The sequence below is a fragment of the Dromiciops gliroides genome, chromosome 1 (genome assembly GCF_019393635.1).
Source record: "Dromiciops gliroides isolate mDroGli1 chromosome 1, mDroGli1.pri, whole genome shotgun sequence".
Lineage (NCBI taxonomy): Eukaryota > Metazoa > Chordata > Mammalia > Microbiotheria > Microbiotheriidae > Dromiciops > Dromiciops gliroides.
In genome coordinates, this window is record NC_057861.1 from 86,137,475 (window position 1) to 86,417,545 (window position 280,071).

Sequence of the window (280,071 nt, forward strand, 5' to 3'; positions counted from 1 at the left end):
AATATTTATTTTTGGTGAGGCAATTGGGGTTAAGTGACTTGCCTAGGGTCAAACAGCTAGTAAGTGTTAAGTGTCTGAGGCCAGATTTGAACTCAGGTCCTCCTGACTCCAGGGCTACCGCTCTTTCCACAGCACCATCTAGCTGCCCCTAAGAAACCATTCTTAAAGGAGTAGGTTGTGGGTTGCAGAATGGCATGAAAAGTAATATGGAAAACTTAGATGATGTGTAGGATAGATTTGAGGAAAGAGAGACTAAGTAGAGAGAGGCTATTTTTTTTTCTGTTTTGTTTTGTTTTGTTTTTTAGTGTGGCAATTGGGGTTAAGTGACTTGCCCAGGGTCACACAGCTAGTAAGTGTTAAGTGTCTGAGGCCACATTTGAACTCAGGTACTCCAGACTCCAGGGCTGGTGTTCTATCCACTGTGCCACCTAGCTGCCCCCTGAGAGAGGCTATTTTTAAAAATAAAATCTTTTTCAATTAACAAGGATTCTTCTTTTTTCCATATTTCAAACTCCAACTAAAAAAAGAGAAAAACAAAACCCTTGTACCAAACATGTGTAGTTAAGCAAAACAAACCTTTATATTAGCCATATCCTAAAATGTATGTCTCATTTTGCATCTTGAGTCCATCACCGGTCAAGAGGTGAGTAACATTCTTCATCATTGGTACTCTGGAATCATTGCTGGTCATTTCATTGAAACTTCAAAGGATATGAACAGATAGTTCTTAAGAGAAGAAATCCAAGTAATCAACAGCTATGTAAAAAAATGCTCTAAATCACCAATAATTAGAGAAATGTATAATAAAACTGAAGTTCTACTTCACATCCATCAGATTGGAGGGTTTTTTTTTCCTTTTTTTAAACAAGAAAATGGGTTTTTTTGGGCCTTTGCAACAGGGTTAAGATCTTAAAAGTCAGTCATCTGAGGTTGGTCCTCTGGGAGATCCTTATCAGTTAGGCCTACATAAGCCACTGCAGATCTGGCTTGGACTCTGCTTCTGAGCTTCTAGGTGCTAATTTTAGCTTCTGGGTCTTGTAGAGTGGATTTGGGCTGGGCCAGGAGGTGGCGTATTGGTCATGTGTTTGGTTGAGCAGGGTGTATGTATAAGTTCAAATACAAGACAGTTATAGAGCTTTCTGACATCAATCAATTTAGTGCATTTTCCAAGTCTGAATGATGAACAGGAAGTTATAGAGAGGACTGTATATGTTTACTGTGAGTTTTAGCGTTGCCTGTATTCATGATTTTAAATAATACAAGAGTATCCAGAGTCCTCAGGTAGTTGGCTTGCCTATGTTGCCCCGGAGCTGTCGTTGTCTATTTCCTGATAACCCACTTCCCCAATCACTACCCTAGCCCTCCAGGGTTACATTAGACCGGAGCAGGAATAGAGGGAAAAGGATCCTGACAGAAATGTAGCCTCCATGAGAGAGGCTCTACAGGTTGCAGGAAGACCCCAATTCTCTTTGCAGGAAGACCCCAATTTTCTTTGCTCTACGGATCAGCCCAACCCCGTATCTTTCTAAGCCTTTCCCTCTCTCTCTTTCAAGGACACGGGAAAAGAGGTTACCCTTTCACCCTCCTACCTCATAACCCTCCGAAGTATTTCCCCGCCCCCCAACCAATCTTCCCCGCCAAAAAAGAAAAAAAATATCTAAGCCTGTCAACTAACATTTGTCAGATCTCTCTGCGCGCTAACGTAAACCTGAGCTTCTACACGGGGTGGCTAAGTTTAAACATCTGCTGGCTGTAGAGATCCTTTTTCCCTCTGCCCTTTCTCTCCCGCACACAGCCCGCCGGCCGGACGCCCCCCCCCCCCCCCCCCCCCCCCGCCCCAGCTGCTTTGGGCTCTGGGCTCCCCCGCCTCTCAGCCTAGACCCAGCGTTGAACCTGACGCCGGGCCCCGCCTAATACTCTCGTCACTACCCCAGCCCCTCCTCCCTCCTTCCCCCACCCTGGCCCCACTCCCCCCCGCCCCGCAACCCCCCCCCCCGCGTCCCCCCCTCCGCCTCCCGCCGTCTCCACCCCCGTATGGCCTCCGTGAAAACCCGGCGGTCTGTACAGTACAGCCCGCACTGCACGTTGCAAGCTCCCCTTTCTCGTCAGCCGTCACAACTGGGCATGCTCATTTAGTCAGGGCTGGGTTTCCCCCCTCCCTTCTCGGTCGCAAGTAGCTTTCCTTCCCCCCCCCCCCCTCCTCTTTTTTCCCCTCTTCTGCACTACAACGGCCCCCCGGCTCCCGGCGGCTGGCCGGCCCTCCCTCCCTCCTTCCTTCCCTCTTCCCTTCCCTCCCTCTCTCTCCCCCCTTCCTTCCCTCCCTCCTTCCTTCCTTCCCTTCCCCTCCACTCCTCTGCCGGCACAGTGTCGCGTAAACCTGTTTGGTGAGGCGCCCGCCTGAAGGCGCAGGGTCGGACCGCGCTCGCGGCTGCTGCGTTGGGGGGGCCCGATTCTCACTCCTTGGCTCCCGGGAGCCCCCCTGTCCAGGGACAGACATGTATTCGGGAGCAGGACCCGGTGAGTACTCGGGCTTTTTACTCAGCATCTTAGCGTGGTTACCGGTTTGGGGGGGGGGTGTGGGGGCAAGGAGAAGGCCGTCTGGAGACGGAGGGAGGGCTGGCTTTTCTCTCTTTTCTCATCCCCTTTTGAAACGTGTGGAGGTGTTGGCGGCTAAGGCTTGGGGGCTGAGAATGGGACGCGTGCACTCACTCTCTCTCTCTCTCTCTCTCTCTCTCTCTCTCTCTCTCTCTCTCTCTCACACACACACACACACACTCACACACTCACACACACACACACACACCTCTCTCAGGGGAGAATCTGGGGGCTTGAGGCGCTGGCGGGGCGACTGGGGCAGGGGCTGAGTCTCAGCGCGCGCTCCTCAATCCTTCCCTCGCTCGCGCACACCCCGGGAGCTAAGCGGGGGGTGCGAGGCGCTCGGAGGCGGCGGCTGTGGTGGTTGTTGCTGGGGGCTGAGAGCGGGGAGCGCGCACTTAGACACACACACACACACACACACACACACACACACACACACACACACACACACACACACGGAGCGGGAGGCGCTGGGCGGCTGCTGTTGCTGGGGCTGAGTGTGGGGCGCGCGCACTCACACACACCCCGGGAACCAAGCGCACCCCCGACTTTCCTCCTCGCATGCCCCAGGCCCGGGTCTCTGCTCCTCGCGCCAGTCCCGAGGGTGCTTCGGGCCATCCCTAGTTCTGTTGGGTCCTCGGCTGAGGGTCGTTTTCCTACCTGGGGGGTCCGGGGGGGGGGAGGCGGCTGGAAGCGGCGGCCGCGACGTTGAGTCCCACATCCCTTTTCCAGTCCCCAGGTCGCCGCCGCCGCCGCCGCCACTTAAACTAGTCACTCATACACCTCCCTCCACTAGGCCGTCTCCTCCTCCCCTCCCGAGTTGTCTGGACTCCCTCCTTTTTAAAGTGCTCAGTAGCAGGGGAGAAAACTACAACAAATCGAGCCAGCATTTATTAAGCGCTTTCTATGTGTCAGGCTCCAGGCATACAAAGACAAACCCGAAATATTCCTTCCTCTTACTCGAGGAGGGGACCTAGTTTCTCCCCGCCCCACAGTGAAGACCGTGCACACCACCGCCCGCCCTCCCGCTTTCCTCGCCAGACGTCTGGCCGTAGGGGGTTTGCAGCCCCCGCGGCTTCTGGGACCGCGCCTAGGCCCCACGAGGAGCCTGAGGGGCTGGAGCTAGACTTGGGGGGAGCTGCTTCCTACTCTGGTTTCCCCTCAAAACAAACGCTTGATATATCCTCTCTCCTTCCAGATGCCCGAACTTCCCCGGTCTCCCGCCATGGGCCAGATTATATCCGTGGGCTACGTATCTGGGGGCTTTTGGCTGGCTGGGGATCGGGGGAGGGAAAGAGTGGGAGGGTGGAAATTCCTTCTCTAGCTTTACTCAGGGTTTCCTTCCCGTCGCCTCATTACGATGTTGGTTCAAGTTCCTGTTTGGGGTGGTGATGGTGGGGGGCATAGTGCTAGATCCCCAATGCCCTGCTCGAAGGAGAGAGAACGTATTGATTGTGAATCGTGATCTTGTCCTAAACCCTCTTGAGTAAACTCAGTTTCATGTCTTTTTTTTTCTTTTTTTGAAAGCGCTTTTCAGCTTCCCCTGTGAGGCAGGTCTGGAAGGGCTGAATTGTGGCCAATTCCTGTTGCTGAATATTAAAACTTTCTCCCAAAAGGGATTTGAAACCCTTAAAACATTTGTCTGTGTTTTATATGTCATCATAGTTCTAAGTTATCTTGCATTCTTCCATTAATTTGTTGCTTTTCCTTTTATAAATTACTTGATGAAACTTACAAGGCCTGATGTTTTCCTTTAGCGCCTCCTTTTCCTAGTTAGTCCCTTTTATTTTGTAGACAAGTTCTCAGAAGCTTGAAGCCATCACAGGCAGCTTTAAAAGGGAGTAGGAATGGGGGAGGGGGGATTAAAACTCTTGATTTGATTAGCAACTTGGCAAGGTGATTGTCAAGATATTAATATTTTCCTTGCCTTCAGCCTCTCCTTTTAAATGTCTTAATGCACAGTTCTGCCAAGTGGATGCACCAGGCATGTCCACTTTTGTCTTCTCAGAGTTGTTGGATGCTTCTCTTTATAACAAACAGATCTGGGATTGGTCCTAAGCCTTCCACTGATCTGCTACCACCTTAAATGTACTTCGTGTTTCATTACACCCATCTAACACCCTATATACTATATACTACAGGTAGACTTTCTTGCTACGTTTTGGCCTTCCATCTTAAAGAAAGCCTTTCTCTCTGGTTGTTTATCATCTTTGCCAAAACATGCTTCTTCCACCTTCAGAGCCCCACCTCAACGGTAGTAGTACGACATACTTTTACATATTGTTATCTTTACATTTGTTATATGTAAATGTTGAATTTTTGTGTCTAACCTGCTTCTTAAGGTCCCGTACTAAACTTTAGGGGAAAAAAAACTCTCTGGTGCTTAGTAATTAATTATTGACGGAATAATGATTATCTTGGTTTTAATACACTAGGATTTAAAAAAAATACATTAGATAACATGAATTAGTCATATTCCATACTTAAAAAGTTGAAAGCTCTTAGAATATAAAATACTAAGATTTTAAACACTGCAGTTCGCCAGAGATAGTCTTGAGACAACCCATAACATTGATTTACAAGTGATTGTAATGTTGTATGAAATGGTAAAATTCACTCTTTGTCGAGGGAAAAAATTAAAAGTGCTATATGATGCTGTCTTGGTCAATAATAGTTTTGGGCAGAAACTCATAGAATTCAGCCTGCATATATGCATTCCTAATCAGATAGCTGTAATTCAAATTATTTAAGGTATATGCTTTTAATTAAAGTAAGGTAGGTGGTGGGTTTTTTTACGGTTTTATTCATAATAAACTAAACTTACAAATTAGAATTATGAAAAGATGATGTAACTTAAAAGTTTGAATTATGGAATAATTTAAAATTTAGTTTTATTTCTTCCATGTAGACTATAGAGTTAATTCAAAAAACTCTAGGCAAGTACCTCTGCTAAGCAAGGCTAAGACTGGAGGATATTGAAAACAAGAGCTTTGCTAACATGGGTAGAGTAGTTCTAGTACTATTATAAATATTCAATTATAAAACTAGGAGTTAATGAAAAAAACATTCAAGAGGTTCCCCTTCATTACATCACAGTGAAGTCCTGTAGAATATAAAAATCAATTGCTGGACACTGAAGGTGAAGTCCACTTGGTATTCTCTCTTGCTTAGTTCTGAAGGAAAAAAAAGGGGAATTTCCTTGCCGTCATCAAAGACAAAATGTAGAACAAGAAAACTTTATGGAAGAATAATTTATTTTAAATTTTTACTTAAAATAATCATTTTTTTCATTCTTATAAATCAGCCAAGTCTGATAGAAGTTTTATTACACTCACAGTAAATATTGCATGACTAATTATTGCATTTTTGCTACAAATAATCACTTATGACATTTGCCACACTTGGAAGCAATCTAAACAGGATTATATTTTTTGTTTTTGAGAAATACAGAAACATCATGGGCATGGTAGTGTGATTTAAAACCTTCCTTTGGGACACATTCTGTACAATATCCATTTCTTTAAGTTGGTGTCTATAAAAGCAGGAATGGATCTTTAGTGTTACAGATTTCCATTGTGAAATTGTATCTTACCTCATGTTACAGTGAAACTAGTCTGAGAAAACACATGTAGTTTCAGTTGCCATTGTAAACTTTTCTTTTGGCTCATAATTATTTTGCCTCTTTGGTCCAGATGTAAATTTGGGGAGAAAGTGTTGAGATGCAAATTCAAAGAGAATGGTTTTTCTGTTTCTTGGTATACTAAGAAGTTTTCAGTTGTACAAAGCAGATTTTTCTTTCTGGTTACTGGTTGTATGGCATGAAGTAAATAGAGGGTGCCAACTTTCATTTATTGTATTGCTGATAGCTGGGTTAAAGTACATTGTAATCCATTGTGTCAACTTGATGAAATTTTATTTTTGAGAAGTTAATGTTGTGAATGCTTCTAATATAATATTATTTACATGCTTTGCTTCAGATCTTATATTTTTTTCTGTTTTTATGCTTTAATTTGTGCTGGAAGTAGTATTCATTCTGAAACTTCTTTGTTTTCATTTCATTTGATTTCATTTTTCTTTGCTTCTCAGTTAAAATACGGAAGAGGAAGGGAACGAACATTTTATCTATCACCTACTAGGTGGCAGGCACTGCACTAAACATATTGTAAAGCTTACAAATATTATAATAATCTCATTGTCATTGCTTATCATGATAGTTTTTAAAATTTTTGATGTAGATTTTTGGGTGGCAGGATAGTAACTGGTAATTTTTGTGTGATTTTTTTTTTTTTTTTTGGTATAAGAAGAGCTAGTATTATGTAGCACATACTCTGTGCCAGGCACTATGCTAAGTGCTTTACAAATAGTATTTAATTTGATCCTTAGAACAACCCTGTGAAGTATATGCTATTATTACCACCCACATTTTCAGTTAAGGAAATTGAGGCAAATAGATTAAGGGACTTGCCCAAGGTCATTCAACTGTTATCTGAGGCTGAATTTGACCTCACATCTTACTTGCTTCAATTTTCTAATTCTGGAGAGTACCACTTTTATTTAACATTCTTATCAACTATAAAATGCTAGATTTACAAGATAAGTTTGATTGAAGAATGGAGATTTTTAATACTTATAAGCCTTGTGATTTTTTGGAAAACTGACTATTCAAATGTAAAGAATTGATTTAGGTTTTTCTATTATATGTTTAGGTATTTTACTCAATTGTCTGTTTCACCAAAACAGCCTTCATATCTTTTCATGGTGATTTTTCAGACTTCTTTAATTCATTAAGTACTTTCCTCCTCTACTTCATCTTCATCCACTATTCTTTTCCCAGACCTAAGGTTTTTGTTATGAAGTAACTAAACTTGTTTTCATTCAGTTTGCAAAACAATAAATGCCTACTTTGTATAATGTATAATATTAGGTGCTTGAATAACAAAGAAAAAAAAGATTAAATCTCTGCCCTCTAAGAACTTTCTACAGGAAGTTACAAGTTAGTGCATTTTAAAAGCTTTTCCAGTTGTTTGCTCTAAGGTTTAAAGACTTATGAGTACTCCCCCCCCCTTCAGTCTGTAAACACCTACTGTGTGCCTGGCACTGTGCTAGACCTGGTAATGCTAAGGCAAAAAAAGAGGAAGTGTTTGTCCTCTAGGAATTGACTTTCAATTTCTTCAAATAATATGTTAAAAAAAAGTACAGAATATATAGGTTAAATAAATTCTAAGTAATCTGGGCAGGGGAGCCACTTGGGGGTCAGGAAAGGTTTCTTTTTGAAGGAAGTAGCAGACAGGCAATGCACATTTTAAAAAAATAATCATTTTTATTTAGTTTTAAGTTCCAAATTCTATCCCTCCTTCCTTCCCTCCCCCCCCCACGTGGTAAGCAATCAGATATAGGTTATACATGTACAATTATGTATAACATTGCCATATTAGTAATTTTGTATAAGAAAATTTGAATAAAAGAAAAAGAAAGAAAGCTAAAAATAGCATGCTTCAGTCTGTGTTCAATCTCTAGCAGTTCTTTCTTTGGAGGCAATAGTATGCTTTATCATTAGTCCTTTGGGATTGTCTTTGATTATCACATTGCTGAGAATAGTTGTCATCCATAGTTCTTCATCAAACAATATTGCTGCCACTGTGCATAATGTTCTCCTGGTTCTGCTCACTTCACTACATATCAGTTCATATAAGTCTTTTCAGGTCTTTCTGAAATCATCCTGCTTGTCATTTCTTATAGCACAATAATATTCTGTCACTATCATATACCACAGCTTGTTTAGCCATTCTCCAACTGATGGGCATTCCTTTGATTTCTGATTCTTAGTCACTACAAAAAGAGCTGCTGTAAATATTTTTGTACAGATAGATCTTTTTCTCTTTTTTGGGATGTCTTTGGGTTATAAACCAACAGTGGTATTGCTGGATCAAAGGGTATACACAGTTCTATAGTCATATTGATGAAATCCATTCACAACTCCACCAACAGTGGAATAGAGTCTCAGTTTTCCCACATCCCCTCCAACATCCAACATTTTCCTTTTTTGTTACATTAGCTACTCTGATAGGTGTGACATGGTACTTCAGAGTTGTCTTAATTTGCATTTCTCTGCTCAATAGTAATTTAGAGCGTTTTTTCATATGATGATAGCTTTGATTTCTTTGTCTGAAAACTGCCGGTTCATATCCTTTGACCATTTATCAATTGGGGAATGACTTGTATTCTTATAGATTTGACTCAGTTCTCTATATATTTGAGAAACGAGGCCTTTATCAGATACTTGTTGCAAAAATTCTTTCCAATTTTCTGTTTTCCTTATAATTTTGATTGCATTGGTTTTGCAATGAACATTTAATAAGAGTCTACTGTGTGCCAGGCAGTGTGCTAAGTGCTATGGGTACAGATACAGAAAAAAAAGACAGTGCCTGTCCTCAAGGAGCTTTACCATCTAATAGGGAGTCGACAGCATCTAAAAGGAAGCTGAAAATTGGGAGTGCAGCTGTCTAGGAAATAAAGAGATGGCTGGCCTTGGCCTCCTCCTTAAAATGAGGTTTTGGAGCTCATAGGGGAAGGGATTAAGTATTTATATAGAGCCAACTAAGTGCCAGAGACTGTGCTGAGTGCTTTACGGATATCTCATTTGATCTCATAATAACTGTGAGCTAGGTGCTTTTAATATCCTCATCCTACAGTTGAGGAAACAGACAGAGGTTAAGTGACTTGCACCAGGGTCACACAGCTAGCAGGCATGTGAGGGTGAATTTGAACTCATGTTTTCCTGACTCCAGGCCCAGCATTCTATCCACTGTACCACCCACCTACCTACCTGCCTCTTAATGAGGGAGAGGGTATGAGTACCAAGGCTTATTCAACTTGCAGGATGATAAAATTTCCCAATGATGAGGTCTCTTCATTGAATTCCCTCACACTAGTTCCTATGGCTTTGTTAGGAATGGGGTCTGGATCTCTGATTTCCTTGGTACAAGGTAACTTCTTAGTAAAGAAACTCCATCTACCAGTGCAGGTTGGTTAAGTGACATGCTTAGGGACACACATCCAGTATATGTCCAAGGTAGGATTGAACCCAGGTCTTTTTAACTTTAAGGTCTGCTTTATATCTCCTGTCAATCAACTGCCTCTATACTTGATTGTAAGCTCCTTAAAGCCAGGGACTCAAATAATTTATGTCACTGTCCCACATAGTAGATGCAATAAATGCATTGAATGAATAAGTATAAAGGTTGTACTTTTTAAAAAGATCTGCTTGGTTTCTTTCTTTTCTTTTCTTTTTCTTTGCTTGATTTCCTTTTAACCCAGGTGTTAAGGATTTGGAATGGTCCTGTGATAATATTATATAGGGAACGCTGTGCTGAGGAAACTCCCTTTACCCATGCAGGCCATCACTTTCTCTGCAAATTGTCATAGTCTTGGAGAGTTCCCTGGGTTACACAGCCAGTATGCATCACCCCAAGGTGGCACTTGAACCCAAGTTTTCCTGGCTGTAAGATCCTTTCTTTATCTACTTCTCCACAATACCTCTTTTGATGAATGAAATTGACTGGTGGTCAATATTTGCAAATCTTTTCTCCTTTAGAATATCTCTGAAAAATCCATCAATTTCATAAATGCTGGCATTCATTATTATCAAGATAGTTAAAATATTCTTTCTAGTTTCCTTAGTGTAGGCTTTTGTGAGTTGGAGTATACATGTAATAGAACTTGAGACATAGATTGTAATCTTGGGGTCTATCTTCTGCCCTCTCATCTTCTCTCTCTATTCTACTTCACTTGGTGATCTCATCAGATCCCATGGATTTAATTTTCATCTCTATGCCGATGATTCTCAAATTTACCTTTCCTGCCCCAATCTCTCAGCTGACCTCCAACTTTGCCTTTCAGATATAACAACCTGTATGTCCTGTAAACTCTGTATTTCCAAAACAGAACTAATTATCTTTCTCTTCAAACTCTCTCCCCTCCTACCTTCCCTATTACTGTAGAGGGAAATACCATCTTCCTGGTTCCTCCTTGAAACCCAGCCATCATTCTGGAATTCCCATCTTTCACCCTCCATATCCAAGCTGTTGCCTGCTACCACACTAGTATAGGTCCTTGTCACCTCATGCCTGGATTATAGCAATAGCTTACTGGTAGGTTGGCCTGCCTCAAGTATTTTTCCAGTCTATTTTCCATTCAGTCACTTAAGTGGTTTTCCTAAAATGCAGGTCTAACCATGTTACACTCTTACCCAATAAACTCCAGTGGATCCCTAATGCCTATAGGAGCTGTTTGGCTTTCAAAGCCGGCCCCCCCCCCCAGCCCCCGCTCCTTTCCAGTCTTCTTATACCTTACTCACCAATGTGTACTCTTGGATCTGCTAACAGTGGCATCATGGCTGTTCCATGAACATTCTATCACTGGTTCGGGGCATTTTCTCTGCTTGTCCCCGATATCTGGAACACTCTCCCTCTTCTCCAGCTACTGACTTCCCTGGCTTCCTTTAAGTCCTAACTAAAATCCTGCCTTCTACAAGAAGTCTTCCTCAACCCCTCTTAATTCTAATGCCTTCCCTCTGTTAATTATTTCCTACTTATTCTGTATATAGCTTGCTTCATAGAAATTTGCATGTTGTCTCCCTAAGCTCCTAGAGAGTAGGCGTTGTCTTTTGCCTCTTTTTGCATCTCTAGTGCTTAGCACATTGCCTGGCATATAGTAGCTGGTTATTAAGTATTTATTGATTGATTGATTTAGAGCTTCACTGTTCTTGCTTTTTTTTTTTTTTTTGCACATTTGTAAATGTTGGTTGACTTCAATTAAATTGCTCTCAGCTTTTTCACAGTTGATGAAGTATGGTATGAAAAAGCACTAGAGGGGGCAGCTATGTGGCACAGTGGAAAAAGCACCAGCCCTGGATTCAAGAGGACCTGAGTTCAAATCTGGCCTCAGACACTTGACACTTACTAGCTGTGTGACCCTGGGCACTTAACTTTCATGGAGGGGCGGGGGGGGGGGGGGGGGATGGAGAAGAAGAAGAAAAAGCACTAGAGTTGACTTTGGTACATTGAGTGGATAGAGTGCCAGGCCTGGATCCAGGGAAACCTGAATTCAAATTTAGCTTCAGACACTTACTAGCTTTGTAACTCTAGGCAGGTCACTTACTATTGGTCTGCCTTAGTTTCCTTAACTGCAAAATGTGGGTAAGAATAGCACCTATCCCTCAGGGTTGTTGTGAGAATTAAATAATGTATTTTTAAAGCTATTAGGCACATAATAAATGTATGTTTCCTTGCTTTGCTATTGAATGATTTGTGTGACTATGGGCAAATCACCAAGTCAGAATGTTAGAGTTGAAAGGGACTTGAAGAAATATTTCATCCAACCTCTTCAATTTATAAATGAAGAAACAGATGCAGAGAATGGGGATGACTTGTCCTAAGTCACATAGCTAATTAATAGAGTAGGGACTAGAATTTAGAATTCAGATTTTTTTTGTCTTTACTGTAATACCTAGCTATTTTTCACTTCTAACCCTCCTCTGCAAAATGAGGAGGTTAAATCCCTTTGTACTAATTTTCCATTTATATTTCTTTTTTGTTCTTTTGTAGGTCAATGAAGGTTAAGTGACTTGCCCAGGGTCACACAGGTAGTAAGTGTCAAGTGTCTGAGGTTGGATTTGAACTCAGGTCCTCCTGAATCCAGGGCTGGTGCTTTATCCATTGCACCACCTAGCTTCCCACTTTTGTATTAACTCTCACCCTGGGCAGGTAGCTTACCAGTTCTGAGGCTCAGTTTCCTTACCTGTAAAGTGTAGACTTTTGAGGATCAAATAAGATTTCATTTTAATGGTCTCTTCTACTATTTTAGATTCTGGTTAGATAGCTTTCCTTGATTGCCATTCACAGTGAAGTGTCTCTACCATATTTGTCTTTTTTTTTTTCCACAGGGCACTAAGCCTTCCATTACTTTCTATTTGTTTTGTGTATTCTTATGTACTTGTTGCCTCTCTGATAGAATATAGGTTTTTTGAGGGCAGGGTATGTTTAATTTTTATGTTTTTATCCCTTCTTCCTAGCACGATAAACTCTTCATAACCTGGCCTCATCCTATCTTTCCATTCTTTTTATATATTACTCCCTTCAATGTTGTGGTCTAGCCATAATTGTCTACTTGCTATTTTTTCCTCACCAAAGAATCTTCATCTCCATTCTCCATACCTTTGCATTAAATGCCCCCTTATACTCTGAATGTCCTTCGCTCCTCACTTCTGCTTCTTTGAATCTCTGACTTCAAGTTTCAGCCCAAGGGTCCTGTGGGATTGGTCCCACAGTTTGCTAGTGCTTTCCCCTTGAAGGTTACCTATTTACTCTGTGTGTGTGTGTGCACTCATTAATGTACTTTTTGTCTCTTTCCCTCACATAAGCTTTTTGAAGGCAGGGATTGGGTTTTATTTGTTTTTGGTTTTGCTATTTGTATACCTAGCTCTTAGCACAGTACTTGGCACATAATAAGCACTTAAATGTGTATTGATTTTTATTTTTCCTTTATGCATCTGAGTATAAAGAATATTAAGTTTCTGTCATAGCAGTTTTAAATTTGAACAATTTTGTCAAATATTATGGTTTTGCTCAATTTTTAAATTGAGCATGCACTATTTACTAAGCACTAAATTGAGTGTCTTAGGCAGATTTTTAAAAAATTGAACACTTGATGCTAACCTTGAAGGAGCTTAATTTAGTTGGGGAAACTGGTACAATAGATAGAGCCTTGGACAGAAATTAGGAAGACCTGAGATCAAATTTTACCTGTTACTATCTGTACAGATTTGGGCAAGTCACTTAACATTGGTCTGTCTCAGTTTCCTCATCTGTAAAATGGAGATAATAATAGTGCCTATCTCTCAGGGTTGTTATAACAATGAAATAAGATAAAATTTGTAAAGTTCTTTTCAAACTTTAAAATGCTATGTAAATGCAATTCTATCAGAATTAATATAAGGGGGTACAAATTAAATAGTCCTGATTAAGGTGAATTGGGGACTGTTTTGTAATAAGTAGTTTGGGGTTAAGGTTTTGAATGTTGAGCCTTTGTGGGAAGTAGATAAAAGAATATCCCAGGTGAAAGGTAGGAAATATTCAGTCACTGAAAATGGAATGAGGAAGTTGCCTGGGGGAGGGTTGGGGTGGGGGGGAGGGAATGATACTTTGGTACTTTGCACTTTGGTGGCTCAAAGGTGATAATTTATACCTTGAAAGTACTACATAAATCTCACTTGTTATTTATCCATTCAGTGTGAGCATTCTCCCTCTGTGTGTTGGGGTGGTGGTGGTGGTGATAAGCAGTTAGGTTAGTAGATTTGGGTAAGAAAGAAGAGATGACTTGGTCATCTGGTAGAGGCACTCACATGAAAACTGAAGACTTATGATTCATTTTCTAGTAAGGGCCTGTTGAGAAGAAAGATGAGAACTCACAGATAATTATATTTCATACCAACTTAGAGCAGTTCAGTTAGTGGTTATGCTTCACATTTTGAATTTAATAGGTTGACTGAGTGACAAGAAGGGCAAGAATAGGAAAAGAGATTCAACACTAAAGAGTGTGACTTTGAACTATCAAAAGCAGAACTTGTGTGGTTGGTGTTTCTAGGAGAGGGGAGGCATGAAAACATAAGAGTTATGGATGTAGCTGAATGGAAAATGTTTGTAATATGAACGTGATTACTCCTCCTTTTTCTATTTAGCTGCTCTCCCCACAAGCTTAGAGTTTTGTTTCCTGGCATTCTATCAGGCAGTCTTGGAGTCAAGCTATTCTGGCCAGGTCTGGGATGATTGGCTCTCTTTGTGCGAATTCTTTCTACAGATCATAAATCCATATATTTTAGTTAAGAGATATTGATGGTTGTGGGAAGAGATTATTTTTTTTTTAGCCTCATCAATATGAAGTAACATTTAGGTACTTAGTGTAAGCATAAAGCTTGTGTGAGGCATAATAATATCAAGCAAGCGAGTCTTGTCAATTGTTAACCTTTATTCTATGAAAGATTACATGAATGCTGACATAAATGTATCAATCTAACCATATTCATGGTTCTAACTTACTTTTGTTACTGGGATAGCCACCATGTTGGAATAACACCAAGTTACAACCACTGATAACCAACTGTTGGAACTAGTTCAACAAATTCACCATTTGTTGACTAACTGCCTTGTTCACGTCACTGTGCTGGCTAGGACCAATTCGCTCATTTTTTGTTTCTAGATAGTTAGAAAAGCTATAGTGTTACCATCAGCCAGTTTGGGTTTGTTTGTTTCTTTGTTTTGGTACCTTCTTTGGGACTTTGAAATTTTTTAAATGTAGAAAACATTTCCCTCTACAACAACAATAGCATAGTGTATTTGTATGGTGCTTTCTGATTTACAAAGGACTTGAATTCTCTCCGTGAAGCATTGCAGTGACCTTGTGAGGTAGGTAAGGTGGCTGTACAGATCAAATACAGATCATGGTACAGATTTGGGCAGCTAGCTAGCTCAATGGATAGAGCACTGGGCTTGGAATCAGGAAGAGACTCATCTTTTTGAGTTCAAATCTGGTCTCAGACACTTAGTTGTATGACCCTGGGCAAGTCACTTAACCCAATTTGTCTCAGTTTCCTCAACTGTAAAATGACCTGGAGAAGAAAATGGCAAACGACTCCAGTATTTCTGCCAAGAAAACCCCAAATTGTGTCACAAAAAGTCAGACACTAGTGAAACAACTCAACAACAAAAACAGACAAAAAACCTGAGCATCAAAAATTTAACTTAATCAATATCTGAGATCACTTCTTAGGCCTCTGAGACCAGTGCTTTTTCCACTATAACATGTGAAACATGAATGCTTTCACAGATTCCAGACATTATGGGATGGAACTCTGCAGTCTTCTGACAGCTCATTTGACTATTGAGATTTAAAAAAAAAGTTTTAATTTTTTGGCGGGGCAGTGAGGGTTAAGTGACTTGCCCAGGGTCACACAGCTAGTAAGTGTCAAGTGTCTGAGGTCAGATTTGAACTCAGGTCCTCCTGAATCCAGGGCTGGTGCTTTATCCACTGTGCTACCTAGCTGCCCCGACTATTGAGATTTTGAGAGATGAGTTACTGCTCACAGGAGAGGTTCAGGCAGAGGCTGGGTGATTAGTTTGGAATATCTTAGGAGTGATTTAATATAGTAGATAAAAGTTTTTTTGGGGGGGATTCACACCCAAATAACTTCTGGTTTTCTTTCTTTTTTTCTTTTTCTTTTTTTTTTTGGTGGGGCAATGAGGGTTAAGTGACTTGCCCAGGGTCACACAGCTAGTAAGTGTCAAGCATCTGAGGTCAGATTTGAACTCAGGTACTCCTGAATCCAGGGCCGGTGCTTTATCCACTGCGCCATCTAGCTGCCCTCTGGTTTTCTTTTTTTTCTTTTCTTTTCTTTTCTTTTTTTTTTTAGTGAGGCAATTGAGGTTAAGTGACTTGCCCAGGGTCACACAGCTAGTAAGTAAGTGTGTGTTAAGTGTTTGAGGTCGGATTTGAACTCAGGTACTCCTGACTCCAGGGCCGGTGCTCTATCCACTGCGCCACCTAGCTGCCCCTCTGGTTTTCTTTTAACAGATTATTTGTGATTCTGTTGTGTTTCAAAAAAAAAAGGTAATCAGTGTATAATCTTAAGCTTTAATAACCATAAAGAGTTTTGGGAAGTATTGAAAAATTGGTATTAAATATTAGGAAGTAGAGCTTTCTGATGCAGTGGTAGAGATAACATTCCTAGAGTGGAAAGAGCACTGGGTTTGTAGTCAGGACCTGGGTTCAGATCTTGGGTTCAGTTACAGGTGTGACCTTAAACAAGTCATTTAACCTCATAAACTCCTTCCTCTTTTGTCAAGTGAGGAAGTTGGAAGGGATGGCTTCTAAGATTCATTTTAATTCTAAGCCATCTGATCCTAGCTGAAGGCAAAAAGATAGTATTCCATTTATAAAGGCATAGGTCTTTATTTGGGTTTCTTCTATAGCTTTAGATAGGTGGGGATAGGCAAAGGAAAAAGAAATAATGAATGATTTTGAAGAGAGTCAGATTAAGTCAGTAAACATTTATTAATCACTTTTTATGTATCTGTCACTCTGCTAAATGCTATGGATACAAAGAAAGGCCAAAAACAAAAACAAAACAACCCAAAGACAAAAACCCCTCCACAAAACAACAAAAAAAACCAACTACAGGTTCAGTTCTTGAGGAGCTCACAGTCTACTGAAGGAGACAACATGTAAACAACTATGTCTAAACAAGATATATACAGGATGAATTGGAGAGAAAGCACTAAGATTAAGGAGGACAGGAAAGTCTTCTTGTAGACTTCTCCCACTTGCAGAAGGTGGGAGAATAAGGATAAAAGATTGGGGGGGAGGGATGACACAGACAAAGACGTCAGCATTCAGAAACCATTAGCCTCTTCTCAAACTATTTGAAATTATTGCAGTAGCTCAGCTGAAAAATTTACAGAGGAAGTGAGCATGGGAGTGATGAGAAATTTTCACTAATGACATTACAAAGATACAAGGAGACAGTTGTGGTGAAAATGAAAAAAGGATAAGGAGGGAGTTGTCTAAAAAGAACTATGTGTATGTATAGTAAATTCATCAACCAATTTAGATTTTTAAAAGACATGTACAAGTAGTGGAGGTAAGTATGGGTAATAGAGTATAATCATTAAGTCATGGCATGGTTCTGTAAGAATGCTAAAGCTCAGAATGAGCCGAAGCTATTAAGGAGAAAAAAAAGCAATATTGGTGAAATTAAGAAGATCAAAGAAAGGATAGAACATCTCTGACGTTGATGGGATGATAACAAAACATGATGAGAAAAGGCAAAGATCTTTATTATTTTGGCTCTCTTTTTTACCTCCCAAAGCTGGAAAAAGAAAAATGATTACTAAATAGTTGAACTCAAGGCAAGTAGAGATATATAACAAGAGAGCACCTAGCTGCCATCAATGAGCCCAAATCACTATGTTCAAGCAATATCCTAGCATACTGAGTCAGTAGGTCTGATTGAACTGCTATCAGTGATTTTTTTTTTCTCGAGGCAATGAGGATTAAGTGACTTGCCCAGGGTCACACAGCTAGTAAGTGTCAAGTATCTGAGGCTGCATTTGAACTCAGGTCCTCCTGAATCCTGGGCTGGTACTTAATCCACTGTGCCACCTAGCTGCCCCCATCAGTGATCTTTTTTTTTTCTTAACTAGGTCATTTTATTAACAAAGTATTTTATTTTTTTTCCTGTTACATGTTAAGACAGTTCTCAACTTTTGTTTATACAAGCTTTCCAATTTCAGATTTTTCTCCCTCCTTCCCTTTCCTCCCCCCTCCCCTAGACAGCAGGTAATCTGATATAGGTTTTATTTATATATATATATATATACACACACACATATATATACACACATATACACATAATAATATTAAACATACTTCTGCATTAGTCATGTTATAAGAGAAAAATCAGAGCAATGATAAAAAACCTCAAAATAGAAAAACAACAGCACCAAAAACAAAAGAAATAGTATGGTTCATTCCACATCTATACTCCACAGTTCTTTTTTTTTTTTTTCCTGTATTTGGAGATCCTCTTCTATCATGAGTTCCCTGGAACTCTTCTGTACTATTGCATTGGTGAGAAGAATATAGTCCATCACAGTAGATCAACACACAATGTTGATGATACTGTGTACAATAGTGACCTTTTAAAAACTGTTGGACAAAGAAAAAGCAGAGAAGAGAATCTGCAAAACTAGAAGCCAATGAAATTAACTTATTCCTGGCAAAATTTTAGAATGTATTATGAAACTAGTGGTTGACATAGAAGTAGAAAAGGAAGTGGCAATCAAAAAGATCACACGGCTTCAAGAATAGGTTATGCTAGACCAACCTCATTTCCTTTTTTTTTGACAGGATTACTAGACTGGTAGGTAGATCAGGAGAATGCTATGTCTAGAACTTAGATTTTAGCAAAACATCTCACAAGTTTATTTTGAATAGTATTTTTTCCCAATTACACATAAAGACATTTTTTAACATTCATTTAAAAAAGTTTGAGTTCCAAATTTTTCTCCCTTCCCCTTCCCTAAAACAATAAGCAATTTTACATAGGTTATATGTCACAAAAGTTTCTTGTATTGTTCATGTAGATGGGAGAAATCGAGGGAAGGATTAGATAGTTATGTGAATTCAGAGTGGATGGAATCTAACTAAGCCTTTCATGTCAGTTTAGAAGGAAGTTTGTTTGGCCTTGTGCAGTTTAAAATTTTAAAAAATTTTTTAATTTTTTGCAGGGCAATGGGGGTTAAGTGACTTGCCCAGGGTCACACAGCTAGTAAGTGTCAAGTGTCCGAGGCTGGATTTGAACTCAGGTACTCCTGAATCCAGGGCCGATGCTTTATCCACTGCGCCACCTAGCTGCCCCCCAGTTTAAAATGTAAAAGGCTTGAAGAAAATGTTCACCAAGTTTACGTATGACACAAAGCTGTGAGAGAGTCTGTTAGACAAGGAACCAAGAAGATCTTGTTTGGCTAGAACGTTTACCTGAATCCAACCTAGTGTCATCCTCAGCATCTCACCCCAATACCCACTAAGTCCTGTCATTCCTACCTTTACAAAATCTTTCTTATTTGTCCCTCCGATCACATAGATGCCACCATGGTATAGGTCTTCATCACCCCACACTTGAACTATTGCAGAAGCCTCCTGGCCCAAGTCTCCAAACTCCAGTCCACTCCCCACTCAACTGTCAAAGTAATTTTTCTTCAAAAAATTCAGGTCTGAATATGTCACCCCTCCTATGCAATAAAGTCCCAGTCACTCCCTATTGTCTCCAGGGTAAAACAGAATCCTCTGGCATTTTAAAAGTACATCACAACCTGGCCTCTTCCTACCTTTTCAATCTTCCCTCCAAATACCCTGCAATCCAGCCACATTGGCCTTCTTCCTGTTTCTTGAACATGACGTTCCATCCTCCCTGTTTTGTTTTTGTGCCTGTAATGTTCTCCCTCCTTACCTCCTTCTCCTGGCTTCCTTTAAGACTCAGCTCAAATCCCACCTTCTGTAGGAGACCTTTCCTAGTCTTTCTTCCCCAACCTTTTCTGCCCCCCACCCCCACCCCAGCTCCCTTATGAGATTAACTTCCATTTACATGGTATATATCTTTTATGTACAATTTTTTGAATGCTCCCTCCCCACTTAGAAGAATGTAAGCTTCTTGTGTGTGTGTGTGTGTGTGTGTGTGTGAGGCAATTGGGGTTAAGTGACTTGCCTAGGGTCAGACAGCTAGTAAGTGTTAAGTGTCTGAGGCAAATTTGAACTCAGGTCCACCTGACTCCAGGGCCGGTGCTCTATCCACTGCGCCACCTAGCTAGCCCCCAATGTAAACTTCTTAGGAGCACGGACTATTTTTGCCTTTCTTTGTATTTCCTGCTGCTAGTGCAGTGCCTGCTACATAGTAAACACTGATTGCTTGCTGACTGCCTACAATAAGCTCTTTGAGGAAAGAGACTTTTTTTTGTCTTTAAATGATCCAACACCTGTCACAGTGTTTGGCATGTGGTAGATGTGTAATAAATGTGTTGGTTAAATGTGAAAATTGATGTTTTTATTACCTAAGGTCCATCCATACTTTTATGTTCAGGAACCTTGTTTACTTGGAATTTCACTGGTTTAGGGAGTGTTCCCAAACCAATCCGATAGGTCCACTGATAGTTCTTAAGAGACCTCAGGCTGTGTCTTGTCTGTCTCTGGGTTTTTTGTTTTTTGTTTTTTGGATAGGGTTCAGCAGATCTTTAGATCCTAGAGGTCATCTAGTCTAAAGCTTCCTTACTTTATAGTCATTTGGTCAGTAAACATTTATTTAAGTGTCTACTACATGCCAGGCACTGTGCTGACTTGTGTCATAATTTCCCTTGGACTATAAGCAGAAGGGTACAAAGAAAGGAAAAAGATAGTCCCTGCTGAGAAAAAAAGAAAAGTCTTTTTAGCTTTCAGATATAAGGTTTGGGAATGATTTGGAAGAGGAAAAAAACCGCTTCTCTTCCACGTTATTTCCCTCCCTGTTTGGCCAAGGTAGCTTATTATGTACAGCTGCAGAGGTGGTGGGGGAACACTGGCAGTGTCCATGAGGTAGAAAAGAGAAATAGCTGTCATTTGACAAATTTCTTTCATGAGGAGAAGAGATGATGAAGAGTTAGGATTTTACTTTGTTGGTGGATAGGAAGAAGTAGAGATTCTTTTTTTTTTTTTTTTTAGAAGTAGAGATTCTTATGAACATTTAGTGTTCAGTACTGCTATCTCAGGGTTTTGAGCACTTCCAGATCAGATTTTGTTTTTGTTTTTGTTTTTGTTTTTGTTTTTCTTGCGGGGCAGTGAGGGTTAAGTGACTTGCCCAGGGTTACACAGCTAGTAAGTGTCCAAGTGTCTGAGACTGATTTTGAACTCAGGTCCTCCTGAATCCAGGACTGGTGCTTTATCCACTGAGTCGCCTAACTGCCCCACCAGATCACATTTTTATGGGAGAAAAGATGAACAGGATTAACCAAGAGGGGAAGATGAGAAAATGGGGAAGTTGGCTTTAAGAAGAGTAGTAAAAACAAGTGAGAATGAGAGTAGACAGAAAGGGTGAAGCCCCAAAATATTTGAGAATGGAAGGGGGGGGGAGGGTGGTGAGAAGCTTAAAAAAACTAAGAAAAGTAATGGAAGGGATCAAAAAAGGGAAGGGGGAAAAGACAAAGGAATTCCTAAGTGATGGGATAATGGGTGTAGGGAAAAAAAACTGGATTGGCTTCTCTAATTCTTAGAGTACCCTCTGTGATAACCAACAGCCCTTCTTAAGCCCCACCTCCTCCATAAGGCCTTTTGGGAATACTTGCTTCCAGCAGTTTCTTTAAGCAATTACTCCTCATTAAACACTTAACAATAACATCTTGTATTGTTTATTCTTTTAAAAAACAAAACCCTACTACCCTGCTTTCTTCTCTATTAGATTGTAATCCATTAAGAATAGACACTGTGTTTTATACCTTCTTTTAGCCCCAACTTCATTCAGTTAAAAAAAGGGGAGGGGAGGAGAGACTCAATAATCTTCATGATTTTGTTAATGACATAGTACATCCCCTGATTGTAAAATAGCAACATTTTTAAGGAAGTATGGCAACATTTGTTGTTGTAAAGTCATTTTAGTTGTACCTGCCTTATTGTGGCCCCCATTTGCCATTTCCTTCTCCAGGTCATTTGACAGATGAGGCAAACAGGGTTAAATGACTGGCCCAGGGTCACACTGCTAGTAAGTGTATGAGGTAAGATTTGAACTCACAAAGAAGAGTTATCTAACTTTGGGTCAGGCATTCTATCCACTCTGTCCGCTGTACCACCTAGCTGCCCTGCTATAGCAACTAACATGACCAAATTTAGGAAAAATTAAACTGTAGCTTCTTCTAAACTCATTTTATACAGAGTTAGAATTGCTACAGATAACTAAGTGTTGTGTGTTTCAGAACACTTTGCAACAACAGATATAAAATGGAAGTTTCTGATTTTGTTTGCTACATGTAAAGTCATAATAACATTTATGTAGCTTTTGCCCTTTTGGATTGTTTCCAATACTTTTGCTATTTCTACCTAGTAAGAGTTGAAACTGTTCTTTTAGAATAAGTCCTACACTTTAACTGGTCATGGCCAATTTGTGGTAGGAATTGTTATTCTTCAAGGTCAGGAGGGTTATTTTTGGCCCATGTGCTTTTAGGAAAGAAGTTTTTCATCTAAACCTTTTTTTTCCATCAAAAGTTACATGTATACATTTTCCATGCCTTTAAAAAAAGGCAGTAAAAGCATGGTAGGGACCCAGAAGTTTAATAAAGTGATAAAAATAATTGAAATGTAACACAAAACATATACGCTTATGTAAATAGTTCCTTCCTTCTTTGAACTTATTTAAAATGTTATACTTCTGTTGCACTTCAACATTTTCCCTTGTGTCATAATTTCCCTTGGACTATAAGCTTCATGAAGGCAAAGAAAACCCACCTTTGATGGTTGCTTCCTGTTTAATAAAGTCACTGAGCTGTCCTGGGCTTTAGATCCCTCATCTCTAAAATGCAAGGAATATCAAACCCAGGGTAATCAGGATTATTTACAGTTAAGTTTGTCTTATAGATCTTTTGCCTCCTATGATGTATTACATACCAAGGAGCAGGCAATTCTGAACATAAATATATTTTTTCTAAAGTGTACCACTAATGTACTGTTCTTCAATAAATATGTGGTTTTTTTTTTGCGTGTGTGTGTGGGGCAATGGGGGTTAAGTGACTTGCCCAGGGTCACAGAGCTAGTAAGTGTCAAGTGTCTGAGGCCAGATTTGAACTCAGGTACTCCTGAATCCAGGTGCCAGTGCTTTATCTACTGCGCCACCTAGACGCCCCGAATATGTTTTACTTAAAAAAAAAAAAGTATCCCCTGTACTCTCTAACACAATGCCTTGTATATATTTGGTCATATCAAAGTTGATTAATAGATGTACATTGAATGGAATTGTTGCATTGAACACAATACACACATACACACACAGAAGTTTTAGTGCAGTTTTAATTTTTGTTCTGGGCCTTTCTCTGGTATAGGAACCTCCTTATGTTAATGTGGTTCTGCCACTATCCTGCAACTTTAAAGTCCAAGTTGCTTAGGAAACACAGATATTCAGTGACTTGTCCAAGGTCATATAGCCAGTTTGTGTCAGAGATATTACTTGTACCCAGGGTTTCCTGACTTCTATGTGGAACCTGTAGCCACTACGTCAGACTATCTCTCACTTTAATTTTTTTTTGTGTGTAACAGGCTTTGTTATGGCTCTTTTCTATCTAGTGAAGCTCCTTTGTCTTAGCTTCAGTATAATATTAGCAGAATTCAATAAAAGGTAGGCCCATCTTCCAAAGGTGATAACTTACCAAAATACCAAAAGAATTTTGTGTACACAAGGACAGCACTCAATGTTGAGTTGATTTTAAATATGTGTGAGCCTACCTAATTTAGATATTAAATTAAAATTATCTCAGTTTAAAAAAATGTTTATGGGTCAGACTTAAAAAAACAAACCCAACTAAGTAGTTTTACTTTTATGAGAGATTATTCTTAATAAAATGTCAATAGTTCTCCTTTTAAATGACTTCTGGTGGGTTGTTTTGGGAAGGTTGGAGATATAACTTGAATTGGGACATTGTTACAGTCAACTCAAATATTAAACAATTAGCCTAGAGAAACAAAGCAGACATCAGGCACCATCATGCTGTAATTCAATATTAAATGTTAATTCAAAACAGATGATAATGTATGGATGAGATTCATAACACAAAGCAGGGAAAAACACCCACAGCTAGACATGCACAAGAGAAGCTGTTGAGTATAGTGGGAAAAGCTCTGAATATAGGAGAACTATAAAGGTTTCAAGTACAAGTCATATGGAAAGGGCCCTATGGTTCTAGTCCCAAGGGTGCAGTGGCAAAGCAGATAGCAGTTCATCTTCTTTCATGTTATTTCCATTTATAAAAGCTTATCCATTTCAGATGCTGAATTCCTTGACAGTGCCAAGGACTTTGGTGGTAAGAATTTTCTTTTTAGGGTCTCCAAAAGCTGTGGCCATAAAGGAGGTGGGTGGGCTCTAGTATTGTGCTTGGAAAACAGGGCCAGTGGTTTGCAGGGTGCTTAGATTCCCAGGAATCTTGGGCATAAGACCCCTGGGCTGTGCCTTTTGAGATCTAAGGAGACTTGGTAGTACTTGGCCTCACCTTGCACATACTGCTTCCTGTTTCTCCCTGAGGGTGCCCCACTGCTTCAGCTAAGCCAGCTTGCAGTAATTTGTAGTAACCCCTGTTTCTTCATCAGACTGTGTGTCCCATCGCTCTTTTTCCCCCCGTTGCTCTTTTTCTTTCTTTTTTTCTTTTTTTTTTTTGCGGGGCAATGGGGGGTTAAGTGACTTGCCCAGGGTCACACAGCTACTAAGTGTCAAGTGTCTGAGGTCAGGTCTGAACTCAGGTACTCCTGAATCCAGAGCCAGTGCTCTATCCGCTGTGCCACCTAGCTGCCCCCACGCCCCCACTCCAATGCTCTTTAATCAAAAGTCTTACTGGTCCAAATCAGGTAATTCAAAATCCATCTTTGAATCATAGATTAGCAGAGTTAGAAAAAGGACCTTAGAAAACATCTAGTCCAAACCTTTTTGCATTAATGAGATTGCTGTATTTAAATCTCTATTGTTTTAATTATGCTGAAAGTGGTATTATTTTCCATATCTGGGGAACTGAGGTGCCAAACTTTTTGATTATTAACATTTGCATTAGGATGCAAACATTTATTAAGTACCTACTTTGTGCCAAGCCCTGGGGATACAAAGACAAAGCACACAACATATGCATGTTTAAATAAGCCTATTCAATACACACACATGTAAATGTACACATGGACATACTGTAATTTAATTATGTTTATTTCTATGCATGTGTATATGTACACATGTATATTCACATGTGCACGTTTAACTTAAGCTATATGTGTGTATGCCTATGAGTCATAAATCATAAACTTAAAATTGCATGCTCAGGTAATTTGACTTAAAAACATACCACATCCAACCAGATAGCTCATTCAAGACCATCACCTCAACTAATTTTGTTTAGCACATTATTTTAATTTTCCTCTCTGCCATTGCTTTCATAGCATTTGTAACCTCTTTCCTCCCCACTAATATGGAGTTTTTAGAGAAAGAATGAAGGAAGAAGTCACATGATAATGTAAGGTACCTGTCTTTGGGGAATTGGATTTTTTCCCCATCTTTTCTTTAGCAGCACTCATTTCATGAGTAACTGCTTGGGGAATTGGGTATAGGAAAGATACAGCTTTCTGCTCTGCCCTATCTGAACCAAGAGTTTTTTCTTTCCAGGTGGTGGAAATACAGGGCAAAAAATTGGGTGTAAGCAATGGTGTCAAACTGAAATAGAGATGGGGACCACTAAACCACATAGAGGGATATCCCCATGGGCTGCATATTGACTTAGAAAACGACAGTTTACATATTTTAAAAATTATTATTTATAGGGGGCAGCTAGGTGGCGCAATGGATAAAGCACCATCCTTGGATTCAGAAGGACCTGAATTCAAATCCTGCCTCAGACGCTTGACACTAGCTGTGTGACCCTGGGCAACTCACTTAACCTTCATTGCAAAAAACGAAAACAAACAAAAAATTATTATTTATACATCAGCATATTACAATCAGATAACAACTACATTTTAATCTAGTTTGACTGCACTCAGTGTTGTGTGCTATGTGCAGTGTATAGGTTATATATTTGACATGTCTGGTGGAGAGCAAGAAGGTAGAACAAGGTGGCCTTATTTCTTAGGGATGTCATTTAACTAGGGTGTCATGACCCTGCCCAAGTCTCTTAAGTTCACTGCCTTCCCTTTTCTTTCATTTGTAAATGATGGGGAAGTCACAATTGTCTGAAATCTGTGTCTATTGTCAAGAACCTTATAATTTAATAGGAAAAGAAATATAGACAAATACATTTCTATGTAATAATTACAATATGTATGTTAATGTTCATAGCACTTTTACATGCTAATTTGAATTTTTCAAACAACCCCAGGCAGGGCAGGTAGCAATTATTCTTTTTTTTTTTTTTTTTTTTTTAGTGAGGCAATTGGGGTTAAGTGACTTGCCTAGGGTCACACAGCTAGTAAGTGTTAAGTGTCTGAGGCCGGATTTGAACTCAGGTACTCCTGACTCCAGGGCCGGTGCTCTATCCACTGTGCCATCTAGCTGCCCCAGGTAGCAATTATTCTTATTTGTTTTTCTGAAGAGGAACCTGAGGCTGGAAGATTACTTTCCCAAGGTTACATGTCTACTAAGTGGAGCTGGGAAGACTCAGACTTGGGTTTTCTGATGGCAAGTCCAAGGCTAAGTATAAACACTCAAGTCCTTTGAGATGATGGGGTGATAAATTTGGGGGGAGAATTTTTAGAAAGAGTAGACTTTTTGAACTATAGTTCAAAGGAAGTCAGAGGTATACATTAGTTGCCGATCTAATAATTTCCCACATGGTTCTTCCCACTAGAGCTGCTGAAATTCCCTTTCCTGGCTCACATATACTGGGCAAGATTAGGACTCCTTGTCCTTTCAGTGCGGGGGAGGGGGGGGAATCACTCAGGTGATGCCCTCTCCCAACCTGAAATATGTGATTAAGCCCCTTTCTCTTCCACTGTCTTCCCTACTACAGGTAGAACTTTGGATGATCAACTGTTAGAGCTGTATGGCACTGTCAGTTCTTGCTTTACTGGGTGACAATATATTCTTGGTGTTCCAAGTTGGAACTTAGAATGAGTTTTCATGTAAAATAAATGCTATTCATAAGAGTTAGACTCTGTATCTGCCTTAGCTACATTGTGTGTAAAGTGGTCTTTTCTGGGTTGGCAAAAACAAAACAAAATACCACCACAAAACAGTCTAACCATTATATACAATATTAGTTTTGTCAGGTAATGCATTCTAAGTTCCAAGCGATCCTAGAGGTCATCCAGTCCACCCCCAACTCTCTCTTATTTTGCAGATAAAAGGACTCTTTGAGTCCAGGTTAAATGAGTTGCCCAAGGTCACCAATAGCAAGTGACATAATTTTGATTTGAATTCAGATCCTCTGATTCTGAATATAGGACCCTTTTCAAATGTTTTGGTGAAAAGTACTGTCTTTCCCCAACCCCTCCACTGAGGAAACTGAGACCTAGAATAGAGAAGCTTGTTTCTTCATAACTTCACATAAGTAAATCCATGGCTAATTCCAAGAAAATGTATTTGAGCCATCTGGTTCAACTTTTCCTCACTGTGCCTCCCAACATGACTGAAGAGGAGGAATATGAGCATGATGGAATTTCTGATCCAGTCCTTGGCCCATGCCCAGGAGAGGTCCAGAGAAGCAGGCGGGAAGTTACCAGCCACAGAAGCTCTGAATTATTGGACCAAGCAGAATGGTATGATCAATATAGGAACCTTCTGCCTCTTCTCCACCTCTACCCCAAGCAGTCAGTTCCTCAGAAGTCCAGGTGATCTGCCCTGACTACAGATCAATTCTGTCCTGATACTTCCGTCCCCTAATCTTCTATCTCTCCCTGTTTACTGGCTCCTTCCCTGCTGTGTAGAGGTCTCCCCTGTCCTAAAACAAAGCCATTTCATTTCACCCTATCATCCCTTTAATATGTCTTCCTAGGTTGTCTTATATCTATCATCAATCTATCTTCCCTCTCACTGTCAACATTTATTGCCTCCACTTCTCTCACTCACTTCTAGACCTTTTGCACTTTGGTTTTGACCTCATCATTCAATTTAAACTGTTTTCTCTCAAGTTAGAAATGACCTTTTAATTTGCAAATCCAGTGGCTTTTTCTCAGTCCTCAACCTTTTTGACTTCTTTAGCATTCCATGCTCTTAACCACCCTGTGCTCCTGCGTACTCTCCCCTCTAGATCATTGTTCCCTCTTGGTTCCCTTATTTATTTAGTCTGTTCTTGCACTGGGTAATCAGCTATATTCCACACCCTCCTCACACTCTGGGCACACCCCCAAGGTATTCCTAGGTTCTCTTTTCTCCCTCCCTCATCCCTGAATCAGCAAGATATCCTGAGGGTGAGACAAGGGGTGGGTGGCATGCACCAGGCAGATCAAACCACTTCTATCATTTCAACCACTACCTCTTCTTGGATCTAGTAGAGTACAAGACACCCAAGAGCCCTGAGAGTAGTAATGCTTCTTAGATCACTGGTTCTGCTTGTAACTTAGCTCCTTCCATAAAGAGGAAAGGTGACTTGTCATCCCTGCCACCACCAGCACCAAATGCCAATATGTTACCATTGATGGGCAGGTAAGCCCAATAACTCCAGCAACTGTCTCTTCAGGCACTGCAGCCCCTATGTTCTCTCAGCAGCCCCAGAAAAGAAAGTTCTTGATTAAAAAAAAAAAGTCCTTGGCATTGTCCAGTGATTCATTCAATATCAGAAGCTGATAGGATTTTATCACTGGAAATGACATTAAAGATGGTATTACCATCTGCTTTGCTGCAATACCCTAAGGACCTAGAGACCTTTCCATCTGCCTTGCAGCTAAAACCTTCCATGTGTTGCCTCCCCCTTGAGAATAGGGACTGTCTTTTCTGTTTGTGTCCCCCAACATACTTGTACATAGTAAGCATTCAATATGTGCTCCCCCCCCATTCTTTTATTCATTCAGAGACTGTCTTTTCTGTTTTTATCCCCAGTGCTTAAAAATATTCTTTCATTTATTAACCTGCCTATAGTTTCTTTCATGAAGTTTATTCAACTATGGACTAGGCAAGATTTCTTGACAGCACAAGGCCATTTTGCATAGAATTAGGTATAGGTTGTGTTATGACAGCAGACATTACAGGCTCTTCTGGTAGGAGTGGTTTGAAGATAATGATCATAAGTTTATATTTATTCTAGGAGATAATGTTTTACTTTTTGATTGCTCTGAGTTGCAGAAGGAACTGGATCAGAGGTTCTTAACCTGGAGTCCAAGGGCCCCTAAGAGGTCTGTGGATAGATTTCAGAAGGTCTGATGATTAGGGTGGGGAAAATATTACATCATCATTTTCACTAATATTTAACTGAAATTTAGCATTTCCTTTGATTATTTGAAATTATCATTTTGAAAAGGGGTTCGTAGACTTCACCTTCAGTGACTGACAAAGGCTCTGTGATGCAGAAGAGGTGAAGAACCTCTGGACTAGATCATCCCTGAACTCCTTTCCAACTCGGCAGTTCCACTGATTCTATAATTCTAAGCTTTATTAAAGTTGACGGAATGAAGATGCCCTGAAGGAGGGCAGCAGGGAAGGAACAAGTAGGAAGGGAGAGATGGAGGTATTAAAACAGAATTTTTAAAAAAGACAGAATTGATCTATAGTCAGGGTAGATTGCGCGGACCTCTGAGGAACTGAAAGCATCCCAGTGCCAGAAGCTAGGAATGTCTGGGAAAACAGGGGTAGAATATTCATTAAGTGAACACTTATTAAGTATCATCTATATGACAGGAATTGTACTAAGCCCTGGGTTAGGGATAAGGATTAGAACTTCAATTGATTTTGTTGTATAGGAAACTCCCAGATGAGGAGACTCCAGGTCTATGGCTTACCTACAATTTATAGTCTTGGTTATCTAGAGGACTGAGAAGTAAATTCTCCAGGGTCACAAGGCTAATGTGAAATTTGAACATGTCTTCCTCAGTTCAAGGTCAACTTTCTATCCAATACCAGTTTATGATGCCTCTTTAGGGATACAAAAACAAATTTAATAGTTTTTCCAGGGATCCAGTGGAGGGGTAGTGGTGTAGAGGGTGGAACAATGTAAACACATTAGTAAAATACAAAGCAATTTCATGGGGAAAAGGCACTAATATCTTTGGGGTGTGGTGATAGTGGTAGTGAAACAAGACCTCAACCTTAAAGGAAGCTAGGGAATCTAAATTTGGAGTGAGGAAGGAGTGAATCCCAGGCATGACACAGGACAACCTGTGCAAAGACTTTGTGTGGGAGATACACTAGAACCTTTTCCATGGGAGTGAAGCAAGGATGCTCATTCTCCTTACTTTTATTTGATAGAGTTCAAGAAATGCTAGCCACAGCAATAAGACAAGAGAAAGAAAGGAAAGAGACTTAATGATGTGTATGAAGAATAGCAGAGAAGCCAGTTTTACTGGAATTTAGAACAGGTGAAGGAGAGTAGTATTGTTCAGTAAGCCTGTAAAGGTAGGCTGGAGCCAACTTGTAAAGAGCTTTAATTGTGGAACAGAAGAATTCGTAATTTATCCTTAGGGTCAATAGGGAGCCATTGGAGCTTATTGATCAGAAGACAGTTGGACCTGTGTTTTTACATTATCAACTTGATAGCTGTATGAAGAATGTCTTGAAGAGGACAGAGAATGGGTAGAAGTGACTTAAATAGGAAAATACTAGGTCACTATCTTCAAATTCCCAAAGGGCTAATGTTTTGTTTTTGTTTTATTTTGCTTGAGCCCAGAGAGTAGAAGTACTGAATCTGGAATTAGAGGATTGAATTTGAACCCCAACTCTGCTACTTCCTACCTATGCGACATTGGGCAAGTCACTTAACCTGTGTCTAAGTGTCCACATTTATAAAATTTTGGTTTTGGATTAGGTGACCACCTCTAAGATATGATTTCTTCTAGCTATAAATTGATGGTCCTATCCTCTATACTAGTATTAATGATAGAAGCTATAGGGAGGCAGATTTCAGTTCCAATATAAGAATTTCTAATACTACAAGGTAAATAGACTGCATTGGTAGGTAGCGATTTCTGTATCGTTGGGGTTGGTCAAGGAGAAGTTGGATGACTCTTGTTGATTTAATGGTTTGGTTTTTTGTTTTTGTTTTTTCAGTGAGGCAATTGGGGTTAAGTGACTTGCCCAGGGTCTCACAGTTAATAAGTGTTAAGTGTCCGAGGTCGGATTTGAACTCAGGTACTCCTGACTCCAGGGCCGGTGCTCTATCCACCGCACCATCTAGCTGCCCCAATTTAATGTTGTTTTTAAGGACATCTTGGCCCCACCCCAAGGATGACTCTTGTTGAGATGATATAAATGGGTTAACGCCTCAGATAAAGGTTTATGAAAGGGTTTTAAGGTCTCTTCCAAATCTAAGAGCCTTATGAATCTACCAGAGGGCTGTGATAAACGGAAATGACGTGGCTGGAGTCATAGGCTATGGAAAATGAGCTGCAGTGTGACAAATGCTTTGAATTGAGGAGAGGCTGAGATAACTCAGTCATATTAGTCTAAGGATGAAATGCCAAGGGCTGATATAAGGGATTTGGATGACTGATGGACTGCTGTCATAATTTAAGGGCCTTAAGGTTTCCAAGCCAGCCAAGTAAACTTTCTTGGCTAACAAAAGAACACTTCTGATTAGATAAGAGATTGCTTTTCAAATATTTTTCCTTAATTACTCAGTCTAGAAGCCTTTTAGGATAATTCTTTGAAGTATAGGAAAGATGTATTACAGGGCTGGGAAAAAATAACAATTAACTTGGCTTTGTATTATCCAATATTTTAATTAAAAGACAATAGTTAGGGGGATAGTTTATTTGAATTATGCACTATTTTGAACAAAACCTATATTGATTTAAGGTTTTATAGTCTGTGTTACAGAGTCCATCTCAGTTTGTAAGTCTGGTGTGTATTATAAAACAGACACTGCAGAACTTTTAACCCACTGGGAATTACCATTAACAATGCCTTTGCTCTCAAATCTTAACTTTTTTAAAAAAGAAAATCGTGCTTACTACTGATACCTCAGGGAATATCTTCATGCTGAAGGATAATGACAAAAAATTGTTCAGACTGAGAAGAAAGAAAATAATGGCTTGTCTTATGCTATTGGCTACTCTCTTGCCACTTAACTCCTCCCTGTGTTGGAACAGGAAGGGCTGCTTCTATTCTGGAAATGGCTTGGCAAGAAAAGATTTTGAGGGCTTACCTGAGGCAGCTTTTTTCCCATGACTTGGCCTTCTCTTCCCAAATATTCTTTCTCTTTTTGGTATAAAACGTGGGTTCTTAACCTTTTTGTCATAGAGCAAAGCCCTTCTCGGAATAATGCTTTTGAATATATCTATATCTATATCTACATACATACACAGAGGATCACAGATGAAACATGGTTATCAAAATATTAAATAAGTTTCAGTGATCCCAGGTAAAGAACCACAAGTATAAGGGATTTTATTCATAAGGTCGCTCATCATTAGAGAAGGAAGAAAGATTTCTTTCCACCCTCTGTACAAATGGGGAAACTGAGGCCCTTAGAGGTGAAATGACTTCTCTATTGTTTTCTAGTAGTCAGATCACAGACCAGAATCCAGGTTCTTTTCCTAGTTTAATGCTCTTTTCATTTCAGCACCCTGCCTCAGTATTCTTTCCTATTGATTTTAGAAACTTAAATATTTGAAACTTGTATCCCTAGTTTGAATTTCATTGTCTTTCATTCTTCCATGTGTATTTTGTTGTATTTGTTTATTTCTATTTTAAAACAATGCAAGATGGTTTTGATGTCATAATACAATGTTAATTCTGGGAGTATTGTGCTCCCATATTCTGAGTTTGTTTTTGTTATTTTTTTTTCTCTCAACTGTTATTTGATCGGACTCTATAAAGCATTTCCCTGGCAAATTGGTTGCCATGGCAAGTGTAAATTGATTCTAGAAGTATTATTTTTGATAAGCATATAAAAAAAAAAAAGAGGTAGAACCCCTCTGCCAGCGTCTGCTTCCTACTTCGTGTCCTCCTCCCAGAAATGGGAGGCTCCTCAAGTTGATTGGCTGGTAGCTTTGATAGACAATACCCATGAGCAAACTCCACTTCCTGATGCCAAGGAACTGACCACGTGGCTTGCCCTCAGATGCCTTCTTCTCATGGCAGAGTTTTCCTACAGTAGCTCTCCAGCAGGTGGCGTCATTCCAGTTGTTACCAACTTGAAAAGAACTTGAGGATACTAAGGATAAAAAATAATTCAGATACTTACTAATTGTGTAGCCCTAGGTAAATCACTTAACTTCTCTATGCCTTCCTCATTTGAAAAATGAAAATATTGGACTCCATAGTGTCTAAAGGTCCCTTCCAGTCTAAATCTATGTTCCTAAAATCCTTTAAGTAAAACCACATTAGTTTCAGTATGTTATTCAAAACTAATGACATTGTTGGTGATATTTCAATGAGAATGGCAAGCTCTAACCACTGGAGAATTTTGAATTCAGTGAAAATGTTCTGTTCAAATTCCTTACCTGTAAATAGGTGGCATAAGATAGAAGAAAGCTAGTTTGAACCTGGGGTTTCAAGAAACCCCCAGATTTGCTTGCTGTCTTCTGGATACCCTGGACTTTTGAAGCTAATAAAGATTTATCAGTTATTTACTTTATTTATTTATTTATTTTTGGTGGAGCAATGAGGGTTAAGTGACTTGCCCAGGCTCACATAGCTATAAGTATCAAGTGTCTGAGGTCGGATTTGAACTCAGGTACTCCTGAATCCAGGGCCATTGCTGTTATTTACTTTTGATAGAGAAATCTCTGATCCTGTTTCTTCGGGTATCGGCTTTTATTTTGAAGACTGAGGATTTTTAAGCACTTGAAAAAGGGGTCTTTCTTTTAATTGTTTTGTTTTGGTTTTTGTGCTGCAGTGGGGGTTAAGTGACTTGCCCAGGGTCACAAAGCTAAGTAAGTGTCAAGTGTCTGAGGCCAGATTTGAACTCAGGTGCTCCTGAATCCAGGGCCAATGCTTTATCCACTGTGCCACCTAGCTGCCCTTAGGAGTCTTTCTTTTAGACTGATAAGGATATCTAAAAGATCTCTGGTGATCTATCAGCAGAATCTCAAAGAAGCATTGGAGTATGTGCATACAAATAAATAATATACATATATGCTAGTGGGCACCCAACCACTGTCTTGAAGTATTTGAAAAGCTGTTACTTAGAAGAAAGAATTATGAACCATAATTTGAAATTGCAAAGAGGCAATTTAAAGAGGCTTCATAACAAGCTTTGCAAAAGTGCCTCACTAGATAGTAGCTTTATGAGGTATATAGTACAGAGAATTGATGTTCAGGTGTTGGTTGGACTAAAATATCCTGAGTTCTTAATTTGTAATCCTCGATAAAGGAAATCCATATTTTCACTTGTTTGTAGCATCAGATGGAAGCAAATCTGAAATTTTTACAGTAGTTTAATAACCACTTACTCTGTAACATGAGACTAGTTAGTTCTACTTTAAGAAAACCATATATATGAATATAAAAGGTATACCCCTGGGGCCCTTCATTTTGATTAGATGGTAAAGTGATCCTCCCAGAACTTTACTTAAGGAGGATGCCCAAGGCCAGGCATCTTTATTTTCTACCAGAATGTACTCCTCACCATCATGGCCCAGAAAAGTCTTCATCCTGGAAGATCACTTCAGTGGTAGCATTTATACATCATCAGTGCCCTCTGTCTCCAGAGCCCCTCCCAGAACCTCCATTTAAAGAGGGCATTCCAAGCCAAACATTTCTTTATTTCCTACCTGGCTATAATCCTGGATTCTTCCACCTCTTGCAGCTTCCTTTTGTGTGTTGACTTCCCCCATTAGAATGTAGGCTTCTTTGAGGGTAGGGTCTGTTTTTCCCTTTATAATCCAAGGCTACAATGCTTGATACAGAGTAAGTGTTTAATAAACGTCTATTGACTTTGAGGGTTCCTTGTAGGAGTTTGAAGAATATTGCTTTACAAGAAAATCCAGGATGAAAGAACATTGTCCATTGTCATTGCAACCATTTAACTATGGTCCTAGAAATGTTACCTTTAGAAATAAGACCAACAAATTTAAGGGAATAATAGACAAAGGAGAAACAAAATGATAACTTTTTGCAGAGGAGATGATGGTGTACTTAGAGAACCCTGGAGAGTCAACAAAATCAATTGAAACAATAACTTCATCAAATTTGTAACATATATGATAACTCTATAAATCATCAACATTTCTGTAAATTACCAACCCCGCTAGTTGTGCAATACATTTGGGCCTTTAGTTTTTCTTATATAAAATGGGGGGATTGGACTAGATTAGATAGATAAAGGGACAGAGCATTTATTAAGTGCTAACTATGTGCCAGGTACTGTGCTAAGAGCTGGGGACACAAATGCAAGAAAGCAAGATGGTCTCTACTTTTTTGGTGCCTACTTTCTAATTAAAGCTGGAATTCTAATAGGAACTTTTTCTAATAAGGAGCAGGGAAAGAAGTGATCATGGCTCAGTTTCCTCATGAAATGGCGATTTCTAGCTGAATAAGAAACTCAAAGAGCTTCTCCATCCAAAATATATAAATCTTGGACAAACACTGCAATGAGTCAAGCCCATAATTGAGCAAAAAGGGAGAAGGCCTTCGAGAAATTTCCATGTTGTTTTAAGGCACTAATAATAACAACAACAAACATTTTTATAGTATTTACTATATGTCAGGGTCACAAAGCTAGGAAGTGTCTGAGGCAGAATTTGAACTAAGGTTTTCCTGACTCCAGACCCAGTGTTCTATCCACTGTGCTACCCACTTATCTGCCCTAAAGCTTCTGTCGTGTTTTAAAAACCAGTATTCTTCCAATAGCGTATAACTATGTAATGGAATACTATAGTCTTCCAAAGAATTAAAGATAACGATCTCTCAAAAGGTAATGGAGAGGTGGTATAGTGGATAAACAGAATTAAATACATTACAAACAAGAAATTATTAAGTAAAGGACATAAAAGACATTTTTGATCAACAAAGATGAGCCAGTAATATATGGTAAGAGTGAGGGAATAACTGATGAATAGCTGGAATGTTCTATCCATCATACTCTCTGGATATCAGGAGAACTAAAGAAGGGACCCAGGTTGGATGGTTTTTTGTTGTTGTTTTTTTTTTTTTTTTGCAAATATTTATTGTGAGCACTATAATACAAGATGACCAACGGTCCCATGAGATGTTTCTTGTTGCTTTAAATTAACACAAAAGCCAATACTTTTTTTAAAAAAAACTTATTTTTTTCCACTTTTCCATTAATATTAGACAAGGATCTCATGTTTAGAGTACCACTACCTAGGTTAAAGCTTATAGACAATCTCAAGACAGTAATTTTTAGCACCCTTTGCCCCATTTCTTTTCAGCTGTCTTTACTGCAGAAGGGACTACACTGGTATTGCTTACTAAAGCCATTTTGCATTTTTCTTTGTTTCATGGGTTATTTTTTGCCGGGTGGGGCAGTGGGGGTTAAGTGCCTTGCCCAAGGTCACACAGCTAGTAAGTGTCAAGTGTCTGAGGCCGGATTTGAACTCAGGTCCTTTTGAATCCAGGGCTGGTGCTTTATCCACTGTGCCACCTAGCTGCCCCTGTTTCATGAGTTATTATCCCCCCCCCCAAATTCACTAAATATCCAGTTTATGGGTGAGGAACCTCTTTATACTTTTCTAGGCTGATCCTTAAAAAGCAGGTACAGTTTTTGGGATCATATGCTGGAACAAAATGTTTTGTTTCCTTGATAGAACAAAATAAACAAAGCAAAAATCTATATATCCAATATGTCCTGGTGCTTTTCTTCAGAAAAATATCATTATGGCTATATTTTTTAAATGTTCATTTTTGTACTTTAAAAATGAGAATTCAACTCAAACATGGAAAATATCAGTGTTTCTGAAGAAGATACAACAGGGCAGGGGTTCTTAAATTCTTTTTGTGTGTCTTCTCTTCCTTTGGTAGCTTGTGAAACCTATGAACCCCTTCTCAGAATAATGTGTATAAAATAAAACACAGAATTACATAGGAAACCAATTATGGTGAAACATAATTATGCAATTAAAAAAAAAAGTTTATGGACCTCACATCAGGAGCCCTGCTTTATGTGCGTGCGTGCTTGTGCATGGACACACACACACACACACACACACACACACACACACACACACACACACACACACCCCTTTTTAAAAGTATGTTGATAGATTGCACTAACCTCTTCCATCCTCCGGTGCCTCTTCCCTTTAGGAAAGGCATATAGTCCCATAATATCAAAGATTTAGAGGTGGAAGGGAAGAAACTTGATCATCAGATAATAATAGCTACCATTTATATGGTGTTATGAGATTTGTAAAACACTGAGAATCAGAGTGCTACCAACCTGCTGAGAAAGATATTGCAGGGAAGCTCCACCATGAGGAGAAAGCGTGTGGTGACCTCTGGAGGTTTCAAAGGTCAGATTGGCATCAGGAAATGATGCCTGCCACCTGTGGGTCATGCCAATCAGAGCTACCAGCCAATTCACTTGGAGCTGTGTGTGTGTGAACAGCCCTGTTTACTGTTTCACAGGAGGCTTCTGGGAGAAGCAGGGAAGAAGTGAGGGTCTTTCGATTCCAGACTTGGGGCTTGATGGGAGGATGGAGACTGGCTCTTAGCTAGACAAAGGCTGTTTTACCTCTCTCTCTTCACTAACTTCTAATACACTTTAATAAATACTTAAAAGGCTAAACTCTTGCTAAAGCTTCTAATTTAAGGTGAACCACTCATTAGATTTTAGACATCACAGCTAGAATTTTAGACCTTACAACACTATAAATATTATCCCATTTTATCGTCACAACAGTGCTAGAATGTAGGTGCTGTTGTCTCTATTTTACAGATGAAGAAACTTAGTCTGAGACGTTAAAGGAATTGCTGGGGCACCACAGGTAGTTAGTTAGTGTTTGAGACAAGATGTGAATTCAAGTCTACTTGACTCCAGGTTAAAGATTCTATCTGCTGTATGACAACAATGAAGCAACTAACACCAGAGAGTTTAAATAATTTCCCCTGACCACAGATAGCGAGTGACAGAGCCAAGATTCAAGTAGAGATCCTTGACATCAGATCCTGGGCTCTTTCCACACTGTATTATGCTCCCTTTATATTTGGGATATTGATATAGTACATAGTTATGGGACAGGGCCATGGGAACTGACCTTTGCAGGCATCAAATCTGCGGCCATGGCTGAACTAACACATCATCTATTAGATTGAATTAGCCAAGCATAATAGTATTGATAATAGGTTTTATTGATAATTCAAACCACCAAGTATTTATTTAGCATTATGCTTAGTATTGGGGGATACATAGACAAAAACCCAAACAGTCCTTCCCATTTAGGAACTTACATTTTACTGGAAGGAAAACTATGTGGATAATACAAAATATATACAAAGAAGTTGGGAAAATCATTAACAACTAAGTGAGGAACAAGAAGGGTTCTTGTAAGATGACTGCTGGTTAAGTACTTGAATAGTTACTTCTTGCCCCTCCCTCATCAAGTCTTTTTTTTTTTCCAGTTTAAATATACCTAGTTCCTGTAATCAATTTCCATTTGATAGTGACTCAAGGCCCTTTTCATCATCCTCATTGTCATCCTGGATGTGGGCCAGTTTTTTTTAGTCTTCTTTAAACTATATGCACAGCTGAGCACAATACTGCCAATGAAGTGTGGGAGGGAAACCAATTAAAGAGCTTGGTACAGTAGTCTAGGCCAGACATAAGAGTACCTGAATTAGTGTGGTTGAGTTTATTCAGAGAAGGGGGTAGAATCTGTGGGACATGTTCTGGAGATAGAATCAGCAAAACTTAGTTGCTGATTGGATATGTAGAGTGAGGTATCAGGGATTGCTCTGACTGAAGTTGAGAACTTTGGTTACTGGAAGGGTTGCTGGGCCCTCTCAGCAGAAAAAAAGGGAGTTAAGGAAAGAGATCAGGGGGAAAGTTAAGGAATTCTCTTTGGGATAAGTTTAGCTTGAGATGCCTTTTGGACATCCAGGTGGATGGATGTCCAATAGACAGGTTGCAAGGTAATATGGGATTGAGGTTCAAGAAAGAGACTAGGGCTGGACATATAGATAAGGATTTCATTTGCATCGAAGATCATTGAACCCCTGAAGGTCAATGAGAAAATTAATTTTAAAAAAGATATACAGATTGGAAAAGGCTTTGGAAAGAGCATTAGAATAACCTCATGCAAAGTAGGTGAGACATGGATAATTTTTTTGTGTGTGAGGCAATTGGGGTTAAGTGACTCACCCAGGGTCACACAGCTAGTAAGTGTTAAGTGTCTGAGGTCGGATTTGAACTCAGGTACTCCTGACTCTAGGGCTGGTGCTCTATCCACTGCGCCACCTAGCCGCCCTGACATGGATAATATTTTAAAAGAGAGACTGAGAAGCAGTCAGGCAAGAGGAGAGCCAAGGAAAAATGTCCTGATAGTCCAGAGACAGTTTTCTCTTGCTAATAGGATTGAGAAAAGGCCATCAGATTTGAGGTTTAAGAGATCAGTAATTTGGGGAAGCAGTTGATGTTGGAAGCCATATTACAAGCGGGTGGGAGGAGAAGAAGTAGAAGTTGTAGATAGTTTTTTTCCTAGTGAGATTGTTGTTGTTTTTAAGAATGACTATGGTTATAGGCAACTGGGAAGGAACCAGTAGATAAGGGAGAGACTGATAATTAGCTAAAGAAGGGATGATGGGGGTGGGGGAACCAACCTGCTGGATAAGACGAAGAGATGGATCAGTTACAAGTTGTGGGGAGTTGGTTTTGGAGAGAAGGTTCACCTTTTTTAGCACATACTGGAGGAAGAGGAGAGAAAGGGGAATGGTTTTAAATGGTTAAACAGTACTACCACCACCACACTCCTCCTATTGTTCCTAGTCTGCCTGGCCACCTGGCTGTCCATAGAAGACCCAGGTACATCAATTGATGCAAAAATATTATTTTACTTTGAAAGAAAATTTTTCATCCTATAATCACTATTTTCTGTGCTTTAGAAATGTTAAAAAATGCAGTCAATTGATGCAGCTTTGTCCTTTGAGAAATTCTTAAATTTTTGCCCGTCTGGTTAAGATGTGTTACTGGCCATTTTATTTGTTTTGTTTTTTCTATTGTGAATTTCTGTGTGTCTTAGCTTGCTATTTTCCCTGTGTTATATCTACTCTTTTTGTTTGTTTGTTTGTTTTTTTGTGGGGCAATGGGGGTTAAGTGACTTGCCCAAGGTCACACAGCTAGTAAGTGTCAAGTGTCTGAGGCCGGATTTGAACTCAGGAACTCCTGAATCCAGGGCCGGTACTTTATCCACTGCGCCACCTAGCCGCCCAACTCTTTATATATCTTATCAAGCCTGTTCTGTATATAGTAGGCAGCTTTTCCCCCCTCTTTTCTTTTTCATTTAAAGGCCTTTTAATTACATTGTGGAACTCTAAGGAAATGCCTTTTTTTTACTTTTGCTTCTTAGGTGCATTCCCTTTCTGGACTGGAACTTGCCATTTCTGTATTTTACAATGTAGCCTAGAAATCCAAATTCTGAAAGACTTCAGCTTCTCAAGTTAACACTCACTGTGGGCACAGATGAGATAGTACCTGAAGAACCAAGAAAGCTAAAGTTTGAGGTCCTCAGAAACATTGATAGTATTTCCATAATGTGCTTTACATTTATTATTTTAAAATTTTTATCCTTATAACAACCCTGATAGGTGAGCAGGATTAATTATCTCCATTTTCCAGATGAGGGAGGATTGAAGTTCAACATTATCCAGCATTCTGGAGGTCACAGGCATTACTACAGTTATAGTAGGGACTCAAGTTCAAACCTATTGCTTTTGTTGCCCTGGTAACCAAAGGCATGCATTTATACAGTAAATTTGAATGCAATTCTCTGGTTCTTTGCTACAGTATCACACTACTTACAGCACCATGTTGAAATCTTGAATTGTTTGGGGGGTGGTGCATGTGTGTTTTAATATTTTAATAAAGCAATACAAAAATTTGCCACTATGGAATAGGTTCCAGCCACTATTGTATAAATGTAGATGAATAAATACAATAATATCTTTGGGGGGGGGCAATGGGGGTTAAGTGACAGGGTCACACAGCTAGTAAGTGTCAAGTGTCTGAGGTCGGATTTGAATTCAGGTCCTTCTGAATACAGGGCAGATGCTTTATCCACTGCGCCACCTAGTTGCCCCAATACAATAATATCTTCAACAATCATTTGTTAAATGCTTATAGTTAGTACATTTAGGATGTTGCCCTAGGTACTTGGAGGACTATAAAGACACAGTCACTGCCTTCAGGGAATTTAAAGTTTAGTAGGAGTGATTAGGCTTCTATGCAGCAAGATGTGATATTATAGAATATAAGTGCAAAGAATTATTGAGACCAAAGGAACGTTGCAAGGGAAAATGGAAGGAGTGCTGACCTTGTTTTCCAAAAGGTGATGTGTGCATATAAGAAGGTGCTTATATGCACACCTTTTAAATAAAAATTCTCATTGTTAAATTTGGATTTGAATAGAAATTTTTCATGAAGAGGTCATTGAAATAGCACATTTTAGATGTACACACCTAACATTTATTTCTTTATGTAGTAGCCTATCAAAATATCAAAATGTGAATTCTTAAGTATTAACTTTTTTTCATTCTTGAACAATGTAGGTGGGAAGAAGTATCCCTATTATGAATTTATTAAATTTTGAACTCATGTCTCTGAAACAAGTGAGAGGACCTTGGAAATTTTGTTGCTTTTTTAAAAAAAGCAGCTTTGTGATTGGTTTTCCTGACTTTAAAAATGTTTATCTATAGAAAAACAAAACTTTAGTAATCACATCTTTAATATCCAGTTAAATATATTGGTGGAACTTCTGTAAGTATTCCCTCAGGAACTTAAATTCATTTAAAAAAAAAGTAGAATTCATATGCACTTAAATTGGATATTTATCTATTTTAATGGGAAAATTTCTTTGGACTCCTATGTATGCCCAGGCATGTAGGGAAAATTATCCTTTTTTTTAAAACTTTCAAAAGCTGCTCATTATTGTAGTTAGGTTTGAAGTACTTAAAAGAAACATAGTAACTAGTCTTTGACTCCACTGTATCTTTAGCTGTGAAGAGCACTAGAATTAGTCACATGGCTGTTGTTGAGAATCAAATGAGACATATAAACACTTTGTAACTATAAAGTGTACTGTAAGTGCAGGTTATTTGTTATTATGTACAACATACTATTAACAGTGTGTGCTATTTAACACTTTAGTTCCATTTTCAACATGATACAGGGTGCCCTGAAAGTCCTACTGTAGTTTTAATAAGATTTTTAGAACACCTGGTATAAACTAGAAATAAATAATTTTTAAAAGTATCACAATGATTTTTGCATAATTAAGAACCTTTTTATTAAAGCACATTTTCTAATTAGTTTTTTAAAATAATAACAGTAATGATGATGAAGTGGCATGGTATAGAGGATAAAGAACTAGCCATGAAATCGGGAAGAATAGGGTCCTACCCTCCAACATATACCTTAGACAAGTCACTTTGCAGCATTCCAGGTAATTCTTTGACATGGAGTTTAAGACATTTGGCGGGGGGGGGGGAGGGGGGGGCAATGAGGGTTAAGCGACTTGCCCAGGGTCCACTGTCTGAGGCTGGATTTGAACTCAGCCAGTACTGGCTTTATCCACTGCACCACCTAGCTGCCCCCGGGTTTGGGACATATTGAGGAATTAGGGGACTATTAAAGTTTAAACTGGCCAACTAGATATCAGGATGGACACACCTAAAAAGTAGGGGGAGATTGATTCTATAGGAGGAAAGTCAGTTGGGTATGGCTACTGCCTGAGGTAAGAGACCTGAGATAACTCCAGAGGTTGGGACTCTCAGAATCCCCACCCCACCCCCAAAAGGAACTTTCCATTGTCAGGTGGTCACTCCATCCATCCTCTATAAAAGCTTTGGCCTCCCTTCCTTTCCTTCTCTTGAGGTGGTCTTTGACTTTCCTCTTGATCACTTTATTGCCCAAATAAAAGACCATTTTATTCTAATTGGATTGTGTGGGAGAGTTGTAATTCTTTACTGAGGAATACCTAGGGACTCCCACCACCAGTTTCCCTATGACACTCTAAAACTATAAAGTTGCAGAGATGGTGCTGGGGACTGGTCAATAATAATAATAATAATAATAATAAATGACATTGATATGGTGCTTTATATTCTGAAGCTTCACCTTATGAGGTAAAGTAGGTAATAGGAATTTTGCAAATGAGAGAAATGATGTTTAGAAAAGTTAAATCATTTGAGGTCATACAACTGTAAGTGATAGAACTGGAACACACTTGTCTTCTGGCTCTTTCCACTATCTCTTTGTTGCCTCCCATAATAGTATAGACGTGAACATCTTATCTTCTTCAACCATGACATTTTACAGGTATGAGTTATTTAGCTAAGATGGCATTATAACATGAACTTGTCCTGGCATACAGACCTAAAGGTCCCATCCCAGTCTCCAATCTGGACTCCCTGCCCAGTGGCCATAGACCTGGCAGTCTTCCTATGTTGCCCTGGGCTGGAACAATGACTCACTGTGGTTTTTCTTTGGATTTTCCAATCACTATGTGGTTTGTTGCTTTTCATTGAGTTTTGTTGGAGAAGCTGTGGGAGGGAAATAATCTATACTGCTTTCTACTCTACTGTTTCTGCTGGTCCCTGGTATTTTGTCTTTATAGAAATAGAATTGACAAAGAACCTTGGTTTAAAAATCTGGGGAGGGGGAAACCCTCTATTTTTGGAGGTGGCCCATTCTGCTGTATGATAGCTCTGATTATTAAGAGAATAATTTAATTACATCAAACCTAAATCTGCCTCCCTCTACCTTCCATCCATTGTCCCTAATTCTGCCTTCTGGGGCTATAGAGAAAAAGTCTATTCCCTCTTCCAAGTGACAGCCTTTCAAATACTTGAAGATAGCAATGTGGTACCAGTGCTAAATGCAAAATTCTAGACATAGTCTGACCAATTCATGTCATGGTGAGCTATCAGAATAGGAATGTTTGAAATATGATTAATGCAGAATTACCAAAATTATGCTTATAGATTATATCCCCCCTTAATATGGCTAATGTAAAACCTGAGTATGACCTATAAAGTATAATATTCAGGGGCAGCAAGGTGGTGCAGTGGATAGAGCACCGGCCCTGGAGTCAGGAGTACCTGAGTTCAAATCCGGCCTCAGACACTTAACACTTAGTAGCTGTGTGACCCTGGGCAAGTCACTTAACCCCCATTGCCTCACTAAAAAAACAAAAACAAACAAACAAAAGAAAAAGAATAATATTCAAAAAGATTTCATTTTAGGATATAATTTAGGCTGTGTATTTGGTCTCTTAATTGATTACTTTTTTTTTTTAAAGAACTAGGATATAGTAAAATCATTTAACATCTGTTACTATGCTGAAATTTATTTAGCACTACAAAATCCTGGATTGACTCAAGATCATTATAATAAATTATCATTATATTTCAGAAATTCTAAATAGTGGAGGACTTAGATGAGTATGATGCTATATAAGAGTTTACTGTGGACATGATACAAGTAAATTGAAACATTTTTCTTCCCTATATCAAAATATTAAAATTGTTCCTCAGAGCTATAGCTTAGTAGTGTACAAAAGACTATAGTATTCCATTACATACAGTTATATGCTACTGGAAGAATACTGGTTTTAAAAAGATGGCAGAAGCTTAAGGGCAGATAAGTGGGTAGCACAGTGGATAGAACACTGGGTCTGGAGTCAGGAAAACCTTAGTTCAAATTCTGCCTCAGACACTTCCTAGCCTTGTGACCCTGGACAAGTCATTTAACCTCTATCTGCTTCAGTTTCCTCAAATGGGGATCATAATAGTATCCAACTTCTGGGGATGTTGTGAGAATTAAATGAGATAATAACTGTAAAGCTCTTAGCACAGTGCCTAACATATAGTAAATACTATAAAAAGGTTTGTTGTTATTATTAGTGCCTTAAAACAACATGGAAGTTTCCTGAAGTGGAAAAACAAGACTGAATGACTATTTGTTGGGAAAATTGTAAAATGGACTTTTGTTCTGCTATAGTTTGGATTAGATAGTCCCAGAGGCCCCTTCTAATTCATTTTGTTTTGTTTTGTTTGTTTTTGGTGAGGCAATTGGGGTTAAGTGACTTGCCTATGGTCACACAGCTAGTAAGTGTTAAGTGTCTGAGGCCAGATTTGAACTCAGGTCCTTTGGAATCCAGGGCCGGTGCTCTATCCACTACACCACCTAGCTGCCCTAATTAATTTTTTTTAAGTAATGGGGTATCGTTAGTTGTTAGTGACTTTATCCCAGATCTCACTAAACAGCATTCAGTGAATGATGCCTGACCTGACTAAGCAACCTTTACTATACTTGAAATTTAAATTGAGACCAGCTTGTGCTCTCTAAGAGATACTATAAACAAGAAAACATCCATAAAAAGTGAAACAAGCATATTACCAGAGCCTAACTTCTTAAACTGTGGGTCTCAACCTCATATGGGGTCACATAAGTGAATGTGGGGATCACAAAAAATTTTGACAATAGCAAAAGGTTATGTGTAGGGGGCAGCTAGGTGGCACAGTGGACAAAGCACTGGCCCTGGATTCAGGAGCACCTGAGTTCAAATGCGGCTTCAGATACTTGACACTTACTAGCTGTGTGACCCTGGGCAAGTTGCTTAACCCTCATTGCCCCAAACACACACAAAAAAGGTTATGTATACCTATTTTATATACCTGTATACGTGAGATTGCATAAAAATTTTTCTAGCAAAAAGGGGTCTCTAGTGGAAAAAGTTTAAGAAGCCTTGCATCAGAAAAGTACTATGCAGAGAATGGTGAAATAACAAGTCATTCAGTAGTAATAGTTTCTAATTAATCTTTTTAGACTTTTATTGAAGCATTTTGGGAGAGGGCCCTATATTCTGGAGTTTAGTCATTGTGGAATTGCGTTTAGTAGCTCCTTAAAAATTTGAGGGAGGCAGGGCAGCTAGGTGGCGCAGTGGATAAAGCACCGGCCCTGGATTCAGGAGTACCTGAGTTCAAATCTGGGCAAGTCACTTAACCCCCATTGCCCTGCAAAAAAAAAAAAATTGAGGGAGGGGGGCAGGTAGGTGGCACAGTGGATAAAGCACTGGCCCTAGATTCAGGAGGACCTGAGTTCAAATCCAGCCCCAGATACTTGACACTCACTAGCTGTGTGACCCTGGGCAAGTCACTTAATCCTCATTGCCCCCCAAAAAACCAAACAAAAAATTTGAGGGAATGGCCTATGCCTAGAATTCTCCTTTTCTCTTCTTCTCACTACTAATTTTCACCTATTGGAACTCCATAAGTTCTTTAGGGTCCAACTCAGATGCTCTCTATTCCATGAAGCATTTGGTCATCTACTTTCCTATAGATCATAAATATGTAAAATACATGCTTTATGGTGCTAGCTTTCTTATCAAGGTTCAAGTTTGTGCATCATTTTAGCTTGGTTAAACTACTCTTCCTTTCTCTGCCTTTTAAAAAATAAATTTTGGTCATTGGCACCTGCTTTGTTATACTCTTTCCAAGTAAAGGGGAAAAGAAGTGAAATTCATTATTTTGTTACTTAACATCTTTGTTTGGGGGGATTTTTAACCTTTAGCATAATTGAAGCAGTGTCTGTCCATCTTTGATTGCAACATTCTGAGATTCCAAATATAATACTTTGAGAAATTACCACATAGGATGTCTCTCTCTCCCCTCTTTCTTTCTTGTACGCGCGCACACATGTGCGTGCACACACACACACGTTTCATCAAGGAACAACTGTTCCTAGAAGAAACAAAGGGGGGAATGTGATGAAATAATGGGATTTAGCAGATACTCAAAGACCCACCTGGAGATTAATCTATACTGATTGAATCAAGTGAGAGTAATTGAGGCTGATTAAGCCTGCTTCAAGTTAATTGGATTGTAATCACACCTGGCTATCCCTTAAGAAGGTATTGTTCTCAGAAGCTAGACTGTGAACTCAACTTGAGAAGACCTTCAAAACCAATGGATTTGGATGCTGCCAACCAATCAGCTTGAAGCAGTGTGTAAGGACCGCCTCTGTTCTAGGCCTATAAAAAGCTTCCACAATCAGCTTGCTGGAGAGTTCCTGATTAAAGCAGGCTCCTGGAGGAGGACTTGAGGAAGAACCCAACCAGGCTGGAACTCTATGCTAAATAGGTTTTTTCTTAACTTTCTGAACTCCTTGTGAATACCTGTATGCTTTAATAAATGTTTAATGCCCAAAGACTGGTGCTGAAGCTTCTCATTTAAGGTGACCACAATTTAGACTTTAAACATATCTCACACACACACACACACACACACCTCCTTTCTCCTCTTTACCTTCTAGGGCATCAGGGAACTATATTTACTAAAAGGAAGTAGTGATGAGCTTCTATTCCTTTCTCAACCCTTTCCCGCCTTCATTCTATTCTATTTTATTTTTATGGTAGTGATGGCAGTGTAGGCTTCAGCCAGTTCACGTGATTTTTGTTGTCTCCCTCTGAATTAAAAAATAAATCATATCTCATTTGATATCCTATGAAGTAAGTGCCATCATCCCCATTTTACAGATGAGGAATCATCCTGAATGGGGTTAAGTGACTTGACCAAGATTATACCACTAAGAATAAAAATAGAATAATAATGAAAATGGTAATGTCTTTATGTCCTGTAATGGATACTACTTGAATCTTGTTTTCAAGGTTTATGCATTACATACATAAGCACATTGGATTAAATATGCACAGGGTAGTCCAGCTCTCTCCTAAAGGCATGGGTTCCTCTTATTTCCCTTTCTGGCTGACCTTTCTGGGTCCTTATTTTAAAGACAGTAACCCAGGCCAGCCCACCAAATTGCCTAACTTTTAGTACTCAAGGGTAATGGGTGATCTGTTTTTTCTCTAAAATTAAGAGATAATTCAATGCAATGGTGTGAAACCTGATGGGGTTACCAACTTAAGCAGATAAGGAGAGAGATTCATTCTTTACCACTCAGATGGTAACATGAAATATGGATTATTTTCAAAATGGACAGAAGGATAAAATTCTACTTAGTGAATTTATACTGTGGCCTGAAGTGATACACATATATACACACTCACTCTTTCCTTATCTTCCTTTCTGAAGGTTGGTTAACATTATTTAAAAATGATTAATCCCTATAAGCTTAAGAACATTATCTTAAGACTGGTTTCAAATGAATTTGAGGATAGAGCACGGGCCCTGGAGTCAGGAGTACCTGAGTTCAAATCCGGCCTCAGACACTTGACACTTACTAGCTGTGTGACCCAGGGCAAGTCACTTAACCCCAATTGCCTCACTTAAAAAAAACCAACACATCAAATGAATTTTAGCTAGCTAGTGGAACAGCAGAGTAGGAAGAGCACCTATGCCTAGGATGCAGATTTTTATGATGATTGACATTTATTAGTTGTATGGCTATAGTAAAATTATTTCCCTTCTAAACCTCAGGTTCCTCATCTCTAAAATGGGCATAGTAAAATTTGTATTACTTAGCTTAATGGGTACACCACAAAAGGCACTGAAGATGGAAACCTATTGGTTTAGGGGCAGAGATCTCCCAGTATTTTGACTTTTTGGGGGTGGGGTGGGGCAGTGAGGGTTAAGTGACTTGCCCAGGGTCACACAGCCAATAAGTATTAAGTGTCTGAGGCCAGATTTGAACTCAGGTCCTCCTGAATCCAGGGCCAGTGCTTTATCCACTGTGCCACCTAGCAGCCCCCTTTGACCTTTCTTAATGTCTTTCTACTCTATAAAATTTGCCCTAACCGGGAAATGATGAAAGGGGGCTCATAGAACTGCCTTCAGCTAAGGAATTGTGGGTTGCTAAAGTCTTAGAACTGATGGCAGAGGAGTGCTGTAAAAATGGAGTGGCTGTTTTTGGCAGTAGATACTGGAAGAGGGGGGAGGACCATGAAAAAAGCAGGCCATCCATGAAATCCTTAGCCCTCAACTCCAGGACCTAGACCCAAAGCTGTATGTGTTTGTTGCTAGACAAGGTTTACCTGTATAGATAGTCACTTAAACCCTTCCTTCCCCACTGTTGGACTGCCCACTTAGGCATGATTCTTCTATTTTCTCCCTCCTTTTCTCTTGCTTCTCCTCAGTATTTGCCTTTATGCTTACTTTATCTTTTTTAGGATGATAAATGCCTTTAACCATTGCTTTGCTGAGCTATGTATAGCCTTGCTCAATTGCAGTGGAGAGAGGCCATATAAGGGAGCACCTGGGAGGGGGGAGAGACAATACAATTATGATATTTTGACATAATTTTTTCCTGAATTGGGTCTTAGAGCTGTAAGAAGAGAATTATTGATTTTTTTTTTCAATTTTCCTAGGTTGAGGGGAACACTTATTTTAGGACTTCTCTTTAGGCAAAGAATGAGTCAACTGTTTGGCCTGGAGGGTAGGGTGGAGGACCATCTCTAGCTGGGACATTTGCATCCCATTCTTGTCCCTCTGGCCTGCTGTTTGAGGAAAACTCACTCTATTATGGAAAGGAACTGAAACAATGATTTAGCAAAGTCACCCCTAAGAGGAAGGACTGATGTAGTAGCTAGAGAGTCACAGCCCCTACAAACCTGCTCACCACTAAGCTATCACACTGTCCTAGAGCTACTTGATGAGGTAAGTGCTTTGTTAACTGTTGCTCTCTTCAAAGTTAGAAGATGTTTAATGCTGAGCCAGTAGCATAAAGCAGTAGTAGAAAGACTTCTGGATTGCGAATTAGATGCTGAGACTTTACCTGTCTATGTGACTTTGAACAAGTCATTTTCTTGTGGCCCTTATTGAATAATTATGGAGTTGATCTGAGGCCCCTTCCAGCTCTAAATAAGTCCTAAATATATCCTAGATATTATGACCTTATAAAATATTAATCTGAATGTAAACCTGAATACAGTTCTGCAGAGTGTCATTCTCTGGGGTAAAAACTCAATGGATCAGGAACTGTTTTAGGGAGACTTGTAACCTGGATCAGGGGGCTAGCTCATCCAAAGAATTGGAGGCTCATCACAAATCTTAATAAAAAGAGATTTATTAGGAGAGAGAAATATGGCTGGGCAACAGATCACCTCTGCAACTGTCCCACTGGAATAAGAGAAGACTGGTATTTTGTATCTTTACAAAACAAAGAAAGGGAAGGGAATTACTAGGTATGGGGAAATGCAAAGACTGAGGCAGGATAACTAAGGGGGGGGATCTTTGATAACCTGCTATTAGTAGGATATGTCCTGCATATCCTCTTGCCAGTCTTGGTATTGCTTATCAGCATACTGGGGTCATGTCCTGCCACACCTCATACCTGAGGTGGGAGAGAGAACTGCTTTTCCCTTGGTCTTGGGGGCTGGGATTTTTAAGTTTCTTGGGGTCTCACTGTATTCCCAGGTGTGGTCTGACTTTTACTTTTGGTCTGTTACTAATTAGTTGTGTTGTGCTTAGTCACTTAACCTCAGTTGTGTAGTCAACACACTTAAACTTCTTGGCCCTCAATCTCTTCATCTAAAAAATGATGGGGAGCGGCCCTGGATTCAGGAGTACCTGAGTTCAAATCCGGCCTCAGACACTTGATACTTACTAGCTGTGTGACCCTGGGCAAGTCACTTAACCCCCATTGCCCTGCAAAAAAAAAATGATGGAGTTGGATTAGATGACTCTGAAGTCCCCATTTCCCATCATTGTGATTTTTATGTACTACTTTTCATTCATGTAAATACCAGCCCAATAAGAAAAGGTCTGTGTGGTTTTCCAGAAAAAAAAGCACTGAATTTGTAATCAGAAGAACCCAGTTCTGCCACTTACTCAAGGGTATGACCTTGAACAGATAATTTCCTCTCGACCTCAGTTTTTTCATCTGTAAAATTAGGAGTTTGGACTAGGTCTAACATAAAGTCCCTTTCAGCTTTCAATTATGCTAATTCTGTGACTTTGCGCAAGGAATCTCTTTTAAAAAAAAAATGAACATTTTTATTTAAAGTTTTGAGTTCCAAATTTTATCCCTCCTTTCCTCCCTCCCCTCCCCTCTCTTTTAGATGGTAGGCAATCAAATATAGGTTATACATGTGCAATTATATAAAACATTACCTTATTAGTAATTTTGTATAAAAAAACTTGAATAAAAGAAAAATAATGAAAAAGTGAAAAATAGAATGCTTCAGTCTGTTTAGTCAATATCGGTTCTTTTTTGGGGGGTGGATAGTATCCTTCATTATTAGTCCTTTGGGATTGCCTTGGATCATTTGTATTGCTGAGAATAGTTAAGTCATTCATAGTTCTTCATAGAACATTATTGCTGTCACTGTGCATAATGTTCTCCTGGTTCTGCTCCCTTCACTATACATCAGTTCATATAAGTGTAAGTAATCTCTTTGAGCCTCAGTTTCCTCATTAGTAAAAAATAGGCGATTATTACTTTCACTCCTTAGGTCCTTGGGGTTTTGTGAGGAGCTAATGTATGTGAAAGCACTTTGTAACCATCAAGTACTCTCTGAATGTAAGCTAAGCTGTTATAGAAAGTGTGGGCTCTTTCAAATTGAATCATTTCCCCCATGCTGTCAAGAGATTGAGGTGGTGTAAGTAAATGGAATGGTTTTAATGTCTCACAAAATGATTCAACCATGTATTCTCTGGGGAGAAAAAGATGTCATTGTGAATCAGCTATTTTAACATGGCAGGAGAGAGTCCCATATGCAACATAAAACATACTTTAATTCTACAGAATTTCAAGAGCCGAGAGGACTTTAGCAATGTGAAGACACCCAACTTTCTCCAGTCATGATTGTATCTTCTACGTATCTTAGAAGGTGGTCTTTGTGAGTTACTATGGCATAAAAGAATTTATCACCCAGTGACCAAGTTCTATTGATGGGCCTCTGAACATTTAGCCAAGCTAATTTTTGGTGGCAGTTTGCCAGCCCTTCCCATCTTGATAGACTTTTTGTGAACTGAGGGTCAGCTCTACACCATGTCTAAGGTATCAGGGTATAATTTGAGTTGAAGAAAATTTTAATAATAAATAATACCTTATATCTATTCAGAGCTTTATTGTTTACAAAGTGCTTTCATATTTATTAACTGATTTGATCATAACAACCCCTATAGAGTAGGTAGGGCAAACAAAATATGGCCATTTTTCATTTGAACAAACTGAGGATCAGACAATTTGATTTGTCCAAGGTCACATAATTTATAAGTAGTAGAGCCAGGATATACTCCAAATGTGACTCCTAGCCAAATAGGCTACACTCTTTGGTTACAAATGAATTAATCATGTAGCCTAAGATAATTTAATTTTTCCCCCTCCTGCACACAGTTCTTGTATATTAATTGTCTTTAACTATCATATAAAGCCACTGTGATTTTCTTCAGTTCAGTATTAGCAATATGGTAATTTTTATTCCAGTTCAGTTCAGTTAAATGAGGAATATTACGAATATATTACTCTGTAGATCTCATAATGCCTTGCAGCTCCAAACAGTAATTGAAGACCACTTTCCAAAAGTTTCTTTGGATTGTTTGGAATTTGGAATGCATTTTCTAACAGAAAAAATGTTAACAGTGGGATGGTTAGGGACTTAGACCTGTCTTCAAGCCTATTTAATCTACAGCAATTACACTGAAGTATAAGAGAGAAACAATAGTTACACTATTCCTAATAAATTGAATAGGAGAATTTTTCCATTATTTTGAATGCTGGTGCTTGAGTGGGCTTAATCAGATGAAGTAGAGGGGAGACTCTTGTGGACACAGTTTTGAGGGCTTTAGGGGATGATAGCTCCAGGTCTTTGGTCTAATTTTTGTTTTCCATATGCTATATATCATCTCACAATTCATATACTTACTGCCTATGACAAAAGTAAAAAAGTAAGGGGTAAGAGTATGAAAGGGTATAGTAAGTTGGCATAAAATATATCTGGAGAGGGTGGAGCATGGGATGTGTACTATCTCCCAGAGAAGGAAAAAGTCAGTCTGCTACCTGTGTTAACTATTAGGCTTAATCACTGATTCACTTAAACTTGTTTGCTATGCTTTGGATCTTGCATGCCAAGGGCTATGTGTTTGCAAGGTCACTTGAAAGTTGGGTGTTCATTACAAAGGAGTAATGATTGTATTAATGATTGTAACATTGGTGCTTTTCTTCTGAAGCTTCCCTTTGGTGGAGGGGCCCAGGTCAACTAGTCTTCATTCCTTTCCTGGTTCTGCTCCTGATTTCCAAACAGCAAACCTAGGATTTTCTCCCCTTTAACTCCTTTTTTTTTGGGGGGGGGGTTTGTTTTTTGTTTTTAGTGAGGCAGTTGGGGTTAAGTGAGTTGTTCAGGGTCACACAGCTAGTGTCAAGTGTCTGAGGCTGGATTTGAACTCAGGTACTCCTGACTCCAGGGCTGGTGCTCTATCTACTGCGCCACCTAGCTGCCCCTCCTTTAACTCCTTTCTTGGGTATTGTTTCCCCCATTAGAATGAAAGCTCTTTAAGAGAAAGAATTGTATCTTTTTGCCTGAATTTGTATCTTTAGTGCATAGTATACATATTATGCACTTAATCTTCCATATTATTTGATGAATCTAATTACTCTCAATTTTTTTTAAAAGGTAAAAATACCAAAGTGTTTATGGGGGGGTTAGGGTGGGGAGAAAATCTTTGCATTAAATAACTCCAAGTGTCCAATATCTAAGACAGAAAATCAAACCACATAAAAAGCAAGCAAAGCCATTCTACAATGTATACGTGTTCAAAGCTTATGAACAAAGTTATCAAAATAAGAATTACAAACTATTAACAGCTGTATGAGCAGCTTTTCCAAGTCATTAGTAATAAGAGAAATGTAATTCAAAACAGCTCTGAGGTTTTACCTCTTACCCAGCAAATTGGCAAAGATGACAAAAGATGGGATTAGTCAATGTTGGAGGGGCTGTGGAAGAACAGGAGACACTGAAAAGCACCATTGGTAAGGCTATGAATGCCAATCATTTTGCAAAACAATTTAGAATTGTGACCCCCCCTCCTCACCCCCCAAAAAAGTGACTGAAGTTCATATACTCTTTGACACAGAGATCCCCACTGCTAAGGAGATACCTACCCCCAAAATGTCAAAGACAGAAAAAAATTTTCCAATATTGATAGTAGCATTTTTGGTGGCAGCAAAGACCTGGAAACATTGCTTGGGGAGAAGCAAAACAAATTGTTGTATGTAATATCAATGAGTCACAAGAAATAATGGATATGAAGAATTTAGAAAAACATTGGAAGATTTATATGAATAGACACTGAATGAATTGATCAGAACCAGGAAAACAATACACATAATGACTGCAACAGTGCAAATTGAAAGAACCAAAAATGAAATGTAACGTTGTGTAGGGGCAGCCGGGTGGTAAGGTAGAGTGCCAGCCTAGGAGTCAGGAGAACCTGAATTCAAAGCAATCCTCTAATACTAGCTGTTTGACTTCGGTCAAGTCCCTTAACTTAGTTTCCTATTCTGTAAAATGAGATGGAGAAGGACATGGCAAACCACTCTAGTATCTTTGCCAAGAAAACCCCAAATGTGGTCACAAAGAGTCATATACGACTGAATGACAAAAACATTGTAATTCTCATGACCACATATGATTCCAGAGAACATTTGAAATTATGAATGCTTTTAATTGCAGAGGTATAGTTGGTGTGGGGGGAAGAATAGATTATGAATATTACATGTACTTATCACACTGTTGATATGTTAATTGAGTTTGCTAAGCTACCCTTCTCTGGCCCTCCCCCTTTTTTTGTTACAAAGGATGACTTTCTAGGTAGGATAGGGAAGAGAGATATATTTGAAAATGAAGATAATATAAAAACAAAAGATATTAATACTTTAGAAAAAGTGATACCAAAAGACTGAATTTAATAGCTGGGTGGGATCCTAGGTTGCATGTAATCCATGTCTCTTATTTTACAGTTGAAGAAATGAGATCCAAGGAACTGGTGATTTACTTGTTCAAAGGGTCACATAGCTTATTAGTACCAGAATCAAAATTGGAATAAAACCTTATGAACCTCTAGTAATTTTTCTGTCATAGAAAAAAAGGTTGAAAAGCTTTGCTAGCAAAGGTATAAAAGTATCAGGTATATGTAAGTTTAGAATTGAATAAATATGATATAGATTGAAACAGAGAAAGAATTTGACTCATCTTTCTGCATCTTTCTTCTATCCTTCCAGTCTGTCATATCTACCCTCTCTAAATGAATACACACACACACATGTATATACCTGTTAAATTCAAATTTGGGAGGCAGTCTGGAAGTTTTGAGGACTTACTGAGAAGTTATTACTGTTTGGATTCCATTAAATAATTCACACTATTGATGTAAATTTATTTATATTAGAAGCCTTTATTTGAAAATCATTGGAAAGTAGTCAGTCTAAAAATTCAGTTATCTGTGATTTCAGTTTTTAGTTTGTTTTTCTTTTAGTTGGCTTGTTAGATTTTACCATCTACAGGTTGCTCTATAGCCACTGTTGAATTCTCTTAATGGTATTTCCAGCCGACAAAGGCAGATGTTCCTGTAATTTGTTCTTTTAGATACATACTGAGAATATTCTTGTTAATTATTTCACTAAAAAGCTTGCTGTGATTATATGTGTTATAGAGTGGGGCTTGTGGTATAATGGAAGGCTGAACAGTCAGAGAAATTTATATGTATTAGATGAATAAGCTACTGTTTCTCCATCAGGGGAAACTGATTTCTTTTTTTTTTTTAAGTGAGGCAATTGGGGTTAAGTGACTTGCCCAGGGTCACACAGCTAGTAAGTGTCAAGTGTCTGAGGCCAGATTTGAACTCAGGTCCTCCTGACTCCAGGGCCAGTGCTCCATCCACTGTGCCACCTAGCTGCCCCAAAACTGATTTCTAAAGTCCTTTTCAGCTCTAAAATTATTTGTGATCTATGTGAAATAGCTGAACACACATGGTACTGTAACATAAATTTGTTGGAGATTAGTGGTTATTCATTTTTATACATATGGTTTTGTACAATATAGGTATTCAGTAAATATTGAATGAATTAGTTTAGTCAAATTGAGTGGACTCATGACTTCCATGAGGCAGATAAATGTCAACAGACATATAAAAATAAAATTTATCAACACTGATTTTCAATAATTTTTTTAAATCACTTTTTTCCCTTTAATAATTTCCAAATATAATTTTAAAAACTCAGTTAGAATTGTATAAGCAGGGGGCAGCTAGGTGGCATAGTGGATAAAGCACTGGCCCTGAATTCAGGAGGATCCGAGTTCAAATTCTGACCTCAGACATTTGACACTAGCTGTGTGACCCTGACCTGCATTGCCCCACCCCCCCAAAATTGTATAAGTAAAGTAGGCATTATTTTAGGTACTTTGTAAGATGTATCTTTAATTTTCCATACTTTTTTTGAGGGGAAGGAGGAATACGTTACAGGCATGGGAAAAACATGTAAAGACAAGGGGTATTGAAAGGATTTCCTTGTACTAGGAACAGTAGGCCAACTTACCTGAAGTGTAGATTGGGTTCACTGGAGCCAGTCTGAAGGTCTTTTAATGACAAAGAAATTTGTATTTTATATCAGGAGCAATTGGGAGACCCTGAAGCTTCTTGGGCATGTCAAAGACATGGTCAGTTCACTTAGTTCTTTTAGAATGTCAAATTGATGGTTGTGTGAAAGACGGATTGAAAATGGGAGAGCTTGCAGTCAGAAAGTCTAATTCAACTGTTCAATCAATCAATAGCATTTAAACTATTGGAGGTTCTTTGAAGTGGTCTAAATAAGAGGTGATGAAGACCCAAACTTGCATGCCTGTGGACTGAATGGAGAGAATGTAGATTTTATCATCAAGGCTGGGGAAGTGATTGGATGTACATAGGTAGTAGAAAGAGGAGAGATCACTCTAAAGTTGTGAATCTGTGTAACTGGAAGGATAGTGATATACTCAACAGAAAGAGAAAAGTCAGGGAAAAAGGTAAGGAAAGATAATGAGTTCTGCTTTGGACTTGATGGGATTTGTGGTACCCACTGGATATCATCCAGTTTTTAAATGTGCAACCTAGCAAAGAATATGTCATTAGAAAGCTTTGCTTCATAAACAGAGGTACTTAACTTGAAAATAGAAATAGCCTATTTTGCTGAGGTATTTAGTGATTTTAATTTTGAGCCACGGGTATGTTAATGTTGATATTTCCAAGCCCCTTTTGTTTTGTGCTTTTGGGGAGTACCTGTCTTTTTGAAAAGGGAATATGGCATGAAGAGCATAGATTTTATGTCTGTTTTCTTCCTTTCTTCCTTACACTCCCCCTCACACTGTATTTTTGGTTTTTAAAGAATACAAATTAAGTTTGTAATATACTAGGACACTTTATCTTAAAATGTAAAAACTATTTTGGAGAAGCTGTATATCTGACTCTACCAGTTTTTACCTCCACCCTTGGCCTAGAATATCATTCATGCCAGTCTCCTTTGCCACTACTCCTCCCATTACTTTCATACCACCCAAATTCTCTACAATAAATGTTTGTTGCCTGATTGATTTATGCCCTGAGCTACATGGCTATTGGTTTCTTGGCTCTTTGCTTTTTCTGAACCCTGTCCTTATATTTTTAGACTTAAGGGGTTTGATATCAGCCCTCTGATTTTTGCCTGTTTCTACTATCCTTCAAGGCACAGGGCAGGTCCCAAGCTTTTCCTTCACATTATCTCCTGATGCCCCCACATGTCACAGTGAGCTAGCTCTTTCTTCTTTGATTTTTCAATAACATTTATTTTAATTCAACAAATGTGTTGAGATCCTGCTGTGTAAGACTGATATAGGATGCAAAAATGTATAAGACATGGTCTTTGCCCTCAAGAAACTTATTTGTCCTTTGTTCTCTAAGGAGGACCATGACATCAAGGTGATGTCATCACTTCCAGTGAATTGTATTTAAGTGAGAGAGAACTGTGAAAGGTCACCAACCTCATTCTGTCCTCCAGAGCCATCTGGGTCCGGTGGCAAGATATATATCATGAGGGCTGGAAATGGCCCCGGATGTTAAAGACAATTGAGGTTAAGTGACTTACCCAAGGTCATACAGCTAGTAAGTGTCTGAGGTGAGATTTGAACTTGGAGCTTCTTAACTTTAGGACCAATGCTTTATCCACTGCTCCACCTGGTTGCTCCACACAAGAAACTTATTAATAACTCTATGGACATGTACATAAGTAAGGAATGCGTTGCTAAACGTTAAGGGGGCGGAAAGTGCTGTGGGTTCATAGGAAGGAGAGATTTCTTTTTGTTTGAAGATTAAGAGAAGGTTTCACCGAGAAGGCAGTATCTGAACAGGACTTTGAATGATGGACAGGATTTACTTTAAAAAATCATGATTATAAAATTAACATTTAAAAAATTGGGAATACATTCAGAACTATGTGACTTGTGTGGAATATCTGGGTTCTAATTCTGCCTTTTAACATATGAATAGTTGTGTGATTGTGTTTAAGTCACTTAATCTCAATGTGTCTCAGTTTCCTCATCTATAGAATGGAGATTTTAGTAGTGGAGACACATATTTACTCCTTCACATTGTGTTGTGTGTTTTTTGTTTGTTTGTTTTTTTGGTGAGTCAATTGGGGTTAAGTGACTTGCCTAGGGTCACACAGCTAATAAGTGTTAAGTGTCTGAGACCTGATTTGAATTTAGGTCCTCCTGACTCCAGGGCCAGTGCTCTATCCACTGTGCCACCTAGCTGTCCCTTTCACATTATGTTTTAAGCCCTCTGTTGTTCTCAACCTCCTGGGGCATCTATTTGCCTCTCTCCTCTCCAGATGCCTTTGTTTTCCAGGAATTGTTCTTCTACTTAGTCTCTGTAACTGGGTTGTGGCAGTACATAGGGGAACCCTCCTCAGAGACCTAAATTTACTCTTTTTGTAGTCACTATCTTTGATCTTTGTCTGTGGTGAGCTCTCTCAGCTCTGATTCTCTCATTTTTGTCAGCTCTTCCTATTCCTTTTTAAATACCAGGCAAGTCCAAGAGTGGAGCTTAACTTTCACTTAGTCATCTTAAATGCTCAGTAAGTCATCCCTTAAATGTCATGACTCAGTCTTCTTGAATGGGCCAGTACCTAGGATAAGGGTACTAATACCACAAGAAGTTCCAAATGAGGTGTTCATGAGGATGCTGTCAGCTTGTGTAAGAAGATATCTTCAAGGCCAGAGCAAATTAAGTTTACTAGGCCATTCCTACTCACATCCTTGAGATACCCTGGGGTTCTGGTGGTATAGCTTTCAAGAACCCAGGATCACCCTCTACCTCCCTTATGAAGCATCAGAGGAAGACTAGCAAAGTTGTGGTAGTCATAACTAAATATAAATTGATTACATATCTTTTCATGTAGGTAGCAGCTAGGTGGTATAATGGATAGAGTACCTGACTTGAAGTGAGGAAGATCTCCATTTAAATCCAGCTTTATCTACCTCCCAGGGTTGTTGTAGTGATTAAAAGAGATTATTTGCAGTGTTTAGCACAGTGCTCAGAACATAGTAGGTGCTTAATAAATTTTTGTTGCCTTCCTTCCTTTTTTCTTCTTGGTCCTTACCTTAAAGTCTTGTAAAATAGCTGATTTGTAAACATTTGGTTCTTGATGTGGGATTAGAGTGGGAGAATAGAATGGGGGAAGGAGTGAAGGGAGAAAGGTAGACTAGTAGAAAGTCTAGACTGTAGTACTAGCAGGCCTCTATAGAAGGGGAGGCATGTTGTGGGAAGAATAGAGAAGAGAATGAATACATTGTATGCAGACTTAAAAGTTTCTTGCCTCAACACTTGCTGGTCTAAGGGCTGTTACATAGTTTTTGTCAAATGACAGTTGATATGGTTTAACTTTTTTTTTTGTGTGTGAGGCAATTGGGGTTAAGTGACTTGCCCAGGGTCACACAGCTAGTAAGTGTCAAGTGTCTGAGGCTGGATTTGAACTCAGGTGCTCCTGACTCCAGGGCTGGTGCTCTATCCACTGCGCCACCTAGCTGCCCCTTAACTTTTTAAAAAACATGATATAGAAATTAAAACTTGTATATTTTAATAAGGCAATTAAGTAAAACAGTGGCTTGGTGTAGTTAGAAGGAGTACTAGACCTGGGTTTCAGTCCTGGTGCTGGCAGATTAGCAGGGTTATTATGAGAAAGACATTCTCCTTCTTAGAACATGGGTTTCCTCATCTGTAACAATCGAGATTATCCTCCTTGTTCCCGCCTATCTTTAGGGTAGTTGTGAAGACCACATATTGTAAAATGTGATTTCCATATGCTGTGGAGTATAGAGAAAAGCAATTACTTCTGTTACAGAGCAGAATGGTCTATTTCATGAAATAGTGAGGTCTTGTACATCAGTTTTGTTGTAGAAGGGAATTTCTCTCCCTACCTCCCCCCATGTAGGTTTTCCTTGGATGGTTACTTCCTTCCAACCTTGAGTGCAACTCTGTTGTTTCAATGTATGTGCATTGATATATTATGAACTGTGATTTGTGGGCGTTAATATATTGTCTTTACATGTGCATGGCCTAAAATAAAAGCCCAGGAGGAGAGCATGCCCATATTTATAGGTGTTGCCTCTATAGGTGTTTGAGAACCAGGCCTAAAGTAAGCTGTACTGGTCTGATGTTGACACCAATCATATCTTTGCATTTCACGCTTTCAGAAAAAGGAGTACGGTACAACGTTTGTACAGAGTGTTATTATGAGTGTCCCATTTCTGATTCCAGACTCAGAAACCAGGTCCATTGTAAGCCTGCTTATGTGATGAGCCAGAAATCAGGAAACAGGCCCCTGGTTGTCATGGCAACCAGTAAATGCTGAACTACTTCCTCAGAGCTAGAATCCACATTGAGATGGAAGCTACCCAGGACAGTAATTTGAAGAAGTAGTCTTATGTCAAGCTGAACAAGTAGCCTTGTCAGACATACACTGAGAGGCACATAGTCCCTAACTATTACTTCCTTTTATCCAGGGACTTGCACACATTCAGGCATGTGCATATATTTTCTTCCTCCTCCCTCCTGGCAAATCCAAAATGTTTTAAATGCTTGCCTTTGGTATGGAAACAAAACAGACATAATTAATATAAAGGAAAATGTATGTGTGTATTTCATTTGCCTGTTTTTGGCTGGACCCGTGGTTTCATTTGCCCAAGTAAACTCCTATCTATGCACATCTGTAGGTGAGTGTGACTTTAGAGAATTGTCTTGAGCACTGAGAAGTATGCCTTGCCTTGGGACACACAGCCAGTATGTGTCAGAGGCAGAAGAACCTGAACACAGGTCTTCCTGCCTTTAAATCCTATTCTGTATTCCCCATGCCCCACTGCCTCTTTAGTGAAATAATCTTTTTGTTTGTTTGTTTGTTTTTGTTTTTTTGAGGGCTGACTCACCGTTCCCTTCATAAAGCACAAAACATCACAGGGCTGGCTGTGTATGCCATTGTGATTCCCTACTGTGTCAGAACTCTGTAGGACCATGAAGATGTTTAAGAATCTGGCCAGAGCACAGGGGGTGGGTGCATAAAGGTGAACAGCTTGTCTCTTAGCAAAGCACAACTGCCTAACCATACCTTCATGGCTCATCCTGGCCTGTCTCCAGTTCCCTGGGTATGTCAGTTGATCTTGATCTTACCTTGGCTTTCCTCTGACAACTGTCTTCAGATTTCCTTCAGGTATTTTCATTGAGTCCCAACTTGCATTGCAGCCTCCCTGGCATTTTTAGAGCCCTGGGATAGTTGTTATTGTTCTGTTACTGGGGGTTCTGCTGACTCTACTCACCCAACAACTGAATTCCCTTTTCTGTCTTAGGATTTCTGTATCCTCCTATTCTGACAAGCAGTCTTTAGGAATCTCTTTCCTTACCCTAAAACTCTAGGAGTAGAGCCACTTTGATTATTTGGTCTTCAAGGACATATTCTGATTTGGAATGCTTCTGAGATCTCCAGTATAGTTAAGGGATTCATGCCAAGTCAGATTGTCCTTAAGGAAGGTCAGCTCCAGGATCCCCATGAGGGGTTAGTATCGATCTAGAAGCACAGTTTTTAGGAGATCAATTATGAACTTTGCCTATGACCCTCAAAACTCTTACTGTCTTCAAGGAATTCACATTGTAATGGAAGAGACATATAAACGATCAGGTATGTGGGGAGAGAGAGAGGGGGAGAGAGGGAGGGAGGGGGAGAGAGAGAGAGAGAGAAGAGGAAAGGGAAGGAAGGAGGGAGGGAGAATATTGAATAAGAATGGGAATAATTTCAGAGGAGAAGGCACTAGCTGCTGGAAGGACCAGGGAAGTCCACCTGCAGAAGGTGGGATTTGAACTGAATCTTCTTTGAAAAGAAGCCAGAAAACCCAAAAGGTGGAGTTAAGCTTTCCTGGCATGGAGGAATAGGACAAAGGTGCGGAAATGGGAGATGGACTGCTTTATTTGAAAAACAGCAAGTTGGTCAGTGTATATGCACTAGCCAGGTAGGGGAGTAACCTGGAAAAGTAAGAAGGCCCTAGGTTATGAAGAATTTTACATGGCAGAGGAATTTATATTTAATTCTAGTGGTAGCAGGTAACCACTATAGTTTAGTGAGCAGGGGAGGCAGTGGGGATGGGGAGACATGGTCAGACATATGCCTTGGAAAAATTACCGTGGCAGCTTAATGGAGGAAATATCACTGAAGTGAAAGACTTGAGAAACCACTTAAAAGGTTGTTGGAATAGACCTGGCAGGAGGGAATGAGAGACTGGCTGACTAGGGGGATGATGGTGCCTTTAACGATAGTAAGGAAGTTTGGAAGAGGGAGAACTGGAGAAGAGAGGGGAAGAAACTGAGTTCTGTTTTGGATATATTAAGTTTGAGGTAGCTGCAGGACATTCTGTTCAAGATGTTAAAAAAGCAGTTGGTGGTATGGGACTGTACTTTATTAGAGGGACTACACAGCTGGACATATAGATCTGGGGATTATGTGCATCAAGATGGTAATTGAACACATGAGAGCTGGCAAGATCACCAAGTGAGATAATGTAGAGCGAAAAGAGAAGGGGGCCTAGGATAGAACCTTGGGGGAAACTACTTGAGCTAACATGGATGCAACAAAAGGAGACTGAGGAACAATCAGATAGGGGGAGAATGAGGAAAGAACAATATCACAAAAATCTAGAGAAGAGTATCCAGGGAGAAATGGTGAGCACAGTGCCATGTGTTGCAAAGCTCTCAAGAAGAATAAGGATTGAGAAAAGACCAGAAGATTTGGTAATTAAGATCACTGGTAATTTTGGAGGGGGCAGGTTGGTTGAATGATAAGATTGGAAACCAGAATCCAGAAGGGGGTTTGAGAATGAGAAAAGTGAAGGCAACATATAGATGCTTTTTCTCAAGGAATTTGGCCAGAACAATAGTTAGTGGGTTTCAAGTATAGGTTTTTATTTTGTTTTATTATTTTTTTCACTTGCATTTTTTTCTTTTATTCAAGTTTTCTTGTACAAAATGACTACTAGGGTAATGTTTTTTTTTAAATAAAGTATTTTATTTTTTTCTGTTACATGTAAAGATAGTTCTCAACTTTTGTTTATATAAACTTTCCAATTTCAGATTTTTCTCCCTCCCCCCTCCCCTAGACAGCAGGTAATCTGATACAGGTTATATACATACATATTTATTTTGTTTTTTAAGGGAGATGTGGGAGTGAGTATAGGTGGTTGGTAAAGAGTAGATAGAGAATGAAGAAGAGAAAGTGGGGATGATAGTAGGAGCAATCCTCCTGGGTAGAGAAATACTTTCATTTGCTGAAGTGTGGGTAAGGTTTTATGTTCAGTTCCTTCTCACAGTCCTATAAGTAGTTTCTTCCTTTCTTGCTTCCCTCCCTCCTCTGCCCTCCCCCCAAAACTGAGAATCCTCTTTTGGCTTTTCTGTCTCTTCTTTTAGCTTGCATTTCCATAGATAACTCAAGGATGCTAGAGCCACAAGAAACTGGAATTCATCTAGACTAATAGCCTCTTCTTTAAAAAAAAAAAATAGAGAAGGAACTCATCCAGATTGAAGTTGTTTGACCTTGGCAAAGTTTTTGTTTTTTTAACCTGGGTCTGAGTGTAGACTAGAGTGTCCACAGTCAGTCAATAAGCATTTATTTAGCATGTACAGTGTGCCAGGCACCATGCTAAGCAGTGAGGATACAAATATGAAAAAGATAGTTTCTGATCTCAAGGAGTTTATAATCTAATGCGGGAGAAACAATACGTGGAAAGAAGCTGAAGCAGGGGCAGGGGAAGAAGGTACCCAAGACATGATGGAGAAGGCCAGAAGTCCAAAAGAATGCAGCCAGTGGAAAACAAAGAGATGACTAGCCTAAGCCAGGAAGTTTTGGAGGTCACCCTCCAATTAGAGAGGGCACCCAGGGGATTGATGAGGTGTAAGTTCCAAGGCTTATTGGATCTTTCAAGATGATAAGATTACTAGATCACTATTGATCAGAAAAATGAAAATTAAAACATCTCTGAGGTGTCACCTCACACCTATCAGAGTGGCAGATATAACAAAAAAGGGAAATGTTGGATGTTGGAGGGGATATGGGAAACCTGGGATGCTAATCCATTGTTGATAGAGTTGTGAAAAGATCCAACCATTCTGGAGAGCAATTTGAAACTATGCCAGAGGACTATAGAACTCTGCATACCCTTTGATCCAGCAATATCACTGCTAGGTTTATATCCCAAAGACATCACAAAAAGGAGCAAAAGACATTTGTACAAAAATTGTTATAACAAAGACAAAATACAAAAGGAGTTTACCTGACTTCCTATTTTATATACATATAATATATACATATAATGTAATGTGTGTGTGTGTTTACTTATTTAGTTCTTGATTCTTCATGACATCATTTGGGGTTTTCTTGGCAAAGATTCTAGAATGGTTTGCCATTTCCTTCTCCACTTCATTTTACAGTTGAGAAACTGAAGCAAACAGGGTTCAGTGACTTGTCCAGGTTAACACAACTAGGCAGTGTCTGAGTCCAGATTTGAATTCAGGAAGGTGAGTAGTCCTGACTTCAGACCCAGCATTCTATCCACTGTGCCACCTAGCTGTCCCTGTTTTCCTATTACCTAAAGAAATAGTGTACAGACTTCTTAGCCCACATTTGGAGAAGACAGATTTTGTTTTTCCAGCCTTATCATATAGCCCGCTCATGTGTTAAACATTGTGCTTTCTCTTTGCTCACCTTATTTCCTAAATCTGTAATGTTCTCTTTTGCCCTGACTTACCTGTGATAGCATCTTACTCAAGGCTCAAGCGGGTACCGCTTTCATGAAATCTTTCCTGACCAAGTCATCATTGATTTTTCTCCTTACCTGTTCTTAAACAAGTTTTGTTCTTCTAAGGCCCATATCATGTTCTAATTATTATTTATTTGTGAACATAAATTATCTCCCAGTCACCCAGCTTATTTATTTATTTATTTACTCTGTGCTATCTATAAAGCGTATAGTTAATAGATGTTTGATACTGCATATTAGGTAGAGGCTTTAATCTTATATTGGGAGTTTTTGTTCAGCTGTTGAGTTGGCCTAAAATTCTGGGATCCTTTTCAAATTTGAAATCTTATGATCCCCAGGAAGTAGCCACCAGGTGGGGAATTTTTTTCAACAAGGCTGCTCCTGAAGACCATGGGGTAGAAAGATGAGCCTGTTGATTCTTGGAGATACAAAAATGAATATAGCATAATTCATGCCTATGGGGAGCTCATTGATGCCTTTTGTTAATTTTGCCACAGTCATATCCTAATATTAACATATCCTTCCTCACCCCCTCCCAGTTGAACCCTCCCTTTGGATTTGCTTTTCATCCTACACAAAAGGGTTTGCATCATTCTCTACCCTTAAAGGGTTAGAAAAAAATTTTTTAAAAGAGTAAATTTCTACTGAGAGGAGGGATGTTTCATCATCTGTCCTTGGGGCTTAAGGTTGTTTCTTGTGCTTTTCTTGACTCCTCTACTTTTACTCAACTAGAATATGAATATGAAAGATAATTTTTAAAAAGTCTTTCATTCCATCGGGTTCACACCATTGTTTTTTTGGCTAGAACCTGGATTTTCCATTTCCTGGACCTAGGGAAGTGCTATCTATAGGGCAATCCTATGATCATGGGACAGCCAGTGTTTCAGCTTTCACTTGGTTGTAGTTCTTTTTTTTTTTTTGTGACCTAAGTATCTTTTTATTTTATTTTTTCCATTTAAAAATAATATTATTTTATTATTTTCCAGTTATATGTAGGGATAGTTTTCAACATTTGGTTTTGTTTGTTTCTTTGTTTGTTTGTTTTTTGGTGAGGCAATTGGGGTTAAGTGACTTGCCCAGGGTCACAGAGCTAGTAAGTATTAAGTGTCTGAGGCTGGATTTGAACTCAGGTACTCCTGACTCCAGGGCCGGTGCTCTATCCACTGTGCCACCTAGCTGCCCCTGCCTCCATGTATTTCTTTTTGAGGCCATGGGGTTAAGTGACTTGCCCAGGGTCACACAGCTAGCAAGTGTCAAGTGTCTGAGGCTGCATTTGAACTCAGGTCCTCCTGACTCCAGGGCTGGTGCTCTATCCACTGCACCACCTAGCTACCCACAACATTTGTTTTTATAAGATTTCTAGGGACAGGCTTTTCTTTTCTTTTTTTTTTTTGCTTTATTTGTTTTGTTTATTTTGCTATTAGGAAAAATGAGCTGCTATGAATATTTCAGTATTTATAGGACCTTACATTCCATCAAGGTGAATTGAGGTTTTCCGGACTATCTTCCTTGGGATTATTAGATCAAAGGGTATGAAGAATTTATTTTTTCAAAATGTTTTAGCAATGTATTAGCTTTTACATTAGTAATTTTACACATGTCCCATATCGAATCCTCGTTTGACAAAAGTAAAACTATAATGATTGTATTTGATGTTGGTCAGTCATTTCAGATTCTTTGTGATCTCATTTGGGATTTTCTTGGCAAAGATACTGCAGTGGTTTGTCATTTCCTTTTCCAGCTCATTTTATGGATGAGGAAACAGACAAACAAAGTTAAGTGACTTGCCTGTGGTGGCCCAGCCAGTGTCTGGAGTCTGGATTTGAACTTAGGAAGATTGAGTCTTCTTGATTTTAGGCCCAGTTCTCTATCTACTGCACCCTCTAGCTACCCTATCTGATAGTGTTTGCAATTTGCTTTTTTTTTTTTTTTTAAGTGAGGCAATTGGGGTTAAGTGACTTGCCCAGGGTCACACAGCTAGTAAGTGTCAAGTGTCTGAGGCTGGATTTGAACTCAGGTCCTCCTGAATCCAGGGCCAGTGCTCTATCCACTGCGCCACCTAGCTGCCCCTACAATTTGCTTTTATAGTAGTTTCCCAACTCTGCTGTGAGGGAACACAGATAATGTTCCATTATTTTTTCTCCAGGATGTAGCTTTTCATTGGCTTTTCAGTTATGCAGATTTAAAAAAAATTTACATTGCATATCTTCTCATGATTCTACAGATTTCACCGTGTACTCATTTATACAAATCTTCTATACTTCTCTGAATTCCTCATTTCTTACTTCACAATGACACTACATTTCATTCACCTACCATAGTTGTTTCCACCATTCCTTAACTGATGGCCACTTGCTTAGTTTTCCATTTCTTAGCTACCACAGAGTGCTGGCTGTGAATGTTATTTTTGTGAGTGTGTGTGTGTGTGTGTGTGTGTTATGGAATAAGAACTATGTGGTGACTTTTTTTGAATAAGTTCAAATTACTAGCTTGTTATTTAAACTTATGTTGAAAAGACTCAAACTTTTAATGTTGTTTCAGATAGTAAGAGAGATATTTTGGGGCGGAGGTGATAGTCTAGAACCTCATTGATTTGCATCATAGAGATGGTCATTTATCTCTACAGGACCCAGTGAGAGGCCCCTGTTGGGTTAGGTTGTGGAAAAACTTCGAGTACTGATTATTCTATTTCCCATAACGCTATCTCCTGTTCTTAGTGAAATTCTGTCCCTTTTTTCTATCTGTATCTTTCTCTTATCTAGATGGAGGAGCTAGTAAATAGCTTCTGGCTCTACTAATTTAATTATTTTTATTGGATTGACTGCTGAAAGCTAATGAGTTAGGATAGCATGGCCAGGGGAGGCAAGCAATCCTTTCTGTTTCCTTTTCTTTAGAAGTGTTGGTAACTTGAACCTATATCAAATGGATTTGATGAGGATGAAGTGGTTATTTTTCCGAAGTCTCAACATTGTAATGATAAATCTCTCCATTTCATTTGTCAAATCCTGAAAAGCCTCTTCAAGTTGGCTACCAGTTATACAGTATAAGTGAGTTGTGAATTTCTTAGGCTTTACTGTTCCTTCTTTTACTCTATCATTGATGAATATAAGTGCTTCCCCCACCCCCACATCAAATATACAAGTATTCATATATTCAGTCCCTTTGGAAATTTCCTTTTGAATTTTTGGGTCATTTTTCAGTTATATCTGACTTTGCATGACCCCATTTGGGAATTTTCTTGGCAAAGATACTGGAGTGGCTTGCCATTTGCTTCTCCAACTCATTTTTCAGGTGAGGAAACTGAGGCAAACAGGGTTGAGGTACTTGCCCAGTGTCTGAGGCCAGATTTGAACTCAGGAATAGGAGTCTTCCTGATTCCATGCTTGGCACTCCATCTGCTGAGTCACCTAGCTACCCTTAGGGATTAGCAAAGTATGAACTTGTTCTAGTGGTCCTGCCATTGTTTAAAAACATTTTAGCAAATCCTCTAAAAATAATTACCTTCAGAGCCAATTTGAGCCACAGATGAAAATGAGGTTCATTACTTTATAGTCATATCTCCATTTTAAAAAATCTGGAATCTGTTTATCTAGATTGTTCACCACATTTTGCTTTGAGTGATGGTCAGGTTTAAAAAGTTATGCTTAACCTCAAAGGATGAAGATTTATCCCTGAGAGAGAGAGAGAGAAATGCTGTGAGATCTGACAGTAAGCTTCTTCTTTCCATTAGGACAGCTCCACCCTGGCTCAAACCCTCTATAATTTTCATGAACTAACTCTCCCTGGGGCTATTATAGTTGCCTGTATGATCCTCTCCCTCTCAATATGGGAGGGAAGAATATATTTACCCATGCTTTCCTAATACAAATCTATGATCATCTCAAGTGCAATAGCATTCCATGCAATTCTTATGATACTTGTTGAATCAGTTATATTTATTTTTATCTCTTCCCTATTACCCTTGTTTCTCCCCCACAATGCATTACATATAGAATATACATATTCCGTATCTGTTTCTGGGTATGTAACTTTTCCCCCAATTAAACAGACATTTATTGAGATTCTAAAGTAAGGACTTGGGTTTGCACAGACAGGGGGAGAGCAATTTATAATGACACTTGAGTTTTCTTTCTTTTTTTTTTTAATTTTAAAACATTTTTATTTAAAATTTTGAGTTCCAAATTCTATCCCTCCCTCCCCTTCCCACTTCCTGAAATGGTAAGCAACCACATATAGGTTAGGTTATACACATACAATTTCCATATTAGTTATTTTGTATAAGAAGATTCAAATAAAAGGGGGAAAATGAAAGAAAGTGAAAGATAGCATGCTTCAATCAATATCAGTTCTTTCTCTGGAGGTGGATAGTATGCTTCATTAGTCCTTTGGGATTGTCTTGGATTATTGTATTACTGAGGATAGCTAAGCCGTTCACAGTTCTTCATTGTTGTTGTTACTGTGTACAACATTTTCCTGGTTCAGTTCATGTAAGTCTTTCCAGGTTTCAAGTCCATTCACAATCTAACTTGAACCTGGTGTTGTCATTACTCCCTTTTCATCATATCAATCAAATTGGAATGCCACATTTCCCAAAATCAATCAGTGTTTTTTCCCTTTCTCCTTTTTGTTTCAACCCTTTATCCTTTCCCTTCTTCCCAACTCCATTTACCTCCCCATATCTACTTTCAAAAATCCTCTTAAGGCCCAAGTCCATATCCTCTGTAAATCTTAAAAGTGAAACTGACCTTTCTCTCAAACTGTCATAAAACTTTGTGTCTTTTACGTACTTTACCCTATTCTAATTTATCTTAGATCTCTTTGAGCATGTCTTATCTGTGTGTGTGTGTGTGTGTGTGTGTGTGTGTAGGGGGGGAGTAGCTGGCAATTTTTGAGATAGGATAGATAGACTTTGTAGCTATGGATGTAAGTGATAGCTGTTATACCTTTTAAGCTGTGTAATTGTAACTATTTGATTTATAAAAAATAATGACTTAATTTTGTGATTACTACTCGATTTGTAATATGGGAGTGATAATTACACAACCTATGACAAACTTCAATAATTGCCACATAGAAGAAGGAAGATTTGTTCTTTTCCCATTGGACAGAACTAGGAATAGTATATGGAAGCTGTAAGGACACCAATTTAGGCCTTAGGAGCCACTACCTCATTCAGAGGGCTAACCGAAGGTGCAATGGGCTGCCTCTGGAGGCAGTTGTTTCTTCCTTGCAGAATCTCTATGGTTGGGTAACCACTATGCAATATGTTGTATAGAGGAGATTTTTGTTCATGCAATGGTAGAACTAGAAAGTTTCTGAGGTTCCTTCCAACTCTGAGAGTTGATCCTGTGAAATATTTTGTTAAAACTGTTTGTTGGGTGTTACTAAATGTGAATTATCTCACATAACATGATGTGAATTAAATTAGGCTATGAAGGCTGGCTAAGATTTGTTTAGTGGAAAAGAGGTGGGAAGGTATCCCTAATTAGGGAGAGAGCAGCATGTACAAAGACATTAAAAGTTAGGGATTAGGAGACTGACCAGTCTAAAGTGGGGATAGTCTCTGGGGAATAATGAAAGATGAGATTAGAGAGGCAAAGGAAGGTCATATTATAGGACCATAAAAGATAGGCTAAGAAATGTATACTTGTTTCTGTAGTTTCTCTGTTGAGTGGAAATGACATGTTATGAATGGTTTCTTTTAATCGCTCTTGTTATTCTTCTTTTAAATCTATTTCTCCCATTATATTATGTATGTCTATTTTCCTCCCTCTTGTCTTGTTTAGACATGTAATTTTGATCTTTGAAACATTTCATGTTGACCTTTATCTCACTTTCTTATATGCTCATATATTTGTACCTAGGAGGGATCTGAGAAATCATCCATGTCAGTAATTCTTATTCTTTTTTTGTGTGTCATGGACCATTTTGGGAATCTGAAACCTGGAATAATGCATAATAATAATGCATAAAGTGTCAGTTGTTTTCATAATGATCAAGACCACCTAGGGACATCCCCTTTCACTGTACATAGGTGGAAACCAAGGGATATGGGAAAGGAAAATGATTTCCCCAAGATCACAAAAAAATTAGTTGGAGCTGAGATTCGGCCCCAGGTCCTTTGACACCAAATGTGGTTACCATGTCCCCTATGTCATTTCTGAAAAGTCATTCGTTATCTATCCTGTTTGTGAACAAAGCTGGTGACACAGAACTCAGCAGTACACAAAATGGCACATTGCACCATTAAGAATGTATAAAGAATAATGCATAAAGTAAAATGCATGGGATTACCAAAGAAACCAATAATTTTGAAATGAAGATGTAATTTTTTTTCTCATCACAGAACCATTGAAATCTCTCCATGGACCTGTGGACTTCAGGTTAAGAACCTCTGGTCTAGACCAGGTTTTACAGTTGAGGAAACTGAGGTCCAAAGATATGAAGTGACTTAGCTAACAGTACAACTTATTGTTACAGATCTGGGGATTTGAACCCATGTCTTTTCACTCCATATCTAGTGTGTTGCTAGCCACACTATCCCAGGCCTGCATCTATTTTTGTGTATCAAGCCTCCCTGTGAAATATCTGATAGATTGTTTTACATGATGCTTCACTGCTATTTGCGTCTTGAGTGAGTTCTATTCATCCTTGTACTGTCGTTGAGTCTAGTATTTTGTTTTTCAGTCTTCCTGCTTGTTTTGAGCTTTACTCCGGGGACTTTCCCTAGGAGTTATAAAAATAGAATTCTTCATTGGCTCCAAGGACCAATTTGAGGTTTAATATTCCCACAGTAGCACGCAGAAAGTTCCCATCCTCCAGTTTTGATTTCTGTGGTGATTTCATGTTCCTAATGTCAGTTAGCGACATGTAAAGTCTTTACACTAAACTGAAAGAACATGATAAAAAATGAAAATACTGGGTGAAATTTGAATGTATTGGAAATGCAAAGTTGGCTTCCCTTTGGGGAAGAGATTAACACCAGCTAAACTTTTTGCCCCAACTTGGTGAATATTATAGAATATTTGGGTCAAGGTGTTTGCTCAGTTTAATTTTTTCTGCCACATTCTGACTTTCAGTCAGATATATGCCATGTAGTGCCTTTTTGTTCAATTTAGGGATAAACATAAGACCCTTAGAAAATAAAGCATCATTCTTTTTTGTTTGTTTGTTTTTTGTTTTTTTTTAGTGAGGCAATTGGGGTTAAGTGACTTGCCCAGGGTCACACAGCTAGTAAGTGTTAAGTGTCTGAGGCCGGATTTGAACTCAGGTACTCCTGACTCCAGGGCCGGTGCTCTAATCCACTGCGCCCACCTAGCTGCCCCCATAAAGCATCATTCTAAAGCATAGATTCTTGAACTTTTTGTGTGTTCCGTATGTATCCCTTTGGCATTCTGGTCAAACTTAGGGATTTCTTCTCAGAGTGTTGGCAAATGCTTAAAGTAAAATACATAGGATTATGTAGGAAACCAATCATACTGAAATATAGTTATCAAAATATCTTTTTAAACCTTTATTTGTTTGATTGGGGGGGTTGTTTTTGTTTGTTGTTGTTGTTGTTTTTTTTTTTTTGTGGGGCAATGAAGGTTAAGTGACTTGCCCAGGGTCACACAACTAGTAAGTGTCAAGTGTCTGAGACTGTATTTGAACTCAGGTCCTCTTGAATCCAGGGCCTGTGCTTTATCCATTGTGCCACCTAGCTGCCCCCAAAAGATATATTTTTTAAAAAAATGTTCACACACCCCCGGTTAAGACCTTCTGTTCTAAAGTCAGGTCTATAAGTCTTCACAGTTCCACAAAACAATAGGAAAGCCTGTTGAGATGGTTCTTATTGCTTGTTTCATTTTGGGAGGGCATTATTTAACTTTTCTTTTCTTTTCTTTTCTTTTTTTTTTTTGTCTCCAATAAATAGCAGTAGCAAGGAACTTTTAGAGTCATTGGAGTTTTAGACCTGGAAGACCTCCTCCTTCTACAGATGTAGAAACGGGGTCCCAGAAAACTGTCATTACTTACATGTTTTAATGTATAGATGATCAGAACATACATGTTTTCAGATGAGGGGTCCTGGCCCAGTGTAGCTACTATACATATCACTATAGTCACTAAACTAGTCATTGGCAGAAGCAAGACTAATAACTTTGCTCTTTCCATTACATTTTCAATTAGAACTGCCTGACAACAATGTCCACATAGGGACATGTAAGGTACTAAAACACTTGAATGAATGAATGAATGAATGAAACTCTTGGTTTTATTATCATCTAAGGACTTAACCAACCCAGTGAAGTATTCTAGACTGACCATGAATAAGATTGAGTAATTTTCCCATGCTAAAATTCTAAAAAGAGAGGGACAGATTTTACCTAGTTTTGCATCTTTCTTTTGGAAACATCATTTTGAAGTAAAAGTTTATTTTTCATCATACTAAAGGTTGACTATTGAAGGTACACAAGCTTCATTAAGATATTTACAGATGCTATACAGTCAGTGATTCTTTTACAGTAAGTTTGTTCATGAATTGTAGTTTCCGGATGTCCTGCATTTGACTGGGTCAGAAATACCGTGAGAACAGCATGCATTATTTTTAGTACATAACTTTTGTTTCCTGTGAATAAAAGATGCAAATGTATGAAATTGGCTTTTTAAAAAACGTTTTTATTTTGAAACAGATTTCTTTAAGTAGGTTTTACTTGGTAAATTTAGTAATTTATTTTCTTGTTCTTTGTTCTTTAAAATACAGTGAAATACAATCAATTTGAGCTCCACTAATTTGTATTTCTTCAAACTTGGCTTGGGCTTTAGTTTATATGTGCTTTAGTTTACTTTCTGTATAGAAAAGCTTCACTATGCAAATTAATAGTATAAGATTATGCGGCATGTGTTGAACCTACATGTTAACAAAGAGTTTAGCATATTATTTATATTACAAAAGTGTGCCGGTAATTTCAAATATTTCCTGACTACGCACTGATGCAAATTTAACAGGCTCTCCACTTGATGGTACTTCTGTAACCCCTTGTTTTGGTTCCTATATGTATGTGAAACTAATAGTTTGGTTCTTTAAAAATGTTTCAAAGAACTGTCTTTCCATTAATTCAGATTGACCCTTCCATGATTTTGTCTGAGTAAATGAAATTTAGTGAAAATTTTTTTGCTCAAGTGTTGCCCCTTTTAACAAAGAACTAAAATGAACAGTGAAAAGAATGAAAATATTTGGTATATATAATAATCAGTGACTGTGGCTACTAAAGCAGTAAATTAAAACACTAGAGCCTGTTAGAAAGTCGCCGATATTTATCCTAGAGAAGAATTAGGGGGGATTTAATCACTTCTTTCAAGTATTTAAAGGTTTGTCAGATGAAAGATTGAGTCTGTATAGCAGTAGAGATATACTCTCTAAACTTTTGATTATAAATCCTAGTCAGCATAAAATAATGATTGAGCACTCATCCTTGATATTTAGATATTTACTTAGTTATAAATTGTGTGAATGCATTACTAATAATTACATTGTAAAACTTAAATGAAATAGATATTTAAAGGGAATGAGATTAACATGATCCTAACTTCATGTCAATATAATTTGATTCTTTTGTAATCCTACATTATGCATTTAATGACATTATTTCACTGAGAAGTCATCCCTAGACATCACCAGACTACCAAAGGGGTCCAATACCCACAAACAAAAAGATTAAACATCCTTGTCCTAGAATCAGTAGAGACCCCTGAAGTTTATTGAGTAAGAGAGTGATATGGTTAGACAAAATCATTTTGGCAGTTGTGTGGAGGATGGATTTTGGTGAGATAAGACCTAAGACTGGGAGATCAGTTAAGAGGCCATTGTAATCGTCCAGGGGAAAGTTGATAGGGACTGAAATGTGGTTGGTAGCCATATTGGTGGCAAGAAGATATTTGGCAACTAATTAGCTCTATGAGGTGAGGGAAAACAAAGAGTTGTGAATGACACCAGGGTTGCAAAACCCATATGAGTAAAATGATTTCTCAACAAAAAATGTTTGGGAGAGGGAGCTTATAATAACCTGTTCATGTCTGTTAATGCTGTGCTATTTAAGATACATCAGCAAGAATCAAAAAGTTTAAGAGGGAGGGGCAGCTAGGTGGCACAGTGGATGAAGCATGGGCCCTGAATTCAGGAGGACCTGAGTTCAAATTCGGCCTCAGACATTTGACACTTACTAGCTGTGTGACCCTGGGCAAATCACTTAACCCCCATTGCCCAGCCAAAAAAAAGTATAAGAGGGGCAGGGAAGGGATTATTCCCTGTCATTGAAAGGTGCCTGCTACAGCAATGAGGTGATGAGAAGTAGTATGTAAAGACACTGGAGGAAGGTGGTATGAGGAATTTTTGCATGTGGCAGCTTCTGTGGGTTGGAGAACGTTCTAACTGCTGTAAGAAGCAAAGCCCTGAAGATCCTATGAGTTCGATGATGTGAGAGGTCGGAGTTGGAGAATGTCTGAAGAAGATGTAGTCTTGTCAAAGATAAACTAAAAGTTATGGGGGCTATGGCCTATCTTCTCACCCTCTCATTCGTTGATCACTCACTCCTTAGGGGGTCGAGCCTAAGCCCCTATATGAGAAACCACATCTGTAGAGGACTGACTGAGGTAGAAGTTACAAAAAGGCAAACTTTAGCTTAGTAAAAGGAAATATTAGCTTCCCATTAATCTGAGCATTCTTAATGGTGCAGTGTGCTGTTTTGTGTACTGATGAGTTCAGTGTCACCAGCATTGTTCACAAAGAGGCTAGATAATGAATGACTTTTCAAAAATGACATAGGGGACACAGTAACCACATTTAGTGTCAAAGGACCTGGGGCCAAATCCCAGCTCAGACTAGTTTTTTTGTGATCTTGGGGAAATCATTTTCCTTTCCCATATCCCTTGGTTTCCACCTATGTACAGTGAAAAGGGATGTCCCTAGGTGGTCTTGATCATCATGAAAATAACTGACACTTGGGCAATACTTTAACACTTTTCAAAACGTTTTATGTACATTATATTATTTGCTTAGTACACTAAGCCGGGAGCTGTGCAGTAGCTATTATCATTTCCTTTTTTTTTGGGGGGGGGGTAGGGCAATGGGGGTTAAGTGACTTGCCCAGGGTCACACAGCTAGTAAGTGTCAAATGTCTGAGGCCAGATTTGAACTCAGGTACTCCTGAATCCAGGGCCAGTGCTTTATCCACTGCGCCACCTAGCTACCCCTCCTTTTTTTATATATGTGGAAATTGAGGCTGAGATTAAATAACTTGCCCAGGTTCACGTAGCTTAGTAAATGTCTGACATAGTATTTGTACCTTAAGATCTAAATCCAGTGATTCAGTGATTTATCCTTAAGGTAGTCCTAAATCTCAAAGGAGAGAAATTATTCCTAAATCTCAAAAGATATTTAGGACTGACAAAGCTATTGGGGGTCATTTTATTCAACCTTCTCATTTTATAGATGAGGAAATGGAGTCCCAGGGATATGAAATTAATTAACATGGGACACACAGAGAGTAAATGTCAGAGCCAGAGTCAGATTAGATAATATACCTTTCAACTCTTGAGAAAGTGGGGTTTTGTAAAAGCATATCAATTTAGTATTTTAAAACATAGAAAGGTTTGCCAAACTCTCAAATCTGTTTCTATAAAGGTAATATAAGGTTGTCAATGAAAAGAACTTAACTAGGTGACCAGAAGCTTCTTTGAAGGTTTATCTTTTATGAACCATTGGTGCTTTAAACATTCATGTTTATAGGGCTATCCACTTTAATCTGTATGTAATAAGGATGGTAATGATAACAAGATTCTTGTGTCTGTACCTGCCAGGTAGCCATGTGGTGTTTTAGGTGTTCTAAGAGGGGCCAGTAAAGTGGAGGTATGCCCAAAAGGTCAAAATATACTTGTTTGGAAAACTAGATTTTGCTAGGGTTAACACTTTTAATTTGTTTACCCTGATGCCTTCAGTGGTCCTATGAAAAAGGCTAACAGTCTCTCTGTATCCCATTTTCTCTCCCCTTCCATTTCTCCCTCTCTCTCATATATGAAATTCCAATAAAATGAGGAATGGAAAATAACAGAGATATGTGTTGTATTTATGGTAATCAGTAAATCGTAACTTTGGCCAAGCTGCTTCCCATTTTTTGGGGGGTGGATGGGGCAATGGGGGTTAAATGACTTGCCCAGGATCACACAGCTATTAAGTGTCAAGTGTATGAGGCCGGATTTGAACTCAGGTTGTCCTGACTCCAGGGCCCATGCTTTATCCACTGTGCCACCTAGCTGCCCCCTTGCTTCCCTTTTTAAAAGACATATTTAGACTCCAAACCTGAGAATTCTTTGATCAGATAGGAATTGGATTAGATAACATATGACCCAACACCTGAGAAGGTAGGATTCTATGAAATCAAGGAAGTTATTTTTCCTTCTTCTATAAAATGAGTAGTTGACCTAGATGAGTTCTATATTACTAATCTGATTGTGGTTATAAAAAAAATTTTCCCATGGTAATCGTTTTGGTTTTTCTGCTTTTTTTCAGCGCTTACGGCTCCTCCAACACCACCCTCACCAATGCAAGCAACATACACTTTTAAGCCTCCACCTAGACCGGACTTTGGGACTTCTGGGAGAACAATCAAGCTACAGGCTAATTTCTTTGAAATGGACATTCCAAAAATTGACATCTATCATTATGAATTAGATATCAAGCCGGAGAAATGCCCTAGAAGAGTTAACAGGTATTACTGTTATTAGTTTTAAGCAAGTACTCTAGAAATGGGCTATATTTTTAACCAAAGCTTTCCATGTAATGGCAGCAATTTCTCAGAAGACCCTTCTGCTCCTTTACCAGAAAGTTTAAGAGTCATTCTGATAACTCTAAAATGTTTTCTTGCTTGTGGAGGTGCCTCTTCAATTGAATGTCTTCAGCTGTGATGATTTTTCAGTGGTAAAGTATTTTATGAAATCTGTCTTTGTTTTAAAGGGTCCATCCTGATGTGATGAACAGGACCTACCTAGATGAATTGTTTGTGTAATGACAGCTAAAATTGGGGGTTAAACAGCTATCCAACAAGCATTTGGGGGGGGGGGCAGGGCAATGGGGGTTAAGTGACTTGCCCAGGGTCACACAGCTAGTAAGTGTCAAGTGTCTGAGGCCGGACTTGAACTCAGGTCCTCCTGAATCTAGGGCCAGTGCTTTATCTACTGCGCTACCTAGCTGCCCCCTCAACAAGCATTTATTAATCAGTTGTTATTTACCATACAAGGAAAGGGGGGAAAGAGTCCCTGCCCTCTTTCGAATGGGGAGACAAACATGAAATTAATTAGTACATATAAGATAAATACATTGTAGATGGAAGGTAATCTCAGAGAAAGGCATTAATATTGGGGGAACTGGGGATGGTCACTTGTGGAATTTGAGTTGGGTATTGAAGATAACTAGAGAAAATAAGAGTGTAAGCGAGAGGGTTAGGCATAGTAGGCAGTAGACATTGAAGAGTAGATGATCCAGAATCATGGAGTTAAGACATGGGGTAGTCTGTTTGAGGAGCCACAAGTAAACTAGTGAGCTGGATTGGAGAGTTTGTAGAAGAGAATAAAGTGTAAGAAGACTCAAAAGATATGAGGGGGCCAAAGTTTGAAGGGCTTTATAAGCCAAATGGAGGATTTTGTATTTGATCCTAGAGGTAATAGCAAACCATGGGAGCTTATTGATTAGGAGGCTAATAATACCTTAGGAAAATCACTTTGGCAGTTGGAAGGAGGATTGATTGAATTGTGGGAAAGGCTTGATAAGGTCATTGCCACAGTCTGGGTAAGAGGTAATGAGAGGCCTGTACTAGACTGGTGTCTGTGTGATTGGAGAGGAGACAAGAGATATTAAAAATAAGAAGATTGGGCAATAAATCCACCATGTAGGATGAATCAGTCAAATATGACACGAAGGACAGTGATCCCCTTGACAAAAATAGAAGTTTGGAAGAGGTGAGTGGTTGGTGGGAAAGGTGATGAATCTGGTTTTGGACATGTTGAGTTTGAGATGGTTACAGGATATCCAGTTTGAGATGACCAAAAGGCATTGTAGATGTGGGACTGTAGTTCAGATAAGAAGCTGGGAATCATTTGTATTTTAATGATTGTTGAATCTATTGAAGCTGATGAAATCACCAATATAAAGGGAAAAGAGAAAAGGAGGCAGGACAGAACTTTGAAGAATACCAAGATTAGTGGGCATAACATGCAGATGTAATGTGTGACCCAACAAAGGGGATGGAATATAAGTGGTCAGGTAGGAGGAGATCCAGGAGACAACATTGTCATAAAAATGGGAGGGGCGGGGCAGCTAGATGTTACAGTGTTACACTGGCCTTGGATTCAGGAGGACCTGAGTTCAAATCCGGCCTCAGACACTTGACACTTAATAGCTGTGTCACTTTGGGCAAGTCACTTAACCCCCATTAAAAAAAAATTGGAGGAGAAAGTATCCAAGAAGAAATGGTGATCAACAGTTGTAAATGCTATGAGATGTCAAGAAAGATGATGATTGAGAACAGGCATTAAGGATTGATCATCGATAATTTCAGAGAGTGCAGTTTCAGTTGAATGATGAAGTTAGAGGCCAAATTACAGGGAGTTTATTTGAGAGTGAGAAGTAGAAGTATCTAATATAGTGAGTGAGAGGAGAGGATATGGAGACATCTAGCTTCCTGAATTGAAAACACCAGAAGACAGTGGTTGTGGGGGAAAAAATAGAGGGTACCTGGGGTAGTGGAAAGAACAATTGATTTTGAATTAGAAAGATGATTAGAATGCTGACTTCGGAATTGGCTACCTTCAACATCAGCTAGCAGGGTGACCTTGGAAAAGGTAGCTACCCTCTCTCAGTCTCATTTTCCTCATCTTCAGAATGAAGATGATAGTAGCATCTACCTCGCAGTTGTTAAGGGCTAAAATTCTAGCTAGTCTGTCTAAAATATTTAATGAGTGGTCGCCAATAAATTATAAGCTTTAGCAAGAGTTAGACTTTTAAGCATTTATTAAGGAGAATAAGAATTTGGTAAAGAGAGAGAAAAAGGCCTAGATTCCTATCTATTAAAGGGAGAGCACATTTTTAGCTCCCGTCTCCGCCAGAGTCCAGAGGAAAGAGCCCGAGACTGAGCGCCAGTCTCTTCCTTCCTCCTCCCACTAGCCCGCGTCACTTCCTGACTCCTGGTCTTGCCCTCAAAGACCTTCCCTTCATGGGCAGAACTCTTCTACAGTAAGTATCCAGCGGGTGGCGTCATTCCAATCGTTACACAGTATTGTTGTGAGGACCAAATGAAATAACACAGAGCATTTTGCAAACCTTAAAGTGCTAAATGAATGCTAGCTCCTGTCATCATCATCAGTGCAAATCAAAACCCTTCCATACCTTTGCAACCTTTGTGATTCTAGTCCCTATTATTCTCCATGTATGCATGCTGGATGGGTGGCCAGCCTGCTCCCTTTCCCTTGTCATATGTCCTTGATAGAATTTTTCATGCCATGTCTAACCTACAAGTTGTCATTGCTAGTATGCTTCAGACTACAAACACCCACCATCTGTCTGCAATGAGGAAAAAACTTTATAAACCATAAAATGCTCTATGTAAATGTGAGTTATAAAAGATAGATTAGATGCTCTCTATAACATTAGGATGTGAAATCTGATGGAACAAGAACTAGTTGAGCATCTCAAGAGTTCTGCAAAAAAGAATACTGAGATGATATCTTCCTCATATTGAATTGAGACTAGGTACCCAGACAAGGAGTACCTGATAGCCAGCTAGGGTGTGCATAGCTCTCTGTATTAATCTTCCATGCCTGAGTCCTGCATATTCACCAAGTTATCTTCTGAGCCTAACTTGTTTTTCCAAGTATACATCCCAAAGTCAGAGAATATGCTGAAGCTGACTGTTCTTTAGTTCTCTTGTTTGATAGAAACTTTTAAATTGGCTCTTTGGTGTCCATTTCCTGTCCCATTTGGATAGCAGGCTAATTTTCCGAGTCCTTTCCCCTGATCACTATGGTTCTAGACCTGCAGAGTTTAGAGACCAAATCTTTTATGGATCTAGTGTTAATGAAGCCTGGCTAAAGAGGCCAAGAAGCTAGGAAAACAAAGATAAAGAGCACCAATTGAATATCAGCTTTCTTATTTCACTCATTTGACAATGGATATTTCTTGCACTGCATATTATCTCAGTGGTGGCTCTCTCTGTTTCTCTTTCTCCTACTCCTCTCTTCCTCTTTTCCTTTTCCCATTCTTCTCCCTGCTTTCCCCTTTTTTCAATCCTTTTTCCTTTTCTTCTCTCTCCTCTATTCCTCCTTCCTCCCTCTATTACTTGTTTTTTGTTGTTGTTGTTGTTTGTTTTGTGGGGCAGTGAGGGTTAAGTGACTTGCTCAAGGTCACATAGCTAGTAAATGTCAAGTGTCTGAGGCTAGATTTGAACTCAGGTCTCCTCCTGAATCCAGGGCCTGTGCTTTATTCACTGCTCCACCTAGCTGTGCCTCCCCCTCCCCCCATTACTTGTTACTTTAGGAATTTGTAAGGTAGCAAACCTTTTGGTGAACAGGTTCTTAGAATCTAGTAATGCCAAGACATTAAATATTGTCAATGATCCTTGATTAAAAGCTTTTCCATGTAGGTAGGACATGCAAGAGTTCGTACATATCTGGCTTAATCTTTGAAAAACCCAGGCCATCTGTATCTAATAAGGAAGCATGTGATACAGGAAATGCTTGTTGACTGACTGAAAGTCCTACTATCCTAGAAGGACTTTAATGATAAATAAAATGAAAGTAATATCTATAAATTGCTCTCACTTTGGTCTGCCAGATTGAGCTGATAGTGTCCAAATATAATATGCATATGGGGAAAATCTGACATGTGTAATTCTTTCCATTCCTAGGAAAAATAGCATGTCTTTAGATGACTCCCAAGTTGCAATATTGGGTAACTTCATCTTTAAATGAAGATTTTTTTCTCAGTATCTTATCAATTTATGTTTGACCATTCTGCTAGGAAGTCTATTGAAAGAGCTTAAAATATAAAATCCAGAAGTTAATCACCTTTTTTTTTTTTTTAAAGAAGGCAATGGGATAGAAGGTAAGAGCAGTATATCCTCATACTAGCCCTGCTTGCATCACTACTCCTAAACTGAGAAACTTAAAATAATCTCTATGGTTCACTTAATTCTCAATTTCTATGAATCTACTCAGACCCTTTAAAATTTATTCAGTACTTCCCGTGATAGTCATTGTGGATGATACAGAATTTGCATATGATATGATTCTTATTGTAAGAAAATAATTTTTAATAATGGATTTCTTGGGGGGACCCAGAGATCAGTTTCTCAGTACTTTCTTTCTCTCTCCCCACCCCCACTGTAGAAAGTCCAGTTCTCCTTGATCACAAACCCAAGGAAACAAAAGAAATGGAAATAAATTCTTTTGTCTAGCTCCTACTGGGAGTGGTGGGATCCAACTACACCTAGATAATGGACTTTGCCTAAAGCAACTTGAGTGAGGGTCTTTAGATACTTTTCCCTGATCTGGAGAGTTAATTTTAATGTAGACCATCTTCAAATCGTGTCAACCAATGGAACTGAATGATGCTAACCAGTTAGCCTAGATCAATGTATAATGACCCACCTCTATCAAGAGAGGATAAAAACCCTGGAGAGATGCTAGTAGAGCCCCTTTTTGGGTTTTGAGACTCTCACTTTCTTTTAAGACAGCATGGGAGCAGCTAGGTGGCACAGTGGATAGAGCACCAACCCTGGAGTCAAAAGGACCTGAGTTCAATTCTCACCTCAGACACTTGACACTAGCTGTGTGACCTTGAGCAAGTCACACAGCATGAGTGTTCTGGGGCTTTCCTACTCGAGTTAACTGGCATGCTGAAGCTCTCTTCCTGCTTTTTCTACCACATAGTCTGAGACCATGAGAAGTTAGGGAGACACGTTGTCAATCCTTTACTGGTATTATATTAATAAATTAATATATGATCACTCAAAACTGATATCTCTAGCAAAGTAGTTAATTTAAAAAACAGGGGGGCAGCTAGATGGCGCAGTGGTTAAAGCACCGGCCCTGGATTCAGGAGTACCTGAGTTCAAATCCAGCCTCAGACACTTGACACTTACTAGCTGTGTGACCCTGGGCAAGTCACTTAACCCCCTATTGCCTGCAAAAAACAAAAAAGAAGAAGAAAAACCAACACACTATCCTTATGCATTTTACTTATGGAATAAGAAACTGACTAGTTAAGTGACTTTAGAATAAATCAGTTAACCTCTGTCTGCCTCAGTTTCCTCATGTAAAATAGAGATCATAATATCACTTACCTCTCAGTGTTCTTGTGAAAATTAAATGAGATTTTTTTTTTTGGGCAGGGCAATCAGGGTTAAGTGACTTGCCCAGGTTCACTCAGCTAGTAAGTGTCAAGTGGCTGAGGTCAGATTTGAACCCAGGTCCTCCTGAATCCACAACCAGTACTTTGTACCATGCAAACCTCAAAGTTCTATATAAGTGTTTGGCTATTGTTGTTAATAATAGTGATAAGTTAACCCTTATTGGAATATATCTGTATCCAAGCCCTACTTTATTTGATTTTTCTCAATTTTTCTCATTTTATTCTCATAACAACCCTGGAAGGTAAGCATTATTATCGTCCCTTCCTTACAGATAAAGAAACTGGGGCTGAGAGAGGTTGAATGATTTGGCCATGGTCACACAGCTTGTAAGTGTTTGAAGTGGGATTTGAACTATCAGGTCTTTATGACTCCAGGCCTAGCACTCTATCCATTGTGCCCTCTATCTTCCTTTAATGACATTTATGTTCATTGTTTTGTGCCAGGGAGAAAGATAATGGGGCAACAATATTGAAGTGAAGTTTATCAGATTTTGTTAAATTTTAAATTAGTATCTTATCCTACATAAAAATTCATCTTTTTTAGTGTATAGTGTCTCAAAAATTTCAATGAAGTTAACAGCAGAATTTTTTTTAAATAAAAGAATGAAGGAAAACTGCCAATAAAAGACAATCCTTGACCTGAAAGAGCTTACTTTCTATCTACTAGGAGAGTCAATATCTATATCTATACACACACACACATATGGGAAGTTGTCAGGAATGATATTTTGGTTTGGAAAGTTACAGGAATAAAAGTCATTAAAAATTTATTTCTCAAGAACCAAAAAGGTAGAGGGACAGTGAATGTGTCTGCTTAATTCCATTCCATCACCTTAAAGTTCAAAATTAAGGCAGTTGAGATAGCAGAGTTAGGTCCAAAGACTTAGTTCAGGGCTTTGAACTCAACAGTCTTTCAAAAATTAATGACTGACTGGAGTAGGTGTGAGTCTGGGAAAAGGGCCAAGGGTAGGAGTGGAACTGAAATAAATTTAGGATTTGGAGTTTAGACTAGAGCCACTACCTTAACTTCTTTGAATAGTGAACAGTGTGTGACTCATCAGGGTTCTTATTTTATTTCTCTACCTTGTGTTATGTATTCATATGAACCCAGATCACAGTGGTGTACTGAGGCATCTAGGTAGCACAGTGAATGAAGTCAGGATGAAATGAGTTCAAATCCCACCTCAGACACTTAATATCAGTGTGATTGGGCAAATCATTTAACTTCTGTTTGAATCAGTTTCCTCACCTTGGAATGGGAATAATAATTGCACTTAGCTGACAGGGAAAGGAGAATCAAGGAATGTTAGAAGAGTTTGGCTGTGAAGGGGAGTGGAGTAACAGAGTAGGTAAAGAGGCACCCAGGTGGTGCAGTGGATACACCACCAGCCCTAGATTCAGGAGGACCTGAGTTTAAATCTGGCCTCAGACACTTGACACTCACTAGCTATGGTGACCCTGGGCAAGTCACTTAATTCTCATTGCCCTGCAAAACCAAAAACAAAACAGAGCAGGTAAAGGTTTCTGGAAAATAGAGGGTTGAAAATGCTTTTAGACTGCAGGAAAGGGGCCAGTCAATAAGGGGGGGGGGGGAGAGAGAGAGAGAGAGAGAGAGAGAGAGAGAGAGAGAGAGAGAAGGGGAATGTGATTATGGGACTAAGCTATTGGAAGAGGAAATTTGGAGGGGTGGGGTGGAATAAAATACATAAGTAGAGGGGATTTGTCTTTGGGGAGAAGCAATGCAAGAATGGAGCCATGGAGAGGCAGCTATTAGAGTGCTTGGCCTGGAACATCTGAGTTCAAATCTAACCTCAGACTAGTATATTAAACTAGTGTCACTACCTATGTGATCCTGGGCAAGTCATTTAACCTCTGTCTGCTTTAGTAACCTCACTTCTAAAATAGAAATCATAATTACCTCACAGGTTATTGTGAAGATCAACAGAGATAATATCTGATCTCTAAAGCACTTAATACAGGGCTTGATACCTAGTAGGCACTTTTAAATCCCTCCTTCCTAGGACTCTTGTTTCCAAATCTTGTTTCCAAACTTCCAAGCTTAACCTGCTCCTTCCCCCACCTTCCAGCTCCCCTTTGTGTTGTCTTTATCCTAGCCACTATTAAAATAACACAAACAAACAAATTCTCTTGGAGATAATGTATTGTTTTGGTTACTTATATTTGTATATCTCTCATTGCTGAGCATAGTGCCTGACACGTAGTAGTAACAAATAAAAGTTTAATAAATGCTTTACCAACCATCTTTTTCATGGTAGGGGTAATTAAAGGTTGGAGAGATTGCAAAGCATGGGCAGTTGTGGAACTTATTCTAAAACAAGAGTCATAGGAAATAGGAATTGATTAATTATAAAATTAAAATTTTGAAGGGAAGAAAATAAAGTCAGAGCAGGGGTGATAGCTTGGGAGAACCATGAAGGAATAGAGGGATTAGAGGTCTCAGTCAGGAAGGGAATGCTTCAGTATCTGCCCTCTGTTATTCTTTGTGTTCCTAAGCCTTTCTCAGTGGTTTGTCTTTAAAATTTTATTACTCTAGAAATGTTTCTCCTGATTTTGCTCATCTCACTTCGCATCAGTTCATACAAGTCTTCTAAGGTTTCTCTGAAACTGTCCTTTCATCATTTTTATAGCACAAAAATATTCCACCACATTCATGTGCAATAATTTTTTTGCCATTTCCCAATTAATGGCAAATTAATTTCCCTCTCAGTTTCTAATTCTTTACTACCACAAAAAGAGCTGTTTTAAATATTTTTTGTATGTATGGGTCTTTTTCCTCTTTTTTTTTTCTTTTTTAATCAATTTGGGTTAGAAACCTAGTAGTAGTATTTTGGTCAAAGCCTATACATAGTTTAATGGCTTTGGGGACATAATTCCTAATTGCTCTCCAGAATGGCTGAACCAGTTCAAAGCTTCACCCACAGTATATTAATGTGCCTATTTTCCTATAGCCCCTCTGGAATTTACCATTTTCCTTTTTTTGTCACTTTTGACAATCTGATGGCTATGATGTGATATTTGAGTTGTCTTAATTTGCATTTCTCTAATAGTGATTTAGAACAGTTTTCTTAAGGTTCTTGATAGCTTGGGGTTTTTTTTTTTTCCTCTGAAAACTGCCTGTTCATATTCCTGACCATTTATCAATTGGCGAGTAGTTCTTATAAATTCAGATCAGTTCCCTATATATTTCAGAAGTGTCTCATCCTTTTTTATTGTTTTGTTTTGTTTTGTTTTTTAGTGAGGCAGTTGGGGTTAAGTGACTTGCCCAGGGTCACACAGCTAGTAAGTGTTAAGTGTCTGAGGTCAGATTTGAACTCAGGTCCTCCTGACTCCAGGGCCAGTGCTCTATCTACTGTGCCATCTAGCTGCCCCTATGTCTCATCTTTTTTTAAACCAGACTCTTACTAAAAGCTGTTTTTAATTGTTTCCTCTTCCTCTCAATCCTGTGCAATATGGCTTCCTCCCTTTCTATCATTCTACTGAAACTATTCCCTCCGGAATTACCAATAGCAACATCTTACAGCTCTCTCACTCACATGCACATACAACTATCCCCTCTTCTCTGGGCTTTCATAGTACTGCTGTCTTAGGTTTCTTCTTCCTAGGTTTTAACAATTCCTTCCCAGTCTCCTTTGCTGGATTACCATCCATATCCCACTTCCTAACTGTGAGTGTACTCCAAGGCTCTGTTCCCTGCCCTCATCTAGTATTGCGTTCTCAGTGGGGACTTCATCCATTTCCATACATTTTAGTTATCTACTATGTGCAGATGACTCCCGGATCTATATATCCTCCCAGTCTCTTTACTCAACTCTTGTCCCATATCACCAACTGCCTGTTGAACCTTTCCGAAAGGATGTATATGCTCTTAAGGATATCCTTTCTGTAATTTTGGGTGTCAGTGACCTATGTCTTATATTGGTACAAAGTCTCCTCTAGTTCTGCATGATTCAACCATTCATTTGATACTTCTTTGTTGGCATCTTGTTGGTTGAGTTTATTTGTATGTCACCCATGGAGGGCCTTTTGATTACACTCTGTGATCTTATCTATTTCTTAGACTCCTTCCTTTGTGGTTAACTCATGGTAAACCACGTCCGGTTAGGTTTGACAGATCAATGCTGTGTACCTGTTGGGTGCCTTTTTTTTTTCTCTCTCTCTCTGAAGTTATTATGTTTGATTGTTGTATAAATATTTCTGTAGGTTTTTTAATCTTTTTATTATGTGCTTCTAGAACACCCATTTATACTCTTGGGAGGAGGGGATGAGGAAGTGATGATCTTTCAACAGCTACTGTCGACTGATCAGCTTTGTGTTTCACAAATGTTGCATAGATTTTTTTTGTTATTTTCCAAATCAGTTTTGTTTTCTAATTCTATAAATGGGGCAGCTAGGTGGTGCAGTGGATAAGGCACTGGCCCTGGATTCAGGAGGACCTGAGTTCAAATCCAGCCTCAGACACTTAACACTTACTAGTTGTGTGACCCTGGGCAAGTCACTTAACCCCAATTGCTTCACCAAAAAACCCCAACAACAACAAATATAATTCTATAAGTGTACATTTTTATTATTGTTATTAGTGTGTCCCAAGGAAGGGGGAGAATAAAAAATCAAGGCCAAAAGAGTTAAGGTTAGGAATCAGATCAAAGAATCAAGTCAGAATTCAAAGAATTGATTGAAAGCAATGGATAATTGCTTTCATAAGGTCTTTACTGCCTGCAGTCTTGGCACCAAGGAAACTATTTGGGGCTTGACAAATATGTGTAGATATGTGTTTAGAAAACACAGATGACTTTAATATTCCAGCTCCTCCCACACTTCTCTGTGGTTGCAAGGCCTCAATGCTCACACAATTTTGGGCCATCTTTTCCAAATCATTGTACAACATAACTGGCCAGATTCATTCAGCCTTCTTGCCATTGTAAGGAACCTCTTGGAGTCTAGGTAGCTAACAGGGAAAGTTTTTAAATAACACTTGCCCTTCAGTGCCTAGGGTAGAAATTAAATAGAAAAGAAATAAAGGGAAACTACCATATCAGTTGTTCTGGATTGAATAGAGATGGGATGGCCATGAGGATCGTAGGTAGAAGAAATTGATTTGAAGCTCAAATTGTCACAGGGTCACCATGGACCTGTGATGAAATGCCTATCTCATTTTTATGTCATTTTCTTTTCCAAACCTGCCTACCACCCCACCACCCCTGTCATTGCCCAGGAGGCATCTCTTGTGATAAAATATAGAAAGGGAGGGGCTGTCAGTAATTCAGCAAAAGCAACCAACATATCACCTATGTCTCACAATATGTACCATCTTTGGGGTAAAATACTTGATTTTCATTCCTTTGATATTGTATGCTTATAATAGCCAGTGTCTTCCTAAGCATAAAGGCATAATTATAGCCCTAGACTGGCTGCCACTCTTCAAATGTCATCCCCTACTTCCTGATTCTCATCCCCAACAACTGAATTCAACTAATGTCCCACTCTAAAGTAACAAACTAGCTTTCATATTTTCCTTTGTTGCTCCCTGTACCTTCTTGCACTCTGCTAACACAGTTTCCTTGCCCATTCTTTCCAGAAGTGGTTGTATTTTTATTCATACCTCTCGGAATTACTGGACATGGTAGGAGAGCTAGAAGTCCTTGCCTCCCCATTGCCACTTCAGGTTCTCCCTTTACCACTGTCATTTCATAATCTATCCTCCTTTGAAGTCAGTGCATATCAATCAAATGAGATGATAATTGTCAAGTACTTAGCACAATGGGCAGACACCATAGATGCTATGTAAATGCTTATTCTCTCCCCTCACTTCTTCTCTCCCCATCAGATTTCTGTTGACTATTTATTATCTAATGAACTCAGGGACATTCTTCTTCCTTCTTCAACAAGTTCAGTTCCTGGTTTACAGTTTTCCTCCCCAACTCCTCCTATATGAGGACACTTCTATGTTGTGCACACACACATATGAGTGAATGAGTGAGTGAGAGAGTGTGAGAATATTCTCTCAAATACTCCAAGCTCCCAGATCTTCAACTTGCTCATTTCCCATTCCCCTAATTCTTTACCCCACCTTAGTTACACACCAAGATGGTCATAACCCTTAATCATTCCTTCACCCACAAATGCTCCACTTCCATGTTTTAGATCATCATGCTACACTAACTACACTCTTCCCCTTTCCCATATTGACTCTATGTTGTCCTCTTCTGTTGAATCCTTGCCTTATCTTTTTGGCAATCTTGTCCTACCAACCCCTCGGTCTTAGATAACTCCAACCATCCTTGGTCTTCACTGCCACTCATGTACTACTGAATGAAACTGGAGAAAACAATGGAACCATGTTGACTGGATCCACAGGTTTACACAAGTTCATGTTAAATAGTCTGAACTGAGTCCTCACTGTAGTATGGCAACACTTTTACACTTCCCTAAATGATTTACCAATCTGCTTACCACAGAGGTTTTTTCAAACCTTTTTGCCCTCTTCATGTCTTCCCTAACTCCACCATCCTTTCAGCTGAGAATCTTGCAACCGATTCCCCTGAAAAAATTGAGGTCAGTTGCTGAGAGCCTCACTCTTCTCTTCTCCTCCTTATCTCATATCACACAGATGTCTTTACTATCTCTTTCACTGCTGTCTCACATCATGAGTTGGCCCTTCTTACCAAGGCAAACCCTTTACAGTGATCCCATTCACTTCTATCATCTCCAGCAGATTGATCCCTTTATCATCTCTTACTAATTTTCATTCTCTCCCTTTCTACTAGCTGCTTCCCTACTGCTTATAAACATCTTCAAATACTCATTTGATCCATCCACTGCCCCCCCCCCCTTATCATTCTTTATTTCTCCCATATTCTCCAGCATCTGCTCCTATTTCCTCTTATCTCCAATCTCTTCCATCTACTGGGTCCTTTCCTACTATTTGCTAACACACGTTTCCTTTCATTTCAGAAAAATCTTGCTTGACCCCTAGTATGTTGTCCTATTTCTCCTCCTCAGCGACTCTTGAGAAGCCTATCTATGCTTGCATTTCTTTTCCACTCACTGTCTTCTGAACTCTCTGAAGTCTTGTTTCCAAACTCATTCAATTGAAACTGATCTCTCTAGAGTTATCAGTGATTTATTTGTTGCCTAATGATCATTTCTCAATTCCCATCCTTCTTAACCTCTCTAATAGCTTTTGACAGTGTTCCTCACTCTTTTCCTTAATTTTTTTTTTTGGTGGAACAATGAGGCTTAAGTGACTTGCCCAGGGTCACACAGCTAGTAAGTGTGTCAAGTGTCTGAGGCTGGATTTGAACTCAGGTCTTCCTGAATCCAGGGCCAGTGTTTTATTTCTCCTTGATATTCTTTATGAAATACTCCTCTCTCCTAGTTCTTCTCCCACTTATTTGACTGTTCCTTCTAAGTCTCCTTTGCTGAATCTTGAATCATATCAATCATTCTCTGATGGCACTGGGGGACACCCACAGTTAACTGGTGATGTCTATCAAGGCTCTGTCCTGGGGCCTCTTCTCTTCTCCCTCTGTACTGTTTCATTTAGTGATTTCATTAATTCCCATATAGCCAATGATCATTTCCATGCAATTTTTTTTTTTAATTTTTGCAGGGCAGTGAGGGCTAAGTGACTTGCCCAGGGTCACACAGCTAGTAAGTGTCAAGTGTCTGAGACTGGATTTGAACTCAGGTCTTCCTGAATCCAGGGCCAGAGCTTTAACCACTGCACCACCTAGCTGCCCACGCAAATGATTTCGAGATCTATTTTTTCCAACCTTAATCTCTCTCTTAACTTTCAGTCTCACATCTCCTACTGTCTATCCATCATGAACTGGACATCCCATGGACATTTTAAATTCAATATGTCTAAATTCATTTCCCCACCTCATCCGTCCTCCAAACCTTTCTTTCCCTAACTTGTCTTTTACTTTCAAGGGTACCATCAATCCTCCCAGTCATCCAAGTTGACAATCTAGGTGTCACCCTAAACCCTGTTTTTACAATTTACTGCCAAGTAGTATTGATTTTTGCCTTTATAACATGTCTTATATAACCTTCTCACCTTCTGTAGTCTAACACTTCCAACACCCTGATTCAAGCCCTCATCACCTCTTGCCTGGACTATTGAAATAGCCTGTTGTTTGCTCTGTCTGCCACAGGTCTGTCCCCCAATACAGTCCGTCCTCTACTCAAGCTATCAAATTGATCTTCCTAAAACACATTTCTGAATATGTCATCCCTTTTCTCAGCTCCATCCACTGGCTCTCAGCTCCAGGATCAAATATGAAAACCTTTGTCTGGTTTTTAATGTCCTTCATTAACCTTCATAAACCCCCTTGCTACCTTTACAATCTTACATCTTACTTTCTCTTACACTCACTGCAATCCAGTGACATTGGCCTTCTTGCTTTCTCCCCCAAAATATATTCCATCAACCAACTGGCTGTTTCCTTTCGTGGAATGCTGTCCATCTCACTACCTTCTGGTTTCCCTGGCTTCCTTCAAAACTCAGCTAATGCCCCACCTTCTGCAAGAAGCCTTTTCTCCAATCCTCTGTAATCTAACTTCCTTCCCTCTTGGACTAGACTCAGTTTTTCCTATATTTATCTTAATTGTACAGTTATTCACATTGACTTCTACACTAAACTATGACCTTTTTGAGAGTAGGAATCACGTATTTACCTTTGTATGATTCCATTGTGCTTAGCAGAGTATTTGTCACATAATTGGTGCTGATGACATGTTTGTTGACTGAAACAGGACAGCTCAATTTAACAGGGTTGTTGGATTTTTAAATTTAATTTATTTTTTTTGTGGGGCAATGAGAGTTAAGTGACTTGCCTAGGGTCACACAGCTAGTGAGTGTCAAGTGTCTGAGGCTGGATTTGAACTCACATCCTCCTGAATCCAGGGTAAATGGTTTATCCACTGTGCCATCTAGCTGCCCCCCTGGGTTGTTGGATTTTTAAAACTACATTTAACAAGAAAATGTCACTATTGGGAGTGAGGGAGATGATACTTATATTTGTATTGATATTTTACCTAAATTCTGTTTTTGTTTCAGAGAAATAGTGGAGCATATGGTCCAGCACTTTAAAACACAGATCTTTGGGGATCGTAAACCAGTATTTGATGGAAGAAAAAACCTCTATACAGCAATGCCTCTTCCCATTGGGAGGGATAAAGTAAGTTTTCTTTAAAGTGAGTTTTGAATAGATCGTTAAATGACATTATGAAATCAATTAATTAATAAGCCAGTATTGTACAAAAGATATTTTGAGGTAGAGGAGATTTACTGTTAATATTCTTAGTAGAAAGGCATGACTCTCAGATCCATGTTCTATGCTAATGATGTTTTGAAATTTTCATTGTTTTTTATATTTTAAAAAATTCCTAGGTCCTTGATTAGCTCATACATTTATATTGTATTATACATTGTTCTTTATCCCATTCTTAATTAAACACAGGAGATGTTCCAGCTGTACATGTCAACAATGATATGTTCTGATAAGGTTCTCCTTTGTACTTGAGTTAGCTTCTTTAAGGTGAGGGCTTGGTCTTATTTTCAGGGCTTTTTGTGTCTTGTGTCCTCAGTAATCAACCGGTGAGCTGAGTTGCATTGCACTGGGAACAAATGCCCTGATATGACCATGTAGGTAAAATGAAAATGAAAACATTATTTGGGATGAGAAAGAGTGAGATGTAAGTGTCCCCCAAATGCAGAAATCAAGCATTATACACAAGACAATTTGAGATGCCCAGCCCAAAGGGTTAGATTGGGGGGGGGCAGTTGGGGTTAAGTGACTTGCCCAGGGTCACACAGCTAGTAAGTGTTAAGTGTCTGAGGTTAGATTTTAACTCAGGTCCTCCTGAATCCAGGGCCAGTGTTCTATCCATTGTGCCGCCTAGCTGCCCCCCTAGATTTTTTTTTTTTCAGGACAGTGTTATCCCAATTAAAATTGTCAAACAAACAAATAAAATAATTGTGAAACCCTTTAGGGTTTCCAGGAGCTTCCTGTGAGGGATATAATAAACAGCATTAAGCTGGAATCTGTAGACCTGATTCTAGTTTTATTAAATCTTAAGTGGTAATGGATGAGTTCTGAGCCTCCATTTCCTTAACTGTAAAATGATGATGATAAAGTATCCATCTACCTTACAGGTACATCAAATGAGAAAATACATATGTATACATATATAAATACATAATATATTTTTTAAATAGAATTTTTCTTTATCTAAAAAAAAAAATGACCCCCCCAAAAAAAGACAATCCAGGGGGCAGCTAGTTGGCACAGTGGATAAAGCACAGGCCCTGGATTCAGGAGGACCTGAGTTCACATCTGGCCTCAGGCACTTGACACTAGCTGTGTGACCCTGGGCAAGTCACTTAATCCTCATTGCCCTGCAACCAACAAAAAGAAAAAGAAAGGCAATCCATCTTTTCTCCCTCTCCATCTCCCTTCCTATCTCCTGTTGAAAAAGCAAGAAAAACAAGTACCTCAGTCACAAACATGTATAGTCAAGCAAAACATATTCTGAAATCAGTCATATGTCATTCTGTACTCTTGATTCTATCCCCTGTCTATCAGGAGGCAAGTAACTTGATTTTATGAATCCTCTGGAATCATAGTTGGTTGTTGCATTCATTGCAGAAGACTTTCAATGTTTTCTTTATAATATTGTTGTTATTATATATATTCTTCTGGTTCTGAACTGACTTGTCATCAGTTTATACAATTCTTCCTAGGTTTCTCTGAAACTATCCCCTTCATAATTTCTTTCAATACAATAAAAATACATATACTTAAAAAAAATAAAAGCAGTGATGTGCAATACAAATTGTGAGAATCAGAGTGCCACCACCCTGCTTAGAAAGACATTGTGAGAACCAGAGCAGCTCCTCCCTGAGGAGAAAGTATGAGGTGACCTTTCTGAGATTTCGATGGTCAGAATGGTGGCTAGAAGTTATGTCTACTGTCTGTAAGTCATGTCAATCAATGGACCAGCCAATTAGTTTGGAGCTGTGTGTGTGGACTGCCCTCTTCTGGTTCGACAGGGGGTTTCCAGTGGAACTGAGGGCATTCTCTCTCTGAGATAGCTAGGTGAAGGTGGCTTTTCCTCTCCCTCTTTGTTAAGCCCTAATATACTTTAATAAATGCTTAATGCCCAAAGATTGGTGCTGAATCTTCTAATTTAAGGTGACCACACATTAGATTTTTTTTTTTTTTTTTGGTGAGGCAATTGGGGTCAAGTGACTTGCCCAGGGTCACACAGCTAGTAAGTGTTAAGTGTCTGAGGCCGGATCTGAATCCAGGTCCTCCTGACTCCAGGGCCGGTGCTTTATCCACTGCGCCACCTAGCTGCCCCAGATTTTTTTAAACTTCACAAAATGTAAGATATTAGAGTTATTCTCAAAGATACAATGAGAAATGGTGAGATGGGATGGAGGGGAAAGGAGTTTTCAGATTTAATACTTATAACAACAGTAATAATAGCTAACATTTAAATAGCACTGTGCTAAGTGCTTGATAATTATTCTCTTATTTTATCTTCATAACATTCCTGGGAGGTAGGTGCTATTATTGGCACCATTTTACACATGAGGAAATTGAGGCAAAAAGATGACAAGTGAGAGCAGCTAGGTGGCACAGTGTATAGAGTACTGGCCCTGGAGTCAGGAAGACTTGAGTTCAAATTCGGCCTCAGATACTTAACACTAGCTATCTGACCCTGGGCAGGTCACTTAACCCCAATTTTGCCTCACCAAAAAAAGAAGAAAAAAAAAGATGACAAGTGACATGCCAATGGGTCACATTGCTAGTAAGCATGTATGGTCATATTTGAACTCAAGTCTTTCAGAGTCCATTGTTCTATCTCTGTTCTATCTACTGCATCACATGGCTTTAGAAAAAACTTAGGTTTTGGTATTGTGGCTTTTTGGAGCCTTGGAGCCTACCTCTCTTACCTCTACCTGAGAATGTGTGGGGATGGGCATCTGGGAGCTTCTCCCAGGTCTTTCATTTGAGCATTCACCTAATTCACCTAATCATTTCCCAACCAAGCAGCTTTCTCCTGGACTCTGTAATTCACATCTTCTTAGATTATTTCCTAGGACTTCTTTGTACCCCTGCACCAGTTACTCTCTTTCCCCTCCCCTTTCAGTTTCTTTTTCAGTGTTTTCTTCCCCCCTCAGGTCATAAACTCCTTGAGGGCAGAGATTGTTTTATCCTGATAGAATCTTAGAAGGAAACAAGAAGGGGAGCCCCCAAGAGAATATCCAGTCTGTTCCAATTTCTTCCCCTGCCAAGTTTTGTCTGCCCCAACTCTTCATTTGTTGTTCTGAGGTCTTCATTGTAGATTTTCCTTTTGGTTTCCTGAAGTTAGCTCTGGTTGAACTAATTGGAAGCAGTTGTGGGGGTATCGTATCAACTATTACCTGTAACCAATAGGGAGCTGCTACCAAGGGCTGTGGTTTTCCTTTTAAACTGCTGTGATGTGAACATTCGAATTTGAACAAATAATAAATTAAGGGATAATTTATAAAAGTCTTCTTCATTTTTTAAATGACATGTCAGGGGCAGGTAGGTGGCACAGTAGATGAAGCACCGGCCCTGGATTCAGGAGGGCCTGAGTTCAAATCTGGCCTCAGACACTTGACACTTACTAGCTGTGTGACCCTGGGCAAGTCACTTAACCTTCATTGCCCTGCAGAATAAAAATCAAATCAAATAAAAGACATGGCAAAGATCAGGCTGTAATAGATATGGCCTACTACTTGAAAACTACATAAGCATTATATAGTGTTTCCCAAGATAGAAGAAACTGAACTGTTAAAAATTCTCTACCATGGAATAATCTGCCTTCTGCAATCTTAGTGTGGTCACTGATGGCAGAGTCCAGGGGTTTTAAGTTTATAGGTTTTTTTAAAGTCTAGTTTTTCAAATAAGTAACAATATACTGTATACTGATGCATTCCAGACCGACTCTGAGGAACCATTACTTGAAAGTGTATGTGTATACGTGTACTACATGTATGCCTTAAATCTCAAATCCAAAGCCTTTGCCAATGAGTACATTTCTGCCAAATCAGTTTGTCCTGTCCCTGTTAAGCAACAAATTTAAGAGAATGTAAATCAGCTGTCACATAAAGACCCTTTATTTTGGGCCACTTATGTACCTGATATCCAAAGATACAAGAAAATAATCTTTTTTATTGCTTCTAATGCTTTGCATGGAGTATGTATCTTCAAGGGTTTCTTCTTTCTGTCCTGGAGCAGCACTTATGTTTGCTCTCAGGGGTATGCCATTCCTAAGACAACTCCCTTTTTTTGTTTGTTTGGTTGGTTTTGGTTTTTTTGAGGCATTTGGGATTAAGTGACTTGCCCAGGGTCACACAGCTAGTAAATGTCAAGTGTCTCAGGGAAGATTTGAACTCAGGTCCTCTTGAATCCAGGGCTGGTGTTCTATCCATTGCGCTACTTAGCTGCCCCCTTGACTGCTTTTTAAAAAGCAGAAATTGTAATTCTAGTCTCCTTTGATCTGAAGTTTGCAACCTGGGATCCATCCTGAAAGTAGTTAGTTTTGAGGAGGAAGGTCTGAAGACTTGCATGGGGGTGGAATATGCCTCTGTTTCAATATAATTGGTTTCCTTTAGAGTCCTATGTATTCTCTTCCTCTTGACTTCCCTTTCTCCCTTTAAGACTAGGCTAAATGCTACCTTCTATAAAAAACTATTGCCAATCTCCCCTATTGCTGGGGCCTTTCCTCTTATATTACTTTCCATTCCATTGCATAGATTATTTTTATAAATTTTTTTTCATATTGTCTCCTTATTAAAATGTGATCTCCTTGAGAGCAGGGGCTGTTTTTTTCCTTTCTTCTATTCCCAATGCTTAGCAGAATGCCTGTGTGTTGGCACATGGTGGTTGTTATCCTTCATTCTTGAAGAGGACCATAATGACACCACTATGTTGGAGTCAGACCAATATGAACCTGAGAGGCTCTACCACATTTTGGCCCAAATAATCCCTATGAACTTTTGGAGTGAAGATGGCTTCAAATGTGTGCATCTCACATTTCTTTTGAGCTACTTTAATTCTGTCTTGCTCATTGAGCACAGCACCTTCCTTGATGTGAACACACCAAACGGGGCAGTTCTGTTTTAGTGTCTCCCATGTCTCACAATCAATTCCAAAATTCTTCACAGAGACCTTGAGAATGTTCTCATATCACTTCTTCTGACCTCCATGTAAGCACTTGCCTTCTGTGAGTTCTCAGTAAAATAGTCTTTTAGACAAATGCACATTTGACATTTGAACAATGTGTCCAGCCCATCAGAGTTGCGCTCTCTGCAGTAGGGTTCAAATGCCTGGCAGTTCAGTTTGAGAAAGGTCCTCAGTTTCCTGGCATGGTGCTAGCATACTGTCCAGGTTTCACAGGCATACAGCATTGAGGTCAGCACAACAGCTCTGGAGATCTTCAGTTTGATAGGCAGTCTTAATACCTCTTCTTTCCCATACTTTCCTTTGGAGCCCCACCAAACACTCTTCTAGCATGTATCAACCTCATCATCTATGTGTACATCCCTGGAAAGTATACTGCCAAGGTAAGTGAACTTATCTACAGCATTCAACATTTCTCTATTTGCTGTAAGTGATGGTTCCATATATGGATGGTGTGTTTCTGAGTAGTGGAGAATCTGTTTTCATGATGTTAATTGTGAAGTCAAAATTAGCATGAGCAGCAGAGAATTGATCTATTCCCTATTGCATCTCAGCCTCAGAGGCTGCATTGAGTATACAATCATCTGTGAACAAAAAATTATGCACCATCTCTCCCTCCACTTTAGTTTTGGTTTTTAGGCTTTTCAAGTTAAATAATTTACCATCAATGTGGTAGCTGATCTGGATGCCATTTTCACCCTCATTGAAGGCGTCTGACAATATCAGTGAAAACATCATAAAACAAAAAATTATGGGGGCAAGCACACAGCCCTACTTCACTCCATAGGTGACTGAGAAAGTACAAGAGCATCATCCATTATCTAGAAGCTGTGCAAATATGCCATCATGGAACTGGTTTAAAATACTGATGAATTTTTCTGGACAAACAAATTTTACCATGATTTTCCACAGGCCCTCATAACTGAAACTATCAAAGGCCTTGGTCAGATCAAGGAATGTTTTGTACATACCTTCATTTTGCTCGTGGCATTTCTCCTGCAGTTGTCAGGCAACAAACACCATATCAACTGTTTCTCAGCCCTTTCTGAAGCAACACTGGCTCTCAGGTGGATAACCATCTCTTCCAGGTGAAGGATCAGCCAATTAAGGGGGCCTTTGGCAAGAATCTTGCCAGCAATGACTAAGAGATCCTTCTGTGATTGTTACAAGACAACTTATTTTTTGGCAAGAATCTTGCCAGCAATGACTAAGAGATCCTTCTGTGATTGTTACAAGACAACTTATTTCTTTTTCTTTTATAGAGATGGACAGTGGAGGCATTCTTGAACTCCAGAGAAAAACTTCCTTTTGCCATATAATCTGATAGACTTCAGTCAGCTTTTGTTCTGAGCAAGGGAATCCCTTGCCTTGTATGTCTCAGCTAGAATAGAATCAGCACCAGGCCCTTTGCCACACAAGAATGACAGTGGTATTCAAAATCTCTTCTTCAGCTGGAAGTTCGGCTACAGAGGAATTGACTTTAACTTGAGTTATATGGTCATTGACTTCAGCATTGATTTTTTTTTTTTTTTTTTTTGCGGGGCAATGGGGCTAAGTGACTTGCCCAGGGTCACACAGCTGGTAAGTGTCAAGTGTCTGAGGCCAGATTTGAACTCAGGTCCTCCTGAATCCAGGGCCGGTGCTCTATCCACTGTGTCACCTAGTGCCCGCCCCCCCCCCCCCAGCATTGATTTTTTTTAACTTGAGTTATATGGTCATTGACTTCAGCATTGATTGTTGATGGTTAGTTGAGGTGATACCATTTTCATGGGTCTTCAACCCATCTCTCCAGGATGATGTCCTTGTTACTAATCAGTGCAATTCCATTAGCACTGAGTAGTTGAGATGTACAATAGGTCTTTGTCCCATAAATACACTTCAGGGTATCATAAAAGTACTTTGCATTGATAATGTCCGAATAAAACTGAATTTTATTTGCCCTCTTACCAAGCCAAAAATCCTGCATATAAGTTTTGCTTACCCTTTATTTTTGATGGATTTAAATGGACAAACAATCCTTCTGGTGAACCCTGTGGAGTTTTCATTTTTTCAATCAGCTTCAGAATTTTCTCATCATTTTTTTCAAACCAGTCTTGATTTTTGCAAGTGTTTTGGCCCAGATGACTATATGCAATCTTCGTACACCAAATCTCTAAAAGCTGCCTAGTCCTTTTCTGCTCCACTGTTGCCAGCTGTGTGTTGGCTCAGCTTTCTCTCAAAGTTAGCAACTATTTACTGAGCAGTCCTCTAATCTGTGGCTGTTACATCTTTTGGTGTCATCTTGCCTTGGGGCCACTGCTTTTGTTAATGTTTAGCTTGGAGAGGATAAGCCTATGATTGGTCCAGCACTCTGCACCACATGTCTGCTTTGTCATTCTCACGTGCTACTTGTCTCTTCTTACAATGACATGGTCTATTAAATGCCAGTGTTTGATGTGAGGGGCATCGACAAAGTTCTGTTGTAGTTAGGTAAATGGAAGATAGTGTTGGTTATGAGATGCACAAGTCTTCCGATGAACATCAAAGATAGAAAGCAGCCCTCACACGAGAGGTACTAGTCTTCCTGGACAACCATATACCCCAATAATTGTTCATTTGACTTAACTAAAGCTGGAAGAGACCTTAGAGATCTTCTGATTCAACCTTCTCATTTAGCAAATGAGGGAAATGAGGCCCAGAGAGGTCAAGTGACTTGTGAGAAAATGCTTTCCTATACAATGAACCAGACCTTTATCTCTCTAAAATTCAGTCTCTATTTATTCCAGGTTGTCTCCATTGGTGAAGACTCAACAATTAATTATTCTTTGGTACCCAGAGACAAAACATTATTTCCTATGACCGCCAAAGCTTACCTTGTTTCCTCCCTTATCTTTATAATCATGACAGTAATAACTAGCATTTGTATTAGGACTTTTGACATTTTGCAAAGCCATACATATGTCATCTCATTTAATGCTCACAATTCTGTGATGTAGATGCTATCGTTATCTCTATTTTACAGATGAGGAAACTGACTTACCCCGGGTCACATAGATATTAAGAGTTTGGAGCATGAGCTGAACTGATGTTTTTTTGACCCAAAGTCCAGCACTCTGTCTATATATTTGGGTACAGTTGAATGATTATTTCTGTATCCCTGGAAAGATGTCAGTGCTATTGGAAAACCCCAGGTTATTTTTTATTCTGGCAAGGACAGTTTATCCTGGTTAAGTTCTTAATTTGTCCCAGGACATGATTTTTAGTTCAGATATCCCTATACACTGGATATTTCCCTGCTGTCTATGACTATTTCCAGATATCTTATCTTTAATAAAAGGATCTTATCATGTCCTCATGTTATGGTCTTAGATTACTCTTCCTTTTCATAGGCAGCCAGGTGATATAGTGGATAGAGTACCAGGCCTGAAAGTCAGGAAGACATGAGTCTGGCCTTAGACACTTACTAGCTGTATGACCCTGAGCAAGTCACTTCACCCTGTTTGCCTCAGTTTCCTCATCTGTAAAATGAGCTGGAGAAGAAAATTGCAACCCCAGTATCTTTGCCAAGAAAACTCTAAATGGGCTTACAAAGAATTGAACACAATTCAAACAGCTGAATAATAACACTTTTCCTTTTCATTGCTAGATTCTATGGTTCCTGATTCTATCACTGAACTGAACCCTCTGTCTAGTTCTGAAAACAGAGTTTAAAATAAATAAAAGAGAATAGAAGGCAAGTTCTAAAGGGAAAACAAACAGAACAGTTTTGAAAATAATTTGCAGAATTATATACTTTTTTTTAAAAGGTGATATTAAAGGGAGACATTTTCATGTAGAATTATATTTTTTTGGTTTATGTATATAGAAATAATCATGTGTTTATGTACATGTGTTGAAGAACAGAATAAAAAAAAATGTGTCCTAAGGTGGGGGTGGGGGACGACAAAGGGAAACATTTTGCTTAGAAGAAAAACATTCTAGGAATAATTTATTTTTTAAAATATAGTGCATTTTAAAATAGTTATTAAAATAATTTTATAAACATTGCCTAGTGTTTTTGTTACATGGAATAAAATCTGATAGAACTTTGGTGTTAATCAAATTCTTGTACCTTAAACCTAATAACTAACAGATCTTAACAACAGATCTTAAACCTAGAGCTAGAAATGGACTGTAGAAACCATCTAGTCTAGTCTAGTCTAACCCACTCATTTTGAATCCGAGGGGTTAAGTGACTTGCCTAAGGTCATAGAGAAAATGAGTGAAAAAGCCCAAATTTGAACCTAGCTTCTTTGACTTCAAATGAAACATACTTTCCTTTTTAACATGCTATCTTTCATTTCAGTTAGGTGGCTAGATGGTACTATGGATAGAATTCAGGACCTGCAGTCAAGAGAACTTGAGTTCCCATCCTACTATAGACACTTACTAGCTCCTGTGACTTTGGGCAAATCATTTCATATCTCTCAGTTTCCTTATCATAAAACAGTGATAATAACAACATTTACCTAAAAGGGTAGTTGTGAGACAATATATGTTCTTTACAAATCTTGAAGCAGTATGTAAATGCTAGCAGCTATTATTGTTATCATTATTTTGGGGGTTTTTTGGGTTTTTTTTTGCAAGGCAATGGGGGTTAAGTGACTTGCCCAGGGTCACACAGCTAGTACATGTCAAGTGTCTGAGGCCGGATTTGAACTCAGGTACTCCTGAATCCAGGGCCGGTGCTTTATCCACTATGCCACCTAGCTGCCCCCTGTTATCATTATTAATACCATTATGTTTAATTTGGCTATTTCTCCTATCCAAATTCTGCATGGGTATTACATGTCAAAGCTGGGATTTGAACCCAGGTTTCCCAACTCCAAATATTCTACTTTCCCTGCTGTAACATGCTGTTTAAGTAGCTACATAATAAGTGCTTAATAAATACATGTCAGTTGATTCATATAGGGTGTGACAAAGCCTTTTGTAAGACTAATGTCAAGAATATTGTAATTTTTAAAAAAATAATAATTTTAACACAATTAATTTAGAAGATTTTTTAACAGGCTCAAAAATTATAAAGTGACATCATTTATGACAACAAAAACTTAGTTTTTTAATGTCTTGCTAATCATAATGGCTTCATGCCATTATTAGCTAATGTGTCATGGCCCAATATATGCTCAGAGCAAGGTTCATTGTTAACAATTATGGCTAGAAATCCATATTTTAAATAATCTGGATAATTGTGTACTTTTGCTGGCTTATTATTTGATTACAACTTCATTTTTTTCCTTCAAATAAGGCTGATAAAGAGTTCATACTAAAATAATATAGCCCAATTGTCAGCTCTGCCATTTTCTTGCTATTCACTTGTGCCTACATTATTAATAGTAATCCTTAATTCATGGTTTCTTTGCAAGAATCTTTTTAGGCTACTTGTCCATTTTATAAGGGTTATTTTAGTTAAAATGAGATAAAGCAATCCATAATCCACTGAATTCATCACATGTAATCTGCAATATGTCACAATATGCTAAAAGAAAATTCAGTGAGAGAACTATCATCCCTTCCATGTTGGTATGAAACTCCCACTCTTTTTTCAGGTTACTTTGTATATCATAAGTTATATGCAACATGGTATGAGTAAGGGTTTCAGTGTAAATCTACATATTAAAATTTTATAAAAAGTAATTTAGGATTTTTTAGATAAAAAAATATAAGTAGTTATATTTTCTTCCTGCGCCTTGATTTATATCTTTTCTACTCTGTGGAATGTGTTTACCGCATATTGGAAAGCATTGGGTATATGAAGATTGTACAGATAGGTTGTTAGAGACAAATTGTGAAGGACTTTAAATGTTAAGCAAAAGAACTTCATTAATGTCTTTCCTTCCCTCATTTGGAAATGGTTTGAAATGAGCAAGAATCACTTGTGAATTTAATTATATTTCATTTTTCATATTTAAGCTGAATTAATTTTTATAATCATAGTTTTAGAAGTGGAAGGACCTCTGAAGCTATCTAATCCACTCATTTTACACATGAGGAAAGTGAGGCCCACTGAGTTATTTGTTCCAAGATCACACAAATAATAAGTAACAAAGCTGGTAATTTGAATCAAGGTACTTGAGTATAAATCCAACATTCATTCCATGATATTATACTAATGCTTGCATTTATCCTTGAATCTTTCCTACATGAGGCTCATCTGTTGGATTAACTGAGTTACTCTTTTTTGTTGTTGTTGTTTGTTTTTTGGTGAGGCAATTGGTTAAGTGACTTGTCTAGGGTCACACAGCTAGTAAGTGTTAAGTGTCTGAGGCTGAATTTTAACTCAGGTCTTCCTGACTCTGGGGCCAGTATTCTATCCACTGTGCCACCTAGCTGCCCTGAGTTACTCTTTCAATCAGGGTCTACATAGCCTATGTCAGATTGCATAGAGATCACAGAACACAATTGAAATAAAGATATGTGTGTCCTTTTATTTTTATTTTTATTTGGGGGGGCAGGCAATGAGGGTTAAGTGACTTGCCCAGGGTCACACAGCTAGTAAGTGTCAAGTGGCTGAGGTCAGATTTGAACCCAGGTCCTCCTGAATCCACAACCAGTACTTTATCCACTGTGCCACCTAGCTGCCCCTCTGTGTCCTTTTAAATTAAGATATTTGCGGGTATTTTCTTTTTTTGGATCTCTATCCGAGCCTCCTCTTGGTTGTTACACTTCATTTGCAGATTTGGGGCATCTGATATTTTTCCAAACATGAAATCTTCATTTAAAATGGACTACAGAATTAACTGTGCCCTGCATTTTCATGTTCCAATGGGCTTAAAACACCACTGTTTAGATAAAGAGTATGCCAAGTGTTCTTGGAAAAGTTTAAATTAAAAACGAGCATCTTTTTCAAAAACTCTCAGTATACTTTTAAACAGAACCAGGAATCCAGCAATACCACTACTAGATCTGTGTTCCAAAGAGATTTTTTTAAAAATATGTATGAAAGTACCTATTTGTTTGTTTTTAAAAATTTTATTCATTCATTCATTCATTTATTTTTGGTGAGGCAATTGGGGTTAACTGACTTGCCCAGCGTCACACAGCTAGTAAGTGTCAAGTGTCTGAGGCTGGATTTGAACTCAGGTCCTCCTGAATCCAGGCTGGTGCTCTATCCATTGCGCCACCTACACCTAGCTACCCCTGGACCTATTTGTATGAATCTATCTACTGCAGTTCTTTTTGTAGTGGCAAAGAATATGGAATTCAGGGGATACCCATCAGTTGGGGGATAGCTGAACAAATTTGCTATAGGAATGTAATGGAACATTACTGTGCTATAAATGATGAGCCAGACAATTTCAGAAAAACCTTGAAAGACTTATATGAACTGATACAAAATGGATTGAGCAGAACCAGGAGAACATTATACACAGTAATAGCAATATTGTACGATGATCAACTGTGAATGACTTAGCTATTCTTAGCAATATAATGATCCAAGACAATTCCAGAGGACTCATGATTTTAAAATGCTTGCCATTTCCAGAGAAAGAAGTGGTAGAGTCTGAATGTAAATCGAAGCATGCTATTTTTCACTTTCTTTATTTTGTGTGTGTGTGTGTGTGTATTTGTATGTATGTTCTTTGAATCTATGTCTTCTTTCACAACAAGACTGATATGGTAATATGTTTTACATGACTGAACATGTATGGCCTATATCGATGCTTATTTTCTCAAGAAGGGGGAAGGTGAGGAAAGGAGAGAAAATTTGGAACTCAGGTTTGTAAAAAAAGAATATGTGGGTCATCAATATTGTATGTAGGATTAGTATTTTACTTATGGTTTGAATCAGATGACCTCCAGATCATTTTTCTAACCTCCACATTTCTAGATGGGATAGAGGGGGGAAAATGGAATTACAAGGGACTGTTTTATTTCTTGCATTAGAAATGTATATTTGGGGCAGCTAGGTGGCGCAGTGGATAGAGCACCGGCCCTGGAGTCAGGAGTACCTGGGTTCAAATCCGGCCTCAGACACTTAACACTTCCTAGCTGTGTGACCCTGGGCAAGTCACTTAATCCCAATTGCCTCTCTAAAAAAAAAATGTATATTTGCTGATCTAGAAATCAAATACCACTGACTTTTGCTTTAAGTGCCCCTTCTTGCACATTCAACCAAGGAGTTGGGCTTCCTTTTCATTCACAGCCTCTTTATTCTTCAATCAGTAGCTGAGTCTTTTATGTTTTTGAACGGACTCAGAAACCTCTTAGAGGTGAACACCAACCATGGACTCTGTTCAATAGCCTACTTACAGGCCTCGGATAATTGTAAGGCTATTGGGGCTCAAATTTCACTATCACATTGTGACAGTTCCTTGGAAATTTTATTAAAAATATATTCCCTTGGGGTTGGAATTTCTTCAATTGTTTTCTCTACCCATCTGAAACTTATCCAGCCTGTATCCAAGACAATGGGCAGCGTGGAAAGAGAACTGGATTTGTAATCAGGAGACCTGTTGTGTATGTATTTGACACATTGTCTTTCTCTGTTGCCTGGATTGTAGTAGCAGTTCATAATGGTAGGCTCAGAACTGTTTGAATGACTAAACTGTTCACTCCTCGGAGCTTTGCTTTTCTCATTTTAAAATTGAGTTTAACACTTCTACCCACCTCATTGAATTATTGTGCAGCTAATATTGATCAGCTGAGCAGTACAGTGGATAGCAGTGAATCAGGTGTTGGACTTGGAGTTGGGAAGACTTGAGTACAAATCCTACTTCAGATACTTCCCAACTGTGTGAGTCACTTAACTCTTTGCTGTAGTTTCTTCATCTTAAAATGGAGATAATTATGGTACCTCTGAGAATCAAATGAGATTTTGTGTTTGTGTGTGTATAAAGTGCTTTGCAAACCTCAACAACACATATTTGATACTAATTTGATGCCAATATATCAATTTTACATCTATATGTAATATACATAAATGTTAGCTATAGCTATAAATGAGATCAGGTATATAAAGCATTTTGTGAATTGTAAAGCACTGTAGATCAGTAGTATCAAATTTGAACAGAAAGGGAACTGTATATTAACTTTGAAAACCACAAATTAATGATATCTATGTTTTATTATATTTTAAAATTTTTGTTAACTATTTCCTAATTACATTTTAAGCTGGTTCTGGCTCACTTGGGCAGCATCTCTAGGCTGGTATTTGATATTGCTGTGATAGATGATTGTGCTATTGTGATTATTAAAATTCTCTAAGCACAGTGCCTGGCACATAGTAGGCACTTCATAAATGCTTATTGACTAACTGGCATAAAGCCTTTATTAGTTGCTATTAGTCACATTGATCTTTCCCTCCCTTCTTGGAATTTAGAGATAGAAGGGATGCTGGTTTAACTTCCTCCCTTTAAAGTTCCATAAGAAAGTTTTCTATTATTACATATGCTGTTCACATCTCCATTTTGTTATATGATCATTATTTCCAGTTGGTTTGTGTATGGGCTGTCTTCCCAGTGAGGAAAATTCTCTGAGGACCTTGGTCATTTTTTTTTTTATTGTCTCTCAAAAGCTCAGTACAGTGTCAGGAAAGTCTGTCATGACCACTCAGTAAAAATGTATTCCAGCTGAACTCAGTTACCTTAGGTCTGGATTCAGACCTAGAGTCCTTCCTTTAGTAGCTTCAATTACCACCTCTATTTTGAAATGGAAAGAATCATCTTGTTTGATTTTAATATTGTTGCAGGTGGAATTGGAGGTCACGTTGCCTGGAGAAGGAAAAGACAGGATATTTAAGGTGGCCATAAAGTGGATGTCATGTGTGAGTCTCCAAGCTTTGCATGACGCGCTCTCTGGTCGCCTGCCGAGTGTCCCTTTTGAAACCATCCAGGCATTGGATGTAGTGATGAGGCATTTGCCATCCATGAGGTAAGGGGACATAGTGTGCCTTTGTGTTCACCAGTTTTTCATTACCTGAAGGAATTAAGTCTCCAAACTAGAATAGTAAATTAGATCAAATTTTCATTTATCTAGTCTAATTAGTCAGGATACCTTAATTCATTCCAGCAGCTAAAATCAGAGAACCTTCCCATATGAAAATGATCCTTAATACTTCCCAACAGGAGAAGAGAATGAATTAAAGCTTCTTATGCCCCTCTGACTATATAAAAAGGTACTTTTCAGGAATTGAAAGGATTATTTTTTCATTCAGACATCTCTTATCTTTAAAGGCCAAATAAAGCCATGATCTACCTTCTAAGACCATTTTGTGAACAATCAATCATAAGAATATATTGATGTCTCAAAGGTACACCCCAAATGGTATATTACTCACAAGTTTAGAAAGATAACAGTCAGTGTGACCTCCCACCATAGCCTGTCCCCTGTATATGTGTATGTATACACACACACACACACACACACACACACACACACACACTATTGAAATGTGAATAAGTAATTGACAACAGACAGTCCTACATATGACTTAAGGCAACAAACAATCTGACACTTATACATGCATGAAAGGATGGTGGTTTTTAGTGATTTCTACCTCTATATTCTGTTCTTTTGGTTTAGTAGATCGCTGGCATATGGTCCTGGTGTCTTGCTTTCAGGAAGGGTAACCATGATTCCGCCAATTGTGATTCATCTAAGACATACAGTCAAAGCTGATATCAAAAGCTGTGAGCTTTTATTATGCCCTGAAAATTTTTCATTTGAAAGTGACTGTCACCAGGTGGTATAACAAGTCATGATTGGAACTGATACTGTCATAAAGGCCTGGCATAATCTGAAAATATAAGACTGTTTTACATCAAACTTTTCAATCCCCCAAAAATGTTAATTTGAAGAACTTATATTCAAACACAGCCAGGTCTGATTAGTGCAAATAATGATTAGAGGACATGATCACATTATTCAGATTAACATGGCATATTTCCATTAATGTGAATTCTAATATATGTGACCCACTCCTTGGGGCTTCATAGCACTTCCCATGATTTCCTTTGAGATTCACCGTAACTCTGAGGTGGGCCCTTATAGGTATTATTCCCATTTTATTGATGAAGTCACAGAGGTTAAAGGACTGGCCCTTTTTCAGAGTATCAGAGGCAGGATTTGCACCAAGATCTTCCTGATTAAAAGTCTAGCTATTCCATGCACTTTAGCTATTCTGTGCACTATGCGCTGGTTTTCCAAAGGATAATAAAAACCTGGAGCTATATGTGCACAGCCTTATTCATATGGACACTTGTTTTCTCTGAGGTCGGCAGAGTGGCAAAGTAGCAAAAAGACTGAATTTGACAATTCTTGCCCTGGTTCCCAACTTTCATAATATCTTTGTGATATTAGACAATACATACCAATTTAGGATGTTATTTTCCTCATCAACCAAATAAGGGTGATAGACTAGAGAAGAGACTAAAGTCCCTTCTAACTATACATTTTATTTCTTCCTTAATTGGATCTGGATCCTTTTCTTTAATTCCTTCTTCCCTTTTCATCCATCTCTATTCTCCTCCTGTACTACCAGAAGTGCTTAATGGTATGGGATCTAGGTATTAGAGACTTCTACATACAGTACAACTGTCTTAAGGTAGAGTTCAGTACCTCAGTGACTTCCCCAATGTTTGGAGGTGTTTAAACAGGGGGTATGAAACAGGGTTCAGGTATTGATTGATCTTTAGCACTTTCCACTATTAGAGTTTTAATCATTCAGTGATCTAGACAGGGGTATGCTGGAGCCAGTTCAAACTGGCTCACAAGAGACAATTGTTAAGTCTATAGTATTAACATTTACAGTTTGGAAATAGACAAATGGCTACAAATCAGGGCTTTATTTATTTACTGTTTTGTTGATTTCTAGACTCAAAGTGATGGGAAAATATTAATGCAATTAAACTTAAAAGTGTCTTGCACATTCTTTTTTTTTTTTTAAGAGCTGGTTGTTAAACATTTACTAACACACCCTATCTAGAATCCCCTCTAGAATATCTCTTACAAGTAAATAGTTATTTAATAAATGATTCCTCTGTGCCCATTCTGTGGTGAGAGCACTGCTCTCTAGTAGTTTATACATTCTTCCTATGGGAAGAAAATAAAATAACAATAAAAGTAAGTCCTTGGGACGATAGTGTGCCTTAGTGGATAAAGTTGCAGGACTTAGAGAAAAAGATCTGCATTGAGAGCCCTCACTTACTAGCTGTGTAACCCTGCATAAGTCACTGACTCAGTCTTCTCTTTAAAGTAGAAATAATAATAGGACTTAGTTCATATGGTTGTTGTGACACTTAAATGACACAGTATGTTAAGTGCTTTGCAAACCTTAAAACAATATATAAATATGTGCTTTTAGATTCTGCTTTGTCAGTCAGGGAGTCCTTGAAGTATATTATATCTGAGATTGCTTATGACTGACTTTATAGTTCTGTGATTTTACACATGAAGCAGCTAGAGAATAATACAAGAAAATATCCAAGTACAGATAATGTGCATGGACTTTGGTTGCCTGATGGGATTGCTGTGTGGAAGAAGGATTAGGCTTGAACTGCTTCATTATTTCTAAAGTGCAGATTTAGGTTGAAGCAGTAGTACTTTCAGAGAGACTGATTTTAGCTCAGTATAACAAAGGCCAATTAGAGCTTTCCAAAAATGGAAGGAACTACTACCTCTTGGAAGACTGAAAGGAAAGGCTAGATTAGATGACTGGATTCCTCTATCAAAGAGGGGTTGTGATTATTAACTCCTTGAGGCTCTTCCTATTTGGAGGTTCAGTTCAGGCAGAATTAGTTTCATGTGGCTTCTTGTAGAATATACAACTTGAAGAATGTGTTCAGCCTACTGCCATTTTTATCTACTTTTTTACTTCCTCCATGACCCTACCTTTCCAGTTAGTGAGGCCGCTAGAGATATTCTCCCTATTTTCCAGTCTTGATTCAGAGTTTCTTGGTCATTGCTAGATCCTTAGGCCAATGTCACTTCCATTGAGACGAATGCTAATATAGTTTGTCATGTCAACCCAACCCAAACACTTGAAAATTTAAACAGACAGATTTATTGGGTCTTCCTAATGGCAGGTATCCCACTGTACCTCTTCATAACTTTCTACTCCAGCAAAATTGATTTGTTGAGTAGACATTGTCAATTAGGGGTCAGAGAAATGAAATTAAGACTCTTCCTTGGTCAAATGGCTACTTATTGGAAGATCATGCCTTTGAACCTCATTCTTCAGATGCTGAATCCATTCTTCTTTCATGCCACTTGTCTTTTGTTATCTCTGCAGATTACTTTTACCTCTGTTGATTCTGTTACTTACCTTGGTAAGACACAACTTGGGGTGCAAAAGACTACCCATGGTTCTTATTCTTGGAATTTTAAAAGAAAATAATGTTAGCACTGTGTTGTCTTTTCATTCACCATAAGAACTATCTTGAGGTGAGGGATCATGTCTTATTAAAGTTTAAGGTCTAATATTAATAATACCCCACAGGCTGGCTTCATAGAATGTGCTCAGTAAATACTGATGGATAGTTATATTACTTTTCTTCTATGTTCTAAAATTGATTCTGTCATCTCATTTGAAAAGTAATTTGAGCTAAATAGTGACTGGTTTCTTGATTCCAGATACACACCTGTGGGGCGATCATTTTTTACTGCATCAGAGGGATGCTCAAACCCTCTTGGTGGGGGAAGGGAAGTTTGGTTTGGATTCCATCAATCAGTCCGACCTTCACTTTGGAAAATGATGTTGAACATTGATGGTAAGAATTTCTTATCTGTTCTCATAGAGTGTTTATTCTTTCTTTCTTTTTTGTGGTAGAGTGTTTATTCTTAAAGGGATAAAGGTGTATGACATTGTGGATTTTTAAAAAGCATCAATGCCAGAATTGGGCCATTTAGCTTCTAGCTCTGGTCCTGCAAGTAACAAGCTGTATAGCCTAGACCAGATGATCTTCAAGTTTCTTTCTTGGCCTAAATTGTATGTCAAGCTAAGTGGAGCAATGCATAGCAGCACTGGACTTGGACACAGGAGGACTTGAGTTTAGACTAGATTTTTACCCTGAGCAAGTCATTTAACATATGTCTGCTAGCACCTACCTTTCAAAGTTGTTGTGAAAATATGAGATAACCATTATATACAGCAAGTTGGAAATCTTAAAGTACTATATGAACCCTATGTTGTTATTGTTGTTGCTGTTGTTATTATAAATGAGGTCAATGTTATAGTTTGGCTATAGGTTTGATCTCCATAGTATATTAAAAGCAATATTATTTGTTACTTACCAGTTGGTTCTCCTCTTCATGATTCAAATCAACAAATATTTCTATAATGCCTAAAACATTTAATGCCTTGTGAGAGATCAATAAAAGATTGCTGCCCTAGAGTATAACGAGCCTACTATCCAGTATGAGAGTTGACATAACCTCTTCTTTCCAATTTATGTGCTTTAGTTGTGCCACTAAGAAAACAAATACTCTGAACATGTGGATATGACATTATTATAAAATGTTAAGAACTAAAGGGGGAACATTAGAAATTTTTTAGACCAGGGGTTTTGCTGTTCATAGATCCCATAGATTTCAGGGGGTCTGTGAGTTTAAATAGGAAAAACATTACATTTTTATTTTCACTAGCCTCTAACTGGAATTTTTTTTTAATTAATAAAGTATTTTATTTTTTTTCCGTTACATGTAAAGATAGTTCTCAACTTTTGTTTATACAAGCTTTACAATTTCAGATTTTTCTCCCTCTCTCCCCTCCCTCCCCCCTCCCCTAGACAGCAGGTAATCTGATATAGGTTATATATATACATACACACACACACATAATAACATTAAACATATTTCTGCATTACTCTAACTGAAATTTAACATTTCCTTCTTTTTAAAAAAAAAAAAAACTTTATTATGAGAAAGAATCCTTAGGATTCACCAGAATACCAAAGGAATTTATGATACAAAAAATATTAAAGAACCCTTTAGTGGCTTAGACCAACCCACTCTATTTTTAGATAATGGCACAACTATTACTTTCAGTAAATTAAAGGCTTTTATGGTGTGGGAAAACAACATCAAATTAGGAAAAAATAATTACATTTTTATAAGTATCCAGTTAACACTGTAACCTAGGCTATGTCTTTCATATTTCTCTCTCTCTCTCTCTCTCTCTGTAGTTTCAGCAACAGCCTTTTACAAGGCACAGCCAGTAATTGAATTTGTTTGTGAAGTTTTGGATTTCAAAAGTATTGAAGAGCAACAGAAACCTCTGACAGATTCCCAAAGGGTAAAGTTTACCAAAGAAATCAAAGGTAAGGGTTCACATATGGAAAGTACAATGCTCCTGGGAAATGTCACTTTTATCTTTTGCTAAGATTTTGGTCTTTTTCTGCTGAATTAGAATGTCAGGCTTGCTTTCCATTCTGTTGAGGTTAAAATGTTCTAATTCTGCCAAACTTGACAGGCTCTGCTTATCGCCACTTTTTCCAAGCTATTATTCATTTATGTGTTTTTATAGGGAGTTGGGGGTGGCAGTAGGAATTAATTACCTTCCCCTGAAGATTAAATGAAATGCTTTTCACAGGGTATGAAAGCTATGTACCCAGTCATTTTCTGAATAATCAAGTCTTTATGAGGAGGGAAATGGGGGATGGAGGACTTTTTGACTTCCTTGACAATGACCTACAAACCAGTCATTTGTGGAGAGAAAACATGTTCCTATATGAGTTAATAGGTTGTAAGTCATCCCTTCAGAACCAAGGCCCTTCCTGGCAGCCTTTTTAGATTTGTAACAGCATTCTTAGGATTTTAGCAGTTTTTTATATCTACAAGATGATGAATGAGAAACATCAATACTGTAATTATAAGTCAGATAGTACAGGCAAACTCTGCCCCCCCCCCCCGCCCCTTTTTCTTTTCTTTAACAATAGTTGTTTCTTTGGGTTTTCATATTTATGTGATCATCTGTTGGGCAAAGAGGACTGAGAGAGAAATTTAAACTAAGTTATAGTCTATAGTGTGTTAGAACTGGACAGAAAATTGACATCACACAATTTCAGCCCATCATTGATGGTTTGTCCTATTTTTCATAGTGTAAAAGCAACTCATCCAATCCCTGAAAAAAGTTTTGTTTGTTTCTAAAGTCATCACAACTGAATTTCTATTCCGATTTCCATTTTGGTATGAAGGTGATCATGACTTTTTGAGGCTTTGGAGCACAATCTCTAGCAGGTTCCTATCTTGCTGGAAAGGTTTTGAGTATAGGCATGGTGGCATGTCAAGTAAATATAGGTCAGCTAGGTGGGGCAGTGAATAGAGCTCACCAGGCCTGGAGTCCAGAAGATTCCTTTTCTTGACACCTACCTGAGCATTAGTATAACCCTGGGCAAGTCACTTCACCCTGTTTGCCATAGTTCCCTCATCTGTAAAATGAGTTGGGGAAGGAAATGGTAAACCACTCCAGTATCTTTGCCAAGAAAACCCCGAATGGGTTCACAAAGAGTCAGACATGACTAAAAAAATGCCTGAAAAACAGTGATAGAGGGTGTGAATATTGCTCTTCAGAGTGGCAGATCATTATGTTGTCCCAGGTATGCGGACTTTTTCCACCACAGTAACTCTTTTCTTTTTCTTTTTTCCTTTTTTTTTTTTTTTTGCAGGGCAATGAGGGTTAAGTGACTTGCCCAGGGTCACACAGCTAGTAAGTGTCAAGTGTCTGAGGCCGGATTTGAACTCAGGTACTCCTGAATCCAGGGCTGGTGCTTTGCCACTGTGCCATCTAGCTGCCCCCTACAGTAACTCTTAAACAGAGTCTTCTCAGTTATAAAGGAAAATAGTTATTTCTGTCAGTGGAGGAACTAGCAATGTGGGAAAAAGATAAATGAATTGGGGCAGCTAAGTGGCGCAGTGGATAAAGCACCAGACCTGGATTCAGGAAGACCTGAGTTCAAATGTGGCCTCAGACACTTGACACTTACTAGCTGTGTGAGCCTGGGCAAGTTACTTAACCCCAATTGCCTTACCCCCCCAAAAAAATAATAATAATAAAATACATGAATTTGCCTTGTAGACTACAGAAGGTTTTGAAGGGTCTTAGAAATATGGAATTTTTGTTTTATTAGGTCTAAAGGTAGAGATAACACACTGTGGGCAGATGAAGAGAAAGTACCGTGTGTGTAATGTCACCAGACGACCAGCAAGTCACCAAACGTAAGAATTCTTCCTTTTACCTATATAGATCTTAAGTTCAATGGTGATTACTATTGCATGGGTTTATAAGGGTCTCTGAAATGAAAATTCCTCTCTTTTTACTCATAGCATACTTTGACCATGCCTGTATTCATCATAGAGCCCAAGTTTTGCATAATCAATATGAAGTTAGTTAGCAGAATATCAGATTGTGTGTATGTGTATGTATATATACATACATGTAAAATATTAACTACAGTTTATAAAATTCACAAAAAATAAGGTGTGTGTATTATATGTGGGGGGGAGAGAGAGAGTGTGTGTGTGTGTGTGTGTATACACATTTATCTCCTTTTTTCTTTGTGAATTTTATTTGTTTAGGAAATTTCTTCACTGGCAAAATGAAAAGAAACAGTTATTACTAGTGCCCTTTAATAACATTGGTGTTGCCATAAATCAAGCTTTTGCCCTCTGTGGTTAAGTCCTTGTTATAATGTTCTGCTGTACTGAATTGCGTGCGTGTGTGTGTGCTGTGAATTTTGCCTGTAACTATTATTGCATCATGGAAATGAACATGGGATTTTCTGGTCTAACCCTTACCCAAATCAGAATTCCAACCACTCTATAATATTCATGGCAGGATTTATTTTCCTTTTGATCTCTGGTCTTGAGTAGAGCTTGCTTTCATTTTGAGATATCCCAGGTCATGGTTGAAAAACTCTGATTATGAATTTCTTCCTTATATGAAACTGGAATCTCCCTATAATTTTCACCTGTCCTTCCTATTAGCCTCTGAAGTAAGCAGAATAAATCTTATCCTGGCATCAGGAACACTCATCTTCCTGAGTTCAAATCTGGCCTTAGACACTTACTGTGTGGTGTGATCCTGGGCAAATCACTTTACTCTGTTTGCCTAGGTTTCCACATCTGTAAAATGAGCTGGAGAAGGAAATGACAAACCACTTCAGTATCTTTTCCAAGAAAACCCCAAATGGGGTCACAAAGGGTCAGACACGAGTGACAATGACTTAATACCAACCACCTCTGATTTCAGAACTGATATTCTTTGCATTATATATTATGTATTGTGCACCATTCTTACAAGAAAGAGATGCTGAATTTCACAAAATCACAGAATGTCAGAATTGAAATGGACTTTTAAAAAATCATCAAGAGGCAGCTAAGTGGTGCAGTGGATAAAGCACCTGCCCTGGATTCAGGAGGACCTGAGTTCAAATTTGACCTCAAACACTTGACACTTACTGGCCTTATGACCCTGGGCAAGGCACTTAAACCTCATTTCCCAGCCCAATAAAATAAAGAAGTAACTTCCACCAGCACAACTTTGTTGCGGCAACATTACTTCCTTTCTTGGCTCTTTTCACCCAAACTTCTGACCAGGACACAGGACCATACCATAGCAGTGTTACACCCTTTCTGTATTGGGTGGCAGTCTTTCTTCTGTCTGGAAAGTGATGCATCATGGGAAATATTACACCTCAAATACAGTTGCCTGCTATCATAAATTCATACATTGGGGTCATGATTCTATTATTTTTTTCCCCCAGACCTCCTTTCACAGGAACCAGTTTTGTTATTTTAATTATTTCTTGTTGCTGGAGCTAGAGGTCCTGTATGAAAATATTTGTCCGATAAATGATTTACAAGACTACAAAGTATTTCCTACTGGAAAGATTAATGAAGTTTCCAATGTGGCTTCCTTATGTGGTTCCATCTGCCCTGCATCTCGCTGCGTATATGTGTAATTTCCCTAGCTCATAAGATCTGTGTTCTGTCAGTGTAAATCAAAGCCTGATTTTAGAATATTTTGCTTAAAATGTTTTATCCCTATTTGTGACTTCCCCAACTCTTTTCTGCCTACTCTTCCCTTCTCTACCTTAAAAAAAATAGTTTATCAGTGCTAGAACATAGGAGACCTTTAGTATATTTTTACTGAATTTATGCCTTAAGTATCCATAAAAAATTTCCCCACAAATCAATTTTAATTCATGCAGGGAATTATGGGTAAGCTTACAACCTGAACCTCTTTATTCTTTAGATTCCCACTTCAGCAAGAGAGTGGCCAGACTGTTGAATGTACGGTGGCACAGTATTTTAAAGACAGACATAAGTTGGTTCTACGTTATCCTCACCTTCCATGTTTACAAGTTGGACAGGAGCAAAAACATACATACCTGCCCCTTGAGGCAAGTGATTTCCCAGTTTCTTTGCATGTATTGTTCTCTATAGAATGAATATATGGTGACTAGGTGTTCTTTTAGATACCAAAAAATACAAATCTTTCAGTTTTTTGTGTCAGCCTATGTCTGGACTTTGTATGGTATCAAAATTCTTAAGGGTTTTTGCATTGTTTTACATATTTCAGTTATTCTTTCTTCAGGATTGGACAGGAACTCCAGGTGCCTAGAATTCAATAGCTGTGGTCCTTTGAAGATGATGGTCCAGAGAAAGGATACAAATATTTATTGAGACAAATTATTTATTGAGCTTCATTGAGCTCAATATTGTACAAAGTGCCAAGGAAGGATATAGAGAAAAAGAGATTTAGCATAAAAAAATTAGACAGCAAACCCAGAGATGACATGAAGGAACTTTAGCTGAATTGCTATAAGCAATCTCCATATTCCAGGAAAATGTGAGTTGAAATTTTATAGATCAACTCATTTTTAAAATGCACTAGGAAAATTGTTATGATTTAAGCTTCTAAAGGACAAACCTGTGGTTTTGTATTTGTGCACCTCACAGTGTTTATTGAGTTTAACTAGTTTAGAATAATAGAATCTCAGTACTGGGAGTTGTCATGGACCACCTTAACACTGTTCCCCTTCTTGGAATTATGCTCTAAAATACATAGGACTGCAAAGGAAACCAGTTTTATTGAAATACAGTAATTAATCCGGGTTCACAGATCCCAGGTTAAGAACCCCTAGACATATACAAGTCCATCATTTTAAAGAGAAACAAACAGGCTCAGTATTTTAAAGGAGTAGAAGTAATCTAGGAGTATTCCCATCCCATTCCCATCCCATCCAATTCCTACAATTAGGTAAATCCATCTCATCTAGGTATAGAATCTCAAGTGTGAAACCCTTCTGACATATTTCTGACAGGTGGTTGGTCATCCAGCCCCTGCTTGAAGACCTTCTGTGAGGGAAAATTCACTAACTTTTATAAACACCTCATTTAGTTTTAGGGAAAATGCTGATTGTTATATTCTTCCTTAATTGAGATTTCTTGAATTTGATATTGCCCATAAGCTCCAGAAGTAGACTGAATACCCATACTGTTTTGTTTTGTGTTTTAACCATTGTAGGTATGCAACATAGTGGCAGGACAGAGATGTATAAAGAAACTGACTGACAATCAAACCTCTACTATGATACGGGCAACTGCAAGATCAGCACCTGATCGGCAAGAAGAGATCAGCAAATTGGTGAGTGATTATTTGTTTGTTACATGGGCCCAGACTAGAGCCCTGTCAACTCTGTCTAGTTTTTCAGAGTCTACTGCAATGAAATCCTTTGTACACTTATGCGTGGACATGTTCTCAAGAAGAAATTTAAGCCTGTGTCTGACCTTTTGTTCACTGTTTTCCTTTTAAGATGCGAAGTGCAAGTTTCAACACAGACCCTTATGTTCGTGAGTTTGGCATAATGGTTAAAGATGAAATGACAGATGTCACTGGCCGGGTCTTGCAGCCACCATCAATCCTCTATGGGGGCAGGGTATGTGACAGAACGTAACTTGTGCATCATCTGGTTTCATTGGTATTTTAAGTGTGTGCCCCAGGGCTCTTGGAGGTTATGATAGCATACTTTGACCTCTAAAATAATTATGTCTCTCCTGGCAAAGAAATGAAACTGACCACTATCAACAATGAGCTCTGTCTTTCTCATAGTTAATGTAATCCTTCCAATTCTTGAGCCAGTCTATCAAGTTGAAAATTGGAATTGCCTATATGGAACATCACCAAAAGGAAGGAAATTTTCATTGCCGTGTAAATGTTAAATTTCAGAAAAAGGCTTTTGTGGGAGAGAAAGGAACCTCTGTGGGGAATCAGGGTAATTTTGATCCTCTTCCCCAAATACAAAATTGAAGCAGATCATTCATAGTCTAATATGTTCCCTTCTCAGGTGGAATTATTCTTCAGAAACATAAATTGTTTTACTCTGTTTTGGATGTGTGCATAATTAGATTTAAGTTTGGCGTTATTTTTACATTTTTGTTCTTCCAATAACTGATTTTTGCTACAGAAGATGGGTGCAAATTCTTCCACCAGTACTTAAAAGCTGTGTGACCATGGATACATCTAAGCCTCATAGCATTGTTATAAGGATTGCTATGAGGTGATGCCTTTGAAAGTCTTTAACAAAGTATAAATTACAAGATTTCTGTTTCATTATGCTTAAATATAAGGTTTAGGAACAGTAGCGTTCACTTGTTCTAATAATTTACCTCACATTGGTTACCACTTTAACACTAAAATTTTACAAAGCTTTGTAAAGCCATGTAACTAAGAACAGCATTCATGGGGGGGGGGGTCCCTTTTCTTTCTCTTTTTACAAACTTCCTCCCACCTTTTCCTTTACAGAATAAAGCAATTGCTACACCTGTCCAGGGGGTTTGGGATATGAGGAATAAGCAGTTCCACACTGGAATTGAAATCAAGGTCTGGGCAATTGCTTGCTTTGCCCCTCAACGGCAGTGTACTGAAGTCCATCTTAAGTAAGTCCCCTTGACAGAACTAAAATGATGATCACTTGTTATTGAGGGATGCAGGGCTAACTAGGTTAATTTTCTCTGTGTGTTTTCTTGGTCTTTATCAAGGGTGGTCAGAGGTGGGTCAAAGAAACACACTAAACCACTTTGTGTACACAGGGAGGGAAACTTTTCTTTCAAGGGTTGTTATCACAGAGGGGAGTAGAAAGCATGTGTGGGCCATTTAAGCAAGAAGCAATTTTCACTGAAGTCACCAATTTTATATGGTTAGCATTTAGGTTTGGAATGGGCTTTTTATTTAAGCAACCTGAAGAGAAAATGGAAAATGTTGTAGATAATTAAGAAGGGAAAAAATATTCCTTAAGCAGAGAAAGAAGGAAGAAAATGAAGGCAAAGCAAAGAAGGAAGCAGCAGAGAAAGACACTCCCCTACCAATAGCCAGAATTTTCCATTTCACCCAATTCTGGGCTGATTTCACAGTTCCTATTATTCCCTTACCAACTGGGCGAGGTCTCTTGTGACCTCCCCACCCTGTTCTGACAAAACCACCCATAGAGAAGCCATCATTGGAAACCTGCCTAGATAATTTAGCTCTCCCACAGTGAAACTTCCTTGGGCAAGCTCCCACCTCTGTGTGGGAGATAAGAGCCAGCATCATATTTGACTCTTTTAGGTACACATTTAAATTGGTTACTCTTAATACCATATTTTGAGAATTATAGTAATTCATTTTTCATAAGGCATTTTATCAACCCAAATTAGCTTTTCTTCCATCTACTGACTAGTGACTGTGAAAATGCGTTTCAAAGGGGTCTGATAAAGATAGATATTGTTGTCTCAAATGATTTTTAGCTGGGCAGAACAAATTTTGAAAGAAAACTAAAATCCTGACCTATAACCTTGGTTGAATGTCAGTATTCAGAAGTCTGACAAGTATTTTAAAAATTACATCTGACTAGCAATATTTTCAGAGAGAATTTTTCCTCTGAGGACTACTTTAGTTATATCTCAGAAATTCTGGCAGATTCTTTTTGTCATTCTCTTTCACATGCTTATTGTTTCTGTGATTTTTTTTTTCTTTGACGCCCCTATATTACTGGGGATATATGTGATTAAATCAATTGAGTCTATATTTTTTGCTTGTGTACTCTATATAGCTCAAATTCATTAAGCTTTTTAAAGGATGTGTTGAATATTTCATTTTTCCCCCAAATTTCTTAATGCCATAATACCTGATCTGTTTTTGTAAAGGTACCATTTGATCCTGAAAAATGTGTATTCTTTAATGTTCCTATTCAGAAAGCATCATGTCTTTAGCTCTAAATTCTCCAAAAGTTCAGTTCCACATATTTCCTATTTGTTAGATTTGTCCAGTTCTAAGAGAAGAATATTATGGAAGAATATTGTGGAACAAATCTTCTAATGCAAATGTATTACTATCAAGGTCTTTTAGTAATTCATTTAACTTTACCATTGTGACTTTAGAGGATATACCATTTGTTTCATATGTATTCAGTACTGATATTAATTCATTGTCCATGGTTCTTTTTAGCATAACTGATTATCAATGTAAAGCATTTAGAGATGGCTTTTGAAAAGTAATGGGTATTAGAAAGTACTCCTTAAAATAATTTGATTTTTAAAAAGCAGTGCTAGAACTATAAGTCTCCAACTGTTTGTGAATTTTGTAGCTGGATGAATACATCTAGCATCTTAATTCAAAACTGAAATTTGAAAGATTGAAAGTAGAGATAATAAAGATTTAGAAAGGAAAAAAGATCTTACAATTAACTGTAGTACATGGTAAATGACAGTTCAGTGTGTTAAAATCTCTCGCATTGATAAAGGTGCTTCTTTCAGACTGTGTTCCAAAGCTCATCCTTGATACTTTACTGTGATCTTGTTTTTATTGCCTTGAAGCCTGTACTCCCATCCCCTCCTGGAACAAAATTGTACAGAGGCAACTTCTGTTTAACAATACTCCTTGAATAACAAGACCTTTAATATAGTGGTGTTCCTAAAGTTGAATAGTTGTTAGGGTAAACCTGGGTTTTAAGTTCTTGTTTTATAATGAAAAATGCCTTTTTCTTCCCAAAGCTGAAAATGGGCTCCCCCTCCCCACATCCAGCTTTATCTCTCGGAAGGCCAATATTATCTCCTTTTATGTATTTGAAGTGAAGCATACAATTCATACAGATAGCTTTAACTGCTTTCTGTGGTGATCATGTCAACAAGATTCAAGCTTGCCCAAATCATTTCCAAAAATCAAGGTTACTGGAAAACTATTAAGATATAAACGTTGAATTTTTCAGTAATGGTAACAATACATCAGATACATATGGAACTTTTTTTCCTAAATGGTTCATTGTGTGCTCAGATATGCTATGTTTCACATGAAAACATAAGGCTTAGCTTGGTATGATAGGAAGAGCACTGAACTTAGAATCAGGGAGATTTGTCTTCAAATTTTATCTCACACACTTACTTTCCTAGGCAAGTCATTGAACCTCTCAGCCTTAGTTTCCTCATCTGTAAATGGTAATAATAATAGCACCTTGACTTGTTTTTCCTTTCAAAAATACTATTTGTTATATGGGGTGGTTCTGTGGGAGGGAAGTTGGAGAGGGAAGGATACTAGGGAAAACTTTGTAAAAAACAAAATACATCAATATTAAAGTAACAGTAACTGCTCACAAGAATCATGGGGTTCTTGGGAGAGTCAAATGTGGTAATGCATATTAAAAACACCTTACAACATATAAAGTGCTATATATGTATGTGTATATGTGTATGTTAGCTATTATTATTCTTATTATGAGCAATACATAATTTTCCTAGTGTAATGATTGGAATGATGCCACCTACTGGAGACTTGCTGTGGGAAAGCTCCGCCATGAGGAAAATGCCTCAGAGGCATTGTGGCTTTTCCTCAGCTTCAGGAAATGATGTTTACTCATGGGTGCTGTCTATCAAGGCTACCAGCCAATCAACTTGAGGAGCCTCCTATTTTCTGGGAGGAGACAGGAAGGAGGGGAGGGAGCCTGCGCGGAGGGGGTTTTGGGTTCCTGACTTGATGGTGGTGGCGGCGGCAGAGGACTTCACAGGAAATTTGAGGAAAGATAGGAATGCCAGGCTGTTGGAATTCTGTTCTCAATCTTTTTCTTTCTATTTTTCAATAAACCCTTAAAAACCTAAACTCATTTTATCAGTGATTTTAGTCAGTTTCCCCCAAAACTGGGGGAACAGATTAGAATCCACATTTAGAATCTTAAATTGCACACTAGTTAAGCATTTTGAAAATGAAACTTCTTAATACTAAGTAATTCAACAGACATTAAGATGAGTACTGTGTGCAAAGTGAGAGCTAGCATGGAGTAGTAAATATGAGTGTTGAACCTGAAGTCAGAACAGCCTGAGTTTAGTTCTTGTCTCTGACTCAGACTAGATCTTTGACCACTGGTAAGTCGCTTAACCTCTCAATTCATGTAGTCATCTCCTATTTGACTAGAAGCTACAGAGGAGTTGCCAATTGCATTAAAAGATGGAGTTTTCACCCCAGGAGCAGCCCATGCTAATTAGATCCCAGGTCCCTTTCCTCACTCCTCCCCATCCCCCAGTATACACATGTACAAATGTGTAAGACTCTATGCTTATATACAGTATAATATTTTTATGAGTCTGTGATCTCACCAATGAGGGTACTCCCTCTAGTAATGCAGCCTATCCATACCTTATAGTTCCAAATGTCTTTTATTCATTCCTCCCATTAATTTTCCAACATTTGGAGGTTTGACATTGCATAGGTACCTAAGGAACAAGAACAGTGGCTGCCTAAGTATATTTCTCATTACATGACTACCCCAACTTCTTTTCCAGTCTTCCTCCTCCCATTTCCCCTCCTTCTTGTCCTTCTCCTTCGTGGGGCAATGAGGCTTAAGTGAATTGCCCAGGGTCACACAGCTAGTAAGTGTCAAGTTTCTGAGGCCAGATTTAAACTCAGGTCCTCCTAAATCCAGGGCCAGTTCTTTATCCACTGCACCACCTAACTGCCACCCCATACTTTTTTCTGATGACATCCTTTGACATATTTTTGCTCAACATTAGGAAAATCTTGATTATTTGAACTATCAAAAAGAATAGTGGGTTACTTTTTTTTTTTTTAGTGAGGCAATTGGAGTTAAGTGACTTGCCCAGGGTCACACAGCTAGTTAAGTGTTAAGTGTCTGAGGCCAGATTTGAACTCGGGTACTCCTGACTCCAGGGCCGGTGCTCTATCCACTGCGCCACCTAGATGCCTCGTGGGTTACTTTTAATAAAGAATTCTCCATTAGGATTTTTTTTTTCTTTTATTCTTTCCCTCCCACTCTCACATTGAGCAAATTATAAACAAAAAATAAAGTCCTCTATTCCAACGAAACATTTCCACATTGGCCTTATCAGAAAGTATATATGTCCTATCACCTCTTTTGGTAGGTGATAAGTGCCATTTTTCATCTCCAGTCATCTGGACTCATGGTTTATAATTATGTTGATCAGGGTTTTTAACAACTTTCAAAGTTTTTGTCTTTAAAGTTGTTATTGTTTTTTGTTGTTCTTGTTGTTGTTGTTGTTTTGGGGTGAGGCAATTGGGGATAAGTAACTTTCTCAAGGTCACACAGCTAGTTAAGTGTCAAGTGTCTGAGGCCGCATTTGAACTCAGGTCCTCCTGAATCCAGGGCCAGTGCTCTATCCACTGCACCACCTAGCTGCCCCTAAAGTTGTTATTGTTACAGAATTGTTCTCCCACTATTGCTCAGTTTGCTCTCCATCAATCAATAGAAAGATTTAACAGTTTCCTCGGAAACAACCTCTTTTTATCTTTTTTTTTTTTTTTGAGGCAATTGGGGTTAAGTAACTTGCCCAGGGTCACACAGCTAGTAAGTGTCAAGTGTCTGAGGCCGGATTTGAACTCAGGTACTCCTGACTCCAGGGCCAGTGCTTTATGTACTGTGCCACCTAGCTGCCCCTTTTTTTTTTTTAATCATTTCTTAGTGGCACAATAATATTCCACATCACTGAGAGTCTTAAGGCTAAAGCTGTATTTGTTGAGGTTAAAAAATTGGATTTCTGATTTGGATGGGGCTGGACTTTTGGGTTTCTGTCCTCTCCAATTCTGTGAGTATGTGATATGATTGGGCTACTGTAAATTTTTATCATCTAACTTTTGGAGGTCAATTTTAATCCCTTGCTTTGGCCATTTGGGTACTGCTTGAGTGGGCACTACTGTTATATCAAATTACTCTCCCAAGTAGGTCTTTCTAAAACTAAATTGATTGACATCTAGTGAAATGCCAAAAGAAAGGATCTTGATTTAAATATCTATATCTAATGTGCTATATATATATATATATATATTTAATTCTATTATAATTCATATCATAATTAATTTATGTGTGTATATAATTTTGATTTAGTTTTTTAGTATGACCATTCTTCTCCCTTAGGTCCTTCACAGAACAACTCAGGAAGATTTCAAGAGATGCAGGAATGCCAATCCAGGGTCAGCCATGTTTCTGCAAATATGCCCAAGGAGCTGATAGTGTCGAACCTATGTTCAGGCACCTAAAGAATACATATGCTGGACTGCAGCTAGTAGTGGTCATTCTTCCTGGCAAAACCCCTGTTTATGGTGAGTATTCAGGGATCCTTCACCCTTGTATTTCAAAAATATTTTGCCTGTTTTAACTATTCATTGGAACAATAACTTGTTTGTGGGGGTTTTTTGTTTTGTTTTGGGTTTTTTGCTATTTATCTCTAAAAGAAGATGGTCTTGTTTAAAGTAATGCATCACAATCCAATTTTAGATTCTAAGGAAGCATGCATTAGCATGGGAAAAGAGAGGATTGATAAAGTGAATATGTATTTTTTTTTTTTTGGTGGGGCAATGGGGATTAAGTGACTTGCCTGAGGTCACACAGCTAGTGAGTGTCAAGTGTCTGAGGCTGGATTTGAACTCAGGTACTCCTGAATCCAGGGCTGGTGCTTTATCCACTGTGCCACCTAGCTGCCCCCGTGAATATGTATTTTTAAAAATTAAGACCCCAACAAACATACAAAAGAAGAAGCCTTGAAAATTAGAATAGAAAAAAATAAGTTGGGGGGCAGCTAGGTGGCACAGTGGATAAAGCACCAGCCCTGGATTCAGGAGGACCTGAGTTCAAATCCAGCCTCAGACACTTGACACTCGCTAGCTGTGTGACCTCAGACAAATCACTTAACCCCCATTGCCCCACCAAAAAAAAAAAGTTGGATACAGAAAAGGCCACAAATGACAAACAACTCAAACTGGTTCTTTGAAAAGACTAACAAAATGGATAAACCTTTAGCTAACCTGGTTAAAAAGAAGACAGCAGAAAATCATATCAACAGAATAAAAAGTAAACAAGGTAAAATCACAAAAAAAGCAATAGGAATAAAAAGAATTATCGGAGCCTCTCACATGGACATGAATATGTCCACAAAACTGAGAACTGAAAATATAAGCTACTGGGTGCAGCTAGGTGGCGCAGTGAATAAAGCACCGGCCTTGGATTCGGGAGGACCTGAGTTCAAATTCGGCCTCAGACACTTGACACTTACTAGCTGTGTGACCCTTGGTAAGTCACTTAACTTGCCTCACCACCAATAATAATAATAATAATAAGCTACTGAAACTAACACTACTAAGTAGAGATATCTTGAGTGATCATTTTTCAGAAAAGGAAATGGATTCACTACAAAGCAACTCACAAAGAAAAACCTCCTAGTCCTGATGAACTTACTGGAAAATTTTAACAAACTTTCTTCAAAAGAACAGTTGATAATACTTTAAGTAGGCAGCTAAGTGGCCACACTAGATAGAGCACTGGCCTTGGAGTTAGGAGGACCTGAGTTCAAATCCAACCTCAGACACTTACTAGCTAGGTGTGTGACACTGGGTAAATCACTTACCCCTAACTTTCAAAAACCAAAACAAAACACTATACAAATTATTCTCAAAAATTGGTAGTCATGGGGAAGAAAAAAAGTTGCCCTTTTTCGGTAAATGAGCTTTAGGAAGGACAAGTTTTCTTGTTTCAGGGCACTTGCATAAAAAGCCCAGTGACAAGGAAGCCCAACAGGCAGAGGAGTCATTGGGTCATAAGATTTACAAAGCTCTTTCTTGGTAACAACCTGCTTGTTATCATGGCGAAAGCTAGCATAGCCAGCATGTGTCAGAGATCGGACTTCTATTCAGGTCTCCTGCTCTTAAGCTATTCTGTCACTCTGCTTTCCTTTCTAAAAGGCAGTTATGGGTTCTCTGCCCCAGAATAATAACAAGGACAAAGTAGAATAGTCTGGACCTAGGTTTGAGTTTTGGATCTGCCACCAACTTACTTGTGACCCTCTTCAGTGAGCTTTACTTTTCTCCTCTGTAAAATGAAAGGGTAAGGGGTTGACTTAGAGTAGGAGTTCTTAACCTAGAATCTACAAACTTAAAAAAAACATTTTAAAATATCTATTTCAATGTTATTGTTTTCTTTGATAATCTTTTATGTTATATATTTTAAAACATGATTCTGGAGGTCTCACTAGGCTTTGCCACATTGCCCAAGGGCAGTCTGTAATTGAATTTTTAGAAGTTAGGTGTCTCTCCTGGACTAGAAGCTTTTATGCAAAAGCTGGATGACTACTTATAGGATGTGTCATAGACTGGTTTCTTATTCAGATATGAGTATAACCATATAGCCTCTGAGTTAAAAAGGAGAATATTTCCCATAAAGGTTTAACCACATGCAGCAAAATTCTCCTTTTGGCTTCATCTGTGGCCCCACACAAGGGGCCTTGATTCAGGCACAAAGATAATTCTTATTACTTTATTTGGTCAGCAAATGAGAGTCACTCCAAGAACTATGTTTGTTCCCAGCTATTATTTATTCATTCGTTCATTCATTTATTTGTTTGTTTGTTTTGGGGTGGGGCAATGAGGGTTAAGTGACTTGCCCAGGGTCACACAGCTAGTAAGTGTTAAGTGTGAGGCTGGATTTGAACTCAAGTCCTCCTGAATCCAGGACTGGTGCTTTATCCATTGTGCCACTTAGCTGTGGCCCACCCACCCCCCCTGCCCTTTTTCCCAGCTGTCATTTAATTTGAGATCTATTCATTTTCCTTTTTTTTTTTTAAGTGAGGCAATTGGGGTTAAGTGACTTGCCCAGGGTCATACAGCTAGTAAGTGTTAAGTGTCTGAGGCCGGATTTGAACCCAGGTACTCCTGACTCCAGGGCCGGTGCTCTATCCACTGTGCCACCTAGCTGCCCCCATTTTCCCTTTTTAGACAAGATAGGGCAAAAAGGCGTGGTGATATGAAAAGAGATGAGGGGGGAAAGTAAGAAGATATAGGAGTTAATGTTTGTTCTGCCATTGCCCAGATGTGTTAACTTTTTATCTCAGTTTCCTGATCTATGAAAGTGATATAATAATACACATTCCTTTCCTTACAATGTTATTCTGAGGAGAAAAGGAGAATATAATGTGAGAACATTACATAAACATAAACTTTAATTATCATGGTTGTACTGAAGGAGACTGGGAATTGAGCAGCAGGTGAATGAATTCCTTTAGGGCAAGAAGCAAATATGTCTTATTTAGGCTCTCTTTGCTATTTGCCTGCTATCATTCTTCAAAGAACTTGTTTGCCAGATGTTTCATTGGAAAAGGCAGAAGTCATTTACAGGGGGATGAATGGTATGTAGATAGCTCTCTTTAAGTCTTGACTAATGTCTTGGTTTTATGCTTTTATTTCAAGGGTGATGGTATTTTTTTCTTGGTATTTAAGCATTTGATTGTAATTCGACTTCAGTGGTATAAAATAACCAGCAATAGTGGGTTTTTTCCCCAGTATTAGTTTTGACTAATCTTGATAGAGGTAGATAGATCTAGATATATACACACATATGTACACATATGAGTACATACATGCATAATGCAACTGTGCTGTTGGACCACAATTGTTAAATGTGGCCTTGAGTGGAAAGACCCCTGAAATTAAAATCAGACAACCTGGATTTAAATTCTAGCCCTGCCTTTCATCAGCCCTGTAACCTTGAACAACTTACTTCATCTGATCCTTCTTTAGATGTCTTTTTCTAGCTCCACCTGACCGAGTCAACTTTACATTCATTGTAGATGGGTAATAATATATAAAGCTAATGAAGTAATCTGTAGAGATAATGATGGCATGTGCTTTTACTTTTCCCTTTAATAGCGGAAGTAAAACGTGTTGGGGACACCGTGCTTGGCATGGCCACACAGTGTGTTCAGATGAAAAATGTACAGAGAACCACACCACAGACACTGTCAAATCTTTGTTTAAAGATCAATGTCAAGCTAGGAGGAGTGAACAACATCTTACTGCCCCAGGGAAGGTAAGGTGGATTTTTAAAAAAAAAAATGTCGTATGCATTCTGATTTCTCATGATGTTGACAAGGCTGTAATAGTAATGGAATGTAAGCTCCAACAGTTGTTACCTACCAATTGGGAAATCTTCAATGACTTTGAAGCTTATTAGTACCATTGGGTATCTTGTGAGGAATTTTTGTTTTTGTTTTTAAATTTTATTTTTAATTTTAATTATTTTTCCAATTACATGTAAACATTTTTTTGAGTTCCAGTTCCTTACCCTCCCCCCCATGAGAACAACAAGCAGTTTGATATAGGTTATACATTACAATCATGTTAAACATATTTGTGAGAAATATTTTTGGCCATAGCCATTCTTTTTTTTTTGTTTTGTTTTGTTTTTTTTTGTTTTGTTTTTGAGGGGCAATGGGGGTTAAGTGACTTGCCCAGGGCCACACAGCTAGTAAGTGTCAAGTGCCTGAGGCCGGACCTGAACTCAGGTACTCCTGAATCCAGGGCCGGCGCCCTATCCACTGCGCCACCTATCTGCCCCGACCATAGCCATTCTTCTTATTATTATTAGTTTTTTTGGTGAGGCAATTGGGGTTAAGTGACTTGCCCAGGGTCACACAGCTAGTAATTGTTAAGTGTCTGAGACCAGATTTGAACTCAGGTCCTCCTGAATCCAGGGCTGGTGCTCTATTCACTGTGCCACCTAGCTGCCCCCGGCCATAGCCATTTTTAAAGCCTTTCTACTAACGCACTGAAGGACTTCTACATTAGTGGAGGGATTATCCACATTATTATGAAAGAGATAAAAAATATTTTGCCCTGTTTTTCAATCCCTAACCTTCCTCAGACCTCTCATTTGTTGTGCAGCTCCTTAATATATTCAGCATATATCATACATCATGGGTTTCTTACCTGAATGTATTTTTCCAAGTGTCAAACACAGTGCCATATGCATGCTGTGTGTGTATATAGTATTTAATAAATGTTTTATTTGTAGTCCTATAAACTTTCAGTCACTCGTGTGTCCTAGGTTCTTATTTCAGTATTGTGTATATCAAATAGGATTGATGTAAAGTGGAGAAGGGCAGGTAATATTAGAACATAAGGTTAAAAAAATAATTCAAAATTAATCATAGAATTTGAGTTGGACTCAACTCACTCCCAGAGGGAATCCCCACAATATAATATATTCTACAAGAAGTCATCCAACCTCTTCTTTAAGACCCTCTGATTCTTCACTTTTACCTAGATATGATTGTTAGGAAATTTTTCCTAACATCAAGCCTAAATTTTCCTCTTGGTAACTTCTGCCCGTTGCTTCTGGTTCTTCTGGGTCCAAACCAAAGAGGTCTGATGTCTCTTTCACATAATAATTCTTCATATGCTTGAAAATAGCTATTATGTCTCCCTGAGTCTACTCAACTTTAGATTAAACCTAAAAATGTCTTTGAACTGATTTTCATGACATGGATTCTGTTCAATATCTTTATTTCCCTCTTATCTGTGCTCTCCAACTTAATATCAGAATTGAACACAGTACTCTAAATGTGTTCTTGCCTATTTAGAGTACAGGAGTATTATTGCCTTATTCCTAGAAGCTGTGCTTTTCTTAATGCATCCTAAAATCTGTTTTTGCTACCACATCATACTGCTGATTCACGTTGAACTCTGTTCCCTAACATTCCCACGTCATTTTCTTACAAATCACTGTTTCACTATACCTTGTCCACCCTGTATTTATGAAGTTAATGTTTTGAACCCAAGTATAGACTCAGCATAAAAATTGACAGTTGAATGCTATCATATGAAAATCCCAAGTGCTATCTAGTCTGTTATTATCACTTATATCTTTGTATCATCTGTAAATTTAATAAGGATGATATGTATGCATTTGTCTGATTCCCTGATAGAAATTTTAAACATCCTGGAGCCAAGACTAGATCCCTAGGGTTCTCCATTAGAGACCTTCTGTCAAATTGCTTTTGAACCACAAGCCCTAACTTTTTCCATTGAAGCAATTCTCAATGATCTAATTGTATTACTTTCTAACCCATGTTTTTTCTCACAGCAATAACATGAGGTATTTCATCAAATGCTTTTTCTTTCTTTTTTTTTTTTTAAGTAAGGCAATTAGGGTTAAGTGACTTGCCGAAGGTCACACAGCTAGTAAGTGTTAAGTGTCTGAGGCTGGATTTGAACTCAGGTACTCCCGACTCCAAGGCCAGTGCTCTATCCACTGCGCCACCTAGCTGCCCCACATCAAATGCTTTTTAAAAACTAAACTTTTGGGGGGCAGTTGTGTGGCGCAGTGAATAAAGCACACACACACACACACACACACACACACACACACACAAAAAAAAAACCCAATAAAAAATAAATAAAAATAAACTTTTCTCACCCACCCATTGAAAAAAGTAAGAAATATGGTACTCATTATACATATATAGCTATGTAATACATATTTCTGCATTAACCACATTCTGGAAAGACAAAAAAAAGGCAAGAAAATTAATAGGAAAAGATATGCTTTAATCTGCAATCTGAGTCGAACAGTTCTCCATTTGTAGAGGGATGGCATTTTTGTCATGATATTGTGGTGGATAATCATGTTGATCAGTTACATCAGTTCTATTCACTTCAGTTTGTATTTGTTCAGGTAAATCTTCCATGTTTTTCTGAAACTCTCCCTTCATCGTTTCTTTTTTTTTCCCCCCTTTTTCTTTTTTGCAGGGCAATGGGGGTTAAGTGACTTGCCCAGGGTCACACAGCTAGTGAGTGTCAAGTGTCTGAGGCCGGGTTTGAACTTGGGTACTCCTGAATCCAGGGCCGGTGCTTTATCCACTGTGCCACCTAGCTGCGCCCCACCCCCCATCATTTCTTATAGCACAAATTCCATTATATTTATACGACATAACTTTTTCAGCCTTTCCCCAATTGATGGGCAAGAGCTCGATTTCCACCTCTCTTTGCCACCACAAAAAAGAGCTGTTATAATAATTATTTTTGTACATATGGGCCCTTTTCCTTTTCCTTTGATCTTCTTGGGGGGATAGACGTATTGGAGATAATGTTTGGCTAAAGAGTTTTGTAACCTTTTGGGCATAGTTCCAAATTGTTCTCTAGAATGATTGGTATAGTTCACAGCTCCACCAATAATGTATAGTGTACCTCTTTTTCTGAATCCCCTCTAGCATTTGTCATTTTCTTTTTCTGTCATTTCAAATTTTTTTTTCTGAAATCTAAGTAAACTACAGAATTGTACTCTTCTAATTTAGTAACCCTGTTGGGGCACAAAGGAATATACGGTTAGTTTGGCATGACCTATTTTTGGTGAAGCCACGCCCTTTGTTAACACTATTTCCTTTTTGAGGAATAATCTACTCATCATCTCTTCCACGATCTAATCTATAAATTTTCTCGGAACTGAATTCAAGTTCTCTAGCTCTGCTCTCTTCCCTTTCTTTGAAAATCATATCATACAGTTCTTTTCAGTATTTGAGGACTGGCTAGGTAGCTTGAATTCCATAAATGGCAATCAGTTGTTGTTTTTATTATTATTATTATTATTATATGTAATTACTGTATTATGTAGGAAAATATACCTATATCAGGTTTTCCCTCTTAGCTTTTTTTTTTTTTTTTGGTCATTTCCAATTTAGAGGTAATTCTCCTTGCCATGGAAAAGAAGCAAAATAGGAATTAAATATATCTTACTTCTCTCTGTTGTCAGTTATCACACCATCAGCCCTAAGAAATGCTTTCCTTCAAGTTTTCTCTTTTCTTATTATAGATTTGATTTGTCAAAAGCCATTTAAAAGTAAACCAAGGCAGTGTTAGTTGCTCTTTTTTGTTCTGGATATCTGGATAACTGAAATCCCCCACTCCTACTATATATCCTTCTTTTGTTTGAGGTTTGTGATATTTTGCAAATTCCTCACTTGTTTCCTGTTTCTGTCCAAGTGGCCTGTGGTATATTTTCCAATTTCTCTTTCTCCCTCCATTGATCCTTCACCCATATGCTTCATACCATTTTGATGAATCTTAGTATAGTGGAAAGAGCCTTGGCTATAGACAGAGGATCTGGGCTTAAGTGTTTTCCTTGACACTTAATACCTTTGTGACCTTGAGGAAGTCATTCCTCAATTTCCTCATCTGAAAAGACTAGAAGTCCTCTAAAGTACATTCATTAAGAACTATATTTCCTTATGTTTGTTACCTGAAATTGGCATTTCTATATAGCCATAAAATGGCCATGGGTTTTATTACTGGTTCCTATTTTTGCTTTTATCTCTTTTGAGTGGGTGTCTCAACTGCTAATCTTCATTGTAGCAACCCTAGGGTCTTCCTTGATAGATAAACACCTGTGTCTCCTCCACTACCGTTTTGTAGTTTGAAACATTTTTGATTAGATATGTAGATCTGGGCAAAACCACTCATACTAGCCCTTGTTACCTGTACTCCAGCGATATGAACTTTAAGCTGTGGTCCAGAAGTCTAAATTTCATTCTCAGGCACTGCCTTATAACCCTTCACTTCCCAAATCAGTTTTTCTCTTCTGCATCCCTGGACGTCAGTGACCACAATTGTAAGGAAGACACAACCTGTCACCTTGGGGCTGTCAGTTTTTTCTTTTACTCAAGTAGCTAGTGCCTATGCATGAACACAGTGGTGGGCCCAGAGAGTCCAAAGACAAAAATGAAATAGTCCTAGTCCTCAAGGAGCTTATATTTTACCAGGCAGTTGGTAGTATGGAATAATTACACAAGTTCATGAGTCAGTAAGATCCGAGTTCAAATTCAGCCTCAGATAGATACTTTCTAGCCACATGACCACAGGCAACTCACTTAACCTTGATTTGCCTCAGTTTCCTCTATAATAAAACAAGGATAATAGCTGCAAGTACCTCCCACAGTTGTGAGAATCAAATGAGATAATATTTCTAAAGTGCTTAGCTTAGTGCCTGCCACCTAGTAGACACTACATAATACTATCTGTTTTCATTTGTTTATTGATTGATTTATTGGGTGGGTGGTACATTTTATTTTGATAACTCTTGGGAGATTTCTTTATTATGTCTTGAATTCATTGCCTGGAAAGACAACAGATCTTTCTATTCATATCCGGTAAACAAATAGCTGTCTCCATTTATAAATCCTTCAAAAAGGAATCATCTCGGGGCAGCTAGGTGGCACAGTGGGTAAAGCACCAGCCCTGGATTCAGAAGTACCTAAGTTCAAATCCGGCCTCAGACACTTTGACACGTACTAGCTGTGTGACCCTGGGCAAGTCACTTAACCCCACCCATTGCCCCCCCCAAAAAAAAAACAACAACAAGAAGAAGGAATCATCTCTCTTTACTTCTTCCTCAGATCTGTGATTTTTATGATTTTTAACTATATTATCCGTTGAATGGCAATCTCCTTTTTTCTTCCTCAGAGTACACGTTTCCTTCCTCTTCAGAAAGAATCTCAAATCTAATTTTCATCTCTTAATTGTGCAGTTATCCTTTTTCCTTCCCTTCTTTGTTTAACTGTCTTACACTATTCAGCCTCTTACAGCCTCTCCACCTCACATCTCTCTTTTTCCTCTTAAAAGGAGAAAATTTCCTCCATTTCCTTTGGGAACATTTTCTTGTCCCTAACAACCTGGAATGTGGAAAGGTGTAGAGTCCCTTCACCTTAGCTTCTGGGAGGAAACTGCTTCTATCTACTTGGAACATAGATTGTAGTCATTTGTTAATAGAAGGAATATTACTATTTTTCCATACCCAGTGCAGGTCCTTTCAAATTCTGCTTGAGATTTTCAACCTTGAGTTTTTGAAAATTACATGTTGGGGCAGCTAGGTGATGCAGTGCATAGAGCACCGGCCCTGGAGTCAGGAGTGCCTGAATTCAAATCCAGCCTCAAACACTTAACACTTACTAGCTGTGTGACCCCTGGGCAAGTCACTTAACCCCAATTGCCTCACTTAAAAAAAAAAAAAAGAAAAGAAAAAAAAAGAAAATTACATGTTGACAATTCCAAAGGACTAATGATGAATCAAAGTACTGATATTGATTGAACACATGATTTTTCACTTTCACTTCTTTTCCTTTTTATTTGAATCTTCTTATACAAAATAATATGGAAATGTTTTACATAATTGCACATGTATAACCCATATCTGATTGCTTACTGCTTCAGGAAGGGAGAAAGGAAGGATAGAATTTGGAACTCAAAAGTTTAAATTAAAACATTTAAATAAAAAAAACTACATGTTGACAGTCTGGAACAAATTATAACCCAAACATATTACCCATAACTGCCTTGTTAAGACATTTACTGCCAGTTATCACCTTTTAATTGTCTAAAGCCTACTTAACTTCCATTCACTTGTCTTTACCATACCAGTTACTTACTCTTCATAGACCAATTTGTTTTACCCTCTAATTTCTTTTTACCTACCTTTTCTTATTTACCTTATCTTGCCAAGGCAAATGCTTTCTCCTTTAATGTTCCTCTACAAGTCTTTATTCTTTAGTCTGCCTTACTTTTCTTTGACTTTATTCCTTGTACTTCCTCCTCCTTTCTCAAAAAAAAATGAAAGTTCAGTTAGATCTTCTTCAGTTTTTTCTAAGTTTCTTTTTCCAGGTTTCTACCTTTGGCCTTCTTTACAAGTTCAAATGCCTCTAAACTTCTCCCACTCTTCCTACATTCTTCTATAGAAGGTTCAAGTGAATGCCAGAGTTAGTTTTTTCCTGGGCCAACTTTATAATAATAGGATAGAATATATTCTGCCTCTCCGTTCCCACTTGTGAAACCCACTGAACCAGTACTTTTTACTGGATAGTAGTTCTGTGTTCCCATCAGTGTGATCATTCCTAGAGCATATTGTAAGCCATCTTGATTAAGATCTGGACAGAGGGGCAGCTAGATGGCGCAGTGGATAGAGCACCGGCCCTGGAGTCAGGAGGACCTGAGTTCAGATCTGGCCTCAGACACTTAACACTTACTAGCTGTGTGACCCTGGGCAAGTCACTTAACCCCAATTGCCTCACTAAAAAAAAAAAAAAAAAAAAGATCTGGACAGAACCGTAATAATAAAAAACAATCATTAACACTTCCATAGTGCGTGTTGTGTGTCAGGCACTGTGCTTAGCACTTTACAAATATTATCTTATTTGATTCCCACAACAGCCCTGGGGGATAGATGCTATCATTTTCCTCATTTTACAGTTTAAAAAACTATGGTAAACAGAAATTAAATGACTTACCCAAAGTCACAAAGCTAGTAAGTGTCTGGAGTCATATCTTCCTACTTCTAGGCCTTGTATTGCCCATTATAACACATGTGGTTTTTTGTGTTGAGGTTTTTGTTTAGGTTTGGTTGGGCTTGGGTTTTTTTGGTTTTTGGTTTTTGTTTGTTTTGGGGGGACAATGAGGGTTAAGTGACTTGCCCAAGGTCATACAACTAGTGAGTGTCAAGTGTCTGAGATCGGATTTGAACTCAGGTCCTCCTGAATCCAGGGCCAGTGCTTTATCCACTGCACCACCTAGCTTCCCCCAACACATGTATTTTTTGAGCGTCAACTGTGATTAAGAGGGGGAAAAAAACACAAGAAAGTAGGATTGGGAGAACTAAGCTCAGCCCCAATACAAATTAGTAAATTATTTAAAACTATTCCTCAAATTTTCTTATGTGTTAGGGAAGGGCAAAACACCAGACAAAATCTAAGGTCCCTTCCATCTTTAAAATTCTGATTTTGTAATGTACCAGGTGGAAATAATTTAATGTTGGGGACACAGGCAAACTTCCAGGTTGGTCCTAATTGAGATGGCTTTTCTACCTTGGGCCCGGGGTGAAAAGATGAGCTACAGCATTCCTCTCTCCCATCCTTACTGGGCTTTGGTATGAAGCTAGATATTTGAGGGCAAGGCTTGCCCAGACTGTTGTGGTTGAGAATGATTTAATGCTTGCCTTGAAAGTTGCTAACCCTTGAATGACTAAGGAAAAGAATCCTTGGTATTCAAAGGCTTTCTAAAGAGTCAGAATCATAGCATTTTAGAGTTGAATGAGATTTTAGGCATCATCCTATCCTGTCCTGTTGCTTAATTTTCTTTTTGTTGTTGTTTTTTAAATCTGTGTAGGTCGTTTAAAAATTTTATTTTCAGCTCCAAATTCTTTCTCCACCCCCTCCCCCACCCATGATGTGGCAAGAAATACAGTACCTGTTAAACATATGAAATCATGCAAACATTTCCACTTCAGCCACATGGGGGGGGGGCGGGGGGCGGTATGGGATATGCTTCAGTCTTCATTCAGAGTCCATTAGTTTTCTCTCTGGAGATGGATCATATTTTTTATCACGAGTCCTCTGGAATTGTTGTGGATCATTATATTGATCAGCATAGCTAGACCTTTCATAGTTTATTTTCATAATAATTTCGCTGTTACTATATAAAAACTTCCTCTAGTTCTATTCATTTCCTTTTTCCAAGTAGTTCATATAAGTCTTCAGGTTTTTTCTGAGACCATCCCCATATAATTTCTTATAGCACAATAGTATTCCATCACAATCATGTCACAATTTGTTTAGCCATTCTCTAATTGATGGGTATCTCCTTGATTTCTAATTATTTGTCACCACAAAAAGAGCTGCTGGGGCAGCTAGATGGTACAGTGGATAAGCACCAGCCCTGGATTCAGTAGTACTTGAGTTCAAATCTGGCCTCAGACACTTACTAGCTGTGTGACCCTGGGCAAGTCACTTAACCCCAATCGCCTTACCAAAAAATAAATAAATGAATGAATTAAAAATTAAAAAAAAAAAGAGCCGCTATAAGTCCTCTCCCTTTTTCTTTCATCTCTTTGGGTTACAGCCCTAGTAGTGGTATTGCTCAGTCAGTTTTCTGGGCATAGTTCCACATTGTACTCCAGAATGGTTGGACCAGTTCACATTTCCATCAATTGTTGTTCATTAGTGTCCCTATTTTTCCACATCTCCTCCAGAATTTGTCATTTTTATTTTCTATTATGTTAGCCAATCTGATGGGTGTGAGGTGTTGTCTCAGAGTTGTTTTAATTTGCATTTCTCTAATTATTAATACTTTGGGGGGGGGGCAGTGGGGGTTAAGTGACTTGCCCAAGGTCACACAGCTAGTAAGTGTCAAGTGTCTGAGGCTGTATTTGAACTCAGGTCCTCCTGAATCCAGGGCCAGTGGGTGCTTTGTCCACTGTGCCACCTAGCAGCCCCCTGACTTAACTATTCTCAATAATATAATGATCCAAGACAATCCCAATGGACTATTGATGAAACATACTATCCAACTCCAAAGAAAAACTTATGGGCAGCTAGGTGGTGCTGGATTCAGGAGGACCCGAGTTCAAATCCAGTCTCAGATACTTGACACTTACTAGCTATGTGACCCTGGGCAAGTCACTTAACCCTCATTGCCCCGCAAAAAAAAGAAAAAGAAAAACTTATTGATGGGACAGACTACAGCATGCTATTTTTCACTTTCATTTTTTTCTTTTAATCAAGTTTTCTTGCACAAAATGACAAAATATGTTAATGTTTTACATAATCATACACGTATAACCCATATCTGGTTGTTTGTCACCTCAGGGAGGGAGGAGAGGAGAGAGGGAAAGAGGAATAAAAATTGGAACCCAAAACTATAAATAAAAATGTTTATTATAAAAAAAAAAAGAAACATTTTAAATTAATACTTAAGTGCCTGGTATATACACATCAATTGTTGTGCTATAAATTGGCATTACAAAGACAAATGTGAAATAGTACCTGCCTCCAAGGGTTTTACTGGGGGGTCTAAGGTAGGGAATAATAATACCGATTCGTTTGTATCACTTGATGTGTAAATATTTAAATGATAAAAATGGATTAATCTTTGTTAGCAAATTGGACCATGATAGTTCGTTCTGAAGGATCCAGCTTCTCCCTGTGTACAAGTTGTTCATTTACAATCAAGACTAGACTAGATTTTCTTCTTTGATATACTTGGGTAGAGGAAAGAGCCCTCACCGGCTTTCAAGTCATAGGACCTTAGGCAAACAACAGCCTCTCAGGATTTTAGTTACTATCTCTACCTTATAAGAGTATTGGACTGTGAGGGCTCCTTTCAGCCTTTCATGCCCTTATGCTCCTATGAAGGTACAACCCAACCAAGTTGGGGAAAGTTAATGGAATTAGTGTTTGAGGGCTTATTAAATGCTCTAGAAAGGAAATAGAATTCACCTTCCAGAATGTCAGTTAATCTTTTAGAGCTGTTAGCAGAACCTGGTTTCTGTTGAGCTTTTGCAACTGAAAAATAATGAAGATGTTGATGGAAAAGCACACTTTTGAAAACAAATCTCTCTGTGTGTCTCTTCCTCTCTTCCCTCTATTCCTCCCTCACTTTGTGTTTATCTTTCTCTTTATCTCTTTCTTTATGTCTCACATGTGTCTCACACATACATAGAAGAAAAGAATTTCAATTTTCCTATTCACAACTCTAGCCAAGGCTCATAGTTTCTCCCCCCTGGCCCCCCCCCCCAAAAAAAAAGTAAAAGCCTGGCTTTTGGTTACATTCAAAGGTTGCATTCCAAGATGGTTTCAAATTAATACCGAGAGTCTATTAAATATAAAAACCTCTATGATGACTCTTCATTTGAATTAATCTGCTGACTATATCTGCAGTCATCCCTCTACTTTCAAACTGAGCCAGCTTCCTGTCCTACCCAGATAAGCAGTTTTTACTTGACTGAGTTTCAGCTGAACCAAGAGCAATTGTCAGGACACATGATTAATGTGTAGGAAATGTGTTGCATAGACACGGAACTTGTTTTCCCCTTCTTCCTGCTACACTGTGCAGAATATCATCACTGTGACTGTGAACCATTTTCTCAAACTTGGAGGGGGGTCTTCAATTTATGGAATTGATAAAGAAACATAAGAAAAAGGAAAGGTTCTGCTTGTTTTCATACACCATGTATAATTTGGGCAAATACTGCTAGGTAAGACACTATTCTGTACAAATGATTATCTATAATGGGTAGGACCTTGCATTCTCTTTCTGTTGGGTCCTGTTCGTGGTCACTATAGTAGTTGAGGCAGATACTTCCTAATGCCTTATGGTGTGCTAGTGGTAAACCTTTCTCTTCACCAGTTTCTAAAACAGACGTTCTTAGTCTAGCATGTGTGAAATTGTTTTAAAATTTTGATAGTCTTTTTAATCCTAGGTTGCATTTAAAAATGTTACTCTAAGAAAGTGGCCATGGACCTCACCACACTGCCTAGAGGTCCATGACACAAAAAAAGAATAAGCCTTTGCTCTGAGCTCATTGGGGCATGCAAGGCAGATAGGTGGCTCAGTGAATAGAGCACTGGGCTTGGAATCAAGAATACATGAGTTAAAATCTGTCCTCAGACAAGTCACTTAACCTCTGCTTGCCTTAATTCATTGAAGAAGGAAATGGTAAGCCACTCTAGTACCTTTGCCAAGAAAACCCCATATGGGATCACAAAGACTGACAGGACTGAAAGACTAAATAACAAACAACAACATCAAGGAACTTAACTTAAATGAGCAATCAGTACTTAGGGTGTAATGAAGTTCTTTAGTGGAAGAAATGACTCAAATTTTTTATCATACTATATCTTTGGGCAAAGCTTTGACGCCGTTGGTTAGATACATAATTTCCTGGAGTTTAGAACAAGTATTAGCAATATGTAGTGCTGGTACATTTTAATTAACATAGATTGGGCTTCACTTTTCTGCCATTCTACTTTCTGAAATTCTATTAAAACTTAAAAAAAAAATGTCCTGGGGTAGCTAGGTGGTGCAGTGGATAAAGCACCAGCCCTGGATTCAGGAGGACCTGAGTTCAAATCTGGCCTCAGACACTTGACACTTACTAGCTGTGTGACCCTGGGCAAGTCATTTAACCCCCATTGCCCCAAAATGTCCTTAAATGTAAGTAGCAAAACTGCCCTAAACAATCATTTCGCAGTACCATATCAGGTCAATTTCAATGGTAACCCTGGGTGTTCAGCTACTATTTGGGGGCCTATTTATTAGACTGGAATAATCATAGTATTATAGTCATACCATACCAATCATAGTATTATAATCATACCATAATAACTTAAGTGACTTGCCCAGGGTCACACAGCTAGTAAGTGTTAAGTGTCTGAGGTCAAATTTGAACTCAGGTCCTCCTGAATCCAGGGCCAGTGCTCTATCCACTGCACCACCTAGCTGCCCCTCTGTAGTGTTTTAAGGTTTTACAAAATCACTTTTCCCCCAAAACAATGTCATAAGTTCACTGTCCTCATTTATCAATGAGGCAACTGAGCTTTTAAAGAGGTTAAATTATTTGCCCAAATTAACCTAATTGGTTATGTATCAGAGCCTGGATTGGAACCAAATCTAGCTCCTTCCCTAGAATCATTACAATTTCTATATAACTTTTCCTCCCATGTTTCATTAATGCCTCTTGTTTTATACATTATAGTAACTTCCCAATAAGCCCTTTCTTGTGTCAAAGAAATCTAGTTATGTAGGAGAGACAGGGACAAGCATTTATTAATCACCTACTATGTGCTAGACACTATGCTAAGCCCTTTAAAAATACTGTCTCAAAGTTGACTAATAAAGCATTTGATTCTGTTTCCATAATTTTCTGCTAAGAGTAGGGAATTATGTTGTATTGTTATGTTTTATGTTTTCTAGAATAAAGATGGTCATTACAAGTATTGTTTTCATTTCTTATTATTCATTTTGTATATTTTCTTGTTTCTACATTCTCTGCTTTGTATCACTTCATATAAGCCTTCTTGTATTTTACTGGGGCTAGCCCCCCTCCCCAACTCTTTAATTAATTTATTTGAGGTGATAAGTATTTTTATTTGTAGTATTTGGTTCCAATTTTTATCCCACCCCTCCCTGAGGTGACAAACATTACCATATTAGTCCTTTTGTACAAGAAAACTTGAATAAAAGAAAAAAATGAAAGAAAGTAAAAAAATAGCATTCTTCAGTCTGTGTTCATCAATATCAGTTCTTTCTTTGGAGGTGGTTAGTATGTTTCATCAATATTCCTTTGGGATTGTCCTGAATTATTGTATTGCTGAGAGTAGTCAAATCATTCAGTTCTTCATCAAACAGTATTGCTGTCTCTGTGCATATGTTCTCTTGGTTCTGCTCACTTCACTATATATCAGTTCATACAAGTCTTTCTAAGCCTTTCTGAAATCATCCTGCTTGTCATTTCTTGTAACACAATAATATTCCATCACCATCATATACCACAGCTTGTTTAGCCATTCCCCAATTGATGGGCATTCCTTTTATTTCCACTTTTTAGCCACCACAGAAAGAGCTGCTACAAATATTTTTGTACAAATAGACCTTTTTCTCTTTTAGGGGATATCTTTGGGATATAAACCTAGCAGTGGTATTGCTGGATCAAAGGGCACACATAGTTCTATAGTCCTTTGGGCATAGTTCCAAATTGCTCTTCAGAATGGCTGAATCTTTTCACAACTCCACCAACAGTGGATTAGCATCCCAGCTTTCCCACATCCCCTCCAGCATCCAATATTTTCCGGTTTTGTTATATTTGCCACTTTGATAGGTGTGAGGTGATACCTCAGAGTTGGTTTAATTTACATTTCTCTGATCAATAGTGATCTAGAGAATTTTTTCATATGATTATAGATAACTTTGATTTCTTTGTCTGAAAACTGCCTGTTCATATCCTTTGACCATTTGTTAATTGGGGAATGACTTGTACTTTTCAGTTCTCTATATATTTGAGAAATGGGACCTTTATTAAGATATTTGTTTCAAAAATTCTTTCCCACATTTCTGCTTCCCTTATAATCTTGGTTACATTAGTATTAGTTTTTTTTTGTGCAAAAGCTTTTTAATTTTATATAGTCAGAATGATCTATTTTACATTTTGTATTGCTCTCTATATCTTCTTTGGTCCTAAATTCTTCCTCTGCCCATAAATCTGACAGGTAAATGATTCCATACTCTCTTAATTTGCTTATGGTATCATCCTTTATGTGTAAATTATGTACCTATTTTGACTTTATTTTAGTATATGGTGTGAGATGTTGGTCTATACCTAGTTTCTGCCATACTGTTTTCCAGTTTTCCCAGCAGTTTTTGTCAAATGTGTTTTTGTTCCAAAAGCTTAGATCTTTGGGTGGGGCTAGTCTTGAAGAATAACTTTCACCAACACGTGAATGGTAGGCCCCCGGACCTGAAATGGTGCAGCCATTAAGTGTGATATGTACTGAATTTAGCTTTGGCAGAGACACAACTACAGGTTAAGAAGGTATGTGACACCAGCTTTATCTTTGGCCAAGGACTATGCTAGTTCCCTTAGTTGGGCACAGACAAAGGTCATGAGAGCTTTTGAAAGAGTCAGACTGTGGTCTGATGGTAAGAAACTAAACTGTGGGTCAAAAGATCTAGGATCAGGGCTACCTTCTTCTGCATGTGATCTTTGGGCAAATCATTTCTTTTCCAAAGAACTAACATTCTTTTGAACCTTGGGTTTCCTGATCTTTAAAATGGGGAGAATCACTTGCAATCTTCACCTCCTAGTGATGTTGTAATGCTCAAAAAAGGTAATATATATATAAAGCTCTTGGAAACTGTGAAGCACCTGTAAATGAAGTGGTGGCTTACTAGTTTTGCTTTTGTAAACTGCGCATTTCATGTCTTGCTTTAGTCAAGAAAAGGGAGTATATTGATCCATGTCTGGGCCAGGGATTTCCTTAGGAGTCTTGAATATGCCAAAGGCCAGATGAACTCAAGGGACTGCAATAAAATGAACAGTAAGGTGACAATTAAGGTGTTTCTATAGTGCAAATTCTTGTTAGCCCTCAGGAATCTCTCCAGGTGTACTTTGTAGATGCAAGTAACAACCTGAAGGAGGCACTCATCCAGGTACCATAATAGTGGGTATGGCCAGACAATGCAGATCTTAATATGTATTTTAGGGTTTATTTTAATGACATCACATTCTTTTCATTAGGCCTCCAGTATTTCAACAGCCTGTTATCTTTCTGGGTGCAGATGTCACTCACCCCCCAGCAGGAGATGGGAAAAAGCCTTCTATTGCTGCAGTAAGTCTCTCAGATTTTCTCTTTTTTTCTACTTCTCAGTTAAAGAAACTTCCTCAAATCCTCCTACTAGTTTTTTTGGGCCTATTACCTTACTTCCTCTAACTTTCCAGTTACATATCTCACATGTCATAATGGTCTTAATATTGATCACTTTTTCTTCATATCTAGGTTGTTTAAAACTCAAGTGGGGGGCAGCTAGGTGGCACAGTGGATAAAGCACCGGCCCTGGATTCAGGAGTACCTGAGTTTAAATCTGGCCTCAGACACTTGACACTTACTAGCTGTGTGACCCTGAGCAAGTCACTTAACCCCCATTGCTCTGCCAAAAAAAAAAAAAAAAAACTCAAGTGGGACCCACAATCACACAAGATTCTGAAAGATCAGAAAAAATAAAATCATCTTTATTTTAATTGAAAATTATTTTTAATCTTACTGTAAATACATATTTTTCTCTATCTGTACTCAGACACAACAACACCCTTATATAATTTTGTTTGCCTTTCAGGAAGCACACATTTTCATTATGTGACTACTATTTAGGCCAATATTGTTTTTGTACTTTGGCAATTTCTTCTGTAGCTATTATATTTATTCAGAAAATGGATCATCACAAAATTACCAGAGTTTCAAAAGTTTCTCAGTGGTGACCAAGAAAAAGTGGATGTGCTGATGGGGTGGACTAGATGGTCACTAAAGATTCTTCCAATATCAAAATTCTTTGATTTTATATTTTTGCTGGTCAAGAAACACAAGCATAATGTTATCTCCCAATTGACTCATTATGAATTGCTTCCCCAACAATGGAAGATTCCTATAGTGCCCACTGCTTCAGTATGAGGCTAGATTTCTAATCCCAACTCTTACCAAGGTACTCTTTCTGTACATAAAGTTTCCTCTTCTTTGAAATGAATGTGCCATGGTCTACCACAGGCAAATCAAATTCTATAAAATGGCAATAGTAGTATCCAACTCAGGACTATTTGTGAAACTTATGTGCTATTGTATAAATGTGGATTAAGAAACCTGGTACATATTTTAGAATCCACACTTTAAATCACAAAGCAAATAGAGCCCTCATAGGTCAAACACTTCAGAATACCCTACCAAGATAAAGTTCTATCTTCTAATCACAAAATCTCAAAGTTGGAAGTTCCCTCAGAGGTCAGTTTCTCTTGTTGATAGCTTAGTTATCTCTGAATCTGCCTCTACAACAAATATCACTGATGGTCATCCAGCTTCTGTTTGAAGACCTGCAGTGATGGTGAATAGGGCATCTAGGTGGCACAGTGGGAGTTCAAATCCAGCCTCAAATACTTGCTAGCTGTTTGACCCTGGGCAACTCACTTAACCTTGTTTGCCTCAGTTTCCTCATGTGTAAAATGAGCAGGAGAAAGAAATGGCAGACCACTCCAGTGTCTTTGCCAAGAAAACCCTAAAATGGGGTCATGGAGAGTCAGGCACAATTGAAAATGATTGAACAACAACAGGAAGAAGCCTAGAAACAGTGATTTGGCTGAGTTGGCCATTCAGTTTTGCTGGCAGAACCAGGACTAGAACCTACATTTTAAGGTGATGCTGTACAACTTTGTGCCACTACACAATGCTGCTTCTTGTACTGAGCCCGTAGTTTAGTTTTTTTAATAGGCAGAAATTTTGAATATACATAACTGTGAAATTTTTGTTGGCTGTTATATTTGGGAGCATTATTACCCAAGTTCAGGTTTTTGATAATGTGAGGAGTAATATTGGTTTTTAGCTTCCTTCCTAATTCAAAGTTATTAGAAGTTTTTTTAAATCTACTGGTATTGTATTCATCCCAACATGAGCAATTTGAGCCTCAGAGGTTTTTAAAATTTTTTTTTAATTTTGACTAATGGCTTTTTAATAGGTGCTAATGAGTTTAAATTAGCAGGTTGTTTTTTTTTTAATTTGAATTAAGAGAACCTGGCAAAATAGTCCTGTAGATTGTCTCATTATCACCTGGAAATAAGAAAAAAAATAACTAATTCAAACCAATATAGGAAGATTTCTCTGAAAAGATGTAGTAATTAAGGCACTAGTGTTGTTGGGGAAGTTTTAGATGAAACGAAAAAGGCATTTCTAGGAGTTAGTGCATTTCTCTGTATATCTGAACAACTTTTAAACATTAATAACTAGAAAGGCAGCATGTGAACTTGGGAGTCTGGAAGCCCCGGATTCAAGGACTGCCTCTGTTACCTACACTGATTCTTTGACCTGAGCAGTTGATTTCAATTCTTAATGCCCCTAGGAAGTTTAAGACTAGATAACTTAGGGGCGGCTAGGTGGCGCAGTGGATAGAGCACCGGCCCTGGAGTCAGGAGTACCTAAGTACTAAACTTAAGTCAACCTAGCATCCCTTTCCCTACCACCATTCTGCTAATAATACATTAACTAGGGGCAGCTAGGTGGCACAGTGGATAAAGTACCGGCCCTGGATCCAAGAGAACCTAAGTTCAAATCTGGCCTCAGACACTTGACACTTACTAGCTGTGTGACCCTGGGCAAGTCACTTAACCCCAATTGCCTCACTAAAACAAAACAAAAAAAAAGACTAGATAACTTATCTGTTCAAAATTACCAATGAGTTGCTGATTCCATCATCAGAGGGAGTTGACATACTGAAAGTTCTAGACACTGATGAAATCACAAACACTTCCCTCCTGCCCCCATCATTGCCCCTTAAATGTATAGGTTTACCATCCCTACCCAATATAGAGGAAAAAGTAAATAGTCATTTTGTCTATGAGAGTAAACTCCCACCCTCAAATATTCTTTCTTCTTCCCCTCTGCCTGTATAGATCACTGTGCTCATATCCATCTATCTGAAATGGGTTATGCAGGCAAATACTCAGATTTCTTTTCATATGCAATGGTCTATCACTCTTGGAGGTTGGGTAGGGGAGGGTTGCATGCAACTTCTGATTTCTGTTAAATTACCGCTTAGAGAAAACTGCTCTGTTTTGGAATTGCATTTTTTTATAAAAATTCTAACATTCTCTGTGCAATGTGTGTACACAGTGAAATACGGCTTAAGTTTTTGCATTGGTGGGGAAGCTTGGCATAGATGACTTCCAAACCCCTTTTCCAAAATTATGACTAATGAGTCTTTGTAACATCAGTGATACTTACCTCTTCTTGACAGCATAAAGTTAGTATTCTTTCCTGGGATCTTTTATGGCAAGGCAGTTTTGAGAAATCTGAACTCTGTTTTTCAACAGGTTGTAGGGAGCATGGATGCCCATCCCAATCGTTACTGTGCAACTGTGCGAGTTCAGCAGCACCGACAAGAGATCATCCAAGATTTGGCTGCAATGGTCCGAGAGCTCCTTATTCAGTTCTATAAGTCAACACGCTTCAAACCAACTCGCATCATTTTCTATAGAGATGGTGTTTCTGAGGGACAGTTTCAACAGGTTGGATGATTTTTCTCCCCTGCTCCAACCCTTTTAATTTTTTCATTGAATTTTATGACTAATTTGACTACTAAGCTGATAGTTATGTGAGTGGAGAGAAGGTTCACATGTAAGAGATGGTTAAAAATAGCAAGATAAGGCAATCGGGTATTTGGATATCATTATTTTCCCATAGAACCATTCACTTCTACTATCAGATTTCCCTTTGCCTCTAGTTCTGATTCTTGTACAGAGTACAAATGCACCTTATAAGTTTAGATCTATCTTTTTAGTGAAGTACATTTGGTAGGTTTGTTGTTGTTGTTGCTTAATTTTAGTTCACTCCTCAATTTCCTTCCTTGTAAAATGGGGGTCGGGGGCGCAAGAGAATCTGGTTTAATGAGGGCTAGGTGCAGTCTTAATTTTAACCTTGCCTTACACCTTCCAAAATCAGACTTCAAGTGACCTTCTTTTGTTGAGAAACCACTTTACTATTTCCCAACAAGTACTTGGTGAGGCCATTACAAATAATCCCCTTTCAAAATGTGTTCATTTTTTAACAGTTCTTTCTTAATGTTTTTCCATCTTTGGAAAGGATTGATTAGGCCATTCATAGATGTATTTTTATACAGTCATAGGAAACGGAGAGTGTGGATAATTGATTTGGAAGAGGGGGCATCAGAGAGATCTTTTCTAAACTCACTTGTGTCTCTTTCTCACAACATTTTATTACACATAAAAATGGTACTAAGGGATACTCATTGTCCTTCCCATGACCAACTCCCAATAATAATAAAGCTTCCAGAACCTGTGATTTCTTCAGTTATTCTCTCCCTCAAATCCCATCATAACCTAAAAACAAGCTCATAGTCAAGACTAAGAGTTGGGGGGCCCTAACATCAGCACCCTGGGGCCAGACTAGTGGGGAGTCTTTCCTCTTTACAATATTCAGCCATCACTTGACTTTCAACCTCTTCATCCAACCATCCAACCCTGCCCCTAAGGCACCATATAATTGTTAGACTATTTTTCCTTATGGTATGAAATCTGTTTCTCTGCAATTTCTACTACTCATTCCTAGTTCTACCCTTTAGAGGTTAAACAGCAAGTCTTGTTTCCTCTTCCACATAACAGACTTTCAAATTCTTGGAGAGCTGTCATGTTCACCAGTTTCTTCTCCTAGCTCCTACAAGCTAGCTTCATGGTGTGATTTCAAGACCTTTCAACATGCTGGTTGCCCTCCTGGGTGCTTTTCAGTATATCAGTACACTTCCTAAGGTGTGGTCCCTAGAACTGAACATAATACTCTAGATCAGAAGTATCCAATTAACAGCACAGGTGAACCAGATTAAAATGTAACTGGGAACGGGGGAGCTAGGGTAGCACAGTGGAGAAAAGCAACTGGCCCTGGTTTTAGGAGGACCTGAGTTCAAATCTGCCTCAGACAGTTCACACTTAATAGCTGTGTGACCCTGGACAAGTCACTTAACTCTCATTGCCCCACAAAAAAAAAAAAAGAAAAAGAAAATGTAATTGGGAAATGTTTTAGCAAAATAAATAAAACTACAATATAACATAAATGATCTTCATTTCTAGGGCATTGTGTAAACCACAGGGATCTGTTTCTATTGAGTTTGACACCATTATTAAATTAGTTTTGGACAATTTTTGTTTTGAGATGTCCAAATAGAGATGTCTGATTGAAAATACAGAAGTGTTGCTCTGACCAGGTATTAGAGCAGATATAATTTTGGAAACCATCTGCATAAAGGTGATATTTGAATCAGTGGAAGCAGATGATGTCAACAAGAAAGAGAATATAAAGAAGAGGGCAGAAGCCAGGGGAGGAGAAAGTGTCTAGGAGAAAACAATATCAAAAGGCTCAAGTGGGATGAGGACTGAGACAAGGATTAGTGATTTAAAATAGCCTTGGTAACCTTAGAAAGGGAATTCCCAAAACCATCATCTTTTGAATAACCAGTCCAGCTCAGATGTCCTCCATATACTCTTTGGGGCCGGGGGCAATGAGGGTTAAGTAACTTGCCCAGGTCACATAGCTAGTAAGTGTCAAGTGTCTGAGGTCAAATTTGAACTCAGGTCCTCCGAATCCAGGGCCAGTGCTTTATCCATTACGCCACCTAGCTGCCCCGCGGCCCCCCCCCCCTCCATGTACTCTTTGTCCAATTATGATGCCTTTTCTGTCTTTTTTCTCCCCCTTCCCGTATTACCAGTTATACCTCCCCTGTAAACACAACTAGAACTATGCTATTAGAAATTCCAAGTAGGGGGCAGCTAGATGGCGCAGTGGATAGAACACTGGCCCTAGAGTCAGGAGGATCTGAGTTCAAATCTGGCCTCAGACACTTAACACTTACTAGCTGGGTGACCCTGGGCAAGTCACTTAACCCAGTTGCCTCACTAAAAAAAGAAAGAAAAGAAAAGAAAAGAAATTCCAAGTAGGGTGATTCCATTGTCCTGAATAGTGGAGCGTGTATACTAATCTTTGTAGATCTTGTTCCATTTTTCTTCTGTTGTTATCCTCCCTTTTTTGCCTTCAAATGTCTAATAATAATTTTAGTTGAAAGTCTTCTCAAACTTTTTTTTTCTTTTTTTTGTACTGGGTCTATCCTCCATTGCTTGATGAGATGATGCTCCCTCATTATCTTACAAAGGAGTTTGTATTGGAAGCCATTGTTGCTTTTGGCTTCACTCTCTGTCTAGCAAGTAAGCCATGTGTTTTCTATTTGCTGACTAAGTACTTTCTGCACTTTGTGGTCTTTGGTGGCAATGGATTTATTTTGGGTTTGTTTTTGTTTTTTTGTGTGTGTTTTTTTTGAGGGGCAATTGGGGTTAAGTGACTTGCCCAGGGTCACACAGCTAGTAAGTGTTAAGTGTCTGAGGCCGGATTTGAACTCAGGTACTCCTGACTCCAGGGCCGGTGCTCTATCCACTGCGCCATCTAGCTGCCCCGCAATGGATTTATTTTAAAACTTCAATATGAAATTGTTGTAGCTGTTATTGTTGTTATTTCTTTTATCTGTTTCCCATTTTTCATTGTAAATTCTTTAAGATTGACTTTTCAGTTGTACAGCATATGCCTTTTTTTTTTTTAAGTTAGAATTACCATTGTTAAAGGATTTGGTGTGGGTTCTAAGAGTCATGTAAAAAGCTCAACAATTCCTAATCCTGCCCTTTTCCCCCCCCCATTTTATTTAGGTTCTTCATCATGAGCTGTTGGCCATCCGAGAGGCGTGCATTAAACTAGAAAAAGACTACCAGCCTGGAATTACATTTATAGTGTTCAGAAAGGCACCACACCAGACTTTTCTGTACTGACAAAAATGAAACGGGTAAGTTGTAGTAATTCATCGGTGAAGAATTGGCATTGCTCCTGAGCTCACCAAATAAGGACAGATCAGATTTTCCACAAGTCTAAGACTTAGGAAATGTGAATCATCCATAGTTTCATGTAGTTTTCCTGATTTATATATATACCTAGCATGCCTTTGTCCCCGGCCTTAAGATTGATGACACACGGGGCAGCTAGGTAGCGCAGTGGATAAAGCACTGGCATTGGATTCAGGAGGACCTGAGTTCAAATCCAGCCTCAGACACTTGACACTTACTAGCTGTGTGACCCTGGGCAAGTCACTTAACCCTCATTGCCTAGCCAAAAAAAAAAAAGATTGATGACACACTTATCACCTTGTGCCTCTGCCCTACCCTTAGGCTGTGTTCCACCCTTGCATAGGAAATGAATGTTCTTTTTTCCCTACCATTGAAGCAAAACTATTATCATATGTTATTTCTAAATAAGTTCTGTCTATCTACTTGCAAAAATCTGACCTTTAAAAACTAGAGAGGATTAGTATAGATAGGATCTGACAGTTTATGAATAACCTGGTGTAGTAGAAGGATAATGTCAATTTGTGTTGTAGCTTTCCTTATGTCTGGCAGCTTTCAATTGCTGGCTTCAAGGATCAACTAGGCCTACTATTCACAGAGCTGTTAAATGTTACAACCCAAATGCAGGTGCCAACTATGTTCCATTTCGTCACCGTGGCTCACTATTCGGAACTCCTGGCTGACTCTTCTAATGATTATTTAATAAGGTGTTATGCACTGACATATTCTTACTACTATGCCTTCTTACTCTTGAGTTTATTATTATTATTATCTTGAGTTTATTAGTAATAGAGGCCATTTTGCAATTGCCTATAAATCAGCTGAAAACAGTTCATTGACTCAACAAAACCATGGCATTAGGTAGAGCACTGCTGGGGGAAGAATATCATAGGTTTGATATTTAGTATTACCATGGTGTGGTGGATGGAACACTGACTTTTTTTTTCTATTTTATTTTTTTAGTGAGGCAATTGGGGTTAAGTGACTTGCTCAGGGTCACACAGCAACACTGGACTTTTAAGTTAGAAAAACTAGTTTTGACACTTATTGGTGGGGCAGCTGGGTGGCACAGTAGATAGAGCACTAGCCCTGGATTCAGGGGGACCTGAGTTCAAATCTGACCTCAGACAGTTGACACTTACTAGCTGTGTGACCCTGGGCAAGTCACTTAACCCTCATTGCCCCACCAAAAAAAAAAAAAGAGAGAGAGAGAAAACAAAAAAGAAACTTATTGGCTGTTTGACCAAAGAAACAAGCCACTTCATCTCTGTGCCTCAGTTTCTACCTATGTCAAACAGTGATGATTTTACTTGTTCTATGAGTTATGAGTAAAGCCCATTGTCAGCTTTAATTGCAAACATTAATGTACTAATTCTTCATATGTAATACTGCTGTTATGAACTTTAATTTCAGTTTTGTGGAGAAGCTTGTGATCCTTGAAAGCATTATTCAGGGCAGCTAGGTAGCACAGTGGATAGAGCACTGGCCTTGGATTCAGGACGACCTGAATTCAAATCCAGCCTCAGACACTTGACACTTAACTAGCTGTGTGAACCCTGGGCAAGTCACTTAACCCTCATTGCCCCGGGGGGGGGGGGGGTCGGGGAGAAAGCATTATTCAGTTACCCATGTATAGTACAAACCACTTCTTTCTATTTTAAATCTGGGACTAGCTCATTATATAATTCACATTTCTCCAATATGCAATGATAGAATAGTTCATATGGCCATCCAGTCCAACTACATATTATAACCTAAACATGAAGAATTCTTCCTCCATTTGGTTTTTCCATCATGGATTGCTAGGCCAATCTCCTAAGTGTCTGGGAACCTCATTTAGGAGCCTCTACACTACTCCTAGGCTTGACACAATCAGCACAATGTTAGCTGTAAATAGGAACATCTGAAGAACATCTTTAGGAAATCCTTTTGACAGGTGGCATACCTCAGTTGATATTCATATTAAAACTGTAATCACCTGTCGTAGCATTGTCATTTTTTATTATGTTAGTATAACCTAGCCATGAGCATGTTTTTTTCCCTTAGCTATTTAAGATGTTATTTATTTTTTGTTGTTTGTTTGTTTTTAAGGGCAATGGGGGTTAAGTGACTTGCCCAGGGTCACACAGCTAGTAAGTGTTAAGTGTCTGAGGCCCGATTTGAACTCTGGTACTCCTGACTCCAGGGCTGGTGCTCTATCCACTGCACCTCCTAGCTGCCCTAAGATGTTATTTCTTTAAGAAATACTTTGTAGTTTGATCTATACAATTTAAAGGAGTTGGAGGTTTTGTGCAAAACAGTATTTTAGGAAGGCTAATCTGTATAAAACTATTGAGGTACTTGAGGTATCTGGATTAGAAAAGTGGTAGGGGTAGGTATATTTTAAAGGAATCATTGAACAAAATATTTTAGCTAACTGAATGGGGAGAGAGGAAAGGATTTGAGAGTATTCCAACATTTTTGAGAGCCTTCAATGTTGTAACCACTATTTGTACCTTAAAGTTGAGATTTTTAATCTTAGAATCTAAATTAGAGCTTAATTCCTCCCTATAATATTTAATATGTTTCATTACTCTCTACTTAAGTAGGCTTATTTACTCTTAAGCCCATTATTATTGTTACCACCCCCCCTCAATAGTGTTACAATACCTTTTAATGGTCCTATGGTCATGATAGAAATCTATTCTTAATTGTGGCATTACCCATTTCAAATAGGATATAAGGCATTGAGAGACTAAATGGGTTTGTTGTTTTTACATTATTTTCCATTCTGAGGTAAGACTTTGTGAAACCCAAGACATCAGATTAAAAATGACCCTGTATGATGTGGTTTACTGCTATGGGTTTCTGAGTATAAATTGTAGGAATACAGAAGGCTACTAGCCTTTCAGTTCAGGGCTTTTCTAAGAAATCCTGAAAAAATTATTATAGACTCTGGGTATCACAATCTATTAGTCACGTTTTGCATTTGACATTAGAATCCTTTATAATTGATGTGTTCTCTCCCTCCCCCCCCCATTTTTTTTTAATGTATGATTTTACTCTGTCCATTTGCATTTCCTAATATACTTCTCTTTCACTATAGGTTGGGAAGAGTGGAAATATTCCAGGCAGGGACAACAGTAGACACCAAAATTACCCCCCATCTGATTTGACTTTTACCTGTGCAGCCATGCTGGTAATTCAGGTAGGGTCAAGTATTTCCTGACTTTTTGAGTGACTTAAACTATAAGGTTTAACATTGCTTATGTATTGAACTCTGGCTTAAATAGTGGAATTCCCTAACCAAATGATTGTTGAATACCTACACCAAATAAGAAATGATTCCCAGCTGTCAAGGAACTTATTTAGATGTTCTTTGGGCATACAGGCAATGTTAAAAGACTAGTATTTATTCATTATGAGCGTGAATAATAGACTGTCTTCTTTTTTAAATAGAAAACTTTACCTTTGAAAGCCTAGGTTATGTCATGTACCTATTGATTATTTCTGAAATATTAAAAATCCTAGCCCATGTTAACTACTTGTCCTGTAGAACACCTGAGGGTCATGATGAAGTGGACAGGACAACCCCAACTCTCAACTCTGCTACTTAGTAGCATTGTGACTTTTGGTAAGAAACTTCCCTTCTCTGTGACTCAGTTTTCTCATCTATAAAGTAGGAAAACTAAATGATGAAATCATTAGAATAGAAACATTCTTATATGTTTCTCAGGAGATTGTTATTGTTGTGTTTTTAGGAAATGTGACATAAATCATTTTGTGGCTTGTACAAGCTTGAGCCTTTCCCCTTTTCCTTGTCAGAGGTTTTCTTTGGCCTTTTGGTAATTTCACCATGAAATTTTAGGGAAATTTCCTAATGAAAAAGTAATTTATTTAACCAAGATTCTGCAATTAGTGTGTACCTAGCCTTGTACTAGGCACATTAGTAGAAACAAAGAAGAATAAGATACAATCCCTAGGACCCAAGAACTTTTTTACAGTCAGTTGAGGGGACATGAGGAAAAATTCTGCATTACAAGTTACGTAATTATGAAGTAATTCTAAAGAACAGAAGATTTCAAGAGAGACACCTAGCTATATTCAGATATACTAGTGGGTTATCATGTGGAAGAAGGATTGTTGTTGTTCAGTCATTTCCAACTTTTCATGACCTCATTTTGGGTGTTCTTGGCAAAGATAGTAGAGTGGTTTGCCATTTCCTTCTCCAGGAAGAAAGAAGTAGGCTTGTGCTATGTGGTCCTGTAAAAAGTCCTAGAATGGATGGATAAGATGGTAAGAGAGGCAAGGATAAAGAGCCTAACCTTCCAAACGACATAATGAAAAGTAGAGGGAGGCATATTCAGCTCACCAGAAGGAAGAATTTTCCAACAGTGATGTTGGCTGCCTCAATGGCAGGGGCAGCTAGGTGTCACAGTGGATAAAGCACTGGCCCTGGATTCAGAGGGCCTGAGTTCAAATCCAGCCTCAACACTTGACACTTACTATCTGTGTGACCCTAGGCAAGTCACTTAAACCCTCATGCCCTGCACAAAAAGAAAAAAAAAAATAATGGCTAGAAGACCATTTGCCACATACCTGATTAGAAGGGATTGATTATTACTAGGAAGGCTCTAGATATAATGAATAATTTTAAGGTTCCTCCCTATTCATAACATTCTGTGATCCCTCCATAGGTGGCAAAAGTAGTACCATTTATTATTACTAACTCTGACCATGCCAAGGACTACTTCCTGCTATGTTTCCCATGTTAATTGATTTAAACAAACCTTAGATAGCTTACTCTATACAGAACACACCATGCTAGGTATTAGAAATAAAAAGACATTCCTGTTATTCCTAATTTATGAATAACAGTTGTGGAGAATGGTTGGAGAAGGAAGGAGAAAAAACTAAAAGTTTGCTGAGTTGTTTCAGCATCTCTAATAGTTCCCATATGTGTCCTTTTCTCTCAACTCACAGCTGCAATACTTGTTTAGGACCCTCATCACATCTCCCTAGATTTTTGTCATAGTCTTCCATTTGGTCTCCCTGCTTTGAGTCTCTGTTCTCCAATGCCATAAACCACCAAAAAGCCTTGACCATGTCACTCCCTATCAATCAGTCAATCAATAAACATTTACTAAGCATTTTCTATGTGCTAGGCACTGTGCTATGCACTGAGGATATAAAAGAGGCAAAAGACAATCCCTTCCCTCAAGGAGTTCACAGTCTAATGGAGAGAGAATATGCAGACAAATTATGTATACAAAGCAATCTAATATACAGGATCGATATGAAATTAATTAACAAGGGAAGGCACTAGAATTATAATAGGTTTGGGAGAAAGTTTCCTGTAAAAAAGAATTGTAGCTACCTCTTACCTCAAAAAGAAATATAAAATCCTCTGTTTGGTAATTTAAGTTTTCATGGTACAACACCATGTTACATTTCCTGCCTTATTATATATTCCGACCCAAGCTATACCCTAGAAAGAAAGACTCCAAGGCAACCAAGCTGGTACATTGGAATTCTTGTTTCCTTCAAGACTCAGCCCTAGTGTCTTCTTCTGTATGAAGTCCTTCCCAAGATTACTTGTATGCATTTTGTATTAACCAAAATGTGCCTATCGTTTCCCCAAAATATGTAAGCTCTTGAGTAAGGTGGCTATTTTGCCGCTTTGTATCCCAATTTGTCTTTATATCTCAAAATTTTGGTGATGGTATATCCCAAATTATTTTACATATTGTCCTTACCTCATTAGTTTGAGAGGTTGTTGAGGGCAGGTGTTGTCTTTCTTTTCTGATATCCTCAGCACTTCGTACAATGCCTGCCACATATTAGACACTTAACAAATGTTTGGAGCAGCTGGGTAGCGAAGTGGATGAGAGCACTGGGCCTGGAGTCAGAAATACCTGCTTTCCACTGTAGCCTCAGATGTTAGCTATGAGACCCTGAACAAGTCATTTAACCCTGTTTGCCTTGGGTCTTCCTCATCTGTAAAATGAACTGGAGAAGGAAAAAGGCAAACTACTTTGCTAAGTATCTTTGGCAAAAAGACCCCAAACAGGTTCACGAAAAGTTGGACATAACTAAAACAACTGAACAGCAAACAAACATTTATTTCTTATTAAGTAAATACTTCATAAATCATTATGGGATAATTGATCTTGTTGGTTCAGTTGTGTCCAACTCTTCGTGCCCCATGGACCATAGCACAACCAGTACTGTCCATGGGGTTTTCCTTGGCAAAGATACTGGAGTTGTTTGCCATTTTCTCCTCCAGTTCTTTTGACAGATGAGGAAACTGAAGCAAATAGAGTTAAGTGATTTATTTCCAGTTCTCACAACTAGTCAGTGTGAGGCCACATTTGAATTCAGGTCTTCCTAATTCCAGGCTCAGTGCTCTTTATGCATTGAGCCACCTGATCTAGCCAGTTACTAAGTCTTGTCAATTATTCCTCTAGATCCCCATTCCCTCTTGCTTGGATATTATAATATAGTCTTCCTGTTTCCAGTTTATCCCCTTCTCCAATCCATCTGCTACATAATAGCTGCCAAGCTGATATTACTTAAAACAGATCCAGTCTTGCCTTTCCCCTACATAGACAGACAGATGGATGGATAGATAGGTAGGTAAGTAGGTAGGTAGGTAGGTAGGTAGGTAAGTGGGTGGGTGGGTGGGTAGATGTCTCCCTTTTCCTTCTAGGAAAACATAAAATTTCCAGCCTGGCCCATATGCCTTTCCAGTCTTGCTTCATATTGCTCACATTCTCTTAAATATATTAGTCAAAACTAGCCTGCTAATTGCTCCTCATACAGGATACTCCATGTCCTACCTCCTGCCTTTGCACAAGTAATCCTCTATGTCTGGGATGCAATCCCTCCTCCCTTCTAACTCATAGAATTCTTAGCCTCCTTCAGAGTACAGCTCAGGGACCACCTCTTATAGGAGGCCTTTTCCTACGGACCTTTCCCTTCCAGGTGTTGTTAGTACACTCCTCCTCTTAAAAATACTTTTTGTGTTTTACCTATGTACAATCATATCCTCATCTTCCCTTCCCAGTATAATGTCAATTCTTCATGGTCAGGGAGAGTTTCATTTTTGGCTCTGTATCACTAGCACCATAAGATGCTGCCTTCATAAAGTTGGCATTTGATAAATTTTATTGAATTTTTTTTTCACAATAAGGTAGGAGCCAAGAACTGTTTTATTATAGGAAGGATGGATAGTGGGTTTAGGAGAAAAGAGAAGGTATAGAATTGCTACAATGGAAAAGGCGCTAAAGGAAGACTACAAGGATTACTATGAAATAGTAGTGGCCCAGTTTAAAATGAGGATAACATCCCAGTTTTCCAGCAGTGTTCTGATGCAGCATGGTGGAGGGTGGGGGGTAGAGTAGAGAAGATAGATTAAGGGGTATGGGTGGGGAGGTTAAGAGTGGGGTGGTGTTTAGGAAGGTGTGAGTGGCAAAAGGGACAAGGAATTTTAAAATAACCTTTTGTATGTCATAGATCCCTCTTCCAGTCTGGTGAAGCTTATGGACCTCTTCTCAGAATAATCTTAAAATGCCTAAAAGAAAGGGGCAGCTAGAGAAGGCACGATGGATAGAGCAGCTGGTCCTGGAGTCAGAAGGACCTGAGTTCAAATATGGCCTCAGACACTTAACTAGCTGTGTGACCCTGGGCAAGTCATTTAACCCCGATAAAAGGAGGGTTTTTAAGTATATTAATATATCAGTTATTAAAATATCATAAAAACAAGTTTGATAGACTCCACAATAAGAACCAGGGAATGAAGTTCACAGTAAAAGCACAGAATCTATTTAGAACTTGTAAGGTAAAGAGATGATATAGACAGACAGACAGATGGTTATAGACAAATAGAAAGATATAGAGATAAATAGATGAATGAATGGATCATGATGCAAAGAGGAATTTCAGAGTTCTACATTACAGATACAATGCAGTTAATGTTGGTGGTAAAAATCAAGAGGCATGCCCACATGTGGATGAGTGGTTAAAGGAATAGTGTCAAACTCAAACAGAAATGAATCCCTATCACTCACCTGCACATTGGCTTTTAAAAAACCTCCACAAATTAATATTATACTTTTATTTGTTTTAAAATATTTTCCCAATTAATATTTAATCTGGTTTGATGCACTCTCAGGAGTCTATAGAGTAAGGTTGTATATATGCTGGTAATTGACAACAATTAATGAACTTAGAAGCTAAGGTAGGTTGTTGAAGGTGATAAATCAACTTTTATATTGAAGTCTCCATGCATGTAGCTGGAATGGGGGAAGAGAGGAAGACTTAACCAGGTGCTGAATTTTTTTATGATCAAGGAAAGCAAAATTATCTGGAATCCAATGGAATTACACTTTAAGGATCTGAACCAGGTGATATAGACTGACTGATATAAATTCTGTGAATTGGGTGGTTGCAGAGTAAGGTGACCAAAAAAAATATGGTCTGGAAATGACAGTGAATGAAGACACAATGTCTACTACTTCTCTTCCTGGTCCAATATATAATAACAGTAAGATGGTTGCTTCTTACCTAGACCTGTTGCTTTTTGCTTTGTTAATTTTTTAACTGGAGTTTGATTTGACAAATCTATTTTTAATTTTTAGGGAACAAGCAGGCCTTCACACTATCATGTCCTTTGGGACGACAATCGTTTTTCTTCAGATGAACTACAGATTTTGACTTATCAACTGTGTCATACTTATGTGCGCTGTACACGTTCTGTCTCTATCCCTGCACCAGCCTACTATGCGCACCTGGTGGCCTTCAGGGCCAGGTATCATCTGGTGGATAAAGAACATGATAGGTAAGTTGAATTCCCCTCCTAGTTCAGTCAACAATATCTGAAAACTGTCAGCTTTGTATAGCTAAATTGGTTAGAACTACTGGCTGAGTTATAAGGGGAAATGAGAGGTTCTAAATCAAAATTGACTTTTCTCTATGGTCACTTTGAAATGACATTATTGTTAAATCATGAATTGGCAGCTCCTTTTTGAAATGGCTGTTAACCACCTCTTAACTTATAATCTATACCTGCAAAATTAGGAGAGATAATCCAAGTAATTTGAAAATGTCCAGAAAATCTTGTTAAAAGAAGTGATTTTTTAAAAACTCAGTATTATCTGTGTTATTTCCTTGGTTCCAAGACTTTTTGTTCATATCAACAATATGAAGGATGTGGTCTAATAGAATAATTGGGGTTTTCAGTATTCCTTTTGACAAATTAAATAGTAGGGAGCAGCTAGGTGGCACAGTGGATAAAGCACCGACCCTGGATATTCAGAAGGACCTGAGTTCAAATCTGACCTCAGATACTTGACACTTACTAGCTGTGTGACCCTGGGCAAGTCACTTAACCCTCATTGCCCCGCGCTGCCCCCCCCCCCCCAAATTAAATAGTAAATAGAACTCTGCATTTGTGCTATCAGTGGCCTTGGGCAAATCACTTATCTTTCCTGATTCCCATATGTATAAATGAAATGGCTGGACTGGCTGATCTTTCAGTTCTAACTTGAACCTACTCATTTCTTGTCATTCAGTCATCTTTAGTTGTGTTAGACTCTTTGTGACCACATTTGCGGCTTTCTTGGCAGAGATCCTGGCGTGGTTTACAATTTCCTTCTCTGGCTCATTTTACAGATGAGGAAACTGAGGCAAAAAAGGTTAAGTGACTTGCCCAGCCTCATGTCTGAGGGTTAGATTTGATCTCAAGAAAGGGAGTCTTCCTGACTGTAGGCTCAAGGACTCCATTCACTTGACCACTCAGCTGCCCAGAGTCTACTCATAGTAACCTTTAAAAATAGCTTCAAAATGTGTTTTGGGCAAAAACATTCTCCAAACCTATCAAATTCAGTTCAAATTTTGGTGTTCTGTATGTCATAATTTTAAATCTCCCTTAAAACTTTTTTTGGTTAGGCTTCCTTAGTTGGAGACCCTAATGCCTATACCAATTTTCTTGGCCATCGTGTGGGTGGGGGGGTGGGTGTGTGGGGGGGGGTTCAGCTATGAGTTTTTAAGCCACTGTTTTTATTAAATTTTTTTTGTGGGGCAATGAGGATTAAGTGACTTTCCCAGAGTCACACAGCTAGTAAGTGTCAAGTGTCTGAGCCCGGATTTGAACTCAGGTCCTCTTGAATCCAGGGCCGGTGCTTTATCCACTGTGCCACCTTAGCTGCCCCCTTTTTTACTTTTATACTGAGGTGGAGGTTGATTGTCAACCTCTCAGAAGATTAAAATTGGAAAAATGTTTGACATAATAAAATACAAGATAAATAATGTTAATTTGTGGTTTTTAAGCCAATATGCCAGCCAGTGGGGATCTTTTTATATTTTGAGTTTTACACCCCAGTTTAAGGAATTCCCTTTTCTCAGTCTCTCTGGCCTTGTGCTAGAAAACTCAGTCCTATATAACAGCAGAGCAGGAAGGGACCTCAGAGGTCATCCAGTCTCACTCTGACTCAGTTTCCTGAAAATAAACCACAGGCTTAGCAAGGTTAGCTGAAAATCCAAGATCACAAATATAATTTGTGGCAGAAGAAAGACTAGACCCCCCAGGCCTTCAGATTCTCTGGCCAATGCTCTCTCCACTACTAAGCAGACTTTTTTGTCTCAATTCTCTTAACCCCTCGCTATGATACAATTCTCCCCTTTTGTATTCTCATGCCATCTCCAAGTCATTTGTTATTTGTTTTTCTTTACCACCATGGAAAATTCACTTTCAGGGTAGATTGAATATTTGTTCATCTGTTTCCTCCTCTTTAGTGCCGAAGGAAGCCACACGTCTGGTCAGAGTAATGGCAGAGACCACCAAGCACTTGCGAAAGCAGTACAGGTTCATCAGGACACACTGCGTACCATGTACTTTGCTTAACATGTTTTAGTGTTTAGCGATTTAGTACAGAGTTGGATTCACATGAGACCAGCTACACTCAGACCAACTGTTGCCCAGCCCTCCCATGACAGCCAGCAAGGAGCAGGATGCATCTAGGTTCTTTTCCATGTGCAAGAAAGAAAGCCGTCCCTGAATTAAGACTTGGATTTTGAGCTGCAGACCTGTAAAACTCCCTTCCCCCTGCCCTCAGATCTTTCACCCCATCACACCCCTGCCACTGTTGGAAATGTGGTTTGCCAAAATCTATAGGCTGCTTTTCAGAATACAGACCCAAGTTTCTTCAAATTAATTCACGAGCTATTATCTCAGGGCTTTAAAAACAAACAAAAACCACACACAAACAGACTTTATTTTACCTGTCACTCAATTTACTTGTGAACAATCTGATGCTCCACAAAATTGATGGGATTCGAACGCTGTGACTTTCCTTAAAGAGTACAAAGGAACAAAAACACAAAACACTATTCTGGTTTTAAAGCCTTGACTATTCCGTGTGCATCCACTAGTTTTAATTTCCAAAGCAAACTAGTTTGCTCCCATTGTAACTTATAACCAACTTTCTACTAAGCAAATGGCAGTTTTATTTTCTGAGCTTTGTTCTCCAATGCCTCCTTTTCTCCTGCGTTATTGATGTTTTTATCAAATTAAAAATATGAGACTCTTGCCGGAAATAGGACATGTTGAAAACTTTTAAGAGGTCCGAGCAATTGGCAGATTAAGTGCCATTTTAATAAAATTTTGTAGGAAAAAAAAAAAAAAGAAAAAAAGTACAGCTAGTCAAAAGATTTGTCCTCTAGGACTGTGATACTTACTTTCCAAAGTCTCTAAAGAATACGGGTCTGTAGTGATAAATACAGTACAATCCTTTTTCACTGTTAAGTCTTTAATGTAAAAAAAAAGATTATATATGGTTAGCAGTATTAATGTGATAGGTTAGGCGCTGTTATTTTATTTGCCAAGGGGTGCTCCTCATGTTTTCTGTTTAATAACATATCAAGAGCATTTTGGATTCTAGAAATGAAAACCACATCATGTGGATACTAATGTTTGAGTACAGGAATATGCAATTGACTTTAATGTGACAGTGATCAGAGAGGCATATAATTAGTGTGAGAGTTTAACCTACAGTTCCAGAAATAACAAGTGTGCCCACAACACAGCAAGTGATGTTGTTTCCATGAGCAGTTCTGATGGGCACATGCCCTCCCTTCTCCATGGGTTTAAGCACAAAATGGAATTTATTTATTCTTTTGATTATTGGGAAGCCAAAAGATGATGAACAGAAAAGCAGTTCTGTTTTCTGGTTTTATAATGGAAGTATCATGGAATCTATGCAGTAAAATATATAGGAAATCATTGACTTATACTTGTGGAGAAAGATTAATCTCTCTGTTATGCATTAAGTCAATAGTAAGAGAGATTTGGCCATTCTCTTAAGAAAAGCATTAAAATTGATAAGTACGAGGCATGTAGATTTCTGTCAAGGTTTGCACACTGGGGTCACTTGCATTTATTACATGTTTAAACCATTGCACTAATAGTGATATACCATGGACAGTTTTGAGAGGATACAAACAAGAACACTGTTTTGTGCTGATTTACTTTTTTTTTCTGTGCGATATTTTAAAGCAACTGATCCATGTTAAATGTGTAGATGTAGGAGAAAAGTAACCTTTGCTTCTTCACCCATTAAGCTTTCTCATTTTGTTCTACCATTGAACCACATTTACCTCCAGCCAACATGGCAGGCAACCAGCTTATTTGGAGCTATGGACTGGACTGTGGTGTAGGCTCCTAAGTTCTCTATATTTGTTATTTTACTGGCGATGAGTTTGGGGGATTTAACCACACTTCGTTATAATGAACACCTTGCCCGTGTTATTTTGGCTGAAATAACAAATGGATGAGTGTTATTTACATATCTATGTAGGTATGTGTGTGTGTGTGTGTGTGTTTGTGTGTAGTATGTGTGTGCTTATGTTCTAATGGCATTAGTCTTATCTTGCTGTTTAAGTCATTCGCTGTATCATTTCCATTTTATAAAAAAAAAAAAAATGTTCCAGAAGATTCTACAGGAAATGTTGCCATTCTCCTTCCCTTTTAATGGTGTGTGGCACTTTACCTATTTTCAGAAGGGTAAAAATTCATTCTTGGCTCAAGTTTTAACCTGAGTTAGAGTCTAAAGAGAATCCTTTCTTGTACCAAACTAGTGGGAACCAAAATCAAATTCATTTCCCCCTTTTCTGAAAGCACCTGTGGGCTCTATTGAAGTTTTGTTAGGTTTAGGAAGAAACCTGCTTTTTGTGCTGATTGGAACTGAAAGGGAATATTGAGGGAAGTGGACAACAGAAAGGGGTATGGGAGAATGCCTTTCTAAACTAGAAATACATTTGTAATTGCCAATCAAGCACAGACTCATAGAGACTTCTAAGATGTTCCTGTCAGTATTTCAAAGGGAAGAATATTTTCTTAAATGTGGCCTGAAGAATTTTGAGAATTACTCTATAGGTCTGTGCTATAAACTGCTTTTGTAAGACTTTTTAATATACAAAGCATTAATAGACCAAAATATCTCCAGTATGTTTATAATCCTTTGGTTTTACAAAATTAGAATGGCTCTAACTAGAACAGTCTCTCAGGTAATAGTTTGTTTTATAAAAGTTCACCAGTTAGGGTTTGGGGGGGTGGGGGTATAAAATTTTTAAAGTAATTAATTTCTCCTATAAACCATGAAGAAAAAAAATCTTTAAACTAGCAATGAATTTCATGGCTGTATATAGAATTTTTGGAGATGAAATTCAAAATTAAGACCCTCTTCACATGGTGGCCAAAAGGTATTCCTTTCCAAACAGTTATTTCTGGTTATGTTTGTACATAAAATGCCCCCAAGATATTGTGAACAGGTGAACTGTGCTTTACCCAAAGTGGTGTTGCTAGTGAGCACACCCATCAATTTCCTTAAAGTGAATATTCCCCTGTTCACATCATTTGTGGTTCTTTTTTTCACTTGGCAGGGCCCCCTCCTCCCCCCATTCTGTCTTTGTTTTTTATTTTTTCCCTGCCTGTCTCAAATAGGTGTACCTCACTTTAAGTAAACTGGGTATGTGAACATCGATATAAAATTCCCAGTGTATATATGAAAGATAAAGTTTATCTGATTGCTTTCAAAAAGGTTTCACAATAGAATTCTTTTTACTGTTCACAATAAGATTCTTTTTAAGCATTTGAAATGTTTTGGTTTACAAGCATTCTTATTTACACACATTAATGATGGTGATACCTCACACTTATATAGTGCTTTACAGTTTACAGAAGTGCTTTCACATCCATCTCATTTGATCCTCACAACAACCTAGTGAGGTCAATAAGGACAGGTATTATTGTACCCATATTACATATGAAGAAATTTGTATCTATAAATAGCTGTGTGAAATGATTTGCCCAAGGTCACACAGTTAATAGGTAGTAGAGCCAAACTTAAAGTCCAGGTCTCCTGACTGTAGTGCTTTTTGCAGGAATGTGTCATTTCCTAATGCTGCCTACCACCCATAGTTAATGATCTGTAAACCAAGACTTAAATAGACTTGGGAAGCCTATTTAAAGGAGCCAATTGGGGATGGGGGACTAAATTATTTTGTCATGCAAAAATATTATCCCTTATTCATTTTTGGTAAGCTTGGGTTTCCCTGGTCTAGGTTTTAGAAAGCTAAACTAACTTTTTACATTTTGGGGATTATGAGTTACTTTCTATCTGAAGGCATATTTTTGCATGTAAATTTGTGAATCCATGGACTTTGGTGTCTCCATTTTTCCATCAAAAATCACATTGCCTTTATATAGTTTTCCCAAACTCACTTTTGAGGGGAAAATCAAGCAACTTTGTGCTCAATCAGAACCATAGGGGCACCCAGAGCTGGAACAATTTATATCATAGCCTCAATGTGCACTTTGGTAACATGGCTTAAAATCGTGGCCATCTGGACCCAGCTCTGGCCAGTAATAATTACTAATGTTTACCCAAGCTCTTGATTATTCATAAGAGGCCTGTTAGGTTTTATTCCTAGATTTTTAAGGGAAATCAAAGGTTTTTAATTAAACACAAAAAGTGCTATTTGTTTTGATATAACATCCTAATTTGATTTGACCAAAGAGTCTATTCCATTTCACAGCACCTAAGTTATTATAATATAAATTTTTATCCCAAACTTTATACTTTAGCTTAGCATGGGTTTTTTTAACTCCTATGAAGGGAAACACCATGAGTATAAATTTGCTAGAACCAGAGCACTAAACAGTTACTTTTCTTACCTACATGGAGTTGTATAATTTTTCATCAATTTGTAATGATTTAAATTTCCCTTCTGAAATAATTACCTGTGCTTGATCTAAGCAATGTTAAATTTAGACCAACTTTTTTTTCCAGTAGAGACAGTGTTACATTGAGTCCTTTAAGTATTTGCCATAGAATGCTGGAGTTGGAAAGAACTTGGGTCAAACTTCTTATTTGTCAGATGAAAAAATGACCTCAAAGAGGGGAAGTAATGTGACCAAAAATCACACTGCAAATGAGAGGCAGAACCAGAACAAGGGCCTGGGTCTTCTGGTTCCATGTTTTTCCTACTTACATCAGTGAGGCTCAGTTAGATAGTGTCTTGTGCTAAGCACCACGTAATCTGTAGTTGATTTCTTACATTATCAAAGGATTTAGAACTGGAAGGAAACTTGTAGATCATATAGTCCATCTCCCTTCCCTTCTTTCCTCCTTCCTGCCCAGAATTCTACCCGGGCAAGGGGGGGGGGGTGGGAGGTTGAAACCATGAGTGATTGTGACTTTTCCATAATCACACCAATAACAAGTAGCAGAGCCAAAATTCAAACCTAGGTCTTATCTCAAAATCCAGAATTTCCCCCCCCCCCCACTATAATGACCAAGATCTCCTCACTTCTCATAGTTTCAGATCTCTTTGATGGTAGCAGTGGATTTTATAAATGGGCATTTCCCTGTGTTTAGCATAATTCAGTTAGTGAGTGTATGTAGAAAAGTTTTGTTACTGACTTAATACCGAGGGCCATTCTGGTGCCCTAGACAAGCCATAAGAAATTTTTATGTGATCTCTTCTGAACTTATATCTTTCTCCCACAAGACAAGGAATGTACATCAAATGAAAATTTCCTTCTCTTTAGGCTACTCCCTTTCAAAATACAACTTGCATTTATATTTAGGTCCTTCCCAAAGCAAACTGCTCCCTAGTAATTTCACTGGCTGTTTAGGCTGGCATAACTTTTTTTTTTCAATTTAACACTTCTGACTTTTATATTGTGGGTGTTTTTTCCTTGTGCCCCAAAATACACACATGCTGTCTATTTTATAAGCAAACCTTCAACTAAAAATAATTGCACTGATTTTTGGAGAACTTCCTTTTTACTTGTGTCGGATCTTTGTCACCTGCTGTAGCTGTTTGAAAAAGACTGTATATAATGTTATGAATTGCAGAATTAGAAATGGTATCATTGATGTACTTTGTTTTTGTGATACTGCCACATTTACAGTATTAAGATGTTAGAACTGTGTGGGTTAAAATTCCTTTGTTCTCTCGAATTTGTCTGGTGACATTTCATGAAGGATGGGTTTAACTTGTTTCTTTAGAAGGATGTTTTTCAGCCTTCATTTCTTGGGGGGAGGGTGGCAATAAGGGTTAAGTGACTTGCCCAAGGTCACACAGCTAGTAAGTGTCAAGTGTCTGAGGCTGGATTTGAACTCAGGTCCTCCTGAATCCAGGGCTGGTGCTTTATCCACTGCTCCACCTAGCTGCCTCATCAGCTTTCATTTCTAATACATTTTCCCTTTAAGTTTTTTTTAATTATTATTTAAAGAAGATTGTAAAGGTTTTGAACTTTTTTTCCTTTTATGCTTTCTTTTGTATTATCTGTGGCTCCAAAGCTTATTTTCTTAAGCCACTTTAAGCACTTGGTCAAATTTTATAGGAAGGCAACGTTCACAAAAAAATTGGGCAGCTCTCTTTTACCTATTTTGAGTCAGTCATAATCAAAAGCTATGGGTTTAGCATTCTGTTAGAACTGCATTTTATTTAACCTGTAGGTGCTAGAGATCCCAGAATTACAGTATTGCTTATATATGGTATATAATTTGATAGCTACATATTTACTCTAGCTTTAAGAGGTTAACTGATAAGCTTGTAGTTATGTTGTAGTGTCTCAGAAACCTGAGTGGTTTCTGAATCCTAAATTTTTTTTTCTTTGCAAATATTGATGTGACGTGGACTCCGTTATGTTCTTTATAAATCTCGCATCTTTGGATATGTTTTTGCTATTAATTGTCAAAAGTGAATGTATTGGTTTGGCCAAATCACTACAGTTGGTGGTTTCCAAATATCTCTTAGATAGAAAGCAGATGCAGATAAAGGCTACCTCTGAATTCTTAAGTAGATTCATGTTTGCTCTTCAAAAACAGAACTCTCAACACTGAAAAATAGCCAAATTATTGCCTAAACAAACTGAATTGTGATCATTCAGTCCTGACTTGCAAACTCATGTGCCATACTGTGACCCTTCAGTAAGCACTCATCGTCTCTCCAGCTGCCTCAGAAAGCAGGAATGAATAGTGTTGAAGCCTTTTCTGTCCAAGCTGTTCCCCCAGATATCAGAGCAGCTGCCCTCGGAAGGCTGACACGTTTGTTTGGTTTCAGGCTTCCATGTGGCAATATTGTGAAACAGCCGGCACTCTCCTGATTAGGGTTCATTTTCCTGTTTCAAACACAAAAGCACTTTTTCTCCATTCCACACTTGAGTGGGTTGACAATTATTCCTAACCTCAGTACTCCCTCACCACCTCCCCCCAAATATAGATATACCTTCAAGTCAGAAAAAATAAATAAGTGATTTAAAAAAAAAAAAAAAAACAGAAGACTGACATTGATTTTGCATGATAAAAGTTTAAAGTTAACCTTATTCCCTCCTCAAAACTAATTAAAATTTCAGCAGTAAAAATATCTTTATTTTCCTGTCTTGAATCGTCTAAGAGATAGGGCTCTTTATTTAAAAGAATGGAAGGTGGAGGGAGATTGGGGGGGATGGTGGATAGTTAATATAGGTAAAGGCCTTCAGGGCTTTAGCTCAAATTTGGAAATATGAATGTACCCTAATGGTGCTTTGAATGCTCAGAAGCAAAACTATAGAAAGTCTGTGTTAGTACAATATATTCTTTTGTTTACAGTAAATCAAAATAGGTTTCCTTATGCTTAGCTCCTTTACAGTCAGGAATATTCTCATTTACCTGTGCACAGAATTCTAGCTTAGTATTTTAGTAAGACCTTCTTCTCATAAAGCAGCTAAGCATAAGGTAGAATTTCATGATTTTTCTCCTAATTTTGTGGAATTGAGCAGTCTCTTCATAGAGAAGTTTGAGTGGGTAGCATGGCTCTAATCTGATGAAGGATGAATAGAGAAAGCTCTTTAGTTTAAAAGCTCTTAATTTTCTGTTGACATTTTGGAAAAGAGTCCCAAGTATAGTATTAGCTTAAATGACTTTTCTTAAAACCAATACTTTTTCAAGCCTTTATTGCTCATTTTGGCCACACATGCACACATCTTAATTCTGAAAGAGATTTATCTTTAGTATATATGGTATATATTTCTCTCTTGCCTGTCTTAGAACATGGTGGTAGCACTATAATATCATACATAGATTATGATGTAAAGAATTTAAACTCTAACATGGGCCCACTAGCTTTTCTCTTCAAGGCCTTTTTGAGTAATCCATGTTAACATGTGTTCTCTCGATTCTGTGGCTTAGCAGGCCAAAGAGCACTAGATGATATTGTTTCATGAAGACAAACACTTTTCCATATTTTATGAATGAGGACTTTTTTCCAAATTCAGATGTAACCTTGTTGCAAAAGTCTGCCTGTGGAAAGGCCACTTATCAGGAACTCTGAAATTGGCCTTTCTCGTTATTTTTGTTTTTATGGAATATTAGAATATCTATTCAATTCAGCATGTACAAGGCACCTACTCAGCCAAGCATTTTATCAAGCACTTACTATGTGCCAAGACCTTTGCACAAGGCCTTGTGCCCAGCACTGGGGATATAATTATTTGTCTAGGATGTAAAGAACGTTGATTTCATTTCTTTGGCTATCAGTGTAACTGCACCTTAGGAGAAAAGCGGGGTAAGTTTTAAGGGCTTGGGGGTGGGGGGAGTTATTATTTTGAATATCATATTCAACTAATCAGAATCTTTGTTTCACTGGGGTGGAAGGTGAACACCTCCTCCCAAGGCCTTAGGTGTGAGTACCACAATCATTTCTCCTCTTTTCCACTTCATTGTGTTCTAAAACCTAATCTATACAAAGTAAGATTCAATCCCTGAATCACCATGCTTTTCAAAATTGGGCCTTTGATGACCTTTCTAGATTTGATGGGGGTGGGGCACAGAGTGGGAGGCTATTGGTATAATGGGAAAGTATCAGTGTACAAAATGATCAGCTGGTGTTTGAAACTACTTCCTAGCTTTGTAAAAATATGGTCCTCCAGGGGCCCTAGGTCTGTGAATTTGGGATAATGCTAGCTGTTTCACAATTGGAATTGTCTGATGTTCTAGGTGCCTGCTTCTTTCAGTCCTTCTAACAAAGCCCTGGCTCAGTGGTTTTCCAGGACATTGCATGACCCATCTTTTAACCAGGTATTGACCAATAGTCATCAGTGAATCCATCTCCCGACCCACTGATGACTATTTTTGTTCTTATACTAGATGAGTTATGGAAGAAGCAAATGAGACAATTATTTTATGCAGAGGGGAAGGTATATTACATTGAGTACTGAACTTGGAGTCCATGAGTGTGGAGTTAAATCCTGCTTCTGACACTTAGGCATCCAAATGACTGAGCAAGTTACTTAAAGCTCTACGTATGTACTTCGGGCAACCCTCTAGGACTTCTATACTAAACTATTGGTGGAGGTAGTTCCCCTTATTGTGGAAATTACATCTATAGATATTCTTATTTACATATATATGTATATGTGTGTATATCTATGTATATGTATTCATACACATAGATATAGGCTCAAATGAACACACTCCCTCCCTTGTGTCTTTGTAAAATGCTTCTGAAGACCCCAGCTGTAAGGTGCTATTTAAGTATGTACTAAATATTATTATTCTTTACTGTTTGGGGTTTAACTTAGTTATTGTTTATCTTGCTAATGGTGAATGTTCTTGAAATTACGTATTTACTTTTAAGTGTGGCAGTGGTAACTGAGGAGTCAGAAACAGCTCTACTTATTTTCACTTCTGAAATTTTGTTTACTTTTTAAAATCAAGTATTAGCAAGTTCTTGGCTCTAGGGCTGATTAAAATTCAAAACTGACCAACTTAAATCTGGTTTAGTTCATTTTAAGTGAATAAAGTGTTTAGTTTGCTTATAAAAAGGACTAATGATGTTATTCTTTTCTGTCTCTTGCCTCTCCCCTCTAACTGAACCCCTCCACTCCAAAGGCCTTTTGGCTGTAAGAGAGGAAGTCATTTGTTAATTAATTTAGTGACCCTTCTTTCTAAGCAGAATGTACAAGTAAGACCAAAAGCTTACAGGGCAGCTGATTGACTCTATACATAGCTCTCTTTATGGCAAGAGTTAGTATATGTATATAAAAGATTTGAGTCCTGGGTCTGATAGAGAATTTTAATACAGCTGAGGAAAGTATAAAAGGGATAGTGTTTTATAATTAAAGAGGAAAATGGCTTTTTATGAAAAGCTATTATTTAAGTTTACAGTTAAGAGAATAATTATGTTTCTGTGCAACAAAGTGGCTGATTACTCATGCAAAAAAGAGAATGTAGTATTTTAGAACCCAGACTTTCCTTACCTCTAGTACAATTCAGGTTACTTAACTGACATGTACTGAGGGGTTTTAACCCTTAGTTTTAACAGGTTTTCTAGTTTTATGTTATTTTTATAAAATAATCTAAAAAGAACCAAAAATTAAAACTTTCATATGTGGCTCTAAAACCCCACCCCCCCACCACACCTCACTACCACCCAGGAAACATTTTAGACGACATTTTGAATCGAAATGTTTTCTCTCCATTTAAGGTTTACTATTTTCTAAGAATAGAGCAGCTAAAAGGCCTCATTTCAAGTGGTACTAAATATATATGGATTAGTTTCTACCTGTTCCATGGATCTATATGAAGATGTCTTGTGCTTGCAATATAGAGACCATACATTGCTGTTTTGTAAAACTGACAATTCTTATATAAATTGCTTTATTTATATGCATTTGCTTTCATGTATGCTTTTCATTTACTACATGGATTGTAAAAGTTAAGTGTAGCATATTACAGTACATGTTAAATAGAATTGAGACTTCATGTAGTTGAATACATTGTATGTATCCTAAACATGTTAAATGCTTGCATGATGCTTATGTGGTGACCCCACTTTAAATTAAGCCTTAATATGATGTTAGTTTTGTAAGCTTCAGAGTATGCAAAAATACTAGAATGAGGGAATTAGCCTGTTCAAACCAAGAAGATACACAGTAATTCAGAGAGGCTTCTCACCTGAGATGTGAAGGGAAATGTGTAGGCCCAGAGCTTTCTATCTATACTGTGACTGACCTAGCTAGCCACTGGCTATTGTTGTCTTTAGATCTGTGTAAAATGGGCCATTGTGCTTTTTTTCTATGGCAGTCAAAAAAGAATGTCATGTTTGGAAAATTCTTGGAATTTTTTCAGGGTTTTTCTTTTCTTCCGTTTGGTCTCATTTTGCTTTAGTTTTTTCATTTTTCCATTCAGAGATTAATTTATGCCTGGAGTTCTGATGTAGTATATAAACCCTTTTTGCAAACCTGTTCAAGTTCAAAGTTTTCTTCATATAGTGCCATCTGTCATCACTTCTACGTACAATTTTACACTGAATTTTTTTAAAAAAATAAAACATTTTCAACTTGAGGTAAACAAAGTGGAGGGGACCCAGCTTTCTTTCCAATGTGGATCTACCTCAGTTAAACAGTTGGGTGCTATTTAAGAAGTATGGCGATGAGATTGGAAAAAGTGACCAAACAGTAAGGTATGACCGTGCATATACATCTTGACAGTTCTCTGGAAGCCAGACTTTCTGTTTAATAACTATCTCATGTTTGAGTTCTCTATTCTTTGTGCCTTTTGGTTCGAGTCCCAATGCATTTTTCAAAATCAACATAACAAATAAACTTATTGCCAGTGAGGGAAAACAAGCCAAACTGGCTGCAACATTGAGCTATTTTTCCCCTATCCAAACATAGTAGACTTTTTATACAAAGAAAAAAAAAACCAAGAAGGAAAATTCAGATTTCTCAAACAATAAAATCCCCAACTCTTCTATGCATGTTTAAAGCAAACTTTTGATTTTCGGTGGTAATGGAGAGGTTTTTAAAAATCCGATCATCTGACCAAGATATAAATGTCAGCCTCTTACTCTGGTAGACCTTGTAAGAGCCCTTATTTAAGGAGTAATATATGGCCTGACCTCTCTCCTATCCCTGCCCTCTGGAAGCTCTAATAAATTAGTGATATAAGACCCCCTCATGTTACAAATGAGGAAGCTGAGGCCCGGGGAAGTTCAAGTGACTTGTCCAAGGTTACACAGATGATAGTGGTGGATCTGATACTTGAACCCAGTTTCCTGATTCTCAATACAGTGCTCTGTGCCTAAAGAGGCAGGGAGCCTGATTAAAAATTGGGTAAACTGGCTCGAGGTAACAGATGACACCAAGAGTTGATGTGTGTGTGTGTATATGTACATATGTAAGGAAAGGTGAGAATAAAACGTAAGGAAGAATAATTTTCCACATTTTTATATTCAGCAATCTACAACTCTACTTTTTTTCTACAGTATATATCTTTTTTACTTAATTCTTTTGGGGAAAACTTTTAAGTTGTACTATCTATACAAGCTATCTTCAAGCCTTTTACTAATTCGACTTTATACCAGTAACAAATCCAGAGTAGGAAACTTTCCTGTAGCTGTTAGTTTTACAATTTTTAAAAGGTCTACATCAGAGTTGTAAGAGAACCGACATTCCTTAGTGGCAGAACTTTACAAGGTTCTGTAAGGTTTTTTGCTGCAGAGACTCAGTGGGTCAATTCCTCTGTTAGTGTTTTTATAAAGAAAAAAAAAAAACTCCATCAGGTCTATACTTAAGCTATATTTTATAAAGAATAAATCATCCTTTAATATGCTGCGTGTAAATGATCAGCATTGTTGCACTTTCTCAGTAATAATGTATGCCCTACAATTGGCTCCTAGACAAGGACTTTAAAATTAACTTGTTTTGTGTGTGTGCGTGTGTGTGTTGTGTGCGTGTGTGTATGTGTGCGTTTTTTAACATAACAGTAGTACTTTGGGGCAGATGATAAAATTTATAGGTACCTCAAGAAATTAAGAGCCTGAATATGCTGCATTTTGTTTCTTTCACTTTTACATGTAGCAATGTGTTCGCTTTCATTACCTTGTTTAGTCTATGAATTGCTAACTGTGTTGCTTCTAGGGTCCCCAGAGGATGTTGCAAGGCTTTTTAAAAGTTCATCTTGCAGGTTGTAGTATCCTTTTAAGTTGATTCAAATGCAATTGCTGGTTCAAAGATGTCACCCTGCATTGTGTAGTGTAGAAAAAGATGTTTCACACAAAAGGACTTAAGCAAAAGGATACTACATTTATAAACAGACAATAATGTTCCTAATCCCTTCTGCTCATGCTGCTTTCTTGATTCTTTTCTCAATATCATCAAGAGGTTGGTAGCTGGTTTCTAAATTCAAAAATTAAAAATCACAACTATTTTGAGAGATACACACACACACACACACACACACAGAGGAATCATATATCTCAAAGTTTCAAAAGAGCCTTTGCAAAACTTCTATTTGAGCAAGTAGCCCCAAAGGTCAATGCTGCCATTAGATTGCCTCATCAGCCTAGTTAATCTAAAGACCTGGTTTCTAGCTACATGGTCCTCCTTCAATGTGTTCCATTAAATTCAACCAACATTATAAGTGTCTATCGTTTTGCTAGACACTGGGGATACACAAACAAAACAAAACCCCCAGTTCTTGCCCTGGAGGAGCTTACATTTTACTTCCCCTACATTTCTTAGTCCCCTGCCTCCAAGTCCTCACCCCCAAGAAAAAGTGAGTCCAAAATAAGTAGAGATGGGGAATTGTCTGGTTTGAGAAAAGAGAAACTGGTGAAGAAAGCTCTAAGGCTGTGAAATTGAGCATCTATTGTCATGTTTAAGCTTTGATGGGTCCTTTCAAGCTTGTTTTTCGCTTCCTAGGTTAAATAGTTTGCACTACTTTTGCAATAAATTCATGGAAAAACTAACAGTTACTTTGTTCTGTTTCTTACTGTGTGTGTGTATATATAAACTAATCCTAAAAAGTTAGCCTAGTGTTTTTTTTTCCCACCTCCGTACATAATTCTTAATATGCGCAGAATGCTGTAAATCTGATAAAAAAATATGATGTGAATGATATTTTATAAAGTTATTTTGTATGGTGTCAATTTTGTTTTGCCTCATAGTACGTCAGCAAAAAATAAAACTCCTCATATTTACAACTATTTGTTCGAAAGATCCTGAATTATTCAAATATTCACTTGGGTACTTTCACACAGGTGGAAGTTGAGGAATTTAAAGAATTATGTTAAGATAAAAGTATAAATTTCCTGTGCTAATAACTCTAATGTTTAAGAATACATGTAGGGGGGGCAGCTAGGTGGCGTAGTGGATAAAGTATCGACCCTGGATTCAGGAGTGCCTGTGTTCAAATCTGGCCTTAGACACTTAACACTTACTAGCTGTGTGACCCTGGGCAAGTCACTTAACCCCCATTGCCTTACAAAACAAACAAACAAACAAACAAATAAAAAAGAATACATGTAGGAGCAGCTAGGTGGCACAGTGGATAAAGCATCAGCCCTGGATTCAGGAGGACCTGAGTTCAAATCCGGCCTCAGACACTTGACACTAGCTGTGTGACCCTGGGCAAGTCACTTAACCCTCATAGCCCTGCAAAAAAAAAAGAATACATAAAAGGCAAAAGGTTTTTCTATTAGTAGCTGGGCTGAGAATGAGATGGAATGGAATTAGAACTGGTGCCATACCTAGGAAGACTTCACAGAGAAGTGCCGTTGCAAAGACCCACAAGATGTCATTTCAACCCAGTGTTTTAAACCAATAAACTGTCAGCATAGTTAACTAGTCCACTATTTCCCAATTCATGTATATACACACTTAAACTTGTTGATATGTCTTAAATCTTTAAATTAAAAAAAATTTTTTTTACCATTAAATTGGTCAACATGGGGGGAGAAACTCTGCTAATAACAATGAAAATCAATCAAGTTTTGATTCTAACAGGATAGAATAAGCAAACCTTAATAGAACAGGATGCAATTTAGAGTCATTGTCTCTACACCAACCCTTATTTTATAGAGAACAGATGAAAAGGGCATTTATTAAGGGTCATGCTATGTGCCTAGCATTGTGGGTGAAAATAGGCATGAAAGGGGCAGCTAGATGGCGCAGTGGTTTAAGCATCGGCCCTGGATTCAGGAGTACCTGAGTTCAAATCCGGCCTCAGACACTTGACACTTACTAGCAGTGTGACCATGGGCAAGTCACTTAACCCCCATTGCCTTAAAAAAAATAATAATAAAATAGGCATGAAAACAAAAAATAAGTTCTTGCTCCCAAGGAGGTCCCTTTCTACCTAATAGGAGAGAATAATATCTAGGAGGTTTCAGCTGCAAGTTGTATGGAAAGACTGAGTGCATCCCTTAGATGTAGCAGTAAAGCAATAGTAATATGATAAAACCACATGTTGAACCATTTGAAAGTATTTTGGTGGTGAGAGCTTTCTCTTCTGGGTCTTAAAAAGTACATTCCAAGTCACATCTACAGGAATTGATTCCCTGGATAATGGCTGGGGTGGGGGTTAACTGGAAGCAAGACCAATGGTGATGGTGGTGGTGGTAAGGGCACTGTTACTATTTCCAGAGATCTTGGGATCAGAATCTTGGCCTGTCTCTGGGTATGATTAACTCATCTTTCATTTAAAAAGTAAGGAAAGAGACCCATTGATGTGAAGTCATTGTGTAGAAGATCTGTTTTGAGTCCCAGCTCTGAATTTAACTAGATTATAGCTTTGGGCAAGTTCTTTCACTTCTAGGCTTGTTACCTCATTTGGAAAATGACATGGTTGGATTGGATAATCTCTTACTTTCAAATTTTCACATTCCATGAACCCAGGTCTTATCCAAGGTCAGTACTTTCCTTATCCAAGGTCAGCACTTTTTACTGTGCATATTGCCTCAATTTTTCTTCCTTTCCCTGGCCTCAGATGATGACCCACCCTCCATGCTAATTTTGTTTAGTCAATCAATATTAAGTGCCTACTATGTGCTAGGCACTGTGCTAAGAACAGTCTTACTAGTTTTTCACCTTTGGACATATGGAATATAATATAAAAATAAATAAATAATGAAGGCTCAATGAGTTCACAAAAATCACCATGAGGGAAAGAACAACTCAAAATATTCCCTACCAATTATGGGTCCATAATGTCATTTTTATAGTGATATGGCATATAATCAATTAAACTGATAGATGATCATCATGATACTTAAATTTAATTTGCTATATAATTACATATAAAATAGTAATTTTTATTGAGCAATGTGGAAACCACAAAGAAATAGATGCTTTCCAAAAGCTTGTCAGTTGGGAAAATCAGACATACGCAAAAAACAAAGTAATCTGTGATATGTGATTCAAACAGTACTATAGGATTTTAGAGAAAGAAATAATCAATCATTGAAACTTGACAGAAGGTAAAGTCCAAGGGTTGTTTTGTTTTGTTTTTTTAAATCACTGAAGGAGGTATCGTATAGCAGTTCCCATGAAAAAGACTGGGTATTCCCGACAGAAAACTGAATGAGTCAATGGTGTCAATAATGTGAGGGTCAATGTAATGGAAAATCATTAAGTACTTTTTTTACCAACAGAATTTCTTTGGGCCAGTCACTTAATCTCTATTTTCCTTGGTTAATGGGGATAATCAATAACATCTACCTACCTGGGTTATTGTGAGGATCAAATGAGATATTCGTAAAGTGTTTGGTACAGCGCCCAGCCCACAGTAGGTACTATATAAATGCTAGCTATTATTATTGCTTACTATGTGCCAAATTCCATGCTAAGTGCTAAAGATACAAAGAAAAAGTAAAACCATCTGCTCTCAAGAAGCTCACATTGTAAATAAGGAAGATAATATGTAGGAGTTCTGCTACAGGGTAGACAGACCTAGGGGTAAACTCAATTTGTCCAAATTGGAATTCATCTTTTCCCCTAAGCCCTTTCAAGTTGTCCCAAACCCCGACCCTCCCTTCTCCCCCACCCCCACCCCCACCCCAGCCACACACACACACATACCCAGCCCCACATACATAGACCTTCCCTATTACTATAGAGAACAATACCAGGCTCCCAACCAAGGGGTCAGCCTATATTCCTCACTATTTCTCACTCTCCAAAGCCTGTCCATTTCACCTTTGCCACATCTCGCCTTTATACCCCCTTCTCATCTCTGATGTCACCATTCTGATAGATTTTAATCACTTCACACCTGGATTATTGTCGCAGGCCTGTTCTTGGATCTGCCTGCCTCAAGTCTTTCCCCTTCCCAGTCCATTCTCCTTCCAGCCACTAATGTGATTTTCCCAAAGCACAAGTGCAAGCCCCCCATTCAATAAACTTCATTGGCTTCCTATTGCTTCTAGGATCAAATGTAAAATGTTCTGCTTGGCATCCAAAGCCCTTCATAGCCTAGCTTCCTCCTACCTTTCCAGTCATCTTATACCATACTCCACATTTCTAACTCTTTAATCCACTGAGACTGGCCTCTTCTCTGTTTCACAAACAAGATGCTCCATCTCAGGCATTTTCTTTGTCCTCCATGCCTAGAAAGGTCTCCCTCCTCTGCACCAGCTGCTGAGTAACCTGGTTTCTTTTAAATCCCAACTGAAATCCCTTCTTTTACTGGAACACTTGCCCAACCCCTCTTAATTCTAGTGCCTTCCCTCCATTACCTATCTCCTATTTATCTTGTATATAGCTTGAGATCTATTTATATATCTGTATGTTGTCTCTCCCATTACAATGTAAGCTCCTTGAAGGCAGGGACTGCCTTACTTCTTTTTGTATCCTAAGTGCTTAGCATAGTGCCTGTCACTAATAGGTGCTTAACAAACATTTATTGATTATTGCAGCACAAGGACAGATGACCAAGTCCAGAAGTCCAATAGCTGGTCAGATGGCAATACCTCTTGAGTCCAGATTGTATAAAAGCTAATATGAACATAGGATCATAGGTTTATTGTGTTTAGAAATCCTAGAGTCCAGGATTTTTTATGTCATACTATTAATGATTACAATAAAGTATTACATAAATCTCCTTTTGTTCTGATCTCATAAGACCATATTTGGAGTGCTTTACCAGTTTCAAGAACAACTATGTCAGGGGCAGCTAGGTGGTGCAGTGGATAAAGCACTGGCCTTGGATTCAGGAGGACCTGAGTTCAAATCCAGCCTCAGACACTTGACACTAGCTGTGTGACCCTGGGCAAGTCACTTAACCCTCACTGCTCTGCAAAACAAAAACAAATAAAACAAACTATGTCAGAAAGACTGAAGAAGTAGCCCTTCTTGCCCCTTGATTCCATTTTCTCCAGCAAATTGGCCTGATCAGAATAATCTCTTCTCCCCTAGCTTCATTTTCTGCATTATTTCTTTTTCCATTGACCACAAACACATTAGTGTTTCCCCCATTGTTAAACCTCAGTGGCTGTCTAGTTCAATGCATAGCTGAAAGGACTCCCCCTTAGAACATATCTGACAAGTGGACATCCAGCCTTGGCTTGAAGACTTCTCAAGGAGAGAACCCATGACCTTTTTTTTTTTTTTTAAAGTGACTTGCCCATGGTCACACAGCTAGTAAGTGTTAAGTGTCTGAGGCTGGATTTGAACTCAGGTATTCCTGACTCCAGGGCCGGTGCTCTATCCATTGTGCCACCTAGCTGCCCCGAACCCATGACCTTTTAAGGCAGTCCAATGCTGTAAATGTTTACAAGTTTTTCCTGATATTTAGCCCATTTACCTCTTTGCAGCTTCCTCACACTGCTCCTGGTTTTTCCCTATGAAGCCAACCAGGACAAGTAGAATCCCCCTTCCACCTGAAAACTGTTCAAATACTTGAAGATAGCTATTATTCTCCCCCTTCTCTCCTTCTCAAGCCTATATATTCCCAAGTCCTTCAACAGATGCTTGCTGGGCATCCTGGTTGCCTTCTGCATAGTGCCTAGCTTTTCAGTGTGCTGAATTAAACAGCTCTCAAGATACGGTCTGGCCAGGGCAGAATACAGAGGAACCTTATCACCTTATTTCTGCAAGCTGTTTCTCAGTGTAGCCCAAGGTAGCATTAGGTTCTTTTCAGCTGCCACCTCATGCTGCTGATTCATTAAGTTTGCAATCCACTACAACTCCCAGATCTTAACCAAACTATCTAAGCTTGCTTCTCTCATCCTGTATTTATTTGCAAAGGTGATTACAACCAGGACTTTGTACTGGTGAAACAGAAACCAAGGTAAATGGGTGGAAGTGACAAGAATACAGATTTCAATTCAACCCACCCTCAAGTTTAAACACAGTGGGATGATTGAGAAGATGATTTTTAAAGGACAATTGATTCTGCTCTGGGTTCTAGTGTTTTGCTATTCTTTGTGAATTGGTTAGGTTAAATTGGACTGAGCTCCTTTAAAGGATGGATAGGACTTGCATATGGCAATGTATAATCTAAGAGGGCCTTCTGAGCAAGGGGAATGCAAGATATCTAGCATCTAGAGTCTGGAGATATATTTTTGAGTCTGTTTTGTCGGGAGTTGGGTGTACAGAACGGACCTTATGTGTAAAAGCATGCTGTAAACTATAAAGAACTCTACACATATAAGGTGATATTGTTGTAGAAAAGGGACAATTTAGGCTGAAGCTAAGGATTCACATAAGGGTATAGTGAGGGAAAAGGCTATAAGTATTAGGGACCTGCTTCTGGAAGACATTGAATACTACACCTTATGAAGTCTGGAATTTATTTTGCAATAGAAAGTTAATTTTTTTTTTTTTGCACAGGGAAGTGACATGTATTTTAAGAGTAAGGAGTGGGGCAGCTAGGTGGCGCAGTGGATAAAGCATCGGCCCTAGATTCAGGAGGACATGAGTTCAATTCCAGTCTCACTTACTAGCAGCTCTGTGACCCTGGGCAAATCGCTTAACCCTCATTGTGCCGCCGCGCCCCCCCACCCCCCCAAAAAAAAGAAGAGTAAGGAGACCAGAAGCAAAGAGACTAATTAGGAAGCCAATACAGAACAAATGTAAGATGAGGGCCTGAATGAGGAAGGCTAAAGTGCAAATGACAAGTAAGGGACGTAACATAAAGGTAGAAATAATAAAGGCTTAGTACTATCCTGGGGGCTACACAAAAAACGTGAGCTTTTCTTCTTTAGGAATTTATGACCTAAATTAAATGTAATAGATACAGACATCAGCACTAAAGCATGTGTTGAAAACTGCACAACAACATGTAAAAAGCCTGTGTGTGTAGTTCTCAATTTTGTGCTCGATTGGAAAGGAGAGGATTTGGTAGAATTTGTTTTCAGCATATAAGCTTGAGGCCTTTCATAACCTCTGACAATGGAGAGAGAAATAGTTGTCATTTTTTTCAATTTCTAAAAACCTATTTCCTCTCTTTCCCTCCTTCCTCCACTGAAAAAAGAAAAGAAAAACAAAAGCTTTGTTTTGACTGTGCATAACAAAGAAAAACAAATTCCTACTTTGGCAGTGTCCAAAAAATGTCTCATGCTGCACATACTCCATCACCTCTCTGTCAGGAAAAGTATTGCATGGTTCATCAGGAATCGTGCACTTGATCACTGCGCTGATCCAAGTTTTAAAGACATTTTTTAGTGTCCTTTGTAACCAGGATTTAAAGTTTCCCCAACAGAACCTGTTAGAAATCCTGTTATTTCTGATTCTACATTTTGGGTTCTCTAGCAAGTGAGCCTTCTGAAAACAATCAAATGAAGCAAGTTATGACAGTAGTCCAGAGCTGTTCTGATTTTTGGACCATTTTATTGGTGGGAAAGTTATGTACAATTTTTTAAAAATACAGAATCGAAAAATCTTTTACAGTAAAAAAAATAAGCACTCTTTTATCAAACAGTAAAAATTTCTTGCTATACAGAAATTATTATGTAATATGCTATGTACTACATATTTAGCTGAAAATAAACTACATATTCAACTGAAAATGAGTGTGGTCCACAAGTGAAATAATTTCATAATATACATATATTAATTTACATTTACCATCACTAGAACTTAAATCTATATCAATTAATGAAAAAGATAAGCATTTCATGTTTGTTTCCCTTAAGGGTGTAGAAGTTCAATGTCAAATAAGACAGACAAGATATTAGAATAAATATATAGCTTAGTGATACCTTGAAATGTAATGCAAATTAGAGGCTTTTGTTTTACTCCTCAGGCTGAAGTGGATAGATGGATATAAAATTCTATCCTAAAAGTAATCTATTGGGAGTAATGGAAAATTTGTGGGGATAAAATTTAACAGCTCTGTATTTAATTTAGGAGAAAGGGGACCAACTCCAGAAGTAAGACTGGTAACACAATTTAGGTGAATTATAAAGTGTTGCCTTTTATGTTTAAGATTCCGCTTCTTCATCCTCACTCTCATCATCATCTTCATCTTCATTTTCCTCATCATTATTGTCGACATCATCGTCATCATCTTCCTCACCATCCCCCTTTTCTTCTTTAAGCATTTTCAGGTATTTGCTGGCTAAAATCTTCTTTGGTAATATATCTTAAAACAAAAATTGTGGTATCAGCAAAATAATTGCAGTAGACAACCACAAATGCAAATTTCAAAGACTACCAATTCCTGCTAAGTATGCCCATTTCTATCAGCTTGTAAAAAGTGAAAGAATTTAAGGTAAGCATTTGTAAAACAACATAAGAAAAACAAATGCTAAAAGATATGCCTATCACTCATTGCAGACTGCACTAAATGTCTAGGCAAGCTGCTCTCACTGCTTCTAAAATACAGACAGGATATGTACTACCTTTGGACAACTCTGTAATAGTGGACACAGAACTACAATACTTTTAATTTGTGATGCCATCCAATCACAAAAGGCAAAAACTTTGCTTTTTCTAGGACTGCAAAGCCTAGTTTTGATCTTTGTCTGCTGAGTAGGGGCTGAATACCCCAATCTGATGAAATACCTGCTATGTTTGCCAAACCTGCCAAGTGCTCGTCTACCTGCATACAGACTATATTTAGAAACCTGTGGCAATCTCAATCAGGAAAGGTTCTATTTTCATAACTGCAATATGAAACTCAAACAGTAAACTACCAGACATGTTTACAGGCTGTTCAAAAGCTAAGTACCTGCAAGAAATTGAAAGGTTTCCGACTCTTCTGCAGTATTTGATAAGTCACTGTAAATAAGTGCTTTCTTCTCTTTTCCACTGCCATGTTTATAGGAATAAGTGGCTAGATACTGAACAAAAAGTTCCTAAAACAAGATGGAAAAAGATTAAAATTCAGGAAACATTCTGGTACTTTACATTAGTGCTTATTTTAAATTCATACTAAGTTTAGATAACTTCAAGTTTTAATTACATTATAGGCTTTAAGATTACTACAGAAGGTACAAGGACATTACATTGTAGTCATCAGTTTGATGTTAAGAGAAGGGTAGCAAATGGTCACTCCACAAAAATTTATTTTAGATTGAATACTTTTGTCAATTATTATCAATGATTGACTAAACACAGGGCAATGAATCAGAAATTCAGCCAATGATTACCTATAGTAATGGAGGAGAAAAGTCATGTAGATTATCCCCAGAAAAATTACATTTGGCTCTAGAGATGCAATTTTGTTACCTTCCATTTGAATATGGGTCTATCTGAAGTTCTGGTAATTCACACCACTGCAAACCAGATAATGAAGCCAATGAGTTGGGAGTTGTAAAGCTGGCCAAACTTCTTGCTCCCAGCTCAACTCCTCCATGCTGAGGATAGACAAAAATATCGCTTAAACTGATGCAAAGCACCAGCCTGAACTGTGCTGCACTCCCCCACAATTTGGCTTGTCTAGCCCATACTTTCTCAGTCAAGGAGGTAATTAAGTGTTTTGGCTTTAAATCTAGTAGCCTAATAAAAGGAAGGACTCCTCAAAGCTCCCCTGTTTTCCAGCTGCTGCTGGATTTCAGTGGATAACAATGGCAAAAGAGCTGGAAAAAGTCTCTAGCCCAAACATACATGGTGAGGTCTTCAAGAATGTGAATAAACCCTATGACTATCTTGAGAAATGGCAGCAACGGGACAAAATTAAACAGGAACTCATTAGCAATGACAAGCTCCAAAAAGCTCCAACCAAGAAGACTACAAGTTGTCTAGGAATCAATTTGGAAATACTTTAGTTTTAGTTTTTTTTTTTTTAAAGATACTGGGTCAACAAGCATAAAACACTGTGAAACCTATTTTATTCAACACTACTCAAGCACTTAGTGTTTAGTTTTGAAACCCACTAAAAGGAAAATAGTTCAGAGGAGAAAAAGTGATCATTAAAGCTGAGATACATTTTAAGGAAGATTAAAGCAGTTAGAATGATCGAGCATTCATAAAGCAACCACTACATATAAAGTCACTACAATTCATTCTCCTTGTAAAGTTAGAAAACACAATTACAGCAGGAAGGGTTTGGACATGGGAAGCTTATCTTAAAACTACAGATTGTCAGACACCGACAGAAATTGCAGAGCATAATGGGATTTTTAAGGTAAATTTAGGGTACCGTTCTGCAGGGTAAATATAAGGACAGGACCACCTCAGTTTCCTCATTTGTACAATGGGAATAAAAAGAGCACCTACCTCTCAGGGTTGTGAGGACAAAGTTAGATAATATTTGTAAAGAGCGTGAAAATCTTACATCTCTATATAGAGCTCTCTATGTCTACACTCTGTCTCTGCTTTTTTTTATTCCAGCCCTATGGCCCAATCTCGGTTCACAATCACGGAAAAGTACATTCTTTCTCTCAACTCTACAATTCAGATTTGTTCTCTAGATTCATTCCGTTCTGCCGAGTGCCTTGGAATAGAATTTCTAAGGAAGACATAACACAGCTGCAATGTATCAAATTGCATTTGGCCAGGAGAGTCAAGGGCACTTCCAATCTGGGCTGAGGAAGAGCAGAACCTTAAACTTGAGATCTCAGCAGGTAAAGGTCACTCACCCCACCCCCACCAAAAACAACAAAAAATCTCATGGATTGATTCAAACGGGCTGAATTTTTTGAAAGCTTTTTACCTTAAAACCTCAGTATCCTCTGAGTTCTCCCTTCCTAATCTATGTCAATGTCTACTTAACCATCTTTATGCTTAAAATGATCTTAACCTTGTCTAAATCTCTCCTCCTAGAATTTAGCTCATCAAAGAGAACCAATCGTAGCAACTTTGTTTCCATCCGACTTGCTGGCAAATATTCTGAACCGAGAACTTCTCCCGGGCCCAGTTATCTCATGTCCCCTTGCTTTTTTCCACCCGGGGTAAGGGTGTCTAGTGTTGCTCGGCACTGGCTGGTCTATTGCAGCACCAGTTGAGGTCCCCTAGGACCCACAGCTCTGCACCCACGCAAACAAGACTGAAAACTCCAGGGACCTCCTTGCAGGATGGTTCCCCGCCAAGGCTCCGCCCTCTCCGAGACCCAATGGACGTCTTTAAAAAAAAAAATAGTTTTTTTAAGGCGCGGAAAGACTGAGGTCAGAGGGCCAGCGGCACGGGCTGGGTGCTCGTGCTCGTGCTCGTGCTCTTGCTCGCGCCAGGCCAGGCAGCGCGTGCTCGCGGGGCCGCCGCGGTTTCCAGGGGGTGGCGCGCGAGACGCGGCCGTTGGGGGGAGCCTGGACACCGCCTCCTTTCCCCCTCCCCCTTCGCTTCCTCTTTTCCCTCCTCCGACTCACCGTGGCCTTGGCCGTGAGCACCAGTGCCTCCTGATTGATGCTGGACACCTCGGGGGAGCTCTTCATGATCACGCGAATTCGAGACAACGGCAGCGAGACAAGTCTCTGATCGCTGCACTTCTCTTTGCCGCCAAACCCGTCCGCCATCTTGCCGCCCCCGCCCGGCAGCAACGGCAGAAACCGCGCGGCCGCCACTACTACTAATGCTGCCGCCGCAGCCGCAGCCGCGGCCCCCGCGGCCTCCGCCCCTTCCGAGATGTCCTCAGGGCAGTTTGACAAATAAAGTTCATTGAAAGGGAGTCTTTTTTGGCCCGCTGCCTTATGGGGAGCGTAGTTCCCTAGAGGCGGCACCACTGGCCCCGGCAAGGGGTGGGTGCGAGGGAGGTGACCACAAGTCCCATGATGCTCTGCGCCGCTGCTCTCGTGGCTTCGGTAAAGGAAGGAGAACATCAGACCCGCGTGGATGGTTCGCTATCTGGGTCCACGTTTCTCTTGGTTCCGCGAGCTCGTGTCCGAATTCACATCTAAATATGGATTTCGGAGAGTCAGTCCAGCGGACTGACGTAGGATCATCATCGTCTTTGGTTTGTAGCTCCTGCAGGAGTGCCGGCCTCATGGCCAACTACATCAAATTCTAAAACTTCCGCCTTGGAAAGGACCCTAGAAGCGAGACATCGATTAATTAATTCAAAAAAGAACAGAACCAAGCATCCAGACAAAGGCCCGGACCTATTTTTATATTGTCTTTAAAGAGTAGATGATTTTTGTAAGACTTTAATAATATTTAGTGTTAGAAGGGGACTTAGAAATCTAGTCCAACCCCTTCGTTTAACAGCTGGGGAAACAGCCCCCCCCTCCCCCAAAAGAAATGACGTACCCAAGTCATCAAAAAAACCCTTCTCTTCACTCATCCAACCCCGCTGGCTATCGCCCCATCTCTTTCTTCCGTTTGTGGCTAAACGCCTTGAGAATGCAGTCTACAAACGGGTCCTCCACTTCTACTCTACAGTTTTTGACCCCAACATTCGATTGAAACTGCTTTCCAAAGTTACAAACGATCTCTTCATTGCCAGATCTAATGGCTTTTTCTCAGTCCTTATCTTTTTTTGACCTCTGCAGTACACGGTCAGTCACTCTTGATTCAGTCTTTTCTCCAGGTTATTAGGGCCCTACCACCTAACTGGCCGCTTCTTTCCTTTTTTCTGGCTTTTCGTACTGGTCAGAGTCTGCTGATGTCTGATGCCACGCTGGTCTCTGTCCTGGGCCCTCTTTATTCTATTTAATTTAGCTTATCAACGTTCATGGATTCATTTTTCATACCTATGCTAACGATTCTCAAAGACTCTTACCATAATAATAATAAGCTTAAGTGCTTCCCTCCACTATCTCGTTTCCAACTGCCTACTGGACATTTGGAATTAGATGTCTGGTGGATATCTTAAACTCCATATGTCCAAAATAGAAGTAATCCCCACCCCTTTCCTTCCTCCCCCCCCCAAAAAAAATCCAACCTTTCCCCCTTCCTGTTTCCTACTATTTCAGGGTAGCATCATCCTCCAGTGACCTACAATTGCAACCTGGATGCCATCCTTGACTCCTCACCCCTCCACACTCCCTCCCCTCCCCAACACGCGCGCGTGCACACACACACACACACACACACACACACACTCAATCTGTTCCCAAGATCTGTTGATTTTATTCTTGCAACATCTCTCTCACACATCCTGGTACAGGCCCTCATCACCTTATGTGTGGACTATTTCATTAACCTGCAGGTTAGTCTCCCTACCATAAGTCTCCTCGTTTGGGGGCAGCTGGGTGGCACAGTGGATAGAGCACTAGCCCTGGATTCAGGAGGACCTGAGTTCAAATCCAGCCTCAGACACTTGACACTTACTAGCTGTGTGACCCTGGGCAAGTCACTTAACCCTCATTGCCCCACAAAAAAAAATTTAAAAAAAAAAAGGCTCCCCATTCAAACCATCCTCCACTTAGCAAAATAACCTTTCTAAAGTCTGATCATGTGACACTCCCCACCCTCCACCCCCAACCCTCAGTATACTCTAGGAGTTCCCTATCACTTCCAGGATCAAATGTAAACTATTTTAATATTCAAGGCCCTATATAAACAGGCCCTTTCCTACCTTTCCAGTCTTACACCTTGCCTTCTCCACCCTCCATGTACTCCTTGATCCAGTAACACTGGATCCTTGCTTCCATTCAAACAAAACACTCATCTCTGCATTTTGGCTGTCCTCCATTCCTTGAAAGCTTTCCAAGTGCATCTCTACCTCCTGGCTTCCTTAAAATCTCAGTTAAAATCACACCTTTTACAGGAAGCCTTTCCCAATCTCCCTTAATTCTAGTATCTCCCTGTGAGGAAAGGAGTAATGGTCTCCTCTCAATAAGGATTTAACAGTTACCATTCAAATTAGACTCCAGACCTGTTTGAGGACAAAGGTCTCAGTCCCCCTCCTTCTCCTCCAGCAAACAGATCATATGGTTCAAGGAGCCCAGAGCTGGTCTTAATAAGGTCCTCTTCTGGACTGTGTCCATATAAGGGAAGATTGGAGAAATGTCCCTGTGTCACCTCCCCCACTGGCTAAAAACCCAAAGATTAATTATGGAAATTAGGGTTAGGAATACTGCTTTCAAGTTAGCTAGTTTTTGTGCATAGATTGTAACCGCTGAATAATCAACAAGTGATGAAAAAGGAGAGGCTGCACTCGACTAAGGGTTAAAAACGGGGCCTTCGAACCTCTATTCTTTGCACCCAACAGCTGCACACTAGGTTGCCCATTCTCTAGAGAATGACAATAAATAAGCCTTTGACACATCAATGCCACTGAGTTCCAGAGAATTATTGAGCAGGAGTCATTTTCCTCTCACTCCCTTCTGTTAATTATTTCAATTCATCCTGTATTTAGCTTGTTTGTACCTAGTTTTTTGCACATTATTGCTCCTTGAGAACAGGGACTGTCTTTTGCCTTCTTTGTATCCTCAGTGCTTACACAGTGTCTAGTAAATAGTAGGGTATAATAAATGTTTGTTGGCTGACTGGCAAAAGTAGAAAGCAGTAAAAACCAGGATTGGAATACCCTCCACTGAACATACTGACAGACAAGGGAATGTTGGGGCTAAATTTCCCCCATCCAACTCTCATCAATTGACATCCTCTTAGTCTGAGCTGATGAAGAGTGATTAGAAGTTAATTTAAGGGGGCAGATAGGTGGCACAGCTGATAAAGCACCGGCCCTAGTTTCAGGAGGACCTGAGTTCAAATCCAGTCTCAGACATTTGACACTTACTAGCTGTGTTACCCTGAGCAAGTCACTTAACTCCCATTGCACCACCAAAAAAAAAAAGTTAATTTAAAAGCCCCCATCTGTAGCTGCTCTGCCTCTTAATGATACCATTTACATGGCCCTTTAAGGTTTGCAAAGAACTCTTCTCATAACAAATTCAACAACCATTTATTAGTGCAAGTGTTATTTATTCCCTATTTATAGATTTTTTTTTTAATTGAGGCTTAGACTACTTACCCATGGTTATAGAGCTTGGAAGACTTAAACCAACACTCCAAACCCAGGACTTTTCACTATACCAAAGGGGCCTTACAGGTATACTAACAAACATTCTCATAAATACTTATAGAAGATGCATTTGATAGATACATAATAATAACCCACACATAAAACTGCTTAACTTTTTGCAAAGTTCTTTGCAATACTGTACCAGGTCTCCTCACTCCTAAGTTCACCATTTTTTCCATTAGGTTACATTGTTGGGGGAAAGAATAACACTAACATGAAAAGGTGGTACTTGAAGAAGAAAAGACTTAACAATTACAGGGTTCTTAAGAAATTGACAGGTTTATTGAAGAATCTGTAGTCATTTTTGAGAATAATCCATAAACCCAAAAGGAATCTCTACCATAAAAAGCCCAAGAAGTCATCATTCAGTCTCTACTTGATTTTTTTTCTTCTATTAAAAAAAGTAAAATCCCCTGTAACCCTGAGAATCAAAAGATCTAATCTATTCAGTCTAAAATTTACCTAACAGCAAATTTACTCACGCAGTGCAGAGATTCAGAAGAAATATATTACACAATTCCTCCCTTTGATAAGTTTACAATATAGTGAGAAAGCCAAAATAAAAGTATAAAATAGAAGAACATCAACAAAAAAAAATTAAATATCAAATCTCACAAAGAAATACAGGGTGGGCCAAAAGTAAAAATGTTTTAATAACTTTTTGAAAATTATTTTTCTTTATTTTCACTACTTACTAGATTTGATTTTTCACACATAATGTCAATTAATTTCCTATATATACTGTGAGAAAATAATGGGTTTTGGAATGCCCAGAGGGCCCCCCCCCCTTCGAGGGAATTATATTAAGATTGATTGGATTGGGGCAGCTAGGTGTCGCATCGGATAAAGCACTAGCCTTGGATTCAGGAGGACCTGAGTTCAAATCCAGACTCAGACACTTGACACTTACTAGCTGTTTGACCCTGGCCAAGTCATTTAACCCTTATTGCCCCACCCCCCAAAAAAAAAGATGGATTGGATTGACTTTGCTGACTGACTCACTTGAAGTTGACTTGATTGAAACCAGACCTACCTGAGAGCTTGGCCCTCAGGGGGTGTATTCTCTGAACTCTGACCTCCGCTCATGGACTGCCCTCAAGTCCAGTGAACCAAGGGATTTGGGTGATGCTAGACAATTAGCTTGAAGCAGTGTGTAAGAACCACCTCTCTTCCAGATGCAGAGGAAGCTTCTACACTCAGTTACTCTCTCTGAGGCGCTGTTGGTGTCAGAGGACTTGGAGGAAGAAGCAGGCCAGGCTGAGCTCTATTTTTCCTCTAGACTAGAAGGCCAGGCTGAGTTCTATTCTCTCCTCTAGGCTAGATAGGCCTTCTGAACTTTCAGAGCCATGTGTGCTCTCTTTACTAATATTTAATATACTTTCATAAATGCTTAATGCCCCCAAACTGGTGCTAAAGCTTCTAATTTATAAGTAGCAATATATTAGAAACCCCAGCTAATTTCCACTACACTTGGGACAGAAATAAGGCAACCATATATAGTTTTACTTGCCACAATACTGTATATGATGCTATGGTATTATAAATTAAAAATGAAAAATAAAGGCATTATTAAATGTTGAAACCCCTTCATGACTTTTGGCCCACCCTGCTGAATAAGGCAATAATAGCATATACAAAATGCTTTATGGTTTTATATATATTTCTCTTGATCCTCACAACAATCCTAGGAAGTGGGTGATATTATTACCATCATTTTACAGATGAATTATCTGAATGGGAAATGTTTAAATGAGACTTGTCCAGCTGGTAAGAGTCTGGGGCAGGCGGGGGCAGCTGGTGGCACAGTGGATAGAACACCAGCCCTGGATTCAGGAGGACCTGAGTTCAAACCTGGTCTCAGACACTTAACACTTACTAGCTGTGTGACCCTGGGCAAGTTACTTAACGCCAATTGCCTCACCAAAAAAAAAAAGGAATTACAGCCCAAACTTAGGCCACTCTATATTGGGACAGCTAGGTGGCACAGTAGATAGAGCACTGGCCCTGGATTCAGGAGGATCTAAATTCAAATCCAGTCTCAGACACTTAATACTTACTAGCTATGTGACCCTGGGCAAGTCACTTAACCCCAATTGCCTCACCAAAAAAACAAAACAAAAACAAAAGAGTCTGGGCAGTATTCAAACTCAGGTCTACCTAATTCCAATTCCAGTGCTCTATGAGGTATGCCACCCACTTGCCTAGTTTACAGAAAAAAAAAGTATTGAGAATGGCCTTAAGAGGGAGGACATAATGTTGTTTGTCTTTTGTTCTCAAAAAGGACCAAGATGTTGGAGTGATGTCATGACTTGCAGTGAATTGGATTCAAGTAAGCAAGGGCTGTGCAAAGTCACCAACCTCACTCTCACATTCTCCTCCAGAGCCATCTAGGTCCAATCAAGAGGACTGGAGATGACCCTGGATGTTTAAGGCAATTGGGTTTAAGTGGCTTGCCCTGGGTCACACAGCTACTAAGTGTCTGAGGTGAAATTTGAACTCAGGTCCTCCCAACTTCAGGGCCAGTGCTCTATCCTAGCCAGCCAGTGTGCTGCCTAGTTGTGCCAAGGAGGACATACCTAGGTAGTTGCCAAGTCCTGTCCATTCAACATCTGTACACCAAGTTGTAGTTATTCGACTTTTCATGATCATGTCGACTTGTCTATGGGGTTTTCCTTGGCAAAGATACTGGAGTAGTTTGCCATTTTCTTCTCCAGTATCCCCATTTTACAGATGAGGAACTGAGGCAAATAGAGGCTAAGTGACTTGCCCAGAGTCACACCACTATTAAGTGTGAGTAGAATTGGAACTCAGCTCTTCCTGGTTCCAGATCCAGTGTGCCACCTAGTTGCCTCTCAATTTTAAGCCTTCTGAAAGCTGCCCAAGGTGCAAGGTAACCTTTGGCTCAGCATTCACTCAAAACCATAGCTCATGAACTCCACTATTAAGCCAACCAGAAGACACATTAGTTGAAAGCCAAAGATACTTAATGAAACAAAATAACAAAATAACAAAATGAGTAAGGAAAATGTCTCACACACACCCAAATATACACCCTCCCACAGCTTTCCACAAGTTACCTCCCCATATCCCTATTGTGAATCCAGTCCCTATCACCTTCCCTTTGCCTCTTTGCACTATTAGAAAGTGACCTAGGCAGTTTACAAGTTGTGTCCATTCCCTACTGTGGGGAGGGGAGTAGCTCAGTCATTCATGGGAGATTATAGGAAACCTTTTTTTCAGTGGACTCTGGAAATCTCAGAATTGGAAAAGCCTTAAGGCTGGAACAAGGAATTCTCTGGATGGGCACCACAAATGAGGAGCCAAGGATACTATTGCTATGTCTCCTAGGTTCGCACTGAACTGCATTGTCCTGCATCTTCAGGAACAACTTTCCGGGGAAGGAACTTAACACTAAATCTTGCCACCAGTCAGTCCTGGCAAGAATGAGACATATTAACCATAATCTTTCTGCTCTTCCTGTTTCTACTTCCCAGCTCTTCTCAAAACCTCCTACACTCAGACAGACCCCTAGTACTTCAAGTTCAGTAACTTCTCATAATCGGTAAAGCTCTCTGAGCTCAAAAGCATTGTGGGGTGGGGCAGCTAGGTAGTGCAGTGGATAGAGCACCGGCCCTGGAGTCAGGAGTACCTGAGTTCAAATCCAGCCTCAGACACTTAACACTTACTAGCTGTGTGACCCTGGGCAAGTCACTTAACCCCAATTGCCTCACTAAAAAAAAAAAAGAATCTATCTGAAGGCTAACATGATTTAAAGTATTTTATTAGTGATTTTTATAAAGAAATTGAAAATAAAATTAGTGACACTAACTTCAGTGGGTTTTTCATACATATTTAAAAGCTTTACAGAAACCAGTTCCTTGACTTTGCAGTGATCCATTCATCCATTCTGCCAAAGCAGAAGATGTTACAAACCAAACCAAATTGGGTTTTGGGAGACCCTAAGCTGCTTCAGGGAGTAGGCAGCTGGAATTGTGAAGAGTTAAAAGAGGCAGCCAGAGTGAAGAGAATAAAAAGGTGGCCTCTTCAGAGAAAGCTAAAAAGACCTGAGGCTCTCATTTAATCACACCCCTCTTGTTCTCTCTCCACTATTCCCTCCTCCACCTCCTCCCCCTCCCACCCCATCACCAAGGCAACTTGGGCAGGCCTGAATGGGTTTGGCTGCCTATCAAGAACCCTCCTTTCCCACCTTTCACAGACCTGTCAGGCTGCATTTTCAACAAATAATTTACAGAATCACAAACTGGAAGGCACCACAGAGGCCATATAGTCCAAACCATACTGGATCAAGAATCCCTTCCCCCATCCCCCCTCAAATGGGCATCTAGCCTAAGCATGAAGACCTTCCAAGAGGGGGAACAGGCTCCCTCCTGAGGCAGTTCATTCCACTTTAGAACAGCTCTAATGGCTAGGAAGTTGACTCTTAATCAAGCCTAAATCTGTCTTGCTGAAATTTCAACCCCATTACTTCTAGTTGTGCCCTCTAGGATGAAACAGAAAAAATCTGATGTCTATTCTGCATGAGAGCCCATTGACAACTTGACGATTGTGATCATGTCACCTCTGTGTTCTCTTCTCCCAGTTAAACATTCCCAGATCCTTCAGTCAATCCTGATCTGATGGGTTTTTTCCAGCACTCGACCCATTATGACTCCCCTCTTTTAGACATACTGACTTCCCTGTATCCTTCCTAAAATGGGGCACCCAGAATAGAATACTACTCCAGATTCTAACCAGATCAGAATATAGTGGAACAGTCACACACAGCCCCACCCCCACCATTCTGGACACCATGCTTTTACTTTGTCCTGTGACAGTAATATTTCTTTTGGCTCCCACGTTATGCTGTTGACATATGTTGAACTTGCAAACCACTAAGAGCCTCAGATCTCATCAAGCCATTTATCTACCATTTTATATTTGTGAAATTGATCTTTTGAGACCATGAGTAGAACTTTACATTTATTTATTTACATTTCATCTCATTCATGATGAGCCATCATTCTTGACTGTCAACATTATTTTGGATTCATACTCTGTCACTTAATATGTTAGTTTGCCTTCCTACATTTGTATCATATTTAATTCTAATAAGCATGCTATCTATGCCTTCATCTTAGTCTTTGGTAAAAAACATTGCACAGTACAGAGTACTCTGGGGGTATTCTGCCAAAGACCTCCCTCCAAGGTGACATCTAGCCTTAATGACTACTCTTTGGGTCTTGTCATTCACCTAACTATACTAATAATCTATCCTATACATCTCTACAAGAAAAACATGAGAAATTTCTTCAAATGCTTTGCTGCAATCTATACATATTATGTTTGATGCATTTCCCCCCATCTAATCATCCTGTGATAAAAAGGAAATGAGGTTAGTCCGGTTTGACTTATTCTTTTTTTAATGTAATAAATATTTTTATTTATAGTTTTGGGTTCCAATTTTTATCCCTCCCTTCCCCCCTCCCCAAGGGACAAGCAATCAGATGTGGGTTATACATGCATGATTATGTAAAACATTACCATATTTGTCATTTTGTACAAGAAAATGTGATTAAAAGAAAAAAAATGAAAGAAAGTGAAAAATAACATGCTTCAGTCTGTTCCATCAATATCAGTTCTTTCTTTGGAGGTGGAGAGTATGTTTCATCGATAGTCCTTTGGGATTGGGTTTGACTTATCTTAACATGCCTTTAACAATGAGTTTTAGAATGTTACCAGGAATAACAGTCAAGCTCGCTGAATCACAAAATCATAAAATCCCAGAGTTGAAAGGGACCTCAGAAAACATCTGGTCTGAACACAAATAATCTTTATAGCATGACAAGTGGTCAACCAGCTGCTTCTTAAAGCCCTCTAGTAAGGGGAAACCAACTCCCTTCAAGGCAGCCAATTTCACTTTTATGTAGCTTTACTATTATGAGGGTTTTCTTCCATTAAACCTAAACTTATCTCTCTCTTTTCTTAAAACTTCTCTCTCTTGCAATTTCCACACATTTTCCCTCATTCTATCCCCAGGTAACAAGAAAAATAAGTCAAAATTCTCTTCTTCATGACAGCATAATAATTGAAGGTAGTGATCTGGTTTCCTCTGTTTTTTCTCCCCCTTGCTTTAATGAGTCCTAATATAACATGGTCTTGAGCACTTTCACCGGCCTGGTTGCTCACCTCTGGACACTCCTTAACTCACCAATGTCCTCCCTAAAATGTGGCACCTAGAAATGAATATGATTGTTCCAGTATGGTCAGGGGTAAGTACAACGGGACCATTACATCCTGGTCCTAAATGCTATGGCTCTCTTAAGGGAGTTTGGTTTAAGAAACAGGTCCTGTTTAGTCTGAAAAAGAGAAGACTTAAAGGAAATATAATAGCAGTCTTGAAGTATTTTAAGGATTGTTATGGGAAAGGGAAACTGACCCAAAAGGGAAGAACTAGGAACAATAATGGGCAGAAGCTGCAAGGAGGCAAATTTAAGTTTAAGGTAAGGAAAAAACTTTCTAAGAACTAGACCTACCAACTGATAAGGAAACATATCTTCCTTCTTCAAGTAGAGAAGTGGGGCCTACAGATATGGAATGTGGTTTTTGCTGCCAGATGCAGTCATTCAGTAAGTTAGTTTTGTGTTAATGGGTTTGTTGTTCTTGCTAGGAGGAAATCAATGTTACCAGAAGGAGGGTGAGCTTAAGGAGAAATAACTATGGTGTTAAAATAAAGAATAACCAAAACAGTATTAAAATAGTTGCCAGGCGAAGGGGGGGCGGGGGGGGGGGGAGGCAGCTAGGTTGCTCAGTGGATAGAGCACCGGCCCTGGAGTCAGGAGGACCTGAGTTCAAATCCTGCCTCAGACACTTAACACTTACTAGCTGTGTGACCCTGGGCAAGTCACTTAACCCCAATTGCCTCACTAAAAAAAAAAACAAACAAACAAAAAAATAGTTGCGGGGCAAAAAAGAATTAAAGCTGTATAAAAGTCGAAGAACTGCCTCAGAAAGTAGTGGGTTCCTCTTCATTAGAGGGCTTCAAGCAAAAGCTAAATGACCACCTGTCAAGGAATGGGGATTTTTGTTTGGGCATGGGCTGGACAAGAGGTCCCTTCCAATTTGGATTTTGTGCTTGTTTCTAGAACAATATCTTGGGATCCTTTGTTTATTTGAATAATTCTATTTTTTAAATCAGTGGGTAATATTTTGCTTGTATGTGTGCATGCTTTAAAAATTTTTTTATAATTGTTTATTTCAATACTATTATATACCACTACTGAATAAGCTTCTTTTTTAACATGCTCAGTAGCTTAAGTGCAAAATTAGTTTAATTTTAAATAGAATGCATCACTGTGAAAAATTTAATGGAATTTCATCATAAATTTGAAATTTATTTTCACTTTTTGTCCTATTATTCTTCTGGATACTCATTTTCCTGTCCTTCAAATAACTACCAAATGCACTCATTCTGAACAACAACATACATAATGTGTCTCACTAAAAATAATAAGGAAAACGGAGGCAACCAGTGCACATTATTCACCTAGTGCTGGGGAGAGGATTGAATTGGTCACCTTTGGTCACTACCACATCATTCTTGGTTTTGATTCCTACCCTTCTAAAAACATCCAAAACACACACACACACACACACACACACACACACACACACACACACACACAGGAGACTTGAAAACTCTCATGGTAAAGAATAAATAGATGGGGCAAGCCTGACCAAAAAAACACAACAAACAACAACAACAACAAAACATGACATCAAAGTGTATACAATCTGATTACTATGCCATCACTACATGCGTTTTCAATTCTTTTTTCTTTTTTTTCTTTTTTCTTCTTTTCTGGTACTGGATGTTTTCAGCAGGGCAGGAATCATTTAGAATTTGCAAAGTTATATTTTCTAGTTTGCATCCTTTTTAAATGCAATTTATTTTTAAAAAATAATTTTTCTTTATAGCTTTTGTTTTTACATCACTTAAGTTTTCCCTTGAATCATATCCCCTTTCTCCTCCCAGAGAGCCCAGACATATAACAATGACTTTTAAAGAGAGAGAGAGAAAGTCAGAAAATTAATCAATACATTAAAAAACCTGACAACACATGCAATGCTCAGTGTAGGGAACATTTTCTAACTCAGTAGGAAGGTCCTGCACTATTGTGACTAATCTTCTTAATCCTTTCATGAGAATCACTCATGAGGTAGTAGGCCTCCACCAGTTGAGGACGACTGTGGATCAGCGCCCTGAGGAGCCACAGGCCACAGTGTGGCTGTGCAGTTCCATACGGGAGCTGCAGCTCCTGAGTGACTTGTAACCAGTAACTGCAGCATCCCGTGTTGTATCTACCCCATGAGGAGTAGCTGGAGTGTCCTCTCCAGGACGCTGGCCTGGGCGGATCAATATGGAAAACAAGCTGTTGCCCATGCAGCAGGTTTTCCCTCTCCTCAACATTGGTGGATCCAAAGGAGAGGCAGAGCCAATACAGTTTGGCACCAGTGGCAGAAGTTGCCAGAGGGATGTGATGTCCAACACATCCTAAGGGACTCCGACTCCTGATTTTTCCTTGGGATTAACTCCCGAAGCCTTTCCCATATATGGGTATAGCCACAAGGCAGCGGAGGTTTAAAATCAGGGTTTCATTCCCCTAGGCAGGTTGCCTGCCAAGGCTAACGAGCCCCACCTGCCCGAAGTGACTGGTTTTAAGGCGCCAGTGAATCGCCTTCGCCCCTTCTCCTGTTAGTGGAAACAGTTCTGCCAGGAGAAGGCCAGGAGTTGGGCTTCGGTTGTCAGAGGCTATTTGAGACTCGCACGCTATTGGAGCATTTTATAGAGAATGGGAGCTTATCCCCACTCCCACCCCGGCATGACAAACCTTTGGAACCACTCATGAGGTAGGAGTTCAGTAATCTGTCTGAGACTGCCACCTTCTTATTCCATATTCACAGACAACACTTGTTCATTAATAATAGCAAGATATTCTACTCTAGCCCCATCCCCAAAATAAAACCATCTTCACAAGAGAAGATAAAAACTTTTGGGCGTGAACATTTGGGCCTCTGTCAGTGCTCCTACCCTATAGGAGGAGATTCATTTAGTATTTATGTTCCTATGATTTGCCATTTCTCCCTCCTCTTTCTTTCTTTTTTTTTGTTTCTCCCCTTTCTTAAGACAATCAATTTTTAAATTTATTTTTTATTTTATTCTATTTTTGGTGAGACAATTGGGGTTAAGTGAGTTGCCCAGGGTCACACAGCTAGTAAGTGTCAAGTGTCTAAGGTCAGATTTGAACTCAGGTCCTCCTGACTCCATGACTGGTGTTTTATTCACTGAGACACCTAGCTGTCCCTTCTCAAGCCAATCAAAAAGCATTTATTAAGCATCTACTATGTGCCAGGGACTGGAGCCATAAAGACAAAAATGAAAGAGGAAATATCTTCAAAGATCTTATAATCTATTGTTTTTAAGGGAAACAAACACATTAAGAAATAAATATAAAATTGTGCAAAATTAATAAAAGGTAACTTGTGCAGGGAGGGGGGTATTCTTTAGTTTTAAGAAATTGCTCATTTTCTTTCAAAGATCCCTCGAGAAGCTCAGCAGCAGTAGGATCTAGATCTCTCAGCACCTTAAGGTATCCAAGCCTGGTAATTTGCAATCATTAAAGGCAGCTATAGCCTCTTACTATCTTCTTATTTATCTTGTATTTCCCATCTCTACTCACCATTTTTTTGTTGTTGTACTCTTTATGATCCAAAGTTCATTCTAGTATAAGAAAACAGGAACAAAAGAAAAATAATTCATATTCTCATTATTATCCATTATCATCATCACATTCACCAGCTAACCATCCTATCCTTTCTTTATTTGCCTCCAGTCACCATCATAGCTTAAAAACAGTAACAACTCTTTGTTGTCCTGAGCATTCATGCCCATCTTTGTTCTGGGCTTTATTTAGTACCTCTGAGACTTTTCTTTCTTTATCCTATTGGCTACTCTTTTTAATTCATCTTCACTTATTTCCCCTTGCTTCCATCTTATACACATCTTTTAAGAAATTGACATGGTCAATCAGTTCTCTGTGCATCCACACTGGGCAGCACTGCCCCCCCCACCCTTTTCCTCATCAGAATCACTTCTTTTTTTTTTATCTTTTTAAAAAATTTAATTTGTTTTTATTAATTTTGAACTTAAATACAAAAAGACCAAAACAGAGTATACTTCCATGTAGATAGCACAACATAAAAAAGGATTCAATATAAAACCATGAATTTCCGTTTCACATTGTTTACCTTTTTTTGAAAACTATATAATAAATACTATGCATCATCTTTAAAGCTTTCCTAATTTTCAGTGCCTCCTAAGTTTTCTCTTGTTCTATGCTATACACTTTTTATTTTTTTTCTCCCTCCCTCCCCACCCTGCTCCAGAGAAGGCTACTGTTATATATGACAATGTATGTATATGTGTGTGTATATATGTGTATCGTACATACAGATACATATGCATATACACATTCACATACACATACATATACATATGTGTAAAACCAAACCACACATACTTCTATTTATCAGTTCTTTCTTTGGATGCAGATAGCATCTTCCTTCATAGGTTCTTTGTAGTTGATTTGAACACTTATAATATTCAAATTACTTGGACAATCAAAGTTGTTCTTAGAACAGCTGTAACTGTAACTATTTACAATTTTCTCTGTGTTCTGTTCATTTCATTCTTCATTATTTCATGCAAGTCTTTCCATCTTTTTCTAAAATCAACTAGCTAATCATTTCTTATAACACAATAATATTCCATCACAATCATATGCCACAACTTGTTTAGCCATTCTCCAATTGATGGACATCCCCTCAATTTCCCATTCTTTGCCACCACAAAAAAAGCTGCTATAAAATTTTCAGAACATATAAGTTCTTTTCCTTTTTTCCCCAACCACCTTGGGAAACACCTGGGTCAAAGGCTATACACAGTTTTATAACTCTTTGGGGATAATTCTAGATTGTACTCCAAAATAGTTGGATCAGTTCAGAGTTCTACCAGCAGTGAACCAATTTTTCCACATCCCCTCCAACATTTGCCACTTTCCCCTCTATAATTCTAGCCAATCTGATTGGTGTGAGATGACATCTCAAAGTTGGGGGATTTTTTTGTTTGTTTGTTTTGGTGAGGCAATTGGGGTTAAGTGATTTGCCCAGGGTCACACAGCTAGTAAGTGTTAAGTGTCTGAGGTCAGATTTGAACTCAGGTCCTCCTGAATCCAGGGCCGGTGCTGTATCCACTGTGCCACCTAGCTGCCCCTCAAAGTTGTTTTAATTTGCATTTCTCTAATCGATAGTGTTTTAGAGCATTTTTTAATGTTACTATATGTAGTTTTGATTTCTTCATCAAAAAACCCTTTGACAATTTATCAATTGGGGAATGACTCACATTCTTATAAATTTTATGAAATTCTTTAATATACTTGACCTTTATCTAATATAAGACCTTTATCTGAGAAACTGCATATAAAAAATTTCTCCCAAGTAAAAAATTTTTGTGACCTAATATATGGTCAATTTTTGTAAAGGTACCATATACTGCTGAGAAAAGGTGTATTTCTTTCTATTCCCATTAAATTCTCTCTCTCTCTCTATGTATGTGTGTGTATATATATATATACGCCACCTAGCTGCCCCTATGCATATTCTTTCAAACTACCCAAGTAATGATAATTTTCGTAAGAAGTAGCATTTTACCATATAAAAAGTAAACAGTTATGGGGCAGCTAGGTGGCACAGTGGATAAAGCACTGGTCCTGGATTCAGTAGGACCTGAGTTCAAATCCAGCCTCAGACACTTGACATATACTAGCTGTGTGAACCTGGGCAAGTCACTTAACCCTCATTGCCTCAACAAACAAACAAACAAACAAAAAACAAAACAAAAGGTAAACAATTTGACCTTATTGAGTCCCTTATAATTGGTCTTTAATGTGTACCTTATGTTTCTCCTGGATCTTATACGTCAACTTTTTCATTGATTTCTGGTCTTTTTGTCACAAATACCTGAAAGTCTTTCAATTCATTAAATGTCTTCTTTTACCCATTCAGCATTATACTCAGCTTTTCTGGGTCAATTATTCTTGATTACAAACCCAGCTCCGAACAGCCTATTGCACATAAGAACAGAGTGAGACTGTTTCTCCGCAAAAGAGGGCAATTCTGATCACCTACTGATCAGGCTGAACAGCTCAGCGTGCGGTCTGGACCCAGCCAGGGACAGTGCCTCCAACACGTCAGAGTCTTCAGCACCAGCAGCTTCTGAGGCTCCGATCACGGACTGGTGAGGGGGTTCGGAGGTAGGCCGGGGTGAAGTGGAGGCAGTATCTGCTGGAGTCGGGGCAAAGTGCCCTGGGTCTGAACCAGTGGGCTGAATCGAGTAGTGGTGGCCCATTGGGGGAGGGGTAAAAGCACGCCAAGCTTCCGACTATAGAGAATCAGAGTTCAATCAGACTTCTGTTTCCGGGTCAAAGAGAAAGCGGCTGTGATTACTCACAAGTCAGGCAGGCTGAGAAGAAGCCCAATCACCCCCTGGGCCACACTGTAGCATGAACGGTGTGTCCGGGAAGCAGCGCTACACTTTAAGGAGTAAAAAGGCAAGAAACAGTAAGCCAGGATGAGTAGGCAGAGAAAGCAGAAGACCATCGAAAACTTCTTTGGGGGAAAGGTAGACCACAATACATCCTCAGAAGAAGAAGATAATAATAGGGTCAAAGCTCCAACATCCAAAGCTTCCAAGAAAAATATGAACTGGTCTCCGGCCATGGAAGCTCTCAAAAGGGACTTTGAAGAGAAAGTAGGAGAGATAGAATGAAGATGTAGAGAAAGAGAGGAAGGAATGGAAAGAGAAATGAGAGCAATGCAGGAGAGTCATGAGAAAAAAGTCAACAGTTTGAGAAGCCAAATGGAAAAGGAGATTAAAAAACTGTCTGCTGAAAATAATTGCCTAAGAATTAGGATTGAACAAATGGAAGCTAGTGAGCTTGTGAGAAACCAAGACACAGTAAAGCAAATCCAATTGAATGAAAAAATAGAAGGCAATGTGAAATATCTCCTTGGAAAAACAGCTGACCTAGAAAATAAATCTAGGAGAGATAATTTGAAAATCATTGGACTACCTGAAAACCATGACCAAAACAAGAGTTTAGACACCATCCTCTAAGAGATTGTGAGGGAAAATTGCCCTGATATTCTAGAAGCAGAAGCTAAAATAGAAATTGAAAGAATCCACCGATCACCTCCTGAAAGAGATCCCAAAAGGAAAACCTCCAGGAATATTATAGCCAAATTCCAGAACTCCCAGGTCAAGGAGAAAATATTGCAAGCAACTAGAAAAAAGGAATTTAAATACTGTGGAGCTCCAATAAGGATAAAGCAAGATCTAGCAGCTTCTACATTAAAGGACGGGAGGGCATGGAATATGATATTCCAGAGGGCAAAGGAACTGGGACTACAGCCAAAAATCACGTACCCAGCAAAACTAAGCATCATCTTTCAGAGGCAAACATGGAACTTCAAGGAGAAAGAAGACTTTCAGGCATTTGTTATGAAAAGACCTGAACTGAATAGAAAATTTGACTTTCAAATACAAGACCCTGGAGAAGCATAAAAAGATAAACAGGAAAAAGACTTCATGAGGGATATTAAAAGATCAAACTGTTAACATTCCTATATGGGAAGATAATACAGAGGACACAGGTCTGAACTGAATACGAAGGGAAGTTATGTTTTGTTCTTTGTGGGGTGTCTTATGTATGGGGTCGGATTTGGGCTTGGGGCCTCCTAGGTCCAGGGCTGGTGCATTGTGCACTGTGCCACCTAACTAACCCATAATGACATCCTTAAAATAGGGTTGAGGTGTAGGAGAAATAGACTGGGGGAGGGGGAAGGGGAGAGATGGTCTGGGGAGAGGTTGTTCATATGAAGGAAACAAGAAAAAAACTTATGGAGGGGAGGGGAAGAGGGGGAAGGAATTGGGAAGTGATTGAACCTTAATATCATCAGAATTGACTCAAAGAAGGACTAACATACATACTCAAGTGGGTATAGTAATATATTTTGCCCTGAGGGAGGGGAGGGAGTTAAGGGGGGGGAGGGGAAGGAGGGAAGGGCAGATTCTGGGAGAGAGTAGTAAAAAGCAAAATACTTTCAAGGAAGGTGAAGACGTTCTGCATAACGGCACAAGTATGAAATATTGAATTGCTTGATTTCATAGGGAGGGTTGAGGAGAGAGGGAGGAAGAAAATTTGTAACATAGAATTAGCTCAAAGACCTTAAACTCATCAGAGTTGGCTCATGGAGGGAATAACATTCACACCCAGTTGGGAGGAGTAATCTATTTAACCTTACAGGAAAGTATGAGGGGAAGAGGATAAGGAAGGAAGGGTGAAAAAAAGGGAGTGCAGAGTAGGGGAGGGGACAGTCAGAAGTAAAATACTTTTGAGGAGGAATAGTTTAAAAGAAGATGGAAAATAGAGTAAATATCATGGGAAGGGAATAGGATGGAGGGAAATAGTTATGATGACTTTGCTGGGCTAATACGAAGAAAATTCTTTGTCAAGTTTAAGGTACATTATTTAGGGTATGATGAACAGGATACTATTAGAAAAACCTGGAAAGACCTACATGAACTGAAGCAGAGTGAAATGCACTGTATACAAAATAACAGCAATAGTGTAAAATGAAAAAAAAAAACAAAAACAAAAACAAAAGAAAAAGAATTTTAAAAAGAAAAAATGAAATATCTCAGGGAAAACAACTGACCTGGAAAATGGGTGAAAGAGAAATCACTTAAAAATTATTGAACTACCTGAATGCTATGATCAAAGAAAGAGCATAGGCATCATATTTCAAGTAATTATCAGGGGAAATGGCCCTGATACTTGTAATGGAATTTATTAATTTGATCATTGACAATGCTATGCTGAGGTTTAGTAAAAATACAGCAATTCAAACCATTAAAGAAGAGAATCCAGCTTTCCAGACCAGAGTCCAGAATCCAGTTTTTCCAGACCAGAATCCAGACCAGAGTCCAGAATCCAGTTTCCTCCTGATGACATCTTACCACTTCAAGAAGACAAGAGAACTCAGAGACTTTATATGTTTTATTAGTTTTTACTATCTCCTTTCTGTTATAATATACACTATCTGTAACATGTACTCTCTGCAGAGGCTCTCCCTTTGCAAGACTAATGTCAAAGCGTCGGTTCATGAGGACAAAAAAATTGCCCCTCTGGACAAAACTTTCCTCTCTTCCTTTTCTATATTGTTGTTCACATATTATTAGTTAGCAATAGTTATTATATTCTTTTTACTGTTCCGTCAAGGAAATATTTTGTTTCTTGAGGAACAAAAGGGGGGAATGTGGTAAAAAGTTTTAACAGTTGGTTAGATAATGGAGAGATGCCAGTTTTTTTTTAGGACCACCCTTTTGGGGAGGAGACCAACAGCATGAGCTACACACACCAGTCTGCCTGCGACGCACGCCAGATTGCCTGCTGAGCACTCGACTTCCGGGGTGCGAGCTTAAAAGGCAAGGAGAGAACGGAAGTGGGGCTTTTTTTCCTGCTCCGCTGGTCTCCTGGCTGCGCTGCACAGACAGACGCGGACTGGAGTTTGACTCGGCCCGGCTCTCCGTTAACAGCACGCGCTTGACTCGGTCTCTCTCCCCAAAGGTGGCCTTCGGTTTTTTGGTGAGTTTTATACAGAATATAGACTAAGCATAGACTTAAGATGATTTGTATTGTATTTCTACTTTCCTATCCTTCTAATCAACATCACCTTGTGACTACCATACAATAAAAGGTCTATCTAGAAAAAAAAAAACCCAGCTCCTTTGCTTTTTGAAATATAATATTCCAAGTCCTTCCATCATGTGATGTAGAAGCTACTAGATCTTTGTTATCCTGATTGTAGCTCCATGGTATTCAATTTTTTTTTCTTGTTACTTATAGTATTTTCTCCTTAATGTGGGAGCTTTGAAACTTGGTTATGATATTCCTATGAATTTCATCTTTGGGTCTATATCAGGTGGTGATGGATGGATTTTTTTCTATTTCTATTTTACCTTCTCATTCTAGAACTTCAGGGCAATGTTCCTTAATGATTTATTGTAATATAATATTTAAATTTGTGATGGGTAAAACTAAATATGTGTGGTCACCTTACTTGTTCCCAGTGTGGGGGAAGCTAGCTAGGATTTACTTATAAATTAGAAGCTTCAGCAACAGTTTAGGCAATAAGCATTTATTAAAGTATATTAGAAAATAGCAAGGAGAGAACACATGTCTCTAAAAGAATAGCAGTCTAGCTAAGATCTACATGAGAGAGAGAAAAAGCTGCCTCCACTTTAGTGACCCAGGCAACCTAGAGAAGGATCCCAGGTCTCCTCGAGTGGAAGCTCCCTATGGGAAAAGAAGAGGGGCGGTCCCCACACACAGCTCCAAGCTAATTGGCTGGTAGCATTCAAGTCCATTGATTGACATGACTTGAAGATGGTCCATGAATTGTGAGGTAACTTCCAAAATCTGAATGGACCTTAGAAAGGTCAACCCATGCTCTCTCATCAGGGGGTCCCTGGTAATAATATTCTCACAAATTCTTTTTTTAATCATAACTTTCAGGTAGTCCAACAATTCTTATATTGTCTCCCATGATCTTTTCTCTGATCAGTTGTTTTTCTAATGAGATATTTCACATTCTCTTCTATTTTTTCATTCTTTTGATTTTGTTTTATTTTTTTTTCTTGGTGTCTTATAACTGTCATTGGCTTCCTTTTGCCCCCAATTCTAGTTTTGTTTGTTTTTTGCGGGGGGCAATGAGGGTTAAGTGACTTGCCCAGGGTCACACAGCTAGTGTCAAGTTTCTGATGGTCGGATTTGAACTCAGGTCCTCCTGGATCCAGGACCTGTGCTCTATCCACTGAGCCACTCAGCTGCCCCCTAATTAGTTGACTTTTCACTAATTTTTTCCTAATTTTTGATCAACCTCTCTTACTTGGTTTTTTTTTTTGTGGGGACAATGGGCGTTAAGTGACTTGCCCAGGGTCACACAGCTAGTAAGTGTATAAGTGTCTGAGGCTGGAATTTGAACTCTGGTACTCCTGACTCCAGGGCCGGTGCTCTATCCACTGTGGCACCTAGCTGCCCCATCTAAGAACTCTTTTTGGGATTGTGACCATTTGACATTTTCCTTTAAAATAGGAGAGGCTTTTTTAACTTCACTATCTTCTAAATATGAACCTAGATTTTCTCTATCCCCATAATAGCTTTGCATGGTGAGGGAGGGTCTTTCTTTTTGGCATTATTATTGTTATTATTATTGTTTTTCTTATTTTTATAGTCAAGTTCTAGTCCCAAGTTGGGGGCAGGGAAGTGATGTCTCATGCTTCAAGTTTTTTGTACTACTGTTTTCTAAGACACTTTCTTGAGGGCCTGACCTCCAGCACTCCTCTTTCCTCCTGTGCCATGACTAGGACATGCTGTAAACTCAAATGCTCTTGCTCCCTGGGGTCCCTCCTGGTTTGCAAACTCTCTCTGCTCTAGAACTGAAACCAGGGACTGCACACTCCTGCAAGTGCCCACAACTACCAGGGTTTTTTCTCCCTTACCCGCACTGTGCTCACCAGGATGAGCTTGCTCTTCCTTGTTCACAGCCTGGGACCACCTCTGGTCAGCACAACCACATGTGTCATCCAGAGATAGCAGTGCTCCTTCAATCTTCCATACTTGGTGGGTCCAACCCCCCACATTGTCCATGAGATGAAAGTTCTGAAGCCCAGGCTTCCCCACTCCCACTCCCACCAGTTGTTCCCTGGGCTTATTGTTTGTTGGTTCAGTGGAGACCTAGCCTGTCAAAGTGAGTCAATGGTGGGGAGAGAAAGCTCCAATCATGGTTTTCATATACAATATTACACATATAATCCTTTTTTTCTATTCTAGTATGTAGACATGTTCATGTTTGTGTGATGGTTGTCAAGTCAGAATAACAAAATTTTTTTTTAATTTCTTTAAAAAATAAGGAATATAATTAACAAAAGGCATGAAGATAAAAAGCCTGTGCCCCCTATGGGGAACACTGCATGTTACCATTTGGGTACTTCTTTCTTTTTCCTTTCATATCAATCCTATGTTGCATATATATATATATATATGTATATATATATATATATACATATACATATATACAAAAAATTTTTTTTTGCAGGGCAATGAGTGTTAAGTGACTTGCCCAGGGTCACACAGCTAGTAAGTGTCAAGTGTCTGAGGCCAGATTTGAACTCAGGTATTCCTGAATCCAGGGCTGGTGCTTTATCTACTATGCCACCTAGCTGCCCCATATATATTTTAACCTAATTACTTCTGTACAAAACAAACATTAAAAGAAAATTTAAAAAAATCTTTCCCAAGCCTGAGTTCAAAGATTAGCGATCCTAAAATATTTATTCATTATAAGTGAATAAAAGTTTAATAGTGTCACCTGAGGTTGAGTTATAAAAAATAAGAGCTATAATAACATAAGACTGAAATGCAGCTTAGAGGTTATGGAGTTCAAAACCTTCCCTAATAGATTAATCTACTCTAGAACATCCCTTAGAAGTTATCATCTAGCTCCTATTTAAATACCTCTAGTGATGGAGAGGGTCATCAACTCATGAGGCAGGCTCTTCCATTTGGGGCCACTGTAATGGGTGGGTGGTAGTTTTATAGATGTCTTTAATGTTTTATCTCAGTTATTTCTACATCTGATTAAACCAACTTTTATTAAGTAATCAGCTAAGCAAAAACAAGAGATATGAAATGTTCTTTACCTTTAATCCTCCAACCTCTAACTGCTAGAAGTTCTTTCTTATTGTGAGCCAAGCTCTGCCTACTTCAGGATAGAATCTGGAAGGAGATTTTAAAGATCTATGATCATGTTATATATCAATGTCTTCCATAGCAGGAAAGTGTTCAATAATGATGAGAAGGATGGTTATTTAGTGAGATAGAATATAATTAAATATTTATATGAGATTATAATATACAAATGACCTAGAATCAGGGGTTAATAATGTTATAAACAAGCTATCTCCACAGCTGGGCCTATGTGTGAATAGCAATTCACTTAACCCCTGATGACAGCAGGTTAGGAGAAAAAGGAAGGAAAAAAAGGTACAAGATCTTTCTCTCTCTCTCTCTCTCTCTCTCTCTCTCTCTCTCTCTCTCTCTCTCTCTCTCTCACACACACACACACACACACACACACACACTCACACACACCCTCTTTATTTGAATCCCATCTCTGTTCTTTACTAATTGTATTACTATTTGCCAAATAATTCCAAATCAATTTCTTCATTTGTAAAATAGGAATAATAATATTGGATTACCTGCTTCACAAGGTTATTGTGAGTAAAAGGGCTTTGCAATAATCTTAAGGCCCTGTGTGAATGTGGGTTGTTATTGGTTATAGTCCAAAGTTTGCATATTTACAAGGATAAGGGAGGTTTTTATGAAATTCTTACACTGGGCACTGAATTTCGACTTGTGCCACTCACATCTTGGTATGCATGTGATCATGCAAGAAGAAAGAAGTCAAGCATTGGACCAAAGAAAGCATAGGAATAGGGTCACTGAAAACCTACAAATCTAAGGAATGTTAGGGTAAGATCATCCATCTGACCCTCTCAATTGAGAGAGAGAGAGAAAGAAAGAAAGAGAAAGAAAGAAAGAAAGGAAGGAAGGAAGGAAGGAAGGAAGGAAGGAAGGAAGGAAGGAAGGAAGGAAGGAAGGAAGGAAGGAAGGAAGGAAGGAAGGAAGGAAGGCAGAAAGAAAGAAAGAAAGAAAGAAAGAAAGAAAGAAAGAAAGAAAGAAAGAAAGAAAGAAAGAAAGAAAGAAAGAAAGAGAAAGGAAGGAAGGAAGAAAGAGAAAAAAAGGAAGAAGGAAGGAAAGAAGGAAGGAAGGAAAGAAAGAAGGAAAGAAAGAAAGGAAGAAAGGACAAGGGAAGGAATTGAGACCCAGAGAGGCCTTGGGCATTTTTTAGGTGAGAGACTATCCAGTAATGGTGTGTCGTTTGAAAATATATGGGGGTGCCAACCTCTGTTCTAGATTTTAGGGAACTTAGCTGGGGTTTCTAATATATTGCTGCTTATGAATTAGAGGCTAAAGCACCAGTCTTTGGCATTAAGAATTTATTAAATCATATTAAATGTTAGTAAAGAGAGAGCACGTGGCTCCGAAAGTTCAGAAGCCCTACATTACCTAGGATAGAGAGAGCAAGGGAGCTTCATAGCTGCCTCCTCCAGCACCCCAGTGAAGAGAGAAAGGGCAGCATGGCTGCCTCCTCCAGTGTCCCAGGCCAAGAGAGTGTGAGAGAGCATAAGTTCTCTGCAGTCTGGAGGAGAGGTGGTCCTTACCCACTGCTCAAAGCTAATTGGCTAGCATCATTCAAATCTATTGGTTTCCTGGACTTGAGAGTGGTCCATATTAAAATGATCAGCACGTGCTGAGGTCACAGTCCAGAGGACAGACCCTCTGAGGGGAAAGGCTTTCAGGTAGGTATGGTTTTAAGCTCTATTCAAAGTCCCAAGTCCAACTTGATTGACTCTGGGCCCAGGGTCACACAGCTAGTAAGTGTCAAGTGTCTGAGGCTGGATTTGAACTCAGGTCCTCCTGAATCCAGGGCTGGTGCTTTATTCACTGCACCACCTAGCTGCCCCATGTAACATTCATTTAAAAAAGTGAAAAATAGTATGCTTCGATCTGCATTCAGGTGAGTCTTTTTTTAGAACCTTTGACATTTCATCTCCTGTAGAATAGGACTTGCCCATTGACACTTTACTTAGAGGACAAAAGACAAATTTTGATTGTGTGTGTACAATTATGTAAAACATTGCCATATTAGTCATTTTGTATAAGAAAACTTGAATATAAGAAAAAATGAAAGAAAATGAAAAAGCATGCTTCAGTCTGCATCAATATCAATCAATATCAATCGATATCAGTTCTTTCTTTGGAGGTGGATAGTATGCTTCATCATTAGGTCTTTGGTATTGTCTTGGATCACTATATTGCTAAGAATATTTATCATTCACAATTCTTCATCAAGCAATATTGTTGTCACTGTGTATAACATTCTCCTGGTTCTGCTCACTTCACTATACATCAGTTCATACAAGTCTTTCCAGGCCTTTCTGAAATCATCCTGCTTGTCATTTCTTATAGCACAATAATATTCCAACATCATCATATATCACAGCTTGTTTAGCCATTCCCCAATTGATGAGCATTCCTCTTATTTCCACTTTTTAGACACCACAAAAAGAGCTGCTATAAATATTTTTGTACAAATAGGTCTTTTTTGGGGATGTCTTTGGGATATAAACCTAGAAGTAGTATTGCTGGATCAAAGGATATACACAGTTTTATAGCCCTTTGAGCATAATTCCAAATTGCTCTCCAGAATGATTGGATCAGTTCACAACTCTACCAACAATGGATGAGTGGCCCAGTTTTCCTACATTCCCTCCAACATTTAATATTTTCCTTTTTTTTTTGTTATATTTGCTACTCTGATAGGTGTGAGGTGATACCTCAGAGTTGTTTTAATTTTCCTTTCTCTGATCAATAGTAATCTAGAGCATTTTTCCATATGACTATAAATAGCTTTAGTTGTCTGAAACTGCCTGTCATATCCTTATGACCATTTATCCAATTGGTGGAATGATTTGTATTTTTATGAATTTGACTCAGTCTCTTAATAGGTGAGACATGAGGCCTTTATCAGAGATACTTGTTGCAAAAATTCTTTCCTAGTTTTCTGCTTTCCTTATAATCTTGGTTACATTAGTTTTGTTTGCACAAAATATCTTATGCATTTTAAAGCAGTATTACAAGGAATCCCTAGGCTTCATCAGAATGCCTAAGGACTCCATGACACACAAGAGGTAAGAGCCTAGGAGTAATAGGACTACAACCACCTGTTTGTATTTGGGAGGGGACAAGGTGGGGCGGTGTGTACTAATACTATGCATGAATGACACAGGTTTGCGGACTCAAGTAGATTTGGACAGGAAAAAAAGAGCACCTTAGGACGAAAAACGTCAAGGGAGGGTGTGGAGAAAGATACAAGTAACCTGGAAATAGAAGAATGGTTGCTTAGCAGGGTGATAGAATCTTCTCTGATCCTATATTATTCTTGTTAGACTAGACCTACAGTCAAGAAGACCTGAGTTCAAAACCAGGTCTCAGACACTAGCTGTGTGATCCCTGGGCAAGTCATTTAACCTCTGTTTGTTTCAGTTTCTTTATCTATTAAAAATGATAATAATAATAGCCCCTACCTCCCAAGGTATTGTAAGACTCAAATGAGATAATAATTGTAAAGTGTGCTTAGAACAGTGCCCTGGCACATAGCGCAGACCATATAAATGTTAACTCTTAATGTGGTGTCTATTATTGCCTGCATCACAAAGTAAGCCATTAAAAAGTGTCTACACAGTATAACAGATATCACTAAATATAGGCTGTGCTGTTCTCCCATGAAGAGAACACTTGGCAGTATCTGTGGAGGAGGATACTTGGTCTGTGGCTGTTTAGCTAAGGTCTTCGGTGTATGGGGTCAGCTTGGCGGCCATAATTAAGATACAAAGAAGTCTGGAGTGATCAAATTTCAGATCATGACAGTCGCCAGAAGCAAGAGGTGGGTGATGATTCAAAGGGTCAGTTGCTAGAATAATAAACATGAAAACAATTAAGAACCCAAGACAAGAGGTATGTCCAGGGACCAGAGAAGCAGGTCCATAATGGAGTGAAGAGGATAGGCAAAAGCATTTATTAATCCGGCCCTCAGGGAGCTCACCTTTTAATGGAGAAGACAACCTAGAAAAAAGAGCAGAAAAAGGGTGGAGGGAGGTACCCACTTGGAGCCAGGCAGAAAAGTAAGCTGGAAGAAACAGAGCTGATCCTATTTAAAGGTGAACATGATTACATAGCTACTTCCTCAAGTGAAGGGTGTGAGAAGAAAAGTCCAGGAATATCATCCAATCCAGTGAAACATTAAAGACCTACTGTATACAGAGCTTGGTGCTGAAGAAGATACAAATATTAAGAAAAGTCATGGTTCCTGCCCTCATTTTATTCAGAATTTAGCAGGCAATATAAACCCATACAGAAAGAACTTATAATGCAGAATAATTACAAGTGCATTAAAAAGGATCAAATACAGAATGTGTCACGAGGTCTGAGGGGAAAATGGACATTATTAACTGGGAAGAATCAAAGAAGGGTTCATGAAAGAGGGGGCCTTTGAGTTGCATTTTTAACTTGTGTAGGAACTTTCCCTGTAAGGAGTGGGAAGGACAATACTCTATTTCCTTTTATTTCTTTTTTCTTTTTTGTAGGCAATGACTTGCCCAGGGTCACACAGCTAGTAAGTGTCACGTGTCTGAGGCTGGATTTGAACTCAGGTCCTCCTGAATCCAGAGCCATTGCTTTATTCCACTGTGCCACCTAGCTGCCCAGGACAATACTCTAATACAAGGTATACCTTGTCGAATGAAGTCATAGAGATGAGAATGTGCAGGCTTGTTCCAGGGACAGATGTAGCCTAGATGAATTAATAGGTAGATTACGTGAAGTGAAATAGTATGAGAAAAGGTGATAAAGCTAGGATGGTGCCAGATTATGAATGGTTTGGGATGCCACACAAAGTCATTCAAACTTAATTGGTTGGGCCTTAGGGAGCCACTAAAGAGCAATGCATTTAGCATTGCACAAAGAGTAGTGATTAATGGATCAATGTCAGTTTGAAGGGAAATCTCTTGTGGAGTGCCCAGGAATCAGTGCTTGGTTCTGTGCTTATCCATATTTGTATTTATGATTTGAATGAAGGCATAGATGGCATGCTTGTCAAGGTTATGGATGGTGAACAGCTGGGAGAGATAATTAATATGTTGAATGACATAGGATGAGCTCAATGTGAATTAACAAAGTGCAGTGGTAGTAAAAAAAAAAAGACAACAAAAAATAATGCCATGTTAGGCTGTTTGAAAGACATATATTGGTCAGAATGAAGGATGTCAGAGTCCCACCTGATCAGCCCAAGCTAGAGTACTAAATGGCACATAATAGCAACTTGATAAATGCTTGTCAAGTGAATTAAATTCACAGAAATCATAATTTTTGAAACAATGAGTTTAAGAGTGTCTGAAAAACAACAAGATATGAAGAATTCTTTTTTTTTTAGGCAGGGCAATGAAGATTAAGTGACTTGCTCAGGGTCACACAGCTAGTAAGTGTCAAGTGTCAGAGGTCGGATTTGAACTCAGGTCCTCTTGAATCCAGGGCCAGCGCTTTATCCACCGTGCCACCTAGCTGCCCCTGATGTTTGAATGTATTTAGCATCATTTTATGATCTGTAAATCTGCCCCAATGATACCCTTTGAGAGAGCAGTGAACAGAAGCCAGATTGCAAAGGGTTAAAGAACATAGTGGTGAAGAATTGGAGTCATAAGGTATGGACATTTTTTTTTCTAGAAGCTTTCTAGTGAAGAGTAAGTGAGATATTGAAGTGTAGTTGGATGGAATAGAGGGATCAAGTGAAAGTTGTTTTTGTTTTGTAATATAGTATGATTTCGGGTTCATCCCCCCATTCTCTCATTAGCACTAGAAGGCTAGGTCCTCAGGGAGCAGTTGACTACTACACCCTTCAGAGTTCTGTCATCAAGTAACCCTGAGGATTGAGGTTTCTAATACTATTGCTCACAAGTCTCCATTCAGAGTGCCCCCTCTGATATTAATTAACCAGTTGATATAAATTAGCTTTTTTAAAAAGTATAAGGGACACACAAACACACACTCCTTATTAAGAAGGTATAGTAAGGAGCAGCTAGGTGGTGCAGTGATAAAGCATCGGCCTTGGATTCAGGAGTACCTGAGTTCAAATCCGGCCTCAGGACACTTGACACTTACTAGCTGTGTGACCCTGGGCAAGTCACTTAACCCCATTGCCCCGCCAAAAAAAAAAAACCAAACCAAACAAAAGAAGGTATAGTAAGGGGGCAGCTAGGTGGTGCAGTGGATAGAGCACCAGCTCTAGAGTCAGGAGTACCTGAGTTCAAATCTAGCCTCAGACACTTGACACTTACTAGCTGTGTGACCCTGGGCAAGTCACTTAACCCCAATTGCCTCGCTAAAAAAAAAAAAAAAAAAGGCATAGTAAGGACAGAAGTTACCAAAAAACATTTCCTGAACCAGTAGTGCACTCTGTCTTGGGGAGAGTGGGCTCAAGATTCAAGTGGTTGCTATAAAAACATATTCCCTAACTCCTCAGGAGCAGATGTACTCTTCCTCCTCCATAGACACAGGGTCCCTGGGGAAAGTAGGTTCAAAACTTAGAGAACAAAAGTCCTGAAGGAAAGACAGTCAGGATGGCAGGGTAGTAGGAAAAAGTATAGAGAGCTCTGCCCCTGAAACTCCTCCAAATAGATCCAGGAAATATATCAGACTGAATCTTGATTGGGAAATCTAAGGGGGGGAAAAGTCACTGTGAATCATTTTTCTAGCCCAGGTTAGCTTAGGGAGAGATAAAAAGGTCTGTGTACACTGAAGATGGGGTCTGGCCAGGAGCATACACCTCAGAACACTCCAGCACAAAGAGAGGCTGTGCACCAGATCAAGAGGAGGTCCAAGACCGGCAACCACAACCTTGTGCAAGCTACAGAAACAGGTGCCAACTGGCAGCTTTATTGTTCACTACCCAGTGCTGGGTCACAGATCCAAGATAGACTGAGGATGGGAACTGAGTCTATGGGTGGCATTCTGAGTGAGGAGTGGTGACAAGTTCTATGCTGTGTACTTAGAGAAGAAAAAATTCAGAAGAACATAGCAGCGATGTGGTTTAAAAACCCTAGTAGCAGAGCAGGCTCCCAATTCTAGCCTCCAGTCCAGTCTAAAGCCTTCAGAGGAATTACCAGGGGCAGAATCTGAGACCAAAGGAAGCCTGCAACTCTGGCACTCTGAAACTAGCAGGGCTTCCGATAAATTACCAAAGCCCGCAGTTTCCCTATCTATAAAATGGGGTTATTAATTCACGCACTATCAACTTTCTAACATTGTTGTGAGGAAAATGTTTTGTAAATTATAGCACTTTAGAAATGAGAGCTATTATTATAATAACAAACAAAACCGACTATAACTACTCAGTCTTATGAACCGTTTGTGACAAGTTAAGATGCTGAAAATTCTTTGTTGTGGAAGAATGCCAAGATACAGCAATTCCAAAACCTGGCTGGAAGTACTGTTTTTCCTTAGGAAAGTTGGTCAGTGACCCATGGATAGGGTGTCATCAGTATTTTTAATAAACTTTAATAGTTTTTCAAAAGTACTTTTCATTCAAGCTTTACAGAATCCTGTGACAGAAGACTGTGGGTATTATTATCCTCACTTTACAGAGAAGGAAGCTGAAGCTCTAAGACTGTCACACAATTAGCCAAGTGTTGGAAGCATGATTTGAACCCAGCTCTCCTGAATCTCTGGAGGCCAGTACTCTATGCTGTATATCTATCCATGAATGGTCTGGGAAAAGTAATAGAGCTTGACCAGCTGACCTATATTGTACTGGCACCATTGATGCATCATGGGGGTGGGAATTAACCATGCTTTAAGGCAAAGGAAGGCTATTGCCAGTTGTCAGTAGATTTAACTAGGCTTTTATGCATTTAGAAAGTTTTGGTTGCTCGTAGAGCAAGGACTAAAAAGTCCAAGTGAATGTTCAGGGCTTTGGAAGATTGCCAGTGTGTTAGCTGGCTTTCCTAAGAAGACATTTCCTGGGTTTATACAAGTCTCTTTGTCCTTTCCATGGAGTATTAGCCAGCCAGGTAGGCACTAGGGAGAGTGTACATATGCTTAGAGATCTGATCCTCAGAGTAGGGAATGCTTCTATAGCATACTCCTCTTTTTCTCTTTGGCTCCTCAGGGAAAAAGCCGAACTAATGAGTACAAGTTGAAGGGAGGCAAATCTAGTCTTTTAAAAAAAATTTTAATTTAATTTTTTCTTTTGGAGGCAATCGGGGGTATGTGACTTGCCCAGTGTCACACAGCTAGTAAGTATCTGAGGGTCAGATTTGAACTCAGGTTCTCCTGATTCTAGAACCAGTGTTCTTTCCATTGTGGCCACCTAGCTGCCCTGCAATCTGGTCTTGATAGGAGGAAAAACTTTCAATGGTTAGAACAATTCAAAAAGAGTATTGGCTGCCTTGGAAGTAATAGGTTTTCCTTCCTTGGAACTTTTCATACAAAACTTGAATACCCTTTAATGATGTCAGCAGCTTCTTGGTCAGATATAGATTAGACTAGAGGAACACTAAGGTCCCTTCCAACTCTGATGTTCGGTGAAAATCATCATCTTCATTAGAGGAGGCCCCATAGCATCCCAAACATTTTGCCTGATTCGGAAGGAGATAGAAGCCATTAAACTATATTTGAGACCTAACAACATTAGCTAGGGATGATAACATGAGCAACTATGTAAAATTTAAAAGGCAAAAAAACTCTACATACTGTATTTTAATTCTAATTAAATAATAATCAAATCACAATAAAGTGAACACTTTTAAAATGACATAGAAACTGGAAAATAGTTTCTTAAACAATGATTAAAGACATATCAGAAAAACAATAACAGAACATTTTCTAGATAATGACAACACTGTGCAACCCTAGGCAAATATGTTATTTACCTTCCCAGTAAACTCACAGTGAATAGAAGTTGGAGAGCAGGTGCTGACCTGAATGGGTGGAGGGAGTTTCACCATCAAGGGTTCCCAAAACCACTGAAAGCACAGATCTAGGCCCCAAAGACGTGCCCTCAATTTCTTCCCAAAAAAGAAAATGACAATATCATATATCAAAATCTACAATTTGCAGCAAAATAATTTTGGATTTTTGGGGGGAGGGAATTGCTTTGCAAACTTCTTTTATGATTTAATATTTTATTTTCCCCCAATTTCATGTAAAACAATTTTAAACGTTTGTGGTTTTAAAAAATTTTGAATTCCAAATTCTCTCCTGTCCTCCTTCCCATTTTCCCTTTCCCCTATTGAGAAGGCAAGCAATTTGATATAGTTATATAGATGGAGTCACAGCAAAATAATTTTAAAGGCAAATTTATATTGCTGACTGATATAATGATATGAGAGAAAGCATTAGAGAAGGACCATAGCAGTAATCCAAAAAAAAAAAGTTTAAAAACAAATTTATAAAGTTAAGAAATGAAATAAAAGGAATAGAACAATGGAATTGGAATAAAACTGGAAACTTTTAAAGGGCTAATAAAATTGACAAACTATTAGTAAACAATCCAAAAAAAGGAGAGAAAAAACCTCAAACCTGAAAGATTACTAATAAAAAGAGATCAAAACAAACAGGAAAGGAACTTTAAAGTATTACTAGGGAGCAGCACACAAAGCTGTACTCTAACAAATAGAAAAGCTTAAAGGCAACAGATCTACAAAAGACATATATTGCCAAAATTGACAAAACCATGAGAGAGAATGGTTATTACAATGAGAGGTGGACCTATTCTAATGAGGGGCTAGGAATGTAATTTTTGATCAAGTCATTTACTTCCAAATCACCCCCCAGCCTCAGGGAAATGTAGACAAAGCATCTATGTCCCCAACCAAGTCTGAGCAGAACACAGTGGGCTGGGAGTTTCACCTTAGATAAAATTCCTTGTAGGGTTGGGTAGGGTAGCTATAACTAGATTGAGGAGAATGTTGATCCTATCTGCTATCATCAGTCCTGTCCTTCAGGAGGCTGAGCCTTGAAATGAGGACTTTAGAAAAAGAGTAAGAACTCTGTATCTTCCCAAATCATTGGTTATTAATAATCATTTCTCTCAATAGGAATGAACAGGGGGCAGCTAGGTGGCGTAATGGATAGAGCAACTGGCCCTGAGTCAGGAGGACCTGAGTTCAAATCCAGCCTCAGACACTTAACACTTACTAGCTGTGTGACCCTGGGCAAGTCACTTAACCCCAATTGCCTCACCAAAAAAAAAAAAAAAAGAAGTGAATCTTTCTCAGGAATGAACAGGCAAAGAATCCTGCTGGAACCCCTAGGAAGTGACTAAAATGTTATGATACTTTTATGCATTGAAATTCATTTATTTAAATGAAAATAGTTGCAAATCCTACAATTAATATAATGGACCTACATTTAATAGAATATTTTATTATAATTTGAAAACCAATGGAAAGCAATATAATAATGTTGGCAATGCATGGAGCAACAGGTACTGTTGCATTACTGGTGTTGCACTGGGTGTGACCTATTTGAAAAAGCAAATTGGCAGTACCAAGGAAAAGATTAAAATAAATCATACCCTTTTGACCCATTTATTCCATTGTTGGAGTATAATCCAAGGAAGCTATCAAATAGGAAAAAAAGAAAGCCCTAGATTTTTGAGGTAATTATAGTTAAACAAATTGCAGCATATTCATGTTATATCACACTATGATGCTATTAAGGCTAACAAGGAAGGGGCAGCTAAGTGGCACAGTGGATAAAAACACCTGCCCTGGATTCAGGAGGACCTTGAATTCAAATTCAACCTGACACTTGACACTTACTAGCTGTGTGACCCTGGGCAAGTCACTTAACCCTCATTGCCCCACAAAAGTACAAAAAAAAAAGACTGTCAAGGAGAAGAAATATAAAGAAATTTGGAATGTCCATTATCAAATAATATAAGAAAAAAAAGCATGACCAGAAGAATACATGAACTGAGATCACCTACAAAGTCCAAATGAGCAGGACTGAATGGGCAAACTACCAAAACCGATGGAGGACTAAGACTCAAATGATTATGGACATGTCATTTGTTGAAATGCATTTACAAAAGTGCAAATAGCTGTAAGTCTAATAACCAAGTTCATAATAAATCAGCAATGATAATAATAAAAAATCAACAGTAAAGAAATATGAAGAATACAGGATCAAAGGTCAGCAATGACTGAGTTGGTGGGTCTTCTGGAGCTTGTTGGTCTCATCTCCCATTTGCATTTACTGCCTTTTTCAAATTGGAGCGTGTGGTACTACTTGTACATCCCCATTCAGCCTGATGAGTTGAAGCTGCTATTTAAGGTAGTCCTGGATAATTCTCTGATTTTTGGCAGGCTTTCTTTAAAACCCTCCTTTTCCTAGGAGTTTTCTTTTGGGATCTCTTTCTGGAGGGGATCGGTGGATTCTTTCAATTTCTATTTTAGCTTCTTCTCTAGAATTCAGGGCAATTTTCCCTGAGAATATCTTGGAAGATGGTATCTAAGCTCTTTCCTTGATCATGGTTTTCAGACCAATAATTTCAAATTATCTCTCCTGGACCTATTTTTCCAGGTCAGCAGTTTTTCCCAGAAGATATTTCACATTGCCCTCTATTTTTTTTATTCATTTGGATTTGCTTTATTGTGTTTCTCATAAAGTCACTGGCTTCCATTGTTCAATCCTAATTCTTAGGCAATTATTTTCATCAGAGAGCTTTGTACCTCCTTTTCCATTGGGACTTTTGTCAAGCTGTTGACTTTTTTTTCTCATGTCTTTCCTGCATCACCCTCATTTCTCTTTCCGTTTTTCCTCTACCTCTCTAATTTTATCTTCAAAGTCCTTTTTGAGCACCTCTATGGCCTGAGACCAATTCGTATTTTTCTTGGAAGCTTTTAGAATATAGGGGCCCTGATGTTGACATCTTCCTCTGAGAGTGCCCCTTGGTCTTCCTTGTTACTGAAGAAACTTTCTATGGTCCTCACCTTTCTCTGTCAGCTCATCTTGCCTTCTTTTTTTTTTTTTTTTTTTTTTTTTTGTTGCGGGGCAATGGGGGTTAAGTGACTTGCCCAGGGTCACACAGCTAGTAAGTGTCAAGTGTCTGAGGCCGGATTTGAACTCAGGTACTCCTGCATCCAGGGGCCAGGGCTTATCCACTGCGCCACCTAGCCGCCCTTGCCTTTCTTTTACTAGACTTTTAGCTCCTTTAAAGTGGGGCACTGTTTCCAGGCTGCAGTATCCCAAGCTTAAGAAGTCCCAGGTGGTATGATTTAAGGAGAATCAGGTTTTTCCCTCACCCGGCCTGTTTCCTGGTCCTAGATGACCCCAGACCAACTTGCCAATCAACCAGCTTTGTGTGTTGTGGTTGTTAGCTCCAATGAGTCATTGCCCCTCCCCCACCTGAGCCACTTCTACTCGAGCCTACCACCTGGTTCTCAGTAGGGGTGTAAAATCCAAGTTCTGTCTTAGCACCAGCATAGACCCCTATAGTCTCTCCCCTGCCAGGGCTCAGCCCACTCACCAGATTGTGAGCTTAGTTCCAGATGACACTGGTGCTTCAGCTGATTCAGAGCTCTGGGGTCTCCGTCTCTGGTGAAGACTTCTGGGACTGGATCTGTGTCAAGGTGACTGTGGGTTGGGCCCGACTCCTGTATCAGCATAGCAGCTCCCTCCTTCTGACCTTCCAAGCCATTCTTGGTTAGAGATGATTTCAGCACATTCTTCTGTGAGTTTTTGCTGCTCTGGCATTTTCCTATGACCTTATTTGGATGTTTTTTGGAGCGATCGTGTCATGAGTTTGGGAGCTCACTGCTTTTCCTCTGCCATCTTGGTTCTGCCCCGGAAAGTCTGTGCTTTATTCTTCAAAACCCTCCTTTTCAAAGTGAACTTTTCATCTACATAACACTCATAAAATATATGGACAGGATGGACCATCACTCATGCAAAGATATTTCTGTTGCTACTCAATCTTGTCTTCCATAAAATTGGGCATCCCCCTTGGATATAGCAGAGTTCATCTGCAATATGTGAGGCAGCTTGGGATAACAGCAAAAACATTGGATGCTTTTGAGTCAAATGATCTGGTTTCCCATTACCAATCCTTTCTACTTATTTAATTTTAGGCAACTCACTAAAATCTTTGGGCCTCTATTTCCTCATCTCTAAAATTAATAACATTGGATTAAATGATCTCTAAATAACTTTTCAGCTGTCAATCTTATGAAATGGAGTATGGGTGTTCAAAGAAGACTAGTACCTCTGGTATGAGGACTACTGATCCCTTTTCAGGGCTGCTTTCCACCTGATTCACCCAATTCTCACCTGTGGCTCCAAGAAGCTGTACCATGTACAGTAGCCATACGCTGGGTAAACAGATTCTGAAGATGGATTAAACCAGGTTGAGTATAACAAAGGAGCCTCAAACCCATTGGTAAATTAGTGGGTGTCTACCCCCAAGCATGTAAGACATGGGTGGATGAGAACAATTTGTTCCAATGAGACATGAAGGTGGTAGAAGCAGGCACTGTGGAGTGCTTAGAGCTTGGTTAGACAGCAAAGATGGCCAAGGACATCCACTTCATCCTAGCCATTGCCAGTCATTTTGACTTTGTCTTGCCCACTGGACTTTGATGACTCTGGAAGACAAAGTGAGGATGACAACTTTGAAAAACTCTGCTCACTTAAATCCAATTTATGCTCATGTCAAAACACATCACCCATACTATTTTGCCATTTTTAGCTACCTCAAAGTCCAGTGGCAGCAGGCAGGTGATGAAACAGCAGGTACAGATACAATGGGAGCTACAGTCACACCCTGTACACAGGTAGTCTAGGCCATGGGGTCATATCACTGGGCTGAAAACAGCAGTAGGACTCGGCAGCCCCCTGGGTGTCTGAGCAGCCTTTTTTTTTTTTTTTAAATAAAAGTATTTTATTATTTTCCAGTTACATGTAGAGATAGCCTTCAACATTTGTTTATATAAGACTTCCAATTTCAAATTTCTCTTCCTCCCTCCCCGCCTCCCCTAGACAGCAGGTAATCTGATATAGGTTTATATATATATATATATATGTGTGTGTGTGTGTGTGTGTGTGTGTGTGTGTGTGTGTATGTATGTATATATACACATATATATATAACATTAAACATATTTCTGCATTAGTCATGTTATAAGAGAAGAATCAGAGCAATAAGGAAAAACCTCAAAAAAGAAAAAAAACAGCACGCAAACCAAAAGAAATACTATGGTTCAATCTGCATCCTTATTCCACAGTTGTTTTTTTTCTTCTGCATTTGGAGAGCCTTTTCCATCATGAGTCCTTTAGAACTTTCTTGTACCGTTGGATTGGTGAGAAGAATCTAGTCTATCACAGTTGATCAACACATAATGTTGATGATACTGTGTATAATGTTCTTCTGGTTCTGCTCATCTCACTCATCATCAGTTCATGCAAGTCCTTCCAGGTTTCTCTGAACTCCTCCTGCTCATTGTTTCTTCCAGGACAATAGAATTCCATTACATTCATATACCACAACTTGTTCAGCCATTCCCCAACTGATGGGCAACCCCTCAATTTCCAATTTCTTGCCACCACAAAAAGAACAGCTATAAATATTTTTGTACATGTGGGTCCTTTCCCCTTTTTTATGATCTCTTTGGGAAAAAGACCCAAAAGTGGTATTGCTGGGTCAAAGGGTATACACAGCTTTATAGCCCTTTGGGCATAATTCCAAATTGAGCAGCCTTTTTTAAGGACTGCACTGCTTACTAACTGGTGTGAGGAAGGGGGCTGGAAGAGGTGACCCCCAAAATTGTCTGCTTCACCTAACCTATCCTTGGTCTACTTATCTTTAAACATACAAAAACATTTAAAAACTTTTGTGAAGATGATTCCACTCACCATCAGTACATGGAATATACCATGCTTATGGATAACATGAAGTCCAGTAGATATGAGAAACCAACAGCTGTTGTTGAGAGAACTCAGTAGATATTGCATTAAATAGCAGCCCTGAGTGAAACAAGGCTGGCCAATGAAGGCTAGCTTACAGAAGCCAGAGCTGTATACATGTTTTTCTGGAGTGTCTGCAGTGATGGGGAGTTCCATGAAGTTGGTGTAGATTTTACAATCAAAACTAATCTAGTTAATAAGCTTGTATGCCTCCCAAAAGGAGTGATAGACAGGCTCATGAAAATAACCACCATCATCAGCACATATGCTTCCACCATGAGGAACCCTGATGAGGTCAAAGAAAAATTAATTAAAACTTGGAGGCCCCCATCATCAATGTGCCCAAAGAGGACAAGCTTGAAATTCTGGGTGACTTTAATGCCAAAATAGGCACAGACTATCAGATGTGACAGGGAGTCCTTGGGAGGAATGGAATCAGAAACAGCAACAACCATGGCCAGTCACTAAAGATTTGTGCATCTCATGACCTCATCACAAAAACTGTCTTCTGGTTATCTAAATGCAGTAATCATTTCATGGATCCACCTTCACAGCAAACATTGGCATTTAATAAACTATATCACTGTAAGGAGAAGAGACAGACAGGATGTGAGAGTGATGAAGGTGACGTGTGGTAAAGTGCTGGACCAATCATAGGCTTATCCTCTCCAAGCTAAACATTTATTTACATTCAACAAAAGGCAGTGACCCCAAGGTGAGATGACTACCAGAAGACTTAATGTCAACATATTAGAGTATTTCTCTGTAAATCTTCTGTTGCTAACTTGGAGGAAAAGTTATGTCAACACAGGGCAAGCAACAGTGGAGCAGAAAAGGAGTAGGCAGCTTTCAGAGATTTGGTACACAGCATTGCATTTACTTATCTGGGTCAGAACACTTGTAAACATCAAGAATGGTTTGACAGAAATGATGGGGAAATTCAGAAGCTGCTAAACAAAATTGAGAACTCCACAGGATTTACCAGCAAGTTAGTTCATCTGTCTCTAAGAAGGCAGTGTTTAAATCCATCAAAAGTAAAATGCAAGAGAGATGCAGATTCTTAACTCAGTAAGAAAGTCAGATGAAATTCAGTTTTATGCTGATAGTAACATACCAAAGCACTTTTATGATGCCCTGAAGGCTATTTATGGGACAAAGACCTCTGGTGCTTCTCAGTCCTGCTGGAGCCACATTGATTAAGTGATAAGGACATGATCCTAGAGAGATGGGTTGAATGCTTCCATAGTGGTCTCAACAGACTGTCTTCAATCAATGGTGAAGCTGATGACCATATACCTCAGGTTGAAATCAACCCCTATCTAACCAAACTTCCACCTGAAAAAGAGGTTTTGAATGTCAATATTTCCTCTTGTGTGCAAAGTGTCTGGTACTGATTCTATTACAGATGAGATTTAAAAGTCAGAGGTCCATTGTTCATACAAAAGCTTATTAGGGTTATATGCCAAGGGTAGGTTATCCCCCAGGAATTCAGGATGCCTCCACTGTCCATCTCTATAAAGGAAAGGAAAATAAGTTTTCCTGTGACAATCACAGGGAGTTCTCTCTCTCTAGTCATTGCCAGCAAGATTATCTGCTGCTAAATTTGTTCTGACAAGTAATACAAAGCAGAGGTTCTCCAACAGCCACGCCACACTATCCCATATGTGAAACTATTGTTTATAGCAAATGGAGAGGACATGCAAGAAGCTAGTCCCTGTCCAGCTAGCTACAGTAGAGATTTTGGGGAATTTCCCTTTGAGTGATATTCAGGATTCTCTTGGTTGAACTGAGTTATCTCATGCCCAGTGGGAGAGCTCTTTCAACCTCTATTGAGCATATATATTCTCCTATGATAGATTCTCTGATTTGATTTGCTACAATTTGGATAAATGTGTTTCTTTGCTAAATTTTAAAAAATCCTCCAAACCACAATTCCTTGCAAAATAAGCAGTCAGAAATTATATTTCTATGGACAGAGCTCCCCTCTATAGAGAGGGCCCACATTAGGGGAGGGCCATCCCCTGTCTGTAGCATGGGGGTGTCATTGTGTGGCTTAAAAGGAAGCAGAGGGGACAGCTAGGTGGCGCAGTGGATAAAGCACCAGCCCTGGATTCAGGAGGACCTGAGTTCAAATCCAGCCTCAGACACTTGACACTTACTAGCTGTGTGACCCTGGGCAAGTCACTTAACCCTCATTGTTTCACAAAAAATTTAAAAATTAAATTAAATTAAAAAATTAAAAAGGAAGCAGAAAGACATTTCTAGCTTCTGCTGTCCCCCTTCCCCAACTTCTTCAAGAGAGACTTTAATTCCTACCAGGAGAGGAAGGAGGAAGTTGGGGCCAGAGGCCACCACTCTGCTCTCCTCAAAGAAAGGAAGTACCAGGTTAGAGGGGGTACCAGGTATCTATCTGCTCCCTTAAATATTATTAGCCTAAGGGAAATGATCAGGTTTGATCTAATTTTTATCACTATGCCTTGTTATTGGGGGGAAGAAGAACCCGAAGCTTTATATCCAAAGCTTGCCCACTTTTCCTTTTTCTACAATGAACATACATAGTGAATAGCAAAGAAACCCACTTATCCAAATTGTAGCAATACAGAAACCAGAGAATCTATATACCATAGGGGAATATATACTTGCAATACAGAGTGAAAGAGCTCTCCCACTGGGAGTGAGGTAACTCAGTTCTTTACTATAGCTAGCTGGGATAGAGACATGATAAAGATTGGTAGCTCCTCTCATGTCTTCCCAGTCTTTCCTTTCAGCAACTTGAAGTGGGATTGACCTCTTTGGTCTCCCCTCTCTAAGCTGGAAGCCAAAAGTGCCTGAAATGACATGAAACCAAAGAATCCTGAAGAAAACTGGATGAGAACAGACACTCTCTCATTTTTACCAACTCCACCTACAAGGAGAGATTCCCAATGGACTTTGAGACAGGGTTTACAATGTCACACAGCTAATAATTATATTAGCATCAATAAGTCTCAGAGGCTGTACTCAAACCCAGGTCCTTGGACTCTCAAATCCCACACTCATTCCCCTCTATGATGATGGGACCATATATGTTGATCTGATGCTAGTGAAAAATATTCTGATTGTCTGTAGTTTCAATGCAGGCTAAGATGGAAGGAGTTTTACCCTGGACACAATAAAGGAAAAGGGAAAATAATGTAACCAGGGGCTCAAACTCATTTACATAAGACCAAGCATTGAAAAACCAATCTTTACCAATGAGGAAAGTCTTATGGAAATAGTTTTGAGTCCCTTGTTACAATAGTTTATTGGAATAAATAGGAATGTTAACACCTTTTTGGAGATCCTACAGGAAATTATACACTGGAAATGTTGATTACATGTAAAGAATATAATGTGAGTTCTAGCTATAAGGAATACTGTGTCATCTGGCTGGCCTCCAGGGTAGGGCTAGATATGCGGTTGGATGAGAACTACGTTTAGGCAGGGCTCATAGATTCAGGTTAAACCAGATCCTGTTTTAGGAGCAGAGAGTGAAGAGTCATGGGATAGTTACCTCAAAAGTGAAACTTGGATGAACAGAGCAATCTGCTGATACAAGGCAGTGAATAGAAAGGAAACAGCTAGAGGCAGAAGGTAGAGATTCACACCAAGATTTTAGGGGGTAGTGGTAGACTAGATTTTAGGCTGCAAGAGTTAAGTATGGGGGCAGCTGGATGGCGCAATGGATGGAGCACCGGCCCTGGAGTCAGGAGGACCTGAGTTCAAATCCGGCCTCAGACACTTAACACTTACTAGCTGTGTGACCCTGGGCAAGTCACTTAACCCCAATTGCCTCACTAAAAACAACAACAAAAAAAAAAGAGTTAAGTATGAGAAGGCAGATGAGGGAACATGAATGTAACAATAATAACAATAGCTTGCATTTGAAGGGCTGTATGGTACATGAGAATAGAACTGGAATTGAAATCCTAGGTTTAAATCCCAACTCTTCCACTTATTAGTCATGTGACCTGGGCAAATCTTGGGTTTCAGTTTCCTCATGTGTAAAGGTGTGGTTGGCTGGGAGATTGATAAGGGTCCTTTCAGCCCCAAATCTATGATCCTATATAGTGTTTTAGGGCAGCTAGGTGGCAAAGTGAATAGAGTGCTGAGTTTGGAGTCAAGAAGATTCATCTTTCTGAGTTCAACTCTGGCTCAGACACCCACTATCTGTGTGACCCTAGGCAAGTTACTTAATCCTATTTGCCTCAGTTTACTCATCTGCAGAATGAGCTGGGGGAGGAAGTGGCAAACCACTCCAGTATCTTTGCCAACAAAATCCTAAATGGGATCAGTCAGGACTGAAATGACCACATAAAATACAGTTTACAAAAAAAAGTTTACAAAGCACTTTGCATACATTATCTCCTTAGACTCTCACAACAACTCTGTGAGATTATCCTCATTTTATTGAAGTTCATATAAGTTAAGTGATTTGCCCCCAGATCACATAGCTAATTACTCTTTTTTGGGGGAGGTAGGGCAATGAGGGTTAAGTGACTTGCCCAGGGTCACACAGGTAGTTAAGTGTCTGTGTCTGAGCCGAATTTGAACTCAGGTCCTTCTGAATCCATTGTGCCACCTAGCTCCGCCGCCCCCCCCCCTCGCATCTCCCCCCCCCCCCCCCCCGCCAATTCTTCTTTTTTTTTTTTTTGGTAAGGCAATTGGGGTTGAGTGATTTGCCCAGGGTCACACAGCCAGTAAGTGTCAAGTGTCTGAGGCTGGACTTGAACTCAGGTACTCCTGAATCCAGGGCTGGTGCTTTATCCACTGAGCCACCTAGGGGCTCCCCAATTATTCTTGATAACCAAATGTCAATCTCTACTGTTCGAGCCATTAAAGGACTACAAATGCTTCTAAATTCACTGTGAGAGGGTAGAGCCCTGCTGTGGCTGGTGCCATAGACTGTAGATTAGCAGGGCATAAATATCCGAGAATGAAGAGATTGAGGAATTCTAAGGTGGCAGGAAGCATGTGTTCCCTTTCTCTGGCTGTTCCACTTACAGAGTCTAAACTCTCTTCCAGCTCCCCCTTTTCCTGGCCTCACCACACCTCATTAGATGCCTCTGTATTCACAAAGCTTCCATGTCCAATCGTTTGTTCCTCTTAACCTTGCAGACTCCACTGTTTTATTCAGTTTATTTTTGCTATTCTTTGCTACCTCCTCCTCTTCACAGGGGGTCATGATTAGGTTTAGCCAGGCAGTTAACAGAGAGAAATACTATCTCTCTTCTAGCAACTTGCTCTTACTGCTTTCATCCATTTAGCATTTACACTCTGTTGTAACTACTGTTCATGCTCTGCCCACTTATATCTCCCTAATTATTATTTGCCCCAGGGCCCAAGATAATGGCAGTTTAAGAATGTTCACTCATGACAGGAAAATGAAGGCAGACAAAACCAGTATGTAGGCTTTCTTTTCCACTGGTTGCCCTTGAGATTCAAACTCTTCCTACTTCACCATGGAGGAGAGAAGAGAGTTTGGCTCCTACCAGAGGAAGACAGAGCTGTTGAGTGCCTCTGAGGATTCAGACAGACAAAGAACGGCCAACCCCAAGACTGGAGGTATAAGTGATCTATACGATTAGGGTGGTAGGAGAGATACACCACATCTGAGATTCCTAATAAACTGAGAAAGCAAGAAGAGTGGCCCACCTCATTGCCCCTCTCTGTTTCCTCCTTGCTTGTAGAGTTGACCTTCTGGGCAGTTCCCAGACATTCAATCCCTTCCCTTGATCTTTTCTGATAACTTGTGGAGAGTGGTGATGAGTGCTTCAAGCTATCCTTGTGAAACTCCAAGAAAAAAAGCTGAGAGGAGATTCTTGGGAAATTATTGGATGAAGCACTCTGTGGACAAATACTTCTTGGTATTGGAAGAAGGGTGCCACATACTTCCTACTCAGTAATCATAAAGTATCTGGACTTATTGATTGAATAAGTCAATCAGAGATATAAATTAGGTATAGAGGTAGGGCAAGAAGTGGACAGGGGCTTGGAGTCAGAAAGCTCTGTCTTGAATCTAGTCTCATACACTTAGCAGTTGTGTCACCCCAGGCATGTCACTACTGAACATTTCTCAGCCTTGAACTTCTTCATCTGTAAAATGGGGATAATAATAGCACCTGTGCCATGGAGTTGTTATGAGGATCAAATGAGTTAGCCTAAAGCATTTGGCAATAAAGTTATTAATATTGCTGTTGTTGTTGTTGCTATTATTAGCAGATCAAAACATCTCTATGGAATCAATCAAAGGATTTATATGAGGCATAAGAAGTCTTTGATTGATGATGTAATACAGGAAGTGTGTTATTATTATCTGGGGAGACATAGCCATGCTCCAGCAGGTCGCGTATAAAACAGAAGACCAGTTGAGAACCCAGAGATAAAAAGGGAAGGGGAACCTCAAGAGCTTAGCCAGAAAGAAATTGATGGCACAGAGGCAACAGACAAAAGAAGAAAAAACAGGTACGACTGAGCTGGAGCAGAAAAGGGAGTAACCCAAGGAGGGTCTATCAGAGCAGAAGCCCTTAATTATACCCACCTCTTGAAGGTCTCAGGGAAATTCCAAGAAAAAGTCTCTTCTTTCCCCAATGTTCCCTCCCTGTGCTTGTCCATTAACAGACACTGTGACACACTCTGCTCATTTCTTTACCACCACATTTCTGGTAACCTAAATATTGCTTCAACCACAAAGAGATCATCAGCTACAGATAAATATAAATTTAAATTAAAAGAGAGAGCCAAACCTCTGCCTAAATGTTAGGAATTTTCCTAACTCAGGCCTCTGAGTGATTGTGATTTATAATCCTAACTTTTTACTTAATATAAACTCCTTAAGGCAGCAGAGGAAGGAACCGTGTGGACCTGAGGGGCCAAAGTGTTGCTGCTAGCTTTAAAACAGGCTAATTATTGTAGCAAAGTTGGCTGGTTTTGCTGAACTGTTTTTTCTTTCCCTTAAATTTTTTTTTTTTTGCAAGGCATGACTCTCTGGGCAAGGGAATAGGGAAGGGCTATATTGAGGAATTAAAAACATAAAAACCAAACATAGCAATAAAAATTTAAAGTGTAAAGTGAAAATGCTCATTTATTGATTCAAAGTAAAGAAAGCCATTTTCTCCCCAGTTATGCTTCAGTAATTAGCACAGTGTCTAGCACATAGTAGGTGCTAGATTAATAGATATAATTAATAAATACTAGTTGATTAAACACTAGTTGTGGATCAAAAACCAAGAGATTAGGGATATTAATGATGCACTTTCATTAAGTCATAGCATCTTAGATTGAACAAGAATATAATTCACTGAATTATTTTACAGAGGAGGAAGAGGAGGTGCAGAAAGGAGTTGCACAAGGCCTCAGAGTGGCAAATACAGGCTTCAATTCACATTGTCATTTAATAAGGTAAATGTCCCAAACAATTTTTTTTTTTAATTTGTGGGGCAGTGAGGGTTAAGTGACTTGCCCAGGGTCACACAGCTAGTAAATGTCAAGTGTCTGAGGCCAGATTTGAACTCAGGTCCTCCTAAATCTGGGGCCAGTGCTTTATCCACTGTGCCACCCAGCTGCCCCCATCCCAAACAATTCTATAGAGAAATGTAATTTCATCTAAGTATATACAGAGTCTGGGATATGTTTTAACCAGCATCTCTTTTTTTAATGTATTATTTTCATAGTTGGTGAATGAAATAGATTGCAGCTAGATGGTACAGTGGACAGACTCATCTTCCTGAGTTCAAAACTGGTCTCAGACACTTTCTAGCTGTGTGACCCTGGGCAAGTCACACAACCCTGTTTGCCTCAGTTTCCTCATCTGTAAAATGAGCTGGAGAAAAAATGGCAAACCACTCCAGTATCTTTGCCAAGAAAACCCCAGGGGTGGGGGTGGGGGTCACAAAGAGTCAGACATGACTGAAACAACTGAACAGCAACAACAACATAATTTTTAACTAGGTGTACCCAAAAGAATAGAAAAAAAGCTCACAAGTTCTCAAGGATGCAGCTATCATTGATCTGTGCCACAGAGTCACCCAATAACTCCTCGGCCCATTGGTGTGTTCTATGTCCAAGATCTCAAGTAGCTTATAGCAAAGGCCAATCATTTCCTTAGGGACATACAGCAAATGGGAACAAACTGGTAAAGCCACCCATGTAACCACACTCCTCACAGTTATACTGTCTTGCCATGAGCTCCTACCTTGCTTTCTTCCTTTCCTTCCAAAACAAAAAACTTCACCAACCACAATAGCATTATAGATCTAATAGTTTAAAACTGCACTGACTGTTGGGGCACTCTGTATAATGGGATAGCCTAAACATTAGCCCAGTGGCCTAGACTCTTCAGGTCTTTAACCACCACCCATGGGGCAAAAGAAGCTACTGCTCTCCTTAGGGCACTTTGCAGTATCTACTACCTTCCTGCCCCACCTTGCCCTGCCTTTCTTATCGGGGTGATACACAGAATCATAGCGTCTCATGATTGAAAGAAACTTTAGAGTAATCCTCAACCCAGAGCAGTAAGAGGTAAGATGGCAGATGGCAGGAAAATAAAAGTCATGTGGGTCCATGACCAGAGTAACAGTGGGATGCCAATTTTCAATAAGCTGACATGAACAGGTGAGTCAGCTTCATCAACTCTGCCTTGTGGCTTCCATGACTTTCTTCAAGTCTCAGCCAAATTTCCACCTTCTTCAAGAAGCCCAAATTAGCACCAGCCCTGGATTCAGGAGGACCTGAGTTTGAATCCAGCCTCAGACCCTTGACATTTACTAGCCGTGTGACCCTGGGCAAGTCACTTAACCCTTATTGGCCCACAAAAAAAAGAAGAAAAGGGGGGGGGGAAAGTTCAAATTAACTTTAAAGAACATATGAAGAAAGTTGTTATCTACATTCAGAGAAAGAACTGATAAATAGAAGTATGTATAGAATAATTTTCATATATATGTATATTTACACATGTGTGTATAAATATGTATATATGTGCAAATATACACAAACAGGTATGTCTATATATGTGTATGCATATGTGGGTGTGTATGTATGTGTGTGTATACACACACATACCTATTTGTGTCTAATGGTAGCCATCTCTATGGTGTGAGGTGGGGTAAGGAAGAAAAAAGAAGAAAAAAATTACACAATGATTATTATATATTTAAAAGTAATAGCAAGTTGTACATAATAGATTTGCAGTTTCATGTGCAATCATCTTTTTTATTATACTATGTTCTGGAAATTCTTGTTTTATTCCATAAAATACAAATAAATAAATTTTACAGCAATGTTTTTTAAAAAGAAACCATTCATGATCCTCTGTAAATTTTAGTCCCTTCCCTCTAAAATTATCTTTAATTTATCATGTTATCTTGTTTATATAAAGCTGTTTGCATGTTGTCTCCCTGATTAGACTGTGAGCTCCTTGAGGACAGGGACTCAGTTTTTTAAAAAAACTTTCTTTATGCCCCAACTGCTTAGCACAGTACCTGGTACCTAACATTTGCTTAATGAATGCTTGTTGACTTGATTTTCATCAAATTAGTGATAGTATCTTGAGTGGGAATTAAAAAATTTAGCTCTCCCTTTGTAATATTCCCAGAAAACCTAGAGGAGTTAGAGAAATATAAAGTTCCTTGGATTAGTCCAACTTTTTGATAATGTGTGGAATCTTTATTGCTCTGTTAAAGTGACCCATTTTTCAGTTATTAGTGAAATTCATAGCTACAGAGATGCATCAGCAGTGAGGACCAATGAGTTGATACTACATTGATGATAAACACATGGCCACAGAGCTACATTTTGTAATGACACCACTTCCCAGGAGAGGGGGTGGAGCAGAGTAATAAATACAGATCTGACATTGAGGAAGAGTTATAGACCCACCCATCAGGAATAGAAAGACAGAATTTGGATGGACTGGCTTCTCTAGAAAGTCCACAGCATCTGTGTGGTTCCTTAGAAGACAAGGAGTCATTTGAACTCAGGTGAATCCAGGGCTGGTGCTTTATCCACTGTGCCATCTAGCTGCCCCATGGTTTAGTTTCTTAAGGAGAAGGTTAAGGTTCTTTTGATTTACCTCAGAAAATTTCTGGGGTACATTAGGCCCATAACAAAGTCATATATAGGTGGTAAATGTCAGCAACAAAAGTTAAACTCAGGGTTTTTTTTTACTCTAGAACCAGTACTCTTTCCACTGTGAAAAGTAGAGCAATGTTGGAACTAACATATTAACTTTGAAATATTCTTTATTTTGAAAAAGTTTTATTGTTACATTTTGCTTTATATTACTATAAGAGGTCTCTTGTAGCAAAGTAAAATAGGAAAGGAAATCTAATAATATTGTGGGTCAATGTTTAACAACAGCTATCTGGATCCCCCCAAAATTTTGTCTTGACACTCTTTTAAGTTCAACCTACAGTATTAATATTTTCTCCATCACTTAAGTCTGAACAGTCAATAAAATAAATCAAATTCTGAAAAAAAAAAAAGAAGACAAGGAGTCAAGATTAGGGGGAATAACCAAATTAGACCTATCCTTTACCTAGTAGAACTAGGTTGGCACAGCAGATAGGGTGCTGGAGTCCTGGAGTCAGGAAGATCTAAATTCAAATCTGGCCTCAGACATTTAGTGGCTGTGTGACTCTGGGCAAGTCACTTAATCTGTGTCTGCCTCAGTTTCTGTGTCTATAAAAATGGAGATAATAAAGTCATCATGGGGTTCTTGTAAAGAGAAAAATGAGATATTTGCAACGGGCTTTGCAAAACATAAAGTGCTTATATTTTTTTAAAATGTTAAAATGCAAGCTATGCATTTATAGTTTAGGTGGACTAGCTAAGTCCTTGGGGGAAGATAAGAACATTGCAAGAAAAGTTATCTTGACTTGCCTATTTATTGGCTCAGATACAAGTTCTTTATGTTTTCCATTAGATTAAACAAAACCTATCATATATTTGATGCCTTGTGAGCTTGAAAGCTTTCATTTGAGCTGAGGGCTTCCTTTTTGGGGAATCCTAGGAATGAGCCCAATTCTGATGTTCCAAGGGAATCCCTTGGGTGGGGACATGAGCTATAATTGTATACTGATAAGCCAACTTGCCCAAAGGGGTTATGTAACTTGCTCAAAGTCATACAGCCAATAAGTAAGCTAGACAGGATTCAAACTCAAGTCTTCTGACCCTAAATACAGTGTTCTTTCCTCTACTTCATGATCTTTCTGTCTTTTTAATATCTCTAAAATCTTTTCTTTGGTCATCTCCCACTGTGACTACAATAACCTGTTCACTAGCCACTCTGTCTTAAATTTTGCTTCTTAAGGGGGCAGCTAGGTGGAGCAGTGGATAAAGCACTGGCCCTAGATTTAGGAGGACTTGAGTTCAAATCCAGCCTCAGACATTTGACACTTACTAGCTGGGTGACCCTGGGCAAGTCACTTAACCTTCATTGCCCCACAAAAAAAAAATAATTGCTTCTTCTATTTAGTTCAGTATACTGTGCCTTAAATGAGTGGTGTCAAACTCAAATAGCAGCAGGGGCCACTAAAGCTCTTCATGAGGATACCTGGGGGCTACATATTGACTTAGAAAAATGCAAATTAATGTTTTCCATGTTTGTTGTATATTTATTTATTTTGTCAAATATTTCCCAATTACATTTTAATCTACTTTTAGCCATGCTCAGGATTTCTCTGAGCCCCTAGCTGGCTGGGTGTTTGACTCTGCTCTAAATAGCATTCCTCCTGCTGGTAAGATTAACATCTTCTCTCCCTAGACCCCTTCTCCCACAAGGAAAGAGTCTTCACTTTGCTGCAACTGGTTTTTTTGTATTCACTTTCCTTTTGTAGCTCAAAAGATGATGTCCTAGACTTAATGTGAACAGCTCATCTTTTGCCTGAATTTGTACAAGAAGCTTAAGCACTGAATGATGAGTTTTCTTAACTTTGTTCTTTTGCCTAAAGCCTTTCTAAATGAACCCCTTTTTTAATGAAGTAATGTGGTAGATGAAATTTATTACTCACGTTGCTTGACTCCCAAGCCTTTAGAGGTAGTCATTTCAGTCTTAGACTGTTCCGAGAATTGACATCATCTAATTCAATTGGAAGCAGAACATTTTTAACAAAGGGAACCAAATTTCCAGGGATCTAATGGTCTGGTGTTTGTATTTCATTTGAAGCGATTTAAAAGGAGTAGAAAAAAATTGGAAAAAACCCCCAGCCCATCCAACCCAATAACCCCCCCAAAAAAAAAACCATGTATAGTAAATGTAAGAAATAGGAGTTTTAGAGGTTGAAATTCTCCAAAAGTATGAGTAGCTCAACAATCACCAACAAAGGGTAAATAAATCACAACTGCCTTGCCCCTAACTCTCCATCTTTTTTTTTATAAACCCTGGCAGGCCAAGAAAGGAATAACATATGGCATGGTTTAAAGTGGTTAGAAGATAACCACACAACCCTGGCATGTAATGAACTGTGAGAGCCAGAGGCCAACCCTCAGTAAGGAGTGTGGTTACTTCACAGCAACCAAATACCCAGGGATGTGTTTTCATGTTCCTTAAGCCTCTCTGGGCCCCAGTTCGAAAGTCTTGTTGATTCACAATGAATTCAGTACAGAGATTTTTAGCATCTTCCCACCTGCGGTCAGTGGCTGAAAGGTTCTAGCTTATGCTGCATGCATGGTCAAGACAGCCTAGGGAGAGAGGCAGGGACAGGATCACGATCTGTGGTTCTGGAATGTTTTTCTGATGTGGGATGGCATTCCCAAATCAGAGCAAGTTACATGACAGAGCCATACGGTATTTCCTTTGTTTTTGACCCAAGTCTTCTGATGTTTCTGTGATCCTATTTACATAACATTTAAAACGCCACAAAAATTTTAAAGTCAGCTTCCTAAGGTATTTTTTATAAGTGGAGTTGGTTTAAGTAAACACTTTCATGTTTTAAGCTTGTGTGAAGATATTTCTGAAGAAGAATTGTTTTCTTTTATTCTATATCTATAAAATGAGGGTTGGACTAGGTCATCTCTAACATCCCTTTTTTTTTTTTTTGCGGGGCAATTGGGGTTAAGTGACTTGCCCAGGGTCACACAGCTAGTTAGTGTTAAGTGTCTGAGGCCAGATTTGAACTCAGGTACTCCTGAATCCAGGCCCGGTGCTCTATCCACTGTGCCATCTAGCTGCCCCTCTAACATCCCTTTTACTGCTAACATTTTTCATCCCACGAATCTAGCAGCCCATGATTAAAGGCCCCTTTCAATTCTGAAATTAAAGGATTTTGTTTCTAAATTCCACTCTCTTCTTCCTTTTGTAACAACATTTGTTCCCAAATAGAAGCAAGCATTAAAACAGAAAACATAAAGTAAAATGTACAAGTGTTGCCATCTATAGGGAGAAAATGTATCACATTTGCTTACTGTAACTGATAAACAAAAATGTAAAAAAAGAAACGGATTTTATTAATTCCCAATCGTCACCCTACTATCATTATATTTACTTACAATTACTATTACTGTTGTTAATAATTTAGACATAAGTGATATGAGTTGTATTTTATTACCATTTTTTTTGTATAATAAAAAAAAATTTAAGCAAGAACCTTCCTGTTCTCCCTTCTACCTCCCCCATGGCATCATGAAGAAAGGAAGAAAAACAAAATAACTGTTAGAAATATGTATATTAAAGGAAAGTAAATTCCTAAATTGTCCATATTTTTTTTTTAAATGTCTCCGTCTGCACTCTAAGGCCATCACCTCTCTAAGAGGTAGGTAGCAATGTCTCAAGAGTCCTCTGGAATTGTCGTTAGGCATTGTATTGATCAGTACTCTCAAGTCTCTAAAAATTCTTTTTCTTTACAATGTCATTGTTACTATATGAATACTTCTCTTGGTTCTGCTCACCTTGCTCCACATCAGTTCATACAAGTCTTCCAAGTTTTCTCTGAAATGATGCCCTTCATCATCGCTTACAGAACCATAGTATTCCATTGTATATAATAGTTTGTTCAACTAATGGATGTCCTCTTTAGTTTTCAATTCCTTGCCAATATGAAAATGAACTACTATAAATACTTTTTTTTTTTTTGCAGGCAATGGGGGTTAAGTGACTTGCCCAGGGTCACACAGATAGTAAGTGTCAAGTGTCTGAGGCCGGATTTGAACTCAGGGACTCCTGAATCCAGGGCCAGTGCTTTAACCACTGCGCCATCTAGCTGCCCCCTACTATAAATACTTTTGTACATATGGATGCTTTCCCTTTTTCTCTTATCTTTTTGGGTTATAGACCTAGTAGTGTATTTCTGGGTCAGATGGTACGCACAGTTTATTAGCTTCTTAGGTATAGTTCCAAACTACTTCCAGAATGACTATCAGTTCACAATGCTACCAACAGTGCACTAATGTGTCTGTTTTCCCACAACTCCTCCAACATTTTTCATTTGGGAGAGGGGAGGGGCAATGAAGGTTAAATGACTTGCCCAGGGTCACACAGCTAATAAGTGTCCAGTGTCTGAGGCTGGATTTGGATTCAGGTCCTCCTGAATCCAGGGCTGGTGCTTTATCCGCTACACCACCTAGCTGCCCCCTCTCATTTTCCTTTAAATAAAATTTTTAAAAATCATATTTGGCAATCTAATGCGTATGAGACAGAACCTCAAAGTTCTTTTAATTTTCATTTCTCTAATTATTAGTGATTTAGTGAACATTTTTTTCATATGGCTGTTGATAGCTTGGATTTCTTTCTTTGAAAACTGCCTGTTCATATGCGTGGGCCATTTATTGAGAAATGGCTTCTATTCTTTTTTTTTAATCATAAAAGTATTTTATTATTTTCTAGTTACATGTAAAGACAGTTTTCAACATTTGGTTTTTTGGTTTTTTTGGGTTTTTTTGTGGGGCAATGGGGGTTAAGTGACTTGCCCAGGGTCACACAGCTAGTAAGTGTCTGAGTTCAGATTTGAACTCAGGTATTCCTGAATCCAGGGCTGGTGCTTTATCCACTGCGCCACCTAGCTGCCCCCTCAACATTTGTTTTTATAATATTTCTAATTTCAAATTTTTCTCCCTCCTCCCTCCCCAAGACAGCAAGCAATCTGATATAGGTTATTTATGTACAATCACATTAAACATTTCTACATTAGTCATGCTTTGAAAAAAGAATAAGAGCAAAAGGAAAAAACCTCAAAAAAGGAAAACAAAAAAAGTAGAAATAGTATTGTGATAGCCAAATTGGATATACGGAGCATAATCTCCTCCTTTAACTTTCCCTAAGAAAAAGGAACCACTGAGCTTTAATCTGTGATGGGTCAGTTTTTTATTATAGCTTGGGAATTAATTAGACAAAAAGAGCTGAAACCAATTAGGGAAATAAGGAAGGAGAAATACAAATGAATAATCTTAGATCTAAGATTAGTCTATTCCTTTATAAAACTCACTGAATCCCAAACTGCCCACCAGACCTCGAATCCCTAAAAAGACCGAACACCAAACCACATGCACCTCTTTCAATCCTGCTCTGTCATTGCTAAATTCACTGCCAGAGAGAGAGAACTTCCATTCCTGCCCTCACTTTTAAGTCTGTGTCCTGGAAGTTCCTCGCGTTCTCCTCCCCCAAAAAGGAGGTCCTTCAAAAGCCGCTTCAGTAGCATGCACAATCTCTCAAATGATTCAGCTAAAACTTCTGATATATATCTTTACCACAAATCATTTTTACCACAGTATGGTTCAATCTGCATCTAGATTCCACAGTTCTTTTTTTCTGGATTGGGAAAGCATTTTCCATCATGAGTCCTTTGGAACTATCTTGGACTACTGTACTGCTGAGAAGAGTCAAGTCTATCACAGTTGATCAACACTCAATGTTGTTGATGTTGTGTACAATGTTCTCTTGGTTCTGCTCTTTCACTCAGCATCAGTTCATGTAAGTCCTTCCAGGTGTCTCTGAAATCTGCCTTCTCATCATTTCTTACAGCACAATAGTATTCCATTATATTCATATACCAGAACTTGTTCAGTCATTCCCCAATTGATGGGCATCCCCTCAATTTCCATTTCCTTGCCACCACAAAAAGAACAGCTATAAATATTTTTGTACATGTGGGTCCTTTTCCCTTTTTTATGATCTCTTTGGGGAAAAGACCTAATAGTGGTATTGCTGGGTCGAAGGGTATGCACAGCTTTATATCCCTTTGGGCATAGTTCCAAATTGCTCTCCAGAATGGCTGGATCATTTCAGACCTCTACCAACAATGCATTAGTGTTCCAATTTTTCCACAGTTTCTCCAACATTTATTATTTTCCTTTTTTGTCATATTAACCAATCTGATAGGTGTCAGGTGGTACCTCAGAGTTGTTTAAATTTGCATTTCTCTAATCAATAGTAATTTAGAGGGGCAGCTAGATGGAGCAGTGGATAGAGCACCGGCCCTGGAGTCAGGAGTACCTGAGTTCAAATCTGGCCTCAGACACTTGACACTTACTAGCTGTGTGACCCTGGGCAAGTCACTTAACCCCAATTTGCCTCACTAAAAAAAAAAAATAGTAATTTAGAGCATTTTTTTCATTTGGCAATAGATAGCTTTGATTTCTTCATCAGAAAACTGCCTGTTCATATCCTTTGACCATTTCTCAATTGGGGAATGACTTGGATTCTTATAAATTTGATTTCGTTCCTGATATATTTTAGAAATGAGGCCTTTATCAGAAATACTGGTTATAAAAATTGTTTCTCAGCTTTCTGCCTCCCTTCTAATTTTGGATGCCTTGCTTTTGTTTGTACAAAACCTTTTTAATTTAATGTAATCAAAATCATCCATTTTGCTTTTTATAATATTCTCAGTGGCTTCTATTCTTATAAATTTGACTCAGTTTCCTGTGTTTTAGAAAATGAAACCTTTATCAGAGAAATTTGCTGTGAAAATGTGCCCCTCCACCCCTTTCCTGCTTTTCTTCTAATTTTAGCTGTATTGGTTTTGTTTGTACAAAAGAAATTAAATTTTATGTAATCAAATTTTCCATTTACTTTCTGTGGTCCTATCTCTTGTTTAGTTATGAACTCTCAACCTATCTATGGATCCAACAAGTCATTTTTTCCTTGCTTCTCTAATTTGTTTATAATGTCACCCTTTATGGCTAAATCATATGCCTATTTGGAGCTTATCTTGGTTTGTAGTATAAAATACTGTTCTATACCTAGCTTCTACCAGACTGATTTCCAGATTTCCCAAAAGTTTTTTTTTTAAATCAAATCATGAGTTTTTACCCTAATAGTCAGGATGATTAATTAGGTTTATCAAACACTAGACTACTTACTATGTTCTTTTGCTTCTTTATAATATGTACCTAACCTGTTTCACTGGTCAACCTTTTGATTTTTCAAGCAGGACCAAATTATTTTTATATTTACTGCTTTATATTATAGTCTGACATCTAGTACTTCTAGTAAAGCCCCTCTCCTTAGCACTTTTTTGTATTAATTACCTTGAGATTTTTGACCTCTGTTCCAGATGAATTCTTTTAATTCTTTTTTTTTTTAGCTCTATAAAAACAATTCTTTGGCCATGTGATTGTTATGGCACTATGTAAATTAATTTAGGTAGTATTGTAATTTTTCTTATATTGGCTCTGCCTACACAAGAGCAATTAATATTTTTTCAATTATTTAAATCTATATTTGTTCAAAGAGTGTTTTATAATTGTCGTCATAAAGTTTCTGTGTGTGTTTGGAAAGGTAGATTGCCAAGTATTCCATACTTTCTGTGTTGTTTTTTTTTAATGGAATTTTTCTTTTTATCTCTTCCTGTTGGATTTTGTTGATAATATACAAAAAATATTGATGATTTTTTTGATGAGATTATTTTATATCTTGCAACTATGCTGAAGTTGATAATTGTTTCAATTAATTTTTAATTGATTCTATTGGGTTCCCTGGGGTAGCTTTATGTCTCAGAGAAAGCACCAGGCCTGGAGTCAGGAAGACTCATTTTCCTAAGTTGTAATCTGGCCCCAGACACCTACTAGCTGTGTGACCCTGTGCAAGTCACTGAACCCTATTTGTCTCACTTTCCTCATCTGTAAAATGAACTAGAAAAGGAAATGGCAAACCACTCTACTATCTTTACCAAGAAACTCCCAAATGGGGTTATGAAGAGTCAGACACGACTGAACAACAACATAGGCTTCTCTAAGTAAACCATAATAGCATCTGCAAAAAGTGATAATTTTTTTACCTCTTTGCCTATGCTTATCTCCCCAGTTTCTTTTTCATGTCTTACTGCTTTAGCCAGCATTTCTAGCACCATATTGAATTTTTTTTTTTTAGTGAGGCAATTGGGGTTAAGTGACTTGCCCAGGGTCACACAGCTAGTAAGTGTCAAGTGTCTGAGGTCGGATTTGAACTCAGGTACTCCTGACTCCAGGGCCGGTGCTCTATCCACTGCGCCACCTAGCTGCCCCCCACCATATTGAATATTAACAGTGATACTGGACATCCTTGTTTTATTCCTGATCTTACTGGAAAAGTTTCTAGTTTTTTATCCTCCTTATAGATAATGCTGGCACTTGGTTATAGATAGATACTGCTTGATCATATTAAGGAAAGACCTACTTATTTCTATGCTTTTTATTTTTAACAGGAATAAATTATATCTTGTCAAAAGTTTTTTTCTGCAGCTATTGTTATAATTATATGATTTTTATTCTTGTTATTGGTGTGGTCAATTATGTTTGTAATTTTTCTATTATTGAACAAGCCCTGAATTCCTGGCATAAATCCAACATGGTCACAACGTATAATCTTTGTGATATGTTGACTTAGTCTCCTTGCTAATATTTTGGCATTTTTGCTTCAATATTCATTAGGAATATTAGTCTATAGTTTCTTTTCTCTGTTTTGACTCTCCCTGGTTTAGATATAATACTTAAATCATAGAAAGAATTTAGTAAGATCCCTTCTTTTTCTATTTTTCAAACAATTTATGTAATATAGGGATAAGTTACTCTTCCAATATTTGGTAGAATTTGATTATAAATCCATCTGATCCTGATGTTTATTGCTTATTGACCTTCTTTTTCTGAGACTGAGTTATTTAATTATTCTATATCTTGTTCTGTTAGTCTAGGTATTTTATACTTTTGTAAATATTCATCCATTTCATTTAGATTGTCATTTTGGTTGGCATATATAATTGGGCAAAATACTTCCTAATAATAATTTTTCTTATTCATTAGTTTGAATTCTCCTTTTCCATTTTTGATACAGTAATTGAGTTGTTTTCTTTTTATTAAAAATAAAGTTAGCTAATTGAATGGTGTATCTATTTTACTGACTTTCACCAAAAAAATGAGGAAGAAAAGGGGAATGGAAAGGGGAAAATGTATTTACTATGTGCCAGGTACTGTGCTAAGCACTTTTTACAAATATTAACTTATTTGATCCTTACAACAACCCTATGAGGGAGATGTAATTTTTATCCTTATTTTACAGTTGAGGAAACTGAGACAAACAGAGGTTAAGTGACCTACCTGCATCTATTATTAAGTGTCTGAATCCAGATTTGAACTTAGGCTCAGGACTCTATCCCCTTACACCAATAGCTAACTCCTTATTTCATCTATTAATTCAATAGTTTGAGGGGTTTTTTTGCTTTCATTTTTGTTAATCTGTTCTTTTATTTTCAGGATTTGTATTTTGCTGTTTAGTCAGAGGGGTTAATATTTTTAGTTTTCTTTCTTTTTTTTAGTTGCATGCCCAATTTGTTCATATGCCCTTTCTCCCTTTCGATGGAGGAGGCTAAAAGGGTTAACAGATAACCTAAGATCAATAGTACCTAAAAGGGTTAACAGAGAAACTAAGGTTTGTGTTCTTACAGTAACCAAGAGAGTTCAGTCCCTATCAACCCTCACCATCAACAGAGACTGTAACTAGGGACCAACCATTAACCATTAATAGCCATTAATATTCCTAGATGACAGGACACCTAGAAACCAGATCATAAGTAAAGAGATATCATAAACACAGAGACCTTCTGGGTCTGACAAGTTTAAGCATGTCTTTAGGAACATGTGCAGAGAAGGCCAAATGTGTAAACCCCAAAAACACACCTCCAAGGAAGAAAGTACCCGCCTTGGAGGCTGTCTTAGGACCCCAGGAAGTCCAAATTAGAATAAGACCTCCCATGAACCTCCTGCAAGGAAGATATTAAGATAATGAGGAGATAACCTACCTTTTCTCACTATAAATATAACTATTCGTCTTCCCCCTATTCAAGACACCTCTCTCCTTTGGGTGATTCTCCCTGTGGTCAGCACAGTATTTAAATAAAACTTGGGAAAATGAGTTACTGAGTCTTGTAATTCTTTGGGATGCCTCACAATCAGTTTCATCAATTAAATCCATCCCACATCATTTCTACTGATGAAAGTGTTTAGAGATATAAAATTTCCCCTAAAAACTACTTTGTATCTCAAATATTTTGATATGCTGTCTTACTGTTGTCATTATCTTTATTGAAATTATAGATATTGCTTATTCTTTGTCCACCAACTCTTTAAGATTAAATTTCATTTCCAATAAATTTTAATTATTTCTTCAAATGTCCATCATTAAGTATAATTTTTAGTGCACTGTCATTTGTAAAATATGTATTTAATATTTCTACATTTATTTGTGATTTTTTTTTGCCCTAATGCATGGTCAATTTTTGTAAAGGTGACATACAACATTGAGAAATATATCCACTTCCTTCTACATCCATTCAATTGTCTCCAGAGGTCTATTATATCTAACTTTTCTAAAATTATGTTCTTGTCTTTACTTCTTTTTTTTGTTTATTTTTTAAATTAGATTTAGATTTATCTAGGTCTGAGAGGGATAAATGCAGGTCCCCCAGTATTATAGTTCTACTGTCTATTTCTCTATGTCTATTTCTCATTGAACTTTTCCTTCCAGCAAAATGTAATTTCCCTATTTATCTCTTTTCATTAAGTAAATTTTTGCTGTAGCTCTGTCTGAGATCACGATTACTACCACTGCCCTTTTTTTATACTTCAGCTGAAGCATCATAGATTTTAGTCCAGTTCCTTGTTTTAACTCTTTTTTATCATAAAAGTATTGTATTATTTTCTAGTTACATACAGAGATAGTTTCAACATTTTTTTATAAGATTTCTAGTTTCAAATTTTTCTCCTTCCCTCCCCTCCCTCCCCCCTCCCCAAGACAGCAAACAATCTGATATAGGTTATATATGTACAATTACATTAAACATTTCTGCATTAGTCATGCTTTGGAAGAAGAATCAGAGCAAAAGGGAAAAACCTCAAAAAAGAAAAACAGGATAGAGCACCGGCCCTGGATTCAGGAGTACCTGAGTTCAAATCCGGCCTCAGACACTTAACACTTACTAGCTGTGTGACCCTGGGCAAGTCACTTAACCCCAATTGCCTTACTAAAAAAAAATAAAAGAAGGAAAAAAACAAGAAAAACAAGAAAAGTAGAAATAGTATGGTTCAATCTGCATCTAGATTCCACAGTTCTTTTTTTCTGAACTTGGAGAGCATTTTCCATTATGAGTCCTTTGGAACTATCTTGGACCCTTGTATTGCTGAGAAGAGTCAAGTCTATCACAGTTGATCAGCACAATGTTTTAACTCTTTTAATCTGCTCTTTGAAATCCACCCTCTTTGGTGTTTATTATACTTAATATATAAATAATCTGTCCCTTAATTTCCCCTCCCAGCATTCCCTCTTTCCCTTCTCTTTCCATCCTGTTTACCTATTTAGTGAAATGTATTCTGTACCCAACTGTGTATGTTTACTATTCCCTCATGTGACCAGTTCAAATGAGAGTAAGGTTACCCACTCTCCTCACCCCTTCCTACTTGTTTGTACAGACATACATATTTACTTATATGTTTATGTGTGTGTCTGTGTGTATCTCTCTCACACTTTCTCTCCCAAATGTGGGATAATTTTCTTCATTCTCTTCCCCAATGACTGTATTCCTCTCCCTTTTCCTTTCTATTTTTCTTTTGAGATCATCACAACATACCAGCACAACTCCTAGGCCCTCCAATTACTATTATGTTCAATTCAACTGAGCTCAGTACAACAGCATCTACTAAACACTTTCTATATTCCAGGCATTGTGCCAGATGCTAGGGATACAAATGTAAAAATAACAGTTTCTACCTTCTAGGAGCTGATGTTTTATTAGGGGGAAACAACATGTATAGAAATAAGTAAAGATAAAATATATAGGAAATAAATTTAAAACAATATCGAGATAGGGAAGAATATAAACAATCAGGAACATCAGGAACACCCTCAAGTAGTAACACGTGGGCATAAAAAAAACCACAGTATGTGGCAATAAAAAAAAGCAACAAGGATTTCAAGAAGCAGAAGTTAGGAGAGAGAGTATGCCAGGACAGCCTCCATAACTGTATTGAGGTAAGAGATGAAATATTGTGTAAGGAACAGTAAATAAGACAGTTTTGTTGGAATGTAAGGTATGACATATATAAGAACTATTGAGGAGGTAGAATCAAAAGAAATGTAATTGATTGGAAAGAGAGGGAGAGGGGAAGAGTAAAGGTCATAACATTATGAACCTGGACCATTGGAAGAACAATGGTATTCTTGACCAAAATAGAGAGCTTAAAGATTAGGGGTAGGTTTGGGGAGAAAGATAATGAGATTTTTTAAAGACATGTTTGTGAGAAAATGGGTGGTTGTCTCCTCTCAATGAAGATGTAACAGTCAATCATACTCCTCCTGACCTGTTTGTTGGACAAAGGTCTCAGATCCCCTCCTCTCCCTCTGGCTAACAAAATCACATGGTTCAAGGAACCCTGGTCTCAATAAGGTCCGCTCTGGAGTTGTATCCATATAAAGAAGAATAAGGTCCACCCCTGAGTTATACCCATATAAGGAAGAGAGGTGGGAATACTGCATTCTGATTAGCTAGTTTTTGCATGTAGATTGTAACCCTTGAGTAATCGGACCAATGATGAAAAAGGGGAGGGTCCATTCATGTTAGGGACTAGAGTATAAAACAGGGCCTGTGAGCCCCCTTTATTGGCACCCCCTAGCTGCACACTAGGGTGCCTCCTTCTCACTAGAACGAAATAAAAGAGCCTTTGTCACATCGTTGCTGAGTTCCTAAGAATTATTGAGAAGAGGATTGTTTTTCTCTCACATGTTGAGTTGGAGATACCAATGGGTCATCTGTGTAAAGATATCTAGGAAAATGGGACTTTAGGACTGAGGCTAAGGAGAGAAATGATGTCCTTATGGAAGCTGAGGAGATCACCAAGAGAGTATAAATGATTATGCATGTCAGAGCCATGGGGTACAGCCACACAAATGTAATGATATATGAATATATATATATATATATGAGAATACAACAAAGGAGGCTGAGAAAGAGCAATTCAATAGGTATGAAGAGAGCAGTATCATGAAAATACAGGTGGGAGAGAGTATCCAGGTGGAGTGAGGGGTCAGTAGCATCAAAAGATGTATAGAAATTAAGAAGGATGCAGACTATGGAAAGGCTATGGATTAACAAAATATTATTGAGGGGGCAGCTAGGTGGCACAGTGGATAAAGCACCAGCCCTGGATTCAGGAGTAGCTGAGTTCAAATCTGGCCTCAGACACTTGACACTTACTAGCTGTGTGACCCTGGGCAAGTCACTTAACCCCCAATGCTCTGCAAAAAAAATAAAATAAAATAAAAAGAAATTATCGATAACTTTAAAGAAAACAGTTCTAGCTGAGTTGTGCCATGTGAAGTAAGACAGTAAGGGGTTGAGAAGTCAGTGATACATGAGGAAGCAAAGGCATCTTTTTTTTTCTTTTTAGTGAGGCAATTGGGGTTAAGTGACTTGCCCTGGGTCACACAGCTAGTAAGTGTTAAGTGTCTGAGGTCGGATTTGAACTCAGGTACTCCTGACTCCAGGGCTGGTGCTCTATCCACTGCACCACCTAGCTGCCCCAAAGGCATCTTTTTTTTTAAAGAAATTAAAGGTAGACTTCTGGCAAAGATGGCTGTCTGAATGGGAAGCAAGCTGCCCAGAAAAATCTCCAGATGGAATATTGATCAAGTAATCCAATGAGAAAGTACAATAAGTAGCTCCTCTTCTCCCCAGAATCATACCAAAAGTCAGCCAGAAGTCCAGGGACAATAGGGAATGAAGCTCTCCAGCCAAGAAAGTGCCCATATGACCATAGGACATGTATGGCCAACAAGGTTCTGTGTCCATAGGCATCAAAAGCAGGGCTTTCCCCTGAGAAATCCTCAATGTCCTTAGAAAGTCCAGGTAAGGATCTTGAAAGTTCTGGGGAGCAGCAGCAGGCAGTGACCAATTGTAACGATGACCAGTGAAGTGTTATAGGTCCCAGACAGGGAGAGTCCAGGCCCAGGTCCAGGGATTTTGCCGTCCCTCACACTGCTCTGAGAAATCAAAGAAGGCCCTAAAATCTAGTGTTTTGAATCTCAAATGTTGGTAGGGGAAACCCTAGGAGGTACCTCAGTAACTTATTCAAGTCAATAGCAGAAAGAGAAACCAGAGAAAGAATACGTAGGAGAATATATACCAAAAAATAAAGAGTGAAGGAGATCTCCCATTAGGAATAAAGTAATTCAACCCAACCAAGAGAGTTCTAGATCTAACGCAAAGGGAAGTTCCTAAAAGTCTCTAGTGTAGCAAGCTAAGAATAAAGAAATGATGGAGACTTCTAGCTCCTCTTATGTTGGATTCTTCCCAGAGTCTTTTCCTTCAGCAATAGTGTGATTGGCTTCATCCATCTTTTTTTTCAAAGCTGGATGCCAGAAGCATTCAAAGAGATTCAAGTAAGTAGAAGAGAATGAAACTCCTCTCTTCCATTCTCCTCAACTCTACCCTGCCCCTCATGCAGATTATTGATCTCTACCAAGGAGGAGAGAGTCTAGTACTCATGTTGATTTACACATATAAACTGATTAGCAAAAACCTGCTGGTGGATCTAACCTGCCACAAATGTCTCACCACTCCAATCCATCCTCCATTCAGCCACCAGGTCCAGCTATGTCACACCCTACTCAGTATACTCCAGAGGCTCCCTATAACCTCCAAGATGAAATTCAAAATTGTCTATTTGGTATTCAAAGCTCTTCATTGCCTGACCCCAACCTACCTTTCCAGTCTTCTTATATCTTATTCCCTGCCACAAACTCTTCAATCCAGTGATACTGGCTTACTTATTGTTCCATGAACATAACACTCCATCTCTTGGTGCTGGGCATTTTCTTTTCTTTCTTTCTTTTTTTTTTTTTGTGAGACAATTGGGGTTAAGTGACTTGCCCAGGGTCACACAGCTAGTAAGTGTTAAGTGTCTGAGGCCGTATTTGAACTCAGGTACTCCTGACTCCAGGGCCGGTGCTCTATCTACTGCGCCACCTAGCTGCCCTGGTGCTGGGCATTTTCTCTGGCTGTCCCCCATACCTTGAAGGCTCTCCCTCCTTATTTCCAAATACTGACTTGTCTGGTTTCCTTTAAGTCCCAATTAAAATTTCATCTTTTACAGGTAGCCTTTCCTATCTCCTCTTAATTCTAGTGCCTTCCTGTTTTTATTTATTTCCTATTTATCCTGTGGGTGTGTGGGGTGATCAGGGAGGAGTATCACCTCTGCTGTGAAGCCCTTTTTGGAGTCACCTTTGGTGTCCATATTCACCTCTCACCTGTCGTTCCAAGAAGCTATAACATACACAGCAGCCACACCCCCCACAAAAACCATCTCAGCAGACAGGCTAAACCAGGTTGAGGGTAACCAAGGTGTCTCAAAGCTGTCGGTGAGTCTACCCCAAGTGTGTGAAGACTCCCACAGTGAAGTGGACTGATAAGAACAATTTTATTTATTTATTTATTTAAGTTTTCAACCTTTGTTTAGATAAGATTTCCAATTTCAAATTTTTCTCCCTCCCTCCCTTCCCCACCTCTCCTAGACAGTAGGTAATCTGATACATAACATTAAACATATTTCTGCATAATAAGAACAATTTGAACAATTTTGCTATGAAGCAGGCACTGCAGAGCAATGATCCAAGGTCATCCAGTGCATCTTGGACCACTACCAGTCATCCTGACGTTTGTCTTGCCATTGGACTTTGAGACTCTGAAAGACAGAGTGAGGCTGAAGACTGTGCAACTCTGCCTTGCTTAAATCTAATTCATGCATGAGTCAAGATATCACCCCATGATGTCATTGGTCTTCTTTGAAATGTATAGCTTGTTTGTACATATTTCTTTGATTGTTTTCTTTCCCATTAGTTTGTGAGCTCCTTGAAGGCAGGTACTGTTTTTTGTCTCTTTTTGTATCTCCAGTGCTTAGCCCAGTACCTGGTACATAGTATACACTTAATAAATGTTTATTGACTGATGGATTAGTCATAGCCCGAAGCTTTCAAAAGGAGGAAAGGGGGGCCAGAGAAGGGGCATGGGATTAGGAAAGCAGGGAGGTATGGAATAACTGTAGGTTATAGTGAGGTAGAGGAATAGGTTTAGAGGGGGTCAGAAACAGGGGAAGATAGGTAGTTAGGAGGTTTGGGGCCAGTCTGAAGAATTTCAGAGTTCTAGATTGTGCAGATGAATCTCTTATGGGTCATGATGATCATTCCTTTGTGTAGCTGTTTGTTGTTTGTCCTTCATTCTTGAAGAGGACCATGACAGATGACATGATTTGCAATGAATTGGATTTAAGTGAGGAAGGGCTTTGCAGTTACTAGCCTCACTCCCTCCTCCAGAGCCATCTGGGTCCAGTGTCAAGATACATTATCAGGACAACTGGAGATGGCCCGAATGTTTAAGACAATTGGGGTTAAGTGACTTTCCCAGGGTCACACAGCTAGTAAGCATCTAAGATGAGATTTAAACTCATATTCTCCCAATTTTAGGGCCACTGCTCCATCCACTGTGCCACCTAACTGCCCCTTCGTGTAGCTAAGGTGAAGTGAAGCTACAGGTCATGGAAATTGAAAACATTTGTGAATGAAGAAACCAGGCTGTTTGAAAGGACATCAATATGTTTATTGAGTGCCCACATATGATGGCAGGGGTTAAGGAGAAGAAGAGGATTACAAGCTCCTTGAAAAAGGAGGGAGAAAACCTGGAGGTCAACAGAACTGCCACGAGGATCTGATTGAAGTTGAACCTCAAAGGATAAAAGGCTGCTAAGTGAGGGCAACAGGGGGAGGGTCTGGAAGTGTCAGTGAAGAGCAAGCAGTGTGCCTACTTCTCCTTCTGGTCCAGTGTGTGTAGGGATTGACTAGAGAGGGTATCCATGGATTCAGTGCCTTCTGGGGGAGGCTGGTTTCCATGACTACAAGACTAGGAGCATGAGAGGAAGAATTCTAATAGAAAGGACAGTTCATTAACAATCACAATACAACCTTTAATAGCCTCTTCCACAGAAACTAAAGACACTGCTATTATATCTTTAAAAAGCAGTGGAATCTTGAAGAGTGATAGTTTGATGGTTATTCCTCTGTAAGGAGATGGAGAGTTTTAACTGTCATTCATAAAAAGAGTGAGTTTTAATGGTCGTCTGTGAAGAGCCTAATTGTCATTCTGTGTCAGATCCGTGAAAAGAGACTGTTTAACTGTAGTTTTGGGGAGTTACCTATCATAGCTAGAAAAAGACAGAAAGAATAAAAAGAAAGAAGTTATCCTCTGAGAAAATTGAGTGTAGCCCTCATATTATGAATATATAAGAATTTTTAAGAGACCTTGGCTAATATCCTGAGAACTAACTGGTAGGACCATGTTCCAAAATAGAGAAGAGTCAACTGATGGCTAGAGGTGACTCCAGCCATGATCATTCTCACAGCTAAAACATCATAAATAATTATTTATGTTGTTGTTTTATTATCTGTTACACCATTAATCTATTGTCTAATTTTTACTATAATTTTGAAGTTTATCTAAACTTAAGAGATTAGAGGTTTTGATATGAGAGAGATGAGCAACTGCTTATGGGAAAATGTGTTTCTCTAGTATATTAAAAGGAATAACAAGCTTGAGCAAATACCTGCCGAAACAGACATAGGAATTATTTGAACAGAAATATAAAACATTTTTTATACAAATAAACTCAGGTGCAAATAATTGAAGTAATATTAATTGTTCATGAGTGGGTAAAGACAGTATAATTTGGGGGGGGGCGGGGTGAGGCAATTGGGGTTAAGTGACTTGCCCAGGGTCACACAGCTAGTAAGTGTCAAGTATCTGAGGCCACATTTGAATTCAGGTCCTACTGAATCCTGGGCCGGTGCTCTAGCCACTGAACCACCTAGCTGCCCCCAATATAATTTTTTAAATGACAATTTTACATAACTAATCCATGGACTCAATGTCACCCCAATTAAATTATTAAAAATTATTTTAGTGAGTTAGAAAAAATAATAACAAAATTCATTTGGAAGAACAAAAAGTCAGGAACTGCAAAGAAACCAGGAAAAAAGATATAAAGGAAAGTTTCAGCAGTATAAAAACTTAAACTATATTTTAAGGTGAGAGCACTGTTGAAGTATAAAATGGATAATTTCTATTATTTTAAATTAAAATTTTCTTGCATAAATAAAACCTTTGTAGCCAAGAATAGAAGAAATGCATAAAATTGGGAAAACTCTTTCATGGACAATTTCTCAAATAGGATATGATCAGGTTGGAATGTTGCTGTGGTATAAGAGATGACGAGCTGGTTGACTTGGAAAGGTGTGGAAAAACTTGGACTTGTAAAGGAAGATGCTATCCATCTCTGGAGAAACAGATGATGAGTGGAAATAAGCATAATATATATATGTGTATGAGTGTACGTGTATATTTATAGATATCTGTGTAGATAGATAGAGATAGAGACATAGACATGGACATATAGATAGAAATAGATGATATAGATATATTCAAGCTTAATATAGTCTTCTTTGGAGGGGGGAGAAGGAATAATAATAATAAAGTAAAAAGTACACAGCAGAGAACAAAAGAAAACCAAAAAGGAAGCAAAGAAAAGCTGGGGAGATTTGAAAACAATGTGTAGTATTTACTAAATAGGTTTTCTTGAAATGGAAATTTATTGTTTTATATTGAATCTTCTCCTATGTTCTACTGCGTACATGGCAACATTTTCCTCCCTTTCTCATCTTGTATTCATCTAAAATAAAATTTAAAATTTACCAAAAAAAAAAAAGGAAAAATGTTTTATAGACTTAGGTGGGCTCAAAGATAAATGATTAATTAGAGAAGTTGCAGTTTTAGTAACAGATATGGAAATATTCATATATATTCCTGAATTACCTTAGAATTTGAGATATGTGGATTATATGAAAGGCAGGAACTCTAAAGCCTAGTTGGGTGCATAATAGAATCCAGGTTTCAGAGGACACAACAGAAGAAGGGGATAGAGACAAGGTAGTGTATAGGATGAATGTGAACAATTGAGGAAAGGAAGCAGGTGAGAAGATGTGGATATGAGTGAAGATGTTTCAAGGTAAATTGTGATAAGTGCAAAGAAGAGGTTCAAAATGTCATAAGAAATTTGAGGAGGGGGATAAAGGAAGACCTTGTGGAGCAGGCAGCACCTGAAAATAGGATCATAAATTTAGAGCTGAAAAGGAACTTAGAAGTCACCCAGTCTAATTCCTTTGTTTAAGTGGAAGGTAGCAGACCTGAGCTTTGAACCTATTTCTTACATGAAATATAAGGTGTCTTCCATTCTATACTAGGCTTAAAGGAGGGAAAGAATTTCAACAGGCAGATATGTGGAAGGAGTGCATTCCAAATATGGGAATAACCTATAGAAATGTAGAGGGCAGAAGAGGACAGAATGAGATGAATAAATGAATAGAAAGTGAATTTAAAGTAAATGGGAATAGATATAATAAGATTGGAAAGGTCATTAAAGCCAGATCAGGAAAGACCTTAAGTACTATTTTGAGTTTTTGTTTTATCATACAGGAAATAGGGAGCCATCAAAGGTTTTTGAGCAGGAGAATTGACATAATACTCGTGCATTAGGGAGATAATTTGGCCATGTATATGAAGGATTGCTTAGAGAAAGGATGGAACAAGTCCTTACGTAGTAGTGTACTAAGCAATTTTTTTGATGGTCTACTTTTTTCTTTTGGATGGTCTTGTAGTAAGCAATTTTTTGTTTGTTTGTTTGTTTTGGGGGGCAATGAGGGTTAAGTGACTTGCCCAGGGTCACACAGTGTCAAGTGTCTGAGGTCAGATTTGAACTCAGGTCCTCCTGAATCCAGGGCCATTGCTTCATCCACTGTGCTACCTAGCTGTCCCGTACTAAGCAATTTTAAAATGTTTTCTCATTTGGTCCTCAGAACAACCCTGGGAAGTAGGTGGTATTATTATCCCTATTTTATAGCCAAGAAAACTGAGGCAAACAAGGTCACACAACTAGCAAATGTTTGAGATGGGATTTGAATTCAGGTTTTTTCTGACTCCAGGCCCAGGGAGAACAGTTATGAGGCTATTACAGTAGTCCAAGTGGAAGGTAATGAATTGGGGGGGGTAGCAACGATTAGCATACATAATATTCCAGGAGGTACAGAAAGAATGTAAAAAAAAAAAAAAGTAGCAAGGTGTCATGGAAAGAATGCTGAACTTGGAGCAAGAATATCTGAATTCAAATCCTCTCTCTGATACTCCCTGTCTGACCAAAAGTAGGTCCCTTAACCTCCCTGAACCTCAGTATCACTACCTGTAAACTGGAGGTGATAATAATATGTTTAGTATTTATTTCACAGTGTTGTTGTGAAGATCAAATTAAATAATGAATAGAAAATGCTTTACAAACCTTAAGGTGCCATATATGTTAGTTATTGTGATTAGAAATGTAAATAATTTACGTTCCATGATAATAGGGATTTTGTTTATGTGGGTCATTGGCCTAGTCCACCTACAGGCAGGTCCTGCTGGAATGAAGGCGAAGGCTACAAATATGGTATATTGGTACAGGCATGCCTCATTTTCCATGCAGGATAATTCTCTGAAAAGTTATGTACAAATAAAATTTGTGGAAAGCAAACCCCAGGAAGCCTCACAATTAAAGAAATTCTATGGTAAATTTTAAAAAATGTATTTAATTTCAGGGCAGCTAGGTAGTGCAGTGGATAGAGCACCGGCCTGGATTCAGGAGGACCTGAGTTCAAATCCAGCCTCAGACACTTGACACTTACTAGCTGTGTGACCCTGGGCAAGTCACTTAACCCTCATTGCCCCAAACCCCAAAAATGTATTTAATTTCTCCCCCCAATTACATGTTAAAACATTTTTTTAAAAAACTTTTTTAGTTCCAAATTTTCTCTTTCCCTCCTCCCCTCCCCTCTCCCTGATATGATAAGCAATATGATATAGGTTATATATGTAAAATCATGTAAAACATTTTTACATTAGTCATTTTGTACAAGAAAACTCAAAGAGCTAGGTGGTATATTGGATAGAGCACCGGCCCTGGAGTCAGGAGTACCTGAGTTCAAATGTGGCCTCAGACACTTGACACTTACTAGCTGTGTGACCCTGGGCAAATCACTTAACCCCAATTGCCTCACCCCCCCCCCCAAAAAAGAAGAAGACAGAAAGAAAGGAAGAAAGGAAGCAGGAAAAGAGGAAGGAAAGAAAGAAAGAGAAGATAGTATGCTTCAGTCTGTATTCAGGCAATATCAGTTCTTTCTCTGGAGGCAGATAGCATGTTTCATCATGAGTCTTTTGGGATTGTCTTAGATTATTGTATTGCTGAAGATAACTAAGTCATTCACAATTCTTTATCGGACAATATTGCTGTTACCATGTACAATATTCTCTTAGTTATGCTCACTTCATTTTGCATCAGTTCATGTAACTATTTCCAAGTTTTTCTGAAATCATCCTACTTGTCATTTCTTATAGCACAATAATATTTCATCACAATCATATACCACAACCTGTTCAGCCATTCCCCAATTGATGGGCATCCCTTCAATTTCCAATTCTCAGACATCACAAAAAGAGTTTCTATAAGTATTTTTGTACAGATATGTCCTTTCTACACTTTTTTTCTATTCTCTTTGGGAGTCAGACCTAGCAGTGGCATTTTTGGAACAAAGGGTAGGCAGTTTTATAGTGCTTTGGGTGTAGATTATGTTGAATTTTTAAAAAAAATTTTGGTACTATGGAAACATCCATCCCCTAATTTATCTGTTTTCTAAGTGTGGATGTTCACATACTGAACTTTCTCAAGGAAAGACAAACTTAAAAATGACATATAAAACCTCTCACTTTGAGAGACTTGCCTGAGGTGCAGTAGGGTTCTTCTAATGATATCAGCTTGAACACCCAACTAGTTTGTTTTTCCTGATCTTTTCACCCAGTGTCAGTTAATATCTCCAGTATCATTGATACAAATGATTCATGTTCTATACTATGAATTTAACTAGTTCATATCTCTTTAATATCTGTGATATCCAATTAATATGTTTGCTTTTACAAAAGGAGGTTTATTAAACAGATGTAAAAACATCTCTCTTCACCCTGAACGGAGGGCACATTTTTCCCACTACCACCTTTGTCCTTAAGGAAGGATAGGCTCAAATTTAAAGTGGCTGCTACAAAATGTCTTCTTACTCCTGAGTTCACTTCTGGGTGTAGCATAATGGATGAACAATGTTTGTGGGACACATCATCTTGGCTGCTGTGTCAACCTCTGGCTACGAGAGTCAACCAGAGTGCACCTCAGGTCTGCCTCATTTCTAGGGATGGCCACTGGACCTCTGGTAGCTCTTCCATGCTTTTAAAGCTGGTTCTAGTCTGGTACATTTCATCTCCATACTCATTCAACTGAGAGCAGGAAAGAACAAACAGGAAGAAGCAAAGAAAGAGTCCATGTGTTCATCACCGCATGTTGACATTGAAAGACAAAGAGATAGAGATAAAGACAGAGAGACAGACCAAGTCAGAAAGACATAGAGAAACTAAGCGAGAGAGAGAGAGAGAGAGAGAGAGAGAGAGAGAGAGAGAGAGAGAGAGAAAGAGAGAGAGTATGATATCACAAATCTTTCACGTCCTCCCCTGAAGAGGTGACCCTTGTCCTCACCAAAGCCAATCCCTCTCTATATATCTTCCGTCCTGTGCCCTCTTTTTTTTTTCAGCACATTGGCCCTTCAACCATTCCCAGACCCTCATTTAATCTTTTTTTTTTGGTGAGGCAATGAGGGTTAAGTGACATGCCCAGGGTCACAGAGCTAGTGTCAAATGTCTGAGGTCAGATTGGAACTCAGGTCCTCCTGAATCCAGGGCCCCTGCTTTATCCACTGTGCCACCTAGCTGCCCCCTCATTTAATCTTTAAACTCTACATAGCATCTCTCTACATCTTTCCTTGCTACCTACAAACTTGCTGCCAAGTTTGCTCCCTCCTTAATAAAATAAAACAGTTACTAGGTTCTAATATCTATTTCCTCAGGCAATCGTCCTAATTTCCCCCTCATTTTCTAAATCAAACTCCTAGAAAACACTGTCTAATAATAATAGCTAGCATCTCTATAATTATTTAATGTTTGTAAAGTATATTACCATATGTTAACTCAATTGATCCTCATCCCAAAGCTTTGAGGTTAGTGCTATTAGTGTCTGCATCAGGATTTGAACTCAGGACTTCTTGAATCCATGTCTTGCTCTCCTTTTACTACTCCACCTAGCTTTCTTCTTTTTTTGTAAACTTCTTTAAAAAAAATAAACATTTTAATTTTAAGTGTTGAGTTCCACATTCTATCCAGATAATGACTCTTTAAACATGTAAGGGGGGAGATAGGTTTTGCAGGTATTTTTTTCCCCTCGTGCAGCAGGTTGTAGGGAGAGGTTTGTTTATAAGGGGGAGTATTAAGGGTAACCCCAGGGAATGAAGATCACCTTTTTGGCTTGGCTCACTTTACCCAAAGGGTTTATATCCACTAGGTTTAGGGGTCCCAGTCCCCCTAAATGTTAAAGCTTCCCCTCTAAGATTATCATCTATCAATTCTTTGTAACTTGTATCTATGTATCTATATATCTATATCTATATGTGTGTGCGTGTTGTCAGTCAACAAGTTTTTATCAAACACCCATTATGTTCCAGGCACTGTGCTAAGTACTGCATATACAAAGAAAGGTAAAAGACAGTCCCTGCTCTCAAGAAACTTTTAGTCTATTTACTTTAAGGGAAGGGCCTGTTCTTGTTCAATTTGTATTTGTATGCCTAGCACTTAATATAGTGCCTACCCCATAGTAAACCTTTCATTTGCTTGTTGGCTGATTGACTTACGTTTATGATATTAATTTTTGTCTGCTTGTAGACTTCTGTTTATAGAAATATGCCCTTATTTTGGAGTATTAGTTCGATGTTCCTCCATTGCTTTTATGATTTCTGAATGGAGTCACTGTCTCCTTGTCTTTAGTTATGCATCAGCTACACTGAAATGGTGATGTTTCTTCTGCTGCAGAAATCCAAATGTTTTTACCTGTTCTGAAATCAATCACACAAATAATGATTGGTGCCCACCAGATTTCCTTTTATATAAAGGGGGCAGTAAAACAAGATCACCAAAAAGACAGATAATGAAGGGGTGGGAGACAATTCATTTATGCAGGAAGAAGCCACAGCTACTAAAGCAGAATCAGCTTCTCCCCTCAGTTTTACCTTCTCACAAAAGGAGAAGATATCATCCACTAGCTTAATGGAAATACAAGTTTTGAACTAGTCCTTTTTTAATAGGCAAATGACAGATAATGTAAAGTTCTATTATTTGCTCTACAGTCTCACCAACATACACTCATCAGCTCCTGGACAAAGGGAAAGAGTGGCCTTTACTACTTATAGACAATTCTTATCGCTTGCTTATTGACTCTTGCAGGAAAGGGGACAAGAGAGGACACCCAAAGGTTGAGTGTCCCTCTCAAGTCTCCTGCCTTCCCCTTTTTATAATGGGTAACAGGAAGAATGGCTGCTCTTTCCACTTTCCAGCTTCTTCCTCTCAGAAGCCATCCAAACTACAGTCCCAGAAGTCTAAATTCAAAGATATCACCACCTGGTGAACACTGGGATAGCATATGTTTGAGTCTCTTGTCTCCATAGCAGCATTCACAATACAGGTGTTATAGTTCTCCCTGGGGCCAGAAATTTTGCAGTCCTTTACAAAAATTGGCCAGGGTATACTTAAAATATGCAATTACACAGCACAAGTATAAAAATAAGTATCAAGACCTTGTAATAACAAGGTTGCTTATCCTTGTGTCCCAGGCAATTATCCCACATTACTGTTGAAAAGAAATGTACATTAAGAATACATGCAATAGACGTAGCATTACAAAAGTATCACTTGACAGGGTGCTCTGGTGTCTAAATGTTTATATTATGTAGTAGTACATAGTATATATCCTCAGTGTACATTCATATCCATAACCCACAAGCAAATTATCATAAATGGCAAAACAAAGTTTGCTAAGTATAATACTATCAACAGGCCTATAAAGAACAAATGAAAGCATAATCATTGTTTATATGCAAATAAGCAAGGAAAACAGTGTATAGTTAACTGTAGGTGTTAATATACCATAAGTATAATGCAGGTACATAAGCAAATAAACATGCCTACAAAATATTAAAATAGAAATGCAACTTAATCATAGAATAATGCATACATCAATCAATGTACAATTATATGCAAGGTACATTTTTTTTTTTTTTAGTGAGGCAATTGGGGTTAAGTGACTTGCCCAGGGTCGCACAGCTAGTAAGTGTCAAGGGTCTGAATCCGGATTTGAACTCAGGTCCTCCTGAATCCAGGACCGGTGCTCTATCCACTGCACCACCTAGCTGCCCCCCAAGGTACATTTAACCCTAGTAATCACTCATATCTTTATATATGTCAGTGGATTGTTGTCAGTCCCCACTCAGAAGTTTGCTCCCTACACATAGGCTTTGAATTTTTCAGGAACAGCCTACTTCAAAGCCAAGAACACTAGCATATGGGTGGGGCACAGAGTATCAAGGTCAGTCACACCTCTGTTGGCAAATATATTTTGTTTCTGGCCATCATCAGTCTCTTGGTACAGGATAACTCCTATGCCCTCCAGGCAAGCATCTGCATGCAGGACAAAAGGCTTACTTGGATCTGCTTAGGCCAATGCTGGTGTGTGTATAGAGCAACTGACTTAAGTCTTTGAACATTTAGTTATGTGTCTTTGTAGGTTGCAAGACAGCTTTACATTTCTTGCCCTTCTACTCTTGGATGTCTTTAATCTTATATGCACTAGTGAAGTCATTTGGTGGTTTAGCAATTTCAGCATAGTTCTTAATAAATCTGCAATTCTCCCCAACCTTTTTTTCATAGATGAGGAAACTGAAACCCATGAGGTTAAATGACTTGCTATAGGTCACCTTGGTGCTACAATCTCCATCCTCTGCCTCCAAAAAAGTGCTACAGTAGATAGAGTGCTGGGCCTTGAGTCAGAAGCCTAAGTTTGTTTGATCTCTGATACTTACAAGCTGTGTGACCCTGGTCAAGTCTCTTAACCTCTGCTTCAGTTTCCTCAACTCTAAAAAGGAGATAATAACAGACTCTACCTCCCAGAGTTCTTGTCAGGATTAAATAAAATAATATTTGTAAAGTGTTTAGCACAGTGCCTGGCACATAGTGGGTGCTATATAAATTCTTCTTCCCTGCCCTCTTGCCTTCCTTTTCTCCTCCTTTCCCTCCTTCTATCTTTCCCTCCTTCCTTCCTTTCTTTTTTTTCTTGCTATTGTACCATACTTCAGTTTTCATGTAAAAGCTCAATGACTACTTATCCCATATGTTATCAAGTGAATACATGTTCATGTCTGGTTTAAACTAGATGGCTTCTGAGGTATCTTCCAATTCTGAAATATTATCATTCTGGACTTTAGCTTTTCTGAAATTATTCTACAGGAACTTGCCAATCTTTTGTATAAATCTCTTTTGTTTGTTCTCACTTCCATCTCTTTTGCATGCCCTTGTAAAATCTAAGTTAGGCAATAAGATCATTTTGCATTTAAAAATAAATAAATTTTCAATGCTATGTTTTACATCACCTAAATTTTTCCCTTCATGTTTACCCCCTTCCTGAGTGTACAGTGGTTTCTTTATTTTATTAAAAATTGTTTTATTTAAAGTTTTGAGTTCCAAATTTTATCCCTCCCTCCCCTTCCCCTCCCTAAGTCAGTAAGCAATCAGATACAGGTTATACATGTGCAGTTATTTAGAACATTGCCACTGGTTTCTTAAAATACATCTCTCTTTTCCTTTCTTTCTCATAGGAATCATTTGTGACTGTGTCACCAGAATTTTGTTCTTGAGAGATTCCTATTGCTCCATCAACTTCCCCTTATAGCTACAGTGGTTTATTAGAAAGAACATAGATCTTGGTTTTAGAAACCTAAGTTTGAGTCCTGGCCCTAACACTGTTTTACTGTGGGGCTATCACTAACACCCTATGTGGTTCAGCTTTCTCATTTCTAAAATAGGGATTATAATGTTTGTACCACCTCCCAGACAGGGTTGTTGGGAGGAAAATGCTTTATGAGTATGTTTCATTGGCATCTTTCCTCTGAAGTCTGAAATACATTCTCCTAAAATCTAGGATATGGTTCAGACCATGACTACTGATGAATCTCATTTACTTTTTAATGAGGTTACTAGACAGGTAGGAGAGGCAGATAGTCTTATAATGGATAGAGAGCTCACCTCAAAACCAGGGCAACCTGTCCCTGAAACATACTGCCTATGTGGGTCAGTCCCTTAACTCCTCCATGCTCTAAGCAGTTCTAAGATGTAGAGGGCAAGCTGACCTACACTGGTACAGGGAGTTTACTCAATTGGGTATTCCTCCTAGACTGGTAGATCAGGAGAAGGTTGAAAGAACAGAAAACTTGGATTTTGGGGTATTTGACAAAGTCTTTCATGATACTGATGACAAAATAGAGAGCTAAGGGCTATATGATGTTGGTACAGTTAGGTGGATTCAGAACTGGTTGAACATCCAGCTGGAATGGTCATTAATGGATCAGGGATAACTTAGTATGAGGCCTTGAGGGGAGGGCAGTAGAGATCTGTCATTAATCCTGGGTCATTCCACATGTTTATCAGTTACTATCTAAGGAGACTTAAGGAGCATACTTAATAGAGTTGAAGATGTCATGAAATTGGGAGGGATCGCAAACATAGTGATGTTATCATTGAGATGTCAACAGGCTAGAATGATGGGCCACATCCAAGATGAAATTTATAGGGATAGATTTAACTTCATTTATTATATCAGTGACATGAAAATAGGCTGGAGGTGTGGCTAGACCCTGTGATCACAAGAGTTTTGTACATGTCAGTCAACAATGTGACTAAGAGGCTAAAATAGTCATATGGTTTCTTGGGTTTTTTTGGCAGGTATGTAGAATTTATACCTGTGATTTCAGTTATAAGAAATTCCAATTGAGGAAACTCCCTTTACTAATTCAGACTGGCTATTATTCTGCAATTTATACTCTTAGTTGCTCGGGGGCACTGAGAGGTAGCTCAGGATCACACAGTCAATTTGTCAAAGGTAGGACTTGAACCCAGGTCTTCCTGACTTAAATATAAAATATAGAACATAGGCAGCTATGAGGCACAGTGAATAGAGCACAGGAACACCTGAGTTGGGCAGCTAGGTGGCACAGTGGATAAAGCACTAGCCCTGTATTCAGGAGGACCTGAGTTCAGATCTAACCTCAGACATTTGACACTAGCTATGTGACCCTGGGCAAGTCACTTAACTCTCATTGCCCTGAAAAAAAATAATTATTATTATAAATCTATCAATGAAAGGAACACCTGAGTTCAAATCTAGCCTCAGACACTTACTAGTTGGATAACCTTGGGCAAGTCACTTAACCTCTGTTTGCCTCAGTTTCCTCACCTGTAAAAATAGGAATAATAAGAGTATCTACCTCCCACATTTGTTATGAGGATCAAATGAGATGCTTTGGGGGGGGGGGTTTGGGTGAGGCAATTTGGGTTAAATGGCTTGCCCAGGGTCACACAGCTTAGTAAGTGTCAAGTGTCTGAGGCCATATTTGAACTCAGGTCCTCCTGAATCCAGGACTGGTGCTCTATCTACTGTGCTACTTAGCTGCCCAAATGAGATATTTGTAAAACACTTAGCATAGTGCCTGGCATATTGTAGGCACTCTATAAAATGTTGGCTATTATCATTTTTTGTTTGTTTTATTTTGTTTGTTTGTTGTTGTTGTTTTGCAGGGCAATGGGGGTTAAGTGACTTGCCCAAGGTCACACAGCCAGTAAGTGTCAAGTCAAGTGTCTGAGGCCGGATTTGAACTCAGGAACTCCTGAATCCAGGGCTGGTGCTTTATCCACTGCACCACCTAGCCACCCCTATTATCATTTCTATTATTTAGATATGTTGCTAATGTTCATCAGTGGATATAGTTCCATGTGACTTTAGACTGCATTAATAGAGGCATTAGAATGGGGACTTCTTGAGGGTAGGGGTTGTCTTATTTTTTTTCTTTATCTCCAGCACTTAGCGCAGTGCTTTGCACATAGTAAGCACTTAAAAAAATCCTTCATTATTCATAGTGTTCAGATGATAATCCTCCTGTCTTCTGCCCTGGTCAGACCAGATAGAGAATATTGTGATCCGTTCTGGGTGCCATAGTTTGGGTGGGAAGGATGTTAAAAAAAACCCAAAAACCCACCAACTGGCACCCATCCAGAGGGGGTGACAACCAGAATGGGGAGCAGATGTGTGAGAAGAACTGGGGATATTTAGCCTAAAGAAGGGAAGATTTAAAGGAGACATTACAACACTCTTCAAGGTGGGCTATATGGAAGAAGCATTGATTATATTTGTTTCCCCAATCAGTCAGATCAAGCATTTACTGTGTCCTCTATGTTCTGGGGATGAATAGACCAAAATGAAATAGTCTCTACCCTCAGGAAGCTTAAAATTCTCTCAGGGGAGACAGCAAGTCTGACACTGTCCCCCCCATATGTGTGTGTACATATATATTATTATAACAATGTACATAACATATATTTATATATAACACATGTGTTAACATATATGTATATATGTCTGGTGCGGATACATTTAAACATCTACATATATCGTGTAACCTACATATATACTTACATGGGTTCTTACATTTGCATATAAGCTTATATTAAAATAAAAATAATTGTTTGGAGAGTGTGATAAAATAATGGGATTTGTCAGATGCCCAGGGGCTCCACCTAAAGATTGAATTGGAATTGATTGAATTGGGTGAGACTGAGAAACTGACAGAGAACCTGCTTAAGAATGATTAAATTGAGACCACACCTGGCTGGCCCTGAGTGGCGTGTTGTTCTCAGAAGCTGTGGACTACAACATCAACAAGAGACCACTGGGGCAGCCAGATGGCCCAGTGGATAAAACACCAGCCCCAGATTCAGGAGGACCTGAGTTCAAATCTGGCCTCAGACACTTGACACTAGCTGTGTGACCCTGGGCAAGTCACTTAACCCTCATTGCCCCGCAAAACAAAAACAAAAAACCAAGAGACCACCCTCAACTAATCATCTTGAAGGACCTCCCCTTTTGGGGAAGAAGATAGGAAGTAAGAAGCTGAGGCTCACTCCCTGGATTTCTTTTTTTCATTCAGGAACTGGCATGTAGTGGCAGGGGCAGAATAGAGTAGAAAGATCTGCTCCATGTGTTCTCTATAGAAGTGTCGATAGCTACATAAAGGTGGCTTTCTTAATTTCACTAACTTCTAATACACTTTAATAAATACTTAAAAGCCTAGACTCTTGCTGAATTTATCAGTAATCTTAGCCAGTTCCACCCCCCCAAACTGGGGGTGGGGGGCAGGTAAGGACCCACATTAGATTTTAAACATCACAAGAGAGGGACTCTATATCTTTTCTTTCCTGATAACAGTGACTACATCGTTAAAATGGCCTCTATTGAGTGTAAAATGATCAGTGGGGCAGCTCGGTGGCACAGTGGATAAAGCACTGGCCCTGGATTCTGGACTCAAATCTGGCCTCAGACACTTGACACTTAACTAGCTGTGTGACTCTGGGCAAATCACTTAACCCTCATTGCCCTGCAAAAAAAAAATTAAAATGATCAGTGGTATCACCACTTCCCCCTGCATTTATGTTCTTGTCCTTCCCCAGTTCTCCTGGCATCTAGACATAGATCAAAACAACTTTGCTTTGCACTGGTCCTTATAGGCCAACAACAGTCTCTGAGCCAACTCCAAGGTCTACTGCAGACTTGGACTGGCTACCCTCCATTTTTTCTTCCTCTAACATTTTTTACATTGGTAGGAACTTGAACTCAGAGAATGCTATAGATATTTCTGTTTTGGCTTATATAACAATAAAACTTCTCTACCTGATCTTTACCCAACATGTAAGCAGTGACCTTTTTGCAACAATAGGTGCTACCCACCAAGTTCAGAATGGAATGTTTTGAGGAGTAGTAATTATTCAATTATGGCTCAAGCCCCCAATCCAGGGTACTCTAACAGAAGAGAAACCATAAATCAAATTATGAAGATTTTAATTAAGAAAGAATAATATAGGGGGGCAGCTGGGTGGCACAGTGGATGGAGCACCGGCCCTGGAGTCAGGAATGCCTGGGTTCAAGTCCAGCCTCAGACACTTGACACTTACTAGCTATGTGACCCTGGGCAAGTCACTTAGCCCCAATTGCCTCACTAAAAAAAAAAAAAAAAAAGAATGATATAGAAAATCAGAAAGGAAAATCTCAGGCACAAAGGAGCATAATCTCCTACAGATTCCCACCACAGGTGGGAGAGGGGACAAGACCCAGACAACTTAACATCATGGCTACTGGGCATGTCCATTGTGGCTCTACTCAGCCTCTGTAACTGCCATTCCTCTGTGCCTCTAAAGCTACTTCTTTCTTTCCTTTGAAGAATGCTGCTATAATTTGCTCTGCTTCCAAGTCATTCTGTGAGAAAATAAAGCTGCTGCCATTTTTTGTTGGGCTTCTTCTTCCTTGCTGAGCTGCTGCCCTCTGCCAAAGCCGCCTTTGGCTGGAGGTTTTGTGAGTGCCCATATCTAGGATTATTTCAATTTGGTTTTTGCTTATTTTTTTTAAGTTAGGTTCACAGACTTATCAACAGAGAAAAAAGTTCCTTAGGGAAAGATCTTTGATTCCTAGTTGTAAGCACCTACGATGTACAAATCATTGTGTACTATAGGCTCTTAGGATACAAAGATTTGTCTTGCCAAAACCTGGCTTGCCCTTAAGGAATTTACATTCTACTGGGAGGATACAACATATACACAAATAAGTATAATATAAAATGTATACAATGTACTATACAGTAACATCAAGAGAGAGAAAACTAACAATTGTCCATCAGAAAAGGCCTCTTAGAGGAGTTAGCATTTGAGTTGTGCTCGGAAGGAAACTAGGAATCCTACAAGGTGGATTGTCACCTTCACAAAAGCAGAGACAGATGGATGATCTTTATTTAAAAAAAAAAATTAACTAGCACTGGGGCAACTAGGTGGCACAGTGGATAGAGCACCAGTCCTGGATTGAGGAGGATCTGAGTTCAAATCTGACCTCAGACACTTGACACTTACTAGCTGTGTGACCCTGGGCAAGTCAATTAACCCTCATTGCCCTGCAAAAAAAACAAACAAACCAAACAAACCAAAAACCTCCCAAATATGGATAGTCAAACAAAACACATTCTCATATTGCCCATGTCTAAAAATGTGTCTTAAGATCTTTTTTGTCAGGTGGGCAGCATGCTTTATCTTTGGTCCTTATGGTTAGTCACTGCATTAATGAGAGTTCTTAAGTCTTTCAGAGGTGTTCCTTTTTACGATGTTATTGTTTTGGTATAAATTGTTCTCCTGCTTCTGCTCATTTTATTCTCCATCAGTCCATTCAATAACAATAATAATAATGATCCTTTCCAAGTTTGTCTGAAACCATCTCTCTTATCACTTCTTATAGAACAATAATATTCCATTACTTTCATATTTTTTGTTTAGCAATCCCCTAGTTGATGAGTACCCCTTTAGTTTCTAAGAAAAAAAAGAACACCTATAAATATTTTTGTACATATGAATCCTTTCCCCCTTCTTTTGATTTTTCTTTTCAGATAATCCCTACTTCCTGCTTGGTGGCTGTTCAGGTGAGAGAAAAAATGATGTAAAGGAGCAGCCTCTGACTCTTCCCATCAAGGCCAACATGTGGCCCATGAACCCAGACCTCTGTTCTTTGCCTTTTTCATTTGTTCTTTCCTGCTTGTCACTGAGTATAAGAAATAGCTTGGACTTTATGAGCTTTGAAAGAAAGGTTCAGGAGCTAGAAGTCCATGCCAGGTTTTGTGTGCAGCCAACCCAGCTGTGGGGCCCTGGAGAATGACCTGAGGAACCTAGCCCTTCAGAAGCTGAAACGAGGGCTCGTCCTGCAACCATGCTGCATTTGGGAGTAAACCTGTTTGGTGAATGCTGTTTAGAAACTGAATTAAGCTTGAGTCTGTTTTCTCCAGGGATCTAGATAGGAGAAAGTGTGCCCCCAGCTGTTGGAGGGGAGAAATGTTTGGACTTCCGTACTTGTCACATCTTCCCTTTCGCAAAAACCAACTGATGTCAATTGGTTACATTAACTGGAGAGGAGAATAAGCATTTATTATGTACCTACTATGTGCCAGGCACTGTGCTAAGTGCTCTACAAATATCCTATTTATCCTCAAAATAACTCATGGAAGGAGGTGTTATTATTAATCCTAATTTTGCAGAAGAGAAAAGTGATGCAGATGGAGATTAAATAACTTGGCCAGGGTCACACAGCTAGTGAGTATCTGAGGCTGGTTTTGAATTCAGGTCTTCCTGACTCTAGGCCTAGTATTTTGTCCATTGAACCATCTAGCTGCCTCTAAACTGAGGTGATAATCACTGGGGGTTAGTGTGGGGGTAGTATACCAGAATGGGGGCTCAAGTAGATTCAGAAGAATCATCTCCCTTAACCCCTCAAGGATACCCTAGGCTTCTGAGGGATATGTATGTGTGTGTGTGTGTGTGTGTGTGTATGTATATGTATATGTATAAAACCAGTCTTACCCTGGGACAGTGAGTCCAGAGTAATCACTATATAAAGATGAAGACACAAGAGATTTAAGCAATGTGTTCAAGATCACATAGGTATTAAGCAGCAGAACAGGAATTCAAAACCAGGTCATCTGAACACTAAATTCATTGCTACTTTCACTATTCCTCTGCTTCCTTAGTATGTTAAACCAAAGGAATGGTGGATTTAAGCGTTTATTTTGTCTGGAGATATTTTTCCTAGGGTCCTTTAATTACATACTTACATGTTTACTTCATGTATTTCAAGGTGGTATGTGTATGTGTCTGTATATATGGTAGTAGACACTGTACTTACTTCCATGTGAAAGAAATAAAGTGGGCAAACAGTTCTTTTCCTGGGGCAAAATAGTTTCAGCAGTATTTGCAGGTCTGTGCCAAAGTGTAAGGATATAAAAGGGTCATACATACACTCAGGTAGCAGTTTAAGCACTCTGAGATTGTGTCTCAGGAGTCACAGCTAAAGGAATGCTTAGAATCCTTGAATGTTAGAACTGAAAGAGACCTTAGTGATCTACAGGTGAGGAAATAGCCAGTGACTTTTGAGACGTACTAACCAGCAGGGGTATTTTCAAAGTTGTATTTATTTGCTTCCATATTGAAATGTTAAAATTCAAAGGAAAAACTCAAGTGTAATGGAAGGAACTGAAATAAAACCCCATTGACCATATGGAAGTAAAGGCTGAGATTAGATAAGCAAAAAACATGAAACAAATTTTCCAACTTTACAACCTGTCATCAAGGGATAGGAAGCCCTGGAGTTTCAAATCCTGGAAGTCATAGAAGTGGTCAGAATTTTGTTTTAAGGGTTAACAATCGAGAACTCTTTACTTTCTACTGCCCAAGGTGGGGTGGGGGTGGGGGGGGCGGCGGGAGGTCAATTCATAATCCAAGTAATTCAGGTTTAAAAAGATGGTCCACCAACTTTTGGACAAACCCTCCTCAAATGAAGATCTAGCCTTGATTTAGTCTAGAATTTGTTGAAGGAAATGGAGCACCAGATGGACTGGTTATCAGTAAAACAGTGAATGAAATAGAGTATAAAGGCAATTATCTGAGTAATTCGCATAGTATGTACAGTATCAACTTAACTTGTTATGGCATCTGGTGGTCATGTCTGGTATTACAGTCCCTTTCTATCAGAACCATAGTCTTTTTTATATTTTGGGTTTGTCAACCAGACTTTTCCCAGAACACTTCTCTAACGTGTGTATGGTCGGCACAAAATAGGCCAGAAAGAGGTGTCAGGAATTAGAGAGAGAATTTATTTTCTAAGTGAGGAAAAAGGCTTGTAAGCAAAGTGGAACTATAGACACGTGCTGGGGCCCCACCCCCTAGTGTGGAGGACCCCCGGCAGTGTGGGGAGAGCTCAATATTTATACTAGTGACTTCTCAGTGAATTAGAGTCCTAACAATGAGGGATCAGCAAGGATGTGACAAGTTTGATTCGTTTGCAGGATGTTCTGACTTTGTCCTGTGTTTGTCTTTGACCAGAGAACACCTGGTGAATTGTGTGACTAGCCCAGAGGGTGAGATCATCCAGAGGGTGATTGCAAAGGATTATTGTCCTGACAAGCTCTAGGAGCAGCTTGCTTGCTGGTCCTTAGCTTTGGAAACAGGGAATCTAAATTTACTTTGTCAGGTTCATTTTTACTTATGTGGAAGGGACATGAATCTTTGAGTAACTATATTTTGAGACAGACTCCTGTGGGCAGTGAGAAATGTTTGGAGCCTGACTGTCTGAGTTTCTGGTATACCTAGTATTAAAGGTAAAGGGTGGGGGGGGCGATGATTGATTTATTTAATACATTTATTCATCAAATCACCCCCACTTAACTAAGTGTAAAGCTCAATCAATCAATAAATCTCCTTCATAGGCTTTAGACTAAGTGCAAAAAGTCTTTGAAAGAAATTGAATGAAGTGTAAGGACACCAGACGGGAAGTTTGTTGCAATTGGCTGAGGGATTTTGTCACCCTGGGGATCCCATATAAAAGCATAAAGTTAGCTGGATTTAATATATTACAATGACTGAAAAGCCAAGAGGTAGGGTTCCAGCAAACCCCTAAAGAGAAACAGATTTGGGAAAGGAGAGGTTTTGTGTTTCTGCCTCCTCCCTTCCTACCATGAGCTAGAGAAATGAATACCTTCAGAACTTTGAAACGTCTGGAAAATATTGGACTTCCCATCCTCCCTCAGTGTTGGTGACATCCTGGATCAATCAGTCAGTCAATAAACATTCATTAAGAACCTACTATGTGCCAGACACTGTGTTAAGTGCTGGGGACACAAAGAAAGGCAAAAGACAGTTCCTGCTCTGAAGTCAAATGGGGGGAAAACACGCAAACTGCTATGTACAAATAATATATACATAATAATAGCTAACCTTTATATAGCACTTATTCCATGCCAGGCACTGTTCTAAGTGCTTTACAATTATTATCTCATTTTATTCTCACAACAACCCTGAGAGGTAGTTGCTATGATTATCCTCATTTTACAAGTGAGGCAACTGAGACAAACAGGACTCAAATTAACTATCTGAGTAGGTATTTGAACTCAGGTCCTTCTGACTTTAGGCCCAGCACTTTATCAACTGAGCCATCTAGCTGCCATTGTCTCTCTCCACATATGTGTGTGTACATACACATAGACACACACATAGACATATACACACATATGTGTCACATACATATATACAGAGACAGAACGGAGAGGAAGAGAGAGAGAGAATGAACTGAGGGAAGACACTAAAATAATTAAGGGAGATTGAGAAAGACTTTCTCTAGAAGGCTTTAGCTAGGACTTGAAGGACATGAGAGATGACAAGGGATAGCATTCCAGGTATGGGGGAAAGCCAGCAAAAATTCCCTGAGTCAGAGATGGTGTCTCTTGCTTAAAGAACAAGGTCAGTGTCACTGGATTGAAGAGTGTGGGGTCTGGGGTGGGGGAGGGGCAGTGTTTGAGTGTAAGTTTGACTGGAAAAGTTGAGGGGGTATAGGTTACAAAGGGTTTTGAATGCCAAACAGGATTTTATATTTTATCATGGCCATTATAGGGAGCTACTACAGTTTACTGAGGGGTGTGTGTGTGTGTGTGTGTGTGTGTGAGAGAGAGAGAGAGAGAGACAGACAGACAGACAGACAGACAGACAGACAGACAGAGATGGTCAGATCTGTGCTTAAAGATCACTTTGGTAGCTAAGTGGATGATGGACTATAGTAGGAGAATCTAGCAGAGACTCCAACCAGTAAGCTATTATAGTAGTCCAAGAGTGAGGTGAGGAAGGATTGTACCAAATTGGGGTAGTGTTAGAAGAAAGAAGGCATATTGAAGAAATTTTTCAAAGGTAAAGTTGACAAGCCTTGGCAACTGCTTGAATTATGAGGGGGGTGCTGTGTGAGATTTTTAGCCTGGTGACTAGGAGGATGGTGGTAAATCAGCTAACTGGGGTGTTTGCGTTGGGAATTAAGGACAGACCAGAAGTCAGTTCATGGATCCACAAAGGGGCCACTATTGAAACTATATTATGCCATAAGGGAATGTCTTGAACACTGCTTGAATAGGAGAAGAGGTGTCCTACCAAAACAGGTCTGTGAGTTATTTCTTGGCAATTTATGCTTTCTGGGCTTGAGCCTAATTTTCTCTAGACTCTATATATACTTGAGGGAGACTGTCAAAGATTTTAGGGGGAATGTTTGTAATAACTACTCTGACTTTACCACATTAGTAAATACCCCCAAATGTCTCTTGAGTCTGACTAACTAAAATCATTCAGTTGACAATTTTAGGGGAGTGGTATAGAGGGAAGCTCATTGGTGAAGGCTTGGGCCAATAGCATTAGTGAATTACCCTTGACTTCTTAGAGGTATCTCTAAAAATCCAATGGAGGTCTCTCTCCAGGACCTGAGACTCAGCTGTGAGAGTGGGAATTGGAATAAAAATCCTTCCAGGTTACATAGGTTACTCAAGAAGACATGGGAAGAAACAAGTAAACGCTTGTAGAAACAGCAACAAAAAAAAAGCAGAAGGGATCAGCAGCAGGAGAGGTGGCAGTGAGGAGATGGACTGGCAATAGCTGGTGCAGGAAACTGGAGACTGGGGAGATGAACACAACAGTACTACAGGTTCCTGTGGAAGCTGCTGCCTAAGCCCTGGGAGGTGTAGCTGTCTCTGCTTTCAGTGATCAGGGTGGGTATCTGAGCCAGCAGCAGTTGCTGACTTTTCTTTTGGGAGGATAGGTAACAGACAGAAAAGTGGCTGTTTCCCATCTCCCTTTTTTGTAGTCTGAGACAGAAGATGTTTACTCCAAATACTTTCCCCCTGTCCTTTAAAGCTACACCTTCTGTTTTAATTAGTACCAAAGCTGACTTTCTCTAGATAAAAATTGTGATCATCAATCTTAATTGTTTTTGGATTCATGTATGTCCTTAATTGTGAGGGGGGTGTTTCAAGGGAAGGAGAAAACATCTTAGAATTGGTATAAATAGAGGAAATCAGAAGCTCTCTGTCTTCAATGCTAAGTTTGGGGGTAGGAGTGAGGGTAAGGAATCCTATCTGGGTATTTCAAACTAAAAATGAGAAAGAATTTTATTGGTTTGATTATTTATAGTTTTATAAACTTCCCAAAAGGTAGAACTAAACTGGATTTGGGTTTTTTCTGTCCTCAAGTTAAAATGAACCAAACACCATTTTTGCAGTCTCAGAGGAGGCTGGTCTAGGATCATGTTGCCTCATTCCCTCGTGTCTCCTCTTCTCCAACCCCCCAGAAAAAGTTCTCTTCAGTGGTAGAGTCAATGGGGTCTGACTAGGGAGTAGGGAATGCTTGGTGAGAAGAGAAAAGGTGTCATTGGACCTGGCTGACAATGAACACATTCAAAAGCTGGGGGCTGGGCGGCTAGGCAGCACAGTGGGCGGCTAGGTGGTGCAGTGGATAGAGCACCGGCCCTGGATTCAGGAGGACCTGAGTTCAAATCTGTCCTCAGACACTTAACTCTTACTAGCTGTGTGACCCTGGGCAAGTCACTTAATCCCAATTGCCTCACTAAAAAAAAACAAAACAAAAAAGCTGGGGGCCACAGAAGCTTGTAAAGACTTTTTCCCTTTCAGCTTCGCTTCCCAGTCTATATCCTGATAGGCAAAGAAGGCTACATTTGCTTTTGCCTCTGGAGCACAGCAACTGTCCTTCCCCTTTCTACTACTTCTTCAAGTTAGTCCTGGGGTCATCTGAATCCCTGGCTCAGCTGTCCTGAAAGAAGATGGGAGGAGAAAGGCAAAAAGAAATATTGGAACAAGCTCCTGTCTGATCCCCAAGAAAGCTCTTTGGGAAGCGCTACTTGAGCACGAGGTATACTGCCTAGTTACTGACCAAAGGAAAAGATAAATGGTGGCCAGGAGTAGGGAACAGATTCAGTGGAACTGGGTAAGTAGAAAGAAGGCAGATTCCCCTAGCCCCCTGGAAGTTGAAGCTGTGGGACCTAGGTGAAAAAGTCTATGGTTAAAGAGTATCCTGAATCCTGACTTCCTTTCCCCATCTCCTGGAAAGAAGAATAAATATCAGGAAGAACCATAACACCAGCTGGGAGCTATTATAGTGAGAAAGAGGAGACCCATTCCTAACTTCCCTAGCTATCTGGAGACCTCCTTCCCCCAGGAAAGTACTGTAGGAGGAACTGTACAGGTCTCTAGGGACTTGAATATGAGGTTCCCCGCCCCCCTGCCCTTTACTGTGTAAATAAAACTCGTTCTATGTTTGATCCATTGTGAACCTGAATAATCATAAGACTGATTTCTACCTTTGGGAGACTATGCAGGATACTGAAGTTCCCAGGTTCTACTTAAGGGAGTCAGAGAAGTTTAGGAATTCCCTTTGTGTCAAAAGAAAGTCTCTGATACAAGTGTAACAATAAAAATCAAACTATAACAATTCATTTCAAATAAATAAGCGTCAATTAGACACTTATGTTAACTACCTATATGACTCTGAGCAAGTTTTTCATCTCCCTGGATAACAGATTCTTCATGAGTCAAATGAAGGTCTTGGGGGTCCCTTCCAGCTCTCTACCTGTTCTAGGCACTTGCAAAGTTTAGACAAGGCATGGTCTCTGCCCTCGTAGAGCTTACGGTTTATTAAGGTGACACCTTAATAGAAATACAATAAATAATAATGCATGATAAATGTATTAGAATGGTAAAAACAAAGTGCTTTGTGATGGGGGAAGATTATTATTGTTTGAAGGGGGTCAGGGAATCCTTTATGAAGGGGGAAGCATTTGAATTGGGCTCTAAATAATAGATGAATATTCAATTGGGTTAACAATCGTAAGCGCATAGAATTCGGAAAATCCATATGTTTGGGGGACTCAGAATAGTCCAGTTTGTCTGAAGGAGAGCCTATGTGGAGGATAGGAATAGGAGCAAAAAATGGGCTGGTTAGATGGCATCAGATTATGGAGATTATGGAATATTAGACAAAAGCATTCAAACTTCATAGGTAAATGGGCGCTACTTGGGAATTATGAGATAGGTGACTTGAGGAGATCTATGCTGCTTTAAAGATTAATTTTTTTTATTATTGCAGGTACTCCTTTCAACAATGCAGATTAAAACCCCTCTACAAATTAGGAGATAACCTTAGAACTATCTGAAGCCTGGTAATGAGCATCTCCATATTTGTTCAGCTCTGGTTCTCCTAGGGTATTATCTGTAGCTGGAATCAAACTAAAAGTCTTTCCAGCTTCATTAGGAACTGCCAGAGCTTGCACCATATACTTCTAGAACCCAGGGTCACTTCCATGTCAAGCTAAGCATTTAGAGTGATACTTTAGTGACTCAGATCTATGCATACAGAAATGATTATTGTGGAAGATGTATGAAAGGTGAATTGGAGAGAATGAAGACAAGACCTCTTAAGGGATTATTGCTATATTCTGGGCAGACCATAATGAGAGCATATGCCACAGTGGGAGCAAGAGAAATACAAAAAAAGGACAGATATTAGAGAAGTAGTTTTAGAGCATGCTGTAATCAAATGGATATTAGATATGAAAGAGAAGGAAGACTCAAAGATAATGTGGTTTAAAACTTGGGAGACTGGGGAAATCATTGTAGCACTACCATTGAGAATGTCATTTCAATTTCCTAGGCTATCACACTTCTTTGATATAGTTTCTTAGAGGTAAATTAGGTGTGACACCTGTGCAAACATTTCGCCTCCAAGTAAGTCCTCCTCCAATGCCTCATTGAAGCATGAAGTGATCTTGGTTCTTGAAGGCTAGTTCAACAAAGCCAAGGTCTGGTAGACCCAACTAAGTTGGAAGGGCTTAAAAAACTGGCTGCTGCTGGACAGCATGTTTGTTGTCTGAGTTCCAGTCCAGCTAAATCCAAGTAGGCTCATCACTAGGTTGACTAAAGGAAGATAATGGTTGTTGTTGTTGTTGTTGTTATAGCAACTCTTGGAAACCAAGTGGGAGCACTATGTTCCAGAGCAGTAACATGTATCGATAAAATCACAGCTCTTTGGACCATCAGCAATAATAAATATTTATGGATATATTTGCTGTTATGGTTATCCTCAATAGCTGTAACAATTACTAATAATGATAATCACATTCATATATGTTACAGCCTGTTCACATCTACCATTTGCCTCTCCATTACCCTGAATGATACTTAGCTTTAATTCTTTGAAGCCTGTAGCATTTCCATGACTAGTAGAAGCTGGTCACCACAAGGAGGACATTTTTATGTCTGACTTGAACCTATGAGGACCCCCCCACACACACACACACACTAATGTAGATCAGCAATATTCCTATTAAAAAGATGGGAAATATAGGAGTTACTTAATCAATCAGCCAATTAACAAGCATTTATTAAATGCCTCCTCTGTGCTAGACACATGCTAGGCCCAGAGAATACAAAGGGAAAAAAATGAAACAGTTCCTGCCTTTAAGGGGTATATATACTTTTGTGGGGAAACAATGCATACACAGAAAAGTAAACTAAAAATATAAAAAATAAATATGAAGTAATTTTTGTGGGGTGTTGGGGGAAGGGATAATCAGGAAAGGCCTGTGTGCTGTAGCCTGCAGGATTATGTAAATAAAGACAGACTCTTGGTCTAATTCCATCTTAAAGGGAGGCCTCCACTATCTTAGATCTCTGGTCCTATCTAGACATTCTGATGCTCTAATGAAATTAATTACAGGGAAACACCCAAATTTGAAACAGACCAAATCTTGGATGACACCAAATTTACTCCAAAGGTAGGACATTTGCTCCCACCCCAAATCATCTGACAACCTGTTTGAATTAACTAATCTCCCAAATAAGGAAAGTAGGAAAGTAATATAAGCAGCCTCACCTGATAGGATATGTATGTATGTATGTATGTATGTGTATATATGTACAATATGTATGTGCATATGTTTATTGTGTGTACATATACAAGCATATGTATATATATATATATAGAGAGAGAGAGAGAGAGAGAGAGAGAGAGAGAGAGAGAGAGAGAGAGAGGAGATAGATAGAAGCTAGGTGGCACTATGGATAGAGTGCCAAGTCTGCAGTCACAGACTTCCTCCTGAGTTCAAATCTGACCCCAGACACTTACTACCTGTGTGACCATGGACAAGTCACACAACCCTGTTTGCCTCAGTTTCCTCATTTGTAAAATGAGCTGGAGAAGGAAAGGGCAGATCACTCCAGTATCTTTGCCAATAAAATCCCAAATGGAGTCATGAAGAATCAGACACAACTAAAACAAATGAACAACAACTATATCTATATCTATCTATATATGTATGTATGTAGAGCCCTCTATTTGCAGAATTGCTGGCTACCTGACAACTACCCATCAGCTAATGTCAATTAAAAATTTTTTTTAAATTTTCTAGCCTTACCTTTTGATTTGCTGTCTTCTAGTTAAATGGACCTAGAAGAATTACTGTCCTAGAGGATCTTTTTTTTTTTTTTGACAGGTCAATGGGGGTTAAGTGACTTGCCCAGAGTCACACAGCTAGTAAGTATCAAGTGTCTGAGGTCAGATTTGAACTCAGGTACTCCTGAATCCAGGGCCAGTGCTTTATCCACTGTGCCATCTAGCTGCCCCTTGTCCTAGAGGATCTTAGGATTTCTGGGTTGAGGAATTCCCCAATTGGTACTTGAGTTGAGCTGTGAAGGACAATAGGGATTCTAAGAAGTGGGGGTGAGCAGGGATTATTTTCCAGGGTTGGGAGATAGCCTAAGCAAAGCACTGAGCAGGAGATGAATATTGTGTTTGAGGACAATACACCAGTTTGACTGCAATAGAGGGCAATTAAAAGGGAGTAATGTATCATTAACCTGGAAAGATATAGGCTGGAGCTAATTTGTGAAGGTTTTTAAATATCAAAGAGAGAAGACTGTATTTCATTATATAGGCACGAGGAAGCCACTACCTTCTTGAGGCAGGTGACTATATGGTCAAACTTGTATTCTATAAATATCACTTTGGCTGCTCCATGGAAGGATGGATTGAAGAACAGAAGAAATTAGAGGCAAGGAGACCAATTAGGATCATCAGTTTCCAAGCAAAGCAAAACTGGTAGCTAGCTGCATGCTTCCCTGATATACTTGTCAAGTGGAAGAGAGGCAGTTTGCTAGAGTGTTCGTGGTTAAAGCAGGCTCGTGGAGGAGGACTTCAGGAAGAACCCAACCAGGCTGGAACTCTAGGCTAGACTGGTGCTAAATTTCTGATTTAAGGCGACCACAATTTAGATTTTAAACATCACACTAGGTATACAAAAATGAATTCATCCCTGGCCTCAAGGAGTTTATATTCAGGGATTGGATCTGTGATACCACTGCTTTAGGAAACACTCCCTGTTGATGCAGGTTTTCATCTTCTTTGCAACTTATAATCTTAGAGAAGGGACTTAGCTACCTTGCGCCATGTACCCCTTTGTTTGTATAGTGAATCTTATGTGTCAGTTCTCATGTTTTTTGTTTGTTTGTTTTTGTTGGGCAATGAGGGTTAAGTGACTTGCCCAGGGTCACACAGCTAGTAAGTGTCAAGTGTCTGAGGTCATATTTGAACTCAGGTCCTCCTGAATTCAGTGCCGGTGCTTTATCCACTGTGCCAGCTAGCTGCCCCCTCTCATAATGTTTTTAAGTGAATAAAATAAAATGCATAAGATTACAAAGGAAAACAATTATATTGAAATAGTTATTGCAATAAAAAAACACCTTTATAGAATGAAGGTTAAGAACTCCTGTGTTAAGGTGTTTCCTAGGACCCTGAGATATTAATTCATTTCCCAGAGTCACATATCCAGAATGTGTTAGATACCAAACTTTAACCCAGGTCTTCCTGACTCCAAGGTCAGCTCTCTATTCACTATACCAAGCTGCTTTTTATACACATATTTTATATACAAACACAAAGAGACAAATACACACTCTAAAAGTACAAGCTGTTTGCTGGGGGTGAAGCTGGGAGGATTAGGAAGGAAAGGCCTCCCATAGAAGGTGGCACTTGAGATAAATGTAAGACAGGATTATCTTCTCCAGGCAGATGATTCTCAGATCTACTTATCCAGCCCTAACATCTCTTGTGACCTTCAGTCTTGCATTTCTAACTTCCTATTGGACATCTCAAACTGAATAGTCTCATAGATAGCTATAACTAAACATGAACAAACTGGACTCATTATTCCCTGTCCAAACCATCCCATCTTCCTAAAATCCCTGTTACTGTTGAGGGTACCACCATCCTCCCAGTCACCCAGACTCCCAACTTAGGTGTCATCCTCAACTCTTTTTTTTTAAATGTAATTTTTTTTTTCGTGAGGCAATTGGGGTTAAGTGACTTGCCCAGGGTCACACAGCTAGTAAATGTTAAGTGTCTGAGGCGGGATTTGAACTCAGGTCCTCCTGACTCCAGGGTCGGTGCTCTATCCACTGTGCCACCTAGCTGCCACCATCCTCAACTCTTAACCTTCTCACTCCTCATATCCAATTAGCAGCCAAGTCCTGTGGATTGTACCTTCCTAGATCTGTCCTATATGCTCCCTTCTCCCTTCTGACACTGACAGCACTCTAGTGCAGGCCTTCATCACCTGCCTGGACTACTGCAATGGCCTGCTGATCTCCCTGCTGTGTGTGTGTGTGTGTGTGTGTGTGTGTGTGTGTGTGTGTGTGTCCCCACTCCAGCCCATCCTCTACTTAGTTGTCAAATTGATCTTCCCAAAGCTTAGGTCTGACCATGTCAATAGAGTCCAATTACTTCCAGGATCAAAAATAAAAATCCTCTGGTTTTCATACCTCTTCATAACCTGGCTCCTTCCTACCTGGAATTCCCATCTTCTTACAATTTACTCCTCCCATCCCCCAACCCCTGTTATCCACTGCCTGTCCCTCATATTTGGAATCCTCTCCCTTCTCATTTCTATCTCCTAGCTTCTCTGGCTTCCTTCAGGTTTCAGATAAAATCCTGCCTTCTACAAGAACGGTTCCTCTATCCCCCTTTGATGCTTTCCACCTAAGATGATCTCCAATCCTATATCTATCTTGCTTGTACACTATTGTTTGCATATGGTTTCCCCCTCATTAGACTGTGAAGATGCTTTTTTTCCTTTGAACTTCAGCTCTTAGCACAGTATCTGGCACATAGTAGGTGCTTAATAAATGTATATTTATTTGACATGACAGGGAATGACATGTAATAACCCTGGAAAGGTAGGTCCGAACTGGATGCTGAAGGGTTTAAAACAACACACTATAAAGAGAGCACTGCAGAATCCTTTCTCCGCTCCCCTCAAGCGTTTCTTGGTTCATCCTTGAAAAGGGGATAATGACACCCGTATTTATACAGAGCTGTACATTTTGCAAAGCCCTTTATATGTCATCTCATCAGCTCTGGGAGTGAGGTGCTTTCATTATCTCCAGGTTTTTATAAACAGCTGAAGAAACTGAGGCTGGTAAAAGTTTAATGATTTGCCCAAAGAATATAGCGTCTGAAGCGGAATTTGAACTCAGGTCCAATACTAGCCACCTAGTTGCGA

General features: G+C 38.9%; 2 protein-coding genes across 2 annotated transcripts; one reads left to right on the forward strand and one right to left on the reverse strand.

Annotated features, from left to right (window-relative positions):
* The first annotated feature begins 2,240 nt into the window (after positions 1-2,240).
* AGO2 (argonaute RISC catalytic component 2) lies at positions 2,241-168,047 on the forward strand. The gene is given in 19 exon segments (XM_044003209.1): positions 2,241-2,517; positions 77,975-78,173; positions 92,949-93,069; positions 107,822-108,003; positions 111,703-111,839; positions 113,253-113,387; positions 115,197-115,284; positions 117,323-117,470; positions 118,598-118,717; positions 118,887-119,009; positions 119,876-120,009; positions 125,487-125,671; positions 129,266-129,425; positions 144,447-144,537; positions 147,777-147,971; positions 151,167-151,249; positions 151,251-151,307; positions 159,982-160,173; positions 162,129-168,047. Coding segments are annotated over 19 exon segments (2,481 nt in total). The 5' UTR covers positions 2,241-2,495; the 3' UTR covers positions 162,238-168,047.
* Positions 168,048-182,545: 14,498 nt separating this feature from the next.
* On the reverse strand, positions 182,546-186,666 carry CHRAC1 (chromatin accessibility complex subunit 1). Its single transcript, XM_043979764.1, has 3 exons — positions 186,411-186,666; positions 183,836-183,962; positions 182,546-183,247 (listed from the first exon to the last, which is right to left on the reverse strand). Exons 1-3 carry the CDS (start codon positions 186,555-186,557, stop codon positions 183,087-183,089), a joined length of 435 nt encoding a protein of 144 aa, XP_043835699.1. The 5' UTR covers positions 186,558-186,666; the 3' UTR covers positions 182,546-183,086.
* Positions 186,667-280,071: the final 93,405 nt, after the last annotated feature.

Excerpts from the sequence above, each read along its gene's own strand:
- CHRAC1 (XM_043979764.1), bottom strand. The coding sequence starts at position 186,557 with ATGGCGGACGGGTTTGGCGGCAAAGAGAAGTGCAGCGATCAGAGACTT. Across the intron at positions 183,963-186,410 it reads TGCTCACGGCCAAGGCCACG|GAACTTTTTGTTCAGTATCT; the intron begins GTGAGTCGGAGG and ends ATCTTGTTTTAG. Across the intron at positions 183,248-183,835 it reads AACCTTTCAATTTCTTGCAG|ATATATTACCAAAGAAGATT; the intron begins GTACTTAGCTTT and ends TTTTGTTTTAAG.